Here is a 226,642-nt window from a genome sequence, read left to right on the forward strand (position 1 = left end):
AATGGATTCGACATCATCAAAGAGACCACCTCTCACTCATTCAAACCCAGCTAAAGTTCTTTCCCCCTAGATTCGACATCATCAAAGAGACCAACAATTCAACTAAAATATCCTTTTGTCAAATAAGGTCTCTCTTTGCCGAACGAATTTAATTCCTACTTTTGTTCTGGTCAAGCTTGCTAAAAATATTGAATTGACTGATCTCCTACGAGATTCTGTTGAAACATTGTAAGCTTCAAACATAACTCATCTAAAAAAAATAGTAGAAATATGATGTTTGAATTCTTTAGTACCCTGTAAATGCCAAAAAAGCTCTTCAATGAATAACATAGGACTAAACATACACCCGTACGGATTACACTAAGCAAACAATGGCAAATGATCAACAAGATGCAACAGTAGTAAAAGATCAACAAGATGCAACAGTAGCAAAAGATCAACAAGATGCAACAGTAGTACAAGATCAGCAAGTTGCAATAGAACAAGATTAACCAGATACAACAAGGCACTCTACTGTCAGACTGCTTGCAGTGCCATATGAATGTATCAAAATAATTAAAACAATGCATGGCAAACAATTATTACCATGGACTGAAATGTATTTGGAAATAATCACATATACACCATCCAAGTTTATTCTACAACTTCATCAGCTTCCACTCTTCTCTCTGAAGAGGACTGATCCAAGCGAGGAAACTTTTGCGGAAGCGTAAAGACAGGCTGCTGGCTGCATTTGCCTTGAAAAGCCAATCCCAAAGAGTATCCAAGTGCTCGAGCAACGGGTACAGCAACAGCATTTCCAACTTGTATATAGCTGAAACAATTAAAGAAGTCAAACTTAGTGAGGCATTAAGCATTAAGAGCAATATCACAACCACTAAAAGATTTGAAATATATATATATATATATAGAGAGAGAGAGAGAGAGAGAGAGAGAGAGAGTTGTCTGCACTTAAGTGAATCACTACTCAAATCCAGTTGAATCTATACTGACCAATAAAAATCCTGCATTGCTGATCCAAGCCGTTAGTATGATCTACTACCTCTAAACTACTTAGAATCAAATATTATATGATTTAAAAACTCCTAACTTATGCATCAAATGATTAATGTGTGTGTGTATATATATAATTCAGTATTATTTAGCCTATCCATTATTGGATCTTTTAATGCATAGACTAAACATTTTCAAATCATATAATTTTGGTATATCAGTAATCTAGAAATAGTCGATGACATCCAATCGCTTGGATTATCCAGATCTGACCAAATCTAAGTGAAGATCCACTGAGGTGCAACCCAATCTCTCTCTCTCTCTCTCTCTCTCTCTCTCTCTCTCTCTCTCTCTCTCTCTCTCTCTCTCTCTCTCTGTCTGTATATATATATGTGTGTGTGTGTATGAACAAAATATATTTCTATCTCAAAGCTAACCAAAAGTTTTAACACAGCAACAAGGGAGGAATAGCTCTCATGACCAGACAAGTTGAAAATAACTCATCAAATGGAAAAGTAATTACCGCTCTTTAACAGGGCCACGAAGTCTGTAAAAATCAGGAAAGCCCTGGAGCCTTGCATTCTCCCGAATTGAAAGTACTCTATCCTGCTCGGGATGTAGCACTGCCTATTGACACTTGAAGCATAAGAAACATGATAATTCATAAGCAAGAAAATAGAACATGCATTTTCATTTAAGGTACCTGATTGTGAGGCTCGGCTCTTGTTACAACTGTAGGGACAGTTTCATCCCACCATAGACGTCCAAAAGGTCTGTAGCATATTTCAAAAGTGAGTTCCAATGCAAAAGAAGAGAATCAAAGACAGCATGAGGACTTACTTCAAAGATTTCCCTTTTATAAAAGTCATAGCATAGTCAGGGACCTGGCATTGAAAATTCATCAGACACCACAATACAGAAATTTTAGAACCATAACACGAAGAAACAAGAAAGTTACCAAAGGTTTCCCCGAGGGTAATAATACTCTCTCAATTTCCGGATCCCATTCAACAGCTTTGTCAGGCCCAACCTTAACCCCAGGCAAATCCCTAAAGTTTGCACCCTGCAAGGGAGAGGCAAACCATTAAACAGACCCATCACAGGAGTATCTCGGACAACAAATAAGACATGTCAGCTGCAATACTTGATTCAGAATAATTGACAACTGACCTTCCTTTTGGGAATCCGGCAAACTCGTAAGTAATCATCTTCATTCAACTGAAGGGCCCTATGATCGAAAAGAGTGGCCTTCTGTGAAGGCCTACCAGCACCAGAAGCAGAATTGACCAGTTCTGCGTGTGATACCAAAAAAGCTATCACAAAAATGTAGGGCGCAGGTGCCGGACAATAACAGACAAAACTTTCAAGCTATGATACAGTATTAAGATATTGTGTCACACAGGAATAACTACTAGACTGCAGTATTCAATTGCAGTTACTATATAGATTTATCATAAAGGCAGATAATTGGAATGCCAAAAAGTAAAAAGGTTATAACTAGAACATTTTCTTCTAAGATAACAAGTTTCTTCAGGATAAACACAGGAAAATATGGAAAATATATACTATACAACTCCAGTAACCAGAACTACACCATTCGCACATCTCACATTCATTATGTTTTTGTCTCACAACCACATTTACGGGTATAACTGAAATAGCATTATATCTTCACATTCTACAGCAGACTCTTGAACTAGTGCATTGTTAAGAAACAAGTACATCTATAGTTTACATATATGAACATATTATTAGAAACTAAATGGCAAACTAACAATTTTTTTCCATTGGTTGAGCTAGCACACCTTCTCTTGTAAGCCGAATAAAGTGTTGAAATACCGTCCTTGGAGGTCGTCCATATGGCATTTCATCCCTTGTTTCATCATTGCCAACCTAAACATACAATAACATTGGAAATGAATAAACAAAGAAATAAGTTCATTAAATACTATTCCAAACTCTTAAATATAGACATTTTTTACCGGAGGAAGATCAGATATGGCATCCTCAAGTAACAAGGCACGTTCAAGCTGCCGATGTTGATTTTCATCATATGCAACTATATTTTGCTACAAGAACAATGAAGGTTGGTGATTGTTTATAACGTAATGAAAACGGCATTTGATTTGTAGTCAAACCTCAAACTCATTGAGCTAATAAAATAATGAAATAGGCAGTTCATCTGCAATCATACCCCCAAACTCATTATGAAAAGGCATTATAATTTCAAGTCATACCTCAAACTCACTAGGAGTAACACCACGCACAACAACATCATGCGTAGGTAATGGAAACTGAGGAAGAATCTGATAATCCAAACAAATTAACAGAATAAGACATTCATTGGAAGAACACAAAACCATGGTGGCATGAGTACCCCAAAGAAAAACAAGCCTTGTCTAAAGAAAACAAACCTCAGTGGGACGAGCACCCCACAGAAACACCCGCATCCGAAATTGTGGAAGTCCATAGCAGCCTGCAACCATCATTCCCAATCTGGCTTGGTAATTCATTGCAACTAGCCTACTCAAAGCATATCTTCCCAAAAATCCATGAGCAAACTTGAGGATATCCACAACATTCTCCATGAGAACATATTTTGGCATAAGAAAATCAACAATATCCATGAAAACAACCATTTGTTGATTTTTTGGGTCTTCTAGTGGAGCTTCGTAATTTCTAAACCGATTAAATCCACTTATTCCTTGGCACGGAGGCCCTCCACATATCACATCAACCTTGCCCTGAGGATTGAAGACATAAAATGAAGCAAATTATTATCAGGAAATGAATTGACAGAACGCTCAAGAAAGGTCTGTCTGATTATGAGTTAATAGCAGGAGAAAGACAGCAATACTTACGGGCAATGGTAAGATATTTTTCTTGTATCCATTTATCACAAAGACTTTGATATGTTCTTGACACTTGCTGAAGCATAATAATTTTAGAAATTAGAAATGCACTGGCAAAACAAAGGCAGAAGACCATATGCAACATCAGTACCTTAAACCATCTATAGGTTCCCATGTGTCTTCACTTGGACCGTAGCCCTTCCATCGAACCTAAACAAAAGAATAGTTGGAAAAAATTAATGTTAGCACGCACTGCAGTTAAAGATGCTATTTTGAACAGACCATGTCCCCATCTATTTTCATAATAAAGAAAACTTTTGTTCCACATTGAATTAGCAATAGACAAAGACATTCAAATTTGAACAGGAAGGACATGAAATAAGCTATGAGGACACTATGCAATTACACCACTTAATTACCTTAAACTTCAGTCCAACTTTGCCTATGTTGCTGGGATCACCATAACATATCCCAACTAGTTTTCCAACTTCAAATTCTCCTTTAGGAACTTCAGAAGAAATGCCAGACACATCTTCATCATCTGAGCTGCTTGATTCAGACTCTTGGGCAAAAAAATTCTCCATTCCAACGAGATTGTACTGTGTGCACAACTTCTCCCACTCTCTTAGAAGAGCCAAAAAGTCTTCTGCCTTCTCATTTCTTACCTAAAAGAGTTCCATACATATAACATGGCATATTATATATAGCATTCAGAGAATTCAAGAAATAGAGGAAAATTCAACAGAGCAGCTCAAATCAAATTCCAATAATCAAACAACAATACCCTAATCAAAAACAAGATCTAAATTGAAGTATGGGTATAAAATAAGAAAAAACCGAAGCCCAGCATTACCTCTGTGTGAGGATGATTTAATTTCAGACTTTCACATGCATATGGGTTTACATCAACAGCCCAGCGCTGCATGAGACTAACATAAATAAGCTACAAGAATAACAAAGGCAATAGTAGAAAGCAGAAAATATACATAAATGTAGACTAAATATACTCACTGTTTCAAGTTTTAAACCAGAGAGATTTGTGCCAAGACATAACCCTGTTGACATGGCACCACAACCAGAATATAGGTCCAGAAGTGACAGTACACGCTTTTCCCCGGAGGATGATGCCTCTGAATCTGATTGACATTTGCCTTTGCAATTATTTGATGCATCCTCCGAAGATATAGTTGATGATGTCTCGCTGCCAGCCCTCAAGTTTTCTGAAAACAATAACACAGATCACCATGAGTACAAAAACTACGGGAAAAACAACATCAGAAATAACAGAAGGTAAGAGATATTAAACATTACCTGGGGGTAAATTTCCAAAGGTTGAATAAGGTAAAGAATAGGACATATCATAATAAAGATCACAAGGTGGGATGCTATCCTCCTTTGCCTTCAGATCAATCTAAGATGATTTCAAATCACAAACCACTTAGTATGACAATCTTGAAAACAAAACAGATAAAAAAAGAACTTATTTCAGGCAGAAAATATTGAGCACTTTATAATTACATTTGGTTCCACATGAACAATTCTAATCTTAGAGACAATGCAGTCCAATATATTGTCATTTTTCTCCTCTGACAGAAAAACTCTTCTAGGGTCATGAACTGTTTTAGGGCCATGAGCAAGCTCCTTGATAACCTAAAAACCAAAAAAAGTAATGAAACAATTGACGTGCATTTCTTATAATATTGAGTTTTTAATATAGTAAGGAATAAATAATGAGGAGATTACTTACAGTATCTTCAGCCCTAAAGAACCATTGAGCTGTAAAATATAATTGCCTATCAATTGTTTCAAAAAATTCAACAATTCGGCCAATGTAATCTGGCTCCCCATCACCAGCCTGAATAATTGCAGATTAAGTTAGCAAGAAGGCATGAGATGGAGAAACTGACAAGAACAACCACAACTAAAGGCCTTTTGTTTTGAGAATTCAAGCCAAAAAAGTAATTTGATTATACAACATGCAGTAGCCTATTCCCCTTATTCTACCCTCAACCAGGTATACAAAATAAACCAAGTTTATAATTGGCAAGCAATTGATAAGAACTATAAGTAGAATTGTCACTAAGTAGCAAGAAGTAAACCTAGACTCTTAGTAAACCTATCAAAAATTTGGGTAGATCATATTTTCTACATTTGCTTTGAAAAGAAAAGAAAAGAAAAGACAGAAATATAGGAAAAGATTCCATATTCACATTACCAAATCTGCCATAGCAAGAAAACCATCATTACAACAGTCCAATTCAGATATTCCAATACAAACTACACGCAGTGACCTAAGGAAGCTCATGAAAAAAAAAACAGATCCTAGAGGAAACTGAATAAACCCAAATGACACGAAAAAAATCCAGTGAGTTGAAGCCATAAAACCATCTGAAGAAATACAATAGTACTAAAAAGGAAAAGGAAAAACAATACCATATGGCATCTGTATCACATCAACTATCATAAATCCAAAATAGTATGATAAACGTGCCATCGACTGTCATAAATCCAAAATTATAATAAAGAACAGGTTATCATTGCCACAATAGGAAAGCTACTTTTTATGACCACATGTCACATAGCCACACATCTATGTGCACAGGAATAGTTCATAAGGCCTACCATTTGCTGATATGGCAACTCCATGATCTTTTTTAGGGCATAGACAACCCTACAATCAACCAACCTCCTTCCTTTTTGCAGCAAATCCCACAAGCTGAACCAATTTTCTCTTACACCATGGCAAGAGAATTGTTTGTGTGCACATGACAGAGACCAATAGCATTAGTCTACATCTATTAATTATGTTAATGGGGACTTATTACTTAGTATTATCGTCATGCACCAATTTTGTGCATTCATATTAATGGATTTTAGCAAGGTTTACCATACCAATCGATACTGGTGCATACCAACCATACCAGTATCAAACGGATATATAGTACGAAAGATATACCGACACTCAGAACATCGAACCAGACCCTATGCTAGGCATACCGATACTCTAATAGGATGGTACCGGTACAAGGTCCAGTACTGAAATGGCAACCTTAGATTATAATTTTTCTTACATTATATTATTACGTGTATCATAATTTGTGACTTAAGATATTAATAATTTATGAACTGTAGATAATTGACTATGAAATATAGATAATTATTTATGAAATGTAGAAAGTAAGGGTATGCCTTGATGCAATGGTAAGGTCGCTTCATTGCGACCAAAAGGTCACATGCTCAAAACACAAGCTCTTCACCCACATGGATAAAGCTGCATATATCTAACCCACCGCAAATCCCGCAAAAGTAGGAGTCTCATGCATTGCACCGCCCTTTTGAGACAAAGATTGCAGTATTTAGATTAGTTTGTACAGATTTAATACTTAAAGACTACAAAATACATACAAAGAGAGAGATGTCTGCCAATTTAAATTTAAATCCACCAAATATGGATCAAGTTAAATTTGATTGACTACATAAGTGAAAGTCCTTATTTCTGCTAAAAACCTTAAATCTTGACATAAATTCATTCTAACATATAATGCCAACTTTATTAACATTAGCACACACGAAGCGTGTCATGATGTCTGCATTTCCATGCATACCCACTCTTGCATCTCATGTTTCCCCACTTCACATGCACTCCTCATGCCTTTCAATCCCCCATCCCGCATGTCAGTTGAAGCATGCAGCTGTTAACATATGGACGAAAATTCAAACCCTTCTCCTTGCATTTTTTTCCAAAAAACACACGCATCACACATACCACACTCTGGTAGGGCCATAGTTATAACAAAGTAGCAGTTACACTATAGGCAGCGACCTTTTATTAAGAATACGTTGATGTGATAATTAAGGGAAAATGCTAACAAGTTCCCTAGGGCATTGTAAACAATAATTGCCATCAGTATAGAATACAATATATTTTCTGATTGGACAAATAATAGTATATTATGATCAATTAAAAATTCAATGAGGTAAAGATTTTAAAATTATTCAAACATATGGATTAACATGTCTGCTCTTCCTTGACTACCTGATCATAATAGTGATTCATTTCAAGTCCAAGGAAGAACACTCAACCGCATTCAACTGTCTGTTATTGTCTCAGTAAATGGATTTTTAAATTTGTACTGAATCTTATTTTAAGAAAGCATTGATGATGAATTTGAAGAAGATGGATATTGTCCAGAAGTTAAGAGGTAAAGCACGAGGGATTGTAATGGGATGCCATTTGAGCATCAGATATTAGAGATACCAAACTTTGACAGATACATCAGTTGCATCTCATAACACATCAAAGGTTTGGAGTGATTATACTGCTAAAAAACTAGTGAACTCATATGGAAGGGGTGTCAACTAAAAGCAACTGAACAAAAAAAATCTAATGCTGCGACAAAACTCACTTTTATGTAGGCGTCATCATTTAGATTGTAAATGACATTGTCTACCATTGCTTGCCAGTAGTGGCGCCTAGCTTTCACTACCTCCTCTTCGTCAACCCTGAATTAACAGTAAAGGATTCAGAAATCAGCAAATAATGGAAAATTATATAAATGTGAAGATACAACTAGGAAGATCCGAGTCATTTATCTCAGAAACTTACTTTTTACTGCTCCCAGAAGCTGGTGCCCGCTTCCCAGCATTCTATCAATGCAAATTTTAAAAACGGCAGCAATATAAACTCAGCAATCATATGAAGATCGTCTCTTTAATCCAAGAAGTGCATGAACTTTGTTGCAACTAAGACCTAGATGGAAACGGAGGGAAAGAAGTGGAAAAGGAGAAGACTCTTTATTTTCCGAACCTACCTTCTTGTGGTATCTTTCAGGCCATCGCTTCTTAGCTTCATCGTCAGGAACCGGGTCGCCGACAAAGCAGTGCTCCACCTCATTGCCATCCCCTTTTTTCTTGGATTTCTTGGCCGGCGCCGCCCTTTTCTGGGGCGACAGGCTCTGTTTCCCTCCTGCATCCTCCTCCCCTTCATCAGCACCAACCGTCTCGACGTCTCCCAAAGCCAGGATCGGCGGCGTCTTTTTAGCCGATCGGCTCCGTCCGAACTCTTCCACCTCCATCTCGACTGCCTCCATGTTCTCTAGTAGCAAAGGCTCCTCCGACGAAGATCCGCCGCAGGCGGCGGCGACGGAGGAGGAGGAGGAGCAGGCGCGCGTTCTCTTGGATATGGACGCCTTGGCAGGGACCGTATGCCCCACCTCCTGCTCCGCGGCCCTCTTCATGCGGCGCACGCGCTTCTCCGCCGCGGCCGTGCTCATCGCCGGCTGGAGTTAGTGGGGCGGAGAGAGAGGTAGAGGGATAGATCGGCGGGGGAGAGCGAGCTCTGGCGTGGGCGGAGGCGGCGAAAGGAAGGGGGAAGAAGGATTTCTAGGGTTTTGGAATGGGATTGGGGGATCGGAGATGGGTCGGTGGGTTTTGAAGGGGTGGGCGACTGGGATCGGATGGGCGGGAAAACGGAAATTTTGGACGGGGTTTAACGAAATTAAATTTTCACGTTGGAGTCCGACGTTTCGGGGTGGCAGCCTTTTGGCGAAGGGGTTGGCTCATAACAGGCGGGATCCTCCGCACGATTCAAATTTGAGTTTTTTATTTTTTTTTTATTTCTTCTTTTTATTTTGCAACATGAGGAATTTGGTCGCGACTTTCAAGGCATGAAGCGACTTTCCAAAAATTGGGCCCATCTCAATCACAACGCGGGACACTTCTAGCAACGCTAGGGTCACGTTTTAAGGGATGAAATGGCCGTTAATTGCTAGGTTAAGTGTGGATTTGGATTATTTCTAGAAATAAAATGGCTCCCATGTTGTCTTGGTTGTTTTCTAATGATAGAAAAGGAATTTTTTTTCTGTGAATGGCAAGTAAAAGGATAATAGAAAATTTTTTTGTATGATAGGTGAGTAAATTTGACTTTATATATATATATATAGTGGTCGTTAATCGTTACAGTGAGATAGGCATGAGGCTCCTGCCATCACAAGAGATGGAAAGTTCAAATATATACAACCTTATCCTCATGCAGGGATAGGAATATATACATAACTAAGACCAATAATAGACATATAAAATTACAGTTATTAATTCATTTATATAGTGGTCGTTAATCGTTACAACAATATTGGCATAAGGCTCCCACCATTAATGGAAAGTTCAGATGTATACAAAATTATCTTCATGCATGGATAGAAATATATACATAACTAAGACTAAAGGAAGAGACGTAAAATTACAATTGTCAATTCCTTGATATAGTGGGTGTTAATCGTTACAACAAGATAGGCATGAGGCCCCCACCATTACGGAATATGGAAAATTCAAATATATGCAACCTTATCCTCATGCATGGATAGGAACACACATACATAACTAAGACCAATGGTAGATATGTAAAATTATAGTTGTCAATTTATTTATATAATAGTTGTTAATCGTTACAACAAGATAGGTATGAGGTTGCCGCCATTACAGGATCTAAAAAGTTCAAATATATGCAACTTTTTCTTTGCACGCATATGCTATTTCTATATTTTGAACATCTTATGTATAAATCATAACAGAACAATCTTACCGTTGCATTAAAGCTTACTTTTTATGTATAGATCTTGTAAAGTAATAAAAAGCTTTCGACTCTTTACGTAGATTCTCTATTGTCGGGATATAAAGCATTACTCTCTATCTCATTATTACATACACAACATCGATTCATACTATTTGAGTACATTAGTGGTGCAATCAGCTTGTATTGGTCAATGCACAATTCCAGGGCAAATGAAACACATGTAACCATAAAACATGCATGCCCAAGAAAGGGGTGGTTTTAACAACCCAACAAAAAGATAATATCACTCCATTACATTATACAATATAAAATAACACTTGTCATCCTATTTATACAATAGTTGTCAATCATAACAATATGATAATAGCTAGATGACAACTACGATCTAAATGCCCATTATTTATGGACTGCATGATTCTTTATGTATGGATTCTCTCTTGCTAGGGCATGAGACGTTTGCGTGCGCATGCAGGATAGCAACCCTAGCAACATAATCATCCCATTTGCATAACAGTCATTAATTGTTAGAGTAGGATAATAGTTAAATGATAGCCATAATCCAAAACCCTGTTATTGTAGAATTCAAAACATAATAAAAGACTTCCAACTTTCAATGCATGTTTGATATTGTCGAGAAATAGTCTGCTATCTCCACCTCCTAGCTAGGTGCATGTTGTTGTTGCTTGCAAGATATTAGTTATGCAATGTGTTTATGCTTGCCAATGCGCAATTAGGGCTGGCAAATTCTAATATGATATATATCCAACCTAACATAAGCAAATTTGGGTTTGGGCTAAATAGGTTTAAGTCGTAAATAGGTTAACCCATCTTAGCTTGTTTACCTACCTAAATGGATCGAACAGGTCCCATGCAAGCGCCCGCTAGGCTGCTACCCATTTAGTTTTACCTCGGAATGGCTTCGTGTTGTAGAGATTTTCGGTCTTTTCGAGCGATTGAGACTTCAAGTCTTCTTATTCTGCTTTATGGTTATGGTTAGGGTTTCTCGACAAAAGGAAGAGCACCCCCTCTTGGTGAAAGGAAGAGCCCTCACACGGCACTTGAGCTCTTCATGGTAGGGTTTGATTGCTGCATTTCTCTATCCTTCAAGGTACTTGAGCTCTACCCCTCTTATTTCCTTCTATCACTTTTTTCTTGCTCCATATCTACATTTTTATGATCTAGAAATGGCGGATCCTTGTGAAATGCTTGATGTCATATTAGAAATTGAATAGAATGAGCTTGCACTTCCCTTTTTTTCTTCTTTTTTTTGCTTATATTTTGTGTTTTAGCCTTGGATCATTGTGTCTTTCCTTTTGAATCTGCGTCTGCAAGTTTGATCTCTTAATACTCGATTTTCACTAAGTTTTGCTTGAAAAACACTTCCAATTTTAGAGGATTTGGTCTCTACTCGTGCATTTCTTGTAACCGACTATGATGATTTACTTGTTTCTTAGATTGTTTTGTTTTGGAAATGTTATTTCGAGGAGTTGCTTTCTCATTTATCAACTCTGCGACTTTCTTTTATTTATTTATTGGTAGTTCTTGCTTCTTTCTTATAAGATCTTGTTGCACATGTTATGTGTCTAAATATGATGCTATTGATGAATTGATACTTGAGTGTCGGTGAAGCTTTGTAGAATTAATATTTTGGAGCTTGATTACTCTTGGATTTAAAACTCTGTTTAGATCTCTTTATATGAGGACCAGTGGAGATGTTTGTTTAGTCCTATATCGGCTATACACTGAGTAGATCTTTAATACTTATACAAGAACACAGTACCTAAATAATACTTTCCAGCTAGCTTTGTTTAGAGAATGTCCTGAGTCGTTACAAATAATATCAGAGCAAATCTAGCCCATGGTTCATATGAATTAGGCGAAACTATAGTATAAACCCATTAGAGCTAACCACAAGCCGATTGCGGTACTTGTGATTAGATTTGTAGTACTTGTATAATTAGATTCGTGATTCTTGTGAATGGATTTGTGATTCTTGTGAAATGCACAAGTAGAGACCAAATCCCCTAAAATTGGAAGTGTTTTTCAAGCAAAACTTAGCGAAAATCGAGTATTGAGAGATCAAACTTGCAGACGTTGATTCAAAAGGCAAGAGGCTATGATCCAAGGCTAAAACGCAAAATATGGCTAAAATAAAGAAGAAAGAAAAGGAAGTGCAAGCTCATTCTTTTTTATTTTCCTTTTTTTTTGTCTCGAGGGGTGGGGAGGTGAATACGGGAAATTACATCTCAAAATTTCATCCTTTTGAACCTCCATTTATACGCATGAGCTGAAATTTTGACCCTCCCAATTTTTACGTAATCTAGAGTGAGAAATAAAAACCTAATATTGATGAAATCCATCTTTTATTATTCGTCATTAAGTGTCCAGAGTATAGCTTGTGCCGTCGCCCAACCAAGCATGCCGGGTGATCAGCTATCTAATTGCCCTCCTAAATACATGAATGATCTTGGATCCCATCACAGTTAAAATACATGGTTGATCAAGGATGAAGAGGGGATCCAAGTTCCTTTATCCCCTCCAGCCAAACTCTTAAAACTTATAGAGAAGCAAGGAGGGTGATCAGATTTTATCACATGCATCTCACGTGCGATAACCCCATCGGTTTATCAGAAAGGAAAACGAAACCGGACTGCATTTCAATCAGCCCCGATGCTCATCGACTCTCTCTCCGTCTCTCCCATGGCTCCACCCCGCCTCGCCTCCTCCTCCTCCTCCTCCTCCTCCTCCTCCATCGTTCCGCTCTCTCAAACCCTAAACCAAACCCTAACGCTAATCTACCCGCATCCCCGCCGTCTCGCCTTCAAATCCCGCCATCCCCCACCTGGGCTCTCGTATTCCCCTCCCCTCCGCCTCTCCTGCACCTCCGCCGTCGCCGCATCCGCCTCCATGTTCCCGTCGGAGGACCTCGTCGAGAGGGACTGGTCCTTCCTCGAGCCCGACTCCGTCGGCTACGACCAGGAGTGGGCCGAAAAGGCCCGCCGGATTATCGCGGCCGGCCAGATCCACGAGGGCTCCCGGGTCCTCGCCGCCCTCCCCACCATCGGCTTCGCCGGCCTACTCGCTGACCTCTCCCCATGTGAGCTCCTCCTGGCCACCCACGAGTCCCTCTTCGTGCTCGCCATGATCAAGGAGAGCCACGACCGGGTCCGGTGCTGGCAGGGGGAGATCGCCGCCGTGCCGGAGAGGTTCTCGCCCTTCGATGTTGTGTTCGCGTGCTACTTTCCCGGGTTGGGCGTTTCTGTCGACCAGCTCTTGACCTTGCTACCTGGGAGATGCTCTCCAGGTCTGATTCTTTTCTCTCCTTCTTCTTCATTACCTAAAGCATCGGTCTCCAGTCTGTTCAAAGTTGGTTTCTTTAATTCATATCAGGTCCAAATTCTCTGCATAAACTCCTTGAGATCCTAATTCTGGACTCAAAAGTTTAAAACCCGGACCCTTGACTGACTCGCATATGAACTTGTGACAACCACATTCCAAAACTAAATTAAAAATTCATTTGTTTAATTCTTTGTATTGTTTGAAGTTGGTTTCTTTGATCTGTACTCTGTAAAACCAAGAAATCTCTTATAATCATAATCTGAAACTAAACAAAAGATCACAAGATAAGTTACTTGGTTCTTCTTTAATCTGCATCAGAATTGGAACCTGATGGTGGATGGTATGTAGAAATGTGTGTAAGCAAGACTGAAATTTGTGCATTCATGACGAAGAATGAGTAATTTTTGTACTGAAAAAACTAAAATTGGGACTTTATTTACTTCAGGCATATTATATTTTCTTGCAGTTTTATCCTCAATTTTCATGCTACTCTTAGTAGATTTTGACCCTGCCTTAAATAGGATTATTACCGATAGATTCTTTAAATGAATGTTGGGTCATGAAAGTTTTTAAGTCATCATGATTGTCTTTTGAAGTGCTATCAATGGCTTTCTATGCAGGCTTCCATGGGTGACTTATATTTTAGAATTTTTTTAGTTATGTTTTGTTAGGAAAGTGGATTATCATATTCCCATAGTTGTTTTAGTCAAATTTAGATATATAGGAGGAGAGAAGAAGGTGCAAAATCAAATTATGAAAATAAATTCCAGACCTCTCCATCTCTCACAGTCCCTCTCTCTCTCTCTCTATCTCTTGTTTCGGCTTCAATCCGGGCTCATGATTGTTGAGGAATTCCTTCTTTTGTTCACTTATCGATTTCTATCCTCTAACCAATATAATTTCTTTCTCAATTCTGGAAAAAGAATCATCTTATAACAATTCTAGATTCAACTCTTCAAGGTATTGGTACCAGAGCACAAAAGATCCGCTGTTGCAAGACCACATTCTTGTCCTAATTGAATAAGCTTGGAGTCCAAGGAATCTCTCGTGTGACTCCACGGGAACTTTAGTGTGTAATTTATGTTTCAAAGGTCTTATCTTTAAGTCTTAAGGAGTCTTTTTGTCCAACAGTCACATGAAGCCATTTTGCAGAGATTTCTTAATATATGAGCTGTATAGTTTATCTGCATGAATAATGTAGTTGCTTGCAAGTATATTGTCCCTCCACCTTCTTAAACATGGAGAAAAAGATGTCATTTCCCTTCTATTTTTTCTTTTCCTGTGGTGCTCTATTAGGGCTTTAAGGAGGAGAAACAAGAATGTTCGTAGTTTCTAACATTGGCAAAAAATAATTAAAAAGTAATGTTATTCCTCTGCTTAGTCATTTTTCATAAATGTGAGGCCTTGTTTTATAGTCCTAGGTGCTAATGGTATTGCATGGACACGGATATGAGAATCAAGTTTAGACAAATATCCAAGTTTTTGACCCGGCAAGAGGAAAGACACGGGGATATGTAGGACAAAATATAATTTTATCTCTAAGTATCATTTGTTTAAATATTAAAAGGATATTGTTGGTTAAGGTCTTTTGATATACAAGTTTCATCCAAACTTTCTAATTAACTTAAAGGCTACAAGAAAAATGATATTTTGGATGGTTATTTCCATATCTACATCTTTGACTAATTTCTGAAAAAGAACAAACACTCTCGTATAATGTTAAAGTGGAGGGTCAAATTCATAGTTGAAAGAGTCCAACTCGCCACTTGTCTTCAAAAGCCGCAACTTGAGAACTTCATAAGTGTCCAAGCGTCTTACATGTATCCAGTTCGGATACAATCCAATGACTTTTTGAGCTGGACGCCGGTGTCCAGATAACCCAGGGATGCTAGTTGTTTACCCCACCATTGGAAGTTTGAGGTTTATTAAAAGAGATTTGTATTTGAAATGAAATATTGATCTTGAGTCTATATGTGATGTCCGATCAAGTCACATGAATTGAAAATAAAGGCTTTTATTTATTGGAGTCTGTTAGCTCATTTTAGTTGGTGTGTACCCTTATACGTGATGTAAGTATGGTAGCTTACTAAATTGCATTTTCATGTTAGCAGTTCTGCATTCTTTGACAAATTTCCTTTTGAAAGTGCACCTAGGTTATTTTCTTATAATTTTGTGATATGCGACAAGTGAAACTAATATTGTTGGCGTGCATGCTAACGTTGTTTGGCATGCAAATACGGTTCAAAAGTAGTTCTAGCAAGCAACTTGGAAAGTTAGAGCATACTGAAAATTGGAAAAGGGAAAGGATGGTGTGAAGTGGGGGTTGCAGTTGTGAATGTCTAGATTGTGGTTTTTTATATGGTGTAATGGATTATGAGTAGACCTATTATGATGAAGAAGGTTGGCTATTTCTACTTTTTGACCTGTTATGATTAAGAAGGTTTAGAATTGAGGCATAGAAGGTGGCTATTTCTACTTTTTGCTGTGAAGTGAGGGGTTGTAATGTCCAGCCTAAGGTTTAGTCTCATGGTTTTAGAAAATGACCAACTTGGCTGCCTAGCCTGCCTATCTAGGGCTCTATGGGCCACGCCTTGGGAGTTCACATCATTTATGAGTATGGAATGAGATGGATTTATAAATTATCATCAGATGTTCCTAAGTTAACACTTGCCATTGACTTACTACATCTTTTCGGATATGTTTTGCCTCACTTATTGGATTATAAATATTTTTAAAACTATTTTTTAAGATTTTCTCCACTTTTTTTTTTTTACATTTACTATTCTTGGGCTGCAATGACTTCGGTACTTACCCAGGTGCTTGTGCACCCCTCCCCATCCTCCAAAAGCAGGCCCACTTGCCTGCCATATACAATCTTTCAAAACATGAGTTAGTCTTCAATGAAAATAATTTCTGCAAACATGGGAGCTCAGTGAAATTTTTGGGATTCTTTTCTTAAGGACTTTTAATTGAAATGCACCTATATTCTTATGTGCGACAGGTTCTTTATTTTGATTGTGTGCCCCTTGGGCACAGATTTGGTATATGCAATTTGCCTTTAGATTTTACTTTCATACTGTCTCCTCAGTAAACATTGCCTCCTTGGCGATGAAAAATTGATCAGCTATCTAATGTAAAAGTTCAATTTATATAGTTCAAAGAACTTGAATGATCTTAATAAAAAATGCTGAAGCCTATGCCGTGTAACCTAAATCTCTATCCCTACATTATTGAGAACCCTTGAACTTCAAAGCTTAATTTACAGTATCCTTCTTTATTGACATGCAAATCTTAGATGTATAACTTTGCATTCAGAGTCCTGCAACTTGATTCCGACAGCAACTTCTTCATTCTCAATTTATGGATTTTATTGTCCTACAATTATGATGAGATCTTATATAGGTGCAAGACTGGTCATTGGCTTTGATCGAGGGAGGGAAATCATCGAGCAAAATCATCGGCAGCAATATCCAGATATGGTCACTTTTGACTTGCCTGACAAAATAACTTTAGCCAAGGCAGCCACTGATCATTCGTTTCAGATAACAGAATTTGTTGATGAACCTACGTTTTACCTTGCTGTATTGAGACTTCAGGAACGGGGAATCCCAAATCAGTAAATGCTGTCTATGTTTTTTTAACTTGATGTCTAGTGGATGTCTTTTGTATTGGAAATACATGATCTTAACTGTAATCCAATAAAACTATGTTTCCTTTCCCACCATCTTTTAGGTGAAGATTGGCCATAATTTTTAAGAAATTGGCATGTCTTAAGAACATTTAAACAAAAAAAAGGAAAAAGAAAGAGAGCAATTTGACCACTACCTCCATTTCGTGCATACAAAAAGTTCCTCCTGTACGTGTGAGGATTGGTGCTACTCTTCAATTGAGGAGCAGGGCAGCATCAGATGGGCTCAAAGAACCTACCACATGTATATCGAGACATCTCAAAGCTTAAAGTATTTTTCCTTTTTTCTTTTTTTCTATCAAAACTCAAAAATATCTTCCTTTTGTTTTTTCATTTTTGGTGTTGCAAAGAGGTGCACTCTCCAATTCTCTACTTCCAAAATATTTCTTCTTAAAGAGTATACTTGGCTGTCAGAAAAATTATATAAAAAACATGTTTTCCTTGAAAGACTTGCAAATTCAGAGAAATTATTACTATATTTTAAGATTTTTCTATATGAAAATAATTTTATTTTGCCCTTCTTCACGTATTTTCTTACAACCAAATATTTCCTAGTAGTATATTTTCTGTGTTAAAAAAAATTTAAAAAAAAAAGAAAAATCTAGTTAAATTTGAACAATCGTTTTCTATATCATTAGTTATTCCCATCAGCCATCCAGCCAATGAAATTTAATATTTCCAAATTTTTTAAACCTTTTCCAAGGAACCACCCTAAAGAAAATGTCAAAACTTAGGAACCTCAAAACTTGTTGGCTCGTAAACTAATCCATGAAGCCGATGCTATATATAGATGGTATAATGCTTGCCGAGATTTCTTACCTGTCAAATACCCACAAAATAGAGCAACATTTTCTTTTTAATAGAACATAGAGAACAATGTCTCTGATGGCTTATCGTGGCTTAATTGGACACTATATGATATGAAACAAAACTCACACCTTTCGACTTCCCGTTGTCGTGAGGGAAGAAGATCAAAATGTTCACCCCTTTGGCGGGACTCCTATAACAGCACTCATGGCATCGGAAAAAAAAAAAAAAAAAGAGTTTGAGACACTCTTGGTGGGACTACAATTATGCCTGTAGGATATATTAATAATATTTACTACCTTGTCAGAAAAATTGTCCAATAACTTGGAACGTTTGTTTTATAAAATATATCTATGGGAAAAAAAAGGTTTCTGAATCCTTCACAACTAGCATGAGATAGCCGGTCGATGTTAGCTCAGCTAATTGACACCCCACTCCAATTGTCCCTAAAAGCTCATCATATATGAACTACCAAGCCACGTAATTCATGCACCAAGAATTCCAAAGGCAAAACTTAGGGATCTTTTCCTGCCCCTTTCCTTTTCTTTTATTCTCTCTTCTTCCTTTGGTTTGAAATAATGTTATCCGACGAAAGTGGAGCACAACCACCATCCTAAGCCATAACCATTAACATGTTGTTTGTTAAAAAAGATTCTTAATGAAAACAGAGGAAATCACCATTCTACAGGTGCCAGTCCTATTGTAGGCATTTTTCTGAAGGATAAAAAGACATCAAACTTAGCAAAGGGTAAAAACTGATAATCCCATTCCAAGTATCTTACGATACATCATTGTGAGTTGTTGCAAGTCATTCAAAAGGGTTGGTTTGCTGCGGTCCAGTAAACAGCAAGAGATTTTCTTCAGTCTAATCATTGCTTCCTTACGAGGCTCTAATTGTCTACTGTGTATAGTGAAAAACAACATCCATAAAACCTTCATTTAAAATCCCAAACCCACCATTGTGAATGCTGCACCGAATATATTAACAACTTGCACCTTTTTAGGGGCCTAATCTTGTCTGGAATCTCCATTATAGTCCAGGTGCATGTGTTCAAATAAAAAATTTTCAGGTGGCAATCCGCTCCAGCGCATGATTTAGAAGAAAAAGATATGATGCCAAAAGTGCTAGATTTTATGACCTAGGTCCTGGTTGAAGAATAAGTTAGGATTTAGGAAAGAGCCCATGAAAAACTAAAAGGGAAATAAGAAGTTTGCTTGCATGCTCAATTGTCTCCACAATATGTCTTAACAGGAGACAAAGCAGCTTGCCGGAGATGATGGAAGAGAAGGGTGCGCTAGCACCCGGCGGGGAGGCAGGTTCGTGCACCAGCCAGATCAAGTTGTTAGCGGACAAGTGCTGTGCTAAAGTAGCGGCCGTTAGTGCCGTGAGCTCCCAACACGGCCCCCCAACACACAAAAAAAAAAGGTAAAAACAGGAAAAAAGTTTAACATTCAGTGGTACGGGTGAAATTAGCTTACAAGTTACAACAGATAGCAGAAATTGGTCAAGGAAAATTCTGAAACTGTGCTGGACATGGAAAATTTATATCAAAGAAGGAAGTAGGATTTCAAAGTATAGCCATCGTCAAATCACATAGAAAACACATAAAGATAAACTGCAATCATTTCAGAACACATCGACAGTTTATTTTAGAACCAATTGATAGTTCAGCGAGAAGAAAGAGAGTAAATCGTTTCACTAGAAATGGCTATGTATCATCAATTTATAGAGTTCTCTCTGTGGCAATAACATTCCTAGAGAAATCAAAGAGGTATTACGAACACCTAAAGATGGAAAACCCATGAATGATTTTTTTTTTTTTAACAGTCAACACAAATGTATATTGATGCAGCACAAAGTGCACCCAATAGAAACTACAACCACGTGGAGCATGCCAAACTTCTTAGGAGCCAGCGGATTCATAGACGTAGACTTTGACAAGCAAATATTTAATTTATTCTCCATCCTATGAGATAGCGTGCAAGCAAACAGAATTCCGGGTTTTTATGTAAATTGCCCATTATGGACAATATTGAATTTTAGTCAGATTTCTATATTTGTAATAGAATAATTCTAGCATATTTCCTTATTGTTGATTCCTATTTCGAGTATGATTCTATATCGGGTTTAATACTCGAACTAGAATTAGGGATCATTTCCTATATACGTGCATCTAATACATTGTATACCCTTTTGATATATTAATAAAATTTCTTCGAGAGAATTTTCTTCACCAATGAAGGGCTTCAATCCAGTTTGCTTCTATTTGTTTGTTAATCTTCAAAGTGTAATCCCAACAATCAAATCACCCCATCACCCCCTTTCCTACTATATGCCTTCATATTTTCACAACTTAAGAAAGTAGCAAGAAGAATATGAACTCCTTAGAAGGCTGTAATCTAAGCACATTGTCTAAAGTCTAAACACACATTAACATGTGTTCATGATGAAGGTAATCTTACAAGAACGTATCCTCTCAGATAATACAAAAGCTAGTTCTCCACAAATAAACTTGCAGAGAAATGAGTTTTTTATGATTTCAAAGAATGTCTACAGCTTGAATGTCAATCAATATTCCATTCATAGCAGAAAGCTTTCCTCACTTAGCGGTAAAAACAGAAAAGCTATATCACTCGCAATTTTTTCTACAATCCGAAACAATAAAGCACAAATTGGAAGCATCGACAAATCAAAATAAAATAAAATTTTTGAGAAAGATTATTTTACCACATACAAGTGCTCACACTTTTCACAACCGAAGCAGTGAAGCAGACAGAATGCTCCAGCAGAACTCTTGCAACCACTCTAGAGACTGCACTAGAAGAACGAAAAGCTAACACCATTTCTAGCAGAAAATAAGCTGTATTCTTCAATCTTTGTCTCTTCCTTTGAGCATGTATGAGCCTGAGCTGCAGGTAACTTCGAGACAAATCCTCCAGTAGTTTCTTCTTTTATAGAAAGTGAATTCAGATTGGACCCGGCAGCAACCCCATCCACCGGACCACCAAAGTGAAACAACGAGAAGGATGGACTGTCATTATGGGATCTAGAAGCATTTTCAACACTATCATTTTGTCCCCCTGATGGTGTTTTTGAAGGCACCTGTCTAGTTGGAAATGACTTTTCCAGAGGATGGTTACTTCCTGTCAGCTCACCAACAGCATCGACTTTCTGGAATCCACATGAACCAAGATTCTTGTATCGCTCCTTTGAGCTTGCAATGTTGACTCTATTAGCAGTCCGATACAAGGAATGTTGGTTTGCATCAAATGCAGGAACTGATAAAGGTTGAAGGGTACTGTACTGCATACAGAAATCCGAGGATTGATATCCAAGTGGGCTAGGGAGTATATATTGGCTGGGCTGGGAAAACGGCATCAATCCATTGGTAGGAGTAGCTGACCAAGAAGTTGCACTATGATTATGATACCCCATGGTTGGAGAAGGAAACAACGGCACATGGATGCTTTGATTATGCGCTGATAACATGTGCTGCTGAGAAGGGCCCATATTAAATCCAAATTGACCATTATCAGAATTGTGAACAGATTTTGTTGAACTTTCTCTTGAAAAGTTTGGCACCATACAGCTCTCTGCTGCAAAACCTGCAGTTGTCCTGGTGAAAGAATCATATCCATTTGTTCTGTGATTGCCGTCTGCAGTTTCATCGTGATATTTGTGAAAATTATTGCCATCACATATTGATATATCTCTGCCATCTGATTGTTGGCTAGCATCTTCTGAATCTGAAGTTGATGATGATTCTGCATTTTGAGTACTTGAGGAACTGGTGCTGGTGTCCCCCTCGCTAAGACATGATGAGCAGTTATCCGAACTAGAAGAGTTCGTTACAGGATCACAAGCATTATGCATCAAAAAGGTAGACATGATGGGGCATGAGTCAACTTCTTCCTTTGCACCATTCTTGGAATAGCAATCCGACTTAGCTGCTGGGACAAATCCATTCTGGTTACCATTCTGGGAGCTTGAAAAGGATTTATCGGAGTCCTTCATGGTATTCTCATGAAGTTGATAACTTTTCAAAGTTTCAGCTTTTCCTGAACTTACAGAATGCTCGGATGAGCAGAAATGAATTGCTTCAAGTACATTACAAGGTTGCTGGCGTTCATTCTTATCCTTATCAAATCTAGCTTCTTCAGATGGAACAACCTTAATAGTAGCTCCCAAGGTAAAGTCAGGATCAGAACTGCTTCTAGAGCACTTTTTGCGTGTATTCAGTGGTTCCCAAACCTGTTTTGTGTGGAAACTATCCTTGCCATGTGTGCCTCCAACATGCTTTCCCTTTGAAATTAGTGTACTATCTGGCACATAACAGCCATTATTGTATCTAACACTTCGATTGAATGACCTAGGCATATCCAGTGTAGCTTCTGTTTTATTTGCAATCTTGATCTCGCTACCTGACCTGACTGTAGAAATGTGATGCCCATCCTTTCCTTTGTAATCAGCCTGTTGGATGCAGCTACAAGCCTGGAAGTCAAATCTATCTCGCATTCTGCTGTTTGAACCGTGGAATTTATCACTGTATTTCATATTGGAATTTCTAGCACTGCTCTTCACAACCCTTTCCCTTGATGGCCTGTGAAGCCCATTCATGCCCCTAGATGAAGACATCATGCATCCATTTGAATCAGGCTCATCTTGCTGAATGCTACTCTCATTGCTCATGCTAGATTGGCACATGTCATACCAACTAGAAGCCTGATCCACAAGAGAATGAGAATCTTTTCCGAATCTCAATTTTCTCCTCGATGATTTTGACTGCTCAAGTACAAAAGAGCCATTGCCATCCCTAGCACCAAGCTCTCCATCGACATGACACTGATGCTGCAGACTATCATTCTTCAGGTTCTTCATACTGATGTTCTCAGTTGAGGTTTGTTCATCTGTACCATTAGGAGAAATAGGCCTGGGAAGCAGAGTGATATCTCCTGGTTGACTAACTGAGTCCCCAGACTCAAAAGGATTTGGTGATTCATCATGTGAATTTGTGGGCGAGTCATTCAAGAAGGAAGCTGAATCCTCACTAAGTGATTTTGACTCAACAAGTTTCTTGTCTCTTTCCCTTTCTTTTCCTTTTAGCCTCTCTTTTCTTCTAAGCTTTTTTTCTCTTTCTTTTGTCCTCCTCCTCTCCTTGCGCTCTTCTTCTTCACGTTTCTCTTTTTCTTCCTCCTCTAGAAGCTTGGTCTGTAAGACAAATCAGATGAGGTTGTAGAAATTCAACAAGAATGTGATGAACTCGCCACTTCATTGAAATTTTGCCCCTTATTTATAATGAAAATAGTAACTTAAATTTTTCAACCAGATAAATAAGAAAACATCAAATTACCTGCTTTTCTAAGGTAATAATCTCTTTGCAGGCAACATGAAGACGTTCTTCCAGCAATTTTAGGGCAAGACAAACAAACATACTGTGTGCATTTTGTCGAGCTGTACCTTCTCTGAAAGCCTTTTCTACCTAGAAGAACCTGATGAATTAGTTGCGAGACATACTGTGTATGCATGATATGAAATCGAGAACAAAACTGAAATCTTATTGCTACGGTTTTGCTTTGTTCCTTTATTATTTTCTGAATACATTATATAATACTGCTAAGATATATGTGTATATAGTAACAACAGTGAAGGTAGAATGCTACTGCCTCAATCAGCCTACATAAATTTACGAGGGGATCATAATCTAAAAGAGATACAGCCCATCAAACCAGATGAAATGACATATTAATCGGCAAGATCAAATCTGCAGATATAAATAATTAACATTAACTGATCATTGATCCAACTTACATCACGGCCATAGTCCTTGTGCACATTATAAAAATATGAAAACTTACATTATAAAAATATGAAAACTTATAAATTCCTAAATCTAAGTCATTGCTCAATTTTTGTTCACTAATTATTTTTTGCTATCCGGATGGTTTTCTTAAAGTCAAGACACAATCTCACAGGATTTGGACATTAAAGGCATGGCCAGGAATAATAGCTGCTTCCTTGCCCGAATTCTCCATGGTTGTAACTTTTCCGCTTAAAGTTCCCCAGCTAATGTTGCAGGAGAAAATGATTATGATGTCCCCATAAACATTAAGATTAAGTTACAAACAAAGAGCTTTTTGGTTCTTAACCTACTCCAAACTTTGTCTGCCATATCATGTGCAGCCTACAAGGAATGAGTAAAAATAGTAACACCAATACTCGTAGTATCTCTGTCACATCTAATAAAATTGCAAGTCACAAGGATTTTGCTTAATCCTTAACCCAAACAGAGACCTTTCTTCCGCCTTCTTCACTATCATCAACTTATTGATGCTTGTTTAAAGTTTCTACAGCATGATGTATTTTCTTATTTAAATTCGATGCATTTCTTCATTTTAATTCTTCAATTTGACACAAAAAAATAAAGGCAGAGCAAGCCACCATCATCCACAACAATCAAAAGTAAAAAGGTCAGGCCAGGATTTCCAAAAGAATTGATAACAAAATTCAAGTTTATACTCAGTCAAAAGGAAGTCAACAAGGTTTGAAGGTGTTCTTGCTTTCATAGGTTGGATATAATCATTCCACTTAAGACAATGTCATGAAACTGTGCTCTCTAAAAGTATCAATCTACCCATGTTATGTTATATATTTGATCACATCTATGAATTATAGTTCATGCTGGCTTTTACATGTCTCCTATCTTTATTCCTCTTCTCCACAATTCCTCGCATCACTACCTCAATAATACCTAGCTTAAGCCATTAAAAAAATCATAAAATCACAATTATGATGCCTAGAACAGTTTTATTCAAGCACACCAATAGCAGGAAACGAGAAAACATCAATCCATACATGCAGGTCAGCAGTATAAGTTAACATTATTTTTACATATGAATCCACATTTCAGTCACAGCTTCACAACGAGTAATAAGCTACAAAAACTTCACAGCTTCTTAAAGTCGGATCTTCCAGACACAGTAACTATTTAAGATCTTATTTTGCTTTTTTTCTTCTTCTGAATGTCCCCCGCGGGGGGGGGGGGGGGGGGGGGGGGTAAGAGTCCTTATTTTGGTTTACCTGCTAAGAAAGCATGTTATTTCCTGATTAAAAAAAAAATTAATTCCAAAATGTTATCCACTTCTAAATTTTCGTAAGTGGAATACATCATCCCTACAAACTTTGTAAAAAGCAAAAGAGGAATAAAACCAACTTCATGTGGTTAGGATAAGGATTGTCGGTCACGGTAGTCTCTGAATCTTTAGGTAGCAAACAATTTAACTGTTATGTGAGTTCAAGTTGGACTAGCAGATGAACGATACATGCATCTATTAAAATCATCAAAGTTTTCACTTGCTAATAACCATTTTTTTTTGGTGCAAGCTAAGTTCATCACCACATGGATTGAGTAGCCAATGTAATCTAGACAGCTAATGTTCATCAGCAATCTCATGCATCCACAAGTCAAAATGTGTCTTATTTTTGGAAATTGTGGAGTCAATTATCAAGTTGATAACAGTGTAAGTCTGCAAGTCAATACAGTGAATGCATTCTATTGCTATAAAATAACAAATATGATAATTATGAAATAGAATAGACATCTGTATAATTAAAATCCAGTTTAGAAATCATTTATCTTTAATTTTATCAATGGAATAGATTACATAATCTGCCCCCGTGTCATGATGATCTGCTCTTGAAGTCTAGGCCCTCAACACAAATCAAGGTCTGACACTCAAATCATAGTCCACATAACAGTACGAGATGTTGTAGGAACTTCTATAAAAGTTTAGAATATCTCTAAGAGAGAGTGGATAAGATGACTTGGAAGAAAAAATCCATTTTATTAATACTCAAATCAGCACATTCAAATCCACGACAAGGACTTGCTTTGCAGAGAACTCGGTACAGTTCACTAATTGGAAAGGCTAAATATATGCAAATTGTACCCCATTTTGAAAGGGGCTAGGTTATTTTAATAGAGTACTACTGCAACACTACTCATATAATTGTCTAATGGTAATAATGTTTTGTTCTTGGCACACAGTTTCTCCATCTTACACCACGAAGATGCTAGTACCAGTCCCACATGAAGAAGGTGGTGGGGTAACATTAAGTGGACAGTCAGCCACGGAAAAATGAAATGGATCCAAATTCAATACACAGCCAACCCTCAATAGATCGGACGAGGATTGGTGGTTGTGACTTGTGACAATGACTGATGACATAGTTTCTTCATTCAGGCTGTACTTGGAATAGCCTCAGAATAATACAATTTGCCAGATCAGTAACAGAATAAAAGGAGATTACAATGATGGTAACAGCAAACGGATATGAGCTTGTAAAAAATTTACAAAAAGTGGAAGAAGAGTGTAGCATGCGGAGAGAACAACAAGCTGCTCTGCTTAAAATACCTGTTCTTTGAATATAACTGTCGCAGCATCGAGAAGAAATTCTCGTGCAAGTTCAGGACTCTTGGCATGCTTCTGTGGACGGGTTCCCTCACTGTCAAGTTCATTTCCATCCTTGTCCATAGCATCATCATCCTGCTCTTACAAATCAACAAAAATCAGCTAGCATGGACTATTGAAAAATCACACCCTTTTTTTCACATCATCATCCACTAGTACTATTAAAGACAATTCGTTCTATAAGCATTATACGCAGCAGGCCCTCAATTGAACATACCTCTTCTTCCTCAGCTTCTTCGGCATGCTCAAAAAACCTTCTGATACTTTCCCCCTTAGTTATTGTTACAAAACCATCCCCTACTATTAGTCTGCGATGGACACATGGTTGTCCCTTCAATGCATGTGCCTTTACACAGAGCTCAGTGCAGCGACCATCAAGCTTCCAAGCCCTAAGTGTAATAAAGCATGCACTCAGACCACCAAGATCAAGTCCATTCACCTGGACCTTTCCATTCATTCCAACATCTTCGAAGTCTAAAATGTCTGATTTCCCTTCTCCTGTTCCAACTGCCCATTCAAAATGATGATATGTTCCAACTGTGTCCGTAAATGACTGGTGCCAATCAGCTTGGATGGTGTCCTCTGATACCTGAAAATGATATGACAAAAAATCCAGGTCATCTGATAGCTCAATGAGGAAGAGTTTTTATTCTTGCAATTCTCATCATGCTTCTGTAGAATAAATCATATTTCTCCTAAGAAACTGCCTGTTAAATTGTTAAACAATATGAACAGGCAAGTAAAATTTAGACATGCATCTTTGAAAACACTGGCAAATGCAAACCTCATATTGGAAAGCTGTATCTGCAACACAAAACCAACTAGTGCATCGGGGTTCCCTTCGCATGCGCTTTAGTTCCTTCAACTCTTTGAATTCACGAATGACATTTCTTCGGCAATCTCTGCAAAACCTCTTGCTCTCAAACCTGTGAAAAGAAAATTGAATTCACAATAATGTTAACCCGTTCTAACTGTGCATATAATTCAAAAAACATTTACCCAATAATGGCAGTTGGACGAAATTCAATTTGACATTTAAAGCCACTTCAAGATCATTAGCACTATTAACTTACTACTAACACTAGCCCAACCATATCAGCTAACAGAATATTAACTGGAAGTAAGAGAGAACCATCTCATGGCTAATATCTGGAACCAAGCTTCATCATGGCTAGTTTTCGAAATGCCCAACCTATATATTTATATATTGAAGAGTTCCACATTATGCATCTAATGTCAAAGGAATTGATCGTCCTATCTAGATTAGCAAGGGAATAAAAACAAATGATACCCCATTGATTCTCATAGGTAGGTCAATGTATGCTTCTGCTAGCATGGATTGCAAGCAAACAGTAATCTTGGCGTTCATCCTAAATTCAACAGTCCAACTTCTTTAGCAAACTCAATAGGGCAAGTAAAATAGTATAAATAAACGATAATATGACCGGTGGGTGAAGAAGAAAACTGAACAACGGCAACCAACAATAGATAATCTAATCTCTTGATCTTGGCAACACACTGCTTCCACTGAAATAATACATAATTCCTGAAGAAGATTATACAGTATAAAAAACTTGGATTAGCATCAATATGGGACAACTTAGGAGTTAGTAGGACTGATGATCATATCATATTCTACCTTACCTATATTGTATGTTGGGTCATAAGAACCCAAAGTTTGTAAACATTGGACTATACAAGTAGAAACTACACATCCAGCTTCTCTTAGGCATGAGGCCAATAAGTTTGTTCTTTGACAACTTTCATTGACAGTGCTCAAGGAAACAAAAAGTTTTGAAGATGAAAAAACTAATCCCAGTTTCTTCCATGTTAACTCCTCCTTTGGTATGTGCGCTCCTGTTTAGTCTTATAAGGGAAGGCTGAGAACCATCTTTGGATGAAAGAAACTGGAGGATAAAGTAAGCTAACAAAGGAAACGCAACTACCCTCTTGTGTTCAGCTTAGAACATGGCACCACCTACTGGTTTTTCTTGGCAACAAGGAAATACTCCTAGTATAATAAAACAGGAAGCCATTTAGTGCATAAAATAGTAACGCATATTTCAACCAATTATTCGAGCTTATGTTTTCAGTATGCTATATGAAAAGGCTTAGAAGGAGGGAAAACCAACTTCAAAATCAAGGTGGAATTTATGGGGTCAAGGAGTGAGGGGGGAAGTGTTTTATAGAAAGTTCTAAAAGATTATGCGGATTTAAGAGATGTTAGCAATTTATAAACCCAACGCAACTCATAAAAGATCATATTGATTTAGGAGATTTACTTGTGGTAGGTGCCACCAAATTAGTCACAAATCCACCATTCGCTTCAGCCCTTGTTTTATTAAAGCTACTATGGAAGATGCTTGTTATACAGGGACCACCACAGTACCTTCAATCAATCACATTTCCAGTGACTCGAGCCATTGAGAAGTTGGTAACGCAAAATCTTACAATATGTTATTGCAGAAGGAAGATGATATACCTATGTCATGCATGAAATTGTGGCTAGCTCATCTATGTTCTCTGTACCCAACTGAAGATTGCAACTTTTGTGTTTCCTACTTCCATATGTTGTTGTCATTTTCATAAGGATTTTAAATAACATGGCCTTTTACTTGTGACCACAATTATTACCATTGCTTGTCCATAATTTGATGTAAGGTCTACTGTTATTCCATTAAACTCTACTGATTCAACATTCTTGGTTTTTCAAGCAAGTAGTTGTTTTTGTGATTGAAAAATTCACATCATCAATCACATTCTGTAGCCCCATTCAGAAAATGACTTAACAGATGTGCTTCTTTCAGTATGAAGGCAAGGAGAGCCAACCTAAGACAAACAGCAAGTGATACAGGAATTCAATGTGGTGCATATCAGAGTTGAAAAGTATGGTACCTAGGAAAAACAAAAATGACAGACAAGATGTAAAAGACAACAGCCAAGCAATGAAATTCCTTGTAAGAGGAAACAACGCAACATAGCCAGAGTGATGATGAAGTCAAAAATCTATCCCCAATAATGGCATCACTAGGGATCCAAACAATTGGATAGTAACGGATGTGAAGACACCACAACTACTCCGTTCAGGATAATTGTGTGTGCCAAGTATGATACCCTATTTTGAATTTCAGAGCTTCAATGAGCAATAACCACATAAACTGATTTTATCAGAGAAGTTTAGAAAGTAATCTCAATGACTTCATCCAACCTTCTCATCTTAAAGGAACAAAAGCCCTAGCTATGCCCTTGATAATGTGTGGCACATACATCAACTATTTCAATTTGGTGTCTTCGTTGACCTGATTGTTAGTTCTAACAAGTAGGCTCTCTGAAAATAACAAAAATACCTGCTTAGAATACGTGCACCTCTATTGACTGTATCCATTTCTTGTTGCAAGCACTTTGAACATTAGACAGTTCTGATGCTACTTCACAATTTACTGGGACAACAGTTCTGAGTTGAAATTCAGAAATTGTAAAAGTTTCCTATGAACATGTTCGGTGAGAATATTCAAAAGTGGCATGTATGCTTGCTCCATCAGTAACCTTAGCCCGAATTAAAAGAGGTCAGTCATTTATGTTTGACATTCTATTATAATATTTGAGCATTACAGGTGATCCACAGCCCATGTAGCATGACGAACAGTACTAAGGGTCAACGGCAACAAGGCTTATTGTTCAACAATCTACCTCATGAATGGGATTAGACAAAATTTTTGACATAATAACGAGAATTACATGACTGAATACTTAAATGACTTCCAGATATTCGAAGACCAAGACAGAATATCTGATCTAAGTGCAGTGAGGGTCAAGGGAAACTAAGATTTATTCTCCGACAATCTGCCTCATGAAATAACAATAGACCCAATTTTGGACATAATAGAAGTGATTCACATGGATGCATATTTGATTTACTTCCCATATTCAATGAGGCCGACAGTCTATCTATCTAAGTGAACTTTGATCTCCAAAATGCAAGTGCTTCACTGATGAATGTGGATCATGTTAGTGAAGGAACTATATCAAACAATGTTGAGTGGATATCAGCCACCAGGGAACAGTTTCATAATGAGTTTGTAAAGTGCATAAATTTAGAATTTCTTTTTAAGCTAGATAAGTGGAGAACCACATGGACTTTTTTTTTGTTTAGGTAATTGAGAACCATATGGACTTTCAATATAAAAGGCATGCCCTATACAGTCGTTTATAGTTATACTTATTCCTCCCTCATAAGAAAGCTTAAGGTATTACTCAGTTTTAATTCTTATAGAAGATTAAATTATCCAGTAAATATTAGATGAAAAACAAACCTCCTCAAGCCTTCACAGATTTGATGAACTTCTAAACTAACTCTACACATCTAGCTAAAAACTCTGCAAATGTTACCTAAACAGAATAGTACTTCTGTCATAAATGAGTAAGTCATCTCTACTTCTTGAGAATATTATCAACAATCAGCCAGATTTTCATACTGAATGTGTGCTCAAAATATGTCTTACCAAGACCTTCACATATACTTCCGCACTGCCAATAGAAGATTTTCATGAGGTCCTTTTCTACTCTCAGTCCTCTGAAATTATTTTATTTGCAATGGTTGAAATTTGTTAATTCTGCAGGAACCTGTTTTGGATTACAAGAGTTATCTTTCCACCTAATACCATGTCCAACCTAAATAAACATGAATGACAAGATAGCAGCAATACTATCTACTTTAGATAACTACGACATTCTTCCATGATAATTCCTTGTTTTCTCTTTCTTTTCCAGACAGACTAGAGCCTCTAACAATTGCTTGGACACAATGGTTTCACAAACAAATGCCAGTTTTGTGGAGTTCTCACTGACAAGTGGTTCATAAAAGCTTCTTCTCTTATAGAGACAATTGCTAAAGCAGTGAGCATTTACCTTTAAGCTTGTGTAGAGCTACCTTGGTCGAAATCTATAAGAAATGCATGTAATGTTCTAGTGTCATCTTAGCTAGCTTAGAGATAAGAAGCATACTTTCTAGGCCTTGAAGTTTGTTTTTGGCATTCTGCTTATGTTCTGAGCAACTAAGAATTGATCTTTCCCTCCTATGTAGTATGACCCTGATAATAAATTTTCTCATGACCAATTATGGAAAAAAATGCACATTCTTTGTTGGGGCTGATTGTACAAGCTTTCTTTGGATGCCTTTCCACTAACCAACCAAGCCCTTTTATCCCTATTTCTTGTAATCAAACAACAAAGAATTTTCAGTACCTAAATTATTCATTTTGCTTGCCGTAGTAGGTTCACTGTCATCAATAGCTCATCCTTTATGCAAATAAGATTTCTTGAAGATTAAATATCTTAACATAAAGAATCTAAGACAAAATATACTCACCTGAACATAAGTCTATCCATGAAATCACCCTCCTTCATCCTCAGAAGAGATAATCTAGTTTCATCACCCAGCGCAGACCAAAAATCCACTAATGTATCACAAGAAAGCCTGGCAGTGTGCAAAGCACAGGTTTCTCGACTTCCGTGCCCTCTGCCATAATTAGACATCCCTTGACTTATCCATCCCCTGCCTCCCCCACCACATGCATCAGGGTAGAGCAGCTCACGTTCACGTTCCCTCGCTCGGGCACTGTCAAAAACCTACACGAACCAGTACAGCAGACTTCAATGATCATATAACTAAAGTGGTGAGACAGTTAGCAATTTCATAAAGTGGAAAGTTCAGTCTATCAATGATAATCATGAAGCAGGATTTGAGAGAACTCCAGAACAAAGTGCAAGTCTCATAGCAGAAACTTATTAAAAATTTAGCAAGAAATGAAGATGTGAAGAAAAAGGGACACGGCATGGAATGGAAGCACTAAACAAGACATCAGAAATTGGAAAGCTTAAGAGATTGACACAGAACAATGTGAAAAGAGTTGGATGCTGCAATGTCATCAATGCAGCACACAACATGAAAATAGGGGATAGTGGGGCTAGCTTATTTGCTGAATGAAAAAAAAGAGAGAAAAAAGTGAGAGTTGTGATAGTGTATTATGACTTACATTCTGGAGCGTCTTCAGTGACTTAGCATATGTAAAGCAGTCAAGAAGCGTTAGTATGCCATCCTTGGTTGCTATCAGGCCTCCCCAAGGGTGTACAGCCGGGTCCTGAACTTCATCTAATTCACTATCATTCAGAATCTTGGAGGCCCCCATTTTGTTGGGCAGGTGCATGCCCGCACCTTCCAGCTGCAATGACTTTGCATACATGACAATCTGTGTGAAGCCATCCAGAAGCAACCCATTGCACCTGGAACAGTAAAGGTTTTTGCGGCCTTGTTCAAAGAGGGCATGCTTATCAATCCTCAGGAGCTGCTGTCGAGCTTTACGAGGTAACTCACTCCAGAACTAGTCCAAATGCATAAAAAATCCAATTACGATTTGTTTTTCTCATATCACAATCATTTAAAACATAGAAAATCACAGGTACGAATTAGATTCTTTCAGTGAAGAACATGAACCGGAGCACATTTCTTCAACTACAGTATTCTCCGTTGCTTCTTGAATCTGACATGAATTATGTCAGAAACCCATTCTTGAAGTAAGATTGGTTCATTGTCACGCTAAATTCTCATGGCATACATTTTTTTTAGCAACTGAAGAGGCTTTGAAAAAAAAACAGCAGGATTACTCTCACCCGGATTACTCACACCAGGAGTTTGGAATGACGAAAGAAAGAAAAACTTAAGAAAAAAATTTACAAGATAATACAAGCATGCTCGGCAATAAGTACTCATATCAACGAGTGAAAAATGTGACTCGATGCAAATTTCCATTCAAAAACAGGATCATGCTAAGGTTAATTATCGAGCTACTGACTTGAATCACACGCACAAAAAAAGTTGCGTATGAACATTAGCTTGTGCTTTCAAAGATATTTCGAACCTCTTTACATATTAAAACAAGAAAATAGGATAAAAACAAAATAAATTTGTTTTAATATCTAAATCTACATCCAATCCAGCTGCAAATCCAATCAACACAAAACAGGACCGCAAACTAGATCTATCAAATCAAGAAACAGAAAATCCGATCAACATCGCACGTGAAACCAATCAAGAACCCGATTAAAACCAGGAAAGACCCAGAAACCACGAGGAATCCAATCAAAAGATCGAACGAACCGGCGCCGATCGATCGGGGCCGATACCTTCTGGAGCTGATCAAAGGTGATGTCGTCCCGGTGCCTGGACCAGATTCCGTAAATGGACGCGGATCTGGGGGCGGCGGGCGTGGCCGGAGCATTGCCGAATTGGGCGTTCCTCTGCAAAAGGCCAGGCATCTTCTCGTCTCCCCTCAACAGCGGCTCGTCGATCCCTCCCCCCTCGAGCTGCTATCCATCCACGGCCGGGGGATCTTGGTGGGATGATCGGGGCGGAGGAGGAGAGATCGCCGAGTCCTGTAGCGGCGGGGGCGCAGGGATCCGAATCGCGATCGCGGGGCCGCCGGATTCGGATCGGACGGGTTGCCGGGGATCGGATTAGAGACGACGGCGGGGGCGATCAGATTCGGCGGCGAGCGTGGGTTGGGGGATTGGGGGCGAGAGACGACGGAAGGAGATGGACGAAGGGTGGGGGTTTTGTTGATGAGATTTGCTGGTCTCTTCTTTTGTAGAGAGAGAGAGAGAGAGAAGGTTTACATGAAGTCCGCTATCGTGGGGGTGGGCGCAGGGGTTAAAGGTAAAAGAAGTGGAGGGTATATACGAAACTGCCGTCATTCCCTTCCCCGTAGCGATCGAAATGTAAATTATGATACGTACGAGGGGATTCCTGTAATTCTGGGCGAGAGTTCGTCTACTCGTTGTAAAAGGACCCGTATAACATTGGCATCGAAGGAAGGAGTGCTTTTAAATTGTATCTTTCCCACAAAAGTATGATCGCTCTTCTTTCATGATATCATCCATTGGATCCCACCCCATACAACTCTCAATGCACTCTAAACTCTTTCATTCATCAGCTTGCATAGGTTTTAAAATAATATTTGCACAATCTACTAGCAAATTCATGCAAAAAAAGGTGAATCATTCTATCGTGCGGAAGATACAACTTTTTATCTGTTTTTAATATTTTAGGCAAGGAAGCTTATCTAGACCTCCACTGAATAAAAGTAACTCAATCTAAACTAGTGAGTTGTATTTAAAGAGGCATGTGCGAATGTGTGTTGATGGAAGAGTTCCATGCATGGTTTGTTGACATCCGAGGGAGCGCAGGTTAGTCGGTGCTCGTGCCAGTGATTTCTCGATAGAAATATAGGAACCACGCCAAGCTAGGGGCATTGGGCATTACTATTGTGAACCGAACATTAAAAATTCTTTGCAAAAATCTGTTTAGCAATTTTATGCCAATCATTGGACCTACTATCAATTTTACTATGGTCGTGATAAGCTTTGAGAACAAATGAATGACGGATCTTGTATATTTCGTATTAATTTCTATGCAAATAGAACGGCATCATATATATTCGATGGTAGCAGATTCCGGCAACATGCATAAATACAAGTCAAAAAGCACACCTAATTTCTAAAACACACCAAGTTCAAATCCTGCACTGAGAATAAGAAGAGAACTTTGAAACCTAAGATCTAACCTGCACCATCTAATAATGACCTATTTCGAGGCTTTGAATCATCTCAGCCGTCCAAATATTAAATTTTTCATGACAAAAAATATAGCTGTTCATCCAAATAGAAAACCTTCAATTTACCGTACACCCACTTTGTATCTACTTAAACTTTTCCACGGATAAAGGGAGAGTATAGCTGGAAAGGAAGGTATAGCGATGAATGTGCTAAAATTCCGCACTTCTTTACTAAAAACACCTCCACTATAATTAGTTACGCAAAACTCCCTTAAGTTCCAAAATCGTATTACCTCGGTTATTCGTTCGCATGATGAATTTACGCTTCACGAGCTGCCTTTTCTGCCCTATAATTTCCCAGATGTAAAGGGCATTTTTGTTAACTTGATTATCTTTTTTGTCCTTGGAGGGGCAATGTCGTTATCTTCGGGAACAGTGTCGTCATTTTGATTGACCAGATTCTTCCTCCTATGAATCGCGATGACGATAACATCCTGACATTATTTCGTGAGGTTAAATGACGGTTTTGATTTTGATCCGTTGGATTGGAAGGTGATGCGATGAGGTGCGGTATCGGTGGATTATGAGATGGATGGCTGTTCTGATTCTTTGATTTGGATCACTTGTCATATTTTAGTGGATGTTGGAAAATATTCATGAAAAATGCTAAAGATTATCACCTACTGGATCAATGCTTGGGTCACCAAACTTATATGGAAGTTGGCAGTTGGTTGAGTGATGGATAGGATCTAATTGTCACCATTAATTCATCCGGGTATTGCACCAATCTTGGATTGCCACTTTAGCCTGAGGGCAATCAAAAATAGTACTCAATATCGATTTATGATGGTTGTGTGATGATACTCGTTGTATGATGATTCGATATCAAATTTTTGTAGAATTCATTTTTCACGTAACAAAAAAAATCTATTTTTGAAATTATAAAGGGCTCGTTATTTGCTAGGAGATAGAAAATCATGATATTGAGCGTCGAGCATGCTATATGCTTGGTTTAAGTTGCTATCCTATGATTTACTTTAGACCAGTCCACAATAGTATTAAGAAAATATCTTACTAATAATGGATGGTATTTTGAGAAAAATGATTAGAAAATGCTATATGGAATTACTATTGATTTGATTTATTGTTTATGGAAGAAATAATATCATGCATGATCATGGACCATCAAGTCTCATTTTTATTGCATGCTCGATATGTATAGCTATTGGATGATGATTGTGATACTTTATCTATATTATTTATTATGTTTTACTGAATTTTAGGAATTTTTCGTGAAATATGCATGTTGGATCCATGCCTAGGTCATCAATTTTATGTGGAAGTTGGTAGTTGAGTAGGAGATAGGGTCTAACCGTCATCCCAATCTCTGATTTCCATGTTAGCCTAGTGAACTGAGCGATAACTTGACTACGATCGATAACAATACTCAATATCAATTTATGATAGCTGGCTTTGTGATGCTGCTCACTGCATCGTAACCCAACATCAAATTTTTGTAGAATCCAATTCTTGTGTAACTAAGAAAAACTATTTTTGAATTATAAATGATCCATTATTTGCCGGGAGATGGAAAAACATGAAAATTGAGCATGGAGCATGCCATGTGCTTGATTTAAGTTGCCATCTGATGGGTTGCTTCAGAAAAGATTTTACTAATAATGGATAATATATTTAGAAAATGCTACATGGAATTACTATCAATTTGATTGATTGTTTATGGGAAAATCACTATCATGCATGATCATGGACACTCGAGTCTAATTTTTATCACGGATAGTCAAGTCTAATTTTTATCACCTACTTGATTTGTATTACTATCGTATGATAGTTTTGATTCTTTGACATGTATTACTTATAATATTTTAATGGATCTTGGAAAATGTTCATGAAAAATTCTAAGTATCATCACCTGCTAAATCAATGCTCAGGTCACTTATCTAATATAAAAGTTGGTAGTTAGTTGAGTGTTAGATAGAGCCTAACCGTCATGGCTAATTCATCATGGTATTGCACCAATTCCTAATTGCTGTGTTAGCCTAGTGAACTAACCGATAACTAGAGGGCAATCAATGATAGTACTAAATATCGATTTATGATAGTTGGCTATATGATACTACTCTCTGCATCGTGACCTATCATCAAACTCTTATATGACCCAATTCTCATATAGCCCAATTCTTATGTAATTGAAAAAAAAACTATTTCTAAATTTATAAAGAGCTCATTGTTTGTTAGGAGATAGAAAATCATGAAATTGAGCATCGAGCATGCCACATTCTTGATTTAAGTTGCTATAATGCTATATGAAATTACTATTGATTTGAATGTTTTTATTTGGGAAAATGCTATCATGCATGATCGTGGACAATCAAGTCTAATTTTTATCGCACTCAAGGTGACTATACTCTGTAGACATGTCTGATTGTTATGCATATGATAGGTCTAGTGAAATGCATATCACAGTTATAATTTTATGCAACAGTATATGTTGCAACAAAGATAAAATTAGGCACAATCTTTGCTATTCATGATTAGGCTAGTCTGGCTTAAAAATACCCTTAAACATGCACTTTGTGATGCTAATTATTTGGCAAATGACCAACAAGTTGGCTTGTGAGATTTTGTACAAGCGACTTAAGCTTGTAAATTATAAGAAATGGTATTGACTGGGAAGAACTCTAGACTACTTTTGGTTCATCAAAGGTTATTTGCCGAATATAGGGTTCATTTGGATGTATTAGAAAATAATGATATCTCATGAATTTTGAATTTAACCATCTAGATTTTGTGATGTGGGGTGTCTGGTTGTGCCGTGAAATCTTTAAATATTCTTAAAATCATGAAATCAAATTTTTTTACGTTGAGTAGAAATCTTTGAATTCATCTTTTTTTTTTTTTTTTTTTCTTCCCCCCATCTTAGCCATCTTTAAATACTTATGTTCTTAAACTTTGTTTGTGTAACCACCAAGCACTTTTGGAGACATATTAAGTTTTAAAATTTTTAAAATTTAATCAATGAAAAAAATGGAAACATAATTTTTAGATTTGCAAATTTTAAAAGAAGCCATAGATTTATTGGCTAATCTGCATTCATGATGAAAGGAGGACTGCAAGAAACCAAGTCAGCAAGGTTTTGTTGGCAAAGTAATTCATAAATTCTGTTAGATGTTAACATAATGTATTTGCAAAAGCTAGAAATCTTTTTTGTTTTTTTTAAATTTTAAAGTAATTCATATTTTTTATTTTTATCAATTTCTCATTTTCATCCGCGTCAAAATTCACGCTACCTGCCGTCAAACGTGCTCGCCAACCCCCTTCCCCTACCCCCACCGCACCCACCGCACCCAATTGTAAGCCGCCAAGGAGCACTCGTGCGATTGCACACGAGCTGAAAACTCACGTGTTGGCCGCCCACTCGACGAGCACCCACTCTGAGAGATCATATGCAGTTCCATCTTCTATTTTATTTTATTTTTTTATTTCACAAAGATTCCACGCGTCGTCTCCAATCTCCTCTCAAGGGTTTAATCTCTTCCTCTCGCTCCTTTATTTATCTCTTCGAGCCGCTTCGTGGAAAAAATATATCCCCAAATCTTCCCCCTTTCGTCGGCGACCGATCGCCCAAGAAGAAGGCGGCGACGAGAAGAATAATCGATCAAATCGATTCTTCTATATTTCAGGTCGTTCTTCGATCTCTTCTTGTTTATTTTCTCCCGATTCTTGCGAAACTCTAAAGATCGAGGTGTTTTTTTTACCCGATTTGGACTTGATCTGGGGTTTTCCAGGGTTGGGAGACTGAAATGGCGGAGAACTTGGGGCGAGATTGAGGAGATAATGGTCGGAATCCGAGGCCGGCTTCGCGATTGCATGGGTGAAGAATGCCAGAGCTGCGGAGCGGGGCGCGTCGAGGAGGCCGTGCTCCACCACCGGCCGCGGCGGTAGATCGCCCGGCGCGGAAGCCGAGGACCCGGGCGGCGAAGAAGCCGGCCGGGGCGGCGGCGGCTGCTACCGGGGTCAGGCGGCGGGTGAGGACCCGGGCAGAGGCTCGGCGGCCGGCCGCAAAGGGGCGGCCGAGGGCGAGGTCGGCGAAGAGGTTGGTTTTGGTGGACGAGGAGGACGGGAAGGGGGAAGGGGAGGTGAGAGTGTCCGATCAGTCGAAGGAGGTAGTGGTTGTCGAAGAGGAGGAAAAAAGAGGAGGCCGAGGGAAGCGGGTAGAGGAAGGGGTAAAGGAGGAGGTACGGGGGAAGGGGATGATGGGGGACGATAGCGGTGGATTGAGTGCCAATCGGGTTGCAGCGCAGGAAGAGGAAGGGAGCACTGCTCCTTTTCCGGAAAGGGTATATGCCTCCTATTTTCTTTATAGATCTATCTTTAAAAAACCAGAAATTTCTTCTTGTTAAAAATCATTATTGTTTATGATGTTTTAGTTCTTGTTATATAATTCGTAGGGTCTGTTGTTAATCTTCTGAAATCTTATCGGCAAAGTCTGAATTCTCACCGTAGATGCTTACATATGCAAGGAATCTGTTTCAAGCCTAAATTTTTGTCCGCAGAATTATTCTTCCAATTGCACAGCTTTCAATGCTTGTTACAAATTTTGAGTTTTAATTTATTCATTTCCCTGCATCCCCTTTCTCTCTAAATTTGAAGAGTAACATGAACTTGTTTTCCCCGTCTCGGGTGCATAATTTCTAGGTTTTTATCTTCCTCTTCAAGCGTAATGCATCCCGTTTTGTTATACTGCTGGTCCCAGGTCTTTTTCTTTGGTTTCTTTAAATGCATAATCTGATACACGCATGTTAAACATAAACATAATTAAACATAAGATCTTCTTGTCAATGTAGGATCAACTATATTGACCATACTCTGCTTTGGAATCTGGCTAATGTCATCGCAAGATGAAGAGTTAATCTGCTTCTTATACGCCTTGTTCACGGGGCATTTCAAGCCAACTCTAGAATATATTCATATCGTCTAATTTAACAATTTAACATCATTAATCCTCTGTAGGTACCTATTCCGACCTTTCTCTATTATACAAATTTATAATGTTAGACCTTTTATGTGCATTCATCTAATTGCTTATGTTCATAAGCCCCAATGATTTCCTGAAATCTAAGAAATGCAAGCATGTTCAAAGTCAACTTATTATCTAGTTGTTGTTGTTGAATTATCAATATTTGTATAGTTCTTGCATGCTATAAATCATGCTCCTGTATTTTTTTAATATAAACAATAGTTCTCCTGATATGAGCTATGTGTCTGTAATTCTTTCTTTTTTTGTTGTTGGATCTTATTGTTGGGTTTTGGGTCCATGTGGTTTATTCTTCTTTCTCGTCATAGTTGTTTTTGAATATTTACCTGTTGATTCATTGCTTAGATATTTTACTCTCACTATTTCTTATACCGCCTTCCCTGAGTCATGGTTTATCTAAGTGCTATTTGTATGTGAGAGTGAGGGTTAATCTTTAGTCAAATTTGTTTCTCAGGTCCAGGTAGGAGGGTCTCCTCTTTATAAGATTGAGAGGAAGTTGGGCAAAGGTGGGTTTGGTCAGGTTTTTGTCGGTCGCCGTGTTTCTGTTTCTGGAGGAGGCAGTGAACGTACAACAGGTGCTGGTGCATTAGAGGTATTTTTTTAATAATTATTTTCTTATCTGTTTGTTTATTTTCTGCAGGGTAGATGGTAAGTTTTAGATTTAAAGAATTATGTAAAGATTTGTTTCTTTAAATAGTGTTTTCTTAAAAGGTTTGCTTCTTACTGTTGCTTAATTTTTTCAGCAGGTGGCTATAAAATTTGAGCACAGAAGCAGCAAAGGCTGTAACTATGGTCCTCCATATGAATGGCAAGTTTACAGGTCTGTCTGGCTCTTATCTTTGCAGAAGTCATCTCATGATTCTTTCTATCCACTGATACCACTGAACTGCTGTTGTTCGATTTTGGACAGTGCTCTTGGGGGCAGCCACGGTGTACCTAAGGTGCATTATAAAGGGCGGCAGGGAGACTACTATGTGATGGTATTATCTAATATGGTTGTTCTTATGACATTTTTTTTTGGCTGCTCTGCATCATCAGATAGTGTTTTTTCCATTTCACATCATTTTTTAGCAAGTAACTTTTCTAAAAGCTTTTCTACTTCTTATCTGCTTTCCCTTTGTCTTTTCACTTACAGATTATGGATATGTTGGGCCCTAGTTTATGGGATGCATGGAATTCATCAGGTCAAGCGTGAGTATCTTGCTGGCATAGTTCTCTTATCATCTTGAAGTATTTAAGTGTTGTATAGTTAAGGTATTGCAATGTGAGTGGATGATGCATGGTGATGCTGTAGGACAAGGATTTTTAGCATCTTATTAATATATTATTGTTGCTTCATCTATTTCTTTTTGTACATTGTCAAAGATGTATCTTTTACTGGGGTCAATTTTGGCAATGGTCTTATATTTGGTATGAGCTTGACCAGTGTAATTGATGCTTGTGGTGAAAGTAGTTTGAAACTCATGTATGTTCTTTTTGTAGTTGCTAGGAGATGTATGTTAGGGCAGTTGTTTCCAATCTGGCAATCATGGATTCTCTCCCTCTTTTGATTAGTTAAATTGGAAAAAAATAGTCAGTTGTGATTCAAGTCCTTGTTGCTTATTTCTGTGGATTGTACCACAATTCCATTATTTTTGCATCATCCAGGACCTCTTGCACAAAACTCAAATACGCCAATCTTTGTTGTGATATGAGTGGGATCCTTCGTTCCTTTTTTTGGGTCTCATGCATCAAAGTGGAAGCAATCCCCTACTAAATTTAGCAGTGTCTTTGTTGCAGATTTGACACTCTTCTAAACTTTGAAATACAGTGCATGCCAATCTATATTTATTTTTCATGTATATACTTTCCATAGTGCTGACTTCCACCTGCCCTGCATGTTCAATTTTATTGCCACTATATTTGGTTCTGTGTCTGTAGAAGTGAAGTGAATTTCTTTCATACTGTTTTAGTCAAATAAACTTACTTCTACAACTACTAAAATCTGGCTTATGGTGCATGTTTGAGCGGCACTCTCGTTATCGAAAGATGGGCTACTCAACTTCCTTTTTGCTTTACCTCTTCTGTTTATGCAGACATTCCTGATATGTTTTAGTAAGTGTGAACTTACATTCACGCATGCATATTTGGTTGGTTAGCAAACAATGATTATATTAGGTTGGTTCTTTGTAATGGTTGATGGGTAAGAATGCCATAGCTTTTGTGAAGGACCTAACAGCTTATCATTTTTGTGCCTTATGGTTGTTTCTGTAATGTTTCAGGATGTCATCTGAAATGGTAGCTTGTATTGCTGCTGAGTCCATATCAATTCTTGAGAAGATGCATTCTAAAGGGTGAGCTTGCACTTACATGGATGTTTTTATATTGAGATGATCACATCTTTGCTTGACTGCAATATGTGGATGGTGTATTGACAGCTATTTGATAGAAATCTGCCTTCTATTCAGTTCTGTTCTGATAAATTTTATGCTGTACCTGTTATTAGATATGTACATGGAGATGTAAAGCCCGAGAATTTTCTACTTGGCCAGCCGTCAACACCTCAAGAGAAGAAGTTGTATCTTGTTGACCTTGGATTAGGTTAGTAGAATTTTATTGAATAGATGGCAATCTTTCGTTTTTTGTGCTCCAATTCATATCAATGCCTTCTATTATCTTAATCATGCTTTCTATGTTCCTGTAATTGTTTTTTCATTACCTGTTAGTTAATCTCCTTAGATGACTATTCCTGACTTTTTCAACTTTTTCTTAATGCCTTTTTCTCTTGTCCATGTTCCCTTTAACTGATTTTACATGAATTACTTTATAGCGACAAGATGGAAAGACTCTGCTAGCGGACAGCATGTTGAGTATGATCAGCGCCCAGATGTGTTCAGGTATGCAATTTCTTTCTTATGTGATAATGTCAATCAGAAATAATCTTCCCTCCCTGGATATATTATAGTTTGAAGTTTCATTCCTCAAACTGAGATTTAATTCTTGTAGAGGAACCGTCCGATATGCGAGCGTGCATGCACACTTAGGAAGAACTGCAAGTAGGAGAGACGATCTGGAGTCTCTTGCATACACACTTATTTTTCTACACCGTGGGAGGTTACCATGGCAGGGATACCAGGTAATTGAATTCTATCTACTGAAGAATTGTTAGAGCACTTGCTATTGCATTCTCAAAATAACCTGTTCATTTCTTTGAATTCATTATGTGCTTACTTGTATGTTATTATCACAGGGTGATAACAAGTCATTTTTAGTTTGCAAGAAAAAGATGGCGACATCTCCTGAGATGCTCTGTTGCTTCTGTCCAGCACCTTTTAAGCAGTTTCTTGAGATTGTAGTGAACATGAAGTTTGATGAGGAGCCAAACTACTCTAAATTAATATCACTGTTTGATGGGTTAATCGGACCAAATCCAGCAATCAGGCCCATAAATACTGATGGTGCTCAGAAGGTGATACATGGCTCTGTGCGAATATATCTTGATATTCTTTTATATATTGAAGTTGAAATCCCTTATGGTATCTAACATAATCAATCATGCAATCATGCTAAGATTATCTATCAGGTTGGCCAAAAGCGGGGCCGACTGACTCTTGATGAAGAAGATGAAGCTCATTTAAAGAAGAAGATCCGTTTAGGAGTTCCTGCCACCCAGTGGATTTCAGTATATAATGCCAGGCTTCCTATGAAACAGAGGTACATCTTTCTTGCTTTTCAACTTAGTTTGCTGGTGATTTGAGACCTAAAGAGATCTGTCATTGTATCTTGACTTGTTTCATCTATATCTACAAGAGCTGTATATAAATATATAGAACATGGATTGTTTAGGGCCTGTTTGGCACCATTGCCATTTCTGTTTTTGTTTCTCTACAAATTAGTGAAATTCTTCTTGGAGCTTGATGTGGACGACAGCGTTCCTGCACTATTTCCACTGTTCCTTAGTTTTTTATTTCATGCATTTCTCAAAGCAATAAAGTTTTGCTTCCGAACCCTCCAAAATTGTTTACAAAACAATTTGAAAACACGAAAGCGATTCAGCATATGGGTGTTGGTACAGTACATTCTCTTCTTTGGTTTCTAAAAACAAAAAAAGAAAATGAAGGCAATGCCAAACAAGCCCCTATTATTTTTTTTAAATTTTTTTCCCTATCCTTAACTTTTATGTGCTAGTATGGACAATTTGGTTAGTAGTATGCACCAATATCTATTTGAAATGGCTAGCTAATCATTAAGCATTTGTTTGGCTAGAAAAGATTGTTAGCCGTCTTTTAAAATACAACCAATATTGATAATTTCCTAGTTTGATGGTAGTAGATTAGTTACAAGTTGTATTGCAATTTTCGATTATGTTACATTTTGAGTCCTCCACTATAATCTACCAAATCAAATTAAATTTGAAGAGGGTATTTCACCAAAATATCAAAGTAAAACCCCAAAACATCAGAATGTGATTAATGTTATTTCTTTCCAAAAAAAAAAGTACACAGAACAGACAAGGAAAAAAATTCATTTGGAAAAGAATGGGTAAGCTGATTAAAGATTTTTGGATATGAAGTTAGAAAATATATACACAACTTGTAGGAATTAAAAAAAGGAGATGGAATTTAGAAGAGAAAGTAGTTTTTATGGAAATGATATGAATTAGGTTCTGGAGTAATGAATGATATAAATTATCAGGGATCAATTTAAATTCCAGATTTTAAATAAAGGAGACATAAGAAAGTAATTTAAGGTTGAAATTGTAAGGCTGACAGGAGTTAGTCTACCATAGTCAAACAAGTCCTAAAGAAGAAATCATTCTAAGTAAAGTTGATGATGTGAGTGTAACAAAAGTTAGTCTGCCATAATCATAACTAACGGGTCTTGAGTGAAGTGTTGGAGCTGGTTTTGTTCCTCCTAATTTATTTGATCTTGTTAAATGCATGATACTAGATCAACTAGATCTTTCTGGACTCTTTATGATGGTCTTCATACGACTTTCTTGTGGTCTTTCTTCTATCCTGTGTCTCCTCTTTTTGCAGTCCCAGTCCCACAGTGCAAGTTCTTCTGGTTCATAACCATTTTACTCTACCATTTCTCTGTATATTTTGGTATCTCAGACGTTCACTTGGACCACTTCAATATCTCATTTGCAACACTCATTTTACAATTTCATTTAGTTTCTTCACAGGAGTTCACTATAATTGGAAAAGAAACTGTAGGTTTTTAATCAGTTCTTCATAATTTTTCACAAACAAATGCTTATCAACCTCAATTCTCCATAATTTTTGCAAAAGAATGCTTTCAAACTGCTATCCAGTGAGTATTTTTTTTTTTTTCTCTCTGAAAAAGAGAGTTCTTTTAAAGCGAGTTCCCACTGTTATCTGATTACATTTTATTGTTTTAACTCTGGCTAAAGTTGAGCGAGGAAAATGACCCAGCCTATTCTTCTATTTTTCAAACATCAACTCATTATTTTTCATGGCTTTTTGTTGCAAAATAAGTTGATGTGGATTTTAAGTTGTGCTAAACTAAAATATGCACCTCAATCTGGCTTCACCACTTGCATACTTGCATTAGGTATCATTATAATGTGGCTGATTCACGGTTGGCGCAACATGTGGAGAGAGGAAATGAAGATGGTCTGCTTATAAGCTGTGTTGCATCATGCTCCAATTTGTGGGCGCTCATTATGGATGCAGGAACTGGTTTCACATCTCAGGTTTATGAATTGTCCCCTTTGTTCCTTCACAAGGTATGGAGTCACATTATGGAATTTAGCTTTTTAGTAACTTCTGAGTTTCCATTGCCATTATTTGCTTAGACCCTCTTCTGCAGGAATGGATTATGGAACAGTGGGAGAAAAACTACTATATCAGCTCTATAGCTGGTGCTAACAATGGAAGTTCTCTTGTAGTGATGTCTAAAGGTTAGTCTCTTTCGTTTTGGGGTTTGTGATCATTTGTCTGACTTTCTCATTGACATCGCCGAACATTGATCAATGCAAAACCATTGTGGGATAAGTTGAAAATGATTTTTAGAAAGCAATGTATGGGGTCAATTTTGACTAATAATTGTAAGCAAATTCGAATCAACTGTTATAGTGCAATCCATTTGTAACTCTTTGTGAATGTGGCCATGTGCAAGCTTTACTTAGTTTTACATTGTCAAAATGGTCTTCAGAGTGAAAAAGATAGGTCTGTAAATTTAGAACAACCAAACTCTGGGAAGGATTTACCCCTATGACTATTTTGAGACTCAAAATATAACATTAAGGATGGAGTCATAAAATTGAATATGGAAACATCCAAACACAGCCTAAATGACTAGTTGCATCCTATTTATTTGAGACAATTTTCGTCCCGGTATTCCAAGATGACCTAAAATGTCAAGATCATTGGTTCATGACTTTTGTCCATATAAATTTTGGATAAGAACTATGAAGGAGATATTCTCCATTTGAACAGTTCTGATTTCTGAACTGCTGGCGATGGTTACTGCTGTGCCTTGTGGGATGACATATTTATTGGGGTCTTAGCATATCGAATAGATTGGCTCCTTTCTGGTGTAATTTATAACATCCATGACTGCAACTAACACTAGTTTAACATTCTGTAAGACACAAAAAAAAGAGAAAAATTTCCAACCAGATGAGGTTCATCGTCTTTCATGAACTGGAGCTTGTCCATACCCCTCCACCTAGCAATTAGAGGTTCTGGGTTCGAATCTTGGGTCGTGTATCCCAAGCAATTGGGACGTACAGTAAGTATAGTGCAGGTGGATTTTCCACCCCTTCTCTTTCTCTCTCTCTCTCTCTCTCAGAAAAAAAAAGGAAAGGAGAAGGAAAAAGTAATGTTCTTTCATATTGTTGTGTTCATGTTGCAGTTTATCTTTCTAGTTTTTCTGTATCAGCCAGATATATTGAATTCTCCCCATATATTTCCTTTTCAATTTATATCAGATCTCTAATTGAATCTGCAATCAAACTCTTTCAGGCACTCCGTATACACAACAATCTTACAAGGTTAGTGAATCTTTCCCCTTCAAATGGATAAACAAAAAGTGGAAAGAAGGATTTCATGTCACATCGATGGCAACTTCTGGAAGCCGATGGGGAATTGTCATGTCCCGAAATGCTGGCTTTAGTGATCAGGTTTGGTGGCATTACTCCTACACGTAAAATTACTTGTGGTGAATAATAATCTTCTTGTCTTAATGTTGGCCTAACCATGAAGCATTGCATTCAACTTTTACCGTTCATGTTAGCTTATGCTTTACAAGACTTTGCAGGGGGAAAAAATTACCAATTTTCACTATTGCAAAGAAGGGAAAAAGATTACCAATTTTCAGTATTGCAAAAAAGGGTCAACATTTTTGCAGGAATAATCTGCTTACCACTTGGGACCATTATTGGCGTGCCTTGAAGAGTACTGCCTAAATGCTTAAAGTTGACATGCTATTGTTATGAGGGCAGGGGCATAATGGTCCACTAGAGTCCAAATGGACCATGTCCACAAAAACGAGATAATTGTTGCTTTTTCTGCAAAAATTAAGAAAATTCCGGAGCATTTTCACAAAATTCTCCATCTTTTATAAAGATATACGAGAACGACTACTGCTTCTTTCGTAATTATCCTTTGATATAAGATGTTTAAATGCCCTGGTCCAATTCAGCTAGATATTCTTTTTCTCTGATTGAATGGAAAAACTTATCTAATTTTTGCTGCTGCCCTTATGGTGCCCATCATGTGTCTGGATTTTTGAGATACAATTCAGATAAGCTTATGCTTTGTGGTTATCCTCCAGCACATGCTTGAAACCTTGACTTTCCATTGTATTGGCTCTTTCGTGGTGCTATCTTTAGCTTTCAGATGTAACAGAATCCTTCATGCTTCTTGACCCCTCTCTTTTCCCCAGGTTGTTGAATTAGACTTTCTCTATCCCAGCGAGGGAATCCACAGGCGTTGGGATAATGGGTATCGCATCACTTCAATGGCTGCCACTTGGGATCAGGCTGCCCTTATTCTAAGCGTGCCCAAGCGAAGGCCTGGAGATGAGACTCAGGAGACCCTTCGAACCTCGGCATTCCCAAGTGCTCATGTCAAGGTAAAGTGTGATTACATCATTTTTACATGAATAAATTTGCGACATCCACCAGGAAGTTGGATTAATGGCGATTTGATACTTCAATCTCAATTAATGTAAAGACAAATGACGAGAAAATAGTAACATCAATCATAGTATCTGCATCATTTGCTAGATGGTTACGTGCTGGTCTAGTGCAATTGAATGGCTGTTTTTAGTTATTATTTTTTTAGTTTGGATGAAGTAACAAGTATCTTGACTGCTTTATCCATACATTCTTCGGCTAATTTTCTTTATGAGTTTTAATTTAAATTTCATTTTATTGTTTGTATTGGCAGGATAAATGGGCCAAGAATCTTTATCTTGCTGCTGTGTGCTATGGACGCACTGTATCGTGACATTTATGCCAACCTTCATTTCAGAACTAGAGAAACCAAGCCATGCAGCCTTATTTTATTTAGTGCTCTCTTTTTGATTGTAGATTTTTCATCCAGCGAAATTAACTGCGGAGGACTGAGATTCCGTTGTATGATGTATGTTTTATATATACCATGAAAGGGCCTAACTCTGAAGGCCCGTTGCATGTAAGAAACAAACTCTGCACTGAAACACCATTCAAACAGGTAAAAAGGGGCATGCTATCCATGGTTGGCAAAGGTCATTTGAGAGTCTGAATTATTGAACAAAATGTCAATTACTGCAGCCCACGCATGGGACGTTTAACATAGCCCATGGGAATTGAGATGCGGACCAATTCTCTGGCCGAGTCTAAAGAGCCACGCTTTTGTGTTTCATGCCGTCTAAGAGAGAAGAAATGTCGATCATCTTGTGTTTATCTTAGCTTAGATGTCCTTGATGTCACTTTGCAGCAGGATTATATAAGGGGTAGATCGTTCGAGCGATTGGATGATGGTAATTTGTCAAGGCTCGTGATGGAGAGGCTCATTCTCATATGTGCTAAACTGATTCAACAAGACAAATAAATAAATAAGTAGAGCTGATCATGGGCTGGCCTTCGGCTTAACTTTTTTGCGGTTTTAATGGGTTTTGGGCTGTGTCCAAGTCTGGCTTATGATCAGCTGTGGACATAATGATGAAAAGATGTGATTCCGTTGGATGGTTGTGGTCCCTCGTTTAGCGGACCGTGCGGAACGAACATGCTTCAAGCCAGGAGAAGTTGTGGCTCTTACGGCTGGCATGGGAAGTTTGTCCTTCGTTTCCAGCAACTCTTTACGGCCTGCTTGGGAAATACTTCGAGATTGGCTAGAAGCAGCGTACCTCTGGGTGTCGTGTACGATTTTGTTGAACTTTGTTTCTGTTTTTGAGAACGGGAGGGGGAGAAATCTCCGGTATGCAGCTGAACTCGTTTTTGTTGGTTCATGGAAAAGTTGTATATTGATGTCGGTTCCCAATTACTACTTCAATAGGCACAAAGCTGCATTTAGATTTCAGTATGTAAGGGGAGGGATTAAGCAGATGGATGGGAGGAATGCAAGTTAAACAGTTGTAGCATGGATTCGTGAACCTTTTGATCTACCTGACAAAACCCAGCTAACATTTGGCTTTTTGATTTTACCTAGTAAAGCCCTCTGGACCAGCCAACTTTTTAAAGCCCCGAGTTGGGCAGTCAAAAACTTTATTATGGAACCAGTTTTTCTTACTAGATGTTGAAGGACATGCAATTGGCTTCTCGGGCACAGAAACTGGACTCCAGACTCTTACGAGCTTGCTATTAAATTGGCTTTCACACGAAATCATCGTTTTGCTTTCAGCAGCAGTTAATTTATCTTGGCTCCTTCTACTGTTATCGTTATCTACAATGCGACATGATGTGTTTGATTTCTTAAACTCTATATTTCCATCTCAAGATACCACTAGGACGAACTAACATTTGTTTCTGCTTCATTATTGAATTTTTTTGTATGGCATTTTTATGTTCTGTGTTACTTTGAACTCGAAGTTCTGGCAACCAAATGGGTGAATAAATTCTTAAAGCATCGAGAATTTGTGATTACGTTGGGGGAGTTTCTGCTGAGACATTTCCACTAGTTAAAGTGGATGCTCATCAGAAGTTGAATGATTAGGAATTTATGTAGAACATGGATGAATTCTAATCCGATACATGTGAAATCAAAAAAGCTGTTGGACTTTCCGAGAGCTTCTTCAGATGTTACAGTACGTTTCTTCTATCACTTTTAGGGGTTTTTGCATGATGCATGCTGGCTTTCACCATTTCTCTTTGCTTCATTACTTTTGGGTGGAATCTTAGATAGTAACAATCTTATATATCTCTCATATTGGTCTACTTTAGAATCATTCTTTGCACTTACAAAAATTTTCAGCATTTCTTGAAATATGAGAACCAACTCATCTCTCATTCTCAACAAGAAGTGAGCTCAAAAAATCAAAAAAAGGTTCTATTCTGTCCTTGAGGATGCACCGATCAGTAGTCTTGAGGTTTTTTGCTTGTCATCTCGAGCCAAGTTAGGAGCCTAACTCACAATTCTCCCCCATTCCTCTCCCACACACTCTCCGCTAAAAGCACAATTAACAATTTTATTGGAAATTTTCATCTACTTACCCATGTCCGGCATGAAGATGCATATGAGAGAAAAGAACGATGGTTATGACTCTCATCTGATCAATTATTTTTCTTCATTATTCAACCATCTAGCTCGTAGTTACATGCATTCTCATTTTTCGCTGTTATATAATCTCTGGTTTCCTTCATGGAGTAGCAAAACGTGAACCAATATGTTGGTGTTCTCCTATAAAATCATGAAGGGTGGAGACACATCTATTTTTTTTCATTAACTTCTATGTATAAGATCATTACTCCTATTGATTCGATAGAATACATTACATAAATATAGTCTACAACACTGAACAGTTATATATTTTTCTCTTCTCCTTTTCTTATCCTAGATTTTATTTCTATTTTTCTTAATTGATTTGATGAGACTGCTGTCAACTTAAAAAAAAAAAATCTGCAGCATAGTAAAATTCTTGAGATGGTATAGATCTTGAGAAATCTTTTATTTAACTAATACAAGAGACACATATTAGTATTTACACTTCCCCGGGGTTGTGAACCTTGAACAAAAGTCGGGGATTGAAATACCGACATCAGTTCTAATAATAACTGAACCGCGCGATGTAGGGCCGCGGAACAACCAAAGCCGTCATCCAAACCGACCGCTCCATGATCGCGATACCCTTACAAGGTTGCACGGCATTTAGTTCCTAATGATGACCCCTCCTCGCCGTGAGCCCGTGAAGCATCATAAGTAACGTATGATTGCGGAACAATCGAACCCATCTTTCCGGATGTAAGTAGACTACCAAACCAACTCGACTTCCCGATCGCAACCCCAACAAGAGACGGGACGAGGACTACGGAGACCAAGAGATCTCTTCGATCGTGAGAGCTCCGTGCTCGGCGGCCATGGCGACGGTCCTCTCCTCGTTCCGCTACGCCGACAGCCTCGTGGTCGTGGGGATCTCCGTCTGCACCGCCTTCCTCTGCGAGGGCATCTCCTGGCTCCTCATCTACCGCACCTCCACCTACAAATCCCTCCGCTCCTCCATCGACAAGGCCTCCAAGAAGCTCGAATCTATGAAGTCCACCTCCTCCTCCTCCTCCTCGTCCGCCGGTGGCGCCGTCGGGGCCCCCGCCGCCTCCTCCAAGAAGCCCTCCTCCCGGGCAAAGAAGATGGACCGGGTTGAGACCAGCCTCAAGGAGTCCACCCGCGACCTCTCTCTCTCCAAGTTCAAGTCCGGTGCCGTCGTCGCCGCCGTCCTCTTCGTTGTTTTCGGCCTCCTCAACTCTCTGTTCGAGGGACGGGCCGTGGCGAAGCTCCCCTTCTCGCCGATCCCGTTGGTGCTAAAGATGAGTCACCGGGGGCTTCCGGGGACCGATCCCACTGACTGTTCCATGGTGTTTCTTTACTTCCTTTGCTCCATTAGTATCCGGACCAATCTCCAGAAGTTCTTGGGGTTCTCGCCCCCGAGAGGGGCCGCCGGAGCAGGGCTCTTTCCCATGCCTGATCCCAAGACCAGCTGATCATAGGAAATATGATGATTTCGGTTCATGGTATGACGACTAACCCTGTCTCAAATTTAGGGTTTTTTATTAATAAATAAGAGATGTTCTTTTGTTTGATTATCTGACTTTCTGGTGGTTAGGGCTTTCTTTTATCGTTTCGAGTGAGTTGTTTTATCGAGCCACTATGCATTAGATTAGCTTTCGCTTTTGGAGGAAGCTTGTGCGCTTACTAATCCCCTTGCTTCAGTCCATAACCAGTCAAAACATTCTGTTGGCCAATCTAATCCAAGTAAAATATCACCTTGATGAGGAATTTAGAGTTCTTTTTCGTGGGGTGGGGGTGGGGATTCATATTTGTTTACCTTTTCATCTTGGGGCCTCTCTTGCGCAAGAAAGATTTTATAGGGTTGCTTCCATGGATAGCATATTCTGAAGAACTCAAAGTTGGCTTCTTGGTATGATTCATTGTTGTTTGTCGGTGATCTTGGACGACCATATTCTCTTCTAGTTGTTTGCTGAAATCCTCTTTCACCAAGTATGGTACTATAAGTCATGATGGGACATAAGTTGATAGTTGATGGAAAGACCTTCGAAGATTTGACTTGTGTGGCATTATGGATGACAAACTTTGGAGATCTATTTATCTATGATAACTATATTGCTTTTGGTTATGCATTATGAACACGTTATTGATCTAGTCACTTGATCTGGATAAATGACCACAGGATTTGGTAATTATGAAGGGAATGTGCATAGGCATGAAAAATTGAGAGGGATTATAATGGTCATTAAAGCATCTAATTGTAGCTTGTCTATTTCTGCATGAAGAGATGATCTTAAGGCCTTGTTGTGATCATTGGACAGTTTTTCCATGAAATAAATCCATATATGGCCTAAAAAAGAGATTTTGAGGAGAAGTACTGCAATGGGGGGAGAGAGTTTTACGAATATAGAGAAGTTTGATCCCTATGAGCTAGTATAATGTAAATGGCTTTCCAAACAGAGGGAAGTATCCTATGTTTTGTGGGATTGCTTGATCCAGGGACTTCCCGAATTAACTAAGATTCTTCTCTTCTCGTCAGTGTGAGACAGTATCCTCACCTTCTGTAATATAAGAGGCTATTCTAGGGGTAATTTATCCAGGCTTCCAAACAGGCCCTAACTTAATAATAAGTGTTGTAAGTATCTGTTGCACTATGCTGGTGCTAAATTTTTGAGGCTTGGCTCTTTTTACCTATATATGAAGGCAGAAAAGCTTTGGTATTGCCTTTTATGTTTAAGACTGATGTTAAACTGAGAAATAATCATTGAAATAGGAAGATCAGAAATGTTTTATAATGCCAAATATTGTAGAGTACTACTTTTAAGTCCTACAATTATTCAAGAGTGTAAGATGAACCATGCAACTTTCTGGTTTTTGAGCATCGAGTTGTAGCCAAATATAGTGGCACGACAGACAAACAAATATTGCGTAGAGAGTATCATGGTTATATGTCACTAAACTTCACCCTAAAGTTATACACCATTTATTATTATTTGAAAAACTTCATTGATTTATGTTCTTTGTCATTAGAGTCTGCTATAAATATTTTTCTGGTCTTGTATTATACTCTCTCTCTCTCTCTCTTGTTTTGAGATCAGGAGGGGCCAATCTCCATCTTTCTGCCTTATATCCATGGCACCCCTGAGGGCTGACTCTAACTAGAAACAAACCCACAACCCCGTTCTTAAGTGGCAAGGGTGATACCATCGGTGTTTATACTTGTTTATTATGATGATCTTTTTTCTCACATAAAACATAACAAGGTTAAATGCCAAACTCACCCAATGAAACAGAAAATAAAATAACAAAAATCAAATGCCCACTTAGAGGGAGAGGATTTCTACTCATATAAACCATGTATACATATTACATATATTTGTGTATATTAAGAGAGAAGTGGACCTACATTCTTAGAAGGATAGAATATCTACTCATATTAACTATTGGAAGGTCAGATATGTAGTTGGATAGTATGGACATAGAAATCTTGGCTACATTAGAGAGGAGACAAAAAGGCAAAGCCTTTGGTTGTGCACTTCTCCTTCTCCCAGTCTCCCTCTTTTGATCTTGCTACTCGTGATCCCTCTCTCTATGCTTGCATTTTCATCCTCCATGCATGCCGTCTTCCTATCTTTGCTATCCCATCCATAATTAGCATTGTTTTGACTTACCCGCCAAGGTCCTCTCTTCCTGTTTTTGCCTTAACCTCCCTCACATGATATCTCCACTTCCATAGGCCTAGGACTCCCTCACTATGGTTGTTGCTTCATTGCACAGTGATCCTTGAGATTTGAGGTTGTTAATGGCCATGGTGGTGCTTGTGGTTGACACCAAGATTACAAGGGATTTTTGGTTTAGTAGGGGTGATGGAGAATAAAGGTGCTGGAGGAGATAGGGGAATTTGGAGAAGAAAGAGAGGGGCGGAGCAGGTGCAGTAGGTGATGGATCAGGATTGGGCTCGATTGGGGGTGGGGTTGCTAGGTGTAAATGGTGTCTCTTGCTCTTTCTCTCTCATCATATTCAAAGTGGATGCTTAGGGGACCATCTGGATTTAAATTTAGTAGCTGGCAAAGTAAGAGGACTGGATATGTTCTCCTTTGAACTGGAGGAAAGCAAACTAATTTATGTTGCCTTGTGCCAAAACAGATGGTGTGGGCATGCAAGTTGATGATTCAAATTGTCCATCTACTTCTACATACCTTAGAATATATGTGAACAAAATTTCAAGTGGTTCGAATAGATCACAGACCCAAATAAACCTTTCTGTCGAATAATGAAAACCGATTTAAAAATTATTTCATACATAGGTTACTCTCCAAAAGATTTAATTGTTTTCATGTGTACTCATCGAGATAGTTGACTCCTGTGTCTTGAATTAAGTATCCATACAGTTGATCTTTATTTATGTGCAAAATGTTTATAACCAAAATTCTATGTCTACAGGGTAGTTGCCTCTGCATGAACTGGTCAAAAATAGACAGTTTTAATGGCTTGATTCAATATTTTTATATTTGATTTATGGTTTAGAAACACCCGAACCAATTTATTTTTAGTTTATACATGCTTTCATGTGTACTCTTCGAGATAGTTGACTTCTGTGTCTTGAATTAAGTATCCATCCAGTTGATCATTATTTACGTGCACAATATTTATAACCAAAATTCTATGTCTACAGGGTTAGTTGCCTCTGCATGAACTGGTCAAAATAGACAGTTTTAATGGCTCGATTCAATTTTTTTAATTTGATTTATGGTTTAGAAACACCCGAACCAATTGATTTTTAGTTTATACACGCTTTAAAATGCAACAATGTGGATCCCAAACTTTATATATATTATCCTCTATTTTAACATGATAGTGCTATTAGTGTTGTTTATGTTATGTCCATATGGATGAATAACCTCAAAAAGTTTTTGGTTTATAAGTATTTTAGATTTAAGTTATGATCAAGTGTGTGGATCCTCAATTTAAAGCATCATCTTGATTTTTTGCCAATTGGTTCGAGGACTGAATACCATCAGAATGAGTGTACTCTCTCAATAAGCACACACATAGCTCTCTTGGGTTGCGATGTTCGGCAATGGTCATACAGCTTATACAGGGTTCGAATCTTTGGTTTTGTTGTTAGTTGACCACTTCTTTATTTGTCTAGGAGGACTTGGTGAATTTCCTTTTAAGTTGCTAAGGTTGGGGATAATATGTGTATACAGCAAAAAAACATGGGAATGTTAAGAAGAAGAAGTCTTACGGATCCGATGTTAACCATCGAGACCAGTCATCATGAAGAGAAAACAACGGCATGATCTTACCATTGATTCTATGGACTTATTCAATATTTTAATAACATCAGCTGCAGCCTCAGCAATTAGTTTTTGTAAGATAATATTGAATATGAGATAGCAATTCCACTGGATTTGTATAGGTTTCTTTTATGTTTTCCTCAGGATTACGTAAACTTTCCTGGGTGTAATAATTAATGGGGAAGAGGTAAAATACATGATCAATACAGTCAATGTAAAACAAGCTGTTGGGTTTGTTGAGATACAATTTTATTTGATGATGTACATTGCTATATCTGATTAGTTAGTCATATCCAACAGGAAGGAAAAATTAAATTTCAGTTGCTTCCCAATGTAGCATTGGGGGGGGTGGGGGGTGGGGGGGAAGACAAATGAAAGCTTATATTTGTTTTTTTTGGCATTTTAATCTGCTTCTTTTTTTTTAAAAAAAAATGTGCATGCGCGTGATCAATAAATTGAACAAAGAGCAATCCAGAAAATCAATTATATTTGTGCTCTTTGCATGGTTTAGAACTTTGAAGCGAACTAAAAGTAATTAGCTAAATCTCCAATTATTTTTTTACTAGTTTCTTTTCTTTTCCCCCTATGTTATTAAAAGCACCTGAGATTTGCTCATGGCAATCAGTGGACCCTCATGGTCTATTAATCCTTTATCTGCTTCTTCATGTGTCATTTACCTTTTTTCCCTGCTAAAAAAAAAACCTTGAATGTCACAAAAGATGTTTCTTAAGACTGATAGGAAACATCAAGATCAGCATGCCAAAAATATTATATCATATCATATTGTTGAATGAACTATATTGGGGATTTTACTTTTCAGTGTAGCTGCCATTTTCTAGGATATTGCGACCGTCTTTGGATAATAAATAAGCATCTGCTTTTAGAAGCATCAATTTGCAACTAAACTGAAGTGGTTTTTGTTCCCATACTTGGCCAGTTTGCATCTCATTTTGCTGGAAGACTGGATCCAAAAACTCTCATTGGAGGACACAGTGAATTAGTAATTGTTGAATAATACTTATTTATTGTAGTAGTCAAGAATTTTGTTGAAGTATGGCATGGATTTTATGCAAAATGCCTTTTTGCTAATTACATGCATCTACTCAAAACTCAACTTGCATTGAGGCTACTCATCACATGTATCAACCTAGCATATCTGGGGGTCTGAACCATTCTTTTCTTTTTGCTGCTTCTCATTTTTCTTGCAGCAAATAATTCTACTCATAATTTCGTATGTCTGAACCTTGCACATTTGTTAGTCAACAGATTGAAAATTAAATTCTGTTCTGCAAGTGTGTACACATTGTCTTTAACACATATGACTGATGAAGGACTCATACACCAACCACGATAGTCAGGGTGAATTGCATTATATGCTGAGACTATCAGTTACTACTGCCACTACATCAATGCCACTTCTAGCTTTGCATGTTTCTCCATTTCCTTTTTTTCCTTCTCTGTCTTTGTAGTCAAGCCCAGACTGTACAGATCCTGGTAAACACGATCACCAAACTGACAACCTTTTCAAGCTATGCACGATTTTTTCTTTTTCTGTTGTTTCTTTTAATATGCATGCTTGCTTTTTTATATTCATGAAATTTCTACCCAAGTGTCGGCAGGCCCTATGACATAAGAGACAAATGCCATCCCTATGCACAGCCAGAGTAATATCAACCACTGCAATCCTAATAAGTTTCATGATATGGAATTTATTTATTTTTTTCGGAGAGGGGTGGCGGGGGAGGCGGCGGCACGAAATGGACAGCCAGAACCAGGCATGATGGATTTGGTTTAGGGCTATTGTGATGGATTTGGTATTAATTTTCAGACTTTGTGGGCAGTGAATGTAGAGAAACAGTGGGCTGCAACAGGAATTATGCCAATGAAGTTGGAAATCTTTCTAATGGAGAAAAAGAGTTTCATGAGATGGTAGAGAGGTTCAGGAAGTTGACTATATGATAGTGAAAAAAAAGAACTCTCCACATCCTTGACGTTGTAATTGGTCACAACCATGAATGTTTTTATCAAGATGATACAACAGTAAATTTAATACATTCTAGTTCAATTTCTTTTTTTTTTTTTGTTTCAGTATTTTTCCACCAACTGCTAGTATGTATATCATTCATTGGATTTGTCATTGAAACAAGAGTGGGCACTATGATTGATATGAATGATCAGACATCAAGCATATTTCATGATGAAGCTTATAGTTTATGCTTTGGTGAATTGTTTAAAAATCAAGATATATTAGAAGGGTTTCTAAGCTATATACACAATGATGTATAATCTTTGAGGCCAAGGATGTAACGGAGCTTACTGGTTCCTGCATTCTTAGGGCCATTTAAAATGACTACATATGGCTGTTAGCAGACTATTGTTATATAAAAAACAAGCGTTCAGAGTGAACATGTTCCCTCTGCGGTGACTTGCAACAATTTGACTTTTCCTCAATGAATGTATACATGCCTAAGTTTTTTTTACTACTTTACAGTGTTTACTTACTTTCTTCTAATGTCCTTCCATAGTGCTGATCTCTGCTTTGCTTTTTTGTAGTGCAACAATTAATCAACAAGAGGGCATCTTACTGAGGTAGCAGAATGGATCTTTTAGGGATAAGCAGCCAACAAAAATAAGATTTAAATAGGAAGGACAAAGTATTTCAATTTGTTTATTTGAGCAAGCATGGAATTTCTAAGGTTTCAGGTTGTAATGTTTCTCACTTTTAGCGAGAATATTCCTCAACTTTGAATTTCTGATGGAACTTTATGAAGACCCATTTCTAGAAATACAGTACAAAAATCAGTGAGGTGCTGTCAGATTTCTTCAAATAATTTCTTGGTTCTTGTTTCAATGTGGAAAACTTGATGCATGTATTCAAGTACAAGGAGTACTAACTAATCTGTTATTAAACATGAGCAAGGAAATGAAAAGTTCTCCCGCGGGGGGGGGGGGGGGGGGGGGGGGGGTGACAGTGAAATAAGACCGACGATGCACTTATAATTCCTAATTTTTAATGGAATTTGGTGCAAATGCTAGTTCAAGGTTTATTTGTTGGTTTACAGTAAACTTGGAAACACTAAATTACATGGCAAACAGGTCCTGTGTATGGTATATCATTGCAATCCGTAGTATGCTTTTAAAATGTTGTATTGGCTTGGAGGTAAGCATGGGGAGACGTATGGGATAAGAAACCGGATCTATAGTTTATACGGGTCTATAACAGAGGTCATTCTTGTCTGAAATAGTTACCTAAAGGAATTAGAATTAGATGCAGAACAATTGAGAATTGTGGGCTCTATATTTCAAAACTCAAAATAGATCTGTCAGTCCTCAGAGGACGTTTAATCTCAGTACAAATCAAACATGGTTATCATTAAAACCTTCCGACTTAGGACATACAATATTGAAGATCAGATGACGTAGTCTTTATACGTATGTTCTCATTCCGAAAACTTCTAGTCTTGCTTAACCATTTAGAATAACACACTACAACCAAGCTGGTGAAATTAATTAGCATTGGCTTCAAACAGCTGAAATTTGATTAATGAAGAACCTTTCACGTACGCGCACCTTCATCTCTGGTTAATGGGTTGGACGTCCCACTATGATGTGCAGAATTAAAAGACAGCTAAAAATAAGCAATGCTTGGAGCTCAAGGCTGTCTGCTGGGCAGCTTGACAAGAATAGAATGCTCTGGCTTGTGGCTGCATTCAAAATCAAGATGCACAAATGCCCGTTCGGCTTCTGGAAGTTCCTCAATCTTTATCTGTAGCGATTCTCCTATGCAATGTGCTTCTTTCAAAGGCAAATCTTCTGGAAGTTCAATGTCAACCTATCCCAGCATGTAGAGCTCAAACAAGTTAGATTAGAATGCAACAACTATAATATCACAAAATTCTATTAAGAAGAGCAAGAATGTTATGCTGCTGTGGTGCTCGGCTCTTTGACATTGCTACTCAACATTTTCATTCCCTAAGATCAGTTGTAAAGACATATCTGCACTGCATGCAAAATGAACAACCACAAAAGATTTCTGAACTGGACCCCCAAACATGTCATAAATATGGTTATATCAATTGTAGGAATATACGATCTATGGACAAGATTTGAAATCGCCATATATATTTTTGTTATATGTAAGTTCGAAAGATATAGGCCTGTAGGTAGCGTATCTTTTATTGCTTCTCTCCTAAAACATAGTTACAGAGGAAGAAAATTGAGAGGGACTGCAATCTGTTCTAGATATAGATAGCCTCATGTGAAGCATCGGTTTAATATAGTAAATAGAATACATGTTATATGAATTCAACAAACACCTGTTCTTTTATAACCTCTTTTCTTAGTACGCACAAATGTTACCCCCAACAACACTAACATATGCTTTTTCGATATCAAGAAAACCATGTATAAAATCTTACTCCTCTTTAAAGTAGCTACCAATAGCACAAGCAATGACTAGCCTCATAGTGACTTCAATAAGCACAAAGCCAAATGGTTCTTGGTCTATGTTTATGATTTGTGTTCATGTTCTCTCTCCTGCAACTTTATCTGCGAATTGTTTCAGCAATAGGTTGGGTAATTAATTTCATCTAACATTTCTTTTAAAAAAATGGTACAAGTGATTTGGCATTCCAGTTAGAAGCAATATTTTATCGTATGAGCTACTTAACTAAATTAGCCATGGTTTTTCATATTTTATATGCCAAAATGGTTATTCTAGTGAAGTTTCTTATTCATAACTACGCCATTTAATAAGGTAAAACAACAAAAAAAACCAGTAAAAAAACAGCAATAAACTAGTTTTTTGAATCACAATGGCACAGTTACACTCCTAGTATAGCAATTGTATTTCTATGTTTTGAATGATGAAACATAAATAGGTTTGTAAATAATCTGTCTCTTAGAATTCTTCAGTTAGATATAGTATTTGGGTTTCAATGATAGAAACGACTGTTATATGGCATCAAAAATGCACTAACATTGCAATGAGTAAACTTCTAGCAAAGAAACTATGAAGACCAAAAAGACAACATTTATGTTCTTGCTTTCAGGAAGGATCACTAGAAACTCTCAGATTGCTTCATTATTTGCGTTGAATATACAATGAATTAAAACGAAGCCAACATTTCAGTGGTCCATCTTGTTTAATATTTATTTCCCTGATTGCCTGTTGCCCAAATATGTTATTTAGATATATCCAATGATGATATTGTAGCATCCACTACAAGGAAATAAAGCTTAGACTGAGAGTTTAGAAGCTAGTATAATATGCGAGTTTAACTTTAAAATATGCAAATATCAAAAATATATTTTTGATTTATTCTAAGTTTTGTCTTCCAATATCACCAAATTTCTGCTAACAATTGATAGAAGTGAGATAAAACAAATAAAATACACATTTTACAATCTTTATACCAAAAACATATCCTGTTTTCATATTCATCTATTTGAGACCTTACGAGAACAACAACTATTGACTAACCTCCACAAAGTAGAGGACTCCGAAAGTATAAGCTCGAACTGTGTCAACACGTTTAATTTGAGGATCATGCCTTAGAACAAGATACGTCAATTTCTGCAACACCTCTGGAGGAGCTGATTGACCAACCAGTGAAACTGCATGAAGTAGTACAGCACAATATGTTTGAATTATGCATGATTGGAGATATAACAAACATATGACAAAGGGAAGAATTAAGTTCATGTGCAGATATTAAATAGATGGCGACTTGCCATAATAAAAAGTTTCCGATATACTAATTGTTCTATAACCAGGAGCTGTCACAATTTTATTGTCGATTCCCTGCTAGCAATAAACATAGTATCTCTGACATGTTTTTATTCTTTCTTCTAAAGTTTGTGCACTGAACACATGCATACCATACAATTTCAGGTCAAGTTCTTAAAAGAAACTTTCTTTATAAATTTTAAGAATTATTCTTTACATGATTCAACAAACTTCCTATTGATTGGCTAATGTAATAATCTTCATCATGGACTAAATCATAGAGAAAGTACATTTCCAAATAAAAGGGCAACGTATAATAGGACTACTATTTGACAACATCATGATGTTTTAAAACTTCAAGAAAATATCTTAGAGCAAAAAGCTTGAATATAAAGGTAGTTGATAGTCCATAAAAGTCATGTTAGAATAACCAGAAGATCAAGTTACGAAAAGAAACCTGCATTTTCCCAAACAGTACCAGACCAATTTGAAATTGTATAAATTGCAAGGACAATTGCCCCAGTAGGGTCCATCCACCAATAAAAGTTATCGCCAAGAACAGCAGCAGCCAAGCCCAGAATATTGGTTACAACATCAAAATAGTGGTCCTGGATAATACCGATGATATTTAGCCGTTTAAAACGGAACGAATGTAGTTGATGTCAAAGAAATCAAAATAAAAATGTCACAGCAACTTAAATCAGTGAGTGTCATTGACAAAACCTGAGCATAGGCCCGGACTATCTTGTTCCCTGAGGTTCTGCAATAAAGCCAGAGAGCTAGTTTTACCACAGTGGCAGACAGCATGATTGAGTAGAGCCACACAAGTTGCGCACGGGACATTTTCTCAGGTGCTTCATTTTCTATCAAGCGTTCAAGGGCTTGAACTAGAACTTGAAATCCTGGAAACATGAGAAAAATAGCATTACTGTTTAGATTATAACATTTTTGGGAGAACCATTAATAACATATAAATCATGAAGCGCTAACCATTTCTGTGCTTATTTAAAGGGTATTACAATATTATTTTTTATAGACAAAATTATTAAAGTGCTGGAGCTTAGGGTTCTCACATGGCGTTGTGCAGATATAATAGGCCTTCACTTGCCAAGTCACATAAAACCACTCTTAAACGTGAATGACCTAAGAAACATAGAATGCAGTACAAACTTTATTCATAAATGATAGCCTTGTTCCACCTATATTGGGTTTCTATCTTATCCTTGTTTTCAAAGTTTATTATTGTCTCTCAACCATAAAAAGCTTTTTTACATCCCGTAAGTCTTCTATGGCTAGTTATGGGTTCCGAAGTTTAAAGCTTGTTTACATCCCATAAGACTTCTATGGCTAGTTATGGGTCTGATACTTATAACTAGTCCTACATATGAGAAACTAAATTCCAGTAATCCCTTTTGTGGTGTCATGCTGAATATGTAATCCATCCAACTAGAATAGTACAAAGGCCACGTAAGAAGAAAAAAATATACCTAATGTAGCCATGACGGCAGCAAATATAATGATGCCTACTGGCTGCACGCGCAACTTGCCAATTGGGTATTTGTAAATATTTATATGCTTCATTGATAGATGAGTAAACCAAAGAATTCCACCGGCCATAAGATCCAACAGGGAATCAAGTGTTGAAGCAGCAATAGCAATGGATCCACTTCTTATAGTAGCATAAATCTGCATTTCGTTGTAAATATTGAAGTCATTAGATGAAACAACAAATACAGTTGCAGAATAATAAACTCGAAACATCATGCCATAAATCAAATCTTAATAGCTTAATGAAAAAAAAAACAGGAGAACTACATCACCTTTAGTGCCAACAGAGCAATATTTGCATAATTTGATATTCTCATTGCAGATTCACTTTGGGCTTGCTCCTGAAGATCTTGATCGCTGTTGTATTCATTGGGAATATTTATAGTCTCAACTTCCTCAAAAGATCTAAGCGTAGCAAACTGTTTTTCATAGTATTCTCTCTCTCCTGAAAGAAATAACAAAGAAGAGGCATCTCAATTGGCACTCGGGTGAAAAAGTGAGAAACAACATCAACTTTTGAGCCTAAATGGTGATCAAAAGATAAAGCAATTTTGAAAAACAAAAGCAACGCTGCAATACTGAATTACAGGTAGAAATGAGCTTATAGTTGGGAAAAGAATCACAAATCTTAGGCAACTCAGAATAATGTCGAAGCAACTTATTGGACAGAATAGGGAGGAATGGCAGAAGCTTTGACAGAAAAAAAAGAAGGAAACCGTTAGAAAAAGATCATATGATTTTGAAACTCAAGATCAACATGAAAGATATAAAAATTCTTCCAATAAACCAAAGACAAATTTTTGCAAGCATTAGACTGTTAATAGCACATCATATAATTCTAAAAACCTACAACTGGTTTCTGAACTTATAGATAAACAGGCAAAGTCAAGAATTCCAGCGGCCAGCAGAAGCTGATTTTCTCCAAAAAAAAAAGTTTTTTTTATAGATAATCTGGATTTTTATGACAATCAATAGATGGACAAGATGAGGTTTCAGGACAATATCTCCATTCCATTCTTATGAGCATCCTCCTCCTCTGTTCTACCTGCCTTTCCCCTTAGTTCTTCCTTCCATTTAGCTCATCTCTACTCTCCATTTCTGCCGTTAATATCTTCTGATTTTCAACAAAAGCCGGGTGACTCTGTTTTAGCCTCCCTTATCATAAAAAAATACTACATAATTTTGAAAGTAAGACGGGAAACTCAAACCATTTTCTCTATTTTCTTTTTTTTAAAAAAATACTGAAACGTAGGCGGTCCACGACAAAATTGGACTATTTGCTTTCAGAAAACCTGTTCAATTCAAACACCCAAAGACCACCAGAAGAGCAAAGAAAGAGCAATTTTGAGATGCTTCTTAAATTCCCACACAGCAAATCCAAAACTGTAAATCAAATTTCAGATGGAGAAATAAGAAAAGCAACCATGAAACTTCACTCCCACAAACATTAATAGAAGCACATTTTATAACTCGCTAAGACTGCATTAAACAAAACACAAATAGACCAAATGAAAAAAAAAAAAAAACTGAAGCTTTGAGCTAATTAGAGCAGGAGCAACTATAAATCATTATAAAAGAAGTGAAATTTCAAGAAAACACCAAACACATGTTCCAAAATTGACCTAAAAGTCGAAAACTTTGATCCATTCTTGTAGAAATCTAAAGACATTTATCTTTGGCACTAACCATCCCTCAAGCCTTTCATCCGGGAGACATCGATTTGGAAGGGATTCTCCGGGTCGACCCCCTGCTTCACCTTCTCCGGCAACCTCGCCATGAACACCCCTCGCATTGAGTTTACATTATTTCTCCGTCCCCGGTTCTCTGCCGCCCCCCCGCCGGCGGCGGCCACCCAGCCCTCCAACAACGGCGCCCTCTCTTCCGCCCCTTCTTCCATCCTCTCTTTCTCTCTCTCTGGCCCTAAGAAATTTTCCGAGCCGAAGAAGGCTCCAAAGATTTCATTCTTACAGGGGAGGAAAATTCCAAAGAAGAGAAGGATAAGAGTAAGAGGAGAGAGAAAGAGGAAACCTACTGCATGGAGGCGCGCTTCTTATGTTCTTTCCCCCTCCTTTTTGTTATGGTTACGTCGACCTGCCCCCTGTTTTTTTATATGCAAGATTTTCTCCCTTTTCCCTTCTATATTTGATATTTATCCTTCCTTATTAGGTTTCTTTTTGGTGGGAATGCTTCTTTATTTTTTAGGTATGAGTGGAATATTTTTTTATTAGTTGACTGGTCGAATTAGCAACCTAACGTTCTTTATTTATTAATATCATTTTCTTCTATAATTAGATGTTCTAGTTTTTCATTATTTAAGTTGGTCAATCACCTAATATTCACCTACCATTATATGTTTCGATTTCTATAACCAATATTATTATACATAAGTTTTTGAATATTTTATTATTGATCATAATATGTTAGATGATATCATTGGTTGGTGCATCATAGATTTATCTTACATATTTGTTTAGCATCGAAGACTTTTTATAAAACTATAAAACATCAAAATCAACTATCAAATCCAATAATCGTCCAAATGGATGGAGATTGATGATTGATTAACTTGATGATTATTGGAAGAAAAATATTAAGAAAGTAATTAGAGTTGGCATAATAAATTTAGAGCTAAATATTATGGAAGAAATAATATAAAACTATATATTTATTTAAAATAAATATAAGAAAGATGATATCTACAAAACATGATGAGCATCGAACAATGAAACCATCGTTACTTTATTGTTTATACAAATTAGACATGGTTATGAATAAATTAGAAAATTTGAGAATCATAAAAAATCTGATTAATTGACTCTTCGATTATTATTCATAAAGTTATTCCAAGTCAATATATAACTTGAGGATAATAATTTTCCTATTTGGTGATTGATTGTTTCACCAAATTTTTGGGTCTTCTGGCTGGATAAGAAGATCAGCATGGGTATGAATAAGAAAAGGCTCGAGTGGAAGTATCAATAATCCCACGCCATAATAAGAGTTTGAAAGGTGAGGCCTATCCGGCCATCTGGGCGTCGCGCCAAAATACTCGTGTAAGCTAACGGTCGGATCGGTCGACGGGGCGGAAGCGAGATTTCCTCCTGTGCGTCTTCTTCCTTCCCACTTTCTGACCGGACTCTAAGGGAGAGGCCCAGAGACACGTGGTGCAGTGCGGCCCACCTTGTTTGTTTCCTTCAGGAGGCACCGAGAACATTGAGTGAGAATTCGTACAGACATGAGTTTAGTTTTATATTAGTTATTCGTTAAATAGATTTTGGATACTTATGTAGCATTAAAGAATTCAAATAATAATATCTTTTGGATAGTCATTTTGGATAGAGTCCTGAGTTGTTACAAATAAATTTTGTTTATGATAAATGTTCCTAAGCTGCTTCTTCCTTCCCTAAAAAATGAATGAATGTGTGACAGCAATTGTTACGAAAAAAAAGTGGATGATTGACGACATCTCATCCTTGCATATGCCAGAATTTATAAAACAGCATGTATTATGGTTATTTCTGGTTTGAGCCAAAGTGGAACATCATCCTAGCAAAAGGTAGGCCAAGACCTGGTTCTCATCTCATCCAAGATATGTTGTCTGTGTGTATTGTGAATTTGTAAAATAAATTAAATAATAAATATATGAATAAATAAATCTGACCTCAAATGAAGATTCAACTATGTTAGATCAAGGCTAGTGTTTGACACTATGTCCTTAAGACAGATTTCGCCCTCCACACAGGTGCTTTGGATCTCGTGAGCGTCTGCCTCCCAGGATACAATGATCTTCACAAACAAAAGGAGCACACCAATTTGTTTGTACGGTGAACAAAAACTGAGTTTTTGTACTCTCTTTGAATGAACTCACTTATGCTCTCTAAGAACTCTAGAATGAGAGAACTAGATGAATTGGAAAAATTCCATGTGTAGAATGGTTGGAGGAAGGCTCTATTTATAGAGTTTATGGTGACTTTTCAGAATAGACACCAAGTGAAGAGACATGTCTTTTCTATTCAAATGAATAGACACATCCCTATAAATAGTTATGTCTTTCATTCTAATAGTCATGTCTTTTAAATGAAAAGATGCATCCATACAAAGATGCAATGAAAAGATGCATCCATACAAAGATGCAATGAAAAGATGCAACTCTTTTGAAGAGACATACCTCTTCTAAGAAGCACCCTTTCAAGTGGGTCATTTTGCAGCCTATTTTCTCATTCACCTATTATAGTCTAACAATCCCCCACATGAATAGAAAATTGGCTGAATGCATGTAAATGTTAATGCAGACACTTAAGAGAGTACATTGCGAAAAGATTCTGCATCGAGATAGGTAGCTTTTGGCCTTGAACCTTCTCTAGTGAAAGGCTATCGGATTTACTGGCTAAATAGTGAACAAGATGTCTTGAACTATTCAGCTGATTAAGTAAATCGAATCAAATAGACTTCACACAGTCTCTTTTCTAACACAGTTAGTTCTCATGATTGTGTTCATTTTGGCCCTGAACAACTCCTGGTATTCATGAGTGCTCTAGAGAATTCAGCCTTATAAAAAATTCTCATAGAAGCGGCCCCTTCACACTCATATAGGTGACTCTTATTAGGAATATCCTGCTATATCCCACTTAGATTTTCAAGATATAAGAGTTCATTAAAAGCGAAGCTTACCCTTAATTATAAACGTTGCAGGCAGCACTAGTTAATCTTAGGAATAGGTTGGAGATTTTGTCTCCCTAGTGCTTATGTTAAGCCACACATAATTCGGTTGTCCCTTTGAACATAGATCTTGGGATCTCCAGTCAACTAGGTTGGGTTGCCATTATGATGACTCTTTAATTATAGGCTTTAATCCCATTCCCCTCGATGTGCAATTTACTTGCTCTCTAGTTAAACCTTTAGTAAGCGGATCCGCAAGATTCTCTTTAGACTTTATATAGTCTATCGATATAATTCCATTTGAGAGCAATTGTCTTATGGTATTATGTCTTCGACGGATATGTCGAGATTTACCATTATACATATTACTCTGTGCCCTTCCTATTGCTGATTGGCTATCACAATGTATACATATTGCTGGCACAGGTTTTGGCCATATTGGAATATCCTCTAGAAAATATCGAAGCCACTCTGCTTCTTCTCCTGCTTTATCTAAAGCAATGAATTCAGATTCCATTGTGGATCTTGCAATATATGTTTGCTTAGAAGATTTCCAAGACACGGCACCACCACCAAGTGTAAATACATAACCACTTGTGGATTTTGTATCTTTGGTATCAGATATCCAGTTTGCATCACTGTATCCCTCAAGTACAGCTGGATATCTTGTATAGTGCAAACCAAAGTTTAGAGTGTATCTCAAATATCTAAGCACTCTAATAATTGCCTTCCAATGATCAACTCCAGGATTACTCGTATATCTACTCAATTTGCTAACTGAGTATGCTATATCGGGTCTGGTGCAATTCATGACATACATTAGACTACCAATTATACGAGAGTATTCCACTTGAGAAATGCACTCTCCAGTATTTTTGGCTAAATGAAGATTTATGTCAACAGGTATTCTAGCTACATTGTTATCTTCTTTGTTGAACTTTTCAAGTATTTTCTCAATGTAGTGAGATTGAGATAATATAAGTCCATCAGATGTTTTAGAAATCTTAATTCCTAATATAACATCTGCAACACCTAAATCCTTCATGTCAAACTTATTGGATAGCATTCTCTTGGTAGTTTTAATGATTTCATTATTACTACCCAGAATGATCATATCATCCACATAGAGGCAAACAATGACATAGGCTTGGCTATCATTTTTGACATAAACACATTTATCACATTCATTGATTTTAAATCCATTTGTGATCATGTGTTTGTCAAATTTCTCATGCCATTGCTTAGGTGCTTGTTTTAATCCATACAGGGATTTAACAAGTTTGCACACTTTCTTTTCTTGTCCTGGAACAATGGTACCTTCAGGTTGTTCCATATAAATCTCCTCATTTAAATCACCATTTAGGAAAGCTGTTTTAACATCCATTTGATGTATTTCAAGGTTATACAATGCTGCAATAGCAATTAGCATACGAATGGATGTTATTCTCGTAACAGGCGAGTAGGTATCGAAATAATCAATACCTTCCTTTTGCTTGTAACCCTTTGCCACAAGTCTAGCCTTGTATTTATCAATTGATCCATCAGCTTTCATTTTTCTCTTGAAAATCCATTTACTACCCAAAGGTTTACTTCCAGGTGGAAGATCTACTAATTCCCAGGTGTGATTTTGCATAATGGATTCAATTTCACTATTAACAGCTTCTTTCCAAAAAGGTGCTTCAGGAGTGGACATTGCTTCTTTGAAGCTTTGAGGCTCATTTTCTAATAAATATGTTAGAAAATCGGGACCAAATGACTTTGCAGTCTTTGCCCTCTTACTGCGTCTAATTTCATTGCCTCTTTCTTTTTCAATGGACTCATGATCCATGTCACTAGTTGCAACATCATAAGTTCTTTTATGAGAACTTGTATCACTTATATTTTTGCATGGAAAAATATTCTCAAAAAATGATGCATTTCTAGATTCAATAATTGTATTGACATGTATTTCAGAAATATTAGATTTATGCACAAGAAATCTATAAGCACTACTATTATTTGCATATCCAATAAATATGCAATCAATGGTTTTAGGTCCTATTTTGCTCTTTTTGGGAGTAGGAACTAATACCTTAGCCAAACACCCCCACACTTTTAAATATTTGTAGGAAGGTCTTCTACCTTTCCATGCTTCATAAGGGATTTTGTTTGTTTTCTTATGGGGTAACTTATTGAGTATGTAATTTGCAGAAAGCAAAGCTTCCCCCCATAAATTCTGAGGTAATCCTGAACTTATCAACATAGCATTCATCATCTCTTTTAGAGTTCTATTCTTTCTTTCAGCAACACCGTTTTGCTGAGATGAATAAGGTGCAGTAGTTTGGTGAATAATGCCATGTTCTTGACAGAACTTATTAAGCGGTGCATCATATTCACCACCTCTATCACTTCTAATTGCCTTAATTCTTTTGCTAAGTTGATTTTCAACTTCATCCTTATATTGGACAAACATATCTAATGCCTCATCTTTGCTTCTAAGTAAATACACATAGCAGTACCTTGTGCAATCATCAATAAAAGTAATAAAATACTTTTTTCCTCCTCTAGTTTGAACATTTTTCAAATCACATATGTCAGTATGTATCAATTCTAAAGGTTCAGTACTCCTTTCAATTGAATGAAAAGAGGATCTTGTTAGTTTTGATTCTATACAAGTCTCACATTTATTACTAGTATTAATATCAAATTTAGGCAATAAATCTAAACTTACCAATCTACGCATAGTATCAAAGTTAACATGTCCTAATCTACCATGCCACACATTTGAGGACTCAATAATATAAGCAGAAGATAAATTCTTATTATTAATAGATGGTACAATAGTCATTACATTCATCTTAAAGAGCCCTTCGCTCATGTACCCTTTGCCTAAATAAATTCCACTTTTAGTGAGTACAAATATGTCAGACTCAAAAACCAACTTAAAGCCATTTTTGCTCAACAATGACCCAGACACGAGGTTCTTTCTAATATCAGGCACGTGCAGCACTTCGTTTAGAGTAAGTTCTTTTTCCGAAGTCATCTTCAATATAACCTTGCCCTTGCCTTCAACTTTTGAAGTGGCAGAATTACCCATGAATAGTTTTTCACCACTAACTGTTTCATAGGAGGTGAACATGTTCTTATCAGAACATATGTGTCGAGTAGCCCCAGTGTCTACCCACCATGTCTTGGTATTGGAAACCAAATTTGCTTCAGATATGACAGCAGAAAAATTTAATTCTGCAACATTCGAAGCTAGCTTATCCACCTCGGTTATATTAGCTTGTGGAGATTTTTTCTTGAAATTCTCGTGTGCCTTTCGGTAGCGACAATCCTTAGCACGATGGCCAGGTTTGTTGCACACATAGCAATTTCCCTTGAACCTCTTTCTATTGCCACTCTTGGTATCTTGTTGATCATTATTCTTTCTTTTTCTTTTGTTGGTCTTGTGTCCCTCTTCCACCACATGAGCCTTGGACTCCATGAAATGGTTTCCAATCTTTTTCTCAGAATTTTGATTGTCTTCTTCAATTCTCAATCTAACAATCAAGTCTTCAAGTTTCATCTCCTTGCGCTTATGCTTGAGATAATTTTTGAAATCCTTCCAAAGTGGTGGTAATTTTTCAATAATTGCAGCCACTTGAAAAGACTCACTTAGTATCATCCCTTCAGCATGAATGTCATGGATGATCACTTGGAGATCTTGAACTTGACTTATGACATCCTTGGAGTCGACCATTTTGTAGTCTAAGAATTTGCCCACAACGAACTTCTTTGTTCCAGCATCTTCCGTTTTGTACTTCTTGTCCAAGGATTCCCATAGTAATTCCTTTGCCGACTTGAGAGAACTATACACATTATATAATGTGTTGTCCAATCCATTGAGAATGTAGTTTTTACATAGAAAGTCAGAATGCTTCCATGCTTCTACAGCAGCCATAGTTTGAGCACTCTCTTCACCCTCGGCAAGAATAGGAGCCTCTTCACGAAGAACCTTCACAAGATTCAACGTTGTGAGATAGAACAACATTTTTTGTTGCCATCTTTTGAAATCGTTCCCATTGAACTTTTCGGGCTTCTCTCCATGGCTCACATGTGAGGCAATGGGAATGGCGGTAGGCACCACATTGCTTGAACTTAAAGCCATCTCTAATTACTAAATAAATGAATAATCTCAAATTAGAATGAGTAATATCAAAATTTAGTTTGTCAAGTGAATGCAAACCAACAATGAACAAATTTTGCAAACAGAATTAAAAAGTGTATATATAAAACTATTTGCAAAAAATTAAATAAATACAAAATCACAATATACACAATATAAAAAGTGGAGATCTGTCTTAAGATTGTTGTCTGTGTGTATTATGAATTTGTAAAATAAATTAAATAATAAATATATGAATAAATAAATCTGACCTCAAATGAAGATTCAACTATGTTAGATCAAGGCTAGTGTTTGACACTATGTCCTTAAGACAGATTTCGCCCTCCACACAGGTGCTTTGGATCTCGTGAGCGTCTGCCTCCCAGGATACAATGATCTTCACAAATAAAAGGAGCACACCAATTTGTTTGTACGGTGAACAAAAACTGAGTTTTTGTACTCTCTTTGAATGAACTCACTTATGCTCTCTAAGAACTCTAGAATGAGAGAACTAGATGAATTGGAAAAATTCCATGTGTAGAATGGTTGGAGGAAGGCTCTATTTATAGAGTTCATGGTGACTTTTCAGAATAGACACCAAGTGAAGAGACATGTCTTTTCTATTCAAATGAATAGACACATCCCTATGAATAGTTATGTCTTTCATGCTAATAGTCATGTCTTTTAAATGAAAAGATGCATCCATACAAAGATGCAATGAAAAGATGCAACTCTTTTGAAGAGACATACCTCTTCTAAGAAGCACCCTTTCAAGTGGGTCATTTTGCAGCCTATTTTCTCATTCACCTATTATAGTCTAACAAGATATCACTTAATCTCTCTCTCTCTCTTTCTCCCCCTATATATATAGAGAGAGGGAAAGTAAATTTAATTAAAAACATAGTGAGAGGAAATCAATCCCGAGACTGGAAATAATAATAATAACACATGGGCAATTATAGTTTTGGATATTACTAATTGTAGTTGTTTTTTCAACTAGGATGAGCAAAAAGTGTGCAATTCAATACTATTGTTAGTGTGTCTGGTATAATATGAATCTTAGTTTATTGTATGATAGTAGCTACCATGTGGAAAGATATTAGCAAGTTCAATATATATAAATGCATAAGTTATATCTTGGATTGAGCCTATCCCACATCTAGCCTAGTCCGCTCGATAAATAGATCTATATATATATATATATATATATATATATATATATATATATATATATATACTTACTTCCCATTCCACAGGTTTTTTTTTTTTTTTTTGGGGGGGGGGGGGGGGGGGGGGTCAAAAAATGGTTTTTTATTTCATATAACTCGAACGTCAAGTTAAACTTGTCTAGACAATTTCTCCAAAATGTCAGATGATATAAAAAACGACTCAGTCGACTGAGTTATGTTTCCGCTGCCGTTGGGTGGCCGCTGGAAAACAAAGCCTAACCTTCTCTCGAAAAACTGAGGTTGGGTCCAACAAGCACTTGCAGCAGAGAAGGCCCACAGACAAGCATCCGGCAAGCTCCTACTTACTCAGTAAAGCTGGCCTCTTTTCACCAGTGCCGACACAGTGCACACGTAGGTAAAGAAAACAAAATTTCAGTAGGGGTCGGTGTCTTTTTGCGGCCTAAACTCCTCTATTTGTCAGTCGTGGAAAATTACTTATTTATGTCTGAGACGAGGGAGAGGGATATATATAGGCCTACCTATCTTGATAAGACCCCCATAAAGGAGGGACCTAAAGGTTTCATACTACTGGGCCAAAAGGCAGAACTTCTGAATGTAATCGTACGTAGTATATATCATTTCATTTCATCCTTGTATATATATATATTTTCATCGCTACGCAGAGTTACTGTATTTTCCACTGTGGGCACCTGATCATCCCACCAATCATTAAGCATGGGAACTCGAGCAGGGATGATGGTCATGCAATGAAGTATTTTTAATATATAATTAACAGATAGCTTATTTAAGGTCTATAAGGTTTTTTTTTTTTTTTTAAAGTAAATGGGCCACTGAGCAAATGGTGACCCATTGTCCACGAGCTAACCCAAATCAACTCATTTACGTTCTATTTGGTCACATGTAAATGAAATCGGATCTGATCATGAAAAATTGTGGTCCACATTCAGTACTTATTTCGGATGGTCACTGTGTTGTACATGCAGATGAAACATTGTTATCCTTACCAGCAACTGAATTCCCTTGGAAGGCAAATATTTTGGATAGGGTTGTTAGTCCTGAAAACAAAAAATTCAATATTTTCGAGTTAGGTCTAAAACTATGAGCCCAAATTAGGGCTGGCCATACTTAACTATCTAGTCTGTTTAACTTGATTCGATATGGCCAATTATCTGTTTAATAAAGGTTGGGTTTAGATTGATAAATTTTTAATCTGCTGATACCCAAGCGAAAAAAAGAGAAATTTTTACATGAATACCCTTCTAAAATTCAAATTTGCATGAATACCCTCTTATAATTTATATGTATGTTCGTATTCTTATACAATACTGTTTTTGCACAAATACCCTTAATATAATAGTTCTTCTAACACCGTTAATAAAAATTATATTTATTTTAATTAAAAATAAAATAGGATTTTGAAATTACTTTTTTTGTCTTCCATCGTGATTGCCTTATAAATATTTTTTCTTTACACATCTACTCATTAAAAGTATTTTAGTTATTTTATTTTGAAACTGTTAATTTTTTAACGACGTTAGATGACATGAGCACATATGCAAGATAAGGATAAAAAAATAACAGAATAGCAAAATAAGTGTTTTACGAGTATATACATACAAATATCAATATGGAAGAATATTCATGCAAAATTTGATTTTTATGAGGGTATCGATGTAAAAAAAATCCTCAAAAAAATTAATGAGATATATCACCCATGCCCTCCAACTTGCGCCCACTCTCGCACCCTATTGTAGTACTCACACAGAGCTCCACGTGTCAGTGGTGGTGAAAAATTTTGGTGTGGGTTATGAATATAAAGCAGCTAGGATTTACCGAAATATAAAACAGCTGGGCGACGTGGGACGTGCATGCACGTCCGATGGCATGCCTCCATGCTAAGGTGGCGGTCGGTTAGCGGTCGAAAGCCGCTTCGAAACCAAAAAAGCCCGATTTTCCCGCGAAACGCGCGACGCCACCCCTCGCCTCTCTTCCTCCCTCTCTCTCTAACCAATTCCTCCTCCTCCACCACCTTCCCTTGCCAACTCTCCTCCCGTTTAAACTTCTTTTCTCTCCTTTTCTTTCTTTTACATTTCCTTTCCTCTTTAGGCGGGGTGGAGGTCTTTGATATTAGATTCCAATTGTCATTTCTTTTAAATTCCTCCTCAAGTTTTGGTTTCATAATTTTGTTTTGGAGCCTTGGTTCAATATTGAATCGCTCTGCTAATTGATCCTTGGTGAGTTTTGCATTCCCTTTCTCTATAGGCTGATGATTGTTAGAAGAATCTTGTTATGGCAATATGGTTGGCTGCACCTACACTGCATTGTTAAATTCTTGGGATCTCAATGATTCATACCTTAGAGACCTTTCTTCTCCTTTTAGGTTTCATTGAATTTTTGGGTGTTAATAAATAATTAACGTTAGGTGATAATTGGTTGGCTTGACAAGTGGGTATCTCTTAGAGGCTTGTATTGCATTGGAAACTATATAAAGAAGGGATGGATTCGATACTAAGTTCTTGTTATGTTTGCAGGATTGATCCCTCTTTCATCAATATGGGAATTGGTTTTTTTTAAGTTGCTCTGGCGATCAATTTTTAAGTGATCTTGCGAAGGTGTTCATATTGTGGATTTTTGAGTGCAGACAACTTTGGACATGTTCTGCTGTGGAGGTGCCGAGGAAGAGAGCTTTGGTCCACCGGCTAGCCAACATGCTGCACCACCAAACCGCTATGTTCCAGGTAAAATCCCTCCTTTGCATATCGGCTCATCTACTGCTTTCGAGAGCAAACTGTTTAGAACCAAATCAGCTGTTCATCATAATTGAGATCGAGCTTGTTTTCCTTTATAAGCACAAAGATTTGATGGAAGCTATGATAACTTGGCGGCTCTAATGATGGTAATATAGATATCTAGGTGCAAGCAACTAATGCTTGTCTTTTGAAAGATCTTTTATTTCATATGAAATGATGCTTCGGGGTTTCTTGAAAAGGGAGTGAAGAGGTTGTTCTCAACATAGCGGCATCATTGAGATACAGAGCCATCTAATAACTTTCTAAGTATCAAATATGTAATGTTGGTTCTTGATTGCTGAAGGTATAATCATGATAGGAATGCATCAGGCCGCCGCTATGTGACCGTTCGGGACATGCTTTTGAACCCTTTAGAGACTCTTGGAATTTCCTGATAAATATGAGCCACAAGGCTACTGATGTTGTTCAGACATTCTTGCATTAACCGATCCAACTTGGAAATACTGAAGAGAGCTCTGTTTGTATACTTAATTTGCTCATGAAACTCAAATGTGGAAGTAGCCACAGTTGTTAGCTGAACAGGTGCTGCATGCTAAATGGTTATCCATTTGTTATAATACTGATGGGTGCCCAATGTTTGTTACAAACATGATATGCATGCTTCCAGATTAATTATCAACCCAATGCATGCATTTAGCCGCTATGAAACATGCTAGATTTATGAGGATTCTCAACTTATATGGATTGAATTGGTAATTGAATCGATTCGTACTGTAGGTGTTTGCAAATTTTAGATAATGACTTACAGGCATCATTGCTGACTGATTATTTAGGTCATGATAGAGATCCAAGAGGTCCGAATCCTGCCAGAAATGGCGCCCCACAAAAAGCTTTGCCAATCGAGATACCTGCAATACCGTTGGCCGAACTGAATCGACTAACCTCTAATTTTGGCCAGAAGGCTTTGATTGGGGAAGGTTCCTATGGTAAGGTTTTTCATGCAATTCTGAGTACAGGAGAGCCTGCTGCCATAAAGAAGCTCGATCCTAGTGTCTCGAGCGATCCCGATTCAGATTTCACTGCTCAGGTAATTCTTGCATAGCAGAAACTGTTCCATTATCCTCGTCGCAAGTGCATGGTTTGGCACTAACTTCGCCTCAATCTGATTATCTCCTTCTTATCATGGTTGATGCAGTTATCCATGGTTTCAAGACTTAAACATGAGTATTTCGTTCAGCTGCTGGGCTACTGTTTAGACGCAAACAATCGGATATTAGTATATCAGTTTGCAACCAATGGGTCTTTACATGACGTTTTACATGGTAGTGGATTTATATCCTATCAACAGGTTGCGCGATTTTATCGATCAAGCTTAACATTAGGGAAAATTTTCTGGCACAGGGAGGAAAGGAGTGCAAGGTGCTGAACCTGGACCTGTCCTGAGCTGGAATCAAAGAGTGAAGATTGCCTATGGTGCAGCAAGAGGTCTCGAGTATCTTCACGAAAAAGTCCATCCATCGATTGTTCATCGGGATGTCAGATCCAGCAATGTTCTTCTTTTCGACGATTATGAATCCAAAATTGCTGACTTCAATCTCACCAACCAGTCTCCTGACACAGCAGCTCGTCTACATTCGACTCGAGTTCTAGGAACTTTCGGCTATCATGCTCCAGAGTAAGCTTAGCTTTCAGTACTCCCTCCTTCCCCACTTTTCTTTGCTATCGATGGAAACAGTAAAAATTGGTGAAAATTTAGCAAATTGGAACAAGTTCAGACTAACATTCCCAGACCTTCATAATATATAATAATGAAACAGAGAAACTTCTTATTCAAAGTTCGATCAGATGCAGGGCCTCCAATATAGACTTTGTGTAGCTTTCACTCATAAACTAAACTCATACAATAATAAACTGTGGATGATGATAAAGAATTTCTTCTATATTTCTTATATGGCTAAAGTGCAGGTATGCAATGACAGGACAATTGACACAGAAAAGTGATGTTTATAGCTTTGGAGTCGTTCTTTTAGAGCTTCTAACAGGAAGAAAGCCTGTAGACCATACAATGCCAAAAGGACAACAGAGCCTTGTTACTTGGGTAGGTTCCACTCTCCACAGTGTTATCATCACTATAGTTATTTCTTCTTTGCTCTTGAATTATGTGATGATGCAGGCAACTCCAAGGTTGAGCGAAGACAAAGTGAAACAGTGTGTGGATCCTAAGCTAAATAATGATTATCCACCAAAAGCTGTTGCAAAGGTATCTGATTGTTCTCCTTTCTACTTGTGGATTGAAGTGTAATCTACTTACTACCTGTGGATGCAATCTATATGCAACAAAACAAATGCAAGGCTCTCTATATCTTAAGAGGAACATCTTTTTTTTCTCCCTCTTAGTTTTATCCACTTTGGGGATTTGAAATCCTCGAGTATCTAACATGTTCTATGGATACATACATCATCTGTGTGTGTTTGTGATGTTCAGATGGCAGCAGTTGCAGCACTATGTGTTCAGTATGAAGCCGACTTCCGGCCGAATATGACGATCGTTGTGAAGGCTCTGCAGCCTCTCCTCAACAAACCGGGGGGAGACAACCATAACTGACCTCATAGAGCTGTTGTTCCTTCCCAATTATTATTGGTCATTACACCATCCTGATTCGGTTCTCTGTGTATCAAGCAAATTTTGTGGATAAAAACCGATAATATGCCCTAGTATATCAATGTATCACACAAGTAATTAATTAAATAAAGTAATACTATTTCTTCTTGGATGAAGCAAATTTTTGCTGATGTTGGTTTATTGCTGATTGAATGTAGACCAAACCTTGTATCAAAAACAATATGGCAAGGGCATCGATTTGCGAATTTTATGTGGTTCTTGTAATCGATCCAAACGCATGCAGCTTCGCTTGCATCTTACTTAAAAATAAGATGATTATTGACTCAAGCATGATCTTGTTGGTGTTTTACTATTTGAATGATGTTCCAAAAAGCCTATCCATCAATTGAGCCTTAGAGGCCAAGTTCCGTTCATTTTTCTAATCCAATGAACAATTTATGGCATTACCACCAAGGTGGTAGCACGGTTGGAATAGGGCTAAGATTCTACCGGAGTGGCTCAGGTTCAAAACGTGCGGGCGTCGATTAAATGCGGGGACTGGATGCCCCCCGCATAGTTTACTCGGTGGAGTCGCCATTTGGTTCGCCGGTACTGGCCCCCCCCCCCTCCTTAAGCAAAAAAAAAAAAAAAAAGGAAAAACAATTTATTTTATTTGCACATTTAGAGAGATCAAAGTCGCTATTCCAGCTATGTTAAAAAAAAAAGGGGTTAAGATATTATATTTAAGAGGAAATATGAAAATAAAATTAAAAAAAAAAGCCAAGGAAATCCGTCGCCTGAGAGATTCGAACTCTCGCGGGGAAACCCCATGTACTTAGCAGGCACACGCCTTAACCACTCGGCCAAAGCGACGAGGCGTTTAGCTTCTTTCCTAGTATAGTTTCTAGATGTTAAAAGAAAGTAGAGCTTACTTCCCTCTCCGCCTCCACCGGAAACTCCTTTGGACCTCGATTCCGCCCTCTCCCCGGCCACCGACTCCTACGACTCCGTCCTCTCCGCCCTTCCCACCGGAATCTGTGCTAAAAGAAACATTTCTTGTGATGAAAAAACCGTCGGTTACACCCAAGAAGACGAAATTTATCTCCAGGTCGCGTGAACGGTTCTTTTTCCGGTGCCGTGCACGCTTAAACGTTGGAAGCCTCGTCTGATATTAAACCGAGCCGCGTCTGATCCTATCGTCCGCATCCGGGAATTTTTCAAACCACTCGATTTTTGCTCTTCCCATTATTCCATTATTATTTATTATTAATTGTTATGTTCCATTACGTGGCCAATAAAAGATTGCTTACACCACAAGAATAAATTGATAAACAAATATATCGAATATTTGAGCTAAGCAAGCACAAAACAAAATTTGTCGTGATGGTTTCAGGCGATGGTCGTTGTAAAGTTTTATAACGTCACTGCCATAATCACAACCTGCCAATGTTTAGACTTTCACCGTGGTCAAGATAATTACTGCTGACGTGGCATTCCAATGGACGACTTGGTGAGAGCTATATAACACCTCGGATGGTCATCTCGTCACAACAAATTCCCAGATCCTAAGTTTCCATTCCGGCAACCATGTTCGGCCTAGATGGGTTGTTTTCCCAGCCAAGCGACCTTCTGTTGAAGGTGGCCATGTTTGTGTTGATCCAGGCTCTGGTTTATCTCATACTATCCAAGTCATCAAACATCTTCTCAACTACTAAGATGCGATCTCTTAGCTTCCGGACGGTCCGATCGGTGAGCATCCGGCGCATGTTGGCTGCTCTCTCCGACCTACCTCCCGGCGGCGAGCCCTCACCATCATCTTCGCTGTCTCCTGCCAGCAATCGATCGTCCGATCGAGAAGATTAACGCATACTGGATGGCATGGCCATGTCCATCATCAGTTTGGAAGGCTTTGATTTTTACAGCTGAGGATCATTTGATCTTGATATAGGTTATGTAGATGGTGCACCACATTTGTTGGTGATATATTAGGTATGGGGGAGATTTTGTTAATTTGATGTATTGAAATTGGTGGTGCTGTAACTATTGATTGATTCCTAGGTTGTAGCTGTTGTCTCTTTGATCATGGATATTTTCTTCCTTAGTTGATTATCAGGGGATGATGGGCAGATTTCATATAACTTTGATATGAACATTGAAAATTTTGATAAATATTTTTTTTCCCCATACTATCTCTATTTGTTTAAGACATAGAGATACCGATGAAAGCAATATTTATATCTATGATATCTACGTATTCTTAAACAGAAATAGGTCTGGTGCAACCAATTAGATCTAGGCATGGTCATCCCAGAGTTTGATTCAGGCTACAAATTCAATGGCCTGGTCAGAATTTGAGCCAAGCTGGGGCTGAGTAAAAGTTACCTGCATGCAACTAATAAACAGATAGAACAACACGAATACCATGATTTTGTAGATGAAATGTTTCTCTCTCTCTACAAAGGTTAAGATGTACTAAATCTAATGTAAATTTCATGGTGTAGAACAAGTAAGGCAGCCATCATCTTGTTTTCCTCTCGTTGGACAGGAAGGTTGAGGGACACCATTGATATCATCACACTCCCCAACAATAAGGGCTTCATAGAGGCCAGCTACAAGCATTTACGTCAACAAATTGTAATAAATTATCTATGAATAGGTTTCAAGTGCAATCAGATTTTTCTCCTGTAGGACATTCCTTTTGAAAGGCACTAAGTTTGCATCTGCATGATGTCAAGGGAATTGGTCCGCAGTCCCTAACCACCCAGGGATGCGCAGCTACAGACTCTAATGTCATCCTCTGCTTTGGATCTGCCAAGGAATTCAGAACCGTTCCAGTCAAACTCTAATGGATAAATAAGACAAGTGCATGGCCAGCCACATTAACCACACAATACTAAAGAAGCAGTTGAAAAAGTAAATGACCCCATCAAAATGGAAACACCGCAAAGAGTTTTTAGCTCATTCTGCAGTGTGTTAATTCCGTGTGGAGCAAAGTTCCTAAAGATTTGAGGACTTCTGGTCCTCGGATGTTAAAAGATCAGGGCCATAAAACCACCAAGTATATAACATGGTCGACGACACAAAACTGACCTTTACAAAGAAGTCCTTGTAGTAAATCCTTAAGATCTGGATCAACTTCCCCAGGGAGATACAATGGACTACTGAGTATCTGAAATGAGAAAGAGTACACCCGCAATGAAAAAATATGGTAAAAGAGATGCAATACCAAAGGAGCCTTAAGAAGTAACTACCTTGTCATAAGTATCTTGTAGACAGTCCCCGACAAATGGACAATATCCAAGTACCATACAGTATAATGTAACACCAACAGCCCATATATCAGCAGTTTTACCATGGTAAGTACTGCCTGCTTAGAAAACATTCCGAACTTTAAGATATGTATGACCTGAGAGAAACCCCACATGTCTTAAATTTATCTAATTTTTGAAAGTGAAGGATGGATGTCTTACCCAGACAACATTCAGGTGCAGTAAAAACAGGGGTTCCAGGTGACCTCCAAAGCTCATCGTTGCCATCCTACAAAAAACACAGAAGTCAATAAGGCTAATTGCATACTATCGGCACCACTGATCGAGATGGACTGAATATTCAATCTGATCTTGGACATTCAAAAGACATAAAAGCTGCATGGAGAAATTTAAAAGAGCAAAGATCAATCATTAGGAGAAATTATATCTAATGGCAAAAGGCTTGACAATGACACCTGTCCTTGCAAACACACTCGTTCTAAACTTGTTTTCCCACAAGGTCATCAGCCTCAACTGGGCTCATTTAAGATAGAAGACATACCCACACAAAGTAAAGCCACCAAAAAGCAAACAAATTCAGAGTAGTCTCAACTGTCAAGAAAAAAACTTAGGCTTCAAGTATATATAAATAACTAAAATAAAAAAAAAATGAGGTCCAAATTACCTCGAAAGCATGGCTAACACTGAAATCACCAATTTTTACTGTTCCACTACTTGTTAGCAAAATATTTTCAGGCTTGATATCCCCATGCACAATACCCTGTGAACAGAAAACATAAATATATTTTCACCACCAAATCGCAGTATCTGACATGCCATTTTGTATTTAAGTCTGTACAGCAAAACTGACTTTTATCAAGAAAGTTCGTTCATATGTATGAGCCTGAGAATTTTTTTCTCTACTTTATCTTCATATGATTTTCACAGATGTGTACTTTTTATAATTCCTGATATACCTTAAATGATTACGTGCCAGTTGGCTCAACGTCACAGTCTACTCAACAAAACATGACTATAGATCATGCTTGTCACAGTGTAACCTGCCAAAATTCCATACTCAAGCAAACAATATCTGCACTGGAAAACAATAGTGCTTCACAATAGCACCAAAATTAATGTTACAATTTCTCCTCTATTACACTGTTTCTTGTCTTCTCTTTTCTTGCAACCAACTGATTCACAATCTGTTATTATCCTTATCATCCAGATTCTTGACTCCATGAAGATCATCTACACCCCACTCATTGCATCTAAAAGCTCTAAAGATATAACATTAGCCTCAATTAAGGATAATATGATTTTCTGCTAGCTATATAACTAGTACCATATGAGACAATGGTCATGCTAGCTCTAAACTTAGCTTCCACTTTCTTTCAGTCTTAAGAATCAGTGATGCTGTAACTTAAAAAATCAGGTTGCTTATTAACCAGTAATGTCAAATAAGCTTTGGGGGAAAAATTAGCTTCTTGAGGCGATAAATAAGTATTTCATTCTGAAGCCATTAAGGAATGATAGCTATTTGAATTATTCAAAATACTGCACTAGCTATGTGATTAGAACGGTCAGATGAAATATTGTGGTGTACAAATAAAAGGGAGCTGCATGCCCCAAATTCACAAGATACTTGTACCTAAAGAAAATAAAAAAGCAAAAGAAAACTTACATGAGCATGTAGATACATAAGCCCAGAAACTATGTCTCTCAAATATCTCCTAGAGGTATTCTCCCCCAACCCATCACATGTTCCAGATGCATTGCAAATTGACTTGCCTTCCACATACTCTAGAACTACATGACAAACAAGCTAACGTAATGAAATAATAATTCATAAGTACATATCCTTATAAAAAGGACATTCAAATATGGCCAGAATATAAAAATTTGCAGAAAATGTATCATCAAGATACCTATATAAAATTGATCCGAGTCTGGGTCATCGATCACCTCAATAAGATTGATTATATTTGGATGTTCTAATATCTTCATGATTGAAACCTGGAAAAGGATAAAAAGAAAACAAAATAACAACTTTAAAGCCTTTATACATCAGAATGTGCAGAATAAAACTCATATACAAGTGATTAAACCATAAAGTAGAATAGCTAGAGAATATTTTAGCAAATAAGACTAACAATATGCATAAACAAAACAGCTGTTCCAACAAGCTATGCTGAATATGTTCCAAAGTTTATAATAGTTTCTAGGAGCATTACTACATTTCATCTCATTAGTGTTTCTAAATAGGATGGTCTACAAAATGCATACCAACATTTAGCATATAACCTAATAATAAAATCTGTCAATAAATGGAAAATACCCTCAAACAAGCATAAACCGTCTTAGCATTTTTATAGTGTCATCTAAGTCATTATTCCTGGTTTCTGGCTCTGATACTTGTTTAAATTTCCAGATGGTGTAATGTCACATCAAAATATACAATATGAACTAAGGAGCTTCCAGATAAGTAACAGTAAGTGGGATCTTTCTTTAAAATTATCAGGGATCTTTCTATTTTGGAAAACAAAGTTGAAAGCTAAACAAGGAGTGATGTGGAAAATAAGGCCAGCAATCCCACTAACCCCAACTTTCCCATCCCACTAATTTAAACTACTTACTCAACCAAGGAAGTCTAATAGTTTTACGTTACCTCTCAACACTGACCCATGTCCCTTCTTCTCCCATAGAAGCTAAGTAGATGCACTGCTCCATTTCCATGCAGCACCTCACATCTCCTCGAGCAGTAACCCATGAAAAAGGACCCCCATCCCTCTCTCTCTCTAAAAAATGCTTTTTATTTTCCTTAAAATTGTTTTATTTTTTTTATTGTTTCTTTTTGGTTTTCATGGTCCCTTTGGGTCTTGCAAGGTGTTATGTTCTTGATTGGTTTGGATATTGCTTTATTAGATACAATATTTCACTCATAATCTTTGGTAGTAAATTAGTCATATTAATATTAATATCACCCATTATTTTAGAAAAGCTGTACTGCCAATGACATGTACAAGGGAGAATAACAACTTACATAGGCAATATAAACTTTCCAACGGGCATGGGAGTCAGAAATAACATCTTGCTGATTCACACTAGTTATGGATGTTAGCTACTGATATTTATGAAGCCCGGCCCCGTCATTATAGCATGAACCTTACAACTTTGGACTTAGGTAAAGCACATGATAGCATTGTACTTAAAAACAGAAAAGAGCACAGAGAAATTCAATACTTTCAGCATCTAGAAGCAATTAAGATAAAAGGGAAAAAGTAACTACCTCCCTACGGGCATCTGCCAAAGCTGTTTCAAAAGGAGTGACTCTCACTCTTGATAGCCGAGACTTGTAAAATGCCTGTGCAGGAAAGCAAACCAAAACATTATAAAGGATAAAGAAATTATTTCTTTTATCTTCTTGTTGATCAAACTCTTAGATCATGATTAATGATATGAATTTTCATTTGAAGCTGCTATTATTGACTTTGCCAACAGTTGTTAGGTCAGCTGGTTGGCATCTCTTTCCTGAGGTGTTGCCCTGGGGATGTCAGGGCTCAAACCCTGAAGGTGGCATATTACCACAGTATTGCTTGCTCGCGCGCATGTGCACACAAGAGAGAGAGAGATGGGGGAGGGAGCGAGAGAAAAGGGGGAGGGAGGGAGAGAGTATTTCGGGGCAAATAATAGTGGGCAAATTAAGATTTCTTTACAACATCAAAGAAAAAGCAAGACAAAATTGTGAGCTTACAGCATGAAAAAGACTCCTTATACTATAACTCTTCTCGAGTACATATAATAAATACATAAAAATATTAAAAAGCATTAGCAATGAACGTTAATAACTTTACCCATGAAATGCATATAAAAAATTTCCAATTGAAAGAAAAAAATTATACATGTTGCGATAAAAAATAAAATACATACCTTGACTGCATATTGTTTTCCATCGATACTGCTTCGGTACAAAACCTACCAAATCATATGAAAGATCTAAGTATCCTTTTAATGTTCAAACCAAAAAGTTTCCTGATGATCATCTGAATATTCATACCACTCCACAGATCAAATAATAAATTCATACCACTTTGCCATAGCTCCCACGACCTATAGTACACTCTCGAACATATTCATTTATCATTTTCCGACCACAAGCAGTCTGCACATATACATCGAACAAAACAATCAATATATTGGTTTTGCATGCATCCTAAAAGTAAAGTATCCCAAGCTATCATACAACTGAAATATGATACACCGAAATGGGATGAGTACTAATTGTAATTCTGAAACCACTGTAGGCAAAAATAAATTATCAAACTCTTCCATGCCTGTAGACTAAACTCAAATCCTAGAATTTCTCAACAATCACATTGTAACAATAAGTTCAAACATACGAGACAATCTTTAAAAAAAAAAAAAAAAATTTAACCATCAGAGTTATATTTCATACCGCACCCCTTGTGATATGGGTGGTTTCCTTCGCAGGGCTTTCTCTACAAATCACCCGATTCTTTCCCGGAAGAAGAGGATCAAACTTTCTATATCCCTCACAAGAATATCCATACGAGCCATCGAAATCCTCATTTAGAAAGCGTTCCTGATCGAACCGGTCGTCGAGATCAATCTCCTTGTCAGGCTTCCCAAGAAACCCAAGGCAGCCGCAGCAATCCATTCCCCGACTAGAATTGGAAAACAACCAGGACATTGCAAGAAATCCAACCAATTTCAAGGAATTACCGTCAAAAATCCGCCCGGAGAAATCCAAAATAGGTTGCGGTAGATGGAATATTCTCGTAGAAAACTCCGTCTTACTGCGCAGAAGAGAAATTAGGGATTTCAGAAAACCCAAGAAAGAGACGATTTTTAATTGGAGAAATCCATCCTGGGGTTTGGGGGGCGTACCTCGGAGGGGTGGTTTTATTCTTAAATGAGTCGTTTAGGGCAAGTTCACATCGAAGTCTTTTTCTCCCCCTCTCCCTCTCTTTCCTTTTTTGAACCGTCCCTGTAGATTCCGTAGAATAATCGGCAGTTGGCCTGAACCGCTTTATAACTGTTTGTAGTTGTAACCATTACGCCTGTACCTTCTCCGCCACCGGCAGCTGCGGTTAAAAAAATATTTTTTACAGCGATGTTAGTTATAATAATTAATATTATTATCATCATTATTATACTGATAAAAGCTGCAAAATATCAAGACATATCCATCCTAACAGGTTTCTGAAATCAAAATTTTTCTGCACAAAAAAAAAAAGGTTGACGACTTTTTTAATACAAAAATATGGATGGCGTTAAAAAATGAGCCATCATCTTCACAACCATCACTCTCGAAGGGCAGTGAACCATATCTCCTGTAGAAGAATTAAAAGATTTCTAGTTATAAGGTTCCAAAAAGGATAAGATGGTTTGAGAAGGATATGGATTTTGAGAAATACTAAATGTAATTTTCAATTATGGTGTATCTTTCTCCTAATTGGATCAAATAAAAATATTGACACAACTATACAACTTAATTTTGTCCATATAGCTTGTACTAGTACTTGCACTTGATTGAGCCCAGTAACCTTCATGACATGGCTGACTACATCATCCTGACTTTTGCTTGGCATTGAGGATTAGGATTCCTCCTCAAGAACTATTGAAATTTGAAGCAAAGTAGATTTCAGGCTTCCTGATGGGAACCCCACAGTGTTATGTTGCTGTCATTGGTTGACTCTTCTAATGATGAATGGGGTTCACAAAAATCAAACTTGTGCCCTAACATGATTTATTAGACCTATATATTTGGATTGGAAAAAAAATTGTGGGTTTATTTTTGGACCCATACCCAACCTAGAAGCCTATGGGTCTAAATAGAATTCTGATAAGAGTCTTGTATTTGTGAGTCTTAATGATAGGCCTAATTGAAAATAATGCATTTCTAATAAAACTAGTCAGTTCAAATCATGATTCTGTTTTATCAGATTATGCCGTTATATTTTCAAATCTAATGCCATCTATGATATAGGAATTCGCACTGTTAAAGTTCATTTTTGTTAATTTTTTTACATAAAATCAACAATTTGGACATCCATTTATTTTTGAATTTTCATTTCAAGCACTCACAATTAATCTATATGACTTGTTATAAAATTTTGAACTTCAAGACTAATAAATAGTAATTTGTCATTTACGAACATATAATTAATTTTTCTTAGTATTTTTGGATATAAAGTGAAGTTCACAAATATTACGAGTATTTATATGAAACCCATAACCAGAGACTTATAAATAGTTAAAATGTTCGTTTGAGAGCTTATAACTTATAAGTAGTTTAGTAAAGCTAGTAGTTTTTGTTGACTTGATATGAAGATGGTTAAAAGGTTCGATGAGGTTCTACAAAAAATAAAAAAGGGTTCCATGAAGGACAAACAAATAGCTTTTCCTCGTTTTTGGTTGTTCTTGAAAATCTAGCTATTTATTTATTTATTTTATAAAAAAATTAATCAATTTGAAAAATTTATAATTAATTAAAACACTCTCTCCTTTTCTAAGGAAAATTTTTATTTGTCTTCTTGTAGATTTTTCTACAACCAAACTTAACATAAAAGTGAAGTCCGTCTAATTTTTTGACCTTGTATAGAACTTCCAACTTCAAAATCTATCTACAGAAAAAGGAAGAAAAACTTGAGCACCTGTAAGTAATTAAGGACTCAATGAACGATCTACAAGTCGTTTTCCCAATAAACTCAGAAGTCCAAACAGAACGAAGTTGGTAGCTTGCGACTTAGGGACTTATAAGTAGCTAAAAACTCCACATAACGAACAACCAGAGCTTGCAGGCTAGGGGAGAAATAGGTGAGGAGTCGTTTCTCCAGTATGGAGCCTATTTTTCAGTGCGAGCCACATGAAAACTTCACTTTTTCTGCTTTCCATGATGATTTGTAGTAGGAGGCAAGAGTCCTCAATTACTGAGGAAAGAACAGAAAAAGCTGGTCCAAAATGGGAAAAGTTCCTTGTTGATGTCTAGCCACAGATGAGATGGGTTGCGGATTGAGTATCTCATTCTCATACCCCAACATTTTTCTGGCATGGCACGTAAATTGAATCAGATTCTTCCATCTGACATTAGGCTCAGGTTTCGATAATTTTTATGCCCATCTGGTTAGCATAGAGCTATTCATAGTTTTGATGTCCTTGATCCCCCAACCTCCTCCTTGCTTTTCTTCACATGCATTCGACCATTTCGCAAGGCATTGAAATCCACTAATTTATCACTCCCTTTCCATAAGAATAATTTTCACAGTTTTTCCATCCTTTTAACCATCTAAGCAGGTAAAGAGCACTATTATTAAGTAGGTTGGCAAGGTAGAAAGGATAGCATTTACCATCTCCCAATGAGCAAAACTTCCCTTTTCCAAGATGCCGGTCTAGCTTCCATCTTTTCAATGAGAGAGAGCCAGCGCTCTATTCAGAAGTACATTCATCTTGGCATCCAGGCCGCTAGAGATGTATCATAGAGCCATGCTATATACAAGAATGCTCGGTATAAATGCTGTCTCTTTGTGCAATTCAAGGAGTCAAGAAATTTTTCAGGGCTAATATAACTTTGCCCCTAGAAGTTAATGAGAACCAAAGTCACTATTCGTTCTTGAGCAACCACAGTCAGTCATACCAATTCGTCTCATGCTTGTCTAGCAACTGCAACCAGGAGGTGAAATCAGATGCAAGAAACAGAGAGTACCACTAAATAATGATTTGGTCTAATATATTTCAAGTGTAAATTTCTGGCTGCCTCAACTCTCAACTCAACTGCACAAAGGGTCCAAGACAAACTTTTTCCCAGTACATCTCCAGATGGTTGGCTTCCTGGATCAACATCCCAACATAAGATTCAGCCAACAAGAAACAAGAGTTCCTGCACATGATCACGAGTTCTCTCACACAGACGTCTTATATATAACATGATACAAGATCCTGAGCTTTGAAAACAGATGCATCCCTAGACGCGCTCCATTAAAAGGTAACATATTATCACAAGAATACTGTAGGACTAATTAATCAGCCAGAACCTTTCTTTTCCTTGGATAAAGTACTCCTCCAAATATACATTACTTGCTACACAAAAGATTCCAGCTTAACAACTCATCTAGGGATTACATTATCAGAGAAAGCAGTACAGAGACAACCCCAAAGGCACAAAGCAACAATAAGAACTAAATATGCAGGAACATTTTATACTTTTCTCTGTTATCCCATTCATATTCTGGAGCCAACTAAACCATTCTCACATAACTAGAGCCAGTTATCCGAAATGCTACACAACTTCACTGTCTGGGCGAACACAACAAACGCACAGTTGATGTAGCAAAGGGACATCAAGGAGTTGTCTGTTTATGCAAGTTCGCTCGGTTGTGCATCAGTTTCCTTGAGCAGTATCGTTCCTCCCTAGTTCACTTGGTGGTGGAAGGAGAAGGGCAAGTCTTTGTTTATATCTTTCAATCCGCAGTAAGCGCTCTTTTCTCAACCTGTGGTAGATAAACAAAACAAGATTAAAAATTTTCTGTTTACCAGCCTCTGGTTATCGCCATGTATATGAAGATGACCAAAAGCTCCACCACTAGATATGTTGCAAGGAAATCTGAAGCTAAATTGTGTCAATGCAACTTAGGTATGGCAGTGCAGCACACAGTTCCAATGCGCTATAACCGCTATAAATTGACCAACCTGTTAGTGGTTTGTAATTTGCAACTTGCAGTAGCATCTGCATGTGCTGTGTTTGACACATCAGTTTCATGCCCCTCGTATAGTAATATCACAAACAATCATATACATACAAATGCACAAGCTAATGCATCACACTGGAATGCGCGCACACTCCATATTGTAATTTAACACACTTGAATGAATGGAGTGTCAACAAACAAGACAAACAAGGAACAAGCTTAGGGAGTGAAACATTTCTTTAATTGATAAAGTTCAGCACTGGCAATGCCAAGACAACAGAGCAAGAAAAAACAATTTATGAACAACGGACAGCCTGTTATTAGTAAGGAGTTCAATTCTAAGCAATCACTGTCAACATAAGGAACAATTATGATTTTTCAAACTGGCTACAGTGGAAAGATGGAGTTCACATAAGAGATTAGCTTTCTTCATGTCATCTTTGGTAAACAGGGTAGCTGTGATCCTTTAAGTTCATTATATATTAAAAAGCACTCTCTGTATGCCCACACGTAACCATTTGCATTTAATGCATATGAAACAACTAATTCATTTCACATCCACTTGATCCTAATGTCACACACTGTATCCAACAACGTGATGGTGCCACATCCATTATCAGGACTATGCTATACAAATTTATGCGTTAGCATAGTAGTAATAGCACAAGAACTGATGCCAATAACTAGTATTAACTAATTCTTTTTTAGCAAAATTTGGATTTAAGGGTTTGTTTGGATGGTCAATTAGTGGATTCCAAGATAGAACATGAGAGGAGTTAGCAGAGATGAAGTGACAGGGAGGGCAAGAGGAGAATTGAGGCCAAAGGACCCCCTAATCACCATAGTTTTAAAAACTGAAATCCACCTGAAAAGATGATTCTTAGTGTCCCAATGTTATTGAAATTCTAGGGATTGAGTAGCCTTGCTTATCCATACAATTCTCTTTTCCACCCATGTCTCTCCTTCTCAGACTCCCAACTATATGAGGGCAATCTGTGGACATGGCAATCAACCATCCAAGCAGATGCAAAATATGCAACATTATAGTTATATCAAGCATGATGCCAACTGTCAATGAATCTCAAGGTAAATTCAGCTCTGAAAATTGTAATAGGTTTAAGAACAACAAATAATTATATCCGAGAGAGCACTGAAAACTCACTGTGCCCGAACCCTTTTGGCACGCTTTATATGCCCTTCTAACAGATCACGTGCTGATAACTGCTCAACAGAACCAACATCCTGCAGAAGCCTTCAAGTTAAAATTCATTCTCATCTCTAAGACATAATATCTTATATATGGCTTAAATTCATAAAATAAACAAGCAACAAACCAATGGTACTTCCAACAACACAGATAAAACACTACCGAAAACTAAAGCGCCAGTCAAATAATTCAAACCAAAACTATGAGTTTAGTTAGGATACAGTGTAAATTCTATATCTTCATGCTAGTGTTTTAAAAGGTTATTGCAGCGTGCAGGTAGTGAAGGGACTGTATAGAGTACATGCAGTATGCAGGCCACATGTGCGGGTGCATATGCAGTTAATATTTTTCTAGCTATTTAAAATACACAAAATAGATTGAACACAATAAAAGACCAATAGAACAATAACAACTAATTATCAGTTATTATTTAATACTGAATACCGAATGATAATAGCTGTAACATACTTAACATATCAACATTCTCCGTATCCCATATCAAACCCATCTAAACTGACATTGTACCTATCCATCAGTTTGAATCTAATCCATTTGCAAAGGTCCACATGAGAGTGGACCATATATATAGCCCCAAAATGCTAAGTAGGCCGTAGATACAGCTGCAGAATGCTAAGTGGACCACTTTTGCAAGCCACATGCAGTATGAATTCATAAAGTAACTGCAAATAGGCAACACGGGGTGCTCAGGGACCATATCTGCATATACAGCCATATACATTGCATTCCAAGAATGCTAACCCTTACATCACCACCCTCGCTAATGGTTCAATAATGTGGCCTATCATAGCATAAACAGTAATAGAGAAAATTCAGGTCTATGTGATATAACTTGGTCACGGTTCATTTATTGGCTTTCTAACATCCAAACCAAGAATTCTCATAATCAAACTATAATAAGTTTAGAAAATGGTCAAATGCTATGTTCATTCCGAATTACAGAAACAACAAAACACAGGATTCTTGCAATAGCAGTCTGAGCAAATTGATAGACTTGTCTAGCTTGCTCACTGTAACATCATCCAACTCTTTCTCTGAGACCAAAGAATGGTGCAAAAAATGCACCCTGACCAGATAAGTTGTCATTGTCTCGTGCCACAATAAATCATGAGAATACTCGTAGCCTTGAGCCAACCGGCTTCTTACACATGATCTAAATAATATGGTTAAACATCTTTTCTATTCTCCTTTACAGCTCCAAACTTCTACAAACACAACCCACCCCTTGTGCAACATTCAAATTTTGGTGTCCTGCAACAGCTCATAAGCCTCCATGGCCCCCTGAAGTTCCCTACACCTGAGTGGCTAACCTTTGTGCATATTGTAAACCTCAAAGGCTATAGAGGGTGTAACATAATTCAGGCACTACATAGTACTATGCCTCCTCCCTCCTACCCAGCCTTGTGTACTCCACTTCCTCTCCTCATTCTCCTTCCCCACTGTCTTGCTCTTCCTTCGCCTCCTCAACCCTCTATCCTTCTCCCCCTCCTCTTTCTTGCTATGTCCCTCCAGCTCCACCACCTGTCTCTCCTCCTCCCCTCCTCTTCTGCACAGGCACCCACACTGCCAAAGCACTATGCAATCCCCTGTACTGTCTCCCTTCCATGGCAGGCATGGTTCCTGTTTCATTTACACCCCTACATAAAAGGGTGAGGTGATATGGATGCATCTCAATGTATCTAATATCATCTAGCAATAGTGTAATGCCTGACAAACCCACTTTCACATTCCCATTAATCAATCTCGATGCTCGGGCAAATGGGACACCCCATGGTCCCACCTGTATTTAAAACCTGGCCCGAGCAATTATATTCCTTGAGTCCTTTACCCATGATCTTCTCAATGTCAATGTAGTGTCTCTAATACCATCTAGCAATAGTTCAAGGCCTGCACACACCATATCAGTTATCATTTCCTACCACTTGATCAGGTCCGCAGAGAGTTAAGGATGACATATGCTGATGCTAGGGACTCAACTAATCAAGTTAGGTCAACCTTAATTTGATCATGACCTGACCAATTTGCACCAAAAACACTTCTGGTATCAACCCACTCATATAAATTCTGGGTCAGGTGAATGTGTCTTATGTGTTGCCACCCTTCAAGAGTTTATAGAGAGCCAAAGATCATATAAAAACATATGATGGCTGCTTTCCCTTATTGTTATCTGCTCCTTTTCAAAATTTTGTTCTCCATCTTGGAGACAACTCATCAAATAATAGAAGATAAACCAAATTCTGTTACAACTCATTTGTTTGAAAGCTACATGCAACATATTCAAAGTTGGCTCAGCTGCAATGATGATTTTTTCACTCTGCTGAAAAAAAAAGCATGCATCACATAAGATTTAAGAGCAATTCTGGAAATGAAGGATTAAAACGGAGTTGCATGACAAGTTCGTCTTTGCTGATCATAGCTCAAAACAAACTTGTTAATTCATTAAGGATCACATGCAGTCTAATTTACAATGTAAGCTAGAAAGATCATATGACATACTAAATGCAACCTTAAGCCTAAGAACCTCCTCCAAGATTATGCTGTACTCATGCCCAAACATGTTCTGTTATTGCTTTCAATGATGCATAAATGTAAAGCAAAAACAGGTCAACATAACATGCATATGACTAGTTAGAAAAAAATAAGTATTTTGTAAAAATAGACCTCTTCCTTGATAGGATCTTCGCCTTCATTGTTGTCTTCACTCTTTTTCAACATGTGAGTGTCAACCATTGATGGAGGCAAAGGTCTCGGCAGAAGCTTCACACCATCCCCGAAATTTGGCTGCACGAAATAGACATGATGTGAAAACTTGATGGAGGGGCAAACAAGATGGAGCCAAATGCCATAAAAAAATCATTAGAATACAAAGAACATAAAAATATGCATGTAAAAGAAATGGTGCGAAAGCAAAATTACCAACCAGTTAGAAGGGGGGGAAGCCAAAGAAAAAAGAAAGTGATTCTTGCAATTAAAACAAGAAATTGATAATGACCTATTTCTGCATTGAAATCACAAGATATACAATGATTATTGTACAGAACTATTGCTTTATGTTAAGCAAATTGACACATTCATCAAGAAAATATCATCTTATCATATTATTTGCACTTCTAGTACAAGGCAAGCTGTTGCACAAGTGCAGGTACAGTACTTTTTCCAATACATTTTTAGCCAAAGAAGACTTGGTACCATTAACGAGCTATACTAGTATGTGCTTGCATTTATGCCTTAGCACGACTATCATAACCATTAGTTATCAGAACATATTTCTAGACAAACCTGTCATGAAGATGACTGCGTAAGTATCAAACTATATATCCCGGAACAGAACAGAAAATTCAAAGGGCATGTTTGGTTCACCATTTTTGGTTGGAAGTGAAGGCTGTAAGTCACCAAAGTGACTTCAGACTGCCACAAGCCAAAGTCCCTTCAGCACCTTTTTTGGAAAGTCAAGCATAACAGAGAACTTCTGTGAACATTTCCCCTAAACCAAACACAGGAAAGTCAATTTCATGATATGACTTCCTTTCCCTTCTGCTCGCTTGTGGCAAAACAAATACATCCAAAGTAGACTATATAGCCTGCCTTCTGAAAGAATGTACACTTTTACCCAAAAAAATGGCATCAATCAGTAATCTCTTAGAATCTAAATTGAGGGTTGGAGAAGGAAGGGAAGGCCTCTATGACATTCAGGAAAAAATATTCATATAATTGACTCCATATATTTGGGACTAGGCTTGATTGTTAATGCAAATATATATCACACTGGTGATACCTAAGGCAATTTCTGTGCCAATTTACAGACAGCTGATCTTGAATCTTGACAACCAAGAAAACTGAATGCCAATCATCATCGAAAACAAGTAATCATGAACATTCAAATTAGAGGAAAAAAAAAAAGCTGCCGGATGAAGAATATCAGCACCATGAGCATGAAGGAACCTTGTTCGGCAATCTGGAATAACTTAAAGAACAACAAAGTATTTGGTCTAGTTAACATGGTACCAACAAAAAACATATGCAGCAAAGAGGATATGCTCAAACCTGACTTTCATGAGGCAAACCATTTCGAACCCAAGATCGGCAAAGAGCATATAAAGAGCCTGATTCACCATCAGATAGTCTAACCTTCAAACAAATGACAAGAGGTAGGTAAGTAACACTAGTAAAGAGCATTTCCTTGTCAAGTACACTAAACCTGCCATGAGTTTGAGCTCAATTATGTATCTAAGTCCAATTTTTCATCAGCAGTTCATGCATAGCTAATTAATTATTTTTAGACAGTGATTTCTAATTTCATAATATCAAAGAGCAAGTTGCTGTAATAATGCAGGTTCTCCGGTCCCTTGGGAACACAAGGATATATCCTTTTATACACTAAAGAAACATTATGATTCAAGCCAAAACAATTTGATGATGCACATGTAATGATTATGGGACAATCTAGTAAGATCTTGGGTAGCAACAGCACATGTGCTCTCAATTTATGTAAGAATTCTCCCATACAAATAAGCCAAGTTCTGCAGCTGTTGAAATGTTGACAACAACACAACTAATCTGCAGGCTTCAATTAAATTCTAAATTTGCAATCAATTTGCACCTTTAATTTTGGATGGATAAACAATAGTTGGTACAAGATAAATCTTATGCATGCTGCGGGAGATCTGAAGATTAAAGTGATCATTTTTTTAAAAAAGCAGTTTACAGGAAAATGTTCCTGACCATGTGATCAGATACCTCATAACAAATATTAAAATGCTGCAGTTTCTGACCATGACTTGTAATATATCTAGTGACACCTAAAAGCTCAAAGATGTCCATGCAATGAGAAACTCATTACATAGAATATCAGAACAAATATAACAGCCACGTTATCTGATGGTTCTGAACTAAAGTTGAAAAGTCATATTTCAACCATCAGCACAAGATAGCTCTCTGAAATCTAGTATAGTTTTTTCAATCACTTTGAATCCCATGAATTTATCTTATGCAAATCTTAGTCTCACCTGTCTCTGCTGATTTAAACAATGCAAGCCACATGAAAATGCAAGCTAGATAACCATCACAATTTCATAGTTATGTTTGTTGATGGTGGTTGGCTAGATTAATTTTGGAGAAGCATAATTAGGCATACACTTGCAGTCTTGCACTGAATGCTTTTTTCCGAATTTTGCAGCTTTAGGTGCTTCTAGTCATAGTCTTCTGTCCTTTTCTAGTTCAAAATTATTTGTTGCTCTAACATATTAGCAACAACAATCAAGAAAAATACTTGCTCTAATATATGCACCTCAATAATATCATAACAAGTAGGAAGTATACATCAAATTTTATCATCATTTTCGGAATGTATATCTCTTCCAAGCCATAAACGTCAGCTTTCAGCAGCATGCGTCAAAAGATGACACCATCCTTTTCCACCACCAATTCCCATTTAATGACATGCTTGCATATAATGCTCCATCAATCTTACACATAATTTTCCATAAATGCCCAGAATTGCATTTTTCCTATATTATGACACATCCATCAGCAAACAAGCTTTTTACATTATGCAGTTCCCTTCTACATTGCCAGAATATCCAAATTCTTTTAAAGACAATCCATGTCTTATCATTTAAAAGAATTTAGAGGAATGACCTTGGTGCGATAGTAAGGTTGCTCCATTGTGACCTGGTGTCACAGGTTCAAAGCATGGAAACAACCTCTCCGCATATGTGGGTAAGGTTCTATATATCTAACCTTCCCCAAACTTTGCAGTGGTGCGAGACTTGTGCACTAAGATGTCCTCTTTTTGTATCTTATTATTTATAAGATGGTGATCAAGAATTTCAGTTATCATTATTTTGAAATAATCCTTCCGCTCACTTCAAAGAAGTGCAGTTCATATGCAGAAAGCACATCTTAAAAAATTGTAGAAATCAAAATCCTGCAGGAAGAGGAGGAATAGGGAGGGAGGTGAAGTCAGGTGGTTTGCTTACTTTCCGGTCGTTAATCATGACAATTGTATCTTCTCTAGTCTTGTCCCTGAAATTAATTAGATATCACTCACTGCTTGTATGTGACAAAATATATCTAAATCCAAAACAAGCACAAGTACTGCATGTTACCTCTCCTTACTGTTGTTATACTCATATGTTGAAGACACCGCTGGGAACGAAGTAACCTAAGCAAATCAGGATGAAGGAGCATGCTGTTAAATGAGATGAAAAAGTATAGAATCAAATAATGGCATATGGCCATGTTGCAAAGGAACATTACAATGATGAAAGAAAAATATAACAAAGATTTTAAATAACATATTCAAGTGAAAAATATAAGCTTCCTAAGGCAAACATATGATATATCTGTCATAACATCATTTATATATGCCCCGTACACCTAATGTTATTGCAGCTGATGAATATATTATGATGTATTAAGCATCACTTGGATGAGGTAAGAAAAGGGCTATAGTGTTGGTATAGTTGGGAACTAGTGCATATCTTAAAAGGACCTTCAAAGGAACTAGAAAACATACAAATTAAGTCAAACAGCATCCAAGCAATAACACAGTAGCACAGGTCGTCAATATGGCTTGTGGAGGCTTAAACCGCTTATGCTACACTAATTCAGGCGATCGCTTAATACAGAAACCCAGTCTAATGCCTAATAGCCAATATACGAGTATTGGTTCAACAATTGCCCTAATTAGAATATAGGATCGCAGTACATGTCTGTGACTGTGAATGAGTAGAGCAAGAAAAGTTATGATGCATCACTTGAAAGTGCCGACAAAAAGATCAATGACGAGTAATTATTTGGTAGTTCTAAAAGAAGAATGTAGTAATGAATGAATCAATATCATTATCAATATGTCTATGAGTTATAAAATGAGTTATTGTGGTTCGCGAAACATATACCCTTAAAATTCGATGGTTGCACAAAGAATGGAATCAATCAAACAACAACTGCTGCATAAAGAGAGAGTAAGAGAGACTGGGAGAAAGAGAGATGAAAGAAGAAACCTTAGGGTGAGTAGCGGCCGGATTAACGCTCTTGGGAGTACCAGCCACACCAACGGTAGCAGCGCCGACCGACCTCGGGACTACGAAGGCCGGCGGCACGGGCAACGCCTGAGGCGGCCTCATCGCATGGGGCGGCGGGATCTGGGCGGCATGATCGGCGGCGGTGGCGGCAAAAACAAAGGGTCTGGCCTGGGCGGCGAAGGTCATGACCGCCGTAGGGCTCGCATTCCTGATATACCCGGCGGGGTTGGCAACGGTGACGGTCTGATCGGCGGCCGGCGGACGGACGGCGGCGGTGCGAGGGGAGAAGGCGCGGTGGGCGGCAGGGAAGAGGACGCCCTGGGGAGGCGGCGGGGGCGGCGGAGGGTGGAGGGGTTTGCCGAGGAGGGGTTGGGGCGAGGGGGAGAAGAGGGGGCTGGGAGGGGGGCGGAGGGAGGAGGGGAGGGGGGAGGAGAGGAAGGGTTTGGGAGGGGGCTGAGAGGATGTGGGGGGAGGGGCGGTGGCGGAATCCGGGCCGGTGGCGGTGGCGCAGGAGGAAGAGGATGGGGAGGTCGCCATGGCGGGGAGATTTGGGGAGGTTCAAAAGCTTTCGGGGATGGACTCAGTCTCGTCTATTTCAGCCAAACTGGCTCGCGTGCATGGCACGTGTGTAAAAAAAATAGATCTGCGATTGATTTAAAGGAATATTTGAAAAGCTACAACTCCACCTTAGGCATTAACATGGAGGTGGAACTACTGAATTTCGAATTATAAACCTAGCGCTTGGTAAGGGGGGAGCCAGGACTCTGGAATAGGAATAGAATAAGTTACTCCTATTCCAGTGGTTTGGTTTGGGATAGTCTTATTTCTATTCTTATGAGGAGAATAAAAATATCTCAATTCATCAAAATCCAATCTCTACTCATATTCAAATTCTATTATAATTCTGATTCTAATTTCGGTCGTGAACTAAATACATTGGAGGATATGTCCATTTCAATTCTCATTCCGATTTCGATTTTAATTTCAATTCTAGTCAAACACTTTTAATATTTATTTTTCAAAGACTGCAGCAGCAAGTAGCTTTTCAACATTTGTTCATCTCCAACAAAAAGTTGCAACTATATCTCATCTCTTTGATTGGTCATGTAAGTGGGATATCTCATCATCCTGAAATGAAGTAGTGAGCTTACCTCTCAACCTGTCATATTTTTATAAAACTACTCAAGTAACCATTAAATCAAACACAAAATCTTGCATTTAAATCTCTATAAGGCTCTAATCTAATAAAATTAATATCATGCCAACCAACAATTTAATCCACCAGCTATCATACTTCAACAATGAGTCATGCCTTTTTGGTGAGGTCCTGAGTTATTGTAAATGGTATCGAAGCGAAGCTGGCCCATAACCTATGTGAACTAGGGGATATTGTAGCACAGCTTTCTTAGGGCTGACCACGAGCTGATCGTGATGCTTATGATTAGATTTGAATGAATTTGAACTTTTAGCCTGACGAGAATTTTAAAGCTTAAAAATGGGGAGTATGTGAAGATCCGTGTGGGTGTATGTTTAGTCCGACGTCGGTTATTCACTGGGTACCTTCCGACTAGTCTTTTTAGATGAGGTTCTGGATTATTATAGTTTAGTAGTGAATTGGTTGTATTTTTCCACCTCTAGTATGGCACCTACTTCCTCACCATTTGCAGGTAAGTGAAGGGCGGTGACTTGGTAAGCCTCAGATGCCGGATAAAACATTGAAATTGGGAATCACTGATCTATTTGGTGTTTTGCATTTCAAACATAAAAGAGACCCTTGCTTTAGTTTCACATTGGCTGATAGAATTGGGTGTTGGTTTTTAAAACTCTTGGGCCACGGGTCTTGCATGCAGGTGTGAATGCATGGGCCAGAGAAGTTGGGCCGCTTGTGCACAAAGCATAACGCGTGGACCGGGCCAGTGTTCACTGATGCTGTGCTTCTTTTTTTTTGGGGGGGGGGGGGGGGGGGGGGGAGTTAGTGAGTGGTAAAACAGATGGTCGAGATCCATCTAGTTTGAGTGCAGCCAATCATATCAGAAAACAAACAATACTGAATAAAAGGCAAGGTTTAGTATTACCGTCTGTTAATTTATAAGGTTCTGCCCGAATGATCGGCAACATAGGATGCCATCTAGTCTGCTGTCTTGTTTGTCTTTCTGTAAATATGTGGAACACTGAATGATACACATGTTCCGGAAAGAAACCATATATCTGTAGGCAATGTATCTCTATCTATAGTCGAGCTAGATCCAGCCTATCACTAATGTTGAATCACCTTCTAGAAGAGCTATGCTATTATTTTGCTCTGTCGGTGTTGGGTTTGATTAACTCCGGCATGTGCTCGATTTTTTTTATGCTATAGAACTGTTTAAATTCTTTTTAAAATTTTCCTTTTGGTAGAGGAGGCCAAGCCTCAAATAATAGAGATCTAATCGAAAGCAAAAAAGAATCAATCATGGAAAGAGCTCCATTGGCCAACCAATCTACTGGCTCAGCAGCTTATCTTGGATGTCGACTGAATGCAGAATGCTCCAAATTTCCTGCAGTGATGGACTGGGGCTATTTGTTTGTGTCCCACTGGACTATTGTCATGAAAACTCCCTTCTAGCTATACATTATTGGAGTCCAGCTTATTTTTTATGTGAAAGAAAACAAAGAAGGCACCGAGTGTGGATCCCCACTCACCATCAGGCCATCTACTGCACAAGCAAAAATCTTACTGTTGTTGGCCAATATATCAATGGTTTAAATTGTGATATTTTTTAATTACAGGAAACTCCAACTGTCCTAATTAAGTCTGAAACCTGCAGTCTTCTTGAGGTCGAAAAACTATGGAGGAATAGAAGTTTTTTATTGAAGACTTTTGAGAGAAAACTAAATGCTACAATTGTTAAGGCCTGATATATATTGTCACTCCCTTCCTAACAGCTTAGGTTTTTTACTCCGGCAGTAAGTCAACAAAAATAACTTTTAGCAAAAATTTTGAGAAAAAAATAATGATGGCCGACCTTCTGTAATGACAAATATGGTACACTAAATCTAATTAAATTGATAGAGCAGTTTTTACCCTAAAAATATTATTTTCCTTTTAAATTCTGCCGTAGACTTTAAAGTTGCATGAGTATGAATTTGGATTTAAGCCATAAAGGTATATTGCACCTTGTAGTAATTTGGGCTTTGGAGGCCATGAGGATGCAAAATCATTTCGCATCTATAGATTAAATACCATAAGATCATAACCATCATTTGTCCACCCAAGGTTTTGTAGAGCGTGGCTAAATGAATACTTATTTGCTCTTGGATTTCTATGGATGGAAAGGAAAAAAATCCCTAATAGCAAGAAAGAGAAAAAAAAAAGTTGAATATTTAAATTTATCTTTTCTCAAAAAAGAGTATTTTTTTGAAAGAAAAATATTTAAATTTATCCTAAAGTTTACTGTCCTTTTATAATCTATTGAATAGCTCAAATCGAAATATATCTGAACAAACCTGTACGAAACTTAGAGAGTTCCTAGATCTGGTTTAGTATGAGCTAAAATTAGTCCGTACTGGTCCAAATTAAGTGGAACAATTCCGTATCATCCTGCACTGACCTGTTGTACCACAGTTGATGACAAGAAAAAAGTGTTGTGGCGTTAGTGCAATCATACTGGTACGGTTTTTAATACTGGCATGGTTTCTCGGATCTTGCTTCCTTGCATTTCTTATTTCTAATGGGCTCTTGATTTCCATCAAAAGAGGATCTATCGTCAATGGAGAAAAGCTAAAGAACCAGTTATGAACATTTTTTTTATTTAAATTGGGAATAATCTTTTTTCATTGTCTCAGAGAAGCTCTGACTTATATTGACATTATTATTGTTTACATGCTGACATGAGATGCCAGGTAGATAGCTCATTACTTGACACCATGCGTCAACTTTAGAGTGCTTGGCCAAATTTTCTCCTATTTATTTCATTAAGGACGAGCAAACAGGCATTTTGCCTTGTTTTTACTCTTAGCTGATACAAGTTGAGCACTTGGCTCGCATAACCAAAGCCTTGCAGAACAACTGCTTGCCACACAACTTCTTGTGGGCTTTATTCGTATACTATCCCTGCTTACAACCAACCCTCCTCCTCCAACTTCAAAAATCCTCAGCTCCCATTGACCTTCCTGCAGTTGCTCCTTATCTGCCCCCTGCTCCCTGTGAGGGGACTAATGTTCCCCATATTTATCATCGACCGAACGAAGTTCTGGAAGAAGACGGTCTGGCTGCTCGCAAAGCTGTTGACGATCGAAGCGGTGGGAGCTCCACTTGTTGAGAGGAGCTCTTGGTCCGACTGTAGAAGCCCGCGGTTGCCCTGAAGGTTGGTGAAGTAGTTCCTGTCGAAGGTGTTCGGCGTGGTCGGGTCGAGATTGTTGAGATTACTGCTACCTGCCCCTCCCTGAGGGCAGTTCTGCTGCAGTGTGGCCCGGTAAGAGGGGTTCAAGGTTGGGTCCGGTTTGCCTGTGCTGCTGAAGTTATAGAGCCGGCTGCTAAAGGTTCTGCACTGTGCTCGACCAAAGGTGTGGGCTCCTGTGATAAATATTAAGCATTCACAAGAAGTTTTCGTCAGAATTATGGACACACTAGTTAGGATATTGTGTGTGTTCTTCTTCTTCTTCTTCTAACCTGATAAGGCGACGAGATCAGTATTGCTGAGGCCGACGGCAGAGAATTTGGACTGGAGTCCAGTTAAGCTGTCGAAGGGGCTGGGAAGGTTGTTGGCAGCGTTCATGTTGGCGGTGGTGCTATCCCTTCTTCCAAGTAACACAGACCATGAGGGACCTCCTGACTGTTAGCAATAGTCAGTGTGTAAGTAGACTGGAATTCTTCGATCTTTCACTTATGTTGGCTTATTTCATAGGCTGATTTGATTTGGCTTCGAAACAACTGAGTCAGGTCATGAGGCAGTACGAGAATGTTTTCACAAACCTTGCTTTGATGTAACCTTTTCAAACTTCTAAGATTCACCTTTTCTAGTTGTAAGAGATCTTATTCCTACATGGCTCTGTTGATCAGTAAGTTCAGTCAACTTGGTCTATTTTGATTTTAATAATCCAATGAGGTCAGCTCATGCTATTTATTTGGTAGTCGGCAGTGCCTTATTAACCGAGATATATACTAAGTAAACGCGATAAAAAAGGACTTTATGAAGGTCTTCATGTTTTGTTTACAAAGAAAGATAAAAAAGGATGAAGGAAATTTTTTGGGATAAAAATAAAGTGGTTGTAATTTTTTAAATAATCTTTGTATATTTTATTGGAGAAAACTAATAGAGTGCTCCAAAGATAGAAGCTCTCCATTTTCAGTGGACATTAATTACCAATCTATCCTCTTAATTTTCTCCTCTTGTGGAGAAAAACCATCTAGATTTTGTTTGTCTATAGCACTGGAAGAGCCAGAATATATATATATATGAGAACTACTGCAATCATCTTTGTTTTTATTGCTCTCATTTAGCAGAAGAAGTAGGAGTATTAATAACTACTAATAAGTAACACAAGAAGGAAGAATCAAATGGAAAAGATAAGTAAAAATGGCTTACAGATCTAACTGAAGCTTCGGCAGCAAGGGCAAGGATATCAGCGCACGAGACTACTCCTGGGCAAGCTCTCTCCACTGCAGCCTTGATGTTGTCAACCACATTAAAACCTCGAAGCGAGTTGGCATTCGGAGCGGCACCCTTCTCACTCACTATGGTAGAGCTGCTGTCCAGCAAAACAGATCCATCGCAGCCCTAACACAAACAGAGTTCATTTAGCCTAAAAGAGAAGAAAGCCATATGTAGCCTTTCGTTTTATTTGTTAGCTAGAACATATAAGATAGATATATATATAGCTTTTGAATTCTATATTTATGGACAAAGAAGTCGTTCTTGCATATATCAGATTGCGCAAAAGATATAGAGCAGCCATATATATCTATTAGCCAGCAGCGTCAAAATGAATGAAAAAAAAGAACTGCAGCATATCTTTCAAGGAAGGAAGGCATGGAGGGACGAGTTGAAGGTTTACTTGGACAAAACAATCATGGAAGAAGAGTCGAGTCAGGCTTGCAGTGATCCGAACATCGGACGTTTGGGCTTGTCGAACTACGCTAAGCACAATGGCTGACACATTAGAGCATGTGGTATTGTAGAAGGAAGGGCTCAGTTGAGCTCGGGATCCTTGGAATAGCAAAGCCAAGCAGATGGCTAAGGCAACCGGAAGAGAAGAAGAAGAACAAGAAAACGAGGAAGACATCGATCCTTCTCTCTCCTATGGATGATGAGAGCATAAATAAGGCTTGCGTCCCTTTTTGCTTCTAGGTTTATTGTAAGTTTTCTGTGGTTTAAGATGGCCTCCAAGTGCGCATGTTTATAGCTTAGAGGAACGGCCTGGCAAGTTGAGGCCTGAGCTAGCTTGTGGACAATAGAAGGAAGGCTGTGAGGTGTGGTGAGGTGTTGAAATCATCACTTGTCCTAGAAGCTTAAGCTAGAGATAAAGTTTGAACTTAGGATCTCTGCTCTCATATCATGTCGAAAACACCATTTTTTTTCATAAACTTAAGCTGATAGAATAAAATAAAATTATTTATATATTTTATATTTTTTTATTGAAGGAAGGCATAAAAAAATGTTATTGCCACCTTAAGATTATAAAATTGTGGCAGCCCATTTTGCGTGTCGTTGGGTCAGCAGTCAAAATCATGCAGTACTCGGAATAATCTGCTCACCTCCGAAGACTCATTTCCCCTCCCTTGTTCGCGCAAGTCGCCACGCGCGCACACAGAGAAAGAGAGAGAGAGAGAGAGAGAGAGCACGTGGTTTGGTAGATTCAAATCATTGCATGCATTACGACCTTACGAGGCCGGCCCGGGTATTGTTTGGGTGGGGCCGGAGCTTTTTCGCTCGGCAAAGCAATATCAGCGTAGGATAGGGACCTCCTTCGAAGATGTTTGGCGTCCAGCTCGGCTACTGTGATTGCCAATTCAAAATTAGCAAGAGAGAGGTGCACACCAGCTGGATGATGGATTCTTTTGAGCAGTATTAATCCATCAATATAAACTATATATCATCCTTAGATAAAAATTTTTCACCAGCCATGCTATTGCAATAGGAATTAATCGAAGGACTTGTTTCCTAAGTGTTTGACCTAGATAATTTTGATCGGTATTGCTTCAACTAATGTTTACAAAAAAAATTGTTTATATCATATTGAGAGCAAATATTCGGTAATTAAATATATTCAAGGGGTAGTTAGCGATTCGGTAGCCAAATATATATCAGTTACTAACATGTTATCAACTTAACTGGCCAAACCCATGCCAAATAGTGAATGTTAGAAGATATTTGGTCAAAGCTCCTAAAAGCCATTTAGCCTGTACCAAGCGCGTTTTCCTCGCTTTCTTTATTTTTCACTTTTTCTATAACTTTAACCTATTGGTTAGCTGGTCAGCAGGTGGCCGTTAGAAATAGTTAAATCTATCCATCCCCTAATTAGCTTTTCAATATTAAAATTAAAATGGTGTAAGAAATCTATGCTCCCAATAACCATGTATATATGCTGGTCAAACTAATTAAAGGTGTTTACAAGGTTTATAGATGATATGTTATATGCATGGAATTTATAGTAGGCAAAAACCTGTCTTTGTTCATTAAATGGAAACCAAATTGATAGAACTTTAGAGTCATGTGAGAGTGCAACCGGTTCAAAATGATGAATACAACTTTGCAAGTATAAAACAACAAGGACGATCCTTGTCTTCGTGTCTAACAATTGCTAATTGGAAGTAGATTTTCTAAAGAGCTATCGGGTGGATTTAGTCGTGCTCTTGTTTGGCTTCACTATGACTTAGCTTTGGTTTGCTCCAAGATGTGTTATTTGCATAAAAATGGGCAGCCAAAGTCACATTACGTATTAATAGCCCAACTGAAGTGTTTGGGAGCTCAGTATGACAAATTTTCAGCAAAAAATACACAAAATGACTCCAATTTGTAGGGCTCTGACACGATTTTGGAAAAATTGATTCTTGTTTCCCCTCTTACTTGCAATCGGACATCCTTTTAATTAACTTGTTCTTTAAAAAACATGCTCTTAACTTGGACTAGTTTAGTTTGTATCTAGTACTTAACTTTGATTAAGACCGTTCAATTTTTTGGCTAGTTCAAGATGAGGCCTCTTTTTAATTTGTCTCACTTATTTAGGGTTGTATCTTGATCCAAAATTTGAAACAACATTTCATCAAGTCAAAGCATCAAATTGGATTAAATCCACTTTTTCGCAAGATCAATATATCTTTGTAATTAATAAAAAAAAAATCGAATCTTTCATGATTTTGTGAGCTCAATTTAGTTTCCAGGTGGGAGAGAGGGGGGGTGGTCCCCTGCACAAACCTGCTTTCCTTTCATGCCAGTTCCAGTAGTACTCCACTTGGTTGGTAGATTAGACATTAACTTTTCAAAAGATTCCATCATTAGCGAAGCCAGCTAAAGGGCACGTCAACTTGTCACCCACGTAGATTTTTCATGCACATGATGATAAAGTGAACCAACCACCATGGGTTTTCTTTTTTATATAAATTATAAAAACCTCCTTAGATCAGAAATAAATTACATTTATATCTAATACTTTATAAAATTATGCTTAATGCTTAATTTTCTAAAATTTATTTTTATCTAATACTTTAATTTATAACTTAATAGAACATCAGCCAATCCGTTAATCTTAAATAAGACCCAACTACCATGAAAAATGACCAAAATAAGCTTAGATGATATAATCATTATTCAAAAATATAAAAAAAAATATATGTATCCTTCTTTTCACTTAAGGACAATTTTGATTTTTATATGAGATATATGTTTTTACCGACATCATAAATTTAATTGGATGTAAGTGTCGGTTTTACAAAATATCAAATATAAATGTAACAAACGTTAATATTAGAAGGTTTTTATAATTTTTTTTTACAAACCAGAATATCATATTATCTTATAATAGTAAATAGATATTTGTTAATCAACTATAAGCTTACCGAAGAAAGCGTCGATTCAAATAAAAGGGATGCTTCTCCTCTGCTACAAAATTTTCCATCTAATCAGCGGAGTCAGCTTTAAGATTTTTAAGTGACGGACATGGCGACCTTATGCCAGATATTACCTTATGTTAATTCCTGTATTGATCTTTTCTCTATATGCTTAAATTGTTGAGATCAATTAATTAAAATTATTTATTTATTTATTTCCAAGTAGATTTCAAAAACCCATGATGTTTCTTATAATGCATAAATTTAAAATATCTTTATAAATACAAACTTCAGGAAGCATCAAATGGCCACGATTTACAATTATAATGACTTACTTGGACGACTATAACAACAATAAAAAAATAATTAATTACTTTAATATCATAATTTCATCCTTGAAAACCTTTAAATTATCTAGTTCACTATTAAAAGAGACATTATGATCCATTAAATAAAAATACCATGCATCCATATACCTTAACTTTATTATTTTTTAAGAAATAGGTGTACTATTTACCATTGATACTCTATTGACACAACAATAATAAAATAAAGAAAGTTTTTTCGAAAAATAAACATTAAGAAAGACACGACTAGGACATGCATGGCACGTGCGGACGTGCCCCACCTTGGAATTGGAGTTACGCAACAAAAACCAGCACTTCGCGAAGGAGATCGACTGCGAAGAAGCCACCTTCTGCCAAAAAATAGAGGAAACCTCTGCCATTTAATTTTATTCGCCCACATGAAATAACTTACCTAGATAAGGTTATATGTGGCTCGGCCCATCAAGGTTGGAAAATGAGGGTTGATATGTTCATGCACTGGTTTTATTTAAAAAGAAGAATAAGAGAAGATAATTGTATTTTTATCTGCTAGCCTTTATATAGACTAGGAGGTTGACGAAGTTTGGTAACACCGACTAAATTTGGCACAATTAATCACAAATTAATCAAGATGAAGTTTAGTAAGACTGACTAAGTTAGGCACAATCAATCAATCAATGGATTCTAACATCTCCCCTCAAACTCAAGGTGGTAAAGTAGACACTAACTTGAGTTTGAAAACAAGAGATCGAAAGATGCCAGGAGGATGAGTTATGGTAAAGATGTCTACAAGCTGATCAGTCGTAGAAACTGAATCACGAATGTACTGAAAAATTGACGTACCAGATCAAGAGTAGGAGTAGGAGCTGTCCGGGTTTGGAGCGAGATCGCGCCTGCCAAGTTTGCCTTCGCGCAAGCTTCTGACGGTACTATTTGACACGCTGCTGTTGGGGTATGGAGCGAGACCGTGCCTGCCAAGTTTAGCCACCAAGCTTCTGACGGTACAGTTGGACGCGCTGCTGCTGGGGTTTGGAGCGAGATCGCACCTGCCAAATTTATCCGCCAAGCTTCTGAAGGTACGGTTTGACGTGCTGCTGCTGAGGTTTGAAGCGAGACCGTGCCTGCTAAGTTTACCTGCTAAGCTTCTGACGGTACGGTTTGGCGCGTTGCTGCTGGAGTTTGGAACAAGACTGCACCTGCCAAGTTTACCCGCTAAGCTTCTGACGATATGGTTTAGCGCGCTGCTGCTGGGGTTTGGAGCAGGACCGCGCCTGCCAAGTTTACCCGCTAAGCTTCTGACGATATGGTTTGGCGCGCTGTTGCTGAGGTTTGGAGCAGGACCGCGTCTGCCAAGTTTACTTGCCAAGTTTCTGACCGTACAGTTTGGCGCGCTGCTGCTGAGGTTTAGAGCAGGACCGTGCCTGCCAAGTTTATCCGCCAAGATTCTAACGGTATGGTTTGGCGCGCGACTGCTGATAGAGATAAAAGTGGGCCATGATTTTGGGCCATGATTCAGAAAAGTGGTAGCCGAAAAAGTCATCGAAAAAGGGTTTGCTGGTGCGGATGTGAGGAGCCTCACGAGCTTGGTTCAGCTTGAGAGAGAGAGGACGGAAGGGCTGAGAGGATTGACTCTTCCATTCGAAGCCTTACGGAACCTTTGGTATGTGATAAGCCCCACGGGCTTGGGTCAGCTTGAAAGAGAGGGGATGGAAGGGCTGAGGGGACGGAAGGGAGAGATACCTACCGCAGAGCTTCCGTTAAGGATTTAAGAACCTCACTTTAAGCTTGGAGGGAGCAATTGCATGGCAGCAGAGAAGCCGGTCGTGAGGCCCAACAAGACGCACATAGGAAGAACAAGACGCGCGTAGGAAGAGAAGGCACAAGAAGAAGTTGTCGAAGACATGCGTGGGGGCACAACTGCTTAGGGACGAGACAGGACAACCTTGTTCTGATACCGAGTTTATAAAGAAAAATAAGAGAAAAAAATTGTATTTCTACATGCCAGTTATAATGTACAGAAGCAGCCTTTATATAGACTAAAACGCTGACGAAGTTTGATAAGGCCGACTAAGTTTGGCACAGTCAATCACAAATCAATCAAGGTGAAGTTTAGTAAGACCAACTAAGTTTGGCACAATCAATTAATCAATAAATTCTAACATGCTTATTCTAAATGTTTTTTTTTCTCCCTCTCTCTCTCTCTCTCTCTCTTCTGACCTTCGAGAACTTATTGGCCCATGGGTGGAGTAAATTAGGATTCTGGATCAATCCTATCTAATGTTGCTGTCAAATTTGAGTTTGATGTGTTATCGGAGATCCGGATCAGGAAGATCTCAATATCTTAGTTTTTAAATGGTCTATTCTGCATTGCGTTCTATTATTGAGATCCAGATTTAGTATTTAATTCGCTCAATATAATCATGCATGTCATGTTCGGCTGTTACTGCATCCAAATCTGCCAGAGTGCTGGACATTGGCCACATTGGCCAGATTGATGGTGTTCAAACTCATCTCTTGTCACTATGTGCAACTTGTCTAGTGTTCTTATGTGCTTGCAGTTCAAAGCCTCCATCATGACAAGCACTCGAGCAGCTAGTATAGGTCCAAGACAAATTAAGACATTAGCCATTGGTGTTTGCTTGTTTGTCATACTTGGAAAAATATGCTTTTGCCCATAAGACCACTAATACATTGTGCTCTGAAAATATTCTTTGGCAAGAAGGATGTTGCAGATCAATGAAAGATGCCTAGTGAAAGAGAATCTACCATCCTCAGCTATGATACAAATATAAACTATGACAAGGTACTAACATCGATCAACATACAAAATTTGTATAGGCTTTTGCCAGGAATTATACCATAATTGTCAAAATGGCAACCTTTTCGGCTATGGGATTTCAGTGCATGCCATGCATGCAAATTGCCGACCGATTATATTCATAATGATAGCCTGATGAAAACGTCAGGATTTAAATAGAAGAGTATATGGGAACCCATGTGAGTGGGTGTTTAGTCCCATATTGATTATTCGTTGGGTAGAACTTGGGTACTTAAACCCAAATAATACTTTTCGGCTAGCCATTTTGGATGAGGTCCTGAGTTGTTACAAATGGTATCATAGTGGATCTGGCCCATAATCTATGTGAATTAGGGGACACTGCAGCACAAATCTATTGAAGCTGACCACAGGCCAATCGTGGTATTTATGATTAGATTTCAATGGATTCAAACTTTTAGCCTGACGAGAACGTCGGGGTGTGCGGGCGTGTGTTTAGTCTCACATCGGTTATTTGGTAGGTAGATTTTGGATACTTATATAGGATCAAGGAATCTAAATAATACCTTCCGGCTAGCCATTTTTGGTGAGGTCTTAGGTTGTTACATCATGGTTGGGTTATACAGCGATTTGGTTTTTTTTCAAGAAAAAAATAATAATATGGGTTGGTCGATGGCTGATAATGAAGTTTAGGTATCTTGGCCGCAAAATTTGTGCCCCTTTTTTTTCCACATCTAAGGTGTAACAGTATTTAGTCAATCCGTACTGCGACACTTCATGCATTGCGTCATGCAACTCCTTCAAATCTAACATGGTATCCAGATGCTATTTTCATTATCTTTGTCACACCGAACTCGTTTACTAAAGATTGTGACATCTATAGCTTCAAAGGTTCTAGAAATTAAGGAACTTGCTACGTCTTCAAGGAGAAGTCCTTGAATTAGTCTAAATAGTGATGATTCTTGTTCCAAAACACTGATCAGTGATGTGAGTTATGAAAGTGTTGACTGATCTTTTTCTTTTTTAGAGTTGGGCCCAGCCTGTTAGTATAAAAGCCCACTTAATGTTAATGTTAATCTTACCAGAAGTCTATATAGTTTTTTTTTTTTTTTAATCAGAGGTCTATATTATTTGAACACAACTTATATTTTTTTTCTAGCTCATAAACTAGTGTTGCACGCGTTATGTATATAAAAGGAAGCATGAAAGGCTGTGCTTCTCTCATCAAATTAATAGAAATGCGTGGTAATTTTTCTCAAGGCACATTTTTCTGTTTTATCTTGCTTGAAATAAGAATAAAATTGATTATTTATTAAAAAGATATAAGTATCTCCGGAGACGAAAGGAGATATATCGAGCGACTATGCGAGGCAAAGAGTTTGCATTGGATTAGTATAGTGTCAAAATATGTGCTATGCCTTTAATTTGAAAATGTCCTCGGATGGCCAAAAATGAAATCTTTTATAGATAGTGTAGGCAATATATTAATATTATGTTATACCCAATATTTAGAGGGTATATTTCTAGAATTTGAGAACCATTTTTTATTTGGAGCTCTTGAGTGCTACCAAAATTGAGAAACTAGTATTGGAGATTTTCTCTCCTTTATGCTCTTTCCTTATTTGTGAGCATCCTTAACCGTCTCTAATCTCGTGGACGTACTATATAAATTCTTATATTTTGTATTTTTTTTTGATTGATGTGCTACCTCTAAATCTAGCTTTTTTGCATAATAATTGATTGTATTGATGGCATCTTCTTATTTGTAGTGCATTCTAGTTGAGAATATATACTGCATCAAATAGTATGGTATTATTGTTAGCTCCATTACCTTGGAGAGAAAATTGGTATACCAACATGATTGATTAATTGATTAAAGAGTCAAAAAGCATAGAAAAGGAGATGTTTCCCAATCAAAAACAAGAGAGAAATGATTGATTTCGATCCATTAATCAACATAGAAAAGTTTTTGAAAATGGTTAATAACAATAATCCTTGAAGTACATAGGTTCTTTAGATAAAAATCTGTTAGCAACATCAATTGCCATTTTATAATACAACAAACTTTTAGTGAAATGTATATATTATCTTGATCAAGAGCATATGTGGGGAACTCAGATAGGTTGTCCACAGTTCTATAAAAGGGATTGGCAGGTATGATTCAGATAGCTGCATCATGCTACTTCATCGAGCTGAATCAACAGACATGAGAATGCCATTGTCTCACTGAGTTGATGTCTCCATGCAAGTTGGCCAGACTAAAATATTCCTTCCTTTAAATGCATAGGCACATGTTGCAGATCTTGGTCATTAGAAAGCATGAATTGCTTACTATGTTGTAATATGGTTGAACCTGATCCACTGCCCAAGGTAAAATCTACTATGATATGATGCATACTATGAAGACAAGCTGCAAGAAAATCTACTTGTCTCTGCCATTACTTATATGATTTTCTTTCAAAAAAAAAATCTGTCTATCTATCTATCTATATACTTTTTTTCTGAAAAACTTATGTTTAATTAACATTAATCAAGTTTTGAGTTTATAATACATGTATGATAAATGATGGTTATAATACCAACACCTGAATTTGGGAACTTGTCCAGTAACTTTGGTAGAAAGTTGGTAGGTCTACTCACATTTATGAAGCAAACATGGAAGTGGAGTCGGAGCATAGATTTCCCCATCATCATCTCCTTCATGAGAGCTTTTGTGACTTCATGGCGGATTACATCGAAGACATTAGGGCAGCTAGTCGCATAGAAACCGGGGGTCGATTGCGCGCTTACTTCTAATTACATGCAACAAAGGATGGCTAATAAAATTGCAAGCCTCCATCTTTCTCGTTCCAAGGTTTGATGAAACATCAATTCTATCAAGCTCTAAGTTGGCCTATGGAACTTAAGGAGAGCTGGCATTTTATAGATAGTTGCAAAGCTAGTTCAGAAGGTATGAAATTGATGGCTTGCTTCACTTCTACTTGCTTCACTCCTTTGGGGCTACACCCACATCCTAGAAGATGGAGTTGTTTGGAAAGTAAACACTTGTTCTCTTGCACCGATAAGTGTAATGGAGCTGCATTAATCCCCACATACTGAACTAATTGCTAGTGCGAGCCAAAAGAGCAGTCCTCTGACTGCTTTGGTGGCTCTCAGTTTCGTATACAATTCTACAATGGCAAAATGCAATGGCGCCTCAAACAGGTTAAGCACATTGACTACTCCCGATGTGAGAATTGTGGGTTTTGGACTTAATTGAGACAATAATGTTAATTGGTGCTAAAGAGTTCTTGACCTTATCATATTCCCGGGAGTGCCCATATTATTATTATTATGATTATTATTTTTCTAATTTCATTTCGTTGAAGAGAAACAATGTCAAAAAGCCATCATTGGGCCATTCGATGGTAGATTTTACCATTTTCAATTTGATCTAAGACAAAATTTGCATCATTGATTTGATGCAAGTTTTTATCATTGATCCCATTTACTAAATTAGGCCCTATTGATGAGGTCCAACCTTTGATTTTTCACAAATTGTAAAAGTTTTTTTTGCCGTCCATTTTATATATTTTGATAAATTTATACATGAGTCCCTTCCAGGGTGTTGTGGCCCGGGAGGGTGCTATTCGATAAATTTATAAGTGTTCCAACTATAGATTTATTTATATGATGGAACAATATTAATGTCTTATATATTATATTATTCTGATTAATTAAATTATAAATGCACTCTTGGGGCTTTAAGAAAATTATGCCAGTGACAAAACTTTTTGATAGATATTAAGTTAATCATATTTATCAATTTTACTATTTTTCACAGGATTTGATTACCATAAATTACATAGAATTTAAAGTGTATATCTTTAACCCAACCTTATTAGGTGTATAATTTATTGGATGGGTTTTAGATTAATTTTGCTCGTTAGATTTACTATTTTTTGTGGTACTTGATTATTATAGTTGCTATATTTTAATGACAACATCTATTCCAGTGCATTGGTAAAATGCTTTTTTTCATGCAATAAGCATATACTCTTTTTCTTAATTTATGGGCTTAAAATTGATGAGAAGATATTTTATCAAAATTATTCATATTTACCTTGTTTCCTGTATACTTATGGATTATGCAAAGAGATCGAGAAGTTACCATCAACCTCAATCGGTGGGACTTCACAGTAAGAATGCCATGAAAACAAGTTTGCAACGTTAGATTACAGAACAATTTGATGTGGCTTAATATTTTTATATCAAAGTATGAGAAATATTTTTTAGCCTTAGCATCCACTAAATTGTACTTCTATTAGAAATGCAACAAGTTGCAATTGTGGCAGTGGAAATATTTTAGTAAATATTTGATTGATGCATGCCAATTAGGAAGGAGAGATATTGGGTTAGATAGACTCGAACTTCATTTTTTTTTATAAAGAAAAAAAAAAGAGGAGAAGGCTTCATCCACTTCATGAGTAAATGAAGTTAAAATAGTATGAAGATAGTAGTATAGAGGTGGAAGAAGAGAAATGTATAAGATGAGATATAAGATTGCGGATCGTAAGCGAAACTTATAATCGAACCATGTCTTCAGAAATATTTTTGAGTAGTTATGTTGTCTATTAAATCTTGGAAGAAAATTTTATTGTTTTTTTTTCACATTATTCATGCGATAACCCTAACCCGGAAAAGAAATACATATATCCAAGAAGCTCTCTGAAATACATGTATTCAAAAACTCCAAGCCCCAATTATTTTGGAACGACTTTTTCTTTTTTTTGCTATGGCAGATTTTTCATACAATGCATGTACGAATACATCCAATAAAATCAAAATACACTAGCTCACGAAGTGTCAGCGGCAGCTCCCCCTCCTCTGACAAAAGGATATACTCTGAATGGTGGGCCGCGTAGGCAGCCACCCAATCGACCGCCCCATTTGCTTCTCCAAATATATGCTCGGTCTGGAAGGCCACCCCATCCCTCATCATCATCCCTATGTTCCGGATCAAGGGGTGGTCTGTGCTCTCACCCCTCGCCCCTGCACCTCCGTATCCGTCCGATAATCGTGGCCGAATCGTCCTCTAGAATAACCGACCTGGCCTGCAGCGCCAGCCGCGCATGTCGAAGATCAGCCCAGGCAGCTCGCAGTTCTACCTCCGAAACCGACGTATCAAACAACTGGCAGCCACCCGCTGCCACCACCCTGAAGTGCAGGCCCCGTATAACAAAGCCCGCATCGCCCGCATACCTCGATCTAGCACCGATCCATCGAAGTTGACTTTGAGGAAACTCGAAGGTAGGGGTTTACAGGTGAAGAACACCGTCTGAGGAGCTGCCTGAGCAAAAGGAAATTCTAGGTGCCTTAAGCTATCAAAGGTCTATTTGAAGAATAGCTGGCCTGTTAGAGTAATATGAGCTGCCGTTTTTACCAAAAAAAAAAAAAAAAAAATAGCTGGCCTGATGTGACTAGGTTTGTTTTTAAATGTCCCGGTGTGACTTTGGGGCGGGTTAACCTGAACAGGACCCAAACCCAACGCGTGGATTTTGCCCGAAATCTCTTTCTCCTCCTCGCGGCGGCTCCAGCTACCCTCTTCCGCCGTCCGGATCCCCACCAACATTTTCCTTCTTTCTTGGGTGCGCTTCGATCTCCTTCTTTATCTCGAGATCTTCCTCTCTCTTTTCCGTTTGATCGATCTCCATCGCCTCCTCCTCCGGTTGCGGAGGGAGTTCTCGGTGTCGGCGAAGGGCTCGGCCGGCTCTCGGTGATGTGATGTCTCTTTCTTGGATCATTCTTGGCCAGTTAGAATCGATCGAAGCCATGGTAATCTCTCTGCCTTCCTTTCTTTACTGGTTCACGACTCAATTGGATGATCAACGGTTTTGGAGATCCAATGAGGCTAGTTGAACCTTTTCCCGACCCTTCTATTAGTTCTTTATTTTTTTTTACTGCGTTGCCGGTGATTCTTGATATAGATTTTAGTCTCATACTGGAAAAACGTTGGAGTAGTATCGAGTTCGTTAGGGTTTTGCTTATATTTTGACGTCAATTTGGGAGATTTGGGAAATTTATGCATTTTTTTAATGTCGATTCGGTCCCACATGGTGCAGTCGACGTCAAAGAAGGTAATTACGAGAGATGAATGGGAAAGAAAGCTCAAAGATGTGAAGATTAGGAAGGAGGATATGAATAAGCTGGTAATGAACTTTCTCGTAACAGAAGGTTTTGTTGAGGCTGCAGAGAAATTCCGGATCGAATCTGGGACCGAACGTATCCTTTGTTTCTTTGGATCTGTTCTGGGTCCTGTTGATGCATTTTTGTTTAGTGTTGAATCTTGATGTAATATTATTACATTTAATGCCGTTCCTTATTGATGATTAGCGGGCATAGATCTTGGGACGATAACCGATCGCATGGCTGTGAAGAAAGCTGTGCAGTTTGGCAATGTGAAGGATGCAATTGAGAAAGTCAATGATTTGAACCCTATGGTATGTTTCCTTTCTTGCTGACAATCTCCAATGTAATATTTGTGCTCCTTTACTGGATGAGGATGTGCATGTTGTGCTTCTTTCGCCCTTTATACAACCAGTTGCTTTTACATCAGTAAGGGAAACATGGCAGCACAAGGCTGCTAGGGTACCTTTTCATTCACACTATTTTCTTGCCTCACATTTTTCATACTATATTTAAGCATGTAATTGCTGTGGAATATACTCATGTGTTAGATTAGCATAATTCTTGTAGGCATGAAGTTCCCTTTAAGACTAATCACTACAAAGTGTATAGCTTTCTGAGCCAATGAGGGATGTAATTGGGAACATGTTGCACATATGTCGACATAAAAATTGTGTTTTATGTTGAGCTAAATTTTGTTGTTTCAATCTAATCCAAAGATTCAAAATGGCTAAGAGAAGGAATTATCTGTCTTTTAGAGATATTTTATTAAAAGTTGGCCTTCCTTCTTTTTGTTGTTCAACAAATATAACCACAAGTAAAAAGCTTCAAAGCTAAGCCTCACCTTGTAAGCCGATCATTCTTTTCTTTTAGCTTAGTTCCAAGGTTTTGGACCTAGTTGCATTGAGATTGGTTTTGGAAAATGAATTTGTGGTACTCTGCAACTTGTGAGTGATCTTTAGATGGTTGGTTGGTGACAATTCTTAGGTGTCTTCTGACTTCCAGAAACAAATATTTTGATTATAAAGGAGATTCTAAATAAATTAGAAACATCAAGTAATTTTCTAACAATTTGATAAACTGTTAAATGATCCTAAATGATCCAATATGCCCACTTGGACTTGGACATTGAGATCTCCATGGATTTTTTATATTTGTTTCGTTAGTTTTATTAAGCTGTCTTGTCACTTGTAAATAGTTATATTTTAGTTCATGCAATAAATTTACTTGCTCAACTAGTTTAGCTGTGAGACCACCAAGGCCCTACGTGGTTGGTTAGGATAACTTGTTGTAAGTCTGACATACATTTATGCAGGTTTCCAACCCGCAATATACATTCAGGGAAAATAGCAATACGGGTTTGTATCCTTCCTGTTATTTTTGTTTGAGTGTTGTATGAATGAACTTATCTTATAAAATGTAATATCATAAATAATAACTAAAACATCATTTTTGTTCATTATAGAAATATCCATGCTAGCCTTTGTTTCTTCAAATTCTTAAACACCATGTTTTTTTTTGCTAAAGCGGGTATTTTATACAATATGAGTATGGATGCACCCAACAAAATCAGGGCAGCTCCCCCTCCTCAACCCACAAGGTGCCTCCAGAGTGGCTAGCCACATAAGCAGCCACTCAGTCCACGACTCCATTGGCCTCTTTGAATACATGCTTGTCCTAAAAGGCCACCCTGTCCCTCACCATCGCCCAAATGTCTCGAAGCAGGGGTTGACCCGCCCCACCATCGCACGAACCCCTTTGGATCCAACGAATCACTATGGCCGAGTCACCCTCCAATATAATCGAGCTGGCCCGTAACACTCGCCGCGCATGACCAAGGCCAGCCCAAGCAGCCCGCAGCTCAGCCCGTAACCCCATGTTTCATTCTGAATCAATTTTTAACTTAACCATTGTCATATACCAATTGAGGACTATATTAGTCTGCGGCCTACCTTAACTGTATATGTTATTTTGATCTAGTATGGGCATGTTGCATGATAACACGTGAGTATTCATTGTTGAGATATATGTTGTCAGCATATTCCAAAGAGCAAAAGGAGGAACCTGTTGCTAAAACTTCAAATTGATCCATGCCCTAAATGTGTGAACTCCCTCGATGCATTTATGAAAGCAAATTCCAAGGAGTCTTCTGATTCAAATCAGTCCATGTCGGGATACATGACATCCCTATTGTAGATACATGTTCAAAAATGAAAGTTGAGGTAGTTAAATAAAGTTTGTCTTTTACTGCAATATTTAGAAACCATAAACAATTGGATTAGAACAACACATTATGCAGGTTTGTATATTTCTTCCTTTTTTGTATGAAGCAAGATCAGAAATTTTCTTTGCCCTTTGCTACATTTTGAAAAAGCACTAGATAAACCGTACTGTAAGCAAGGAGCGAGCTTAGCTGCCAACCAGAGAAGCCTGTGGAGTGGGGATCCCCATGATGCATGCATATACAGACCAATTTTTGTAGTTGGGCGAACGAATGTGCAATGGGATCTCATCATGCAAACCCTAGCAGGAGAATCTTCAGACCCTTGGGAATGGGGAGTTACTTCTTTTTGGTGGAAGATTAGGAAAATTGCAGTAGATATTGAATGAAAGTGATAGTGGTGCTGCTTTTGATGATGGCAGTTACTGGTAGCCTCCACAATGGTAGGTGAGCATAGGGTAGATGGGGGAGTCAGTGATGAGGAAAAGACAAAAAGCAAAGAAACAATGAAAGTAGAGGAACAGGAGAATTCTTTTGTGGCCGTGGAAGTTGTTGACTTATAAGAACTGGTTCTAGCACATTTGTGAACTTCACCACTGGGCATATACCACATGCTTTCCAACCTGTAAATTGCTCATAAGACCCTATTTCAGGCTGTTTTATGCATTTATTGCATCTTGTAGGATTGAGAAATGAAAATGCATACTGCAGGATTTTGTCCTACCCACAGGCCCTAAGATGCTTTCATATAATATCATAGATGGTATAATCCTAGTCCAGCGTCATTGATTCTATAACGTTGTTAAGGACACTTGTTGTTAAATTATATGTTACCTTTCTTTCCTCAGAGCTGGCTTTTGGCTCATTTTGTTACTTGATTTTAGTATTATTCAGTAATTTTTAAGCTTTATTGGTTGCCGTGTTCTGAGCCACAAACTATAACAACTATATATTGAAGGGAACTAGGCATTGATGCTTGAATTCATAAATGAACCTAAATCTTCTTTGGAAGCAAGGAATTTACAGAAACATGACCAGCACAGACCCAGTATTCTTCTGGGGATGAAAACAGGGATTGGCTGCCAGGTGATTTTTAAGGATTGGATAGCTCTCTTGATACAGTCACGGGGCAGTTTATTGGAAAAATAATAACACTTAAAAAAAAGAAAAACATGACAATCAATATTTTTTATGTACAAATGTCAGTTCTACATGTTATACTGTTATTCGGTGTTGCAATCTAATGTTGGAATGACCCGTGTGCTACTGGTCATTAAGAGTGGCAGTGACAAAGCAAGATAACTGGAGGCTTAACCTTAACAAAATGTAAAACATTAAGTTAATAAAAGGGGATAACTAGAGGTATGACCATAGGAAAGTCAACACTCGTAGGGTTCTTGCTCCAAATATGATAATACAAAGTTTATCCTTTGGGCACAAAATCAAATATATTGCACAAACTCTTTATTTATAATGTTTTGTTTAGGAAACCAGTAAAACTGCAAAATTTTATAGGAGTCAACATGGGAAGGCCCAGGGTTCATAAACATGATTACGTAAGACAAGTTGTCAGTAAGCTCCTAGTTTTGTATTACTAGGAGGGTTCATAAACATTATTCAAAGGCCTAAGGCTGCTTTGACCTGAATTATTTTGGAGTGGAAAACATCTACCTCTGTACATTCACTTTGTCAATAATGCCAATGTAATTCCTATTCTTCTGCAATTTCATATGATGAGACTTGCCCTATAGTTAAAAGAAAAAGAAGCTGTATAGCTACCAACTTTTCTTATTTTTGATTGAAAAACCTGTCTGATTGCCTTTATATATTTTGCTGCTCGATGAGACAATGGATCAGATTCTACCAGATCAACCAACCTGTGGGATTCGTGATCAGTTTGATGATTTTATCCAGTTTTCTGGATGACCTTACATGCAATTTAATCTTAATATATGGATGATGTGGATTTTTCTTGCGTTGGGCTTTCTTTAGAAATTTGATTGCCTGCAAATATATAATGCTATCATCTGTATGAAAGGGACAAAAATTCTGTGTACCAGGGGAACTTCACCGTACTCCAGATTTGATATAATTTTGCAGATTCTGTATGCAAATCCCCAGCTGCATTTCCATCTACAGCAACAGAGATTGATTGAGTTGATTCGCATTGGAAAGGTAGAAGAGGCTTTGGAGTTCGCTCAGGAGGAGCTTGCACCCAGGGGCAAGGAAAATGTAATTCTCTTTTCAAAATTTTACCATGCCGGTTTATTATTATCCACAGCATTCTGAAGTTGATTGGCCTCATATAGGTGGCATGCTTTATTTATCTTGTTTGCTTGTCTGACTCTATTTCAGTAACATTATATGTGAATTGTTATTCTTTGTCAACTAGTTGTGTGGTCTTTTCCCTAACATGATTGTAGTAGAAAATCATATAATGGTGTGGACTGCATAATAGACCAGGATGGAGGGAAATTGAAGCTACATAGGCATGTCGTCAAGATAATAATGTATTTATTTGATATTTATGAAATTGAAATTCGGTGTGTGCAGCAAAGTTTTTTGGAGGAATTGGAGAGGACGGTGGCTCTTTTGGCATTTGAAGATGTAAAGAACTGCCCTTATGGAGAGCTTTTAGATGTGTCGCAACGTTTGAAAACTGCAAGTGAGGTGAATGCTGCCATACTTGCAAACCAAAGTCATGAAAAAGGTTGGTGATATTTTCCATCATCTCCAGTTCTCCCTAGGTGCTATTTTTAGATGAACTGAAGGGTTGGGGTGGAGTTAGCATTGTATAATATTAACAAGTAGTATGTTTCTGAAACCCTATGATAGAAAGTTAAATCAAAAGGGGGAAAACCTATGATAGAACACTCCTTGAAGCTGTATGCAATTTGAAGGACATAAGTTGCACGAATTTGAAATGAAGCACCTCTACAAAATCTTGTCACAATTTTGTCCTACCAACTTCTCCAAGCAATAACCATGCATTGTATTCGAGGTGCTTTTTTTTGAAGGTCTGGGTCGGAATCAGCAATCACAGTTTTTTATGGCAGAATAGTGTCAACAATGCGAACAAGTAATGCATCCTTGAAAACCTTATGAAAACCCGTCCACCAAAGTATTTATGCATTTAGTAAGACATGTTTGAATTGGATTGTTCCTGGATCTGGTTTACTATCAACTGTTTTCCTATTTGGCAGACCCAAAGCTTCCAAGCTTGCTGAAAATGTTGATATGGGCTCAAAACCAGTTGGATGAGAAGGCTGCTTATCCACAAATCAACAACTTATCCACAGCCATGCTCGAAGACCCAGCCATATAAAGTATATAGAAGTTTCTTTATTTGTAACTAGATTAGTTTCTTCTATACTCTGTATCATGTATCAAAATAATGCTTGGAGGCTCGAGCATCCTGTGAATAGCTTCGTACAGGCTTTGTGCTTGTTGCTTTCTAGAATTTAGCTTCTTGATACTACACGGTGCAGAGTGTTTGGGAAATCCTTGTACGCACATATTATGAAATGGATTTAGGCTTGGCATCCAGATTATGTGGTTTATGATGATTTTGCATATTATGTTACCTATCTGATACCAATAGAAAGGAGACATGTTTTGTATGCAAGGGCGGTCCAATACATTTGGGGGCCTTAGGCGAACTCATTAGAAGGGGCATTTTTTATTATTATTTAAATAATATTGTTTTTAATAAGTATAAAAATATTTTAAAATTTTTATTTAAAAATAATTCGCCTAGCTTTTTGAGAAGCAAAATTACTAATTAAACTTTTATACTCAAGATCCATTAAAATACTATTTTCAATCAATAAATTTATAGGAATAGAACTAGTTTCACAATCTTTTTCCTTGTTTATCCTATCTCCATCTGATTCTCCATTATGTTCTTCACTAGATATTGTTTCACTGGCAATCTCATTTTTTAACTCTATTTCGGGTGCCTGTTCTATTGCTAATTCTTGAGTTGAATTTGATGTAGTGTTATGTTTGTTTGTAACAACAAATCTATCTAGAGCTCCTTTTTGAGATTGAATGAGTTTATCGATTTTTCTTTTTTTTTTTGAGTTTTTCATGCCCACAGTCATATTTTCTATTAGACATTTTAATCTATAAATAATATTATCAAACTAAGCAATTAAAAAAACACCACAAACAAATCAAAATATAAAAAAGTTAAAAATGATAAAACTTAATTGTGTCAAGAAAAACAAACTCGGATCCCGACAAGTAGTGCCGAACTTAATTGTATCGAGAAGAGGTGGAATAGTTCCGAACTCGACGGCGAGAAGAGGCCGAATAATGCCGAACCGCTGAAGTAGTGAAGTCACAACCAATCTACAATTGAACCAAAAAATAACAAATTTTAAATTAATTACTTAACTAAATAAAAATTAATTAGACCAAAAAATAATTAATAAACTAATGAACAGGGTTACAGCTTTACGGTTACAGGGGACTGAGGTCTGAGGGAGTGAGGGGAGGAGGTCGGGACTCGGCCCACTCGGGTCTCGGGAGGTGGCCCGGTGGGAGTGGGACCGTGGGAGGCTGGGAGCCTGGGCCCTGGCCGGCTGGCCCCTGGGAGTCTGGGACTTGGGAGGAGCCGAGGAGGTCGGGCTCGGGTCCGTCGGGACTCGGGAACCGGGAAGTGGTCCAAGTGGAACCCCGAGGCCCGAGGAGGCCGTCGGCCGGAGCGGCGGAGGAGCTGAGGAGAGGGCCTGGGTCACCGCCGGCGCCGGTCACAGCCTCACGGGAGGCCGAGGACGGCGAGTCAGCGACGTCGGCGAGAAGAGGATGGGAGGCCTCACCGCCTCGGCCCTCGGTCGCCGCGGAGTCGGATGTCGGACAGTCGGAGGAGCCGAGGACGGCGACTCGGAGTCTCGGAGTCGGCGAGGACGCTGGACGCCGAGGAGAGGACGGGAGTCACGGCCTCACGGGACTCTGCACGGACGCACAGTGGACCGGAGAGGGTTTTGCCGAGTGCCGAGTGCCGAGAACCGGAGAAGGTTCCGGCATTAAAAAGGCAGAGAAGGGGCCCAAGGGGGGAGAGTCGGACTGTCGGAGAGAAGGGAGGAGTCGGGGAGGAAAAAGCCGTTGCGTTGCCACTTGCCCGTTGCTTGTCGCCCGTCGTCCGTCGCCCGTCGCCCGTCGCCTGTCGCGTCGCCGCCGCCCAAACCCGCTGCCCACTCCCTCCATTACTCCATAGCCCATAGCCCCATAGCTAAGCGCCTAAGCCAGATAGCCCTGGCCCCTGAGCCCCTGCTGCCCTTGCCGGCTTGCTCCTGGTCCCTGGAATAAATAATAATAATAATAATAAAAAAAAACTGGGTGGGGGCCTTCCCTGGGCCGGGGGCCTTAGGCGACCGCCTCGGTCGCCTAAGGCTCGAGCCGGCACTGTTTGTATGTCGGAGAGGCGGTCGCCTAAGGCTCGAGCCGGCACTGTTTGTATGTCGGATTCGGTCGCCTAAGGCTCGAGCCGGCACTGTTTGTATGTCGGAGAGGCGGTCGCCTAAGGCTCGAGCCGGCACTGTTTGTATGTCGGATTCGTTTTAGTTGATGATGATACCCAGTGCGCCCGGGTAGGGCACAGAGAATCATTCTGGTAGTTGTTGCAGTATTTGGTTATATCTGTAAGAATCTGATCCCTCGGTCAGGCGGCCTGCGATTCATCCGAGCCAATATCACACCAATATGTGAGGCTTCTTGCCCTTTTCTCATTTGTTTAAATTATAAAGCTGTACGAGAGATGATGAAAAAGTCTTGCGAGTTCATTATCTACAGGGGGTTGGAGATGGAAAAGATAAAAAAAATCAGTCTATGATTGAGGTTTGTTTATGCGAAGGCCAGTTTTCTTGGGACAGATGAACAGGGTCGCCACGGCTCATGGAGGCTCCACGATCGAGAGTACGAGAAATGGGATACAGCCATTATGACGGGGTGAGAACTTACGTCAGCATCAAGAGATGAACAGAAGCATAAGATAGCTGGGAAACTGCGGGGAAACATGAGAAACCATGGGTAGACCATGGACAAAAGAACATAAGAAACGCTTTCCCATCGACAGGCACAAAGTTGCATGGGATGCCCATCCTTAAGCTTATACGATGCGATAACATCAAAGGAATAATATATCAATATGATGATGGACAGACAGCAACTCTGCAGCGCTTTCCCTGAAATAAGAATTAAGGTCAAAAACAGTATGCAAACATCATGTTAACAACTTCGATGAAAACTAGAGACTTACAGCTCCACTAATTGTCATCAATCAAGGCATAATCAAGAAAAGGAGTTCTTCTAAGATTTGACCATCAAATGGTTGTTGATCTCCTTGAATCAAAATAAACTCAGTGGCAAGCTGCTCATATTGGCGGCTAGGAAGGTGCATTTGAGCTTTATAATTACCAGAAGGCTTTAAATGTTGCTTATTCCTGTCAATTTGTGATTCATCCATCATTAGTTCAGATGTCTGAACAATTACGAACTCCCAGACAAATCTACATATTCTGCTAAAGCCCCGCAAACAAAAGGCCATTAAACCGACAGGTCAATCATATCTGACACACACTCCAAAGCCGTTCCTATGCTCCAAAACAGATGTATGCAGTATATATTATGACATGTTAGCCATACATATACAGTTGTTTTGCAGAATCTGCTTCCTGCTTTTGAGTGGTCCCAGAGCTAGAATGAGAGGAGCCATTCATGGAACTTGCTTTCCTCTTCAGACGCCTTTGTCTGTATCTCCACACTACTTGAATGTGGGTTGCAGCCTTATTCCTCCAGTAGGGTGATTCATATCTGTAACCAAAAGGGAAAAATACATCAGCCTCAAGATATCAAAGAACTACAATCATCGTTAGCACTGGTTACGGTATTCCGATGACAACCTACAGGACATCTTACCTAACAAAGAAAAGGACATGAAGAAAATAAATGAAAACAGTTCTATGATAATGGCATTACACAAAAAGCCCATTAATAACGTTTCACCAAAGTTCAATGCGAAAAAGAATCCCCTGGTAGACTCACGCAAGTCTCCTATTGAGTAGAAACCAATGTATGGAATATGGCGCAACGTAAAAAATACGAGCAACAATCCTCTCCCTCTCTCACTCTCAAAAAAAAAAAAAGAAACAAAAAGAGAAAAGAAAAAGAAATCAGGCTGCAAGATGAAAATCTTGGAAGTTTGATTCAATAGTCTGTAGGAAGACAATACTAAACCAATTATGCGAGAACAGAACTTGAAACATGCTCCACCTGCAAGTCCATCCTGAGCTGCAATATGGGCATAGACTTGGCAGTGTAAGGTATGAAGTCACTGGAACAAGCTTGGCCGCAAGAAGCTACTGTGCATAAGCTGTGGAAACAAGCTTAAGTAGGCCATGATGGAAATTAAAGTCTATTCATTGTGGTATAAGGTTAGCATGAGTACAATAATAAATTTGTGAAGGCCAACAAGAACCTAGATAATGACTTGAAACTGAGACAATGCTTCCATGTAGTGAAAAAAGCATGAGTAAAATAAATTTGCAAAGACAAATTGAAAACTTGAACATGACCCAAAATGTTTGATCTTCTCATGCAAACTCTTTCCACATTACCGTGATGCAACCATACGTCAGAGTTAGATCAACATAAGGCAAGAATTGCATTGTCTCAAGGACAATGCTGATGAAATCTGTTGTCTTTTTTCTGAAAACAACTTGATCAAAAGATGAGACATTAAGGATGGATGGTAACATACATCTTTTATCTCAGACTATGAATAGATATCTCATTAGCTACTTTCCTCCTAAATGAAGATGATGATCAAAAGAAATGAATGATATTACTGTTCTTAAAAATGAATATGAAATAGGAAATGAAATCTATTGAATATCCTCCAAAAGCAATTTGATCGAAACATAGAACTATAGGGATAGATGGTAATAGACATCTTTAATGTTGAACAATGGAGAAGATGTATAAATAGAGGTTTCAGTAAAAACTTCTTTTTTTTACAGAAAGAAGATGATGATGATTTAGCAATGCTTTTGTTAACAGTGGATGTATCTTTTTCTGAAAAACAATGAAATAGTGATTCTGTTAATGCATGTATTTCTATTGTATTGAAAAAGTATCTCATAAGTTGATTGTTAAAGACAATTTTGAAGTACATTTGCATCTTTGCAAAGGATATGAAGGCCCATCAAGAAAAATATCATCAAGGAAAAAAAAACTTTATCAACACAAGATGAGGACGATTCTCACAACAAATGAAATAGATACAAATGTGACGAAGGATACTAATATACTCTGTCAAGTAGAGGGCAATAGATTCAAAAGAGATGGTTATTACTATATTATTACTGAAAGACAAATGGCACAAGGATTGCTCATGGTGTTCAGCCATTCTTTGGATCACAACTAAAAGAAAAGTTTCTTTAGACCTTTAAAGGACCTGTCGACTTAAGATCATGTTTTCTTTAGCTTTGGCAGATTGATTAGTCAATATCATCCAAATATGTCCATAAATCGACAAGATGTGCAGGCCAAAAAAAATTATCTAGAATAGGATATCTGAGAATTGGTTAGGGACAACACTATCTTCCAGAACAATGTGAGCATGCATGTGAAATCCACCGATCCACTTCTTCCCATGTGAAGCAAGCTGTTTACTCATTCATGAGCAGCTGGCAAATATGACAGGGAAAACAATCAGGTGGATCACACCTGCTGCTTGTCCCATCCATAAAACAGGATTCCCACAGTTTGGGGGATCACGTCATTAGCTTTTGACTGCAACTAGTTCAACGGAGTCCTTCAGAAGAGGCACGTCAAATCAAGAAAACTTTTAAGTTATTTCAATTCAAACACTGAATTTGAACTGAAATGAGTGTCATAACCATAATAACAACAATTGACTCCTAACTATCTGGTGTCTTCTTTATGAATTCCTAGTTGCAAATCATTCACAATGAGGGCTATATTTATTGTTATTGGAAGTTTCTCTAAATCATTTTTCACAACTTCCATCCATATGGATGAGAATCTTCCCCACCACTTTCACCCTTTGACAAAGATCCAAGAACCTCATCTTGCCAGACCTTCCTTCCACATGCAACGTCTCAGTCAATTCTCCATCACTTCGTCATCTAATCAATATAACCCCTATGACTCTAATATACTCATTCCTTGCACTCTTGTTACCAAATTTTCCACACATCCATGTCAACTTTTCCATATTTCATGATCTTATTGTCATTTAAACAAATTCTACCCCTTCATTTTCCATTCAACATCACAAAATATGTTGGTCATATGACATACTAAGTAACAACACCTCTCAGCTTCATCTCCTCACTCGAATATGTTAGATATGTCTTCGCATATCTCTCTATTCCTTTATTAAAGAGTCAATATAACGAAACTACTCACACTAAGAAAATTATAAATGAAGATAAAGAAACTAGTCACATGAAGAAAGTTATGTCATTTTCTTAGAAACAAGTAAGAAGTGTTCTATAGGAGAATCAAGCATGGTAGATTATTTGAAGGCATCTTTTTTGGGGACAAGCTGATTTAAAGAGACAGCTTTATGACTAGAGGTTGACCAAATGTTGTGCCAAAATTTATGCATGATTGCATAAGTATTACATAAATTAGGGTTCTGATCATACATCTTTTTTTAAAAAAAACATAGGCTTTTCAGATGCAAAAAACATTTTCATCAATTTAAAAATACAAAGAAATATTAATAGTGTGGGAATGTTTGATTTTTGCATTTTCACATGACTATATGTTCTGATAACTGGTTAGCAACATATACAAGAACAACATAAAGCAAACTATCAAAATCCCCTAGGTTCCTTCCTACATTAGCAGTATACGTATATCACCAATTCTCATGCATGCATAATCCATGACATAAAACAAGATGAAGCATATCATCATGGATAGTAACTGCTGTTATAGTGCTCATGGTAGCAGGCAACATCAAGACCATCATGGGTAGGGGTTGTAGCTATGGTCTTCGCCACAATCTGTTTAACTGCAATGTCAAAAATCAATAGACCATATGGTAACTATGTTTTGGATCCCAACCATTTAGTATGTTATAAAGCAGCAATATTGCACTGTTCCATTTTTCTATTCATTCTTGTCATTATTATAATTTCACAAATCACACCGCTATTTGCTTTTCCAGATTTTCAGCATACTAGACATGCACACATACACACACATGCACACACACAAAGAGAGAGGTAGATAGTTAGAAAGAGAGAGAGAGAATACATAATCAAAAATTGGGCAAAAAAGAAAGGGTTATGACTGCCAACATTCACACATAAGTTGTGCTGTTAAGAATTAAAGATGATATTAGAACAGGCTATGTCTACCTAATTGCTCGTTGAATGCGAGGATTCCGCAGGAGTCGTGGAAACATGGTAGTGACTTCTTCAAGATCAGCAGTACGGAGTGCAAAGGTTTCAACATTTGTCAAACATTTAACTGTCCTGGTAGAAAATAAATGCAGTCCAGGGAACCTAATTTTTCCCCCATCTGCAAAATAAAACAATTGCAAACAGATTTATGATGAAGTATCTTATTTTATGGCTACTTTGATAACCAAAAAGCGGTCTCAGAAGTCAAGAACCTAATTATCTTTACAAACCGGCAAAACACTTACTTGCAACCACATTATGCAACCACATTTTCCTAAGATGGAGAACAATATACAAATTAAGATCATCGCTAGGTTTATTAAAATCGTTACATCATTTCATCAACGCAACTGGGAAACAAATTCTCTAAATAACTAACAGTTCAAGATACAAATAGTGATAATTTGAAAAGCAAGGAATATCATTTTTTTAATCTTTCTGTAGAAATTCAGCTATCAATCACTAACATAACGTTCATCATCTATCCTTGTCCCAACTGTTTAGGAACTGTTTTAGAATCCTCATCATGCAATTAATCACTATAATTATCAAATTTAAAATAACAACAGTAATCAGAGGCACAAATATAAGAGAATATCAAGTTTAGAATATTTGAATTCAAAGTTTATTATAAGAAATTTCCAGATATATTTTAGCAAAAGAAGAAGATGCTGTGTGGAATGAAATGTGTAATGCTGTTTAAATCAATGGAGTCCACAATTCTAAGTTACCTTTATATACCGAAGAGTGTTCAAGATACCATGTGAGGAGCTCCTCACCACAAACATCTCCTTCTGACAAGGGAGCTATATTTCCATCTACTCCAATGCTCTCTACTTTGCCCCGCACTATGAAAACCATTTTTTCAACAGGACCTCCTTGATATAGAATATCGCTTCCTTGTATGCAAAACTTTTGCCTTAATCTTTTACATATAGCATCTAAGATTGGTTCATCCATTAGGGTGAAAATCTGCACCTGCCAATCATTAGCTTTTAGATTACTAATAGACAGACTGAGTGATATTACAATGGCATGCACTGCTTCTCATAACTTGCTTGCTGGCTTTCACAGTATTGCACATTGTCTAAATCTTTGCTCCAAAATCCAAATTGTGCTATATCCATTTACACCTAATATTAGTTTTTCCTGGCAATCCCACAAGCCTTGCATGCATGTCAGAGATTGGAAGAGGGAATAAAGATCATAGACCCGTAATTGAAAATACAAAATACAACCCATGTGTTCTGTATTCAACATGAAATCGACATTTGAAGTTGGACTGACAGCCGGCAAAAAGTCCTTTACATTTTTTAATTACTTTGCCTACTATATATTATAATGAAGTCGCCTTGGTCGTGGCTCGAGATTTGTACGAGGCCATGAGGTTAGCATGAGTGCCATTTATTTACACATAATATATAATGCAGCCCTCCAAAAGTACACACCCCTTTTCAGTAAAAGTGCCCTTGATTCTCTCTCTGAGAACATTCCTGGAAAAATCGAACTAATTGAGTGCCATAAGGCATTTAATTTAGATATTCTACTAAGGAAAATTTCTATTAGAAAGATAATTTGTATTGGTGCAACTAGAGATTAAAATAAATCCAACTTTAACTGACATGATTCAGCATAGATATCACATATTTCTATCATGCTATAAAATTAAACAAAATAAAAGAATCTTTAACAATAAGTCATCTGTGACCAACAGAAATATTCACTATCATTAACTTTTCCATTTGTAACTTGAAAAATACTAGATATTATTCAAAAATGAAAAACAATATGGTAAAGTTTGACAAAATCGTAATGGATATGCTAGAACTTAAACCAGTCTACCTGACCCTATTTTCGTCTCAAAGGTTAAAGAGAATGGATTAGTGACTGTATGAAATAACATACAATCTACAACATGATTCTGCTAGTGCACATGATCAAATTGGCCTTAAAATTCAAATTGCTCTTCTTTTTTCTAACAATTGATTGAGTATTTATGATCTCTTGGTAATTAAATTTGGCCTGAACCGTTAAGGAATCATGAATAAGTGAAAAATAAGTATTTCAACCCATAGTACTTTCATTATGTAAAAACATAGATGATGTTTCTATGGTCTGTTAAAAGGACAAATTGGACTAAAAAATTAAAAGGAAAAATAATTTGTCAACATTATGTTTCTGCTTCAACTACTATAGCAGGCATGTGACCTCATGTTTAAAAACTCACCTTTTTGAGAAATTTAAAGAAATGGCGGCGTATGTCTCTCTGTATGTTCTCTGGTAGATTCTCGAGTAGTTCTTCTTCATTTACGCCTCGTGTGGCAGCCCAACTAAATCTCTCTGCTTGTCTCACTTGCCTAATATTTCAAAATTCAAAAGGTATTGATGCGAAAACTAGCAATACGATTTGTACAATATATGGAGGAAAAAAAAACTAGCATGATGGATAACTTGGGTTTAAACCACAATATAGGTGACAATGGGCTCTATGTCAACCATATACGTATGATCATAAAATAGAAAAGAAAATCCATAACATTTACAATATAAAAAATAAAATATGAAACTGAAAGTAAAGTGTGAAACTGCAAACACAGACTCATTGTTTTGAATATTTTGTCCTTTTCATATACATATAAGAATTTAAAGTGATTATGACAGAGACCCAATAGCTTGACATGTTTATAATTTTCAAAATCTAGAAGACTAGGATTTGTTTGAGGGATGGTGATATGGCGGCTTGGTATTACTGGAACCCTAGGAGCTTAAGCACAAGATGAAGAAAATATTAGGATAGAGTAGAAGAACGTAGGGAAGGTAGATATAAAATGGAATCTACCACTAAAATCAACTATACATAAATATACCAAGTCTTCGTTCACTGCTTTCTCTTGCCAAAAGAACGCTTAGACATTGTTTGCTTCACATCCCTTGAAGTAAAATAAAGAAAACTTTTTAAAAGAATAACTACTTCTTTAAACCTGAAGAGATATATGAATGAAGCACAGTTAACAAAGCCTTGAACTCCAAAAGTCAAATTCCATGTCCACGAACGCATATTTGAAGCTTAACCACTAGCTATTAACTATCTAATATATAGTTTAACTTAAAATAGGAATATGGTTCCTCCAAAATGGGCTGAGGCAAAATGGTTGGTTGATTGCTCCTTTTGTCACTTAGGAGAATTAGCTGTTCTTTATAGTCTGGATGCAACTAAGGACAGCATTTTTTTTTTTTTTGAGATTCCTTTGGAAAGACAAATTCCCCTAAAACATGAAGTTGACAGACAATGGAAAAATATTAGGATTAAATTATATATAATTTCCTATGCTTGCATTTGTAAAGAGTATAGTTAACATACTAAATTACCATTAATCAACTAAAAATAGAATACTGAGAGCAGAATAAGCAAATTGAAATTATCTATATTTTTTTTAGTCATACAATGTCATCCTCTAAAAAATAACCAAACCTAAGCCATACTGATGCAGGTTGGAAAACCCTTATCTTTTGGCTACATAATCCAAGTCCCTCATATGTCAAATTAGGTGACCAAAGGCTTCCAAGGACCAAAATAATGGGGAAAAAACAACCAAGGCTCAAGAAGATGTCAAGGATGCACTGGAAAATGTGCTAGAATAAAATCAAAGATCGCTTCCTCAAGATTTGTGGAAGGGCAAGAAAGTAGCTAAAGCACCACCCTTAGGGAGCCTCGGTTGATGCCCAAGCACAACCACGTAGCATGACTCGACTCTAGGTGCTTAAAGAGCCAAAAATTTTGCAATATTAGGATAGATGTACGTACCGGCAAATTCAAAGATTCACCAAAAACAACACAAGTAAAATTTGAGAATGAAACCGCTCCCATCCTGTCGATCTATTATCAAATAAGCTTTCTACAGCTTGAACCACAACAATCAACAGTCAAATAAGGAAGTTATGGCTAATTGAGTGGATTTTTTTTTGTTGAGAAATAAGGAGGGAAATGCATGAATTTAATTGCTCAAGACATACCCGCAAGTGCACCATTTGGGACTCGAACCTGGAACCTTTGCCTTAAAGCTAGGGTTGATACCACCGAGCCACTAATTGAGGGGATGATGAAGCATAAAAAGTTTAACTATTGGGAGTGGGAACCAATGGTCACACAACTTTAACATCCAACATTTATTTCCTAGCACTAAACTTGCTTTATTACCTAGCATCACATTAGCATTAACCATTTCAAGGACCTCAAACAATCACTAGCCAAAACCAACCATTATTCGGATTTGGAAAAGTTGTGGGATTTCTTGCAATGGGGTCAACACATATTTGGTGCCATTAAGAATGAGAGAAAGGAAAAGGAAGTAGGTGCTCAGGCAGAGAGGGGCATCCAGGGAAAGAGAAAGAAGGCAGCTGCTCAGGCCAGCAAGAAAAAAAGCAAAGGCAACTGCAGATCAGTTAGAGTCGAGGAGGAATTTTTTCATTTATATTCGAAGATCGGTGAGCTCTTGGATGACCGGTTGCTCAAATCATCCCACGATACCAGAAATGTTGGCAGTTCGAGCGATGTTGCATCTAGTAGCCAGAGAGGTAGTGGTGGATATGGCATGACAGTTTATGGCCAATATTCCCAAGGTGGTCTTCCATACACCAGTTAGTTTTCGGTATATTTATGCCACACAAGATAGGGGCATAATGCACGACCTGATAGAGCCCATGGAGTAGGACCGCTGGATGTATTTAGATTCGAGTCATATGTTAGATCCTATTCCACACAACGAAGCTACAACCTTCACGCATATCCTTCCTTTGAGGTGTCGTATTCAAGTAGCTACCATCCTCCGTAGCCTCAGGGTAGCTTAAGGGATGGCTTTTGCTACAATAATCTTCAGATAACCAGTCCAGTATCAGATGGAGGATCAGTATCACGATGGCTATCCAGTGGACGAGTATTATAAGGAGGGTGGCGGAGGGTCGGCGGAGGCCGGCAACCCAAGCAGGAGGCAGAGGAAGGCTCCATGTTTGAAAAACAAGCCGGGTCTCCGATTTCGTTCGAAACAAGAGGTCTAGCTTTTTTTTTTTCTTTATTTCAAGATTTTTAAGTGAAGTTGGCAAATCGCTTGCCGACTTCACTTAAAAATCGCTAAATTAAAAAGGAGTTCGGGCCTCTATTTCAAACGAAACAAGGGACACGGCCTATTTTTCGGTTGTGGAGCCCGGAGGAGCGTCTTCCATGCGGCTCGCCGGCCTCCGTCGGCCGGCCTCCACCTCCCTCTCTCTTTCTTCCTCTCCCTCTCCCTTCCTTCCCTGCTCGCTCTTTCTTTTCCTCTCTTTCCATCTCCTTCTCTCCCTCTAGCAACGAGTTTTGTTTTCGTTGCCGGAATTGTCCCGGTCTGCCGCTAGGATGGCTCGGTACGACCAAAACCGTCTGGTTCGGAACGGTTCCGCCGACCTTGCTATAAAATATTTAAGTTAATCTTAATCAACAAGCATCACACCATTATTAAGAAAATTATAGTGACTAATTCTAATAAATTTACATTGAAGGTCAAAGTGTCGTTCACCCTCTATAAGATGGTGAACCAAAAATTCCCATCTAATTGTCATTAAAGTGTAGAGAATAAATAATCAAAGAGCTATTAAACAATAAAAATACATTGTAATGCACAATGGAGCAAGGTCAAGAGCCAAAACATGATTATGGCCCTAGAAAAATATTATTTAAACTTAGAAAAACATTCATAAACTATTTAGCTCAAAATCAAACATGTGTTTTAAGTGGTTTTATCCTTGTGAGCTTATGAATGTACCGAGCATGAACCTTAATGTAAAACATCATGAATGAATTTTGTCAATGAAGATTTGTCAAAACCACTTTCCAACATGATTGGCACTAAAGTTCATTTTCCAAATAAATCATTACCATGTTTAATATTCCTTTAAGATGAGTACAATGTGGGCATTAGCTCGGGCTAAAGACTAACCTCCAAGACCAAAAAAATTTTCACTACAAAGGAGTTACTTCTAAACCACTCAATCTATCTATATTTAGATAAAAATTTGAAAACATAAATTATATTCCTAGATTATGCAAACAAATGTATGTATTTGAATATATGGAGATACAAGAAAAAATTTTGAACCATCTGCAGCAGCAGAACTAAGACCTAGCTCTCCTCAAACCTAGCAAGGGTTAACATCTACATGCTTAGATAATCCTAGGCTCTAACTCTAAAGAGACTAAAACTTCTATGCCATGATTGACAAAGACTAGCCGTTGATGCTGACATGCACATTCTGCTATACAGTTTGTTCCCACATCTTTTTACTTTTCTTTACATAACTATATGCTTCTTCATATTCATCTCCATAGATTGATGTACATGTAGGTGCCACATTTTGGAGGCTTGCAGGCTAACACCATCAGGCTAAGAAGAGTTTGAATGATGAATTATAAAGTGAGTTGGGCAATGCACTTGAACAGAATGGAGTTCATAAAAGCAACCATGTCATCAAGGACTTGGCCTAGATTCTTGTATTGTTATAGCCAAGCATTTCTAATAAAAGCTATTTTTTGATGTTGTAAATAATGGGATAGAAATTCTTGAAACAGAAAAGACAATGACAGAGATCTTATAAGAAACTATTTTTGTTCCAAAATATAAATAGCTCAGGAAAGTTGAATTTAATTGGTAAAAATCAAGAAATATTAACCAAAAGTGCTTGATAAAAATGCACTAAAGAGCATAACTTCCAAATTTCAAGATGCATTCGAGTTTCTTCCAACCAATAGGCAGATGAGGGGATCAGGTGTACTTCATGCTTCTAGGAGCTGCATTAAGCAATCTCATTTGTATCCCTCTATTCCCCTACAAGTTAAAGGATGAGGTTAAAATTTATCAGGTACTTATGTATTCCACAAGAATTCTTGTTTTTCTTACCATATAATTAGTGCAAGGTTATTAATAACATGAGTTTCTGTGTTTTCTTTACTATTAATTATGTAAAGTTTTGCAACCACTTATTTTTACTTCCATGAATCTGTGAATAAATTAAATCTTAGTGCTTATTTTATTAGATGAATTTTACTACAACCGATCAAGCTGCTAGAATTAGTAATATAATTTTTAAGAAAGAGTCAACAACACAGCAACCATCAGAGAGAAGGAAGAATTGCATAGAGAAATACAGAAAAAGAAGAAAAAAAAAAGTATTTAGAAACTGGCTACTACTGTAAAATAGATCATAATGCACCGCATCATCAATCTTGATATACATAAAAGTAAAACCAAGCCAAAAGAAAATTACATAATATAGAAGGTAATAAATTAAAAAGAAAAATAAGACTGAAAAAGGATACATTAAGAATATGAAATAGATAATTAAGACTCAAATCAAACATTCAAAGGTCTATTAGTCCGTCAAACCTCTGCAGATCTTCTGGCAAGCGTCGATGGCTCATCCATTGTTCGAAATCACGTTGTCTTATTTGCATTTCAAATCTCCTAATAAAGTGAGATACATAAATATCATTAGATGGGAGGCTCAAGGTATAATAAATATAGGTATATGGAATAGCATACAACTATTTCCTACTAATAAATAAGAAAATACAACTGGACTTGTCAGTATTACCTGCATAAAGAATCAATTCATGGGACTTTTCAAGAATATCAGTGGATTAGCTACTGTCATATTAATTCCATGAAAAAATGGAAGTATTTGGAAAACATAGATACCCTTAATATTTACAATATACATTGAGAAAAAACTTTGTCTTCAGTGGATCATGCACCCTGACTTGGTCATCCAACTTCATACCATTGGATCACCTAGCTAACAGGATTTATCCATGTACTTGGATCAGAATTCATGTCATTGTCTTGATAACAAAAATATAGCTCTATATAAATATATATATATATGCATAAAGAATTCAATGATGTGATTATGTTATGGATTTTGGCAATGCCCATATTGAGGCACTTCTTGAGAGCAAAACAGTACAGTATATATATATGGATGTATGTTTTTTTTTTTTTTTTTGCTTAAGAGGATGTATGTTTTCTGTGACTGTGATTCCATACACATATATACATCATTGATCATATTAAGGAATTGATGTTACAAATTAATAAATTCACAGCAACTATTAACCCAAATATGGTTTTTACAGTGTTGTGTAACAGCCATATGGAAAGAAGAACTTGTGCATATTCTGGACTCAAGGGCACATGTGATTATGTTATGGATTTTGGCAATGCCCATATTGAGGCACTTCTTGAGAGCAAAACAGTACAGTTCAGAATTCATATTCAAATATGGAGATAACCAAGCAGTTTAATCAAAATATGACCTATTTATGATTCGGTAAGACAAACATCATATTATATAAAAATCACAACAGAATTTGTTTAACTATAGAAATGATCGGTAGCAGCAACTAGATTATTTTAGAGTGCAACATTAGATCTGGTCCCAATCTGTCTCTGTACTTATCAACAACATGGGATAGCAATATGCCAGCAAATTAATTTCTTGATCAAGAACATTTCCTCAAAGCAATCCTATAGACATTGATTATCTTCATATATTTGGAATCCTTGTTTTATTAGCATGTTTGTATGCATAAAGATATCATAAGCACAGAACTACCCAGTACCAACGCAGATGTGATGGGAAATTGCAAATGTTGCCGCCTATATTCTCATGGTATTGAATTCCATCCAATTAGCGAATCAGAGAAAAGAAAAGAGAAGAGGAAAGAAAGAACAAAGAATACAGTAAAGAGGACAGTGTGTCCCCAAAAAAGATAGAATTTAGACAATTTATATAAATAGTCTAAATCTTCATTGGTCCAATACATTGCTGTGCTTCGAGGCCTCAAAACTGTAATGTGATCCTCAATGGTGGTTCAGTGGCTAAAAAATAGAGGAATGGTGGCAAAAAGGAAAGAAGTTAGAAAAGGAGCAGAATGTGGAGAGGAGGTGTGGGGCATAGCTCTTATGATAATTAAGGCATCAGAACTGAGAGGACTAGCGTACCCCTATCTGGAAGATGGCCACTTATGGCATTGTTGATCATTATACAAATTTAAGCAAGAAAACAGGCATCTGAGGCATGCAACCAAGGCCTGACAAATGACAGACAAGCCAATAGCTCTTTTACACCTGAAGTATATAGATTTCTGAGCATGCAATAATATTTTCTTGAACCATAAAAGAGCATAAGCAGCAACCAAAGGTCAATAATGGAAAAATATTTAACGTTTTAAACGTCCACCCAGACAAAAGCATGTGTTTGACCAAAGCTATGATTTCTTACACATCAAAGGTAGTCAACAATTTTTTATGTCAAGAACTGATATGAAAAAGAATCTGGCATAATGTGTGAGTAGTTTGTAATTTGCATACCTCCTACCAAGAGCCGATAGAAAGTTCTGAATATTTCCAAGTAGCCAAGCAAAAAGCAACAGTCCCAATCCAATGAGAAAAGTAGTGAACAGAATCTCCCCCACTTTATAAGATGGAATTTGGTTCCCAACTAGTGTAGCCATTTGCTAAGACAGAAAAACAAATTAACTTTTAAAACATCAAAATACAGTTCACGTTATGTTAGCATACAACGTTACAACTAACATATTTTCATTTTAAAAACTTCAACACACTTTGTATAGGATGATTAGGGTGCTTAAATTGACATTTCTTCCATATCTTTTAGGAAAACATAATATTAAGAAATAAAAAGCAAGAAAAATATGGAAATGCATATGGAGGCGCAAACAGGCTGGGCATACCAAACATGTCAAAGTGTATGGTTGATATCCTTTATCAATAGGAGGGCGATATGGTGGATACCATACCATACCTTGGTTTATATAGATTTGATAGTTGATATTTTAAACCTTTATACAAAGGCAACAAAATCATTTCCATATCTTTCAAACTTGAATATCTCAACATAATATAAAATAATTCATAAAAGTTTTACATTACATATAACAGTAACTACTTAGGGTCAAAATCGTGCATAACATACATTGCAGTATGAAATAACACATTACATCAAAATTTATTTTGTGTTCCAAATCTCATGCAAAACAAAATGATATCAGTTTTAGGACCAAAAGCAAAAACATTTAAAGGGAAGTTGAAAGGATAACATACCAGGAAACCCCAACACAATGCATAAATAAGTCGTGTGATGATACTAGGTTGCATAGTTAAGAGAACAGCTTGATTAAAAATTCCATATGTGTAACTACCATCTGTAGTAAAGCAATCACTAGAGTTTGAATCCTTTAACCATTCTTGCCAAGCTGATATTGGATTTTTATTCCCATGTCCACATTCAATGAATGATTCACAATGCAAGATATGAGAATCAGAGCAGGCGCCCCGTAGACATTCATTAACCCTCTGAAACAGAAAAATGTAAAGTTAAAAATATGCAGAGTCATGAACAGGTTAATGTTGCATTATACTTTTCCTATAAGGATTGGGATCAGGATCAAAATATATGCATGGATGCAGGTTAGACCTGCAGCAAAGAGAAAATAAGGCTTCTAATTCAGGGATGAGACATAGGTAACTTTGAAACTAGTGATCAAAGAATCATGTCCGTAGAGTGGTTGACAGGGATATTTGAATCTGATCCTCCTCCAAAGTCCAAACACAGTATAGAAGTCCCTTGTGCATAGCAGAAAGCATGAAGCAGACATAAAGATTCTACTTCAGCTAAACTTGACCCTATACAATCTCCATTATGGAAGTGGATTATATCAAGCAAGCATGTATGTCAGAAAGGCTTTTACCAACCTGTAGCCCAAAGATGTACCAGATTGCACCCACAACATGTCCAGACAATAAATACATAAGCACGTTCATAACAAAACTTGTCCATGCCGACTCAAATACGAAGCCACCTGTTGACCGACCAGCTAGCAATTGGAAAAATTTAATCATTCTTGGTATATACTGAATTGTAACTGTTAAGCATAAGATATCTCTTGCATAGATTCCTGCTGTTGGTTCCACAGCTTCTGGTATGACGAACAATAGCATAATCTTCATCAGAAACAGAAGAGAAAAGATTCTTGGTAAGTACAAAGGACCAAAAAAGCCACAGCCAGAAAATATGCTTTGGATCCTAATTTTTTATAGCATGAGTATGCTACTGAAAAAGAACTGTATGACCATAAATACTGTTTCTAAGAAATAATGCGGCAGCAGCAGTTTCATGATTTGGAGCAAGAACAACATTAACCAGCTGCATTTCTTAAATACATATCAAGGATTTACAAGCTGACCACAAGCCATTGGAACTATTTGTTTTAGGTTGTATTCTGAGAGACAATATGGTATAAGCAGTTTCTTATATTTCAAGCACAAATAGCATCAACTAGCTCTAATTTTTGAATAAAAATCAGTGATTCAAGTGTTGCAGGCACCGGCACAATATATGCCAGCTAGTAGCTGGCATAGCATGTGCTATGCAGTGGCTCATGACATGCTGGATGTGTCAACCATGGTCCAACCATGATTCATCTGCCACAGGGATGGGGGAAGGGGGCAGTTTAAAGGTAGCAACTTAACATGCAACAAAGGCCTAATATTAATCCTAACTTAAATCAAAAAAAGAAATCTAACTTATTCATATTGCATTTTTCAGAAAAAAGAACATGTGAATTACAATTGGAGGAACAAGTGTTCCTTGTGTTCATGAAAAAGAGGAATTTTGTGACACAAGCTGGGACCAAAGTCAATGACAGCAGTAATATCATGGTAGATAAGGAGTGACAGAGATGAGTGCTGGTTTGCTCATTATGGGCCATTTGCTATGTGAATTTTGGCTGTCAGTCTTGAGACTTCAAGGCTCCTAACAATTGTGACAACTGACAACTATGGAGTCTCAATGTGCAAAGAAGAGGCCTATTTCCCTCCGTCGAAGAAAACCTCCATGTAGCTCCATTCTTGCAGGTCAATATGTGACAGCAGGCTTGATACCTAGTACTGACACAGTGTCGAGTGGCAATGGTAGGCCAGCATAGTACATGCTAACACATGGATTGGCACAGGATGACGCTTATATCCTTGATACAAATGCAAAATATACTATACCAAATTACCAATGCATAGTAATAGCCTGGCACTGTACATGCCAATGCATGGAATGGCAGAGTACAAGGAAAAAAAAGTACATAGCTACTTTACACTCAAAATTATTATGCATAATGGACAAAAGAATGAGTTCATTTACACCAAAACCTTGAGTTTCTCTAGTCATAAAAAAATTTATTATTATTAGGGTAATGGCAGAAACTGCAGTCCGACTTTTGATGACAGTGACCTTATTTCATGTTTTAACACACCTAATTTACTCATTCATGTAATACAAGAGCAATAGGCTTTCACATGTAAGAAAAATAAACAATAAAACTCACTATCAGTTAAGCAGAGTTTATTCTAACTTCACACTAAATGGAAAGACAACATGTAAAATTGATGAAGAAGAGAGAGGAAAGAGACTAAGGGTGGGGTGAAGAAAATACCAGAAGAAAAAAAGTGTGATGGATGGAGCCAATCCTCACATATTCCTTAATCCTCTTTCACCTAATTAAGTGCACTACTGGTGAAATTAAATTAAAGTTTTGCCCCTAAAAAAGCTACACCAATAATTTATATGCAGAAAAGAAAAAAAAAAAAAGATGCTGATAACAACTGTTGAAGAGCAATAAGCAACTTGTAAGGAGTAAGATCTCACCTGAGGAAGTGGTAATGCAACACACAGGTCAAGTATAAAATTATGTCGAAGATAATGAAGAGCAATTCTCTTTGGTTGATCAACTAAATCCCCAGCACCCACCACTCTAGATTCAGGAGCCACATATGCCACCCTGAACTGCAGCAAATGATATGATTATATTGATAAGCAAAGTTCAATATAACTTATGCTTATGCGGGTTAGATATATGAAAAATGATTTTATTTCACATGGCTAATTGTCAGATTTACAAAGAGTGAATGATTCATATATACATATAATAGTAAAAATAGGCACAAGCTTTACCAAGCAAACTCTAAGCCTCCGAGGGCTTGTAGACTTCAAAACTCATATAAAAGAAAATGAGACAGGCAACATTTAAGGATGCAATTATTCTGATACAGGGAAGGAATAAAAATTCTGAGGGATCCAAAATGTTGATGTTCCATCTTTTAAATCCTGAAAAATAGACTATAACAAGCAACTAGTTCTTTACCCTCACGTAGGAAACACATGCTCATTTTTGCACGTGTTGATTAAATATACTAACACAAGAACTAGTAGCTGGCTGCTTTTTGTCAGTACTTCTTTGCAATCAGAGAATCTTTTCCATCAGAATAGCAAAGTCTTAAAACATTTCAGACCCAACTATAGTAATAATAACCAAGGGCAATTACCCAGTTATGTTCCAGCAATCTGGGGTCCTGGGAGGGGCATACTAAGGAGACCTAATGTTTGGCCCTTTTTTTTTCTCACAAAGCGGCTGGCATAGGACTCAAACCCCTCTATGTACTAATAAACAATTTTGTGAAAAAGAAGCATAATCATTGATCATAAGCAGAATTCCAACTTTGGTACTCATAATTTGACCACAAGATTGCACAATCAGTGAAATGTTAAAAAGATAACAGCTTTTAGAAGGAAAAAACATTAAATGAGCAAACTTTGAGCATTAAATATGTCAAATACTCATACATTTGCAACTTCATGAGATTTTGTGTTTTCACAATTGCATATATGAAGCATGCACATGGATATGGAATACAAATACAACATTACATGGATATGCCAATACAAGAAGTCTTGAAAGTGTAGGACATGATGTGGCTAGGATATGTCGAGAAATACATGTATTTTATACAAAAATACATGTATAACTATGTAGATATACGTCTACGTACATATATACGGATGTAAAAAAGTATCTATAAAGGATGGTATGCTATTGAAAATTCACAATAACATAGACCATACTTTATACAATAGTATCAACTTTACAAGCTCATAATTTAGTCATCCTTCACCATAGACCCCAGCCTATACTTCATGTTTTATCATTAACATCATAACCTCCAATATTAATATTAACCATTAAAAAGCTAATATTAAAAAAAAAGCACGCTCCCCCTCATTTTTGAAGGTATCGAGGTAGCATCTCAAGTGTATATGGGAAGTATCCAGAATATTATTTTTTAATTTTGAAAAATAGGATACTTAACACAAGTATATGACACATATCTGGGAAGTATCTAATGAGTCTCGATACCTGATATGTATCTAATATGGACACCACATGTGATTTGAAGTATCCTTGCTTCCTCAGATTGTATGTATTGGCATTTAAAACTCTATTAAGGCCAAATCAACTTGCAATATGCTAGTCAAAACATGGTAACCCTATTAATCATATGGTTGGTTTGGTCTCTTGATAGAAGTTCTTAATGATTGCAACTTTATTGTCTCATTCTATAGAAAGTAGGCTAGTGTAGGCTAGTATTTTTTTCTTCCCACCTCATCCAAGTTCCAAGTATCAGCATTGCTCAACTAAAAGAGAAAGGATAATTATGAAAAAAAATGCTAGTGAACTGAGACCAATATTATGACGGGATAGGCCTCTTCAAAAGCACCAAGTAGTTTCACCCAAGTAACTGACCTGAAGAAGCATGTGTATGAAGTAGATGAAATCAATTACACTTCTCACAACTGCAAATGATGTTGCCAAGGACCAGTCCATGATTATACACTTGTTGTCCTGCTCTTGAAAGGAAAAAATGGAAAGAAATATTATTATGTACCAAAAATGGACCAAAAAGATTCGAAAGGTTGGGTTCATGCATGAACATATCAGATGAAAGTCATAAAGCTTGATCATGCAAGTGATGCTTTAGATAATTTAGTCCTAAGAATTAAAAAACTGTTAAACAATATGTCATGTAAGCATGATATTTAAAACAATATAAAGCTAAACCAGAAAAATAAGGAATAGTCAATATTGAATATATCTCTTGTCAATATTTTTACAGGTAATATTAAAATGCAAATAAAAAATTAAACCTTGTACAAGGGTCTCCTTAAATATATTTTTTCAACCTAAAAAGAACTATATTCTATTTTAGATTGAATAAAATCTCAATTAAAAAATAAAAAAAAAACAACACGTTATTAAGCATATTATGCTACCTTCAAAGGAAAAGAAGAAAAGGAAGTGTAACAATCTTATATTTAACCTCAAGAGGTATATTATTTGCAAGAACGAGAATGCTTCATTGATATATGGTTCTTGCAAGCATTTCTATGCCCCCTTGCCATACATCATTCCCATTGCTGGTCCATTTTTCACCCACAATATTGATCAAAGTAGCGGGTCTGAGGAGGATGCATGACAGTAAGAAAAGCTTTAGCATATATCAGGATATTTGTTCTGAGTTTGTGGTAAACTGACATCAGGTAGCATTAGAAATGAACACACGTAAGAGTACAAGGAGTCGCACCAACAATAGAAAAGGTGCTAAGAAATCCTTTCAGATGGGTGGGCAATGTGCAGCATACACCAAAGACAGATTTAGCGAGGTGGGATCGCAACTATGGATCAAAAAGGAGGACCAAAAGACTAAGAAGATACTTGGATGAAAGTAGCTATGCTATCTATAAAAAAAGATGTGAAAGAATTTGGCATGGAATAAGAAAATAATGGCAAAATAATCCATATATGCATCAGTGGACCACATCAATGTAAAAGACCCCCAAGTAAATAACTTGAGATTCAATAATTATATATTTTAGTTGATAATTGAAAGGAGCTCTTGCTTCCATAGTTGTTCTTTCTATGTTGCATTAATGCAACTTCTAAGTTTACCCACTTCTGTGTCGATTCAGACAATTCTGGAAACTAGATCAAATTTAGTTAACTTTTGATCTGCACTACTAGTTGTCATTGGAATTCTGTACCATGAAAAATATAAAGAATGTAATGTATGAACCATCTCTTATATAATTTATGTATTTCCAGAAGGTATGAAGAAGTTAAAAGACAATGTACTTAACTGATTAACTAAAGAGACGAGAAAGAAGTCCAAATAACTGAACAGAAGAAGAACAAAAATTGCTCTTGATGACTCCTGCTGTTTCAATATTTCATAAAGTATCATGCCTATGTTCTGATATCATGATAATAAGCACTTGTATATATTCATATTGTATTGAGGCAAGCTGTGGATGTGTCATGATAAAAAGTTATCATGTTTCAAGTTTTTGAGTTTCTGCTAACAATGGAATAAAACACAAAACATACTATCATGAATGATACTTATTCTCTCCTTCATAATTTTGTTGGCACTGTGAAGACCCGAACTGAAGTCGGCAAGGAGTGCCGACTTCAGTTGGGTCATCGTGGTCTGCCCACGAAGACCACGCCGGCCGAACGGCCAGCGGGATCTCCGCCCCACCCCCCTCTTCCCTCTTCCCTCTCCCTCTCTCTCTCTCTCTCTCCCTCTTTCTCTCCTCTGAGAGCCTCATCCGAGCCCCATCCTTTTCCCCATCCCTCTAAAAAAAAAAAAAAAAAACTTGAGTTTTTCCCCTCATCTTCTTCCTTTTTTTTTAAAGGATCGCCGGAGCCACCGTCGCCGCCACCGCCGCCGGGTATCCTTTCGTCGACGACCGGAGGTGAGCAAGACAACATAGACCTATTTTTTTTGGATTTAAGGGGAGAGAAACGATGGGAATCAATGGGTTTTACTTCCCCTGTTTCGGGGAAGTTCCTTTTGGGAGATTCGGCCGGCCGACGGTGGCCGGCCGGGGTCAATCCGGCCGAAATGGGTTCGGCCGGAGGTGGGTGAACGGGGGCCGGGCTTCCAGCCCCGGTCTCCCTCTCTTTCCTCCCTTTTCTTCCTCTCTCTCTCCTTCTTCTCTTCTTCTTCCCGTTCGGTGCCGCCTGTGAAGGTGGGGTAACCGACGGCGGCTGGCCGAGCGCCGCCGTCGAGGACCACGGTCGACCGCCGAGGGCCGACCGGAACCACCAGGCACACCCCCCCCTCTTCTTCTTCTTCTTCTTCTTCTTCTTCTTCTTCTTTTCTTCTTTCTTCTTCCTGGGTGTATACCTTGCTTTGATTTCCGTTGCCTGTTTGGGTCTCAAACCAGACACAAACAGACCCTGATCCGATTGAACCATGGGATTTAGCCTGAACTTGAGTTGGGTAGTGTGGATCAGACCGTGAACCGGTTCCACCCATTTCTTGAATTGGGTTGGGTCTGAGTTTAAGTGAATGGGTTTTGTTATGGTCTGATCAGATCTGGTCTGGGTTGGGTTGGGGGTCTGTGTTGGGCTGAGTCGGGCCAAATTGGAACTGTGGGCTGGTTTGGGTTGGGCCCGAAATCTGATCCGGACCTGTTATCCGGTTTGGTTCAATTGGGCCTAATCTGTTTGGGCCACAATTGACTTGGGTTTAAAGGATCCTGATTTTAGGGTCTATGTTTGATCTTAGGGGCCCATTCTTAGATCCATGAACTTAGAAATTTAAGGGATTGGGAATAGTTTAAATTATGTTTCTTAGTTAATTAAATAATTAATGTTTGTGTTTTAATCAGGGGTTCGTGATATCAGTGGCAGGGATTTTTAAGCGAACCCAGGTAGGTAACCTTGCTTAAAGTATGATTTACATGTACTATGCATATGTGTGATTATTTCCAGCATATTAATATGTTTTATATTCTTGGCAGTATTATCATTTAGAAGCATGTTTTTGACTGTAAATCGATCATCTGAAAATCTATTATGCATATATATTGGTTTTGAAAACTTATGTTTATATTAAGTTTGATTGTTGGAATTTGTGGATGTGATTTTGGAGACCGCGTGACTATTGTCTAGGATTCCCGCCAATGGGGTGGAAACGTTGGCCCTGTCGACTTGTATGAGGAGCTAGTTCCGGCACTATGGGGTGTTTTGGCTCTGCGGAGCATGCTCTGAGGAGCAGAGATTGGGGCACCCTGGGGTGCAGCACTGCGGTGCAGGGCTCCATTTGGAGCAGAGTGTTGACACTTCGGTGTGACCATGCCACTGGGTGATGTGGCCGTAGTCATGCGGTTGAGTTATTTTGAGTCTCGGATTGGGTTTACAGATTATTGTGTGGATTTTTGGATTTATGTGTTTAGCTGCTTTTATATGCATTATGACATGTTATATGATGACTTTATTGCATGATGTCGCCTACTGAGCTGTTAGCTCACTCCTACCATTTACATTTTTGCAGGTGATGATATATGATTATGGGGAGCCTTGCACGCCCGTGCGGTCCGCCGTGCGGGTGTGCGGCGTCTGGCGCGTCCCGGGCCTAAGTTCGGGTTCGGGGCGTGACAGATTTAGTGGTATCAGAGCTTAAGGTTAAGGTATCCTAGGGTTTATGTTTAGGTGAGTATCAGTGGAGAATTATGATAGAAAAACTATCAGAGATTTGGTTTATAATCACTTGAGATTGTAACAAGAATGATATTATAATCTAAGGTTTAAGACCACTAGGGACTGTGGCCTTAGTGGCATTAAAGTTTGAGGTTTAAGCTTATTGGAAAATGTGACCAGTTGGAATCTGAGCATATGTTTAAGATCACTAGGGATCGTGACAGAAATATATCATAGCTTAAGGTTATGATAATTTGAGACATGATAATTAAATTCAGTGCTTAAGGTGTGAGATCACTGGGCATTGTGATAAAATGTATGCATCGGATTTGGTTTTCGATGAGTGTGGAAGGAAAGTATAAATTGTCTTTGATCATGATAAGAGAGGGTAGACCTAAGGCATGTATAGGAAGGTTAGCCTTGGCATACTAGTTATATCATGTTTAGATGTTGTGTAAGTGATCTGAAAGTTCAAACATGATATGGGTGCAGATGTAATAGTACTTTTGGTTTTGTTGGTAATTATTAGAGTAGAGTTTGTGCATGGATCTATTATAGCATTGGAGTGAGCTAAGAACGATTTTTCATAATATTAAAGCAAATTGTTCTTCGAGGTTAAATCTGTATATGAAATTATATTTGGTATTGACATGTTTGGATATTTTAAATAGATGTATTTCTATTGGTGGGTTAAATTTTTAGGGCTAGTAAGCAAATTGGTGGAGAATTCTAATTACTTGAATTTGTATATTCGGATTGGGCTCCTGAATTTTCTTATAATTGTTGGAGACTATTGGATGTGTTAATTTGAACTCAAGTCTCGGTTTATGATCTAACTAGAAATTTTTGTCATTGTAAAATACAAAATTGAGTAGAAATTTCGATTTTAAGAAGCTTATGTGAGTTATTATGTGTAGCATTGATCATAGACATTAAGAATTTTGGTGAAAAAGAATTTGGAGGTTGATAGGGTTAATTCCTACTCATAGGGATATTGGCTCAACAGTTCTAACCCATTGAATTTGAAGTAAATTCTGTTGGAAGGAAAATCAATGTAGATTTTCTGATTAAATTGCTAAAGGAATACAAGAATTACCCCTTTAAATTAAACCTAGATATTTTTGGATTCTAAGAAGGTTGTGGAGATCACGTAGTGACCTTAAACTTGACTAAAGGATTGGGGGTTAGTTATGGTAAGTATACTCTATATAAATTGAGGACAAAAAGATCTAGAGGTTTTGCTCTAGTTCTACTTGAAAATTTGAAATTTGGAGTTTCTTAGTCTTAATGCAAAGTGATACTTTAGTCAGAAATCATTTGTGACTTTAAAGAATTAAATGAATTAAATCAGAGTGTGCAGCGGAAGTCTGGTGGTTTGACTTATTTTGAAACTGGTTAAGATCATTAATATTTGATCTAAAAGGCATTATGATGAAATACTTGAGTTAGTTTCAGGAGAATGTTGTTGATTCTATGGATGATCTAAAGGTAGCTCTGTAATTTTCACCAGTGGATCTTCTATTGTTGACAACTTTTGGGAGAATCTTGGGCATGTTAAATTTAGCATTTACGATTGATGATTCCTTGGTTGGTCTTAGACTTGGAATGTTTTAACATGGATCTCTTATTTGTTGGAATGATGTGGGAGAAAGAAAAGAAAAAAGAAAAATGATTATAGAATATTAAGAGTATTTGATACTAAAGATTTCTCCTATTTCTGTCAAGCCAATTATGATCTCTGGGTAGAATCAAGAGAAATTAATTTGTTTGGGATATAATTATGGCATTTTAATCCAAGGTTGGGAGTTTGGAATTCTTTTGAAGGAGATCAAAAGAACTTACTACGTGTGGTAAATAGGAAGGACCAAGTTTTGAGGAGGCGCACGATTCCTTATGTAAAGGTGCAGTGGAGCAATCACAGTAAGAGAGAAGCCACCTGGGAGCTGGAGGAGGAGATGAGAGAGAAGTTCCCTGCCTTGTTCTTGGATTGAGGTATGTTTTAATTTCGAGGACGAAATTTCTTTTTAGTTGGTTAGAGTGTGAAGACCCGAACTGAAGTCGGCAAGGAGTGCCGACTTCAATTGGGTCATCGTGGTCTGCCCACGAAGACCACGCCGGCCGAACGGCCAGCGGGATCTCCGCCCCACCCCCCTCTTCCCTCTTCCCTCTCCCTCTCTCTCTCTCTCTCCCTCTTTCTCTCCTCTGAGAGCCTCATCCGAGCCCCATCCTTTTCCCCATCCCTCTAAAAAAAAAAAAAAAAACTTGAGTTTTTCCCCTCATCTTCTTCCTTTTTTTTTAAAGGATCGCCGGAGCCACCGTCGCCGCCGCCGGGTATCCTTTCGTCGACGACCGGAGGTGAGCAAGACAACATAGACCTATTTTTTTTGGATTTAAGGGGAGAGAAACGATGGGAATCAATGGGTTTTACTTCCCCTGTTTCGGGGAAGTTCCTTTTGGGAGATTCGGCCGGCCGACGGTGGCCGGCCGGGGTCAATCCGGCCGAAATGGGTTCGGCCGGAGGTGGGTGAACGGGGGCCGGGCTTCCAGCCCCGGTCTCCCTCTCTTTCCTCCCTTTTCTTCCTCTCTCTCTCCTTCTTCTCTTCTTCTTCCCGTTCGGTGCCGCCTGTGAAGGTGGGGTAACCGACGGCGGCTGGCCGAGCGCCGCCGTCGAGGACCACGGTCGACCGCCGAAGGCCGACCGGAACCACCAGGCACACCACCCCCCCTCTTCTTCTTCTTCTTCTTCTTCTTCTTCTTCTTTTCTTCTTTCTTCTTCCTGGGTGTATACCTTGCTTTGATTTCCGTTGCCTGTTTGGGTCTCAAACCAGACACAAACAGACCCTGATCCGATTGAACCATGGGATTTAGCCTGAACTTGAGTTGGGTAGTGTGGATCAGACCGTGAACCGGTTCCACCCATTTCTTGAATTGGGTTGGGTCTGAGTTTAAGTGAATGGGTTTTGTTATGGTCTGATCAGATCTGGTCTGGGTTGGGTTGGGGGTCTGTGTTGGGCTGAGTCGGGCCAAATTGGAACTGTGGGCTGGTTTGGGTTGGGCCCGAAATCTGATCCGGACCTGTTATCCGGTTTGGTTCAATTGGGCCTAATCTGTTTGGGCCACAATTGACTTGGGTTTAAAGGATCCTGATTTTAGGGTCTATGTTTGATCTTAGGGGCCCATTCTTAGATCCATGAACTTAGAAATTTAAGGGATTGGGAATAGTTTAAATTATGTTTCTTAGTTAATTAAATAATTAATGTTTGTGTTTTAATCAGGGGTTCGTGATATCAGTGGCAGGGATTTTTAAGCGAACCCAGGTAGGTAACCTTGCTTAAAGTATGATTTACATGTACTATGCATATGTGTGATTATTTCCAGCATATTAATATGTTTTATATTCTTGGCAGTATTATCATTTAGAAGCATGTTTTTGACTGTAAATTGATCATCTGAAAATCTATTATGCATATATATTGGTTTTGAAAACTTATGTTTATATTAAGTTTGATTGTTGGAATTTGTGGATGTGATTTTGGAGACCGCGTGACTATTGTCTAGGATTCCCGCCAATGGGGTGGAAACGTTGGCCCTGTCGACTTGTATGAGGAGCTAGTTCCGGCACTATGGGGTGTTTTGGCTCTGCGGAGCATGCTCTGAGGAGCAGAGATTGGGGCACCCTGGGGTGCAGCACTGCGGTGCAGGGCTCCATTTGGAGCAGAGTGTTGACACTTCGGTGTGACCATGCCACTGGGTGATGTGGCCGTAGTCATGCGGTTTGATCTGTGGATTATGTTATGCGTGATATGATAAACTGAGATGGTATATATATATATTACTTGAGTATCGGATTGGTTTGCGGATCATCATATTTATTTGTGCACATGACCTGTAGTTATATTGCATATGCTTTAATACATGTTATCGTGACTTTATGCATGTTGTTACCTACTGAGCTGTTGTAGCTCATACCTGTTTTTGACATAATTGCAGGAGATGATTGATAGGGGATTCGGGAGGAGAGGACTTATGACATTGGACATAGATAGATTTAGATTCATTTTGTCATAAGTAATTGATCTTGTAAATAAATGTTACCAACTTTATTTGAGACATTTGAAATTGAATTATTGATTTGATTATCATAAATGATAGATTTTTAGTATTGATATTGTGATCTGATGTTGTGACTTGAGTGTCTGATTATTCAGCCTTGCACGCCCGTGCGGTCCGCCGTGCGGGTGTGCGGCGTCTGGCGCGTCCCGGGCCTAAGTTCGGGTTCGGGGCGTGACAGGCACGAAATAATATGCATATACGAAGGATGTTGTCTCAAATCATTGATGCATATAAGTAAATCTGATTAATCCAAATGATTTTAGTGAACTATAAGAAATATGCTAACATACAACCAATTTCTGCTTAGAAAAGAATGAAACATGAGAATTGAAGCTCACCAATTACAAGACTAATTTAATGCATGAGCATAGCATAAAATTACATAATTAAGCTTAAAACAAAAAAGAAATCGTTTGATGGAACCAGGATGTACTCCCTAGATGTAGAAAAAAGCAAATGCATACCATTTGTATAGAGGGAAGCAAGAAAAATATTGGATCAAATACAACCATCACCAGGCAACAAATAAAAATAAATTGGTTCCATTGTTGGATAACCCTGGTATGTGGATTCATGATTGGAAAATATGAATTAAAACAAGAAGTAATTTTCCTTGCCCCTCCTTCAGCATCCCCATATAGAATTTCATGAAGCTGCACAAGAAAAGAAACAAAGAGAAAGTAAAACACAAATTTAACTAATAATACATGAAAGCTTAGATAATTTATGCTATATAAAGTCATCCATAGTGATATTGAATCCTTCACAGACATTTTTCTTTTAAATTTTAACTAGAAATAATCTAAGAAGAGCAGTATGATCGACCAAAAAAGCTAAGGAGTGATGCAAAACTCGTTAAACTAAGACAAAAATGTGCTTCAGAGTATTAGCATAAATTTCTTTGATCAATGCTTGATTGGAAAACGAGATAATAGATGATTTGGTCAGTTCAATGCCCTTCCCTCCTTAATTTTAATTGAAAAAATTCTGCCATCTTTGCTTATATGCACTGCATGCCTGTATAATGCCATTTTCATGTAACAGTAGTAGAATCCTGGTTCAACAACAATCAAGTACTCTACTTAAACCAGTGAAAGCTCATGTCCGCACTTTAAGGTGAAAGTCAACCTTAAGGCCGTGGTAATTGGTTAACATAACTCCCAGTCATTTCCTTGATAAAATAAGTAGTCTATGATATCCATTCAACATCTAATTATAAATTTTAAACACATGTTACTCATCATAATGGTTGCATAGGTTTCCATGCACAAAAGGAGAGTTTCTGAGGGAAAGAAATGCACCTTGCTATCAAGATGAATTGAACCTCGGAGATGATCCCATTTCACTTTATAAGCTGCTGGACAATTAATGCAATCAGGATTGCTGCATAACGCCAAGCTCCCAGATTTTGGCAGATGCTCATTCCTTCCTTCATGGTTACCATCTGACCGGTTCTTCCGAGCAGTTTCTTCAGGCATTACTGCTGGTAAGTTTTGTTGTTTGCCAAACTTAGAGCCAGAAACCTTATCAAGCTTCTGCTTGCCACATAGAGGGATGCTTAAAGGTACAAATTGTGTTGTCCTCTTGCTACACGGATGACCAGTATGAGACACAAAGTCATCTTCATTTTCATAGGATGAACTTGCTGGCTTAGACATGGATGCACTCCCAGCAGTTGAATTTTGATATTCACCTTCTCTGTTTGAAGGCATGGGAATTTGAAATTTGACCCAAACCAGATACTTCTCAAGAGCTGGCCTTGGATAAGAGGATTTTGAAATGCATGTGAGCAAAATGACAACGACAACAACAACAAAGATGAAAAAAAAAAGAGAAAAATTACCTTGAATTACTCATCAGTTTGATCAAAAATGTTCCTCGATACTTGAGAGTATTAATGAAAATAAGAAATTATTAGCAAATAAGAAATGAATATGTATATAATTATTTTCCATCTAAAAAAAAATTCATAATCTATTTGATGTACAAAATTAAAATTTTCATGAGATAAAATATGAGCGAATTCAATAGAAAGGACCCTAAGCAGGTTTGCAACTATGATAATTTGGTCAAAAACCACAGTTCCCAAAGCTTGTTTCTACCATATGGAGCTAGCTTTGTGAACTTGATTCACCAGCATTCTTTTAAATAACCTGGACAAAAACAGAAAGATAGAACTGAATATTTTTTTTGCAAGAACTAATCTTTTTCCAAAAACAAATTTAGAACCATGTAACAATTCTAATGTTCATTTAAACAAGAGGATTTAAAGAAATATTTATTTGAAATCTTAAACTATGAGTGGATTCCCAAATCATGTCGGCCAGTGCTAAAGTGATTGGGCTTGGATGGAAGTTACAGGCACAAATTAAAGAAACTTTAAGCACTAATTAAAGGAACCTGCCCTGATGAAGAGCATGATTCCAACAGAAATGAATTAAGCAACTTTTCGGGCAAGGCATGTTGGTCATTAACCCACAGTTGCAATATGACAACTAAAATTTTTGAATGTTATTAATTCTAATAGATTGTCAAGAAAATGGCGAGCTCATTCACAATAAAAATACGACATATCACATTGTACTTCATATCGCGTGCAAAATGACGCCGGTTCGTTATCTTAAATTATATGCTAACAAGCTTCAGGCCTAACTATATATTTCAAAGATGTTTGCAGATTTATTAGTTTTCATGGGCTGATCCACCTTCTAAATCACAATAACAGGAGCCTTCTTATTCATTTAAAAATTTATAGCATATACCAAACTTTGGAATTTTGAACCAAAAAAAACCTTGATCAGGATGTGTATCACACATATATATGGTTTCACTATAGTAAACCTCCCAGAAAAGGGGAATTTCTAATCTGTCACAGGTGATGCAACCCCATCTTTAAAAATGGGTTTGGTTATTACAGTCAATAGTAGACGCAAAGCTACCAGAGAATAATTTTTCTTTTAAGATTTCAGACTAAAAATAGTAATCCCGAAAGAGATGATAAATATGAAACCACAGAGAATAAATTTCAAGATCTTAGCCTGGCGCAGAATTCCTGAAAAAAAACTAAAAGATTAAAAAAACCCATAGTTTGCAAGAAAACATTGTAGCATTTCCTAGAAGAGAAAAAGAATGAAAGAATCTCAAAAAATATTAAAGATTTCACAAGAAAGCATTTTTAAAGAAGAAGCCAAGAAACTCTCGTAAAATTAAAGATTTCATGCCAAAGATAGATATAGAATTCCCGAAAAACGTAAACGGAACCCCAAAATTTACATGAAAATGATGTCACAAAAGAAGCCAAGATTCCAGACAAGACTCTCATATTAAAATTCCACAAAAGGGAAAAGAACAAAAAAAGATCCTACAGCTCGCAAGAAAACGATGTTGAACAAGACAAGAAACAAAAATAGTAGCAAAAAATTGGCGACAACGCGAACGAGAACCAGCGCTCGAGAATGTTCGCATGAAAACAGAGAAGGAATTCTTTATACACCAAAAATTTCCCAAGAAAACGTTGTACAAACTTCAAAGAACATGCCAAGACACAAATACTAAAGAAATTGGGGAAGAGGAGAACCTCGTCGCTAGTGAGCCGTCTTCTTCACATGAGAGAGCGAGAAGGAGAGGGAGAGAGCGTTTTGCCTCCAATTCAAAGTTCGAGAGTGACTTCGCATGCAAGCCACCCCTCAAATAAAATTTAAGAAATAAAATGTTTTACATAAACACCCTTCTAAATATTAAATTTTGCATGAATATGTTTTCCAAAATTCATAGTTATATAGCATATCCTCGTAAAACACTTATTTTGCTATTCTACCCCTTTTTATCCTTATTTTTGCATATATACCCATGCCATCAAGGCTGCAAATGGGTCGAATCGACCTGAGACCCGATCCGACCCGACCCACGTAGACCCGACCCGATCCGAATTTTAGGACCTGCGGATCCGGATCGGATCCTAAAATTGGACTGAATCATTTTTTGGGTCGGATCTGGGTTCACCGAACGGATCCGATCCGATCCGTTCTTTTTTTTTTTTTTTTTGTGGGTCGTGATACTATTGGTCTGTGAGGATCCTCTCTCGGTCTATTACACTATTGATACCTCTGGTGTCTCGGTAGCAGGCTTTTTTTTCTTTTTTTCCTTCTGTTTTTTGGTTTCTGTTTTTTTTAACTTTTGCAGGGAGGAAGTGAGGGAACATCGAACTGAATATGGGTCATGTGCCAGTTTTCTGCAATGGAATTGGATTTTGGAAGAAGGTCTGGGATTTTTTTTGTCCTCGTGAGAGGGGAGCCGGGAGACACCAAGTTCCGGCCAATCAGTCATATGGACAAAAAATAGTGTGATATGAAATTTGGCTTGTAGACCGACTTAGTCAGGGGCCATCTGTTCTGACTGGAGGTCAATTGCAAGTCTTTCAAGAGTCATGGGTCACCCAGCACCTCATAATTATGATATGACCAAATTAGATTTGCCCAAATCCTTTTCCAAAAGTATAAAAAAAATGGAATCTGATTTGGATCCGAACCCGACTCGGATCCGGATCCCGACCCGAACTCGACTCGGATCCGACCCGACCCGAACTCGACTCGGATCCGACCCGACCCGAACTCGACTCGGATCCGACCCGATCCGATCCGATCTTCAACCGGATCGGATCTGGATCCAAAATTAAAATCCGAACAAAAAACCGGGTCGGATCGAGGTCACCCAAGACTCGATCCGACCCGTTTGCACCCCTAATGCCATCTAACACCATTAAAAAATAAACAGTTTTAAATTAAAATGACCAAAATATTCTTAATGGATAGATGTACAAAAAAAAATAAAAATTAATAAAGCGATCGTGTTGGAGGACAAATAAATAATTTCAAAATTTTATTTTATTTTTAATTAAAATAAATATGGTTTTTATTAACGGTGTTAGAACTGTTCTATTGTGCAAAAACAGTATTCTACAAAAATATAAAAATAAGTATAAATTTTAAGAAGGTATTTATATAAATTTAATTTTTTAGAAAAATATCTATACAAAAATAAAATTCTAAAAAATAATATCAATGATAAAATTCTAAAAAATAATATCAATGACAGAGTGGACTTGACAAAGCCATTAACGCTTTCTTCTCTTGGATAGAAACCATCGGGAGTGGGGGTCCCATGTGGGGTTATTTTTCCGAAAAGGGGAAATTGTTTTTGTTGTAAAGATTTCTTTTGTCTGAGGATCATTAGGCAGAACCTCAATATTTCAAATGTTATGTAGTATAATGAGGAATAAAAGGTTCACATAAAGATTTACTCAGGGTGAGATTTCACGGTGACTTTAGCATTTTTGGTTAAGAAAAAAGGAATGTGATAATTACTGAATCTTTTCTTTAATCACTGTATCTTCCATTTAGATTTTTATACTTTTTTATCTAGTATGGACTCTACTGTTGTTAAGTAAGTTTGCATTTTTGAAAGATTTACATAAACTTTTCATATCACTTTTGCAATTACTGAATCTTTCTTTGATCACTACATTTATGCATGTCTCGTTTACTTACATTTTTTTTCTTTTACACTGCTATAGCAATTATTGCATGAGATATTTGGATTTGTCACCCAAGCCAAATGGGAAAGTAGTAAAATTTCTCTCATCCAGTAACTGGATATGTGCATGTCTTCTTACATTGTCTTAAGAGTAATGCTAAAAGGCTCCCATCATGTGCACACAAATAATTCTCATGGCAAAAGATGATTGGTACAATTTGGAGGATTTGTTGCCAAACATGGAGTAGCTTGAGTATGGAGTTGCCAAATCAATAGTTATTAGCCTAGTGAACTTTTCCTGTGATCATAACGAGTGCCCTAAGTATTTTCTTAATTTTGGAAAGACGATACATAGGTGGGATGTATGTGTCAAACAAATAGGGTCTGCATTCATCTTCTCATTTTGTGGGGTTTGAGTTTTATTGGTGTTAATTTAGATGGATAAGTGCATTTATCATTGTCATTTGTAGCTCCTCCATTCGATGCATTCAAGTATGAGTAATATAATTGGAATAGAAAGCACCAGTTTTAGGGTTCGCAAGCCTTCAACTAATCAAAATCTATTTCATATCCAAGTTGTAAAATTCCTCTGTGATTCGACTATAGAGAATTTAGTGCACACAATAATCTTCCTTTTTAAGGAAGAAGATTTGCCCAACAATGGAGCAGCAAGCTAGAAGAAAGAAGCAACAATAAATGAACTCTCGTGTAGCAATAGAGAATAGAAGTAAAAATTTTATTTGATTTAAGATGCTTTTTATAATGGCTAGACAACCCCATTTATAGTTGTATGACACTTTGAGCCTAGCCATTAATATGTCCCGTTCATCGATTGTTGAAAAGGCTAAAACTTTTACAAATAAGAAAAGGAAAAAAATATTCTCCTTAATAGGATTTGATTTGGTGCAAATATGTTAGAATTTGATATCGAGTTCTTCTAAATTTGTCTACATGCTATTGGTATCAACCTTATTTAATTAGATCTTTATGATTATTTTCTAACTTGTAGTGGCTTTCTAAAATTCACTTAACCCAAATCCAATATCAAATTCTTTTGATCCTTTGGTCAGCCTTTGATATACATGAGTTCAAATATATGTCGGCCAAGTCTATAATATATGCATCATCCTCTCAGAGTGGAGAGAACTTTTCCTCGAGTTGAAAGCTTTGTAGTTCTCTAACAAAGCAAGGAAGAGCTTCCTCAACTCGGCTTCCAACATCCAAGAATCTCTGGCTAGTTTGTCCTTCCAATTCTCCATAGTGTAGTTCTTGGATTATATTCTCTCTCATGAAACAATTTGGAATATAAAATTGAGTTTCGAAGAAGAGAAAACCATTGGCAAGAGAGAAGTTAGGAGTACCTCCATGCTCGAAGAAAGATCAAACAGCTCCAAAATGTGTATCTTCCTTATACATGGGTTTTAGTAGGTCAAAACTCACTATCTTCATAGAGAGTATAAAATGAGTGGAATATGCCAGCAGCTGAGTGCATCTACTACCCAATTCATCGCATCGAACTTGAGCCCGCTCAAAGTTGAACTGTTGGAGGAACATAGCCTATCTTCCATGTCAGTAATTAAGATGGTGATTGCTATTAAGGAAGGACAATGCCTCATGGTCAGAATAAAACAAAAGGTTACATTGTTGATGGTATGGCTTCCAATATTGCAAGGCTTGCAGAATAATATAAAACTCTACGTTGCTAGCAGAGTAGTGGAGGCTGCTTCCCTCCAACTTTTTAATAAAGTAGGCCACTGGTCAACATTCCTGAGAGAGAATAGCCCGATTGCCACTTGGTTCCGTCGCACTTTACCTCAAATAAAATACTGTGACAATGTCAAGTAGCACCAAGATAGATATTTGTTTGTTAACTTTTCAATTTGTGGAGGCTCTTCTCAATGTTGAGCAATCAAATGAACTTTCCTTTCTTCATGCAATTGGCGATAGGGACAATGATGGAGAAGAAGTTCTTGATGAAGCATCGATAAAATGATGCATGGGCATGGAGGCTCCAGCTATTGTGGATATTTCGGAAAGTTGGCCATTCTCCGGTCAACTTGCATGTCGTCTTTGGATACGGCATATCATAGGAAGATCAATTTAGGCATCATCCAGGAACACTTCTTCGAGTTCATATATAGCTTCTTTTAGCACAAGGTTCCAAGCATTTATCTCAAATGCTTGATCTACTTGCAAGAATTGCAATTGTATACAAGTATGTTATCAAAATGCACAACTAAAAAACTTTTACAAGTTATGACTGTTTATCTCCATGCTTTTTTAACCTAAAACTACAAGCTATCTTTAATCACATTCTGAGTACCGAAAAGATTTTCCATAAATGAGACCATGTTGTACACCCATGATTGTCGAATGATAATTATAAAATGGATTCCTGGAATGAAAAAGCGTTTTCTTATACCAATCCTTGTCGACTCGAATGGTTATTGTACAAGATATGACATCATCACATAATAGTTCTTCCATGTCAATAAGAGATAAATTGATGAGGCAATCGACCACTGGCACTTAAAAAATAGTATGCACCACCAGTTTTTCCTCCCTGGCAGAAATTAGCTTGGATCCGGCTTACATGCTTGCAAGCGGGCCTCCTCCAGTGCACAGCTGATATTTATTTGCAATTTTTACTTCAGATATCATACTACATCTCTTCCTGCCTGAGACACCATTGGATGTTCTCTAGAGCATTACCACTATCTCTGTACTTTATGAATGCAAGAAAAATAAAGTCCCGGAAAGGAAATAGACGACTCCATGCAGCATCCTCCTCAAGCTGCTCACAAGCGAATACCTCATATCTTCAATTTGAGAAAGCAATGCCAATATTTCTGGAAAATATGTCAAACAATGATGATTTTCCAAAGTATATTTTGCATATATGTACTTAAGGGCTTATGGAAAGCATAATGAAAGCTTACCAATAAGTATTCTGAACTGAATATAACTCACATTTGTTCTAATTTGGGAGAGTGCATACGTAACTCTTGAACCTAAATCAATAACAATGCATTAAAAACAAAACCTCAGTTTGCAAGTTTGCAGTCCCAAAGATGCTATAAAACCGTACCAGAGTTGATGCTGGACTGTGATCCTAGGCCATATGCAGCATACCTAGCATATGCAAGAAGACGCACACGTCGTGGTGCACCCAGCTTGCTGATTATGGACCTCAACAATCCGCTGAGAAGAAATTGTGGGAGAATGAATATGATAAAACTGAAAAGAAATTGTGGGAGAATGAATATGATATATAACATCTATATGCAGCTGAATGAATGATTTCCTACTCTGTTCGTAATATGGATAGAAAGTCATCTGGCAATGATTCTAGGAATGATGAAATGTCTTCCATCCTCAGGGAGCGCAGTTCTTGTTTCAGACGTTTCTTCTCTTCATTTGACATTTGTCCCCCAAGAGCTGATTTGCTGATAAGCAATGCAAAAACAATAGTGTTTCATGAATTCTTGACAAGAAAAATCGTTACAGGAACTTAAAAAGCAAGGAAGAAAAAACGGTAATAACTAGAACAAGTTTAGTGGATGTAATTATACATACCAGAATTATAGCACCGGATTCCATAGAACTTAATATGTTTAATATGTTGATTGGTTCCAGAAACAAGGAAAAATTATTCAATGGATTTAATAAGAATTCATCTTGTATTGTGACTTGTAATTCTGTTCAGAGTGGATATAGGATGAATTTCCCTTTGAAAAAGATTATTTTGTTTAGGACAGGTTTCCTGGCAACATGATTAGGCCCCATTTAAATTAGTCTTACGTACCTAATTGCTATGCAAGGAAAAATAGCAGTATGCACCATCCAACTGATCTGTAGCCCTCAACAGCATGGAATTATGGCCATCTCTGAACATAGGGATATTACAAATGAAACAAAAGCAACTTTTTGCAGCTGACATGTAAGTTCAGACTCAGAAGCTACTATATTCTTAAATTTATTGCTTCCATATAAGAACTCCCATCTTTTGACATGTGTTTCAGAATAGTTTCCAGAGTCCCAAGTGCATAGCATGTATTTTACTGGATTTTTTGCATGTTTGTGATTTTCACTGATGAGACCCTATGATGCAGTACAACACCAGCACACTTAAGTTTTTCTTTCTCATGTCAAACATGAAGAGCCCAAAACTTCCATTCTGAACTAGGCGAAAGAAAATGCCTGGAAGGGTTTCTAACAGCTACTAGAACAGGAATACATTAGGAAAAAGAAGTCTGAAGTAGAGTTACAAGTAATACTTGGATTACTCTGTACAGATATGAGAACAAGACATACAAAAAGAACATGTTAATTAACATGAAAACTAACTTTTAGAAATTGAAAATGTAGATAAAGCTGAAAGCAGTTTGAAGACATTTGTAAAATCCTTGCTTTTCTAGGTGCTTGATTATATCTCAATTTTATAATGATATGCAAAAAGGGCAGAAAGTTTAAGTGGAGAATGAAAATAAAAGCTGTCCAGAGAGTTTGAAAGTGAATAAACACCATGGTCTTGCATGAATGCCCCGGTGAAATCAAGAAAAAGCTAAATAATCATTCATATAACTACTTACAACATCAAATCTTGAAGACAACGAACGACCAAAATGACAATAAATGTATACAGAAAGTTAATAAAATCACCTATCTATGGTCCTCCCAGTGAAAATAACAGGGAAGTATTTTGAGTATTTGCCAACGCCAAACCGTTCACCTAGATGTTGTATTTTCTGTGAATCCAATAAAATTAGAGCCTTCCACAGCTGACAATAGTCCAATCTGAACCTTTCATCCAGCTCTCTATAGATTCCATGATCCAAAAGAACTGCATATTTGGAAGGCATGGAAATTATTTGTTGAAATGCATATAGAAGTAAGAGATTCGAAAAATAATAGAAACATTGATGTTTTTCAATTTCCAGGGAAGATAAAGATATAAGGCACACCTAGTGAGAATCTATGATGACCTTCTGGAGAAACCAATATATTTCCAGGGTGGGGATCTCCATGCAGAAAACCGTGAACAAATATCATTTCAGCAAATACCTCCATCAATGCTTTGGCAACCTGTGATAACAAACATACAAATGTTGGTAGATATTTATGGAGTGTTAATCTTATTAATGGGCCTTAATAGATGGAGTTGAGAAAATCTCTGAATAGCAATGCAGCAGAGTACAACATAAATAGGCATTCGCCTAATATTAAAAGAAATATAAAAGAACAAAAGACTGACAGACTAGCTAAAACACAGCTTTTATTTTCTCAAACAAATACAAAATACATTAGCAAGAAGAGTATTAAGTTAAATACTTGTCGGCACAAAAGCTGACAAATTGCAACTGATACGTCAGAACATTTTTCAAGATTATTGCTTAGGAAGAGGAGTGATATTCCATTTAGTTAAGAAATATGTTACATTTGTTTTAATTTTATTGTTTGTTAAGGATTTCACATTTGAAGTTCCCAAGAATCGGAATATATGTTCATGTTGTAGATGCATTACAATTTTTTGACTTGAAAAAAGAGACCTATTGCTAAAAGTACCATGATAGGGGTTTTGACAGAAGAAGAATTTATTATTGGAGATAAGTAGTAAGTTGCTTGGTCGACTCTCTTCCTCTTTCATATCATGGGCTCTTGCAAGGCCCATATCATCTCACCTACTGGTTGAGAGGATGAATAAGCTATCTGGCTCCTGGAAAAGAAGATATTTGAAAGAAGAACTTGGACTCATGATTCACCCTGACAATTTCCATAACTACCATACATCTTTTTGTTTAGTAAGTATTAGCCATTATTACCAAAGTGGAGAAAATTAAAAGATGGATCAGAAGAGATTAGTAGATATTGTTTAGCAAAATAAGTTGATAAAGCCCAAGGTTTTCAAAACTGGTCCATGCTAGTCTGCGACGATGAGCATGTATTGTACCGAGCATGGAATGGATAAGCACTCTAGCTCCTGGAAGAGAAGACACTTTTCTTTGGAAGGAGGGCATGGACTCATATGATTCACCCTTATAAATTCGCTACCCACCATACATCTTTTTGTTTAATAAATATTTGCAATTGTTACCAAGTGGAGAAAATTGAAAAATGGGTCAGAAGGTATTAGTAAATATTGTTTAACAAAATGAGTAGACAAATCCTGAGGTTCCAAGCACTGGATCATGCCAGTCTGCGGCGATCAGCATGTATTGTGCCTGGCAATTATCAGTATCAGCATGGGATGGCATGACACCTATGAATACTTTTAAAAAATATATTTTTTATTAAAAATAAAACTTTTTTGTAGATTGCCATTTGTTGGCAGCGCACAGCACATGTGCTGGCACAGCACAAAAATTCATTTTCTCTTTAGGGAAAAAAATGGCATGAACACAGCATAGCACACTATGGGCCTCCTAGTGGTCGCCATCCCCACCAGCACAAGCACTTAAATTCAAAACAAACCATACAGAAGGTGGATTAGTTCATCACAAAAGAGAAGCCAAAGTCTGCGCCACACAAAGTTGATTTGAGGTTTGCCAACACAAACTTTTAGAATTTAGTTTGTCTCCTTTTGCCAACTTCTTCTCAGGACATGACCCTTATAAAGCAAACTGATCTTTGGAGGGTGGGTTATGGATCATGCGATGCCTGTTGCAAACTCTAGAGAAAAAGAATTATAGCAATTTTATCTGAATGTTAGATTTTAAGAAGAAAACTTGGGGCCTTGAGAAGACGATACACTTTGTATAAGATTATAAAAGCATGTATAAGAATATAACAATATAAACTGATAGCTTGAGATGGAAACATGTAAAGAATATAAAAGCATCACATATTGTTAAAGTTGAAAACAAACCTTCTTTGGATTTATGCCCGAGTCCTTCAGAAAGTCCAAGTCATCAACCTACATATTTAGGCAGCCCTTGTCAAAAGCATAATGTAATCAACAAGAAACTCATATATGTACAACAAAATAAGGCAGGAAGCAAAATGAATATAACTGATAATGTTGAATAATATTACTCGATGGTGACTCAACAAAATAACAGGCAGCAAAATAACACAACAAAAGAATACCAATAATCAATTGGAACTAGTTTAACAAGATGAACCATCATAAAATTAATGAACTAATCCCTCCATATGACAACACATGCATAACCAGCATAAGGAAAGCAAAGGGAAGATAACTAGAGTGAGACTTTAGCCATAAAATCATACAAGAATTTATTATGTAGTCAAGCTACAAAATTATATAATAATTTATTATCTACTAAGCAGGTTACCTTCTTGTACAAATTCTTGTTTTCTCTTATCAAACATATTCTTCTTAAATTATACAAGAATTTATTAGCTACTAAGTGAGCTACCTTATTGTACAAATTCTTCTTTTCATTTATTAAACATAAAGTATTGTTCTTTTAAAAATTAAAATGACAAGAAATACAAATTCACTCTCTTAACTCTTAAGTAATGCCCAACATAGTAGAACAAGTTATTGTCAGATGGTGAAATGAACCAAGAAATATTAGTCTAGATGATGAACTTCATAACTATACTAGCGTCCAGCTTCGTGGCAAAGGCTTGGATTAATGACATTTTCTTGGGAGGAACCAAGGTTTTAAATCCCGTGGGATGGGGGTCTCTCAGTTTCTCCATAGAACAAGATACCCCGTTGTCCTACCCCCCCAATAGCGGTCATGGTCATACATCTTGATAGATATTCTCCGTCTCTCGTCCCTTCTTCTTTCTTTCTTTCTTTTTCTTCTTTTTCTCCGTCCTTTCTTTATTTTTTTCTACCTTCCTTCTTCCCTTTCCTTTTTCTTGCTTTTTCTTATCCCTTCCTTTACTTCTTTTTTTCTTTTTCTTCTTCTTTCTCTTTCTTTTCTTCCTTCTTTTCTTCCTTTCTCTCTTTTTTTTTATTCCCTTTTTTCTTTCTCTCCTTTCTCTTCTTCTTCTTTCCTCTCACTTTTTCCCTGTCTTCATCTTTCCTTCCTTTCTTTCCTCTTTCTTCTTCTCTCCCTGCATGAATGGGTTTCGAAGTCTCGACACTGTCCTAATTCCATTTTCTCATAGGAACAGGACAAGACGGCCAGGATGCCCCCGATCCCAATAGGACATAAAACCTTGGGAGGAACCATAAAAAATAATGGTGAAGACTTGCATCTGGTCAAGATGTAAAGAGAGCTATTATGAAGCAAATTGCAGCGGCACAGCTGCTAAAGGATTTCTTTTAATCGGTCTTTTTTGAAGACATGGGGCAGACATAATTTCAAGAGTTTTACAATGTTATGCTATGAGATGATAATTTTGTGCTGTTGGACTGAAACAATAGTTTCACTTCCATTTTATTGAAGTTGGAGGACCCCCAACTAAAAGTTGATAAATTGTAGTATTGTGAAGGCCAGCCACTTATCCTCTTTAAGACTCTCTAAATGAAAAACCTACAATTGCATCAAAGAGACACAATGGAGCATTTTGTATTAAGAGTGAAACATCAAAAATCCCTTGTAAACCGTGTCGCAAAATACTTAGGCAAGCAGTACCTTGTGTCCACTGCAAAATTGCATTGTCAAAACATGGCGTGTTGTCAGATCCTGAAAAGAGCCTGTCACAAGTCAAATTTTGCATTTATAAATGAAAAACTTTAAATATATGCTACTGACTCCTTTTAAGCTCTAGACTTCAAGAATCCAGCACAAAAATGAAGAATCAACTTAAAATTAATTAACTCCAGACAAATTTTCCAGAGAAAATGTTAACTGCTTCTGAAAAGCTGCATACCCAGTAAACATGAGGAATTTTGATGATGTTATTCTTTTTGAAATTTCTGGCCGTTCTCTCAGAATTGTTTGCCTCTTGAATGAAATCTGCATAGCAACAAACAAAAAACAAACATGAAAGCTGCTGGACTATTATTTTGCGAAGCTTCTTACTGACTCAACCAATATTTCCAGTGCAGGCCAGTAGGCAGATTGGGGAATGCCACCAAGAGTTGTTCTTCTTGTGTGTGTGTGTGTGCATGCACATGCACATCTCTCTCAAAATTTTTGCCTCTTGAATGGAATCCGCATAGCCACAAAAGCATAAAAGCTGGTGGTCTATTATTTTGCCAAGCCCCCTACTGACCTTACTAGTATTCTGGTGCAGGCTGGTAGGCAAGTTGGAAAATACTGCCGAGAGGGTTGGTTTTCTTTTTTCTTTTCTCGATGTGTATCTGCGTGCATGCATGTGTCTGCATGTGCATGGTTCCTTTTGTTTGTGTGCCCATGTTTGTGTGTGAGACCTAGTAGTAAATGCAACAACTAAATTTCCAATACCCACACTTACGCACATTTTTATACAAGAATTACCATGATAATATGTTAGTTCCATGAATGAGGAAGCCATGTATTCTTTGAACCACCTAATATGAGTCGGATTTACATTTAACTGAATATTAACTTCTCTTCCAGTAAAGAAGATAATAGTAGATCATTAATTTTGACCGTGGTATACCGTACCGTACCGGATATATCGTATTGTACTGGTTCGGTACCGGTACCGATGGCGTACCAACCCTCGGTACGCCAAAAAAACTCCGTACTGTACCGTATTAATACTATGCTAGTCTGGTACCGGTACGGGGTCCGGTACCGGTACGGCAAACCTTGGTTTTGACATACCTTTTTTTCATTGGCAGAATGATTTATCTAATGTAAAAAAGAAACACTGTGAAAGGCCTAAGAGAGATAGAGAGAGATGGAGACAAGCAAAGTTGCTGAAGTATCAGATACATTTCATGAAACTTCAAAAATCCAAACTGTACACAGTCAACTGATAACAAAAAGACACTTTAGCTCAAGAATGACTGCATGTCTAGTACATATATGAGCAATCTTCTAGTTAGGAAAACAACGTTGTTTGAATCACTAAAAAGGGCAGCATTTATGCCAGCTCAAAAAGAACAAATATATTCCTGCCAGTACAAGTTGTCTCAAGATAGAGCACAGGATTTCAAAAAGCACTAAAAGTTCCGATTGATCAGATAATTAATAATGTGGAAATTCTGGGAAGTTAGGCAGAATTTAATCTACTTAAATATAAGAACATAACATTATTGAATAAAGTTGAAGGGCACATTATAGCTTTGGTGATAATTTGGCCTGCCTAAATGAGGAACTTGCAAAACTGTAGCCAAAACAGCAGGCCAGCCAACAGCCATCAAGGAAAGTTAGCAGAAATGAGATACAAAAAATTTGAAAGAGCAGCCTCCTAACTTCCACAAGACAGAATAATGCTAAAAGAAATTCATATTGTAAGTTAAATTATAAATTGTAAAGCCATTTCAATGAACATTTTCCTTGTGCTCACCAAGTTCCAAAGATGTAGCCCTCTCAAATTCTGATACCACCCGCTCAAACCTGTAATCGGGAAAAATCTGTAGAAATAAAACAAGGTGTTTTAAAGCAAAAATTACTATCCAAAATGCTCAGATAAAATCTAAAATATAACAATTTATAGAACATACATTTGCCTCAATTTTAATTTACTTCATTAACTAGTACACTTGTTCAGTGCCATGTAACCTAAAATTTGCTCCATCATACATCATGTTAATTATGTATACTTTTACATCCCCATTCAAGAAGGCAGACACATCATCTACAAAGATTCTAGAGATAGTTGTCATGATTATTAAGTTTAAACAAGCTGCAGACCATTGTTAACTTTGATGCTTAGCGTTCAGATGATGAAATGGGGGAAGTAGACACCCGATCATATCATCAATTTTAAACAAACGATCTTCATAGTATGAGTAAAAAGACATCCCAGTGCACGAGGCTTCTATCACTGCAGGGTCTGAGGATGGTTAGATGTATGCAGCCTTAACCCCACATACATAGAGATTGTTTCTGTGTTCTGAAAACGTGACACCCTTGTAACAATAGAACAACCTTACCATTGTACCAAGGCTTGCCCTCTAACAAGTGCTAGTCTAACATAGGAGTGGAGTCTCAAAGGAGGTGATTTCCACAATGCATGATGCCCTTCAATTCTTTGAGGCATACAAGGTTTACAGAAGGGTATTTGATGTCACAACACCTCTTAACTTGCGTACTTTTCCAGATCCATGGCATGAAGGCATACAAGGCTTGGAGGGTGCAGGAGGGGGTGGGAGGTGCATGTGGTGTCAATTAAGCATTTATTATGTCACTTTAATAGTAACATATGCCTTCCTTTTAAAATCATAATTTCAGACAATCTGTGTTCTAGGAGTTAACAATAACAGTAAAATTCAAGTAACACTAATAGGTTATAGAACACACTAAAAAGATTATAAAGTTCAAGTCATTCTCACATTTCTGATTTTCTACCATCACCTCTTGTCTTTCCTTAATTTTAAATACTTTTTAGTCTCTCTTCTACACTCAAGTCTGGTTTATGATGCACCTGCAATCTATTGCTTTGAGTGGGTATAACACCCTAACCAGCTCTGGCCATTATAACTTATAACACCATCTGCTGGAACTTGAATACTTGCCTTAATGGCCATAACAGTAATGAAAGGTCAGTATAAAGGGCACGCTATACAAAATAAACCCCATAAAAGAGAAAAGAAAGAAAGAAAGAAAGAAGGGTGACAGTCCATTCTTTGTTGAATTAGATGAAATCCATAAGGTTGAGTGGTATTCAATCACTGCAATCATGCGTATAGAAAGAAAAATTATTTAGATGTTTAAAAACCAAAATTCCTCATACCCAGGAGACCAACTTCGAGAGGATATCCATGGTGGTAATATCTATCTTCATCCGCTGCTCTAAGCCAGGGTATTGTACCTAGATGCCATGAAATTTCTGTTAGATTCAGAAACTTCACTACTAAAATTCATAAAATCCAAACACATTAATATCCAATGAAGAAAAATAAGTAAAGAATGACCGATGACATAAGCTGACTGCATGTTCAAAGCTCATCATACAAAAATCTTAAACTGACAAACTTTAATAACTAATAATTTGATCCCAGAAGACAACTGATATATGGGGTAACACTTGCAAGAACAGAAGCTAATGTTATCGAGGTAAAATTGAACCTTAAATATGTCAAACCATTTAACCAACCTATATTATATGATTTGGCATCTATTATCTCAATTTCTTTGTCTTCCTCAGAATTTAAGAAGAATGTTATCTCCTTCCCCAATTGGTCTTTGTCAAGAAAGGTAGAAGTTGATCACTTATTCTTTTAGTTCTGAGAATATGATCTCTGAAGAGGTTTCAAAAAGCATTTGTGATAGTTTATGAAGTAAAATGGTTTCTAAAAATTAATTACATACAGTATTAGGAAGACCAAGGCCATATACATGGGCTCTTATGGCTATGCATGATGCGAGAAAAGTTATTGTGCTTGGAGGATAATGTGTAAAAACACTTTGCTACCATTTAAGAAAAAATTGTAGAGGTAGCCAGATCCACCTTCATGGCTAGAGCATGTAACTTAGACATCATTATGCAAAAATGATGTTAAGCACAGTGAGGCACGAAGGTCTTCAATGATGAAACACATAAATAACCAAAACTGCCACCCCAAAACAAACAACAAACCTTATTATTGATTGTATCACACTAACAAGACAACTTATGAAACAAGCCCCAAAGAAAAGTCAGAACAAAGAGAAGCGGTCAAGGAGTTGTTGAAGAATGGGTTGCCAAGAATGAGCATATACATTTTGAGCTGTGCACAAACTGATCAATGAATGATAAATGTGTGAAAAGAGAGGTAGTGAAGGGAATTTTCTCAGCAATGGTATGCACCCATCCTCTATAAAATGAATCAAATAAATTTGCATTCCTAGAAAAGATATAAGGACATGAATTTCTATTGAAATGGGGAAAAGTAAGGCAAACATTATGTTAACCATTGTTGACAAATAACATATAAGGATGGTAGGAGCTAAACGTGAAAGATGAATAACCTGTCTTTGGTCAGCGATGATCTCATTAAAAAGAGCAAGAAAAGGAAAAACTAACAAAAACAAATGTTATGTTAACCATTGTTGAGCAATGACCCCTACCTTGATTGCTACTTCTTTGTTATCCTTTAACACTCCACGATGTACCTGAGCAATTGATGCAGCAGCCATTGGTTGTTCATCAAAAGCTAGAAATCTGAAACAAAATGAGGTGAAGAAATGCTAAAAATTTCTATATAGAAAACTTTTGGCTTATTTGTAAAATCATGAAAGAAGGATAGCATCCATTTACAAAAGTCATGTGATTACAAATTAACATAATCAAATTACAAGACAAGAAATAAAGCATGCAAGAAGTATTCTTACAAAATGATAATGGGGGTGCCTCATAAATATTGAAAAAAATACTAGTATGTGCTGCAAATCATATTGGAACCTTCTAGCAATGCTATTAACATGTTTCTGAAATGGGGATAATTGATGTAGCATGATGTCACAACAGAATAGATGCTACTCGGATGGAGCCAGAACATGTCAGAATATATAGGGTTCAAGTGCAGCCTTGAAAGTATGAGCAATGCAGAATGTGAAGTAACCCAGGGAGAAATTCGAAAGAATTATGTTTGCCGTGACCCATTCTATGCAGAAATATCTTCCAAGTAATTTTCAACTACAAGTACATGGAAAAGCTGAATATGAATGGTGTGAATTTTAACAACCAAATAAAGCTCTAAGCATCCCTACCTTATGATGTCGAGTTATAACATTAACATAGCACAATTTCCTCGCATCCAGCCTACAAAGTAGTTCATGAATGAATTCATGACCCACAAATTCTGAATAAACTGGGTAAACTCTTGGTATTCGATTTTTCATTAATTTGATAATGACTGTTAGGCAATATTGTTCATGGACCTATGTATGGTTACATTATTTCATCATGCGTCTGCCAAATTTTCCCATTTTTCCTCTTTAGCTATACAAATGTCTCCACAATTTCTGCAAGATTCAAACCAAGAGAGGGATCTTAAATAGAGAGCCAACCATTATATTTCTAGTTGTAAGATAAACAAGAGAAAACAATTTAATACATATGTAGCAAAGACCAGCCTACCAGCATTTCATTTGAACCACAAAAATGATAAATTCAAATAATACACGTGTTAACATGGCATCATATAAGTTACCCAAAACTATGAATATAAAATGTCAATGGGACCATTATTTTAGTGTAGACATCACCAAACATATTATGATCACTGAAAACATTTGTTTGGAGAACTTTAGCAAGACAAAATATGGTAAATTACATCTATCAAGAATAATCGCTAGTTATTTTTCTTCAACAGGTAGAATAGGCAAACACCGTTACTCTGAGATTGCATAGCATTCTCCAAGGTTTCATAAATGTGCCAAAAATAAAGATGAACATGAAAACACAAAACGGCGGGGATAAAAATTTACACTTCTGATAAATCCTTGCCCAAATTTTTGGTTATTACTTCTTTAATATCTTTGAAGTGACATGGGATTGCCTGAGGCATCACAAGTGAAAAATAAGCAGAATGATCAGAAAGCACCTTAGACAAAGTGAGTTCACCGATACACAGAAAGACATCGCACTAATTCACAAACCTGATCTTGCAACGATGAAAGGGCCGAAGAGTATTCCTTTGGTACTTGTCTCAAAGATGAAACAAATTGACCAGCTTTGACATAAAATCCTTTATTGGCTTCACACAATCTGAGCAATCTTCTGGCTGAGCGAAGATGAACCTAGAACCCAATATAAACTAAAATTTCAACAACGCAGGCATCACATTTTCTACCATTTTCTTTCCAGCCTGTTTTTTTATCAATCTCATGCTAAATGATTCACTTAGAAGTTGAAGCCGTTCTCCTAAAACAAATCAAATCGAAATGAATCCACACCTCTGACAGCTTGATCCGATACTCGCTTGAATTCGGCGGCAAACTCCGTAGATAATACTTGTAATCAACAATAATAAAAGTGATCTGAAGAGAAGAAGATCAAATCGTGAGAAGAAAACATACAGAGATCGAGAGAGAGAGAGAGAGGGGGGGATCGTACAGTATAGATCGCGCGGGAGGATCGGACGACGCCATCGAAGGCGGATTTGATCTTCTCACCGGAGGAAGAGAGCGAAGAGTCGGCGGAGAGGGGTTTAGGGCTTGTTTGCCAGGCCAGGCCGGCCACGGCGATCCCTGTGGCGAGGCGGAGGGGAACCCGCGACGTCGCAAGAAATCTAAATGGCCGACGGTTAGCTCCCATGGCGATTTTTTCTTTTCATGGCATGAGAAAGAGCGAGTGAGAGGACACCGGGATCGGAGGCGGCGGGGGGCGCTTAGAGAAGATCGGCGAGCGAGAGTTTTTATTTCCGAAACCGATACGATACGACACGGTCGGAAGAACCGGTACAAAAGATCCTTTTGGTTGATCGAGTCGTTTCCTTCTTCCCACTTTTATTATATTTTGCTTTGACATTTGATTATTTAATACACCCATCGAACGTCAGCGTAGCATCCCTGGTGTCGTGGATTGATCTCCTTCGCCCAGCACAGATTTCAAAGCATTCTGAACTTCATTCATCCGCTCTGCATATCTCAAGGCGGCCGTTGCAAGATCCAACGGTAGATACGTAAGGTATTAAAGAGAAAAAGAGAGAAGCTGTAAAATAGATCGGGGTTGTATCCTTGGCGCAAAAAAAAAAAATCCATCATCCTGAGCATGAATCCATCATTAGATCATCCACCAATTACACTTTAAGACCTGTGCAGGCAGATCAATGATAGGTCTAAAGTGCTTTGAGATGTATATTAATAGGTGATCTAATGGTGGATTCATGTTCCTTCTTTCACGTGAAACCACGTTCCAGTAAAATAGAAGTTGAGCATGGGCTCTAAAATGCCCGTAAAAAATTTAGAAATGTCTATGAAGCGAATTATATCCTAGAGTTAGTAAATGACGAATGAGAAGGCAGCAGAAAACTCAAGCCCGCTCCACAAAGTTTTATTTTAAAAAAATTGCTGTGAAGTGAAAAGGCTTCATTTCATTATCTTAAAATCGGTGCATTGCTTGCATAAGAGCAAGAGTGGTGTAATTATAAAAAAAACAAATTTGTTTGATCTAAAGAAATATGCTAGTTTTATTTATTAATAGCCGTGTCGAATATTAGATGAACATCTCTTCTGCTTCTGCTTCTACTACTTCTCCTACTATTTCTCCTTCTCTCCTCCTCCTTTGTCTCTCCATCATGTTATCGTGTTATAACTATTCCTAACAAAACAATTATAGATTGTTCCAATAGTTATAATGATCATTATCTATCCCAAAATATATTATTCTAATTCTTTTTCATATCAAAAGAATCATTATTATGATCGCCAATGTAACGATATTATAACAAAAACTAATAGATAATGATGGAAAAGATAACAATATTATTTTTCCAATCACCAACTGCTTAAAAAGATATTACTTTTTAGAACATACAATCTCTTTTGAGAGGGAAAGTTGATGCAAACAATTTAGATTTTGAAAAATATTATTTAGAGGATTGTTATAAATGAAAATAATGACAGCTAATTGCATTATAACACACCATAATAATAGTAAACAATATATTGCAACGAGTACAACCTTTTTCCACGTTACCATGCACATAATATAATAATAAAATGGAGGGCACCCGGTACATTATACTAGCCATTACAGCATGATATAAATCAATGACAGCTCTTATAAAACCCAATACATTACAAGGATTCTTATTTTTAATAAAGTGGATATAAAACAGAGAATTTTTCAAGTGAAATTATCCTTTTCACTACCATCCTGCTTCAAATAAAGGTAAAACAGAGATCTGCCTGCCCATTCGAGAAATTTGACAAGTGCATCCATTGTTTAACAAGTCCCCTTCAATCTCCTAACCCAGAATCTCTCCATTAGCATCTTAGATGCATGTCCTAGACCATTGAGATATGCATGTCATAATATTGCCAACACTGACCTACTCGAAACAAACCAAGGCCTCCTTCTAGATTTTTTTTTTTTTGGGACAAACCTCCTTTTAGATTAGAGCTGAAAAAAAATTTCAGATATGTGTGCACTGTACTAATGTTCCATTACAACCAAAAATGTTTTATCACATTTTAAACTTTTCAATTACTTTGGGTCATTGCAAGAACCAAAAACATGATCAGAAATAACATATAAAAACAACCTACTCATTGTCAATATTCAGTACCATATGCAACAAGATGATAGAATCATACAAGCAGATGACCATATGGCCCATAATTTCAACATGCTAGTTTTTGGAAAAAGTGTTCAATAGACATCAAAGGCAGAGAAGCAGCATTGCTAGTTAAACACCACAGATTATTTATGGAATATACTCGCATACCACTAAAAACCATTTATAAGGCTCCAAGGGCCAAACCATCATCCCGACCAAGTTCAAAAAGCTTGCTTGTATTGGTGCCTCATGGCACAATAAACAAAAACCAGCAGGTTCAAGAAACTGAGTCCAGTTATAAACCAAAAGAAGTAATCGAGATGCCCTTCATTCAAGTTATCCGGGATCCATCCAGGTTTTCCACCTTGTGTAGTTATGGAGGTCAGAATGCTCAGAACCAATGAACTTAAGTAGTTCCCCAGTGAAACTGTTACAAAATAAAGAGCAGTGCATAGACTTCTCATGGCATCTGGAGATTGGTCATAAAAAAACTCAACATGCCCGATTATAGTAAAAACTTCAGCAGCACCTATCAAGAAATATTCCGGCATTTGCCAAAGAATACTCATTGGCACTGGAACCTTCTGATGTACTAAACCTTCAGCCTTTGAAATTTCTAACCGCTTTCGCTCTACCAAAGCTGCTGCTACCATCGATAGGATAGACATGAATAAGCCAATTCCAATCCGTTGCAGATGTGAAAAGCCTCTATCCTTGCCAGTGAACCTCCTTGCAGAAGGTACAAGAATGATATCATATGTTGGGATCCATATGGTGACGCTGATGACAACAAAAGTTGATAAAGAGGCAGGCGGGATATTGAAAGAACCAATGCTTTTGTCGAGAAACATCCCCTGCTCCAAAAACATTGAAGATATTTGTGCATTGGCAGCATAGAATACTATGCCAGTTGCCAGTATGGGGAGCATCCTAAGAACTATCTTCAGTTCTTCCACCTGTGTTACAGTGCAGAGCCTCCAAGGATTGCGAAAGTTTTTGCACTTATCATCAGTATTTGATATAGTGGCAGCCTTGTCAAAGAACCTGCACAGATGTATGTTAGAATTATATAATAATACGACACAATCACCTGTAGGAGTAAATAAATGAGAACGAAAAGTTCAATAGAGAGAGAGAATCCTATTGGTAAAATTCTAGCCTGTCTCCTATTAGTGCAGAATTAAAGATAGGACTTGGATGTTGGATATTCATACTGAATCATAATCTAAAACATTTAAATATGCTTAAAGAATACTGTGTTGGAGGTTCCTTACCTATGCATCAAATGGGTACTAAATGAGCAACATCAATTTGGCCCATGTGCCAAAATGCATCATCATATGGTAGCTAAGATAATGATCCACAACTCTAAGAAACATATAAGTCAATATGTAGCAAGTTCGAATGCTTACAAGCCATAAACAAGTAACTAAAAACATTGTCATGTGAGTGCATCTGTAATTGAGTTACGTCTGTAGAAGTTGATTATTTTTTTTTTAATTACAAAATCTATTATCTGAATGCATTTATTCAGTATCTATTTCAATCTAATGGATGAATATTTACGTTAATAATCATTTCAAACATTAGATTGACATTGAAAAACTAAGATTAGCTGAAATTACAAATATAAACTCTCTGTTGGAACCCAGGCTCTTAAGATTGAGCTTTTAGGTTACGTTCAAATATTCTAGGTTCTATAGGAGTTCGAGCATGTTCTGGCATACTTCACTTTAGTTTGTTTACATGTTGACTCCAGCATATTGGCTGTCACTAGTGAATGTATATAGAGACAACAACCTGCACTGAGTTTTGAGATGACATCCCATCATAATACTAATATCTAAAAAATATAATGAACGGAATGGATCCACTATTCTAGCACTCAAATTCTATATGTATGGTATATAAATCTAAGATTATATCAACTGATATGCATTTGTACAATACAGAAGTCAGAGAAGTACTTGAAATCAGTAGTGTGCTCCAGTTTCCGGCATCTTTTGATAGCTGAGGTTTCACCGGGTAGCTCATAAAGGAGAGAACCATCATGAGGAATATCTATGTTCCACTTGCGAAGAGATGCAACAATGACTTGGCACACTCTTGTAAGAGGGCTTCCTCTATGTTGTTGAAATCTATAAAATACAGAGCCCAAGAAAAAACTACCAATAGCTAAACCCAGGGATAGAGCACAAATGCCAAATCCCAAGCCCCACCCATAACTATCTTGAACCCATACAATATACGTGGCTGATATGAATGAACCAAGGTTGCCAAAGAAAGAAAACCAATTGAAGAAAGAGCCTTTTCTCACTTTCTCCAGAGGATCGGCATCATCAAACTGGTCAGCTCCGAAAGATAAAACACAAGGTCTGATGCCACCACTCCCTAATGCAATTAGATAAAGACCCAAAAAGTATAGCACATGAGCTGAGATTGCTTCTGGGCAAACAAACCCAACACAGGCAGGAGGCGTAAGTGCAGAAATTGATGCTGTAAGTGTTAAAGTAACCATTCCCTATTGTACAAAAACAAATTATTGTTCAATAAACAACATATAGAAGATGAAAGCAGCAAACACATTAATAGAAATCACAAGTTTTATGTAAAGGAGGACAAAGTAGATGGATAATACAAAGAATCAGAAAAATGCTGAAGTCAAGCATATCCCTTACATACCATTTATGAATCAACCAGACAAAAGAAGATAACATCGGTGATTATGAATTAGGTAATTGTTTGGTCCATCCAGCTTAAAAAACACCAAGAGTGAAATGACCTTTTATACTTACAATGAGGTAAATAGCCATGAAAGCTGTTATTGTCCAATATCTTCCCCAGTATGAATCTGCTAGCACAGCACCAACTAGAGGTGCGAGATTACATGTGCCTTGCCAAGTGGTAACATTTCTTGCTGCAGAAACATTTCCTTCATGTAGCTTCGTTGTGAGAAAAGTCACTAGATTTTTTTCTATTCCAAAATATGCCAATCGTTCACAGTATTCAGTCCCTGTAATAGGTATTCGCTTTTGTTCAGTAAAACTTTGTGTGCCATATGTATTCAGTCCTTGTAATAAAGCTTGTGGCTAATAGAAAGAATGAACATTGTCAGCTATTACCCAGGATGAAGAAGCAAGCCTTCCAATTTCCTGTGTGGTGCTTCAAGATAGAATTGCCTTTGATTTCAACTGATCCATCCCCTGTGTATGGTCCATCACTTCCATTCTACAAGAACAAAGAATGAATTCCATAGATATTACAATGATCTGATTCTTCCAGAAACGGTTAAAGGGTATAGAGTTCCCTTATTGGATCATATAGCTAACATCATATATCAAACAAAATTCCGAAAGGTAAACAGAAAGGAATGTTGCAACTTGTTTTAAGATAATGTCAGAAACGATCCTTAACTTTTAAACTTCAACTTAGTTTAATATTTTTGAATATCCAAGTCACTCATTCTTTGATTTATGATTTCTAAAACTAAATTATTTCCCTCATCAGTTTCAACTTCTTTTTCTTAAATATGCACATCCTTTCCAAAGTTCATAAGCTGAAAGCCTCAATTTCTTAATAATCCATTGTTTGACCTCCATAAAGATCACTATGACATGCCGGCAATTACACCTGAACTATTTTATCAAATTTGACACTACCAACTTAGAAATATCATTATCGGTATTAATTTTTCTTTAAAATACAGATACTGTTTTTAGTCAGTGAACAACGAAGATATGAAAAATGGCCTCGTTTAGATACTCGTTTTGGGTACATACAACTTGACAGAGTCCTCTGACACCAACATATAATGATTGTTATAACGTCGTAAAAATCGTAAATTTAAGTCACGATTAGAATAGGGAAAATACAGTGTGAAGGCTCCAAGCTAAGTTTTTTCTCCTCTTCCTGCAGAAAAAATAAATCAAACGTCTAGATGATAGCAAGAAACAACAACCAGAGTGAGAAAGGCAGACCTCGGAGATGGCCTCTTCCGATTCCAATAGCAATCTCTCGTTCGCTTCCACCACCTCCAACGAGGCCATGATGAATCCAAGAAACCATCAAGCAAACGAAGGACCCGTCTGAGCCGAGGGGAAGGAAGAGATTGGTGGTGAGAGGGAGTTAAAGTGTCAGAAACCACTTGGCCAACAGCATTGCATCTGCTGTTCTTCTCCCTTCCTCCTCTTGGAGGTTGGCACAAGAAACGGAGAAGTGCGATGGGCATGGCATAAAGAGAAAAAGCCCGAGGCTTCTTCCCGTTTTGGAGGCGACACGCGCCGTAGTTGGTGGCTTCCGCGCGACCCTCATAAACGCTAAATTTCTTTATCCAAGCGAGGAGCGGGGGGAGGGGTGGTTGGAGAGAGACTGAGAGAGGAAGGGGGCGCAAGAAAAGGAGTTTGATGTTTTCACCAAAAAAAAAAAAAGGAGTTTGATGTCGAGGGTGGCGACGGAGACTTCACTTTTTGCATCTTCTGGGTTCGCGTGAATCGCGTCTTATTTTTTAAAACAAACAATTACGGGAAACGCTCTGGGTCAAAACGGCAATTCTACGCATGCACGTGCAAGTTGGTCGCCCATAAACAGCTGTTATTTTGTTAAAAAATAATACATGACATTTTTTTTTCTACGAATAAACGTGCAATTTTTTTTTCACAAAATGAGATTTTAAAGATTGAACTTCGACCGAGGGAGTGGAGAAGTTTTGGGAGGGGGAAGGCGAGGGCCGAAGAACGAAGATAGGCTTATGGTGGAGAGTGCCCATGTGCAGGCGGCAGAGCTCAGTTGCATTATACCGATTTTGATAGCTCGGGATATCTGGGGTTCTCATTTTGTTTTGGCAGCATTCCGTACGGTGTTTTTCACCTAAAAGCCCCCATCTTTGAGTTTCCTCAAGGTCAATTTTGATGGGTCCGTCTTGGACGGAGGTATGTGGGGCGATGCGGGTTTCATTATTCAGGACCCGTCTGCCAGGACCGTGGCTGCAAGGGGCAGTCAACTTTTCGACATACCGATTCCGAATGCGGAGCTGAGGGTCACTTGAGCAGGCCTTCGTCGCACCTGGTATATTTTATAGGCCAGTTCTATTGTCTTAGAGAAGGACTCGGCCACGGTCATTAGCTGGATCTGGGGGGCCAAGGGGTAATGGTTGCGTCTACCTTTTGCTCCGAGATATCTGTGCATTGGTGAGGGACAGAGGGGCCTTCAAGCCAAGCATGTTTTCCGCAAAGCTAGTGGAGTTGCAGATTATGTGGCTGATCATGTAGTCAGTCATTCTGGCAGTATCCTGTAGGTTGGAGATGAGAAGTTGTTCTTAGTACTTCGAGATAATTTGTTTTTTAATTTTATTGGATGTATTCATACTCGTCAGATATGATCCATCCGTTTTAGCAAGCATACGAGAAAAAAAAAAAAAAACACGGAAGGCGGAAAGGACATTGGGGTGGTAGGATGGATAACGGATTTCCGCATACCTACTTCTATGCGGATTTAACTCCGCACGGATGGTTATGATTCCATCCGAATGAAAGCCTACCGGTGCTCTATACGCATTACCGGGAGGTGGGTGTCCGCATATTTAGTTCTATGCGGACCTCTAATCTGCAGAACTAATATATGCGCTCGCCCGCAGGCGACACTTATGTTGTTTTCCCAGTATCACTTGTGATGCGGCTGCCCGCGTATTTAATTTTATACAATTTTCTTCCGCATAGAACCTTTATGAGCAGGTCCTCATGTGTCCATCTGAAACATATTCGCATCTTGTGAGCGGATTCCTCTGTCGCTCGATCAAGATCGGATGGTCGATGTTTAGAATGTTTTCATCGATCCCCGTCAGCACCTCCTCCCCTGACGTAACTCCTCCCAGCGGAACCAACGCTGCCGTCGGCGCCTCCGCCCTTGAAGCCGTCGACATGGCGGCGGAGACAACTGCAGGGGAAGGCAGTGGAAGGCGAGGGAGGGTAGGGCGGCGGAGACAAGGAACCGGCGAAGCCTTCTTAAAAAGTTCTAATTCTCGGTTTCTTTTTCCAAGAATGATGGTTTACATTTATAAAAGTATAACTTCAAAATGCTTACGGAATGTTTTTAAAAATAAATTGCACAAGATTTGAGCATTAATTGTAGGGGTGCTATCAAGGTTGGAGATCGGGTATGGGTACCTGTCGAATATTAAATATTAATTATATCTTTAGAGATAATCAAAGCTAAGCAATCCGTGCTTTCATAAGTTTATAAGCATCCAATATATACTAAAAAAATTAAATTATGAATAATAAACACTTGTAGGTATGTATATATGTATATATTTTATTTTCATTATCTCATTATATATATATAGTGAAACAGAGGATTAATTCGCATTATTAATTTAGGAGTATTATCAATTAGTATTAAAATATGTACTAGTATAATAATTAACTAATATTTAGTTTAGTAATTAATATTTAATTTTTATTTAATTAGTTGACTTATTAATTACTTGATATTTTATTTTTTTATATTATAGTATTTTTTTAATTTTATAGAGTATAGAGATAAAGTATAGAGAAAGAGACAAAAAGATAGAATTTAGTTTGCATAAGGGAACCCAATGTCTACACCATATCAAAATAGAATCAAAACAAAAAAAAAATGTAAGTGGAATTCCCTAAAGAAGTATTAGTATATATGTATAACTAGAAGTACTAGTATGAATAAAGCCTTTTAAGTTGTTATGTATGTGTATACGTTTGATCACTAGATTAAAAAGTATAAAATAGTAACATCAGTGTGGCAAGAGCAGAGGGTATTTCTATCCGACCAAAAAACATCTCATTCTTGTAAAAAGGAACAATACATATTAAAGTAGCAAAACTAGCTGTTTTTTTTTCATTACTCAAAGATTTCACTTATTTAAAATAATATTTAATGCGAATGATTTATTTTTTCCTTTATATGGTTGGATTGAATCGAGAAAAGAGTATGTTTGATTAAAAAGAAAAAGCGAGAGAGAGAATTCAGCCACACCTTACCTGAAGCCAAATTGACTCATAGAACCTGCCGGACCAACCCCCTGGCATCCCAAAAACTTGTAAAGTTCCAGACTAAAAGATTAAGTCTTGCAGCAAGAATTTTCATATCATTTGCACCTAAACTCAGTTTACAAAATAAAAATGGTAGCAACCAGATACAGAGATTTGTAAATTGTTTAAAGTTCACTATACTTATACCATTCTATTATTATATAGATACGTAGTATAGTATAAGATGATGAGATGTACCAAATGTTGGTACAGTATGAAACTGCATACCGGTTTAGTACGGATATAGAATGATACAGTACTGATTGGTACAATAAACTTTGATACTTCCCTTTGAAGATAACATTGTCTCATAACCAAGCACAAACTTTTGTCTTTTCCCTTCTCTAGGGGTTTGGAACATACTTTGAAGGCTCGCATATACCACCACCAGAATACCAGTCGGCAATTCTGCCCACAAGGCAACTGCTAACCAACTTCTGATGTGTTAACATAAGATCTGCCATGCTGACGATCAACTGCCACGTCACGCATGCTCCCTGAGACCCCAACAGAGACACCATGCAAGAAATAGCAAAATTATTATTTTTCTTGTGAAAGAGTTACTATTTTCTATTACATACTAATTACATCAGCACAAATGTCTCAACCAAGGCAAATAAAAGAAAGATACTACTACAACATTAAAGTATTCAATGGAAACATGAATGACACAACAGCTGTACACCAGATTTGGGAATGTTCTGAAGCCAAGATTTGGGAATGACACAACAGCTGTACAACATTACTACAAACATTCAAGTTGGAGCTCAAGAAGCCTTCTTGCTCCTATACCTAATTGCACAGAAAACATAAACCAGAAGGTTCAGAAAACTGAGCCCAGCTAAAAGCCAGAAGAAATAATCAAGATGCCCTTCATTTAAGTTGTCAGGAATCCATCCAGTCTTCCCTCCTAGAGTTGTTATATATGTCACAACTGTCAGAATCAGAGAGCTTAGGTAATTCCCCAGTGCGGTTGTGAGGAGTGAAAGCGCACTGCAGAGACTTCGCATGGCATCGGGAGACTGATCATAGAAAAACTCAAGCTGCCCAATGAATGTAAATACTTCTGCTGCTCCAACTAAGAAATATTGAGGTATCTGCCAGAAAATGCTCAATGGAACTGCCACTTTTTGGTGCTCCAAATGCTCAGCCTTCACAATGCCCAAACGTTTTATCTCCACCAGTGCTGCCGCCGCCATTGCCAATATTGATATGAATAGTCCAATGCCCATCCTCTGTAGTTCTGAAAAACCTCTCTCCTTGCCCGTGAACCTCCTTACTATTGGAACAAGAATCCTGTCATAGATTGGAACCCATATGATAACACTGATCACATCAAAGGTTGATAGAGATGCAGGGGGAATGGTGAATGAGCCAACTGTTGCATCTAGAACCATCCCTTGTTCCACAAACATGGTAGAGATCTGTGCATAGACTGCAGAGAAAACAATGGTAGTGGCCCAGATGGGGAACATCCGTACCAGTATCTTCAGTTCTTCCACCTGAGTGACTGTGCAGAGCCTCCAGGGATTGGACAAACTTTCAGTCTTCAAATCAAGATCTGACACAGTAGCAGCCTTGTCGAGAAACCTGCAGTACAAGTTTACTAATATTTAGCAGTTCAACATGCAATATCTGGAAGAAACAGCAAAAGAATTACTGTATACAAAAACCTAGCTACTAAAAAACATAGCACATCTAAAGAAAGTATTAGCTACTGAAAAATGTTATATATATTAAGAAAAAGTCACAAGTCAGACCATGTCGGACAGTTGATAATAATCATCAGTTTTTAGCAGAAATAATGATCCATCACTCAAATTTCATGATTTGATTTGATTAAAACAGAAAGGACATATGCTTTGTTTTTAGATCTTAGTTGATAATATATTGTCAAGATAAATGCTTGTTTGATGTCTATCATTAAAGTAAAACCAAGTAAATCAGCCCACTGTTGGCTAATTTCCAATAGCAAGATAAGAGTTTTACATGAACTGAAGAAAAAATGAAAATTTACACAGTTACTAAGTGAATACAGCTTTAAGTTGAAAAGTCATGAATTTTATAAAATCAAATACACAGCATATCAAAAATGGGGATGCAAACACCTTTAGAAGGTACCAAAGCAAAAATGACGAACAATTTGATGGAACCCTATTCACCATGAACTTACAAAAATTAACTGATTTCGTTCATTTTTTGAAATGATTTCAATAAACTCTTCTAGTTTATAATCTGGCATTACAATTTACTTCGATGATGTCCTCTTATGATATGATAGATAACCGATTTCTAAGACTGACCATTGTTGGCAGATTATGGATTCTTAAAAGAAGTACCACAGAGATTGCAAGAGAATCTCTTGACAATTTGCAACCTAAATTTCATCCGCAAGGATTTTCAATCAGCCAATTGCATGTCTATAGATGCACGTCCAGACTGAGTAGCAGAATTACTTAAGGACTTGACTCGAGATTAATGCAACAATCAAATCTTTTGAGATATAAATGAAGTTAAGAGATGTACTTAAGTTCGTCAGTGTGCTCCAATTTTCTACTCCCTTCAATTGCTGAAGCTTTGTCCGGTAGTTCATATAGGAGAGAACTATCATGAGGGACATCTAACTTCCATTTACGAAGAGAAGCTACAGCCACCTGGCACATTCTTGTAATAGGGCTTCCTCCTGGTTTTTGAAATCTATAGAGTGTGGTGCCTGCGAAAAAACTTATAATGGCTAGGGCCATGAACAATGTAGGAATACCAAAGCCCAAACCCCACCCATAGTTGTCTTGCACCCACACAAGAAAACTGCTGGATATAAGAGCACCAATATTCACAGAGAAATAAAACCAATTAAAGAAGGATCCCTTCTTCACTCTCTCTGCTGGATCAGTGTCATCAAATTGATCAGCACCAAAGGAAGAGACACAGGGTTTAATTCCTCCAGTCCCTAATGCAATCAGATAGAGACCGACAAAGAAAATAGCATATTGGGATAGACTTGCTTCTGGGCAAACAGATTTCACACATGATGGAGGCTTAAAGGCAGGAACTGATGCTGAAAGGGTCAATGTACCCATTCCCTACACCCAAAACAGTAGCATAATTAATTTCCAAATTAAATAATATGGAACAAACAGATCATAAGTCACAAACAGAGCAACCAAACACATGATTACAAGCATACCAAAAAAGATACATGATTACAAGAAGAAAAAATGAGAGAAAAAGTACTTGTACTTACAACAAAGTATATTGTTGAGAAGACTGCTATAGTCCAGTACCTCCCCCAGTATGCATCAGCCAATATTGCTCCAATCAAGGGGGTGATGTAGCAAGTTCCTTGCCAAGTTGTGACATTTCTTGCAGCAGAGACATTTCCCTCATGTAGTTTTTTGGTGAGGTAAGTGACAAGATTGGTTGCTATTCCGTAGTAGGCCAAACGTTCACAACATTCAGTCCCTGTGATTTGGTTATAGAATCTTGAGTGCAGCAATTATGCATAGCTAATATATAATGGGCTAAACAGTATCAAACAGTATCAAGTAATGTTAATACCTAAGATGAAAGGGCATGCTCTCCAATTGCCTGTGCCATTCTTTAAGACAGGATTTCCATTTATGTCAACTGATCCATCTCCCGTGTATGGTCCTTTATTTCCATTCTACATATCAAACAACAGATATCCAATGTGATGGAATTTTATAAAGTTCTAAATAATCAGAGACTAGAAGGTGCGTGAATTTTAAAAGAGTCCTATCAACTAGCATAACAAAATGAATGGAATATAATTCGCATTTACAATGTCAATTGTGTAACTGAAATCAGATCAAAACTGAGATTTAGACTTTGCAATGGCAACCCAAACCTTCATTCTGATGACAACTTCTAAATGATGTTTTGATCAAAAACATTTTTTCCCTATTTAAGAACTATTAAGCTCAGGCTTTAAGCAAAGGTTACAAAAAACAGCTAAATGAAAATAATCCCAGGTAACAAATTACCCGGCTGTGCCACCTTTATCAGACAGGTCAAGCACCTTGGGGGAAGACATGCAAGGACTGTTTGAGTTACAGCACGTAAAACCTACCATCCATAAATCAGTAATAGAAACTTATGAGCAGTTGCATCTGAAACCATTCCCTTCATCTGCATATTGGTCGCTGCTTCCAATTATCTTACGGAAGGTTCTTAGTATTTACTTTGCTCAATCATTCTTGACGCCTACAGACCTTTAGAATTGCGAACCCTAGTTTCCTGTTTTCTTTTCAATTTCTGTTTTTTATTTTCCTATTGTATGATGGAGATTAAATAATCTAATCTCATTTTTCAAGGATCTGGGACATGTTCTTATAAAGATCTAATCTTTCCAAGGCTTCACGTCAAAGCACGACCAAATGAATCATGACACACCCAAATTGGAGAGGATTTATTCACCCAACTCCATCAGAAAGCAAAAAAATCTGAAAGACGGATACAAGTCAATAGCTAAAACACAATTTCTTACATTAGTACCAATCATCCTCAGATTCACAACGAAACAATCATTAATAAAAGAAATAAATCCATTACAGAACTTCCTAAATCGAACGAAGATAGATAGGCCAAAATTTTCATCGGAATCTAAAGCTATGAAAGAAGAAAGCAGACCTCTTCCGATAAGAGAACGTCTTCCAAGAGCGATCTCTGATCTTCCTCCTGAGAGCCCATGGATCGAAAGCCGAAAGAGAGAGAGGGGGATTCCGCAATAAAAGGCTAGTGAATTAGGGATTCGAAGGGATTTTTTAACAACGAGGTAATCATCGAGAGACTAGCTGGGAGTGGAATGCTTCCGCTGACGGGGAGAGAGAAGATTTAAGACCGAGCATCGAGACGACGGTGAAATGGCAAAGGCCAGCCTTTCCCTTATCATTTTTTATTGGTTCCAACTTCCAGTCCAGGTTCAGGCAAGAGAAGTGGGTTGCATCTTTTGCACGAAAGAAGAAATTACGTTCCTTCGCATACAGCCATCGTTGGATCACCAACCACACAGATCTCAAAGCATTCTGAATCCATAATTCACAAAGCGATCACTCCTCCCTTCATCCCTCTCCCTATTCAACTCTTCTCTCTCCCTTCTCTTTCTTTGCTCTCCTCTCTGCGTCCCCTTCTCTTCGGTGAGCTTTTCGGCAGTCTCCGGCAGTGATTCCTTGCGGCGCTTCGGTCCGAGTGGTAACACTCGATGCTGAGGAATCTCCATTTCCCGATTGGTTAGTGGCATGGATACCAATCTTGGATTTGCTCTGTTTTGGTGTTAGCTGTGGATTTCCTCGTAACTGGACGAGCTGGCGATCGAGAACCACCAAAAGATCAGCTTCTGTGGAGCAAGCAGAATAAAGTGATGGTAAAGTTTCGATTTTCGCACGTTGTTTGCTGAAAATGGGATCTTTGGGGCTGGGTTTTGATCTGGAGACGGGGGTTTGGGTGCAGGTGGGTTCGCTGAGAATGGTCCGCCATGACTGAGGCCGCTTCTGAAGACGAGCTTCTTTGTTCCCTGTGAGGTTCATGCCGATTCAACAAAAACAGATGCAATATGTAATTTTTGGATTGCATAGGGCGGGCTCTTTATTCCTATTGCCTCGCCAACCACAAGGACCACCACGTTGTTCAGGTATTCGTTCTTATTCTTCTCATAGAATCTTTGAAAGAAACCAAGAAAAGGATTTTGATTTTTTTTTTTTCCTTTCGGGATTTTGTTTTAGATTCGGAGGTCATCGTGCCATAACATGATAAGGTGTCAGAGGCGTCGAAGCTCAACAAGAGGCTGCAGCCGAGGCCTGGGAAGAGGGTGACCAACACCTACGAGATTTGCGGCCGGAGCCTCCTCGATTCCTTCCGGTATTTGATGATATTAGACATTATTCTGAAAGATTTCGGATTTCTATAAGCAAGACTCCTCCTTGCTTCAAATGTCTTTTTTTACCACCTCCGGCTTGTGGAGTCCATGGTCTCCGAGGAGAGCGATCTCATCTTCCCCAGCCTCGAGTTCTCAGCCCAGGCCCTTGTCTCCTTCCCTGAAGAAATACGTCGGCTTGCTCCCACACCCGATCTTCATCCTCCTCTTGTCAACTACTCTGTTTCTTCTTCCTCTTATTTTATTAATCTCTGTAAAGAACTGAAGCACAGGGAATGCCACCTTAATTTAATCTCCATGCAAAGAGTTCAATTCTCGTATGTACTTTCAGTTTCCAAACCTAGCCCAAAGATAGAGTTTGATCTTGATTTTGAATTGATGGCTCTAGAAATGTGAAGATCTCGTTAACAATAACTTTGTTTCTTAATCCATAACCACATTCTTTAGCATCTTTTTTGTTGTATAGGAGCCAAATTTCTGTGATTTTGGCAACTAATTGTGGATGGAAACATTGTGGGAGCAGTTGATAGTTCCATTCACCAGAGCTAATAAAGAAACCTTCATCAATTTTTAGTCAGCCATGGTTTCTATATTAATAGGAATTGTGAGAGCCTGCACTGGTGCGTATTTAGCTCCAAATCAGTTATGGAAAAATTTTGGATACTTATATAAGACCAATAAATATATAAAGTAGGTATTTTGAGTGAGGTTCAGAATTGTTATAAATAATATCAAAGCAAACCCGATCCATCGCCATGTAGACTAGAAAATATTGCAACTCGAGCCGATGTTTGGAATTGGATTTGACTGGTTTTGGCTGCGGTACAATTTTTTCTGCTGCTTTACTAAGCAGATCTTTGTGCCAGTAAAAAATGGAATACCCCATCCTCCATCTTCTTCAGGCTGATAGATCACCTCCCATGAGATCAAATGTAGCTTTCTTTGTTCAGTATTGTGACCCTACAAGAAACATCTAATTTTTTTTTCAATCCACCTTATAACTGCTTGTGGCATCTAGCTACTAGGCATTATTTGAACTGGCCAAACTGATTATATCAGTCGTCTTCCAGCCATAGATAGAAATTTCCATTTCCAAGATTCTAATCTTGCTGCAATATGGTCCTTGATGAATTGAAATCAATTGCAGATGATCCACTCTCTATGACAGGTACGCCCAAATATTCTCTAAAGATGTTTGAATGGGGGATCTGAAGGATTGAAGCGAGCTTTATGACTTTCCTTCAGGTGTTTTTGGACTAAAGATTACCGAAGATTTGTTGAGATTTACCGGCTGGTGACACTACTTGTAATAAATGGGCCAGCTGGACTTGGCCTTACCATAGTCGGCAGACCCAAGCCGACTCTACCCTAGGAGTAAGGGATCGCGATCCCCCTGCTCCAGCTGGTTTGAATGGCCACATGGCTGTTGAGCGGTTGTAATCGCCGAACGGCCGACCGTTACGGCCGTTCGACCGAGCTCCCCCACACCTCCGAGGTCTATAAAAACCCTACATCCCACAGGCAAAGCCTGGGATTTGGCAAAGGGCTAGAATGTAGGGAGAGGAACAGAAAGAAGAAGAAGAAGGGGGAAGGACCCTGCGGTCGCCGCAGGCCCTCAGCCATAAGCGTTATTGGAGTTCATATAAATTTGTTTTAAGATAGTTTTTTTTGGAAATACCTTATCCAACTAAATTCTCTTTTTCTATTATATTTCTATCTATATTTTTTGGTCCAAGCACAACGTAATAACTACCTTAGAGTTTTAAAAGTTTTAAAATTTCACATAACGCACTTCTTGTTACAAGCAAATACTTAAAGGAGTTTTTTTTTTCTTTAACCATTATTATTATGGAATAGTATTGTACGACAACCAATGGGATAGAAATACCTTGAATCTCAGGACTGGAAGTAGCAATAATACAGGGAGTCATGCTAAGCCTACTTCTGATGCATCAACATGCCTAGATATCTTTCTTTTCTTTTTTGATAGAAGGGGACGTAGATAGCCACGCGGCTTTTATTGATCTGATCAAAAGAATACAAAGTTCAGAAGCTGCTAAGAGGAAGAGGCAACAATCTAAGGAAGCAAAGCTCTGCTACAAATAGAGTGGAAAGAAGCAGAGAAAAAAGAAACTGAAAAAAGCAGTGGAGCACCAGCACTCAGACAAAATGTTCTCCATTCAATCTGTTGCAAGAATGGATGTAGGGAACCTCACAAAATAAATCAGAATTTCTTGCAGCATAGAATCCAACAGTGGCATGCCCAGGTCTCAGACAGCATAACCATCAAATCCTCACATGTAGGACTAGAGAAATAAAAGTTTCAACCAACCTTTCTGGGGTACACATACCCCAACGGAAGCATCACGCAAGCAAAAATATGTTACTTATCAATTATCATATAATATTATCATCTTCCTGATCTAAAACATCACATAGGAAGGATACTTCTACATGGTTAAGTGACACATCTATAACCATTCTAGCATCTTGTAAAAGTATTTGTACACAACAAAGACAGAGTTCAAGAAGCCTTCTTGCTTTTATACTTCATGGCACAGTAAACATAAACTAGAAGGTTCAACAAACCGAGTGCAGCTAGAAGCCAGAAGAAGAAATCGAGATGCCCTTCATTTAAATTATCAGAAATCCACCCAGTCTTCCCTCCTTGGGTTGTTATATGTGTCACAATGGTCAGGATCAGAGAGCTTAGGTAATTCCCCAGTGCATTTGTGACAAATGATAGCGCACTACAGAGACTTCTCATGGCATCAGGAGACTGATCATAGAAAAATTCGAGCTGCCCGATGGCTGTGAATACTTCTGCCGCTCCAGCCAAGACATGCTGAGGTATCTGCCAGAAGATGCTGAGGGGAACTGCCACTTTTTGGTGCTCCAAATGCTCAGCCTTTGCGATGCTCAAACGCTTTATCTCCAGCAGTGCTGCTGCAGCCATTGCCAGTATAGATATGAAAAGGCCGATACCCATCCTCTGCAATTCTGAAAAGCCTCTCTCATTGCCCGTGAATCTCCTTGCTAATGGCACAAGAACCCTGTCGTAGACTGGAATCCATAAGATAACACTGATCGCATTAAAGGTAGATAGAGATGCAGGAGGAATGCTGAAGGAAGCAATGGTCGTCTCAAGAACCATCCCTTGTTCGACAAACAATGTAGAGATCTGCGCAATGACAGCAGCAAACACAATGCTGGTAGCCCAGATGGGGAAGATGCGTACCAATAACTTCAGTTCTTCCACCTGAGTGACTGTGCAGAGCCTCCATGGGTTGGAGAAGCTTTCGATCCTCTCATCAAGATCTAAAACTGTTGCAGCCTTGTCAAGAAACCTGAAGTTCATATTTGTTAATATTGCACAGTTCAACATGCCATACCAAGAAGAAATCATAACAGATTATTGCATATATTTATATGTAAATACATATTATAACTCGTGTATATGTAAATTTCATAGCATATTTAGACAAAATGCTAGCTACTGAAAACATAGTGTCTAAAAATAGTTGATCATGCACTTGTGAAACAACTGATATAATCATCTTTTTATTTTTTCCTCTCTGTATACTATTTAGTAAATCAGTCCACAGTTGGCTTATCTCCAACAGAAAAACATTGGTTTCATATGATGTGAAGGTAAAATGGAGGTATGCACATGGGGGACAGACCTCGAACTACAAACTAGTCCTGTGTGGAAGTGGTCAATTCGCTCTTTGCTTTAAATGTGTCTGGTTATCTAAATTGATCTATTACTTTCTTCATTATTTGTAACAGTTCTTTACTTAGGTGGGTGGAATTTCTTTCCGGGACGAGTGGGTGAATCATGTAGTTCTTAAGCTCCTTACTGTAGTTGGAATAAGTATGAAATATTCTGCAAGTTGATAATAACTTTCAGCTGAGTAAACTCATCTATGATCTTTATAATCTCTCATACACAGAAAATGGAAACTAAATATATACACAAACTCTTTTAGAAAGTAACAATGCAAACATTACGAACAAGTTGGCTAAACCCCATTCGCAACGTACTTGTAAAGACTAAGATATTTTCTGAATCTTTTTGCAGTGATTTATTAGCAATTCTTCCGGTTCTAATCTGATTTTATAATTCTATTTGATGCTTTCCGCTTATGATATATACCAAACAAGTGATTTCTGAGACTGACCATCATCGACAACTTATGGATTCTTAAAAGATGTTACATAGAGATAGCAAGAGAACCTCTTGGCAACTTATGTACATAAGAATCTCCAGTTAGCCCTTTTACAAATCTAAAGATGCATGTCCTGCCTGAGTAGCAAAATGACTTAAGAGGACTTGGCTCAAGATTCATTTAACATTTAAAGAAGTAAGAAAAGTTCAGAGATGTACTTGAGTTCATCTGTGTGCTCCAACTTTCTACTCCCTTTGATTGCTGAGGCTTTGCCTGGTAGTTCATGGAGAAGAGAACTATCATGGGGGACATCTACCTTCCACTTGCGAAGAGAAGCTACGACCACCTGGCATACTCTTGTAATAGGACTTCCACCCGGTTTTTGAAATCTATAAAGTGAGGTCCCTGAGAAAAAACTTATAATGGCCAGGCCCATAAACAGTGTAGGAATACCAAAGCCCAGAGCCCACCCATAACTGTCTTGCACCCACACAAGAAAACTGCTGGATAAAAGTGCACCGATATTCACAGAGAAATAAAACCAATTAAAAAAGGATCCCTTCTTCACTCTTTCTGCTCGATCTGTATCGTCGAATTGATCAGCACCAAGGGAGGAGATACAAGGTTTAATTCCACCAGACCCTAATGCAATCAGATAGAGACCAATAAAGAGAACAGCATATTGAGCTGGTCTTGCTTCTGGGCAAATTGATCCTGCACAGGATGGAGGCCTGAAGGCAGGAACTGATGCTGAAAGGGTCAAAGTACCCATTCCCTACAACCAAAACAGTAGCATCATAATCTCCTGAATTAAATAATATGGACAAAACAGATCATAAGTCACAAAACAAAGAGACCAAACAGATGCAGTTATGATTACAAAAAGGAGAAAAAAATATTTGTTGTACCGTACTTACTATAAAGTATATTGTCAAGAAGACTGCAATTGTCCAGTACCTTCCCCAGTATGCATCAGCCGATATTGCTCCAATCAGGGGGGTGAGGTAGCAAGTCCCTTGCCAAGTTGTGACATTTCTTGCTGCAGGGGCATTTCCCTCATGTAATTTTTTTGCAAGGTAAGCAACAAGATTGGTTGCTATTCCATAGTAAGCCAAACGTTCACAACATTCAGTCCCTGTGATTTGGTTATAGAATCTTGAGCACTGCGATTATGGGTAGTTGATAAATAATAGGCTAAACAGTATCAAGTAATCTTAATACCTAAAATAAAGGGGCATGCTCTCCAATTGCCAGTGCCATTCTTTAGGACTGGATTTCCATGAATGTCGACCGATCCATCTCCTGTGTATGGTCCTCCATTTCCATTCTACAGATAAAACAGCATAAACCAAATATGATGAAATTTTATATGAGTCCTAAACTATCAGAAAAGCTGGAAGGTATGCGAAGTTTTGGACAATCGCACTGACTGGCACGATAAAATGGATGAAATAGAATCAGAAATCAAAATCTCAACCATATGAATACAAGCATTCTTGAAGAAAAAGTGTGTGAAATATGTTACTATACCTACTAACTGGCATGATAAAATGAATGGAGTAAAATTAGCATTCACAACTCAGACTTTTAACTGTAATCACTCAAAAAGATGTATAACCATAAGCAGAGTCCTGAATCATGCAATCAAATAGACCATAAGCAGTCCTGAATTATGCAATCAAATAGTTAGATCAAAACTGCATCCAGAACTAGACTTTGCAATGGCAAGCCGGATCTTCATTTCCATGAAAATTTTTGCATGATAATTTGATAAAAAGAAATGATTTTTCTTTTTTGTATTGAAAACTATTAAGGTCAAGCTCTCTGCAAAGCAGATAGCTAAAGTTATCTCAGTCAACTAGTTACCAAGTCGTGACATTTCTATTGGACAGATTAAGTACTACAGAAGGGAAAAAATTCCCGGCTATTTGAGTTGGAGCACGTCAATCTACAATCTTCAGAACAACAATAAAAAATTTGAGCAGTTGCATCTGAAAGCTCTTTTTATCTGCTCGTCGGTCATTGCCTTCTAATCATCTAACAGATTCTAAAGAAGAAAAAGAAGAAGATTCACGATATTTTTTTATTTTTTTTCAAGCAAAATGGTGGAGACTGGAGAAGACAATCGCACAAAATGGACACAAAAAAGAGAAGCAATAAAAGGAAAATATGAAAAAGAAAATGAGAAAAGAAAAGAGGAAAAAAAAGAAGATTCATTGTACTTAGTTTGGTTAATCATTCTTTTTTTGTTCTTCTTTCTTGTGGGCTAGGGCTGAAGGAAGCAGTAATTGGGTTGAGGATGGGATTCGAACCTGGTATCCAACACCCAATAACTTAAACAATTGAGCCAATTGACACTCTCAACTTTGCTTGATCATTCCTGATGCATGCAGATTGTGAGGACTTAGATCACTAATTTCTTTTCAGTTTTCAAATTTTGGTGCTTAATTTCTATTCTAACAGGTCTGTCTATTGTATAGTGGAGATTAGATAATCTAATGTCACTTCTCGAAGACCTTGGATTATGAATTCCTATCAAGATCTATTTTTTCCAACACCACCTCAGGCCGCAGCCATATGAACTATGATCCCATTAGACTTCCCCAAATCTTTCTTTTTCTTTTTTGATGTAAAGGGAGGTTCACGACTAGACTAACCCAAATCTATCAGAAATCAAAAATCTGAAAAATAGATAACAATCCATAGATAACAGAAAATTTGTTACCATAACATTAATCTTTCTCAAATCCACATTGAATGATTTAAGAATTTACCAAACTAAGGAACCCCGAATCGAGGAGCAAATCTAAGGAAGCAACAAAATAATAATAATAATAATCTTTGTCTGCGACAAAGAGACGAACCTCTGATGAGAGCCCATCTTCCAACAGCAATTTTGGTTTCTCCTCCTGAGAGCCCATGGATGGAGACTCAGAGAGAGAGGAGAAGGTTAAGGATTCCAGGGATTTCCCGCCCGAGAAATGAGACAGAGCACCAATTTTATTTTTTTGAAGAGAGTTTTTTAGCAGTGTTGCCTTTAAAACAGCACATAACTTTGTGACGCGTGTCGATACACAAAGTTTTGTTCAAGAGTGGCCACGATGCCACTGATTAAATTATTTACGTAATTTCTCAAAAACAAGAATGGTTTATAGACAAGTAGCAGCACAAGATGTCTGTTAATTAACATTCCTGCTACTTGTTTTCATTAATGATCTAAAATTTAATCCCCGTTATTATATATTTACGCATAACTATGTGCAAAATAAACATGAAATTCTTTATATATTGAAAAAATTCCAAATATGAGCCAATGAATGCGTACAAAATAGAATGGAGAATTTTGCACGAGAGTCTCCATGCAAAAAATTATGTCAATAATATTGATATTATAAGTATTGGCCCTGCATGATGCATAGGATATGATATTTTTCTCATTTTTCTCATTATAATTGAAATACTATATAATAATATAATAAATCATAATTAAAAAAAGATTTTAATGGTTAAACTTCTGTTGCATGTTAAGTAATAAACTTTAATGATGGTTGACTACATTAATACCAGTATCATTAATATATTTTATATATTGAGCAATAAACTTTGATGATGGCCGAGTATGATAATACCCGCATCTACATAGGAGAGAGGACTTCATCACAAGTTGAGCCTCCATTATATATATAGGTAATAGATAATAGATATGCAGAAAATACTGTTAAATATAAACTACAAAATTTATAAGGACTAAACATAAAATTTGACGATGAATCAACTTATCCTCCTTAAGATGCATGTGTAATGAGAAAAGGCATGAGTAAATTAAACATGAATTCTATTCTTCCATCAAAACAGTTGAGAACATAAGTTTCATTTCATCATTTATTTTATTTGCTCTGATTTTAATACAATATATCTGAAAAATCTCTAGAGTTGCCAACTAAAATCAAATAAAAGAAGCAGGTGGATATGTGTGGGTCTCCACTCTTTGGGAGTTTGAGCTAAATAATACAAACAAATTCTAGCACATGCAGTACATATGAGAGATATGGCATAATTTTATTTCCAAAGGAATTACAACTTATGCATTAGGGTTTAAACTATCTTTATTTTAGCCCTTATGCTATGAGTGGTTGTCTTCTAATGGAACCAGTGGAACGTTCTGTTAGAACATGCCATAAGTGATGCGTGCTTCAAATTACTGCATATCAATCATTGGGAAAATGCTAGTATTTGTATAATACAGTTGCCACAAAGCTTGAGCCAACACTACATACTTAGATAATGTTTGGCATAATTTTTATTTTTTAAAAAATTAAAAATTATTTTTTGCGAAAACCAAAAAATTGAAGCTCGCTTAGCCGTAAAAATGGTGAAATTGGTGGCGGCCGATGATAGATGGTAATAGTCGATGATCACCATGACAGATAGCGTTAGAAGCAACTAATGAAGGCCACGAATTGGGAGCGATAAATGGTGGCCGGCAATGGCTGGTGACGGATGGAGGCGGTGGCTGGCAATATTGATACGCCGTGGAGATAGTCGCAAAAAAAAAAAAAAAAAAATCAAAAACATAATTTTTGACTTTTATAATTTTTACAAATTGGTTGCTAATTCCAAAAAACTGAAGATAAAAATTGGATTATGAAACACTACAATGCCTCGATTTGTATGTTTCTGATAAAAAAAACTTGAAACTTGAAAACTGACAAACATGCCGGACAAAGACTTACCCAAGAAGCAACATTAATTTCAAAAAAAATCTCAACCATCAAATAACCACCTTCCATCAAAGACATTCTCTGGACTTGGCCATTGCTGGACACAATGCCAGAGTTCTAGCCATAGTGAGGGCGAGAGAGTCCACCATGCTGTGTATAAAAGCTCGTTTAGCTTATTAACTCCAAAAAAAAAAAAAAAACCTTGCTGAGCCAATCATCAGCATGCCTACGCAATAGTGAAAACTAGAAGTCTCTGCAATCTGCCTCTTCAATATCTAAGGGATTACAATTTTGTTTCCTTCTTCTATAGCTCTTGTTCATCCTCTTATGCCTTCCAGCAGATTGTATTATGCTTCAGAGGAGGTACCAGACGTGTTATGAAATTGGTTGTGAAAAATTGACTGGTTTTTGTTTCAGAACTCTCTTAAGTCGGACTTTTCTTTATGGAGCTTGTAGCCATTCTTTATCTTAGTGCTTATTTTAATGTCTCATTTTGATGTGGGAAGGGATACAATAACTTGATCTTCTGAGATCAGAAAAATAGAGCTCTTCATGTTCAAAAGAGACGGGTATAGCAGAAAAGTGTTAGGCCAGAAAATCTTTATGAAATTGCTTGAAACTTTCAGGCAATAAATGCCCCTGTTTGTTAGTCTGAATGAGATTTTTTCCTCCAGTGCTTCTTCTTACGAGCATTAACAATTCCTGTCCTGATTATCAGACACTCGGTTTGGAGTCATTTAGCTTCTTTTTCCGACATGCATTCCTCTTCTTCCTTGACAATGTAACTTATCTCTACCCCTCATCTTTGTTGTAAATACGATTAATCTTTAATAAAAACCGGGTGGCTTCTTTTGCCTCCCTTTACATAAAAAAAGAACTCTACTAGCTTGAAGAGGAGTTGTACAAGAGGCATTGTATATGACAGTTTAGAAAAGCTTCATCGCCTTGGCACTAAGCACATAAAAGTAGAGAGGGAGGGGGATCTAATGGTGTCCGATTGTTTCTCTTAGCTTAAGCATTGCACTCCTCAAAAAAAAAAAAAAAAAAAAAATCTCATGCGTTACAGTACGTGACTAATTAATACTTCATATGTAAAATTTCACAGCTCGAATCCACTTACGTCACCTCAAATAAGATAACCCAAAATTTTGAAATTTCTCTCTTCTCTGAAAGAATCTTCTGAGAAATAAAAATTCTCTCTCACTGTACCTTTGTCACCAAAGAGATGGCTTGTTCGCATCTTCAGCCACAAGCACACAGGGACAGTTTCTTTGATAGGAGATTAAAGCATGTATCACCTACCTTCCATCATAGTAATGGTTACTTCATTTGAGGAACCAATACCTCTCTTTTGACAATCTTCTCCACTTACCTGACCTTCACGAGCATGGAAGGCTGGTTGATTCAGTGAAGGAAGGCTTACATTACTACCACCCAGCTGGGAAACAACAGCTGACATTGTAGGTCTATCTTGAGCACTTTTTTGCACACATGATAGTCCCACATGGATGCATCTCAGCAACTCTTCTTCGCAATAGGAATTGCCTAGTTGTGGATCCACTAGCTCTAAGGCCCTCCCATCCTCCCAAAGCTCCCATGCCTGTCATGAAAAGAAAAATGTTACACAGTGCATCAAATTGGTTTATACATGTTTCCCAATAGCTCGTTATTAATTCAAAGATTGACGAACATGCTTACGTAATTTAAAAGATTCAAAGAGCCGTTCATGCCCTGAGAACCAGAAACCTTCTCGCCACTGATAATTTCTAGGAGCAACACTCCATAGCTGAAGACATCAGTCTTTTCAGAGAAATGCCCCCATAGAGCGTACTCAGGAGGCATATAGCCACTACAGAGAGAGGGAACAATGATTAGTTGATCGCTAGCATCAGTTTTTTTCATCTAAGAGTTTAATATTAAAGTTCACTTGAAGAAAGATTTCACTTACTATGTCCCAACAACCCTTCTTGTCTTTCCTTGCTCTTGATTTCCTTCAAATATTCTTGCTATTCCAAAGTCTGATATCTTTGGGTTCAACTCGGCATCCAAAAGAACGTTACTAGCTTTTAGATCTCTGTGGATAACTTTCAGTCTAGAGTACTTGTGGAGGTAGAGGAGTCCTTGAGCAATCCCATCAATTATTCTCTTGCGTTTACTCCAATCCAATATTGCTCCCTTGGTCGGATCTGATTCAAATTCCAATTAAAAAAATTGAATAGTTATTTACTTGGTTATAGAATGAAAAAATATAAGACAAATGCTTCAACAGCGGGGTAACAAGAAGGTCATAATGGCACAAGATTATCCAATTAGTCCATTATCCTTTTTCCATGTTCCTGAAGAAATTGCTGATAGTTTTCCATCCTTGCATCCAAAAGTGGAGAAAAACTACATCACGATATTCAAATAATTTGATCGCATAGAAATTTCTCCTTTCTATGTGGAACTAGTGCATCATAAGCAGTGAGCAAAAAATGCATGTTTAAAGAAGCTCACCGAAGAGGATGGAATCCAAACTTTTATTGGGCATGTACTCATAGATCAGCATCTTCTCTTCTCCTTGAGTGTAGAAACCTAGAAGTCTCACAAGGTTCATGTGTTGTAGCCTAGCAATCAGAATAACCTCATTCTTGAACTCCTCAAGTCCTTGTCCTGAACTATCTGAAAGTCTTTTAATAGCCACTTCCTGCCCATTAGGTAATTTACCCTGCCAACAAAACCAACATCTGTTGCATGACTGTAGACACAAGAAGAAATTATTGAAAGTGTAAGTCCTCCAAATTCAACGATTTATTGCATATAACTGAAAGAACTAGTTAGCCAAAAAAAAGAAGAAGGAGAAAGCTAATTACCTTGTACACCTCCCCAAAACCACCCTTTCCTAGCTTACTTTCTTCCGCGAAATTGTCAGTAGCAGCAGCAATAGTGCCTAAACTGAATAGAGACAACTCTGCACTTATATTGACATCATCTGTTGACATGCGGCTATGTGCTACATTAGCTCCAAAACCAAGTAATGAGTGACTTTCGCATTGTTCGATCTTTGCTGCAATCAACAAATAGCCCAACAATCAGGTGTAAAGTTTGATCTATTCCAATGAGCATAGCTATCTATGAAGCACGTCTTACCTTTTCCTTGCAACTTCTTTTTCCAGAGGCTACGGAGGCATAATTGCAAGAAAAACAAAGATAAACAGATTGTTGCAACTATAATTATGATCAACTTTTCCTTGTCCACTGGAACATGTGTTTCGTCGTCCTCATCATCATCCTCATCTGGAAGAAGACAGTATAATTTCAAAACCATTTGGTATGCGACGCCATTTGGTGAGAAGAACAACTTGAAGTTTTTGTGTGTTGTAGGTAAATGTGTGCATGAATCGACAATAGCAGAAACTTAAAATTGCAGATTACAAGAAGCTCATGAACAAGCACATCAAGAGTGACTTCGAGTACTCATTATTCTCGAAAGGGAAAAGGATTCTATGGAGACCAAACTCTAGCAGGGCATGCGAAGAATATGCTGAGCTGAATCTACTTGCTACTAATATATGTGGGTTCTATGGAGACCAAACTCTTTTTTTCTTCTTCGTAGGCTCACCGAAGTTCTAGAGTTCATGACAGACTTGGCATACCTCAACTTGCATCATTGCCTATTGCATTTTATACAAGATTTGATAATGTTTGCATCAATTTGTTAAATGATGGAGTGTAGAAACATATCTAACATGATACCTAAATTAAAAATTGATCGACAATAAATATATAGAATAAATAGCTAATAATAAAAATGTTTGAAAGCAATAAACAAGTAGAACAGAAAGCTAATTTTCTGATAAATTTGCACAAAATCTATGTAAGACTTTAATTATGTTGAATATCTTACGAAATCGGCTATATATAATATTATACAAATTTCACTCAAAACTTGCGCACCTGAAAAGAGCTGGTGCCAATGGATTGATCCTAATATTAAAGTATCGCATATAATATTGAACCCGCAAGAATAAAAAAATAGTTTTTAATAAATATTTAGTTTTTTATTTAAAAAAAGTCTATTTATTCAAACCTATGCTGGGCGACGATAGCCATCAACGCTAGCGCCCTCCACGGGCGGCTGATTTTGTGGGTTGTAAGGTGGGCGGGGGCTTTTTGGCTTTTTGCCCTATCCCCAATTATCGACGCAACTTGATTGAGCGCCACAATGATTGACCCAACTTGTTACCTAAAAAATCTAGCCGGTCCAGCTCCAATATAGATCCATCTATTAACCTACGCCAGTTTGTGTTTAGCTCAAAAAACCGGCCCAACTTGGTTCAAAGTCTTCCAATTTTGATGCAACCGGCGTTCACTTCCACATTCATCTAAACCCATTTTAGACCCGGTCTGAAACGTCTATGTTCCAGTTCTGCGAAGGATCTGCTGTTTATGTTCACAGCCAACGATATATGCAACACCTGTGGATCACCCGAGGAAGCCCAAAATATTTCTAATCTAGCGCTCTTTTTTTTTTAACAGCCAATCACCAGCAACCACGTCATTAGCTAACTGTGGCCCACCAAAATGCATTGGGAAAAAAGTTATGCGACGCGTACCTAGATCTGAAGCCGCCAATCGGACGTACACATCCTGGCCGCCGCTCGGGAACTCCCTCAGGTCCATCAAATCTTCCACCCAATAAACGCACCCAGTAACACCCCCACTGATATCAGCGGCTGTGTAGCCCACACACGAGCAGTTGGCCAAGCACACCCTCTTGCACTCCTCCAGTCCCATACTCCGGTTGACGATAGCGGTCGCGGTATCTGGAAGCTTCAACTCAGTCACCCTCCTGAAACCGTCCCGGCTCCCGCACCTCAGGCCGGTCCGCCTCGCACAACCGGCGGTCCAGTTCCCGACTGACCGCGGCTCGAACCCATTTACACACTTACAGACCGGATTCGAGTCCATGTTGCAGACCCCGAACGGCCCGCAACTCCCGTACCTGTCGCACAGGTCCTTGGGTGCGGACCAGGACACGACCCAGGACTGGGTCTGGTTCGCCCATATGAACCGCTGCAGCTGCCCGGCCTGGTCCAGCACCAGCCTCGTAATCATAGATGGGTCGTTCAGCTCGTGCTCGTAGTAGGTCTCGTTCTCGTTGGAGACGAAGGCGTAGGTGAACAAAGTGCTGTAGGATTTCATCTCCGGGGTGCCGCTGAGCCGCAGGCCGTTCCACGGCCCGGTTCGGTAGACCGGCTTCGACCGGCCCCAGAGGATGATCTGGGGAAGGCCGTTCTCGTCTAACCGGACGGTATAATCACCGAAGGAGGCGTCGCCGGAGTTCTTCCAGGAAGTGAGGCCGAGGGGGAGCCGAGAGGAGAACCGCATCCCGGGAAGCCACGTGTCGGTCGGGCATTGGAAGGTCTGCCATGCAACGCCGACGAGAAGTGCGTCCGCTGCATCGCGCAGCACGAAGTTGCCGGAGTCGAGGAGCTGGGCGACGGGTCGGGAGAAGTCAACCGGGTCGGTGTACCAGATCGGGTGGTTCGAGCCGTTGGTGAGGAGGAGCTCACCGGCGGGGCCGAGCTGGAGGTGGCCGGTGCGGTCCGGGAGGGGGCTGGCCCGGTTGGCGACCCAGACGACGGTCTGGACGGGGATGTGCTTGTACCAGATGCCGAGGTGGCGGTGGGTCGACCCAACCGGGCTGAAGAAGCCGAGCTCGAAGGTACCTCGGGCCGAGACCAGGGTCTGGCCGTCTCGGATGGATTGGGTCCGGGTAAGGGTGTCAGTGGCCAAGGAAAGAGAGAACAGGAAGGAGAGGAGGAGGAGGAGGAAGGGAGGCAAACTGCTCTTTGGCTTTGCTATGGCTCCGAGTTTCATTTTGGAAAGGAGATGACTAGGATGTTAATCAGCAAATTAAGCTATTTGCAAGTCTGGTCAGGCATTAGTTGGGCATGCGATGATCTCTTGGAGTAGTGGCTGGAGAAGTCTCCTTTAAAGGAAATTCCTCTCTTGGTCTTGGTGGTGGTGGGGTGCGGGCCTCTCCGTACGTGTGCGTGTTCAGCAAGTTGTAAACTTTGGACTGGGTTTGGCAATTTATAAAAGTTTTTCCTACCCGTAATTATAAGCTTCCTGTCTATTTCATAAGTATTTTTGTAATATTTCATATCAAATTTAATATAATATTTGTTTGTTAGATGGAGGGGTAGATTCATTAAAATTCGACCGATCCAATTTTTTGTTCGAATTCTAATTTTGGATCCAAATCTGATTCGATTGAAAATTGAGTTGGATCGGGTCGGAGTCGGATCCAGATCCAAGTCAGTTGGATTCGGTTCAGATCGAATCGGATATTTTTTTTTTTTTGCATTTTTGGAAAAGTATTTGGGTAAACCTAATTTGGTCATATCATAATTATGATGTGCTGGTTGACCCATGACTCGAAAGGCTTGCCAAAAGTCAGCGGTGACCTTGGGTCAGCACAGGTGACCCATGACTAACTAAGTCGGTCTACAAGCCAAATGTCATACCAGGCTATTTTTTATCCATATGACTGATTGGACGGAAGTTGGTGTCTCCCAGCTCCCCTCTCACGAGGGCAAAAAATATCCCAGGCCTTCTTCCAAAATCCAATTCCATTGCAGAAAATCGGCACATGACCCATATTCAGTTCAGCGTTCCCTGACTTCCTCCCTGCAAAAGTTAAAAAAAACAGAAACCAAAAAACAGAAGGAAAAAAAAAAAAAAAAAAAAGCCAGCCACCGAGACACCAGAGATATCAACAGTGTAATGGATCGAGAGAGAATACCGACGGACCAATAGTTTCATGACCCACACAAAAAAAAACTTTTTTTTGCTTTCCCCCCCCCCCCCCCTCTCTCTCTCTCTCTCTCTCTCTCTCTCTCTCTCTCCGGTCCATTCGGATTAGGGCTGGAAGTGGGCCGGGCCGGGTCGGGCCAAACCCCTACCCAAGCCCGGCCCGAATTTTTTTTCCGGGATTCGGGCCGGGCCGGGGCCCGAAAAATTTTTAAGAAACAAGGCCCGAGCCCGGCCCGAGCCCGGCCCGAGCCCATTTGGGCCGGCCCAGTTGGGCCCTAACCTGGGCCGGCCCGTTTGGGGTATGCACTTGGCTCATTTCCTAACAACATGAGCTTAATCAAGCCCGTCGTCAAGCCAAGCCTGAGCTGCTCATGAACATCTTTCTTTTGTTTGGAGCCCTATATATGGCCTTGCAGACAATTTCCGGGCAAGAGTTTTATGGAGCACCATTTGATCTGGTAAAAATCACCACCTCACTTTGCTATTAAAGAAAAAAAAAATCGCGCTCTTGCACCGAATCTTTAGAACATGAAGGTCAGAACTCAGAAATAACAAAATTATATTGTGCTGAAAGTTAAAGAATGGTCAGCATCAAACTCCATATCTTTTAGTTTCCAAAGCAAATACGACCTCAACCATTATAAAGCACATAATAACATTTCCATATATAGCCTGTTAAGAGAAAGAAAATGCAATGATAAATCAACTAAACCCACTTGAAGTTCAAAATTTAGCCACTGAGGTATGATGCCTTTGAAACTAAATGGGCAGTTCTCATCAAAATCTGGGTTTTATTTGAACAATGCTAGATTAGCAGATCAACTGCTACACTTTCCGAAAATTATAAACGAGAAGGAAGATAGATGGCAAGAAAGGAGAAGAGGGTTTGGACTGGGAGGTGAAAGGATGGAGGGTTTACGACTTACGAGTGCTTGCGTCCGATCTTTCTGACGTATTCGAGGAAGAAGGCCGCAATGCCGAGCGCCAAGATCAACGCCTGCGAAGTGAGAAGAAGAGAAATAAACAATCGATCGTGAGAGGAAATAGGAAAGGGGGATTAGGTTTACGGTTTGAGATGGGAGGGGGGGGAGACGAACCAGAGTCCAGAGAGGACAGGAAGAGGGAGAGGGCGAGATGGGGATCGGGGAAGAGAGACGATGGTCTTGCCTCTGCGCTCCCCCGCTCTCGTCTTGCCTCTGCGCTCGCGGACTAGACGAAGAAGACGATGGTCGACGAGCTCTGGCGGACTAGATGAAGAAGACGATGGTCGACGATGGCGGCGGCTCTGGCGGACGGCTAGGGCTGGCTTAGAGACGATGGTCGGGCTGGCTTAGAGACGATGGCGGACGGCTAGGGCTGGAGAAGTGGAGCTGTGGAGGCTAGAGAGTAGAGACGATGATAAAATCCCCAAATGCCAAATCCCGTGAGCCCTAAAGCCTAAACCGGTTAGTCCCACACTCCCACTCCCAAATGCAATTCGGGCCGCCAATTTGGGCTTGGTTCGGGCTGTCATTGGGCTCGGGCTTGGTCCGGGCCAGGGCCGGGCCAATGGGAAACCCGAGCCCGGCCCGAAATAAATTTGGGCTTAAGTTTGCAGCCCGAGCTCGGCCCGAAATTCATTGGGTCGAGCCCATAGCCCGGCCCGCAGGCGGCCCAGCCCGATGGGCTTCGGGCCGGCCCGAGCCCACTTCCAGCCCTAATTCGGATCGAGTCAGATCCGTTCGGTAAACTCAGATATGATCCAGAAAATAATTTAGGTCCAACTTTAGGATCCGACCCAGAACGTAGGTCCTAAAATTCGGATCGGGTTGTATCTACGCGGGTTGGGCCGGGTCGGATCTTGGATCGACCCGACCCATTTGCAGCCTTATTAAAACCTCAGAGAAGTAAGAGTCTGGTAACATCCAACAAAACGTTTGGAGGTCAAGTTGACGTCCACAATGTGCATGGGACCATCCATTTCTACTCCTCTAGCTATTCGGAAGATGATCTGCTGGTTGATTGTCATCTCTGCAATCATGATTGGCTTTAAAACCAACAAGTGAAGCTACAAGATACCATAATGCTTTATAGGTTGGAAAGAGAATTTAATATCTAAACCATATGTAATGTAAGCGCAAATAAGAATGCTCATTATTGGCTCGTGATGTTCATTTCGGCCGACTACAGCTCACCAGAAAGACTGACCAATTAGAGTTTGCTACAACGCCAGCGCGTGGCCGATTGAGAGCGGCTATCTGGCAAGCCCAATGCTATGCGATCGAGTTCACATCTCAAGAGCTCCTCATAGTTTGCAGCATTTTAGCAAGGGGCCCCAACGATCACCAAAATCATGCCGATGTGACAAACAAGACGTCATCACATGCGAGATACTTGCGTCTAATATTCGGGACGTACTGAGGCTAGTCATTTTTGGCCGGCCCACGTGCCCTAATTTTTTCGTGGTAGGTAAACTTTTCCACCTACACAATCATCAAAAAAGAGAGAACCCAAAGGGGTAAGTGCTCAGAGCTCGCAAAGGGCTCCGCCTCTGATAGAACCACAGACGGTCCTAGTGGTGATCCCTAAACAATTTCAGGTACTTCTCTAATAGGTTTAGGCACTGACCGTTGCGATTCAACATATGCGACAGGCATTTGCCTCTCAGCAGCTGCAGGAAACTTTTAAACAGTGCTGTCGTGAAGACCTGGAGCGCCCAAATCTCACTCCCCACTAGGGGGTAGGAACCATTTTTCTAGCTTTCCCGTCATCACAGCTTCGGCAAGGCTCCCCACAGCCACCACACTCAGCCGTGGAGTCAGATGAAGGAAGGCCAGTCTTGATCTACTGACTCGTCCTCTTGGGAGGAGCCAGCATCCAGCCATTGTTCCTCCGACCAACTAGATAAGGCTTGCAAGAGGGAAGCCAGCCTCGACCACAAGCTCGAGGGGATGCATCGGCACCTCAAAGACCTGTGGCAGTATCAAGCCAGGAAAGGCCGAAACGTGGAGTTCACTATCGAACCCCTATTCTCAACAAAGATAATGGAGGAGCTTGTTCCTTCCCATTTCAAGATGCCATAGTTGGAGATGTATGATGGCACCTCGGACCCTCTCGACCACTTAGAGAGCTTCAAATCTCTCATTATGCTCCAAGAGGCCACCGATGCGGTGCTATGGAAAGCTTTACTGGCTACCCTTCGGAAGATGGCTCAGTTGTGGTACATCGGGCTATAGCCGAGCTCGGTCCATTAGTTCAAGCTACTCGTCCGGATGTTTGTTGTCCATTTTATGAGTAGTAAGAGGTTGAGAAAAAGTTCAAACACCCTCTTTACGATTAAACAACTGGAGGATGAGTCCATACGGGACTACGTTAGCCATTTTAATGCGGCCATGTTAGAAATGTGTCACCTGAATCATTCGGTCACGATGTCTGCCATGAGGAGCGAACTGAAGACTTCTTGGTTTCTTTTCTCCTTAAAAAAAGGTTTTCGATACTATGCCAAGTTGTTGACCAATGTAGATAAGTACGTTAATACCGAGGAGGCCATGACAGTACAACGAGAGTTAGTCGAGGGCAGACCCGGCATAAAGAAGAACAATAAACGGGTCGGTGATGACTCTATGATCCCGGCTAAGAAATTGAGGAGGGATGGAGAAGCTACTCATCGATCGAGAAGCCCTCCTCGAAAGTTTGAGAGGTACTCGCCTCTAAACACCCCACGTCAACAGATTCTTATGGAGGTTCGTAACTGCAATTATGTGAAGTGGCCGCAAAAGATGAAGTTGATAACTCCTAAGGACATGATGTGATACTGCCAATTCCATCGCGACCATGGACATGACACGAAGGACTGCTTCTAACTGAAGAATGAGATTAAGGCTCTAAATCAACGAGGCTATCTTGGTGCCTACATCTAAAATTTGCGGGATCGGGCTAACCCTGGTCAGAAGTGGCCCTCTCTCGAGGCACAGGTTGACAACTGATCGATGGTTGGGATAATCAGCACCATAGTTGGAGGAATAGCTGCTGGCGAAACCAGTTCATCAGCCCAAAGAGCCTACATGCGAGCTGCATGCATGGAGTGTTCGCCGATGAAGAGACCATGGATAGGTGTGGTCATTTGCTTCTCAGATGCTAATATGGAAGGGGTATAACCTCCCATGACGATGTCGTTGTAGTTTTTCTTACTATTGTAAACTATGATGTAAAAAGAATCTTAGTATATAATGAAAGCTTGGGGGACATCTTATTTTATGAGGCCTTCTCTAGAATGAGCTTGCCAATCGACAGGCTTCAAACGATCACCTCCCTCTTGGTCAGCTTTTCTAAGGATCTAGTCCCCAAGGAAGGAGTCATCACCCTCCTTGTCACAGCAAGGTGGGGCCCATAGCAAACCACCCTCATGATGGATTTTCGGGTCCTCAAGGTCTCGTCCGCTTACAATGCCATTTTAGGATGGCTAGGTTTAAATGCTTTGCTTGCCGTGGTCTTCTCCTACTATCTACTGATGAAGTTCTCCACCAAAAATGGTATGGGATGTCTGAGATGACCATGCGCTCGCTCAACGATGCAACATGGCTAACTCAGGAAAGAAGCCGAGGGAGACGCTTTCTATCGAAAGCTTTAACACCTAGACAACTAGAGGCAGCAGCATGGGGAGCCAGCCAAGGAGATTTATTTCGTACCTCTTGAAGAGACGGAGTCGAACCGAATGATAAAAATTGGAGCATGTCTAGATGATGCCATCAGAATCCAGCTTCTGAAGTTCTTCCATGCAAATGCTGATGTCTTCGCTTGGTTAGCTTCTAATATGCTAGGCATAGACACAGAGGTCATCATCCACAAGTTAAGCATGGACCCTACTCACCGACCAATCCGACAAAAGAAAAAAAGCTTTGCCCTAGAAAGGCAGAGAGCGATCGAAGAGGAGGCAGAGAAGCTCTCCATGCTGGCAACTTATAAGAGAAGGCTTGGCATGCTAACCGACCTCTTTCGATCAAAACAGCACAAACGGAGGTCCGGCTTTCGTGTCGAAGGCTTGGCATGCCAATTGACCTCTTCAGGTCGAAACAGCCTAAGCATAGGTTTGGCCCCCATGCCGAAGTCTTGGCGCGCCAACCGACCTCTTGTAACTGAGGCGACCCAAGCAAACCTGCCAATTTCCAAAGAAAGTCCTATGAAGGTGTAAACCACGATGTCGACCCTGCGGGCAGTTCCCCTTTCAGCTAGCTAGATGCCCCCACTAAGAAGGACAACACCCCAAAACAGCCAGGAGCCACCCAACAGTGGATACGTCGTTGTGCACAGAAGCATCATGAGCATGATAGAAATAGTAAAAGGGGATGAATCGATGGACATAACCTTTATTTAGTGCTTTGATTAAAGAGGAAATGACAAACCAACAAGATATGTGTTTACACAAGAAACAAAAATCGGGCAGTGCATGCCGAAGCAAGGGCGACTCAATAGTAGCCGAATTTTTGCTGACTATAACATCTAGAAGGGATCCGACAGGTGCTCCTTGCTATGGCCCCCTTTAAGGACAACACAATGGTCCTCTGCTGAATCTCTTCGGCACGGACCCTACCTCTTCATATCCCTCAATAGTAGAAGACTTATGCCCTAAGGAAGGAGCAACTTTGTCGTCATCCTCTATGGTACATAGGGACGTGTTTCCTAATCTCACTACTAATCCGACGAACTTGAGATGCCCCTCTTTGTCTTGGGTCGCTCTCGGCTCCGCCTCCATCTTCACTGGCTTGATGACCATCCTCTAGTCGAAAACCTCCATGAGTTGCACTATAGCCTGTCCAGAGCTCAGCGAAGAAGGATAGCAAGACGCTTGCTATAGTGAAAAATTAAAAAGAAGGATCCCATCCTATTTATAAGAGAGATTCATGGTTGGAATCAAAGAGCCCGAGCTCGAGTCAGTGGACATATGCCCAATTCTCAGCCAGACCACATTTAATTTTGGGATTCCCTAAGAGCGCGCTGCTACCTCAGCGGCATTCTGGGTTGTCACCCCATCGAAGTATGAGCCCCATTGATGAAAAATGCTTTAGAATTTGGGCATGGGTCAGCATGATGACATCCACAGCTTTTCAAGGGAACGACTAAATCCAGCCACACGATGACCAATGAGCAGGTGCCGTTACTTTGCCGCAGCATCCGCCTCAAAAACCATCTCGAGTAGTGAAAGACATAAATAGCAAAGTTACTGAGCATCCCTGCTTTGGATGAAGTAGCCCCTTAAGCGAAAAACTAATAAATTTGGGCAAACAAATAAATAATTGGAAGAAAAATACACTTTCATTCATTAGATGAAAGAGGATACTATAAAAAGAACGGAGAAAAGATATAAGGTAACATTTCACATCTGACCTAACCAAAAATTATCACTCATCCCTTTTTTTCTTTTCCTCCTCCTCTCTCCTCTTTCTCTCCTTCCTTGGCCTCGCTACCCGATGACCAAAGGAAGGACTCCTCATTTGAATACTCGCTCGAGAAGGTGACCGAGCTGAGGTCAAGCTTAGGAGCCACCATGTAGACCTTTTCTCAGCAGACAGTAAAACTTTTCTTGAAGAATTAGTCCAAAGTAACACGTTGGGCCCTTTTCTTGAAGAATTAGTCCAAACTTTTCTTGTAGACCTTTTCTCGTCACCCCATCAAAATCTCAGGCGGCTTCTAGCATCTTGTTGCAGAACTGTTCGGAAGCCTTGTAGTCCAAAGTAACATGTTGGGCCCTTTCCTCAGCATGGGAGGCATTCTCCTTTGCTCGGATGATCTCTTTGGCTGCGAGGTCGGCCCTCTTCTCAGATTGGGCGGCTTTCTCCTCCGTCCAAGCGAACCTTTCCTCGGTTTGGGAGGCTTGGAGCCTGGTTGTAGCGACTGCATTGCTTAGATGGGCAAACTCTGTGTCGACCTCTCTCCTCGTGCAAGCCCCTTTCTCACCGATAGCTCGTTGTGTCTCCTAGAGCCAAACTGCCATTTGGCCTAGCTCTGTCTAGGAGCTCCTAGCCTAAAAGATGAGGAAATGAGCTTGCACCTCATCCTCCTACTTTCTCCTCTCCGCCTCTGCCCACTCCTCCTCAGCATGAGCTACTACACTCGGTCTCTCAGAGGTGGCAATCAGAGACCTTTAGTCTTCACTAGTAGGAGTGGATGGCCTCGGTAAGTATACGAGCAGCATATACTCCCCGAGGAGACAGAAAGAAGGTCAATTACTCAAAAAAAAAAAGGAAGAGAAAAGAAACGGAAGAAAGAAGAGCTAATCGATTACCTCAATGGCGGTGTGGCAGAACGAGGTGAGTATGCTTTCCAGCAGTCTCCGCCGTAGCTGCTCCTCATCCTCAGGGAGCATGAACCTCTGAATCATCTCCCACATAATGTGAGATTGCCCTGGCACAACACTGAGTTGGAGGCCCTCACATAGCAGTTCTACAAAAAGATCCCCAACTTTATGCTCCATGGGGCTGGTCGGAGTGAAAACATCAACGCATGCATGCCCCCGATGGAAAGATTGAAGACTGGTTCGGTGGCCTCGGCCTGCGGCACGGTGGTGGTGGGACTAGTGGCATAGTGGGGCCCCTCAGCTAGGGCCGAAGAAGGACTGGTTGTATCTAGTGTAGTCAGTGAGACAAGATTGGCAGTGGAGGCCTTTGCAAAAGTCAAAGCAGTCATCGGAGTACGAGATTGTACGAGATGGGGAGGGCATTAAGCACCTCTACTTCCGGAGATCCTACCCAAATAGGCTCCTCCTCAACCCTGATGATGGGACTCAGTGCTGTTGGGAGCCCGACCTCGATGGTGGAAGGACCTACGAGCGTGCCCCTCCTCTTGCCCGAGGAGGAACCGCTATTGTTGGACTTCCTCTTCCTCAAAGAATGAAAGAACTCCTCTACCTCGAACTTCATTCCTGTAAGCATAGAAGAGGGCTCAATTAGTCAATAAAGCAAGGCCGACGAAAGATAGGCAAGACGAGATGAGGAAATATACCAACAGAAGAGGCAGGGCTCAAGCCGGCGTCCACCAATGCTGACTCTCGAAGCAGCTCAGTCAACGCTGGAGCTCTTATCTGGCGAAGCAAATCGACAAACTCCTGCTTCTCATCCAATTAGAATAGGAAGAGGCTCAAAGCTTGCTTCCCAAGTGTCCTCCATAGGGTCGAAAACTCTAGAGAGTTGCAGAAGATACAAACTAATACTGACCCTTGTACCCATGAATGAATGAAGAGCTAGGAGGAAGACATTGTAACCCTTCCTATAAGAGAGGTACCACCATCACATATTACGAGGATGGATCTTCACTTGAAAGAAAGCCTAGAAAATCCCTGGTGTAGGGATGATACTTTGAAGCCGGAAAAGGCAAAAGAAGCCTACAATCATCCTCAAAGTATTGGAGATGATTTGTGCGGCGACAAGTTGGTACTAGGCTAGTAGGCCGGCGATTACCAACAAGATTGAGAGCCTTAGCCCTATCTTTAGGGACTTCTCATACGGGGCTATTCAATTCTCCTCGGGCTAAGTCACCCGATCCGAATTTGTGCGACGACAAGTTGGTACTAGGCTAGTAGGCCGGCGATTACCAATAGGATTGAGAGCCTTAGCCCTATCTTTAGGGACTTCTCATACGGGGCTATTCGATTCTCCTCAGGCGAAGTCACCCGATCCGAAGGGCCCGGACACTCAAGGACAAAGTCTTGAGAGATGGAAAACGCCATTCGGATTGGATCGAGATTGGAGTCCCTCAGGAAGCTTGTCTCAGTATCTGGATTAGAGGACATCTTGGGGAGAATTCTCTCCGAAGTCGTAGAGACCTGGTCAGGAGAACCTTGAGCTACCACCTCATCGTTGGAAGACTGATAAGAGCACAAAAGTATGATTTACATACTACTTAAATTAGTATTATTGCCAACAGATAATGATAAAATTGCTGATTCAATATTATATTTTTGTTTGGCACAGGTTGTCGTTTAAATGCGCATTTAGTACAAATTGGGATTTATGATCCCAAGCCTGATCACGCTGGAGCATAATTGAACCTGGTCAAAGCACATTTGCATCCGAGCAGCACATGTCTACACGTCACAGTCTCTAGAGTGCATTAAAATTCAAAATAAAGGAAGATCACGTGTGGCTAGGGAAGTATTCTGAGTAATAGCTGCATGCATGCTTCATCTTCAACCGTTCGAGCTTCCAGATCAGCGACTAGGCATCCCATGATTCTTCCGCATCAAGGTCCCGCGATGATTTCCTTCAGCAATTGTTTTCTTCAGCGCAATCCACCCGTTCACTTCGTCCCAGCTTCCTCTCGTGCCCATCCACCTCTTCCGCATCAAAGCAGGCCCCATTTCCTTCTCTGTTTCAGCATCCCAGCCATCTGCATCTCTTCCTGAGTCCGTGATCCCAGCTCTCCTCATCCGGATCCACGCCTTCCTCCCAGAAATCCCCGTGTCCCCCTTCCTGATTCGAGACCCCCTCCTCTACCTCTGCTTCCGCCCGTGATGCATCCAAGGATCCAGCCATTCTTCTGGATTCGAGACGTCCTTCCTTCCCGAATTAGCATCCGCGTTCCTCCCGGCTTTTTTCGCCCGTTCCAGCCGCATCCAGCATCACGCATGATCCCAGCATCCAACTTTCCAGCCATGCACGAAGCATCCGGAGCCATCAATCCAACCACCTTCTTCTTCAGCCCTCCCGCATCCGCACCGGATCTCTTCTGTGATCAACTCCTTCCCAATGATCCCGCGGCCAGCTTTCGAAGCATCCGAAGCCATCGATCACGCATCTCGGACGACCCCTCCTCCTTCCCGAACAAGCGTCGGTTACCCCTCCATCAGGGGATCCATCGCCGGCTTCAAGGGGTGGGGGAGATCTATATAATGGGGGTTCTCAGCTCGGCTAGAGAAAGGAGGGAGGGGAGCTCTGGTTCAAAAGAAAAAAAAAAGAGAAACAAAACAGGAAAGCTTCCGAGAAGAAGGAAGAAAAAAAAAATATTTTGTTTTATTTTTTTTGAGTGTTCCACCGAGCGGGGTTACTTGTTCCCTTGTTTTCTTTTTTTTTTTCTTTTTACTTTTGTAAGCATTTTTCAACTGGCAAAGCCTTTGACATCAGATTTCTATACGTTTTTGTTGCCATACATTGAATCTTGGTGCTAGTTGGCTTTCTGTGTCCCCATCATAAGAATTGAAGGCTCACATTCAATACCATTAACAGTTCACAGGGAGTGCCACATCAACTTATTGGCCAACAGCTATTAGCTTGTTCGGCACCTCTCCCCTGAGAGCTTGCCCTCGGAGGAGTTCTAGGAAACAAATCCTGGGTCTTGCTAAAAAAATAATGAATTCCATATAATGATATAATTGTCCCAAACTAAAGCATCATATAGGAAGAAATAATTTGACATTGTTATAGAAACACTATATATATATATATATATATATATATATATATTGAGAATGACACAACATCTGTAAACATTTGAGCATGTCTGAACTTTCTTAAAGCCAACAAAACAAAGTTGGAATTCAAGAAGCCCTCTTGATTTTATACCTAATGGCACAGTTAATATAAACGAGAAGGTTCAAAAAACTGAGCCCAGCTACAAGCCAGAAGAAGTAATCGAGATGCCCTTCGTTCAAGTTATCAGGAATCCATCCGGTTTTTCCTCCTCGGGTTGTTATAGAGGTAACAATGGTCAGAATGAAAGAACTTAGGTAGCTCCCCAGTGCAGTTGTGACAAGAGAGAATGCGCTGCAGAGACTTCTCATGGCATCAGGAGACTGATCATAGAAAAACTCAAGCTGCCCAATGAATGTGAATACTTCTGCTGCTCCCAACAAGAAATATGGAGGTATCTGCCACAATATACTCAATGGAACTGCCACCTTTTGGTGCTCCAAATGCTCGGCCTTCGCAATATCCAGACGCTTCATCTCCAACAGTGCTGCTGCCACCATAACTAATACAGATATGAACAGGCCGATACCCATCCTCTGGAGTTCTGAAAAGCCTCTCTCCTTGCCAGTGAACCTCCTTGCTATTGGCACAAAAATCCTGTCGTAGATCGGAACCCATATGAAAACACTGATCACATCAGAGCTAGCCAGAGATGCAGGAGGAATGGTGAACGAACCAATGGTTGTGTCAAGAACCATCCCTTGTTCAACAAACATGGCAGCCTGTGCATAAACAGCTGAGAATACAATGGTGGTGGCCCAGATGGGGAACATGCGCGCCAATATCTTCAGTTCTTCCACCTGAGTGACTGTGCTGAGCCTCCATGGATTGGAGAAGCTTTCAGTCTTCTCATCAAGCTCTGAAACAGTAGCAGCCTTGTCGAGAAATCTGTGGTAAATGTTGCACAGTTCAACATGCAATATCAAGAAGAAAAAGTGAAAATATTGTAGCATTTGACGACTCAAAAGCTATAGCCACATTCTGGAATATATATATATATACATACATATATATATATATATATATATATATATATATATATATATATATATATATATATATATATATATATATTTAAGATTCAGCAAGTCAAACAGATGACATTATCATTATGTTTTACTGAAAGCAATGATCTGTGATTCAAATTTCATGTTCTGATTCAATGAAATCATGACAGAATCGGAGTTTTAAATTAAATTATAGTTGATATGCATCACATAAAGATAAATGCCAGTTCAACGCGTATCATTAAAATAAATCAAATTATAAACCCATTCAGGATCCGGTTATATGCAATAGTAGAATATAAGTTGTACACAAAGCAAAAGTGGAGCTACCAAAAATTTGCTTATTTCAGCTGATAACTTATTTATCCACTTCATAATGTATAGGTCACAAATGGAAACTTACGATACAAACTCCTTTAGAAAGTAGCAAGACTAGGATATTTAACAATTCTGTCAATCCCTTTTACAATATACTTTGGAAAATTTGCATATTTTCTTAGTCTTATGAAGCGTTTTCCACAACTCCTACAGTTAATGATCTAATTTTACAATTCACTTCCTCCTATGATTTAGGAATAAGCTGATTCTCTAGAACACTGACAGTTATTGATAGCTTATAAATCCTAAAATGTGTTGGGTACAGAATGCAAGAACCTCCTATGCAAGTTTGCAAACCATATTTTTGTACACAAGGATCTCCAGACAAATTTTTACTATCCCTTTATAAATCTAGGGATGTATCCCTGACCAAGTCATGGAGCACTTAAGGACCTGACTAAAGATTCATAACACAACAGGGTAAGAAAGCCTCCTATGAGTACAGAATCTGCAGTTTAAACAATTTAAAAATCAATTATCATAAATTTTTTTTGAGAAGCTGAGAATTGCACCTAAGCTCATCAGTGTGCTCCAGTTTTCGACTCCCCTCGATCGCTGAGGCGTTGTCAGTTAGCTCATATAGGAGAGAACTGTCATGAGGAACCTCCACCTTCCACTTGCGAAGAGAAGCCACAACTACCTGGCAGACTCTTGTAATAGGGCTTCCTCCTGGTCTCTGAAATCTATAAAGTGAGGTGCCTGTGAAAAAACTTATAATGGCTAAGCCCATGAACAAAGTTGGAATCCCAAAGCCCAAACCCCACCCACAGTTATCTTGCACCCAGACAAGAAAAGTGCTGGATACAAGAGCACCAATGTTGATAGAGAAATAAAACCAATTAAAGAATGAAGCCTTCTTCACTCTCTCTTTTGAATCAGTATCATCAAATTGGTCAGCTCCAAAGGAAGAAACACAAGGTTTGATTCCACCAGTCCCTAATGCAATCAGATAGAGACCAAGGAAGAAAACAGCATATTGAACTGCACTTGCTTCTGGGCAAAAAGATCCTACACAGGATGGAGGCTTAAAACCAGGAACTGAAGCTGAAAGGGTCAGTGTACCCATTCCCTATATTCAGAAAAACAGAATCATTGATCTGCCAATTGAAGGCTCTTGGTGGAAAGCATGTTAGACTGAAGCATGACAACAGATCACATATCAAGTAACAGAACATATAGCCAATCATGATTTTGCACTTGCTATAGCTCGAACCGAGAAAACTGTGTGTGTGTGAGAGAGAGAGAGAGAGAGAATCAGTTATACTTACAAGAAAATATATTGCAGAGAATACTGCAATCGTCCGGTACCTTCCCCAATATGCATCAGCCATTATAGCTCCGATCAGGGGGGTCAGATAGCAGGTCCCTAGCCAAGTTGTAACATTTCTCGCAGCAGAAGCATTTCCCTCATGTAGGTTCTTGGTGAGATATGAGACAAGATTAATTGCTATTCCATAGAAGGCTAAACGTTCGCAGCATTCAGTCCCTGTAATTTGGCACTCATAATCACAAGCAATGACAAAATTTATAGCTGACAAGATTATAGGCGGAACAGTTTCAGGTAATGTCACCACCTAGAATGAAAGGGCATGCCCTCCAGTTGCCTGTGCGATCTTTTAAGACAGGATTTCCCTGAATATCAACCGATCCATCTCCAGTGTATGGTCCTTTTCCAATCTACACATCAAAGTTCAGACATCAACCATGATGGATATCATAGTAGTTCTAAAGACTATAGAATCTTAAAAAACTATGATGAAATTAGACTCCTTAGTTCTTACAATTTCGACCATTTAACCCTAAGCTGCCTTGAACCTTAATTTCAGAAAGTAATATGAACACTGCACCTTAATTTCAGAAAGTAATATGAACACTGCACCTCATCACCAGAGTTTGCAGTGTGCAAGACAAATGCTTATTTCTACAAGAGTTGATCAGCAATGATATTTTTTCTAGTGAAAAGTGTTGATTGAAAGCATTAATAAGAGTTATGTGAAAAACTGGCTAATTTGAATACCCTTAGGAAACTGACAACCTAATTATTGTCCAAGGTTAGCTTTCTAAGTTTGTAAGGATAGCTGCAGATCCCAAACCATTGCGAATGATTCGCGCTAATCTGAAACATAGATACCAATCACTAGCTAAACAAAGCAACTTATCAAACAGGGCTTTTTTCCCCCCAAATCTACCTCAGAAGAATCATCACAGAATCACACAGCCACACATTAGAGAACTTCCTATATTTTTTTAGTACCCCTGAATCCAGGAGGAAATCAAAGGTGATAACTTGAACCAGTTTCCCATCAATTAGAGCAGAAAAATAAGAAGAGATAGAAAACCTCTGATAAGAGCCCATCTTCCAACAGGGTTCTCTGTTCCTCCTCCTGAGAGCCCATAGATCGAAACCAGGGAGAAAGAAAGGGGGGGAGGGAGAAGGAGAAAAATATGCGCACTCGATTGTTTGGAGCCCACACCAAAACCTACTTTATCTGCTCTAATATTAATAAAATAAAATAGATTTATGAAAATATTTTATATTTTTTTACACCGGGATGATGATGGCATCGTCGACCTAAAAATGTGAATCGTGTCAGAAGATTCAATGCGGTGATGTAATATATTTATTATTATTTTGATGAACCATTGAACCTTCGTTAATTTGATGAACCGTTGAATAATATCAAAACTGAAGAAATTCAAAAAAGAGGCAAAAATTCATATAGTCATCTTCTATACGTATGCCTCAGGATTTCGACTAGTTCTCGAGTCTCACCACTTAAAAACTAGTACTCGTTTGGCTCGTAAAAAAAAATTATTTTTATTAAATTTTTGTTCTGAAAAGTTAATACTTGAATATATCCATAAATAATAGGTTTTGTATATTTAGTTGATTATAAAAAAGTGGCACACACAAAATGGCTGATGTTTGGTTGAACATTTTTAGATGGTAGGAATCGGACTCCTTCATATCATACATGCATTTTTTTTTCATCAAATATGAAATCTTATTTACATACAACAGCAACTTTTCTATCTTTCTTATTTTGAAAACTCTAATTAAACATCAGATATCTTTTTTAATTTTTTTATTGACTATATGTCACGCCTCGATCGCGAGCCGGAGGTCTGCACCAACTGCCACACATCCGTAGGAAACTCTCCATACAAGCATACAAGGCATCTTATCATAATATCAATCAGGCAGCGGAAATATTTTAATTAATATTATGCAAACTTTATTTCTTTAACTAACACAACTTAAAATGTCTCACAAATCTAGCAATAGTCTAACATAAAATATCAATTTAAATAAACCTTAATCTAAGATAACTTGTGCCACAGTTCTTCTAGTCGCTCTTCTATTTTGAAACTCTGATAGGTTAGTTCTCGAAATCTGTAAAATAACAAGAAATTGTATAATGAGCTAAACAACTTAGTAAGTAATAAATAACTTAATTATACAATTCATATAATAACATAAAATATAAATACAAATTACGACGAATCAGCATAACGACATAATCAATTCCTTTCAAACATAAATCCTTTGAAATCCGTATCTTTCAAATATCCATATACATAATCATAAATCTTATTCGAAACAAATCACATTCAACTCAACAGCCTTTAACTACGACCACACTTATACTTTGTAGTTAGGCCAGAAACAAAACCGTACTTATACCCTACGGAGTGGGCCAGAATACCGCACTTGTACCCTATGGAGTGGGCCAAAATACCGTACTTATACCCTGCGGAGTAGGCCAGAATACCACACTTATATCCTATGGTGGGGCCAGAATTGCCAATGCATAACCCTCAATTAGAAGAGTCCAGAACATAGTCAGGTTGAGAGTTCCAAATCTGATGTACATCAAAATTCTTTTGTAACATAATAGATATATCATAATCCGATCTAAATATGCATATACGATGCAAGAACAGTAAAAATATCCAAAAAATATTATTCCAATTCACATATCTATTTTTCATTTAAATCATCATCTTGTAAAATTCATAAATCACATATAAATTCATTAACAATTTATTCGATGCAAAAATAATATTATATAAATAAAGAGTCTAGAAAAGGCAGTTCACTACTTACATCGAATGCGATCCACAACAAATCCAATTAATCTCACAAATTCCTTGCAAAACCTAATATCCAAAAATCATATTTTTCTTTTAAAATTCATCACAATATATATATAACTTAAATTTTAATGTTTCCCATAGCTGATCTTGCAGAAATGCCTAGCACCCCGGATTCGGATTCGGGTTCGGGTTCGGGTTTGGGTTCATACCCGTAAACCACCCCCCTCCCTTTATTTTTTTTTCTTTTTTTTTTCTTTCTTTCTTTTCTTTTTCTTCTCTTTTTCTTCTTCCATTCCCTTCATCTCCGACTCCTCTCTTCTTTGGCGGAACAGGGACCCGTGACCCTCATTTCTTCTTCTTCTTCCCTCCTTGGTCGAGTCCAAGGGCGGCCGTGGTGGCCAACCCCGTCAGTGGCAAGAGGTGGTGAGGTAGGCTCGGCCAACCTCGACTACCGACGACAGTGAACACGAGCTGACGGCGAAGAAACAAAACGCCCTATCCCGAATCCAAACTCCAGCGATTGGCCGGTTCAAACATATGAAGAATCACATCCAAACGCCAAGAGATGAAGAGAAGAGGAGTATGAACTCTTACCTCAGTTCCGATGAGGATCCGGCGGCTTTTTTTCTCTCCGGCGGCAATGAAAGGAGAGGACCATCTAGATCAAAAAAGATCGGCTTCAACGGCTCCCCCTCTCTCTCTCTCGGGCGGCTGCACTTCTTCGGATGGCCTCACAAGAGGAGAAAGACGTCCTAAAAAAACTAGGGGATCCTTCTTCTACTGGATGGCTCCCTTCATCCCGTGCCCTCATGTACGACACACGTGAGATCGAAAACTTGGGGTTGGGCCGGTTAAGTGGACCGGCCCAGTTCGAGGGTTTCACACTAGTTCGAGGGTTTCACACTATATCAATCTGAATTCCAACAAAAACTGCAACGTCAACGTCAGTATTGGAAAAATTAGTTGACCACAAATTTGGAATGGCGTATAGCGACCTTTAAACCTATTTGTTAGGAACTAAAGCCGCGGTCTAATAGTTCGAGGGAACTCCAGTGTTCAACCTGAATAATTGATTCTACCAAAATAGCAAGTGCTGACTTTTATTCAATCTGAATTCTTACATCCTTAGGTCACTTAATAAATAAAATAATCGAGGAAAAAAAAGAGAAAATTGTCCTCTACTTCCAATAGTAACTATCTTGTTTCGGTAGTTTCTCGACTCTGTAACTCTATTTATTGTTTTGGAGGTTTCTTGCATGAATAACTCTATGCTATCCTAATAACTTTTGCTATGTAGTTAATTTTACTAACAAACTACCCAGATTATATTTGCCTATTGTATGGCTGGCAATTAACAAATCATGACCTCTTAATATGTGATGCATTTTGAACTAGCTGAATTTTGGTTGATATAATGCCATTGACGATTTATTATAGCCGATTGATCTCTGTTTTCATTTCCACTTATGTCCTACTTGGATATACTATAATTATTTATACAAAAATGATGAGGATACCATTCTCGAAATTTTAGCCCAAAAATTTTGCGATTAAAAGCTTAGGAGAGGGGTCCAATTGGCAATGTACATTTTACTATATGTAAAAATATGAGTGTGAATGAATACCAAAATTTCGCTCATATCCTCTTTTCTTATCATTTGGTTTACTGATATCTTTTCCAAATACTTAATCTAAAAATGTCATTTTTCCTCTTTTATTTACTTTCATCCCATTTTTTTCTTATTCTTTTCCTTTTTCTCTCTCCTTTACTTTGCTTCTCCCATGTTCTTATTTTATTTTACTCCTTCCTTTCCTTCAACATTCTGATAACAATGTTATTTGTTATGATGAACCTGTCTGAAATCATCATAGGTTGTAATCATGCTTGTGATGGACATTATTTGCCCCAACTTATATGATATGAAACTATTTATTTTTAAAACAATGATTTTGATAATGATCACTGTATGCAATTTATCATAAATCATATGGATCTTGGGAATAGAGAACATTTTTGAGCTGTAGCTGCTTGGCTGAACTCTTAAGGCCTGTCGCTTGAAATCTTCTCAGAAATTTAAGATCCCTCTCATCATATAGCATACTAGTTGGCTGCTGGATTATAAAGGGATTTTTCTTTGTACAAGGATTAGATCCCCTGGAATTACTCTTTAAATACAGAATTCAGAAAATATTACCATTGCTGGATCTATTAGTCGATCTTGAAAGGTAAGACTAAGATTTTTTTTTTCTTTTTGAGAAAAAAAAAGGATAAGAATAACATGAACCAAGTTAAGCCTACTAGCAGCTTTGTTATTTTTCATTTATGGCCTTGATTACAGTATCACCACCTCTTCTATTTGAAAATACTCAGAATTAGCTCGATCATTTAGATTATTGACTTCATAGTTAATCTGTTTCGGTGTCTTGTATTTACAAGATAATCTGCTAAGAAAGTTTCTTTGCTTGGGTCATTGGTATGGGATTAGGCCCAATAACAAGAGGTGGGGTTACACGCAATGGGCCAAAGCTCTGGGTTAAAGGCCCAAGCAATTTGTGATGACAGTGGGCTCCTTCGAGGCTTTTGGGTACAGCTCAACCCTTTCTAAGGCTTTTGGGTACAGCTCAACCCTTTCTAAGGTTTTTGGGATCACCACACCTTTGCATTTTAGGCCTTTCAAGTGCCCCTACGATTGAGAGCTTTTCTCCTCTCTGTGCTTTTTTATCATTAGTGAAGCTTTCTTCGATCATCTCTACTCGTAGACATAGGTTATAGACCGAATCACATAAATATTTATGTTCTTCTCTCCATCTGTTCGTTGTCCCTAGATCTACTAGCAAAATAATCAGATCGCACCCACCTCTATTTAGCCCTAAATGGACCATTGCTTCAGCTATTGCCATGTTCGTACCCTCATGGAATACTGCATGAAATAAAATTTTAACAACAAACGGATATCATCAAGCAATTGTTCTAGGAAGTTCCAATTTGGCTGAAAAGTTTCAGCAATGAACAACTTATACTTTTCAGGCAGGAGAAAAAAATTCCCAGCAACAGTTGATATTTCCATTTCAAAGTTGTGCTAAATTCCTCCACCAGACACACGAAAATCCTTCTAGAAATCAACAAACAAAACTTGCAATGAGAATTATGCTTCACATAACATTAGGCTCCATTCCTTCTAGTTGTTGTAATTATTATATGATCGCATGCAGTGGATTTCTTTTGGAAGATCTCAGACTGACCATGGACCTTTGCTCCTCCCAAACGCGATCGAGCGAGAAGTCTTCATAGAACTTTCCATGTGGCCGTCAAACCTGCCCTCTCGCGCGTGGAATATGGCACCAAGCCAGAGAAAGTGATTCGCAAGCTTGAAGCTTCCATAAAATATGTTTCAGAAGGCAGAGGTAGTGCTTGCACCCCAATCCACAACGAATATCTTCTAGCCTTTTACAGGCTTACGAGTCTAAGAAAATGAAAAGAGAACAAAGAAATCGATTCCTTGCCCGTTGGTGAAGCAACGTGAGGTATCGTTGCTTTGGACTTGGTGGCCTGCCGGCCAGCAATTTAGTGGCCTCAGCTCATAAATACCTTTCAAACCACCTAAAATTTGAGCATAGAATGGCTTGAGTGCGTTTCAATTGCTTCTGTTTTTGGGCAAGCCTAAATTCTTCAATATAGTCAGCATATGTGACAAGATCGATGACATCCATGAGGAGGAAGTATTAGTGGTATTCATAGCATGGCTTCTATAGTTGGTCGATGTACCACAAAATTTATCGGATTCTAACTAAAAGTTTAAGAGTACTTTTGAAAAAAAAATAATTTTAATTTCTAGTTAGTGAAAATTAAACTTTTTTTATATTTCATTTGGGTTTTTGTTTCACATGTAATACGAGAATCTTATGTTCATAAAAGCTACTTTTCTATATATATTTTTTAAATTTCAATCAAATAAGAACTATTTCTTTATTTTCCTGTCGACTCCACTTTTTCCACTTCTCTTTTTCCACGAACTAAACAAATCCATAAAAAAATAATTGTAATCATAATGAGTGGCAAATAGGGGACCTCCGTGAATTTTTCCCTGTGCACATGATTATTGATTCAGGTATCATGGGCAGATTTTCTTGAAACCATACTAGATTTTCTTGAAACCATACTCCTAGCAGTCTTGATTTCTAGACTCGATATTTTCTCATAAAAGATTTTATAAAAAAGCAAAGTCCAATCTTCCTATTTAGTTCAGTCAAACGCATAAAAATCTATTTTCCCCACCTTTTTAAAATTTTTTCCACCACCTACTAGATGGAAAATAAAAAGCTGTCTACAAAAGTTTTTCTTTTTTTTCAGTGCCTTCTCCAAAACAAAACGAGAACCAAGTCAAATTCAAGGGAGGACCAAAACCTCGATGGCCATATCTGTGTCCAGGCCCACAGAAATTTCGCCCTGTTAGCCCACGACCTTTCCAGAATTCCGGTTCAACTCCGTAGCCGTTGGTCTCGGCGCCGTTTGATGCGGAGGAATCGGCACGGTCCGCTTTTGAAGAAGTTTGAAACCGGAAAGAAACAGGGACGGTGGAGAAAAGCCGCGTCCTCCCTCTTGTCTCGCAAAATCTTTGGGCGGAAAGCCGGTGGGGACCGACCAGCGGGTGGACGCCGCGGTTTCCTCTTCCTGCTTTCCAACGAATCCCACCGACAAGCCAAAACCACCCCCCAAACATCATGACGCAAGGACGAAATTAATGAATCACACCATTTCCTTCCCCGTGGGACTGCGACAATCTCCCCCATTGTCATCCAAATTTCAGCAATACCGTTGCATCATCATAACGGTAATATTTAAAACCATATGTGTGAACCCAATCAGATATAGATTTATTGGGCGATGAAGATCCTACATCGATTATCCAAGCCGTTAAATATGATTTACTATCTTTAGATTACATGCATACCAAAAATCATGTAATTTGAAAATATCTAACCTAGGCATCAAATAGTCTAAAAATAAATAATCTAAATAATACTAAATTATATATAAATATATTTGATCACTTTAGGCATAAACTAGAGATCTCTAGATCATATAATTTTGGGTATATAAATAGTTTAAAGATGTTAGACTACCATCACTAATAATTCTATTATATTGCATTTTGATGTCCCTTTGATACAATGCTTTTCTATTTCTTATTGTACGCGGATTATGATCTTATTATTTTTTAATAATATATTATTTTACTTTTTCCATATATAGTGATAGTATATCATAACATTTATATTAAAAAATTATTAAAAAATAATTATTAAAAAAAATATCATATCGTTATAACATCATATTTAATATCATTATTGGCTACAATAATGGTTAAAAATTATCATTAGTTGTCAAAAAGACTATCTAGATAGAAATTATCAAGATTTTGGATTTAAAATATTGAGGTTTATGGTTGGCATCATTTGCTATTATAACAGAGAATAATGGTAGATGCTCAAAGAAAAAGGTTTATATTATTGAAAACAAAAATTGATATATTCCAAATAAAATTTCCACTATACATCGAAGTGTTTGATTGGGCTTATGTTGCCGCCTGTAAGATTCGGCTAAATCCCAATGAGTTGATATTGGAGTCAAATTTTCTATCAAATTAGATATATATTTTTTGTGATGTGATATTACCAACCTGTTTGACCGGGTCCTCCTGGCCAACTTATGGGCTCCAACGATGGGTCACGAAAGAAAGTAGAGAAAAGTACCACAGTGAGACTTTGAATTATTTTGCAAAGAGGTTTGAAAAAAATTTGCTAATAATGTTAGGTTTCAAATAGGCTGTGTAAAAATCCCTTTGAAAGAGTCTTAATGTTTCAGTAGCACTGAGGCTGTAGGAGAGAATACCATCCCACTCGCTCCCCACCCAGGAAAAAGTAGATAACTAAAACAGCTTTGAACTGCTGCCTTTCATTTGGATTAGGTTGAACCTTGTGAGTAGGGGTATTTTATAGACAAGGCCATAAATTTTTAAATTCAGAAATGACCTGGATCATGCTAATCATACATAGACAATTGGAGATATTATATTGTATTTATATTAAACAATAAAGGTAAAGATGCTTAGGAAGGTGTTTTATTCCAACTTATTGGATTCTCCAATGTATTATTATACAAAAGAAAAAAAATATAGTGAAAATACATGTCTCTAGTTGTTAGATAGAATTTGACTGAATGATTTAGATTTTATAGGAAAAAAAAAGAGAAAAAGAAATGATTGAACATGTATGGAGGTTGTTATGTTACATTGGAGAAAGATTAGAAAGGCTATTTTCATATTTTAAATTTGGGACACTTGAGTCATAATAGAACAATCTTATATCTGCTCCAAGGCTCATTTGAACACGCAGGTATTTGCATATGATTAAAAGATTGTCCATCATCCAAGTTTCTTGATTGCGAGCCATAATTAAGAGAGGGTTATATTTCTTTCAACACCAGTTCAGTTTAGTTGGAATTTAAGATACGTATTACAAGCTTATTATGATAAAAAAACTTGCACTTGGGAGGCTCGAAACAAATTTTATCTTGCTTCTAGCACGAGTTCTTCGGTTTGCCATACTGCGTTAGTATTCTAGCACCATAATTCACCCTATCCTCTAATTTGGAATGGGTTTATTAGTATTGGCGGCTTTC

General features: G+C 38.2%; 18 protein-coding genes, 1 long non-coding RNA gene, 1 other non-coding gene and 1 pseudogene across 39 annotated transcripts; 7 read left to right on the plus strand and 14 right to left on the minus strand.

Moving 5' to 3' along the window:
- Window positions 1-453: 453 nt before the first annotated feature.
- Window positions 454-9,283, minus strand: LOC103712941 (DNA (cytosine-5)-methyltransferase 1-like). The gene is made up of 21 exons (XM_008799658.5): window positions 8,657-9,283; window positions 8,452-8,492; window positions 8,252-8,348; window positions 5,593-5,700; window positions 5,364-5,495; window positions 5,157-5,256; window positions 4,857-5,065; window positions 4,699-4,764; window positions 4,265-4,510; window positions 3,997-4,055; window positions 3,855-3,921; window positions 3,408-3,737; window positions 3,231-3,299; window positions 2,976-3,062; window positions 2,799-2,886; window positions 2,164-2,285; window positions 1,952-2,056; window positions 1,834-1,877; window positions 1,697-1,766; window positions 1,517-1,620; window positions 454-814 (listed from the first exon to the last, which is right to left on the minus strand). Exons 1-21 carry the CDS (start codon window positions 9,116-9,118, stop codon window positions 634-636), a joined length of 2,787 nt encoding a protein of 928 aa, XP_008797880.3. The 5' UTR covers window positions 9,119-9,283; the 3' UTR covers window positions 454-633.
- Window positions 9,284-13,077: 3,794 nt separating this feature from the next.
- Window positions 13,078-17,476, plus strand: LOC103712949 (DNA-directed RNA polymerase subunit beta). The gene is made up of 2 exons (XM_008799671.6): window positions 13,078-13,720; window positions 17,158-17,476. Exons 1-2 carry the CDS (start codon window positions 13,087-13,089, stop codon window positions 17,373-17,375), a joined length of 852 nt encoding a protein of 283 aa, XP_008797893.2. The 5' UTR covers window positions 13,078-13,086; the 3' UTR covers window positions 17,376-17,476.
- A 3,447-nt stretch (window positions 17,477-20,923) lies between these two features.
- Window positions 20,924-34,466, minus strand: LOC103712958 (uncharacterized). Its single transcript, XM_008799681.6, has 8 exons — window positions 33,902-34,466; window positions 32,755-33,099; window positions 32,088-32,347; window positions 27,504-27,645; window positions 26,937-27,308; window positions 26,663-26,794; window positions 23,602-23,730; window positions 20,924-23,459 (listed from the first exon to the last, which is right to left on the minus strand). Exons 1-8 carry the CDS (start codon window positions 34,031-34,033, stop codon window positions 21,069-21,071), a joined length of 3,903 nt encoding a protein of 1,300 aa, XP_008797903.1. The 5' UTR covers window positions 34,034-34,466; the 3' UTR covers window positions 20,924-21,068.
- A 4,422-nt stretch (window positions 34,467-38,888) lies between these two features.
- LOC103712966 (casein kinase 1-like protein HD16) lies at window positions 38,889-49,106 on the plus strand. Of its 4 annotated transcripts, none has more exons than XM_008799693.6 (17): window positions 38,889-39,029; window positions 39,135-39,686; window positions 40,839-40,976; window positions 41,128-41,204; window positions 41,295-41,364; window positions 41,520-41,575; window positions 42,646-42,717; window positions 42,870-42,964; window positions 43,194-43,260; window positions 43,370-43,499; window positions 43,614-43,832; window positions 43,935-44,077; window positions 45,941-46,115; window positions 46,199-46,289; window positions 47,356-47,513; window positions 48,278-48,466; window positions 48,784-49,106. In XM_008799693.6, exons 2-17 carry the CDS (start codon window positions 39,228-39,230, stop codon window positions 48,841-48,843), a joined length of 2,199 nt encoding a protein of 732 aa, XP_008797915.4. In that variant the 5' UTR covers window positions 38,889-39,029; window positions 39,135-39,227; the 3' UTR covers window positions 48,844-49,106. The 4 variants fall into 4 exon arrangements, with proteins under 4 accessions (XP_008797915.4, XP_008797930.4, XP_008797922.4 ...); XM_008799708.6 differs by having other exon boundaries at window positions 43,947-44,077; XM_008799700.6 differs by having other exon boundaries at window positions 41,131-41,204.
- Window positions 49,107-51,766: 2,660 nt separating this feature from the next.
- LOC103712991 (uncharacterized) lies at window positions 51,767-59,164 on the plus strand (annotated as a pseudogene). Of its 2 annotated transcripts, none has more exons than XR_015967552.2 (2): window positions 51,767-52,538; window positions 57,953-58,065. The product of XR_015967552.2 is annotated as an uncharacterized LOC103712991, transcript variant X2 (transcript). The 2 variants fall into 2 exon arrangements; XR_015967551.2 differs by lacking the exon at window positions 57,953-58,065 and adding an exon at window positions 58,887-59,164 and having other exon boundaries at window positions 51,770-52,538.
- A 448-nt stretch (window positions 59,165-59,612) lies between these two features.
- LOC103712998 (metal tolerance protein 4-like) lies at window positions 59,613-65,688 on the minus strand. The gene is made up of 7 exons (XM_008799744.6): window positions 65,296-65,688; window positions 63,882-64,054; window positions 63,549-63,747; window positions 62,785-62,963; window positions 62,519-62,669; window positions 61,816-61,949; window positions 59,613-60,165 (listed from the first exon to the last, which is right to left on the minus strand). Exons 1-7 carry the CDS (start codon window positions 65,504-65,506, stop codon window positions 59,986-59,988), a joined length of 1,227 nt encoding a protein of 408 aa, XP_008797966.3. The 5' UTR covers window positions 65,507-65,688; the 3' UTR covers window positions 59,613-59,985.
- A 10,418-nt stretch (window positions 65,689-76,106) lies between these two features.
- Window positions 76,107-79,112, plus strand: LOC103713703 (Protein kinase superfamily protein). Of its 2 annotated transcripts, XM_008800716.6 has the most exons (7): window positions 76,107-76,322; window positions 77,168-77,421; window positions 77,530-77,656; window positions 77,736-78,009; window positions 78,300-78,432; window positions 78,508-78,594; window positions 78,820-79,112. In XM_008800716.6, exons 1-7 carry the CDS (start codon window positions 76,238-76,240, stop codon window positions 78,937-78,939), a joined length of 1,080 nt encoding a protein of 359 aa, XP_008798938.1. In that variant the 5' UTR covers window positions 76,107-76,237; the 3' UTR covers window positions 78,940-79,112. The 2 variants fall into 2 exon arrangements, with proteins under 2 accessions (XP_008798938.1, XP_088557890.2); XM_088701764.2 differs by having other exon boundaries at window positions 78,300-78,594.
- A 615-nt stretch (window positions 79,113-79,727) lies between these two features.
- Window positions 79,728-79,809, minus strand: TRNAS-GCU (transfer RNA serine (anticodon GCU)). The gene has a single exon. It is a non-coding gene; the product is annotated as a tRNA-Ser (tRNA).
- A 659-nt stretch (window positions 79,810-80,468) lies between these two features.
- LOC103713005 (uncharacterized) lies at window positions 80,469-81,000 on the plus strand. Its single transcript, XM_008799755.6, has one exon. The coding sequence runs from the start codon at window positions 80,524-80,526 to the stop codon at window positions 80,797-80,799; it is 276 nt and encodes a 91-aa protein (XP_008797977.1). The 5' UTR covers window positions 80,469-80,523; the 3' UTR covers window positions 80,800-81,000.
- A 338-nt stretch (window positions 81,001-81,338) lies between these two features.
- Window positions 81,339-87,251, minus strand: LOC103713013 (serine/threonine-protein kinase GRIK2-like). The gene is made up of 12 exons (XM_008799770.6): window positions 87,093-87,251; window positions 86,641-87,001; window positions 86,272-86,346; window positions 86,115-86,159; window positions 85,474-85,548; window positions 84,113-84,200; window positions 83,869-83,993; window positions 82,870-82,965; window positions 82,407-82,473; window positions 82,188-82,303; window positions 82,027-82,105; window positions 81,339-81,744 (listed from the first exon to the last, which is right to left on the minus strand). Exons 2-12 carry the CDS (start codon window positions 86,893-86,895, stop codon window positions 81,596-81,598), a joined length of 1,170 nt encoding a protein of 389 aa, XP_008797992.2. The 5' UTR covers window positions 86,896-87,001; window positions 87,093-87,251; the 3' UTR covers window positions 81,339-81,595.
- Window positions 87,252-90,220: 2,969 nt separating this feature from the next.
- LOC103713020 (uncharacterized) lies at window positions 90,221-99,715 on the minus strand. Its single transcript, XM_008799776.6, has 7 exons — window positions 99,122-99,715; window positions 98,225-98,280; window positions 98,096-98,141; window positions 96,162-96,245; window positions 94,779-94,898; window positions 92,055-92,134; window positions 90,221-90,694 (listed from the first exon to the last, which is right to left on the minus strand). The coding sequence occupies exons 1-7, from the start codon at window positions 99,677-99,679 to the stop codon at window positions 90,586-90,588; spliced, it is 1,053 nt and encodes a 350-aa protein (XP_008797998.4). The 5' UTR covers window positions 99,680-99,715; the 3' UTR covers window positions 90,221-90,585.
- Window positions 99,716-103,068: 3,353 nt separating this feature from the next.
- Window positions 103,069-105,644, minus strand: LOC103713710 (peroxidase 15-like). The gene is made up of 4 exons (XM_039127121.3): window positions 105,179-105,644; window positions 104,710-104,901; window positions 103,794-103,956; window positions 103,069-103,697 (listed from the first exon to the last, which is right to left on the minus strand). Exons 1-4 carry the CDS (start codon window positions 105,404-105,406, stop codon window positions 103,276-103,278), a joined length of 1,005 nt encoding a protein of 334 aa, XP_038983049.2. The 5' UTR covers window positions 105,407-105,644; the 3' UTR covers window positions 103,069-103,275.
- An 11,119-nt stretch (window positions 105,645-116,763) lies between these two features.
- Window positions 116,764-123,204, plus strand: LOC103713028 (protein GID8 homolog). Of its 4 annotated transcripts, none has more exons than XM_008799788.5 (6): window positions 116,764-117,086; window positions 117,374-117,533; window positions 117,645-117,751; window positions 121,759-121,890; window positions 122,212-122,368; window positions 122,862-123,204. In XM_008799788.5, the coding sequence occupies exons 1-6, from the start codon at window positions 117,036-117,038 to the stop codon at window positions 122,981-122,983; spliced, it is 729 nt and encodes a 242-aa protein (XP_008798010.2). In that variant the 5' UTR covers window positions 116,764-117,035; the 3' UTR covers window positions 122,984-123,204. The 4 variants fall into 4 exon arrangements, 3 of the variants coding, with proteins under 3 accessions (XP_008798010.2, XP_088557896.1, XP_038983047.2); XM_088701770.2 differs by having other exon boundaries at window positions 116,775-116,899; XR_016396045.1 differs by having other exon boundaries at window positions 116,803-117,161; window positions 122,212-122,737.
- A 2,836-nt stretch (window positions 123,205-126,040) lies between these two features.
- On the minus strand, window positions 126,041-156,304 carry LOC103713720 (putative cyclic nucleotide-gated ion channel 20, chloroplastic). Of its 8 annotated transcripts, none has more exons than XM_088701768.2 (15): window positions 156,212-156,298; window positions 154,478-154,518; window positions 153,936-154,387; window positions 153,099-153,287; window positions 144,781-144,879; window positions 142,848-142,985; window positions 140,903-141,151; window positions 140,252-140,503; window positions 139,499-139,644; window positions 137,513-137,590; window positions 132,328-132,457; window positions 130,832-131,072; window positions 130,056-130,218; window positions 126,934-127,033; window positions 126,041-126,474 (listed from the first exon to the last, which is right to left on the minus strand). In XM_088701768.2, the coding sequence occupies exons 3-15, from the start codon at window positions 154,344-154,346 to the stop codon at window positions 126,469-126,471; spliced, it is 2,202 nt and encodes a 733-aa protein (XP_088557894.2). In that variant the 5' UTR covers window positions 154,347-154,387; window positions 154,478-154,518; window positions 156,212-156,298; the 3' UTR covers window positions 126,041-126,468. The 8 variants fall into 8 exon arrangements, with proteins under 8 accessions (XP_088557894.2, XP_038983046.3, XP_038983042.3 ...); XM_039127118.3 differs by having other exon boundaries at window positions 130,832-131,078; window positions 156,212-156,295; XM_039127114.3 differs by lacking the exon at window positions 126,934-127,033 and having other exon boundaries at window positions 130,832-131,078; window positions 156,212-156,304.
- A 4,228-nt stretch (window positions 156,305-160,532) lies between these two features.
- On the minus strand, window positions 160,533-173,588 carry LOC103713036 (Protein kinase superfamily protein). Of its 2 annotated transcripts, none has more exons than XM_026807167.4 (16): window positions 173,224-173,588; window positions 173,064-173,147; window positions 172,767-172,907; window positions 172,596-172,666; window positions 171,234-171,327; window positions 169,918-169,995; window positions 168,529-168,595; window positions 166,960-167,045; window positions 166,722-166,772; window positions 165,032-165,079; window positions 163,131-163,251; window positions 162,829-163,009; window positions 161,475-161,612; window positions 161,299-161,367; window positions 161,106-161,177; window positions 160,533-161,015 (listed from the first exon to the last, which is right to left on the minus strand). In XM_026807167.4, exons 1-15 carry the CDS (start codon window positions 173,422-173,424, stop codon window positions 161,144-161,146), a joined length of 1,464 nt encoding a protein of 487 aa, XP_026662968.3. In that variant the 5' UTR covers window positions 173,425-173,588; the 3' UTR covers window positions 160,533-161,015; window positions 161,106-161,143. The 2 variants fall into 2 exon arrangements, with proteins under 2 accessions (XP_026662968.3, XP_008798021.4); XM_008799799.6 differs by having other exon boundaries at window positions 161,255-161,367.
- A 1,772-nt stretch (window positions 173,589-175,360) lies between these two features.
- On the minus strand, window positions 175,361-179,765 carry LOC103713046 (protein NRT1/ PTR FAMILY 8.3-like). Of its 2 annotated transcripts, XM_008799811.5 has the most exons (5): window positions 179,368-179,762; window positions 178,513-178,618; window positions 178,186-178,403; window positions 177,358-177,911; window positions 175,361-176,434 (listed from the first exon to the last, which is right to left on the minus strand). In XM_008799811.5, the coding sequence occupies exons 1-5, from the start codon at window positions 179,434-179,436 to the stop codon at window positions 175,612-175,614; spliced, it is 1,770 nt and encodes a 589-aa protein (XP_008798033.2). In that variant the 5' UTR covers window positions 179,437-179,762; the 3' UTR covers window positions 175,361-175,611. The 2 variants fall into 2 exon arrangements, with proteins under 2 accessions (XP_008798033.2, XP_088557897.1); XM_088701771.2 differs by lacking the exons at window positions 178,186-178,403; window positions 178,513-178,618 and having other exon boundaries at window positions 179,368-179,765.
- A 3,232-nt stretch (window positions 179,766-182,997) lies between these two features.
- Window positions 182,998-187,424, minus strand: LOC120109213 (protein NRT1/ PTR FAMILY 8.3-like). Its single transcript, XM_039122956.3, has 5 exons — window positions 187,105-187,424; window positions 186,013-186,118; window positions 185,699-185,916; window positions 184,981-185,537; window positions 182,998-184,044 (listed from the first exon to the last, which is right to left on the minus strand). The coding sequence occupies exons 1-5, from the start codon at window positions 187,162-187,164 to the stop codon at window positions 183,222-183,224; spliced, it is 1,764 nt and encodes a 587-aa protein (XP_038978884.1). The 5' UTR covers window positions 187,165-187,424; the 3' UTR covers window positions 182,998-183,221.
- A 93-nt stretch (window positions 187,425-187,517) lies between these two features.
- On the plus strand, window positions 187,518-188,645 carry LOC120109215 (uncharacterized). The gene is made up of 3 exons (XR_005510198.3): window positions 187,518-187,837; window positions 187,924-188,104; window positions 188,196-188,645. It is a non-coding gene; the product is annotated as an uncharacterized LOC120109215 (long non-coding RNA).
- Window positions 188,646-190,778: 2,133 nt separating this feature from the next.
- On the minus strand, window positions 190,779-195,645 carry LOC103713071 (protein NRT1/ PTR FAMILY 8.3-like). Its single transcript, XM_008799839.4, has 5 exons — window positions 195,381-195,645; window positions 193,738-193,843; window positions 193,434-193,651; window positions 192,735-193,291; window positions 190,779-191,694 (listed from the first exon to the last, which is right to left on the minus strand). Exons 1-5 carry the CDS (start codon window positions 195,435-195,437, stop codon window positions 190,872-190,874), a joined length of 1,761 nt encoding a protein of 586 aa, XP_008798061.2. The 5' UTR covers window positions 195,438-195,645; the 3' UTR covers window positions 190,779-190,871.
- A 2,396-nt stretch (window positions 195,646-198,041) lies between these two features.
- LOC103713731 (G-type lectin S-receptor-like serine/threonine-protein kinase At4g27290) lies at window positions 198,042-203,179 on the minus strand. 2 transcript variants are annotated; one of them, XM_008800750.6, is made up of 7 exons: window positions 201,833-203,179; window positions 200,367-200,513; window positions 200,090-200,283; window positions 199,734-199,944; window positions 199,186-199,423; window positions 198,936-199,086; window positions 198,042-198,837 (listed from the first exon to the last, which is right to left on the minus strand). In XM_008800750.6, exons 1-7 carry the CDS (start codon window positions 203,097-203,099, stop codon window positions 198,532-198,534), a joined length of 2,514 nt encoding a protein of 837 aa, XP_008798972.4. In that variant the 5' UTR covers window positions 203,100-203,179; the 3' UTR covers window positions 198,042-198,531. The 2 variants fall into 2 exon arrangements, with proteins under 2 accessions (XP_008798972.4, XP_038983038.3); XM_039127110.3 differs by having other exon boundaries at window positions 198,401-198,837; window positions 199,734-199,974; window positions 201,833-203,176.
- Window positions 203,180-214,403: 11,224 nt separating this feature from the next.
- LOC103713078 (protein NRT1/ PTR FAMILY 8.3) lies at window positions 214,404-218,350 on the minus strand. The gene is made up of 5 exons (XM_008799851.6): window positions 218,202-218,350; window positions 217,437-217,539; window positions 217,131-217,348; window positions 216,375-216,931; window positions 214,404-215,365 (listed from the first exon to the last, which is right to left on the minus strand). The coding sequence occupies exons 1-5, from the start codon at window positions 218,256-218,258 to the stop codon at window positions 214,546-214,548; spliced, it is 1,755 nt and encodes a 584-aa protein (XP_008798073.1). The 5' UTR covers window positions 218,259-218,350; the 3' UTR covers window positions 214,404-214,545.
- Between the last annotated feature and the right edge of the window lie 8,292 nt (window positions 218,351-226,642).

This window comes from Phoenix dactylifera, chromosome 7, assembly GCF_051530095.1.
Source record: "Phoenix dactylifera cultivar Ajwa chromosome 7, Ajwa_hap1_PhDact_Kaust_v1.1, whole genome shotgun sequence".
NCBI lineage: Eukaryota > Viridiplantae > Streptophyta > Magnoliopsida > Arecales > Arecaceae > Phoenix > Phoenix dactylifera.

Excerpts from the sequence above, each read along its gene's own strand:
- LOC103713071 (XM_008799839.4), bottom strand. The coding sequence starts at position 195,437 with ATGGGCTCTCAGGAGGAGAAACCAAAATTGCTGTTGGAAGATGGGCTC. Across the intron at positions 193,292-193,433 it reads TCTTGACAATATACTTTATA|GGAATGGGTACTTTGACCCT; the intron begins GTAAGTACGGTA and ends TTTTGGTTGTAG. Across the intron at positions 191,695-192,734 it reads GAGCACACAGATGAACTCAA|GTTTCTTGACAAGGCTGCAA; the intron begins GTACATCTCTGA and ends TATGAACTTCAG.
- LOC103713078 (XM_008799851.6), bottom strand. The coding sequence starts at position 218,258 with ATGGGCTCTCAGGAGGAGGAACAGAGAACCCTGTTGGAAGATGGGCTC. Across the intron at positions 217,540-218,201 it reads AAGATGGGCTCTTATCAGAG|ATTGGAAAAGGACCATACAC; the intron begins GTTTTCTATCTC and ends TTTGATGTGTAG. Across the intron at positions 215,366-216,374 it reads GAGCACACTGATGAGCTTAG|ATTTCTCGACAAGGCTGCTA; the intron begins GTGCAATTCTCA and ends CATTTACCACAG.
- LOC103713005 (XM_008799755.6), top strand. The coding sequence starts at position 80,524 with ATGTTCGGCCTAGATGGGTTGTTTTCCCAGCCAAGCGACCTTCTGTTG.
- LOC103712949 (XM_008799671.6), top strand. The coding sequence starts at position 13,087 with ATGCTCATCGACTCTCTCTCCGTCTCTCCCATGGCTCCACCCCGCCTC. Across the intron at positions 13,721-17,157 it reads ACCTGGGAGATGCTCTCCAG|GTGCAAGACTGGTCATTGGC; the intron begins GTCTGATTCTTT and ends GATCTTATATAG.
- LOC103713020 (XM_008799776.6), bottom strand. The coding sequence starts at position 99,679 with ATGGCGACCTCCCCATCCTCTTCCTCCTGCGCCACCGCCACCGGCCCG. Across the intron at positions 98,281-99,121 it reads CGGCCGCTACTCACCCTAAG|GTTACTTCGTTCCCAGCGGT; the intron begins GTTTCTTCTTTC and ends TGATTTGCTTAG. Across the intron at positions 96,246-98,095 it reads TCATGATTAACGACCGGAAA|GTTAGACTATCTGATGGTGA; the intron begins GTAAGCAAACCA and ends ATTTGTTTGAAG.
- LOC103713046 (XM_008799811.5), bottom strand. The coding sequence starts at position 179,436 with ATGGCCTCGTTGGAGGTGGTGGAAGCGAACGAGAGATTGCTATTGGAA. Across the intron at positions 178,619-179,367 it reads CGGAAGAGGCCATCTCCGAG|AATGGAAGTGATGGACCATA; the intron begins GTCTGCCTTTCT and ends TTGTTCTTGTAG. Across the intron at positions 177,912-178,185 it reads TCATGGCTATTTACCTCATT|GGAATGGTTACTTTAACACT; the intron begins GTAAGTATAAAA and ends TTTGTACAATAG.
- LOC103713703 (XM_088701764.2), top strand. The coding sequence starts at position 76,238 with ATGTTCTGCTGTGGAGGTGCCGAGGAAGAGAGCTTTGGTCCACCGGCT. Across the intron at positions 77,422-77,529 it reads ATTCAGATTTCACTGCTCAG|TTATCCATGGTTTCAAGACT; the intron begins GTAATTCTTGCA and ends TGGTTGATGCAG. Across the intron at positions 77,657-77,735 it reads TTTACATGACGTTTTACATG|GGAGGAAAGGAGTGCAAGGT; the intron begins GTAGTGGATTTA and ends TTTCTGGCACAG.
- LOC103713710 (XM_039127121.3), bottom strand. The coding sequence starts at position 105,406 with ATGTCTTCCTCGTTTTCTTGTTCTTCTTCTTCTCTTCCGGTTGCCTTA. Across the intron at positions 103,957-104,709 it reads CCGAAGCTTCAGTTAGATCT|TCAGGAGGTCCCTCATGGTC; the intron begins GTAAGCCATTTT and ends TATTGCTAACAG. Across the intron at positions 103,698-103,793 it reads TGATCTCGTCGCCTTATCAG|GAGCCCACACCTTTGGTCGA; the intron begins GTTAGAAGAAGA and ends TATTTATCACAG.
- LOC103713013 (XM_008799770.6), bottom strand. The coding sequence starts at position 86,895 with ATGTCCTGGTTGTTTTCCAATTCTAGTCGGGGAATGGATTGCTGCGGC. Across the intron at positions 82,966-83,868 it reads TTATGTATCTACATGCTCAT|GGTATTGTGCATGGGGATAT; the intron begins GTAAGTTTTCTT and ends TTCTGTTCACAG. Across the intron at positions 82,474-82,869 it reads GTGTTAGCCATGCTTTCGAG|GATGGCAACGATGAGCTTTG; the intron begins GTAATTTGGACC and ends TGTTTTTTGTAG.
- LOC120109213 (XM_039122956.3), bottom strand. The coding sequence starts at position 187,164 with ATGGGCTCTCAGGAGGAAGATCAGAGATCGCTCTTGGAAGACGTTCTC. Across the intron at positions 185,917-186,012 it reads AGCATGCCCTTTCATCTTAG|GGACTGAATGTTGTGAACGT; the intron begins GTATTAACATTA and ends ACCAAATCACAG. Across the intron at positions 185,538-185,698 it reads TCTCAACAATATACTTTGTT|GGAATGGGTACATTGACCCT; the intron begins GTAAGTACAAGT and ends TTTTGGGTGTAG.
- LOC103712998 (XM_008799744.6), bottom strand. The coding sequence starts at position 65,506 with ATGGAAGAAGGGGCGGAAGAGAGGGCGCCGTTGTTGGAGGGCTGGGTG. Across the intron at positions 64,055-65,295 it reads GATGAAAGGCTTGAGGGATG|GAGAGAGAGAATACTATGAA; the intron begins GTTAGTGCCAAA and ends TATTTCTTTCAG. Across the intron at positions 62,670-62,784 it reads TAGTCCGGGCCTATGCTCAG|GACCACTATTTTGATGTTGT; the intron begins GTTTTGTCAATG and ends GGTATTATCCAG.
- LOC103712958 (XM_008799681.6), bottom strand. The coding sequence starts at position 34,033 with ATGCCTGGCCTTTTGCAGAGGAACGCCCAATTCGGCAATGCTCCGGCC. Across the intron at positions 27,646-32,087 it reads ATGGATAGACTTATGTTCAG|GTTTGAGAGCAAGAGGTTTT; the intron begins GTGAGTATATTT and ends TTCTTTTCACAG. Across the intron at positions 26,795-26,936 it reads AAGAAGCTGAGGAAGAAGAG|GATGATGATGCTATGGACAA; the intron begins GTATGTTCAATT and ends TTGTAAGAGCAG.
- LOC103712966 (XM_008799693.6), top strand. The coding sequence starts at position 39,228 with ATGCCAGAGCTGCGGAGCGGGGCGCGTCGAGGAGGCCGTGCTCCACCA. Across the intron at positions 39,687-40,838 it reads CTGCTCCTTTTCCGGAAAGG|GTCCAGGTAGGAGGGTCTCC; the intron begins GTATATGCCTCC and ends TTTGTTTCTCAG. Across the intron at positions 41,365-41,519 it reads AGGGAGACTACTATGTGATG|ATTATGGATATGTTGGGCCC; the intron begins GTATTATCTAAT and ends TTTCACTTACAG.
- LOC103713720 (XM_039127114.3), bottom strand. The coding sequence starts at position 154,346 with ATGCCTTCAAACAGAGAAGGTGAATATCAAAATTCAACTGCTGGGAGT. Across the intron at positions 142,986-144,780 it reads TCATACACATGCTTCTTCAG|TTCAGGGTGGCATATGTGGC; the intron begins GTCAGTTACTTG and ends CATTTGCTGCAG. Across the intron at positions 141,152-142,847 it reads TTGCATTACCACTTCCTCAG|ATTATGCTATTGTTCGTCAT; the intron begins GTGAGATCTTAC and ends TTTCTGATGAAG.
- LOC103713028 (XM_039127119.3), top strand. The coding sequence starts at position 117,036 with ATGTCTCTTTCTTGGATCATTCTTGGCCAGTTAGAATCGATCGAAGCC. Across the intron at positions 117,534-117,644 it reads GATCGAATCTGGGACCGAAC|CGGGCATAGATCTTGGGACG; the intron begins GTATCCTTTGTT and ends ATTGATGATTAG. Across the intron at positions 122,369-122,861 it reads AAACCAAAGTCATGAAAAAG|ACCCAAAGCTTCCAAGCTTG; the intron begins GTTGGTGATATT and ends CCTATTTGGCAG.
- LOC103713036 (XM_008799799.6), bottom strand. The coding sequence starts at position 173,424 with ATGGGAGCTAACCGTCGGCCATTTAGATTTCTTGCGACGTCGCGGGTT. Across the intron at positions 161,368-161,474 it reads CTATCCATATTACGAACAGA|CGGATTGTTGAGGTCCATAA; the intron begins GTAGGAAATCAT and ends ATTTCTTCTCAG. Across the intron at positions 161,178-161,254 it reads ACAGTCCAGCATCAACTCTG|GTTCAAGAGTTACGTATGCA; the intron begins GTACGGTTTTAT and ends TTATTGATTTAG.
- LOC103712941 (XM_008799658.5), bottom strand. The coding sequence starts at position 9,118 with ATGAGCACGGCCGCGGCGGAGAAGCGCGTGCGCCGCATGAAGAGGGCC. Across the intron at positions 3,063-3,230 it reads TTACTCCTAGTGAGTTTGAG|CAAAATATAGTTGCATATGA; the intron begins GTATGACTTGAA and ends TTGTTCTTGTAG. Across the intron at positions 2,286-2,798 it reads TATTCGGCTTACAAGAGAAG|AACTGGTCAATTCTGCTTCT; the intron begins GTGTGCTAGCTC and ends TATCACACGCAG.
- LOC103713731 (XM_039127110.3), bottom strand. The coding sequence starts at position 203,099 with ATGAAACTCGGAGCCATAGCAAAGCCAAAGAGCAGTTTGCCTCCCTTC. Across the intron at positions 200,284-200,366 it reads AAAGAAGTTGCAAGGAAAAG|CAAAGATCGAACAATGCGAA; the intron begins GTAAGACGTGCT and ends TGTTGATTGCAG. Across the intron at positions 199,975-200,089 it reads GTTTTGGGGAGGTGTACAAG|TCATGCAACAGATGTTGGTT; the intron begins GTAATTAGCTTT and ends TTGTGTCTACAG.